The sequence below is a fragment of the Columba livia genome, chromosome Z (assembly GCF_036013475.1).
Source record: "Columba livia isolate bColLiv1 breed racing homer chromosome Z, bColLiv1.pat.W.v2, whole genome shotgun sequence".
NCBI lineage: Eukaryota > Metazoa > Chordata > Aves > Columbiformes > Columbidae > Columba > Columba livia.
Genome location: NC_088642.1, coordinates 34,840,440 through 35,128,797, shown reverse-complemented (window position 1 = coordinate 35,128,797; position 288,358 = coordinate 34,840,440). Strand labels below are relative to the sequence as shown.

Here is a 288,358-nt window from a genome sequence, read left to right as displayed (position 1 = left end):
TTGAACGCAGATTAACCTATTAACTCTCAGGATGCAGAACATCTGAACACCAAGAAACCAGCAAATTCTAGTGATTTGGGTTATCACAGACTTTTACCTCAAGCGAAATGTGTTGCTTGGATATTCCTTTTGACTACACATTGTCTTCACTGGGGCCTTGTTACAGAAAAGGAAAACCTGGTTACAGAATAAGAAGACCTTTTAATTTGGGAGTTGCCTTGCTGCACCAAGTTTGTTTGTCTCAGGAGGCAATGGAGCCCAATGCCCTACTGAAGAATTTGCCATAAGCATCTCCAGGTGAGCAAGCTTTTTGTATCCATGAACAGTGAATCTCAGGTTCTCCCCTAACATACTTGGTCTGCAGTACTGTTGTGTGTGACTGAAAGGTCTGTCCTACTGCTTGCAGTATGAGTGTTTCTTCAAATATTACTGTAAAGTCCTCTCTGCTCTATGGTGCAGTAAGTAGTATATAGCACTCAAGAGGCAGAGGCCTTCACAATGTTCTTTTTCAGGATCAAGACAATGTTCATAACACAGGCTACAACAAGGACGAGTTCAAAAATTCTGAGGTTCTTTGAAAAGCTGCCATATAAAACTGTCTAAAGCCCAAATCTGCACACCTGGATCGCCACTTTATCACCATGCAGTATTGGCTCCGTGTATATTTACCTGCCTACTGGTGTGACTTGAAGGGGACGAAGTTACGTTTAGTCCCTCACTAGTTTCCCTTGATGCCTGTCACTTGAGGTGCTAATCCAAGAGCTCCATACTGCATTTCATCCAGTTTCAAGCAGGAAGCATGTCCTAGCTCCCACAAAGGGGTGCTCTACCATCAGTCCAAGCACTTCAGTTCTAAAACTCTTCTGTTAAGACCTTTTATTTCTGCTTTATGTGTGCTAGGTTAGCCCAACTCTTCTATTGCCTTCCTCAGCTACAGCAAATCATTGGTTGGAGCAGCCTTTTGTTAGGATGGCGGCTGAGCCCACAGGTTCCTCCCTGTGTTACTGAACCTTCTTTTGTACGTATAGTGGAGGGGAATGTTTTGCAGGAGCTACCTCAAACCTTGTCTTCTTTTACCTGTCATCAGGATGTCAGATGTCAACTTACTCACATCCCATTTCCTTTCTCAGAAAGGCAGAGGATTGGTCATAAGAAACTTGTTTTTGATGTATTGACTACAGTTATATTCCTCTAAAGTCACAAAATCAGGTAAGGTTTTACTGTCCTACCACTCATATCTTTCTTCAGGGGGATCCATCTGTATTGAATTAACCACTGCCAGAAGAGTTTAGCATATTTATGATCAGTTTGCTCCTGGGGGAATATTAGGAAAGCTCAGTGATCTCAGTGTTTACCTGACACTTAATGAACTGCCTGTTGGACACAGTCATTTTGGCATTTGGAAGTGGATGACTCATTTAATGACAAATTTTTAAGAGCACTTCAGAAGCTTCTTCCCCACCTGGTCAGCTCTGACATTATATCTCTTTCCATTGTTGTGCACTCCACTTTTCACAGTTCATCTTCCCTTCCATCTTTTTTTACAGACTTCACACCATAGCTGTCTGTTTTCATATTAACCATATATGTACTTATAACAAAGGAAGTGTGGATGCTGCCCCATTCTTTGTGACAGGTGAGCTGTTGCTGGTGCTTTGAGAGCTGGATTTGGGGTTTGGATGCCCTGCAAAGGAAGGAGCCAAGCAAGCATGTGGGGACTCGGCTCCTTCTAGCATCATTCAGTTGTGTGAATGGTCTGCAGTACTGTGGTTCCTGCTTAAACCCCTGGCAAAAAGCTTTTGTTTACCTGGTAGGTGAATTCCTTTTCCAAGTCACCATTTCTCACATTGCTCTCTGACACCTGCGGCTTGATCATCCCCATGGAGAGCTGCTGACTCTTCATTTCTCTCAGTTGAGGCATATCATTTAGAACATTTTGTACAACAGCCCTAAGTTTATTGTGTCTTCACCTTGCCTTGTTCTAACATCATTCACCTACATAGATATTTCTTACTTTCTATCAGAATTATTTTCCAAGAAAGCACAGTGTGGCAGATTTCTGGGGTTGAAAATTCTAGGTAGTCCTCAAAGTTTTCCTGGTTGTCCAGTTCTGTGTTGTAAATAAACATCTACATGCGAATTGGGATACAGTGATTTTTCTGATGTCCATGTTAATCTCAGCTCTCTGGCAAGGATTTCTTGCCTTGTTGGTAGAGTGGGAGTGGGGAAGCACATCCTCCTTTATTCACACAGCTATTTCTTGTATCTGTTGTTTTTAGCATCCAGGCAGCATAACTGTTTAGAGGGTTTTTTTTCCCCTCTCTTTGTTTGTTTGTTTGTTTGGCCAATTTGCAGTGTTAGTAGTTATACAACCTTTATTTTTAGCTTTTAATCTTATTGCAAGGCAGGTTGTTCTCTTTTTACAGGATCCCAAGGATCAGGTGTTAGACTGCAGTTGTTCCTCTAGTACTTCTCTGTTATAGTGGAGGTCCATAAGAGAAGGATTGCTTTAAATGTGCTGCCTACTAAAGATAAAGATATCTCTTAATTCGACTTTCTCCTAAGAGACATCTTCAGGGTGTGAAAACTTTTGCAAGGATATAAAATGATAGGGAATTTCTCTTAAAAGAGAGGCCAAAGGCTGCTTGAACTAAAGGTAAGCCATGTTAAATGTCAGTCTGAAAGATTTTTGCCTTTCTTTGCAAAAACCTTAGACAAAATCAGAGGATGAAGCTGAATCTTGAATTTATAGCCACATAGTCACTCACAACCTGCAGACAAATCTACGGAAAATGCCTTTGTTGACAAAGTTTGAAGATATCAAGAAGCATCCATCTGGTGGTATGTCCAAGTAGGATAACTTTAACACATAAAGAGTGTTTGAAATTGCTTTAGAGCAGAGAGACAAGTTTCTGTCTGTTGTTCAAGGGCAGATACTTTCTTGAGGTGCACGCCTTTTTTTTTAAAAATTCTTTTCAAATTAATATGTATTCATAACCTTAGTCTTTAGGGTCTGCTGGTGATGTGGAGTAGGATGTGGGGTCAGAGGTGGGAGGATGGAGAGTTTTTATTTGAGGGTAGTTCACCACGAGGTGCTACCAAATTTATCAGGTGTTGCATATATAAAATGCAGAGAAAATAATTGTAGTGTTACAGGAGTCCACAAATCTCTAAAATGGTGACAGAGAGCTAAGAAATTGGACAGAGAACTAAACTATTATAGGATCTTGTGTAATGCCTCTGTTAAGATCCTTTTCAAAGGCATTACATCAGCTTAAATAGAGGCAGTACTCACTCATATCCCCTGTGGGATCAAGAAAGTAAAATGGTCAGCAGAGGAATGAAGCAGATGAAAAATTATTCCATACTGTGAATTCCATCAAGCTTCATCTGTGGACCTATCTTAACACATTGTAAAAACCTTAAAAGTCAGTATGTGACAGTGATGTCTCGTAATATAAGCAAAAGAGAACAAGAACTATTCGCTGACAGGAATAAAATCCACATCTAAGGCAATATTTATTCTTTGATCCGTAAATCGAGATATGCAAAGTACAGCTTCAGTGTCTGCCTCATTAGATAAAATGCAGCCTAAATTGAAAGGGAAACAAAGTGTTTGTTTGCCTTGGTACATTTTTTACTGCAGATAATGTTTTAAAGGAAAATTGACCAAGCAGGTTGACTTCTGGATAGCGGACTTGATGTCTGAAAGGAGTAGGTCTAACTTCCCAAGACTTCTGTTTTAAAATCGTGCCTCTCCTTGAATGATATTTTTAAAAAAAATACCTAAAAGTTTACATTGTTACGATATTAATCCTAAGACCATGGCACTTAAATTCAGATGAGTCCCAGATTTGTTATGTAGAGCTCATTAATGCAGAAGGATCTATTTTTCTAGTGTTTGTTATGTCATTTGCATCCAGCCTTATCCTAATTAGGGGACCTGGGGTACTGCCATGTAGATATCTTGAGGAATGGATGCCCAGTGTGTGTTCCACAGCAAACAAAAGCGAAAAATGTCAACACAGGCAGGACCAAGCAGTGGTATGTAGAGGTACCTGGGCTAGCTGAAGTGCTGAAGCAGCCACAAAAGAGCACCCTGCTTATCCAGGCTAATGTGCTTTGAGTTATTTAATTTAGAGTGAGCAGCACAGAACCACTGCAAAGGCAGGTGAAGGTAGCTCTGCATGGCCTGCAGTGGGCCATGAAGATGTTATCCTTTAATTGCAACCTAATAAAATCCTTTCCTGAAATCGTTACCTGTGCTGTGATGATGTAGAATTCATTTAATCTGGCAGACTGGCAGATGTTCTCGAAACAAGAATAGTGTTTTATCTAAAATAATGGTTCAAGATCAACAATTTTTTGGTGACTGGTGGTGACAAATTGTTCATCATTTAGAACTTTGCAAAAGTTATTTATATTCTTCTGCCACTGCTGGCTTGATCTTTTAAGGGATATACGAGCCCCCTCTAGTACTTTCAAAGTAATTTCCATTTTCTTTTCTTATAAAACTTTTCACTCATGCAAGATTCAGGGTGCTGTGTAGGGCACTTCTTATTTGCATTTGATTTTATCTGACTCGTAATCTTTTTCTGGGAGTGACTTGTTTTAACTTTTGGAATAGGAGTGCTTGCACTATGGCAGAGAGAGGCAGTACTGATTCTGAAAGGGGCCTGTGGGTACCAATATATTGTGAACAATGCTGAAATAATTCTGTTTTGCACTGAGGCTGCTTCCTTATTTGTCAAGCTTCCCAGAGGAAAATGGCAGAAGCAAGGGCTCTGACTGCTGAACTTCAGCTTGGTGCTATTCATCAGGACAGTGTCATCCTAAGAACTGCCACAGAGCTCACTCTTAAGCTGAGTCCTATACCCATTAATCTACAGAACTAGCACTGTCATCATTTCTGTCTGGATCCTACACACATAGCAAAGAAAAACTGAAGTGTGTGTTGGCCGTCGGAAGACTCCTAAGTACATCTGCAGATGTACTTAAAGAAGAAAGCTTTCAGACTTTCGGAGATTTCAGACTTCCACTAGCTGTGTTTGTATATCTGCATGCTAGATATTGCCCACACTATAGAGTGACTTAAAACCCACCTACCCAAAGCCTGTAAGGCCACAGAGAAATCTTCAGCAAAAGTGGTCAAAGCCCCCACTGAAGTTCATTTCCAGCCCCCTGGGCTGACACAACAAGCTCTCTGCAGAGGGAATCTGAAAGGCAGTCACCTGTTTTAATTGCCTGACTGTTTTATACACCATTATGAGGTAAGTCTGCGGTGTTCAGCAGATGTGGTGTTTGGAAGCGAAGACTCCACGCTGTGATGTCTAGTTAGTCACTGTACATTTAACCAGCAATCTTTATAAGGTGCTCGTGTAACTATTTATGCTTATGTTTAATGAGAGGAATAACAGCTCTGTTTCTTCTCACTCTTATCTGCTAGCTGTGTGTAAGCCTACAGGCTATTATGTGGAAAGAAGCTAAGTTAGGAATGCAGATGAAAAAGTGCAGGAGTTTCTCTAAGAGGCATTTTTTTTTCCCCTCAATCTATTTTTTAATATTTTTTTTTTCCTGGAGAGTGGCTGATGTGCCTTGTCATTAATATTGCATCTCTCAGCATTGAACGGGAACATGGAGGAGGCTCATCTGTCATCTCCCTCACACATCACAATGAAAAGATGATGTACGGTTACCTTGGCCATCAAGAGGAAGGGATGCTTTTCATGCTGTGTAACTCATGGGCAGCTGACAAGGTTAAAAACCTGGTTTCAAGTCTGCCAAGTTAGATTACAGACTTGATAGTCACTTATTAGTTTTTAATCCAGAGCTTTAGGGGAACTTTCCCAAGTAACTTTGCTGTGAACATCCTTCAGACTTGTTAAACAGTCTGGCAGCTTAAGTGAGACACTACCCTGTCACTTGAGGTAACGGCACATTAGGTAGAGCAATGCAGTGAAGCAATAAATATATTTTTGGGTCTATATTTACTCTGTTGCGATGTTTGCATTCTGTTCTATAGGAATTCTTTTGATGCAGTCTCAGCTGCATTTTCTTGTATAATATTAAGATCGGAAAGCTAACTCCTTCTTAGATTCTTTGTTGGAACTAGATTACCCAGGTTATTTCAGAATTTCGAGAAATTAGACGCACTCCATTTGTTTCTTTTCAGAACAGATGGTGGAGTAGAATTTGAATCACTAAAGTGATAGTGGGAGAGAAGTTACAGTGGAGGGGAAAAAAAAGGGAACTGAAGTGAAACTTTTCACACTTTCCAGTTTTTTGCTGATTCCCAGCTTTTGTTTTTATATGAAGAGTTTAATAGATCCACCTTTCAGATTTGTCTCCATTATTCGGATAACTATAAAATCAGATGGATAAAATCTGGAATATACTGCACTTTTACTAGATATTTAATGGATACTCATAAAGCATTAGACTTTCACCTCTCTGACTCAAGTTCAAATCTATTTTAATGGGCTGATTCCTTCTTGATATATGTTCTCCGAAGTGACAGAGCTAAAGTAAGGATTAATTTTCCCACTCTTTAAAATGAGATGGATGTATGAATTTAGCATGGCATCTGAAGAAGGCAAATCAAAGCTAACATCGCTGGCAAAACTGAAGCCCTGGGTGAGAACTCAGTCTATTTCTAGATCATCCCTTTAAATTATTTCTGTGGAGATACTTTTTATTTATGCTGCTACATTATCTGCTCTTGCAGGAGTGATCCCACAAGACCAGGCTAACCCAAGAAAACAACTGGCACAGGGCAGTCATGGAAACAGAGGGCTGTACTCCTGCTCCCAGGAGAAAAGGCAAAACTGAGCCCTAAGCTTCTCTCTGCTGGGCTTGATTTCTTGTATTGTACTTGGTGCAGGTGTCCCAGCAGGATAGCAGGACATGAATTAGTGTGCCTTGAGCCTCTGTGCCTGCGGTTCTCTCACTGACACCAAGGAAAAGCCAGAAATGCTTTGCTGCTGATTAGGTGGATGAAAGACTTCCCCGGTCCCCTTGTTGTAAATCAGTACATTTTGGTTTGGTGTGGTTTAGGTTTTTTGTTGGATTTTATTATTTTTGGTGTATTGGCTTGCTCCTCTTACTGTACTGTGCACAGAGGCTGCAGAAGGCTGAGCACAGGGCAGATGTCCACTGGTACAGGAGGTTACAAGCTCAAGCATCTTGCTTTTCCGCAGGCTCCCTTCAAACACATCCCAGGTGGGCTCTGCAGACTGGGCTGTGTCAGACACTCACTGCTTGCTTACTGTTTTCTTCATTTTGTCTTTTTACGTCTGAGTGTGTTCTCTCTGCTATTAAATGCCAAACTCCAATACCCCAGTTCGCACTGAATGTCACCTTACCCCTGCAAGGGTCTCGTGGAAGCCAGCTGGGCTGCTTATGGCACAGGCATTTGATACAAGGTTATCTGAATTTCTTCCTATGGGAGCTTTTATCTTCCTTCATTTGATCTGTCTTCGCTTCCTTCTGTGCTTTAAACTGTGCTTCTGGGTCACATAAGTGGTGTTGGGGTTGTTAATTAGACTTTGGCAAACTGTTGTGTGGGGTAAGCAGTCTAAACATGGTTAAAAAAAACCAATCAATAAGCTCCCAGGGACAGATTCAGCAAAGTACTTAGGGAAAATGCCTAAATGGAGAGATGTGAATAGCCCTGCAGATTTCAGTGAGATTATGGATGCACTTAAAATTACACCTGTGATAAAATACCTGGTTGCACTGGAGTCTAGTCAGGGGATTGTCAGAGCTTCACCTGGCTTTATGCAGCTCAAAACCATCCGCGGTTTCCAGGGGCTTAGCGGCAGCCCGAGTGTGGTGCAAACGCTGACGTCTGTGCTCTGCCACCAGCCCCTCCATCAGCCACGTTTCCTTTCAGAAATTGCATATCTAGGTTGGGAAGCAAATAAAGGTGAGAGCATGCCTTTGCACATGTCTTCTCTCCTCTTTTTCTGGTGGCTGAGCAGCACGGCCAGCTCTGTGACCTGTGACAAGCTGGCACATGCAGCCTTGGGGCTTAAGATCTGAGGCGGCCCCAGCCGTCCCTGGCCACTCGTCCCACTGATTTTCTGGCAGGGAAGCAAAGCTGCATTGTATTGGTAAACTTTTTGGAAGTGTTCGCTGTAACTTCAATAAACACGGTTGTGGTCACTGACAATCTCAGTGCCATCTGGGACACAAAATGGCATCATTAAAGAGGTGGAGAAAATGCCTTGGGAAGAAATGGGGAATGGTAAGGGGAAAATGTAGTAACACAAAAAGGGGCAGAATTCAGAGAAGGAGAGAAATGCAAATATAAAAAAAAAGGTGTCACATTTCATAACTATGAGGGTAGAAAGATCACGTTATTTAGTTTAACCCATTGCATCCTGCTTATTTGATTTTCCACCTCCCAGAGGCTCCAGATAGCTTTCCAACCTATTTCAAGCACTTCTAATGTTAAAGCATCAATTAGAAGGCTGTTGTCAGATTGCCCATAGAGTTAAGAAACTTTCATACTGTGTGATCAAAATGCTTCAGCATACCACTGTCACCTAAAATACCCACGGTGCATTAAACTGTAGGTGTTTGTGGGATCCTGTAAATGTCTCTGCAAATGTAAGCTCGAACAGCTTTCTGTTGATTCCCTAATTTAGTTAGCAGAAACCCCTGCCTCCTCCTCCTCCCATCCTTGGTCTCTCTGATTCCACGCAGCCTCATTAGCTAGTAACCTTTAAATGCTACCACCCCCCCTAATTCCAGACCACTTTCTGCTAAAAGAGACAGAGCGCAAAATTGGATGCCGTTTGCAAGAGACTAATTTATATCTTCAGGTCCCTTAGGTTTCATTTCCACTTTAAAAAACCCAGCCCAAAGACACTGAAGTCACCAAGGATGTTCCTGTGAGCGGTGGTGGCGTCTTACATACGTGTGGTTGGGCTGTTAATTTCGCTCCTGGTTGGTCATTTAGGAGACCCAGGGCTTGGCTTTTCCACTGAACAACACAGTACCTCTGTTTCTGTTTTCATTCAGAGCGGAAAATCATCTCTGAGAGTAACAGTCTAAGACCACTAGTTCACAGACTTTTCCTCAATATCTAAGGCAAGGAGTTAGTCCCACTTGATATTTTTTAAATCAATATTTCATTAAGCAATGCTTTTATGGCATTTCAGTATTCATCTATAATAATTAATATAAGACTTTTATCTGTGTATATCAAAGCACTTTGTGAAAGTTGGAGAGTATAAAAACTCCGTATTAAAGACGAAAAAATACGAGGCATGCAGAGGGATTAAGTGCTTTGCCCAATTGCCCAGCCAATTAACGGATTAATTCTTAATCCAGTTCCATATCCACTGCCAGATTTTATCTCCTAAATGTAAAATATTCTACATCTGAAAATATCTAATCAAGTTAATGACATAGTCACTTTGCAACTGAATTAATACTCTACTTTTAATTAACTTAACAAAAACAAAATAAATGTGTTTGATTAGGGTGTTTTCTGAAATTTCTGTATTTCACTTCAGCATAAGATTTTCAGTTAATGACATGTTTAACATTCAACTGTTTGGCAACGTGTCTAATTTTCTTTCTTTTAACATTTCACTCTGATTGTCTGCACATGCAACCAGGAGAGGAGTCTGTGTCACAAAGAAACATAATTTCTGAGGTGTTTTATCCCTGAGACTTAAACGAAGAATACAAGTGGAAAGCAGTGTTTATACAAACTTGATGTTCTCTGATTTCCCTGTATTTTTTTTTTCAAGGGGTTAACAGCTTTCTATTCCATAGCAGGAAAGCAACCAAACCAGAGGGACCTCACCTCCACAAACACATTTTGTGAGATAATTATTCGACTGACATCACAGAGCTTAAAAACACTCAGACTTCATGGTCTCTGAAGACTGAATTCATTATGTCTTAAAGAAGACAAGATTCTCCTTCGGGGATTTTCTGTCTTTCTGGTTTTTTTTGTATATATGGTTTACCTGCTTGGGAATGAGGCAAGGAGAATAGATCAGCTCTGCTTGGCTGATACTTTTGACACTTTTTTTTTTCTCATTTCAAAAAAAAAGAAAAAGAAAAAAATCTCTTGCTATTCCAAACATAACCTACTTCTCTTTATGTAGGCAGGCACATGCTTCTCTCCTCAGCTGAGACATAAGCCCTATTCTTAGCTCCACTTTCATTTACGTTGTGCCTTGAGGCAAGATGCACAGGATATAACAGCTCCGTAGTTACGACTGGTTTAAACTATGCAAAATTAGAGCGCTCTGTAACATTACGGGCCATTTTAAGGATATGTGAAAGGACTTTAGAAACCTGTTATAAAAACCCTATCCAAGGATATGTAACCCTGACGAGCAAGAAAGGAACATTAAAATTGTTTGGAAGTATTTGGAAAACAGTCACCCAGAAGGATACATAACGAGCCTGATGTTACATGCTCTGGCAGCCGAGAATGGGGAAATCTCTGCTGTGAAGGGATCAGCTCTCCGGTGGGTGCCGCTCATTGTTTCACTGACATTGGCTTGTGCAAATTGACAAACTCGCCCTCACACCATTCACCATATGTTATTTCTCCAGCGTTGCTTTGGCACTACCTTTCAGTTCTGCACCTTACCTCTGCCTCCTGTCTCTGCACACAGATGAAAGGAGAGCAGAGTAAGTGCTCCCCTGGGGATATGGCCTTCATAATCCTAAAAAAAGAAATTAATTCATAAACATCACAGAGATTTTGACTCTTGATAAAATAGTCAGTCTTCCCAGTTGTCGTGGTTTAACTCGAGTTTTGCAATATAAGCACGATAGATGCACACTCACTGCCCACCCCCCAAGTAGGGGAAAGAATCAAAAGGGAAGGGAGAAACTTGCATTGAGACAAACACAGTTTAATAAAATAACAAAATAGCACTAATATGCTACTACTAATAATACATATAAAATGGAAATTGAATATAAAATAAGAGATGCTCAGTGCAATTCCTCACAATCTCTGTCCACCCCGAGCAGCCTTCCTCACTGCCTCACACTGTGGGCAGAGCGCTCAGAGTGTCCTTGGCTCTCAGACCAGAGCAATTAGAAACATTAACTCTGTGCTGGGGTGTTACCTCTTGTTCTCAGGCTAAGTCCAAATAATGACCATGCTAGGTAGAGAAAAGAAAGGTTTCTAACTGCATGAAGAAAATTAACTTGTTTTCAGTCAAACCAGCACATCAGTTAAAATTCTCCCCATACAGGGTTTTGTTTTAAATGTAACTCACAAGGTGTTGTGCAGAAGAAACAATATGGAAACAGTTCTTTCCAAATCCCAAAAACTAGGTGTCAACATAACTGGTCATGGGTTTGCATTCATCCTATAAGAGCCAAACCAGGTATTTGCTCTGCAGTAACTCAGCTGATTACTGGTCATGTTTGGGAACTGTCCTTGAGAGTTAATAGGTCCCTTCTTGGCTGCTTCAACCTGGGATGTGGGCAGGACAACACATTGTCTTGCTGGTGACAAGGCCAGGCTGTACTGTGGAGGTGCAATTTGTTCCACCTAATGCCAGAACAAAACACCGTCAGCGTTGGAGGCTGTAGATTTTTCCCAGCCAGAAATGGGCAGGAAGATTCTCCTTCCCTCCCTGTGAAGCTCTCAAAGCCCTCCCTGAAGGCCTGAGCAGAGGAACAACCCCCAGAGTCTGTGGGGGAGCAGCTCTGCCAGATGCTTCAAGCAGGGCTCACCCCACTGTAAGGAGAGGACAAGGCAGAAGAGAGAAGAAATCATCTGTTTCTCTTTCTTCCTCCCCACCTCTCCAAGTGCACGGGGGTGTCCCGGGAGGGCTGGCTGGTGGTGGGCTGCCATCAGCCTTGCCATGCACAGCTGCTATGGAGCTCAACATGGGGCTGGGAGCAGGGGCCAGTTTGGCTTGTCCTGCTGTACTGGTTCAGCACTGGTGCCAGCAGCCGTTATGCTGGTTTATAGTTTGGAAATAATTTCCCTCAGGTGAGGGGTCTGGCAAAAAAAAAGCTGTAATGGTTTTTGTGATGGTTTTTAGGACTTTAAATGACAGGCGTCTACAATTTGAGTGTCAGGTGCATGAAGAGTTGGAGAAGACCTGATCTGAGACCACGTAAACCAGAGGGCTGATTAGGCAAGTTGGTTTACTGCAGTGGCATATGTCTCCATGAGAAAAAAAAAAGACTGGCTTCAAATCAGTATCCCTGGCTGTCCCTGAGGGTAAAGAGAAAGCATGGATTTCATCACCACGACAAGATTTTCAGCAATTAGAGCTACTGGCATGTCATGTACCTGGTGCTGGAGCAAAACTCCAGATCCAGAGATCTGGATGTTTCCCTCCTCTGGGTAACAATGGTAGATAAAGATGTAACTTCATAATTGACCAGGTGGGGATTTATATGCTCATGGGGCTTTGTTCACAATGCTTCTTTGCACAGCACAAAATTATCATCTGTCATCTGCTTGCTCTTTCTCTTGTTGTGCCTGAAGGACTGTCTGTACCATACAAATACCCTGCACTGAAAAGCAGGAAACAGAGTGGTACTGTTTCTGCAGCCAGGGCACATACGCAGAGCCTGGAGCATCTGCAAGAACCGAGTCAGTGACTTGGGATATTGCTACTTGATGACAAAGACATCATCAGACCTCCCTTTCCCAAGACTTCATTTCTTCCTCTCCTGTGTGAAAGCCCTTAAGTAAAATCTGGCTGCTGCGGTGTCTGTAATTCATTAAATAGCTTTCTCCCTTCTATGTTAGTGCTGATCCAAGACCTCTGAATGGTGTTGGAAACTATTTGTTTGGGGTATTTGGTGGCAGATCAGATAAAACAAAAAACACCTTGCTAGCCTAAGTTCAGGTTCAAGGTTGGGGTTATGAGGTGAGCTGGTATCTGTGTACCTCATGGCAATTTTTTAGGTTGGTGGTTCCAGAGTCTGCTTTGGATGCTAAAAATAGCTGTGCTGCTGCAAAAATGCAATCTTGGGGAAATTCATAAAGCATTAGAGTATGGCTCTGCTCTGAAAAGCAACCTTGGAAAAACTGTGTTGTAAGAGTCTGTGTTTATTGTGTTTCGTGATTACTCGAGATCTGTATGTGAAGCTCTTTCTTCTCATTGTCCTGCTCTGCCCCTGGTAAAGAACACGGTGTGAAAGCTGATAAAATAGGGAAAACAGTCCACCTTTTTTAATCTCTCTCTCAGTGATGTTGGTTTTATGCAACAAACAAGCAGAAGGTACTAAGAATCTATTTCAGTCACCTGAAGTCAGCAGATGTGACAATTCAGAGTGAACAGGGTGACTATGTGAGAAGGTGCTACATTTGCAGTCAATTTTTAATGCAGAACTTCAACTGTAATTTCTCACCCCCAGGAACAGATGACTGGAGGAAAGGTGTGCATTTTCTCCCCCAGGAGTAACAGCTGTCCAGACATGGGGAGATAACTGTGAAGGACCTGACCGCTAGTCTCTGGTGGTTTTCAGGTAAGGACCATTTACCTCTTGCTAATGCTCCCAAACAGGAACTCAGTCCCTGTGTATAGCTGGACAGTCTTCACTGGGCAGGTATTGTCTCTGGTATAAGCATTCCCTGGAAGCTGTAAGTCAGATGTCATCAGAACACTGCAAACATCTTTCCCATCATCACCATGTCCCTGATCAGGAAGAAGACCCTGCAACTTCTTTGCATGCTCTGTCTCATATGAATTTTCATGTGTGGCAAATCATCTTAGTAATGCCAAGAGGGAAACTCCAGAACTGTCCTTAATGAATTTAGGGCAGCCCAGAATAGTGTAAGGAGTCTGTCTTGGGGAAGAACAGCTGTGATCAGCCTGAATCACAAGTTGAAACAAAGCTAGACTAATTCCCTTTGTCTAAAAGCTATGGCCGTGCTGGTGGCTCCCACCTGGACAGTGCACACACTGAAGAGCACAAGCTGCTGTTAGAAGTATTGCTGCAACTTCTGCAATGCACAGGATGGATGTTTTATTGCTGTCTGTCACACTGTGTGTTCTTTTAAGGCATTCAGGTCTTCCCACTAGTTGCTGCCATCTCTTCACATGCTGATAGCACTTTGGTCCATGCTGCTAATGCTTCAGGTCCTTGCAGCAGTCCCCCATTTGCAACCTCCATGATGAATCGAACAGGATGGAAGTTATGGGAGGCAAGAAAGTCATTAGCCCTGTCAGGGAAAAGCTAGCCACCACAGGCTGTTTGCACCTGTCCTGTGCCTTGCTGCTGGTGAGTCTGGCAACCTCTGAGTGCTGGCAGCCCACACTTCCTCACCATGCAGCAGGAGCATGCACAGCACTTGTGCACCAGTCCCATCTCAGAAAACCTCTGTGCAGTTTGGGCAGAGTTGGATTGCTGCTGGGGAGATCCTACTCCCAGGTCTAGAGGATCTTTGAAGGTCCCTTCCAACACAAACTCCTCTATGATTCAGGTGACCACATCTGAATATCGCTCAAAAAGGGTCACAAGAGATGAGTGACCAGTGCCTCCAAAGAAGTCATGACCTGCAGGCAGAGGTGGACACACGACAGCAGCACTCAGTTAGCTCTGGCTGTCCTCTGACTCCCCATCATTGACCAGGGCCACCTTGCTCAGTACTCAGGGACCAGACCCCAGCCTGGTCCATGGCAATGTGGGCTCCTTCCCCTCTCACTCACAACTGAAGTCTCGTTTCTCCTGCTACCATGTACTCTGCAATAGCTGGCATCATCTGGGGCGGGGGAGGCTGGCACAAGCGTACCAAAGTTTCCTTGGAGCTGTGGGATACTCCAGGAAAAAAGAAATCACAGGCTGGTGCCCTGTGAAAAATTTCCAAATTAGGCTGCAAAGCAGGATTGGGCAGGGCCACTGGTCATAACAACCAGAAAAAAAAAAGTCATTCCACTCCCCTGTATGTATAGCTCAAAGAGATGCCTCTTGGAAAGTAATTATAGTTATTATTTTACTAATAAACATATTTAATAATAAATTATATTTATTCGTTTGCTATTTCTCAGGAAACAAACAAACGAAAAAACTCCCAAAAAAACAAACCAAATACAAAACAAGATAACCCAAACAAACAAACTGAACCAGACCAAACCAAACCAAAGAAAATCTTCTTAAAAATATGTTTTGTGTACTAATCTGGCAGTGTGGCTTTCCTGGAAAGAGGCAGACAGCTCAGCTTCATTTCAGCAATAAGCTGTAAAACATTTTTTTCTTTTTTCCCTCTGGTGACTAAGTAAAATGATTTTAAAACACAGAAAAAATAGGCCAGTCCCTGGAATTAGTTATTGGTCTTGGTCTTGACTGTACATTTTATTAAGCCTAATTAAATACTCATACCATTAGGTCACTTTTAACTGTCATTTTGTCATTGTTAAAGGTATTACAGTTTAGTAAGTGATTTTTTTAATTAACTATTACATGCAAATGCTTCTGTCAAAACTTGATTGTACTTTTCCTGGCAGTTTATCTTGAGGCATATCTGTGGGGCTGAGTATTACATCTGAATTGACCACTCTACATATTTGCTCTTATTATTCCTGATAGGTGCTATTATACCTCAATAATAAGCCTCGTAGGAAAGTCTGGCGAATGTGAGATGAACAGGTCTTATATGTATTGTCAAGATTGAAGCTGAGCAATAGCTCATTAGGCTTTTTCTTCTTTGCTGAAAAATCCTGTAAAATTGTTGCTTTATCCTGAACAATAATTGGTACTCTTCTCAAAAAAAATGACAGCTGAACTCAGTGTGTTATGTCTTAGTAAAGAAATAAAGTACAGGGTGTGTTTGAGGGGAGAACTACCCAAAACCAAATTGTTCTTCAGCTTGAAAGAAAAGCAAAAGACTGCACAATTTAAAGTACTATACTGACTATGCCCCATTGCTATTTCATTGATAAATATCTGTGTTCTTCATGTTTTTCAAGCAAGAAAATCTTTATGTGAGTGAGATGTCATTGAACTAGCAGCCAAATTAACTTCAGAGTTCTCAGACCAAAAATAAATACCTTTTGAAAGGAAGCTGAGGCAAATGTGCCACTTATTACCACCGAGCAGCTTGACATCACTTCAGTCCAAATTTCAAGCCGAGTATCCACTCAGCAGGAGATATATTCATTTTAAATTAAACATGCCAGGAATCGGACTTCAAAGGGAACAAGGCGAGTTTGTTGTTTCCACACTGGAAATCTCTATGTGTGCAGGAGTGAATTTTGGCTCCATGTTTTTCCTACCAAAATTAATTGCTATCCTCACTAAACTAGAGCAATTAGGGCCTGAAAGCTCCGGTGCAGCGGAGCTTGGTGAGAGAACCGGGGAGGTGAACAGAGGGGAGAAGGGTAACCAGCAGCAAGCCAGCCTTCATCAGAGATGGAAAAACAACAGGAACGCAGGAGAGCTTAGGAAAAGTGAGGTCTGGTATTTTATTGAACTGACTGTTGGGCCAGGACACAAACCAGTTTACTGTGTGTGGGAAGCTGGGATGATGCTGTGGGATGAGGGAGGCTGAGCCTTGCTCCAGCACGCCTCTCACAGCTGCAATGGGTGGTGTTGTGAGAGAGGTACCCGCCAGGATGGTGTCTGCCGCGTCCGTGTTTACAACGGGATTAGGTACACCCATTCTAAGGGGTCTGCAAATCAACTGGAAAATTGTCTCAGACCAGAAGTTTGGCTGACAAATCTATGCTCTCAAAGCAATTGTGAAAAAAGGGATGATCTGCTTTTCAAATTGCAGCAGGACAGCAAACAAATAGGCCTATTTTCTGTGTGTTTTGTTTTTTTTTCCCTAGTTGTAGTTGCATAACACAGGATATTTCTTATATTTTAAAGGAAACTGTTGGTTGTCCTTAATTAGAATTCGAGATGTGTGAGAAAGAACTCTGAATGTGTTAGTGAAAAGTAAATGGATTTATTCTACAGGGTAAGCTTTTATATATACGGAGGTATATTTTCCTTGTCGTACGCACATTGCAATATAGTATCAAGGTCAACATCATTTGAAAACATCCAAATAAATCTGGAGTGGGAATTACTGGGTGAGGTGCTGCTCCCAGGGTATTTGGAAGACCACACCAGATGGTAAGGGTGGTCTCTTCTGGCCTTAAAATGCGCATTTCTCTGAGGGTTCCCTTCCTGTGCAGAGTGCCCAGGGGCCGGGCCGGCTGTGCGGCACACAGCAGCTCCTCTTCCTGCCGTGACTGCTGTGGCTGGTTCACAGTGGGTCCCTCAAGAGTGTCCCCCTGCATCCCCCTGGTCCTCGCCAAGGGCCAGGGGCTCCACTTGTCCTGCCAGCACCCTGCAAGGGACGTGGGTCAGTGCAGGTGGTGGTCCTGCCTAAGCCAGCTCACAGTGCACCACTGCACCGGCGCCTAGCTCTGGGGTTGCAGCCAAAACACTACCTTCCACCTTTGCCTTAACTGTGCTCTGTACGCCTGGTATCCCTGGAGCACCGAAGGGCTGGACGTGCCCCTTGGCTGGTCTGGATCAATAATGTTGTCTTTCTGTGGGCATACTCTGGGTGGTGAGGTGGGAATGGCCACCTGGCCAGCCCTACAGCTCCTGCTGCAGCTGCACCCTGGGCAAACACTCTTATGAATACATGCTAGCCAATTTTTTTAGCACAATGGATAGCTGTAATTGAGTTATTTTTGAATGAGTAATCTCTTTCCTAGTCTAAATTTTTTGTGTGAGACCTCAGGTGTGATCGTGATTCAAACCTGGTCTCATGATTCGGCTGTGTGCCTGCAGATGGATGGAGTTGTAAATCAAGTCTCCTGGTTGGGTGGGTTATCCCACCAAAGCTGGCAGATCGCTCAGTTCCTTGGTTTGGTTCCATTGCCTTTGGCAGGGTGGAAGTCCAGGGGGCTGCAGCTTGTGATGTAGCAATAGTAAGGAAGTCTCAGAAGGCTGCACATCTGTGAACTCAGCATAGCTCGTACAATTACCAACACAAGTGAAAACTGGGACCTTGAAACAAAGCCAGCTGTTTCTGCCAGTTGCTGGTTGAAGTCTTTTTGTACAGGGATAAGAATGGCAGCACCAAATGAGCAGGATTATTGAGGAAGAAAACATAGCAACAGCACAGCTTCGTCACTTAGTAACAAGGTAGAATTATGATGAAGACTGAGTGAACATATATAAATAAAATATTCAGGAATATACATATTCATCAAAATGTTATCCAGAAAACAGAGAAGAGAAAGGCAAGAGCTAAGCATCTAAAAATGTTCTTTAATGAAAAATAATTTTAAATATCCATCTCCACTGTTCAGAGCTGTGTGACAGTATTATCTTCCCACATGAAACTATGCTATTTAAGGTTTTCCTGAGTTCCTTCCCCCATCCTCTCTTTTCGAGTGCCAGATATGAACTTGCAAGGGTTTCTTTATGTTCCCAGACATGGGTTGCCAGTTTATTACCCTAACCACATCTATGTGAATAATGTTCATTATGTGTCGTCATGCCCAGTGCTGACAAATACCCAGTGATATATTTGAGCTCTAAACAGCATCCAAATTAATTTGCCTCCTGTGGTTGTTTGCCCCAACACCAAGAGTATGTTCCTCATTGTTATGATTGCTTTCCTTACCTCCTGGACCAGGAGAGGAGAAGAAGAAGATACAGAAACTATGCTAGTTAGCAAATAAAACTCTTCCTGTCCTTTCCACACTTCTACATTTAAATTTATTCCAAAAATGTCAGCTTTAATTTAGGGGAAAAAAAATCAAAACCTCAATAATCTGAAATTCAAATCACTTTCAGGGAAGAAAAAATGAGAGCTTGGAAGCAGTTGCAAAACAAGATTTTACGTTATTAGATGTTGTTCTCCTGCCTTGGATATTTAATCAAATGCCCAAGTCTGTTCCCACATAAAGTGAAAGATTAATCATTGCACTTATAAATCATTCTCTTCATCTCCCTCTCATTTGCACTGGAGCCACTCTCTTCTCTTTCAGTGCTGTGGAAGCTGCTGCCCCTTATCTCCAGGGTCTCTTTTTCTAAGGGCTTAAGTTAGGATTGTAAGAAAATGCTAGGCAGTCACCTTTGTTGCTCATTTTATGTTATGACAAACTGATCACAGGGATGAGCTTTTCTCTTCAATCCACAGTTTTTAATAAATATTTTACCTTCCACTACTGAAATACTCATTATTAGTTTTCATGAGCAACTTCACATAAATCTTATTAACAAGTCTTCACATAAACAGGGGCTTCAAAAGCACTATGCCTGACCAGGCAAGGGTCATCTTGTATTTGGTTTCTCTTTCTCCTGTTGAGTACTTTCAGGGATTGAATGCAACATTTAACACAAAGAAAGGTGCTGTTCCAGGCTGCATTCATCTCTGTCAATAGCAAATGTTTGACTTGACTGGAGGCTACACAATGTGCTTGTGGGCTGGTTATCAGTTAGTTTTGGTAGATCTCTAAGATAAAAATTGCTCCTGTTTGGGAAATACTCAAAAGAATTCACATTTGTGTTTGGATGTGTACCAAGATCACATTTGGTGTTTTCCATCTGAAATTTTCATAGTAAACTTAGCAGCATGTATTTGAAGTACAAATGCATTTAAAATCTATCTTGATATATAAATATTAACAGGATGCGTTTGGCTGTGCAACACCAGTTCACAGTCCATAGGGATGATCAGGAGACAGTGGGGCCAATAAATGACCCCGATGTGAAAAGATCTCCTGGCAGATAGCAAGGGCAATGCGGAAAAGCTGAGCAAGTTCTTTGTATTGGCATTCGCTATGATGGAGATGTCGTGAACGGGGAGGGAGCCTGAGGAACCACCTCAGATAGAGGTGTTGGGAAAAGGCATGTTAGAACAAATTGATAAACTAAACATTGACAAATTCTTAGCACCAGATGGTGTTTACTCAGGAGTCCTGAAAAAAACACACACCACAAATAAGAAATTTCTGAATTACTAACTATGTGTAATCTGGCGCTACAACGAGCTCTGTGTTTAGAGGGATGAGAGTGGGAATGCGATGCCAGGCTTTGAGCAGGGCTGCAGGAGTGGTCCTGGGAGCTATCAGTCAGCCAAGGCTTTCATTTGTCATAGATGTGGCTAGAGGTTTGAAAAGAAATATGGCTGTTGAGAGGAAAATCGGGTCTGACAGCCACACGAACTCCTGGAAGAATGTCAGGAGCACACAGATCGTGACTGTCTGGGCTATGTAGCTTTCAATACAGCCTTAGGGAAGCAAGAAAGTCTCCTAACAAACGACATTTTTTACGGAACAGGAGAGGTTACCCTCTGGGCTAACCCAGGAAAGGTAACCTGTGGGCTAAACCCCAGAAAGCTGAAGGTTGAAGGAAAAGGTCACCTCATACATCAGGAGAAGCTCCAACAGACACCAGTCCTGGGGTTGATGTTCAGCATTTTCCTAAGTGGCCCGGATAAGGTGATACAAGCAAATAGTGACGATGCTTATAACCAGTAAAATGTTATTCAGGATAATCAAAGCTAGTGCTGACTCTGAAATAGCTCATTGCACTAAAATGAAATTCTGTGTTGGGGCTGTCAGGGGAAAAGTGACTACATATACAAAATTATGATCTCTTAGCTCAGGAAAAATGAGAGACAGCTTGAGTCATTGCGGAGAGTTTGCTGAAAGCATCCAAGCGCTGCTCAGTGGGCAAGCTGGTTATCAGGTTTGAGGCGAAGAGAGAGAAGTGTTTTTTCACGTGATGCAAATTGCACTGTTGCTTCTGTGTGCTGGGGATGCCAGAGCACCAGGGGGTGCAGGGAGCACCATTTAAACTGAAGGAGGATGAGTGCAGGGATCAAGTCAAACCGGGCAGCGTGGTTACACCCTGCAGCGCAGCCAGGTCCTAAAACTGAGGCAGCGTGGGAGCACAGGAGATGTGCTTGCCCCATTCCATATACCCCTCCAAAGCACTCACTGCCAGCCTCGGCCAGCTGTGATTGGTTTGTGGGCTAAATGAGGCTTTGGTGTGACATTTCTTAAGGCAATCCCAGATTACCGAGCTTTCAAGGGTTTGAGATGTGTCGTTATTACCCCCAGGAGAACAGAAGCAAATTGGTGGTGGTCAGTGGGATGTGTGTCACAGTGGCAGTGTTTGGGGGGGCCTGAGACACACCTAACCAGCTCCGAGACAGAGGGGATTTTCTCCAGGACTTGTTTTACATGCTGGGACTTTAACTTGGATTAGGTGCACTCCATGGCGTCCTGTTTTACCTTCCTCCTCTTCCCATCTGAAAATAGCATTCCTTTTCTCCCTGAAGGAGTGAGACTTGACTCTGCTATCCTTGTATTACCCACATGAAGAAAAAAAAGACCAAAATGAACAATGAATGTAGCTGCTTTTTCCAATTATTCTGTATATGATTTATTGCCTTGTTTTCAAGAGGAAAGCTGTTAATGAGAGTATATTGGTTGCAACAGCTTATTGTTTTTATCCCGGTGACTTTCCTTTTTTATCATGAGAGAGAGCGGTGGATTTGCATCTATTTGACATTTGAAATGTTTTGCCTTTGGTTGATCTGCAGCTCTATGCAGCACGATCCAGACTAAGAAAAGCCCATTTCATTTCTTAGGACAGGTACAAGATTAAGCATCAAGCATCTCACTTCTAAAATTGCTTGTGATTGTTTTCTCCTCCACCAGCGTCTGCATAGCTAGCAATTAACTGCATCCAGAGATCAAAAGCTAAATTGTCTCAGACAGGAATTGCTATATCAGAGCCTAGTGCCACTTGTAGTGTACTTTAAGCAATCAGGTGCTTCCACTGATCTTTCTTTGCTGAAGGTGAAACAGCAGGCTGGGCTTGCTCTGCAGCCAGAGACAATAGAAGGGAAAAGGGCTGCATGGCAAGATGGGGAAAAGCACGTTTTTTATGGTGCTGGGATTGTAACACCGTGGGAAAATGTGTCTGTTTCCTCTGTAGGGCTAGAAGAGTGAGAAGGGGCTCCTGGTGAGAAGCAGACTGCAGCTTTGGTGTAAATGCCATAGATGGCCTCTGCATGGCAGTGTGGTGAGCCTTGCGCCAGCTCTGTTCTGTCACAGCACTGTGCCGGGGCAGGGCATCTCCTTGCTAGGCAGGCGTGCACACGGGTCCTAGCAGGAAGAGAAGGCCCTGAGCATGGCCACCCCCTTGCACTGCAGGACACATGGGCTCAGGGACCCAGAAGGCTTGGTGCCTTGGCGACTTGCTACCGTGGTTTGGAGGGAAGCCCCTGATGCCTTCGCCCTTAATTGCCTTAATTAGTCCATTACCCTCCTCTAGGGGACTTTTCTGCTGAAAGAGAAGACGTCATCCCTTGAAACATTTGACTGGTAGACCAGAAACTCCGCTGTCAGCTTTTTTCATTTTTTAATATATTCTAAATTGGACTATCATATTGACACATTAGCATCTAATCCTATTGCTCTAATTCAATCATTTGCCTGTGCATTAGGATAAGAGTCATTTGCATAACAGCCTTCAGTCTTCTGTTTAGAAACAAAATATTTTGATATTTGCTTGTGCTAAGTGGGATCAAACTGCGAACAGGCTGGCGAGCAATCCCAGGGGAGCTGCGCTGACTCTGCGCTGCCGGGCAGCCGCGGCTGCTCCCCTTCCCTGCAGGCTGCCTCGCAGGGACACGGGACCTGCTGGTAAATGTGCCTCCTTGGGAAATCTGAAGAAATAAAAGAGGGAAATGGCTTGCTTGCCCAAGTCAGGATTGGTTAGACAGCACTTACCAGCATTTGTCATTGGTTGCACCACTGAGGATGGTTGTTTTAGCAAGCCAGCCTTTCTGCTCAGTGTTTTTCTTCCTCAGAGTAGAAAATGTCTGTAAATGAGCTGTAAACCTTTCACGAGACCATCAAGACTGTCAGATATTTTATTTTATTTTATTTTATTTTATTTTATTTTATTTTATTTTATTTTATTTTATTATTTTTTTCATCAGGATGGCCTCCAAACAGACCTCTGCAGCAAATTTTGCTGGTGAGAGTTTGAAGTGTTCATTCCCTGTCTGATGACTGGAGGACTCAGCGTGGGCCAGAGTTGCTGCAGGTCCTCCATGAAGCCTGTTGCTGAGCTGCCCTGCTGTCCAAACAATCCTTCTCCAATAAGCTTCATTAGCTAGTAAGCTAAAGCACATCTCTCACACCACCTTCCCTGTACATCTCTTCGAAGCTCTGCAGATGTCATACTTTCACTTCAACCCCTTTTCCAGTTTCTTCTAATAGGAATTTTTATTTTTCTTTAGTAGCTAGATTTTATATATAACATGGGGCACACCATAGAAATTTTACATTTGATTCCTGTGGCTGGTGGATAATGTTTTCCCAGCTGATTCAGAATCCAGACTCTCACAAAGGTAGAGCTACTGTGTCACGTGCCATATATGACCTTAGGCACTGGCAAAGTTGTAGCCCCTTGTGGCAGATCAGTACCTTCAGATCAATAGGAAAATCACTTTCTCCTCACTTTTTATTATATCTTTATTTTCCAGTGACCAGATGCTTCTCAGGGAGGCATTTTCAGAGGGCTGTCATTCCTCTAACACACACTTGTATTATCAAAGTAGTTCTGCAGGTAGTACTATGAAAATACTGAAATGAATTGCAAATCTAGACATTAAAGACAACTCCCAAAATAACTGATGGTAGACTTCTTCAAGCTTTCCTATTTTAAACTGTACTCCTTTTCCTAGGAAAGAATATGGAGATAATGGTATGTTTCTGCAAAGAGCCTGTTTTTACATCCTTCTCTCAACTGTGGTACGTCTCCCCCTGAGAAGGCTGGTGGGATCACACTGTTTGTGGATGTCCACATTGTGCGATGTTCTCCACTGTATTTTAATATATAGCTTTTTATTAGGAGGTGTTCTATGTATTTAATTCAAACTAATACTCTGTGAGGGAAAAACCTCCGGGGACATTTTAATTTTCCAGAGGCTATCAATAGCCTGGGGTTTGCTTGTTGGAAGAATGTATTTCAGTGTTTTCTCTGCTGCTATCTTGTATGCAAACACTCCATCTGAAGCTAAGCAAACTCCATTTTTCATTTTGAAGATAGTGCTGGGGTGTCTCTGTCTGCATGCCATTGCTTCCATGAATTCCTCCCTGCTGATATTTTAGCATCTCCCCTGTACTGCCATGTGCAGGCAGCAGGAGCAGCCAGCTTGGGGCCGGGCAGTGCTGGAGAACAGAGGCTGGCTGGGGGGCCTGGGGACTACCCAGTCCTCCCATGGTTTTGGGGGGTTCAGGGCTTCACCCTGCTGCTGGGTCCTTCTGTGAGGGGAGTGGCAGAGAAGGTGATGGGTCTCTTCCGAAGCCCTGGGTATTCCCAATGGATATTGTGGCATTTAGTGCCTCTGTCTCACATCTAATACCTCCAGCGCTTTCAACCATGGGAACCATCATGCCCAGACGATGGGCAATCCTCCTCTGCAGCAGGTTCTGGCTGTTTGCAGCAGCACAGCTGCCCCTGATGGTATTTCTTAATATATCTCACTGTCCTGGGTGGGAAGCAGCCAGGTGCCTGCCACATCCCAGGCTCAGCCCTCTAGCTGTGTTACATAAGTTAATACCTGCACCTGGATCACATCATTTTTCTTCTGCACTAGGACCTACACAGAAAGACATAGTGGACCCTCTGGCTGGTAATGGGTTAATATTTTCAGTCCCAGGCCCTTTATTTTCTTTTCATAGCCTTAGCCAATACCATAAAGCCCCCAAACCACTGGCAATCTTTACCAAGATAACTGCACAATGAACCTATCTGCACATCAGGCAAAGCCGACAGTAAATTTACAACTACTGGTGGGACATGGGGCCTCATTGCTGATAACCAGCTTTGGCATTGAATGGGAGCTGCACATTTATGCCTGCTTTGTTGGTTTATTTTGGTTTGTTGTTTTTTTGTGTGGTTTGGTTTTTTTTGGATTTTTTTTTCCCTGCAGATATCAGCTCATCGTGGGAAAAGGCCAGGGCTACTGCTGGAGCGCTCTCAGCACACTTGAAAACACATCTGTACTGTCCCAGCCCTCCCACCTAGTTTAGTCTGCGCTGGTGTTTGTTCCCCTCTCCTTTTGTTCCACTCCTCTCTTGTCTCAGCTAATCCATTTCACAGCTTCTCTGTATCTTGCGGGCCAGAGATAATTTCTGTTGAAACTGGTTGAGTCGCACCAATTATAAGATATTTTTCAGTGGTGTTCTGGGTTTAATCTGTGTTGATGTTAAGATTCTTGTGTCTGCTGAATGCTTGCTGGGGTGTGAAGTGTCTGCTTAGTTATTATGTAAAGAAATACATATTAAGGTGGTTAGTGTAATCATATAATCTTGACAGACACCAGTGGCACAATCACAGTTCCATATTCTGTGAAGAGGGTGGTATGTAAGCAGGCAGGCAGCAAAGGGAAGGCAGGCGTGTTCCTGTTGCTGAGAGATGTGTTGTCAGGACTGTGTTCCCAAAGTCAGTTTTCAGAAACAAACATATGGGTGTTAGCTGTCTGTGAGTGTAACAACCAGGGAGGGGCCGTGAATGATGGCTTTGTGTCCAGTGCTTCCCACCTGAAGGGGTGGAGGGTGATCTTGCAGGTGAGGCAGCACTCAGGGCAGGGACAGGAACAGGGTTGGTGGTGTGGAGGAAGTTGCTGAGAACCCTCTGCCCTCTGAGCTGGTGGAAGGTGATGATGTCTGTGCAGGAGGCAGGTGCCATCCCACAGCATGGCCAAAGCTGGATGGGGTTTCTCTGGAGGAGCAGAGGACCCCCAGGGCAATGCAGGGAGGGGGGTGTCGAGAGGCATTTCGAAGCATCCTCATCGAGGTGCTCAGCACTGAGTGGCTCCTCCAGGCACAGCTGGAGACCAACTTGCCATCTGAGCTTTTTAGTGCCCTTGACTGGAAAGGAAATATTTCAAGCCCTTGTGCTGCTCAATCTGCAGCAGAGTTGATCCCGAATGTACACAGTTCTCAGCAAGATGCATGCGGGAGCGGGCACCAGGCAGGAGGAGTGCATACGGTGAGACCCCTGTGGATGTATCCATTGCAGGAGTCCCTCTGCCTGCTCTGCCTAGCACTGCTGAGTGGTGGGACACACTGGTAATCTGTTCCGCAGGAGAAGATCTGAGAGATTTAAGCTCATTGTGCTCAATCGCCTAGAGGGGAGGTCCTTCCTCAAATCCCTTCAGAGCAGAGAGCTGGCCAAGGCCACAGGCTTGCTTTGTTTCCCCCATATGTGCAGGGGCTGGATGCTATCACCCCTGGCTCTCTGGATTTTTACCCACAGAGACGCCAGCCCAGTGATGGGAGTAATTTGCATTTGTGGAAGAGGTGCAGGCTAGAAATCTCTCTAAGTACTTTAGTCATGCAAAACTGCCACCTTTGGTTTTCAGAAAGCTGCTACCCCCTTACCATCTGCTTCTGGTGCCACTTCCCTCCTTGGAGGCACCCAACGAAACAATAATATGGATCTGTGGATGTGAGGTTGGAAATGATAGATAGCAATCCTTCTCACGGCAATGGCATGGAACGAGAAGCACAGTCTGTAACATTAAAGTGCTGGAGGCTCAAGAGAGGCAGGAGCAATGCTCCAGACTTTCTCACTGCCCTGCTTGTCCTGAGATAAATCCCAGTGCACCAGCAACCCAGAAACTGGCACTGCTGCACTTGCAGTCTGTTTCCCCTGATGCAAAATGAGACCAGAAAAGGCTGACCTACCTGCCTGTTCTGGGGAAAGTGCTTGTTTGTGTTGAATATGCTGGTAAAGAGTTTTCTTTCTGCTTCTTCTATTTCTTAATGACCTCCACTATACTGTCAAGGTCTGCAATGATTTGCTGCCTGAGTGCCAGTCAGGCCAGCTAAATCTGTTGGCTGCTTTATTGTACACATCCAGGATGTCCTCCGCCCACAAAGGATGCAGGCAATTTGTATAATGCACATACGAGCAGCTTCTTTGGGCCAATTCCTTTATTTAGATATTTCTGCCTCACTCAAACTCCCAGTATGCATCACCAATATTTCTGAGATTTCTCAAAGGGATAACATCAGCATTGAATAATTACAGTGAAAAGCCCAGCATGTCTACATATTTTGCCTAAATTATTCAAGAATATAAGAGTGTTTCATGCAGCATGAGTGAGCTCTGAATCTGTGCATGTGTGAGCCTACTGGCATGATGGAATAATGGTGCACAGAGGTTTGGGAGGAGTTGCTTCTATTTTCATTAAACTGTCAGTGTTGATGATGAGAATGCAAAAATACTTCTAATTTCTTTTTCACTTTGCTGGTGGTATAAAACAAGCCAATCCACCCCCCCCGGATGCTTTTTCTGTGCTCCCCTGTCACAACAGAGGAATGAAACTGGAATACCTCAAACAGTTGCATGAAATAGTCTCTCTCTCTCTCCTGTCAGAAGGTAGGCAGAGATGGCATCCATTTCTTTCCTCACACACCATATTAAGCTCTTTTTGTGTTTGGAATTAATTGTGATAAGTTGACAGAGCTCCAGAGATTTCTGAAAAATAAATCAAACATGTTGTCAGTTTGCTCTGAATTTTCCACACCTCTCCAGTGCATGTTGAAGCAAAGACCTTTTAAGTATATTGTAATCTGGTATCAGACATTTCTCGACTGAGCATTTTCTGTAGCATTGTGTGTGAATTAGAATGCTGTTGATGCTTATTTTTATAACTAATGTTATATTTAGGTGTATGCCATTGTGTCCATTTGCATGGATTTATTTTCAGCAAGAAAAATGTACACAGTTTGAAGGATTTTGCTAGCTGGTGATGTTCACTTTTGTATGCATGGATGCGTAGTATGGAAGGTGTCTTCTCATTTTAATGTATTACCCTTTGGATAGGTCTCCATTTCCTTCACTCTTTATACAAGGTTTAAATGCATCTCAAAATAATGATTTTCCCAAACAAATCCTCTTCACAACACAAAACCATATAATGAAATAAATGCAGTTTCAGTAAATTTATATTTAAATTAGCATTAGCATTTTTAGAATGCCTTAATATATCTGTGGTGCTTAGATGTCATACCGATTCCCCTTATTTATATATTCTCACTTCTGCCTTCCCAATAACATGTGCTACTATTTTAGGGAACTTTACAGACGTGTAACAGGAGGGGCTGTACTCTCGGTTCACCTGCTGCATTCTGGGTAATAACAACAAACCAGCCGATGCTTTGGAAATAAACAGACTTTCTGTTTAGAGCAATGACCACAGAGATGTGAAAACTGCGGCCAGCGCTCTAACTGCATAGATGAGGTTGTGCTTTCTGCTGCCTCCAGCTTCTCCCCTCCAACGCTTTCTGCTTTGCCTTCCAATTTTTATCCAGTGCTCCAGCAAGAGGGGGGCTTTCTAGCTCTTTCAGCCTTCCGCATGTTTATGCTACAGAGGCACAAATGTTCATTCATTCTCTTGCCTTGGTTTGGCCTGAAGAAAGCTGCTGTGGGAGGGTAAGCTCACGCTGCTGAGTGGCTGATTACAGCTGTGGCTGGCTGCATGCCAGCATTGTGCTGTATAAGTCTATCCCCTAAGGATGTGGATGTTTGAGTGCAATTGCAGACATATGGACTGGTTTCAGATTTAAGGTGCAAGTGGGGAGAGATGCCTCAAAGCTGAGACGTGAATGCTTTGGGGGCTGTGGGGGTGCCCCCTTCTTTACCTACAGGAGTAGCTGATTAACTGGCCAAGTCCAGGAGATAACGCTTGGCATCACAAAACTGTGTTTGCTCCTCCCAGGAGCCAAACAATGTTTTGATTAGAGTGGGGCGAGACTATCTCAGGAACATGGCAGAGGCAGGAAGAGGAGGAAAGAGCCACAACTGTGATAAAGGGAAGGCTAGACCCCCTTGGAAGTCCGTAGGAGCTCCATGCTCTAGCAAGGCTGGGTGCCCTCCAGCCAGCTCTGGAGAAGGGCCATGAGACAGGGAGAAACAGAGAGACCTTTCATATTTTACTAGCTGTATGTTAAGCACTTTTCCCCTTCATTTCTTTAGCTACATCTTCAAAGGAATAAACTGTTCTGTCTATTTTGTAAAAGTTGTGGTTACATGTTTATGTATTAACGCAACTTGCTTTAAGAGTAGTTGTACAACAAGCTGCCTTCCACCACAGGGCTGCCAAATCCATAGCAGCACACAGTAGCAAGTGTCCATCTCCCCTCTGTGTGGCTTCACGCTAGCAGGGCTCAAGAGAGAGGAAAAGCCCCTCTCTGAGCGTGGTACCCAAGGAGGCTTTGCGGCACACCTCCAGCTCCCTGTGTGTGCGTGCATCCGTGCTCTCGTCAATTCATCGCTTGACAAGAGGGGATCTCCCAAAGATAGAAACAATGAGTTTCCTGGGTTGGCAGCCCCAGAGCAGCCAAGCCTAGCAGAAATCTCAGTTGTGGCTAGATGTCACACCCATGTTCCTCACCGACTGCCAGAAAAGTACAGGAGACCCTTGCTATGGGAAAGTCTGCCCTCTTATTTGGCTAACCCTGCAGATGTATGTGGACATGAGGCTCTAGTCACCATGCAGAGAGCTGAGGGGCAGACTTTGTTCATCATGGGGTAAAAGGCAAAAATTGCACCAGCTTCAGCAGAGCAGGGCTCATGGTTTGATCTGAAGAATGTAGCTGGCTCATTTTCCGTTCACAAGCATTTCTCAGTACATATGGTATTTGCTGTGTCGCCTAGTAGTTGTCATTGGCAAGCTAAAGTCATGTTCTACTGTGGAGAAGATGAAAAGATCGTCAGAAAAGCATCCGGCAAGTGATCGGCCCAGGTGCAGAGTGAGACCTCATAGGGTATATGGGAGGGACTCCCTGGGGCACTTGACAGTCTTGGAGGTTGCTGCCTTGTGGCGCTGGGGCGCTGGGGAAGAGCATCTGGTGACTCTGCAGCACATGCTATGGGATATTGGTAGGGTGGCTGCAGGGATGTGCAAGTCTTATGAAGTGATGGATTGGGAAGGACCAGGGGTGAAGAAAGGGAGACATCGAGGTGGATTGAGAAGGAACGAGTGTGGGGAGACAGGAGAAGGAATAAAAGGGGCCAAGTGTGTATGAACAGGACCAGTTAGTGTACTTTTCCTGACTGATCCCATTCTACATGAGTGTGTGTGCATGGGGTGTGAGTTCCAGCTGTGTCAGTGAGACCATGGTCACAGAGTCACCTGCCCGGCTGGGATGCTGGCATCTGGGGAGACCAGGGTGTGTGTACCTTTCCCTGGACCTCTGTGTGTGTTTGTATGTGCCCGTGCACAAGGGGGTCTGAATACCAGGAGCTGGAGTGGGGCTGTGGCTTGTAAGGCAGCCAGGGAAGCTGGAGATGCAGGACAAGATACTGCAGAGTCTGCATGTCTAAGGCCACTTACTGGAAGGAGAGGAGAATACATGCTCAGCCTTGCTGTTGGGTGGAGCTGGGGACACAGAGCGGCAGCAGCCTCACATCTGTTGAGTTACCTGTGCAGCAGCTCTGAACACTGATACTATTCAGTAATTCGCTGATTACCTGAATATTGGAGTAGTGATCATGCTTATCAGTGATGCTGCAAGGAGGTTGAAAGTCTGGATTAACATTCCACTTGATGCTGAAAAATTAGAGATATGGGCTGAAAAAGTAGTCTATAACTCAATAGGGGTGAACCTAAGGTATAACACATAAAGAATAAACCAGCTGCACAAGCCAGAGTGAGGGAAAATATGGATATGGCTTTCGATGGAAATAGACAGTAGTACTCAGATATAGTGTTGTGACAATCCCCCTGCCTACAATACATGAGCATGACTGTACAGAGACAAGGCACATGATACACTTCTTATGCTTTACACAGAAAATAGTTCCTTGTACTACTGGGTCCAATTTTGGACTCTGCACCTCAAAAGAAGGGTAGGTTACTTGATTAGAGCCAAAAGCAGGAGTAGTACAGTAGACCAGAAAGCCTGAAAAAAAATGGACAAAATGTGCTTCTTCAGCCAGAGAACAAAAGCACAACAAGAGATAGGATAGCTCTGAATCCAAAACAAGTTGTGGTGAAGGGACTGTTTTTGCACTTGTTGTTCTTGGACAGGCAGAAAGAACTTGATTGCCGCAAGGATAAACCTTAAAGCAAACAGAAATGGGAGGATAGGTGAGGCTGTGGGGCAGGCTGTGTGCCTGCAAGGTTGGGGGGCTCTCCAGTGCCCCAGGGTGGGTGCCAACAGGGAAGAACCTCCCAGCAATGGCCCTGGCACACAACATCCCTCACAGCCTGTCGTCCTCTGCAGACATCTTGAGGAGGTCACATCCCCTAGTTTACACATACCATTGCTGGAAACACAAGCCAGGTCTCCCTGCGTTCAACAGCAGAAATGTATGGACCACAGCGAGACTAGAGCAGGAGAGCATCAGACCTCCCAGGCTTGCCCCAGGTCTAGGCTCATCATCAGCTGAAAGTCATGCCTTCTCTCTTAAGCTTTGCCAACTTGATGCCTTGTGGGAAAGAAAGGGCTGTTGAAAACAGGTACTAACGAGAGAGGAGTGCATGAAAGTGTTTGTTGCCTCCAGGCTTAGTACATACAGAGTTACTATCCCTTTGTAAATAAGTAATTAGGGCACTTAATGTAATTGAATAGCATAATGAATAGTAGCAATAGAAATGAATTGGAAAATATTTCTGTCCTTCAGAGAAGTGCATAGGTATGCAAAAAGCATTTGCTGGTTATGTTACCATGTTTGTGAGTAAGAGCAGTTATCAGAGAGACAGAAAGAAATCTTAGTTTTTCCACTCTGGTGTTCTGCTGGGGCAGATTTGGTTCCAGCAATGCACTTTATAGTGTTTTGTTACAAGAACTATCAAAGGTAGGTGAAATATATACTTTTTAGACATAGGTCCAAGAGCCTCGGTGCGTGTAGGCTGACAGAGTGCCACTGAGGTGTGCCAAGTTACGCCAGCTGAATTAGCTAATGCACACACGGGTCAGATCCTGCTGCTTCCTCCATGCCTCTGCAAGCTCAGCAGATTCTGTTAGCGGCTGGAAAAGCTGGTGGCAGGTTAAGGCTGCGTTCTGCCTCCAGCCCCCCCTCCACCACTCCACTTCCTTTCAGTTTCTCCTTGGCTGGCTCCCCTGGCCATGTAATGGGGTAGCATTTTCCTGCCTCAAAAGCTAAAGGTCAGTCCTTTAGAAGGATCATGAAGTGATTTGGTATCACAAGGAAATAAACCATTTAATTATCTAACTTGAATCCATTGGAAATTGTTGCTGGGTATCAGAGGGTTAGTTATAACTTCTGTAGGCTGAAGTATAATGATATGGCTCCTGGTATATAATTAATGTTTATAGAAGTTTCATACACATAGCTCCCAAATTACTACGGAAGCCAATATTCATGAAGTATAAGCCTTAGGAAAGCAGAATGTCCAGATAGTTAGCCACACCACCTTTTCCTTTTATTAAAAACTACCTTTTTTTTTTTTCCTGTTAATATTTTGTCTCTTGCATTTGCTGAAGGCCTAATTCAGCCGCTCTTCAACTGTATAGCGTGCTGTTCATGCTTGGCTGTAATCAGTTCAGGGTAAGGAAGGATGGGGAATTTGGTCCCAGAGGTGTCCTTCTGGTGGAAACCCAGAAGACAATCCTTTTACCTGCAGTGAGGTCATAGCTGGAATTACGCCTCAAGCCTCGGCTCAGTTTTTTGCACCCCTCCGAGCTGTTCGCCAAGCCCCTGTGTACTCCAGGACCCCACAATGCTGCTCCTCACAAGGACTAAAAACATCACAAGTGCATTGGCTGTGGAGTACATTTAGAGCTGTATTTTATGTGCTCGTCTTTAATATTGCTCCCTAGGGTAACAACATTGATAATACTGGTTTATGTTATGTATAATCTTCTGTGCAAACTACAATTACAGATTTCTATACAGTTAAATAATGCAGTTGTAAAGCAGAACCATAAATAATATCTGAGTGAGTGAGAAATTAAGAGGTACAGGTGAAGGAGAAAATACATGTTTTCAGATGAGATTTGAAAAGAGATGGGGAGTCAATGGGGCATGTAAATGTATTCTTCAGTCTTCATAAAGGCACTTGTGCTTCAGAAGGATTTTACCAGTTACTAGAGTTTCTGCTTTAGGCTACAGAGGATCAAAACCACCTGGTGTCCGAGGCTGTAGCCAGGCTGCAAGCAGTCATCCCACAAAACTGAATGTTCTGGGCTTGCGCAGTACCAGAAACAGCTTAAGACATTTCAGAGCAGACCAGGATATGAAAGAGATTCCTTGGATACGAGATGCAATTTAGGACAGAAAACGTCCTGCTGCTGAGTCTCTCCTTTCCCCAAGGTGCAGTCTCACTGTTGGGAGGGGTCCCCAGAAGAGCATTGCTCACTCTGCTCTTTTCTCTCTGGTCTCTTAACAGCTTAGCAGACAATAAGAATGCAGCAGCTCAAGTTGCAAAGTTGGGGGAACATACGAGTCAGTGTTGGGAGTGTGTATACATGCACATAAATTATGCACACAAGCCCTGAAGCATATATTGAACTGCGTAACACCAAAGAATGAATTTCTACGATTCAAATAATGACTGCTTTAATTTTTAAAAAATCTAGGTTACCTGAGGTGTATTTGAACCAAGTTTAACAGCCAAAATAAAATAATATGATTAAATAAAATTAAGACTGCTAAATATAGCAGCATTTGGCAAATAGTCTGTTTTGTAAAACAAAGGGATGGATAATTCCTGTCTGGCCCGTAATTTTGTTTTAACGGGAACTCAGTTGATACAACAAACAGCTAATTCAAGATAGTCGTGAAGTATAACAAACTAGGAATAAAAGTAGGGCTGTTTCATGGAAGTTTTCAAATGAATTAGTATTTTTTTCTTCCTTCTCTTCACCTTTTATCTGAATGTTGACTGAAATATTTCAGGACTAGGTTAAACATTGTTTAAAATGTCCCTTTTTAAAGCTCTACATCCCCTAGGTTTTTACTGTAATTTCTTTGAATGAACAGTTTCTGCTTCTAAGTAAATGAGATGTCTTTGAACTGCTCTTGTTGCATTATTTGTTTGTGTGCTTTTATATGTTAAAAGCTATCTGCATTCACATCTCACTGTGCTGGAAATATATTATTTTCCCTGAAATAAGCTTAGGCATGTGCTTTCTGTCCTCCCAAGCCTGGAGTTCCTCAGGTTCTTTACCCTTTGTATAATCCCTCCCAGTGGATGAAAAATGCCTTGTAGCTTCCTAGCCAGGTGGGCTGGTGAGATTGTCTGGTGGGACTCCAGCACAGGACTTTCCCCTTGACCTGCACCCTATCCCCACCACCCTTGTGTCCCCAGGGACAGGGTGCACAATCCTTCCACACAGGATTGTGTTCCAACACTTTGTACAAGCCGCTGCCAGTGTTGTGGGGCTTTGAGCACCAGTGCCGCATGTGTTTAGACATCCTCCTTCCACCCAGCTTCTGCTTTGTTTTTCCTTCTTACACTTGGACGCCCCAAAAGGCGGATGACGAGCTTTCTCATGACCCTGGCTGCTTGGCATGGGGTTCTGCCGATTTCTGCTGTCCCTCCAGTGCTCACGCCAGGCAGGCGTACAAAGCGTTTCCCTGTGGTGCAGTCTGCAAGGAGTGGTAGGCTGCAAGCCTCTCCGGGTAGGTGGCAGAATGCACCCAGCAAAATGTATTCAGGCCCTTTGGGGAGCAGAGATCTGGTTACAAGAACAACACAAATCCCCAGGTTCTCTTATCAGGAGCCTGGCAGCAGCTGCCTGTGCCTGCTCTGACCGTTCCCCTGCTCCCTGTGGAACGGTAGGGGCTGCCAGCCGGCCTGTGCCTGCCCATGCGTGTGATGGTGGGGGGCAGCACTGGGACCCGGCCCATTAACAGCATGGCCACTGTGTGGAGGGCTTGCTTTTCCAGTGATTTAGCCCAGACACTGTGATTTGATGCAGAAAGCTGTGCCTCACCTAGCTGATGCTTTATTAGGCACTTTCCCAGCTTGTCTTTGCATGGTTAAACAGACTTTGAACCCTATTACGTGACCTCTGGGGTCCTTGCCTGTCAATTGAGTTGCTTCCCACATGCTGCTCTCCCCATTTACAGCCGGCACCAGACCTTGCCCTCTTCAAAAAGCATCGTGTGAGTGTGACCTACTGCTATTTTAAGTGAAACTCAGCTGTTACTAGCTATTCCTACCTATACCCCTCATTTACCGAGAGACCAGGCAAAACAGATGTGATCACAATCTGCATTTGCCCTCCCTTCCCCAAAGTGGCTTGAAACCCAAACCTTGGATTTATCTTTCACCTATATACATACTGAGAAAGAGAGATGATTGTTTCCAAATTGTTCCTACTCTGCTTAGTTTGGCTTGCACCAATGTGCAGTGCTCTGTGAAGTGCTATCTAAATTCAAGGCCATCTATGCAGGCTGGCTGGGTGAGAAAAGTCATAGGGACACTTCTCCCTCACATCTGACCCTGGAATATTCAGGCCAAAGGTGCTTGCTCCCAATGTGCAAAGGCATGGAAAGTACAAAGGAACTGGCTAGGAGACTGCTGAGGCCCCATCCTCATCCGCTTGGGTAGTGTCCCCTCACTCTGGTGGTCCCCAGCGTCCCTGTGCTGGGAATCACGTACTGATTCTATGCTTTGCATTTCTGAAGGGCTAGTGTTTGCATTATAAGGTCCTTTGTGCCCGACTGCAATTTACATGTTAAATAGTAATAAGGTAATAAATTAATGATGCTTATTCTTCCTATTACATGCAACACAGTTATTCAAAAAGACCTAAGCAAATAAAGCCCTTTAACGTGAGGAAATTATAACTGCCTCAATGTCTGAAGTGAATTTTGCTGTTTTCAGTGAATCTGGCAAAAGAATCTGAGAATAGTTTAGATACATATAGGTTTTACCTCTGAAAGGTAAAATGAACAAGCCCCACAGTCACATTTATTGCTTTTATTTTTTGCACAGCTAAAAGATGTTAATGGTAAGTGGAAATACTGTTAATTTGAAAACAAGCAGGAATATTTTTTCTATTCTGATGACTGGTTCATTTGAGATACACAAAGAGTGCCAAAAGAAAGTAATTTTTCATCAGAAAAATTCCTGTTGAGGAATCTGCAGTATCTAATCTTCCAACCGTGATCACTGTACTCATGCATGATGCAAAATAAATTCAAGAGCACTTTTGCCTACTGCTTTGACATATAGCATTGCTTGTCCACCCCACTAAATGTTTGGTGTTTCAGAAGGATGCCCTCGGCATTGTTCTCCATGGAGGAAAGCCTAAGTAGTTAAACCAGAGGAGACTGTTGTTTGCTTTGCTGTGCAATTTATTGCCTTATGCTCATGTGATGAAGCAAAGTCCAGGGTTAACCTATATATCAGTGCTGTCAGAAATGTCTTCTAAAGGTGTGGTTTTGTTTGTTTGGTTGGTTGGTTTTCACAGAATCACAGAATCGACTGGGTTGGAAAAGACCTCAGAGATCATCGAGTCCAACCCTTGGTCCAACTCTAGTCCATTTACTAGATCATGGCACTAAGTGCCATGTCCAATCTCAGTTTAAAAACCTCCAGGGATGGCGGGTCCACCACCTCCCTGGGCAGGCCATTCCAATGCCTGACCACTCTCTCTGTAAAGAATTTCTTTCTAATATCCAGCCTAAATTTCCCCTGGCAGAGTTTAAGCCCATGCCCCCTTGTCCTATTGCTAACTACCTGGGAGAAGAGACCAATCCCCACCTGGCTATAACTTCCCTTCAGGTAGTTATAGAGAGTGATGAGGTCACCTCTAAGCCTCCTCTTCTCTAGACTAAAGAACCCCAGCTCCCTCAGCCTCTCCCCATAGGTCTTATGTTCAAGTCCCTTCACCAGTTGTGTTGCTCTTCTCTGGACCCATCTTCCCCTCTTCTTTTTCAGATGCATATTTTGGGAAGGGGGAACATGAATAACATGGCTCCTTTGGGTCTGAAATGTGTTGGTGCACTCGGGCACTTCAGCAGGCACTGCTGCCACAGCTAGGGACTGGAGCTGCAGCTTTCTCTGTCTGGAGAAACCACTCCTATCCAAAGCATAAGGCTGGGTATCCTCCTTGTTTTAAATGAGCTGGAATAGGCCTGTGTGGACGGAGAAGCTGCAAGTTTAAAGCTTTCTGTATTTAAAAAACGAAACAAACAAACAAACAAAACCCAACAAAACCAACAACAACCCTCTTTATGGCAAAGGAAGTAACCTTGAGTACCATAAGAAGAATTGCTTTACAAGTTGCTGAAAATTACTATTGTATTTAAGAAACGTGCTTGATCACATAAACTTCATTAAAAGCTGGTTTTCTCTTCCAGTATCACTGCTGCAAGAGCAAGGTCAAAGGCTCAGCCTAGATGCAAAGCTGGGGGCAGGGGAAGCAGGTTCTGCTCTTGGCTTGGCCATTAATGGGATATAAAAGTCCCTTCGTCTCTGTTCTGCCTTCCTTGGATTTCTGACCTTGGTGGGTGCATCTCTGACATAAAAAACAGCATCTCAGCAGAGCCCCGCAGAGCTTAAGTAATGAACATTAAGTATCTCAGCCTGGCTGCCAGTAAATTACAGGGCAATTAAGTTGTTTTAAGGGTGGCCACCTTGCACATCCCGCAGAGGTTTTAGCTGGGCTGAGACATCTCACACCCCAAACGCCACAAACAGCACACAGACCTGGCTTTGCATGATGCAGAGCTGTTGCAAGGCTGCTTTGACATCCCTGGAAGCTGGACCGTGTTCTTTGGCAAGGCCAAAAATCACCCTGCTCTCTCTCCTGTGTGCAGAGACCATGACCACTGCTGTGTTCTCCTACAGAGACATGGCTCCTACTGCCTCCCTTCAAGTTGGGGTGCACACTGAACTGGCATGGCGTGGGGGAGCCAGTCTTTCGCTGCACCCCACCTGAATTATCCCATGGGGGAGGTAGGTTCCCACGTACCCAAAACATCATTGAAATGTGGCATGCACTTCAACCCAGTGTGCAGCCACAACCCGTCTTGCTCAATGCTGGGCAACCAGTACAGCATCTGCAGACACTGCCATTGAAGATTTTGTATAATCTTTTGGAACAGTGATTAAAAACAAGTTAAATAATTTTGGCCCAAGACTCAGTCCTGCCAGAACTGGTAATCATCCATAAGGATCTACTGGAGAGCCAGTTTGTAATTTGTCTTCATGCATCATTAATGCAATATTGTCTTTGAACCAGAATGTCCATGTCTAGACTTTGCTGGTGTTTGAAAATGTTAGCATGAATCAGAACTTGGTCTCGAGGCAAGACCTCCTTCCATGGTCTTATTGCTCTCACAAAGATATGTGAATGTAAATACAGCGAGTGGCCATATCAGGTCTGCTAACAGTCACCATGGTCTGTGCTGTGGTTAAACAGAGGCTAATCAAAAGAGGGGGAAAGTTCACTGCTTCGAACATTTACTCACAAACAATCATTTTCTTTCAGGCTACTCTTTGGTACATTGGTTTGACCTAAGAGATGCTGAAGGCTTGCATAATACTGATGTAAGCCCTGCCAGAGGCATTCAGGACACAAAATGGTCAGTCAGTGGAGGCTGTGTGGGATGTACAGGGTGGGGGAACACATGTGGAGTGGTCTGAGGATGCACATGGGGTGGTGTGAGGACACACATGGGGTGTTGGGGGCACACAAGGGGCAGCAGGAGTCTGCAGATGGTGTGGGAACAATGCAGGAAGAAGACTGTGAACCTTCCTTGACTGTCTTACGCTTACAGCATAATTAGGATCACATAAATGCCAGTGCTGTTAACAACCACGGTGATGACTGTTGTATCAGAAAACTCCCCCTGCCACCCGCCTCCCAGGTGTTTGCACTTACATATCACTTCCCATTAAAATGGTCTGTAGCAAATGCTGGGGGTGTCAGAGCTGGATGATGGAATTGAATTAGTTTGAATAACTGAATAAGTTTTAGATCTTGGGCTGACAGCTTGTTCATATACATTTTAAATGCCCAGCAGCAGCTGCATAATTTGCTTTACCCAGGAACGGCTGTTCACAGCGGCACGGCAGGACTGTACGCAGCTGTACACTTACTTTTAACTTTGCTGCCCTCAGGATCCCTTCCTTGTGGGGACACAAAATCAAATGTTGTGAATGCAAATAATCAACTCTTTTTTTTAGAGAGAGCGAGCTCTAAAGTGAAGGCCTGTAAAGTTTCTCAGGTACAGAGTGGCTTCAGGTCACCAGGAAGTGTCTCTGCTGTGCCTTGCAGAAAATGGTGCATATTCTGATTTTTTTCTGATTATGCCTCATCCTGCACAGCACAAGCATGGTGGTGAGAAGGGGAGAGTTTCATAAAGGCCTTTTGTGTATCTCACTCTGAAATCTGGTATCAGTAGATGAAACAACGACTAAGCAAGCAGATTTTGAAGAAACATTTAATAATTTATGATGTACTTGGCACTTGTATAGAACCTTTCATCCATGGTTCTTAAAAGACTTCAGAGATGTCAATAAATGATACTAACATAAGAATGTCTTATTATAATAAAGCCATTTTGCATGTCCAGAAACAGGAAGAAAATGCCTTCCTAGCAAAATGAATTGTTTTATCTATAACCAAAAAAGGGAGTCTGTAAGAAAGTTTGTTTCCATCTTGTCCTTATAAACTTTTTGAGGAAATCCATAGCTTTAGGCAGAATAGTAATTTCATACTTTACCAAGAACACCTGCTTGACTGGCATTTATTATCCACGATGCTTGTAAGGCCTCCTGCGCATGGTGGATGTTTGCCCTCCTGCTTGGTAGCCTGCCAGCAGAAAGGGTTTTACCTCTATATAAAGCAGCAATGTGAAGCCTCTGTGTCTGTGTTTAGGCTCATCTGCAAATATTTTGTTTAATATGTTACCAATAAATAAGATATTGTCTGTAAAGTCTTTTTCCCCCAAATGCAACACAGGTGATGGATGGGCGTGAAAATCAGAGCCACCATAATCTCACTCTCCCCTGGAGTTTCAGTTTATTTTAAAGACTTCATTATTTCCACTTCATCACCTAAAGCAGGGGTATCAAACTCATTTTCACGGGGGGCACATCAGCCTCACGGTTGCCTTCAAAGGGCCGAATGTCATTTTAGGACTGTGTAAATGTATATATATAAATGTAGGAGTTTGATACCCCTGATCTAAAGTATATATGGGCAAGTGTTTGAGGCTTTGAACCCAAAATTTCCAGCAGGTTTTTCAACTTACATACAGGAGTTTGGGCTTTAATAAGGCATAAAACAATACAGAGGGAGGAAGGCTGAGTCTCAGTGCATGGTGCTGCCCAGTAGTGTGCACTACCCAGAGCAACTGGTCTCATTCACTTGGTGCTGCTGTATCCTACAGAAATGTCCTTTAACTGGTGGCAAGTACAACAGCAGTTCATCGAGTGGCAATGTGGTGGATGTAGCTACAAAGTTGAGTTCAGAAAAATTCTAAGAAAATCCAAATGACCTTCAGTGAAATGTTGAGTCTGTTTTATTGTAATTCATTATCCTAAGCAGAGGGCAATAAAAACACCTGACTCTGGCTTGTGCATATTTCTGCTGCACATTGAGTTAAATTAAAATGCAGAAATTAAGTGGAACTATTCAGAAGGAAAATTCCTTAATGCATAAAAGTCTTCAAGTCAGAATGTTACATGCAGTACTTACCATTAAAAACAGTGTTCTTACCACATAGTGGCACGTAAGATGTTATTCTGATAAACTGTTCTAAACAGATGGGTTAACTGTGGCGTCTTGGAAAATACATGGGTTTTAATTGCAGTAACATTACCTGTGTTAATGGACATGGTAGGATGTGGGTGAATGTGTGCTTGTACTTATAGCTGTCCAATATTTTCCACTGCAAGAAGCTGTTTGCTGCTGTTTATAGCTGTCACCAGGCTTTGTCTGGCAGGAAGGCAGGGGCCTCAGCCAGGTGGGTGTTTCAAAACGATGCTGCTTCTGAAGTGCCAAGAGCGGTGGCTTGTGCAGCCACAGTGAGGCAGCTTCTCCCTGCCCCGTCTAAAAGCCTCTAACACCTTCTCACTGTGAAATATCAGACCTGCTTTGCAAAAGCGCAAGCTTTTGAAACATAATGGAGGATTAGGGATTTTCACTCAGACTGGAACATTCGCAGATATGCAAATATATGATCCAAGGAAGTTTGTTAGCATCTGACAACAAATCTTCTTGATGCTCTCATATGCAGATAGACAAGCTAACTACATATTTTACCATGCAACTTTGCATTCCACTTTTGCTTTCCTGACAGTTTGCCTCTCTTCCTTTATGGGTTATTTGCCTCAGTTTATTGCTTCAGTTACAGAGCCCTCTTTTATTTTTCTATTAAAGATAGGGTATTAAAAAAATACATATAAATATACAAATACCTGATGGGAGGTAGCCAGGCTTTTCTCAGTGGTATCCAGTGATAGGATGAGCAGCAACAGTCACACACTGCAATACAGGAAATTCTGTTTTAACACAAACCCAACATTTTTTACTGTGAAGGCCATCTAACTCTGGAACAGATTGCTGAGAGAGGCTGTGGTGCCCCATCCGTGGAGGTAACTTGAAACCCAAGTGGACATGGTCCTGGTCAGCCTGCTCTAGCCAACACTGCTGGAACAGGGTGGCAGGATGGGGTGGCCTCTGGAGGTGCCTGCCAGCCTCCACTGTTTTGTCAGCCTGTGAATACATCTATATTCTGCAACATGCACAAGTACACATTAAAAAACGATGACTTCGTGACGTGGTCTGGTGACCTGGGCTTACCTCCACCAGCCCATGCCGCTGGCCAGCAGAGCTTGTCCAGCCTTTGCGGGGGTGTTAGAGATCTGTGCTTCCTCTGGTACAGCCAGGGTCACAGTGGGGATCAAAAACATCCTGTGACGAGAGGAAGGAGGAAAAGGATGTGGCCCAGCTCCAAGTTGCTGGGACTGAAGATCTTCCAGACCTCCTTGGCACAGCTGCTGGTCAGGGATGGCCGGCAGCCTCCTCCCTGCCCCAGCGCCGAGGCACAAGGCTCATCACCACACAGGGCAGCAGAGGAGATCAGGAGAAGAAAGGCATTGCCACATGTGTTGTGCCGGTCACGCATACAGCCAGTTGGCTCTTCATCAGTGGGACCTTCCCGTCCCTCTGCACCTGGGAGCACAAAACAATTGTGAGAAAGGGAGAGCAATCAACAAAGGTGTGTGTGGTAGGTAGACCTTCCATTCTGGCACTAGCTTCCACTTCAAATACAGATAAACCCATACAAACCCTTCATAAATAGGGAGAAAGGCAAAGTGAAGATCATCCAGGCTACTTTGGCAGCAGCAGCACAGCTGATGACTGATTAGAGAGGTAGCTCACCGAAGCCCAATTATAATCTAGTGTTTAATTGCTCCTGGCCAGCGCCAGCCCCCTGAGCAGGAGGCAGCTGGCTGCCTGCAGCCCTTATACCCTGGAGGAGACAAGGAAAAAACTTTGCTGGCTCTGTGGGTTTTTTGTCTTTGGCACAATTTGGAAACATATCACTCATCATTTTTATTGCTGTAAATGTTACACTTTTTCTTCCCTTTACGTGAGGCAACCTTTAATTAGCTGCATGAGTAAGACGACACCATCTTTCTTAAACGACTTAAATTCTACCCTCATAAGGTTATTTCCTTTGTGGGAAGCTAGCAGGCGTTTCAGCCCCATCCACTCCTACCCGTCTCATGGAAGAACCTGCTGCTTCATCTCCTGCCATGCCCCACCCTGATGCCTGACATAGCTTTCTTCTGTGACTGTGACCTTCACATTTTATTTTTGGGGGAGAGGTGTGGTCTCTGAGCCCCCCGGGCACCTCGCTGTGCCTCACCCCAGTGGCAATGCTGCTCCTTGGGGACAGAGCCCACTCCTTGCACCTGTGCCACCCCTGGGGCGCAGCACTGGAGCAGCTCCCTGCTGCCCCTCTAAGCAGCTCTTTGCTTTCCCAATAAAGCTGCGTGGAGCTAAAAAACATGCAGAGGGCTACTTTCTGCCAAATTTTCTACAGACGTCAAACCTCACTTTTGAAGGGATCAGGAGTGGAGGGGGGAAGGATTGGTGACTGTCATCTCTTGAAAAATAAACTCACAAATTACCACTGCTGTGAACAAGTTGCTTTACCAAGAAATTAATATAAGCAGTTAATTTGTTGCATACTATCAAGCTGAGTTTAATTTTGTAATATATATAAAATATATGTAATACTTTTTATCTTACATATATGTAAATTATATAAATATTTATATCTATATTATTATAAATGTTTTTAATAAACATATCAGTAAAGCTGAAGTTCTGCGATCAAATGGCTGCAGGATGGTTTCTGACAGCATCAGAAACCATGATGCCATGATGCTGGAGGCACCCCCTTTGCTTGCCCCTCCCATGGCAGCTGACATTGCTGCGAGTGTCTGGGCAGCGCTGAGGGCACGGCAGGAGCCACGGGCATGTGTGGGCTGGTGGGAGATGGAGGTTCGGCTGGTGGCCAAGCCCGTCACCTGTGGCTGGAGACGCAGGTCTCCAGGCAAGGCAGGGAGGTGTTCTGCAGAGATGCCACTGAGGTGACCTGCAGCCTCGACCCCTGGACCAGCATGCTGGTTTTCTTCCCTGCTCTCACACCAGCAGCTTCCCTTTTTATTCTTCTTCCACCCTACAGGAAGGAACATTTTTGTTCTGGTTCCTTTTGCTTGAAACAGGAATACATGCGTGCCTGCCCTATTTGGAAATTTTTGAAAAAAAGAGAATTATTTTCCTTTCAAATCCCATTCCTTTTTTAGTCTGTTTCTGCCACCTGACTCTGTGAGCTCTGTGCCTTTCCTCAAACCTGCCTGTTAAACTGGGCAATTCGGAGGAGAATGTGGATGACGGTGACCTGGGACCTTGTGACTGCCCCTTGTTCTTATTGCTGGTTTGCGGGTAGCCTGGGACAAAATGGATTCTGTCCTCACTTTGCTTGCTCATAAAATGGGCCATCCAGCCCATTCACCTGCATTAAAGTAGTCCCAGTTGGGCAGGCAGCAAGATAAGAAGAGGAGAGAGAAAAGAAAGATTTAAAAAAGAACGGCCTGACTCAAAACCCTTTTGAAATACATGAAGCTTCCCTGCATTGTCCAAATCAGGTTGAAAGCACCTGAGGAAGCCCATAGGCCTCCGTGTTGGAAAGGAGCAAGAGCCACTTTTGTGCAACCATCACAGAGGACTGCGAGGACTGCGAGCATCCTTGCCAGTAACTGATCCCCCCAGCCACCCTACTCCCTGCAGCACTCAGCACCCGGGTCATGCTCTCCCTGACACCAGAGCAGGAGTGATTGTCAGGCCTTCCCCATACCTTGGGATAAAGGTCCTGCAGACATGCCAAATCCTGTTGGTCATGATGGCAGTACTGGCAATGCACAGAAATCAGGAAAGGCATCATACTAGAGCACTGCCTGCGTGATCAGTGCTAGTGGGACAGCTTTTCATTTCCATTTTTAAAGCAATGGGGAAAGGCCACTGACATCTTTAGCTAGATTGAGGGGGAGTTTATCCTTTCTCTTATATGATGTAGTCACAGAATCCAAATATGATATATTGGTTTTTATTGCTTTTAGGCCAACTCTATGAAGAAAGACCTTTCCAGCATTGTAGTAATAGCAGTTAATAGTTCAGTCTTCAGGTGGACTTGTTTTTCATACGTTTATTGAAAAAAGAAGATGAACAAAACCCAACTGAGTTCCATGTGTTATACAAAATGGCATGTTCATTTAAAAGTAAATACTCGGGAGACTATTTAGTTTTCTGCCAGTCAGCTTAATGCATTTCATGTTCTGTGTTGGAGTATCAGAGAAGATCTTGTATCATCGTGATTAGGGGTGAGACTGGCTTCTGGTGAATAAACAATGTGGTGAGCTGGTTACACTGGGATACAACCAAAGCCCCAGCATTGCAGGCTTGAGTAACTCACGACTCTTCTCCATCTCAGAAAGCCATTGCCTGAAAGCCAGGTTTTGCTGCACTGACTAATATTTAATACAAGTTATTCACATCAGCAAATGTGTTTGTCCGTATAGGGTTTTTAATCTCTAAATGCAGTTGTACTGCAGTTAGGAGATATTTAAACGTACAAGTTACACTAAAGGAGAGCTGTTCATGAATTATTTAAACCTTCAGTAACTGGGCACCCAGATAAACAGGGGAAGTGGGATGCATTTCTACTCAGAAAGTGTTTGTATAACACTTGTCTGTAGATTTGATTACCTGCTGATCTTAAAGATGAAATTTAATTTAATTGCATTTTAGTCCTGTTAGTACAGCAGAGCCAGCACAGCAGAGGATGAGAAAAACAGTCAGGTAACTCCTTGAGTTTCCTGGCCTGAAAGACAATTGTCCTTACGGAGGATGCATGGCTGTCTGCTCTGGGTTGGTTTGGAAGAAGCTCAGCACCATTTTTTATGTGGTTGATATGTTTTCTTCAGGAAGGGCCATGGGACCCTGCCCAGAGAAGCTGTTGTTCAGCAAAATCAGGAGCTCACTGGTTGAAATCATGGTTGAAGTTAAGTGCTTCCCTGGGTCAACCAGCAGGAATGTGCTCCAGCTGCTCCAGGGTGCACATCTTTATCCAAACACTGCTCTCTCCTTTACCCCTGGTCACTCTGCTAAATCCAGTAGTTTCCCAATGTCCACATTTCTGCACTAATGGTAATTGTCAGCCCTTAATCCATGCACTGCTTGGGCTATTCTGTACTTATAAAGATGAGCAAACATCTCAGGACTTTATTCTGTGATGTTTTTCCCCGTTTGTCAGTTACCTGCTGCACAGAAATGCCCCAGGGAGTTTTCCCAGGACCAGTTGGACACACACCATACGTGCTTCAGCTTGCCACTGTCCCAGGCTCTGCTCGAGGCACAAAGGACCATGGTAACAACATGGCAACAACATGGTAAAATTTAGTGATGGGGGTGGGAGAGCAGCACTAGGGATCAGTATATTGGGTGTGTGCTTCTCAAAGACACAGGCCAGTTAACTCGAGGAGGTTCACTGGCTGAGGCTGCCTGGGGGAGCCAGTGCTGCCTCTCTCATCTGTGAATGATGCTCTGCTTAAACTAAATACTATAACTTCTGAAGTATTGGCTCCTCCTTTCTCCAAACTGGGCAAAGGGAGTCCTAAAACCCAGTTCCTGTCCCCAGCCCTGTTTGAATCTTTTATCCAGTGATGGTCTATTGCAAAGCAGCTTCTTGTAAAATATCTTGAAAGAAATTGGGCATTCCCTCACCGCTAGCTATGCTGAGGCTGGGGCCTTGTCCGTCTGGTTCTGTTGTCTCGTATGCATGTCATGGTGCTTCTGTGGTTGGGCCAGGATGCTTTTTTCATTGAATGTGTAATGCTGGGCAGAACTGAATGAGTCTAAGTGCCCAGGTCACAGCTGGGAGGATGAATAACATGTTAGCAGCACTGCACAGTTCCATGTGTTGTCTACCCGAGGAACTCAACATATCAAGATCTTGAGAATAGTCAGGGCTAGGAGAAATTATTTTATACATCACTATTTCTTTTAACATGTATAGGAAATAGACCTAATGCTGTGTCAACTATCATAATCCGTGAGAGTAGTACAACTAATGACGAGGTGTGAAGTCAGGTAAATTCAGATGTAGTTATCTCCTGTCTGGGTAGACACCTGAGTTGTCCAGTGAGAAACTGCATTTCTAGAGACACGGTACTTGCACTTAGGGAAGGGCAAAATGCCTCTCTCAGAAGAGCAGTTTATTAGGCTTTAATTAAAATGAAGGTCTGGACAAGTGTCTCATCTTCCTATTACACACAGGTCCAGATCTCTGATTAGCACTGCAGGGTGACGGTTTCTGCTTTACTCTCACCGTTTTTTGTTGTGTAGTATAGGCTCCATATATATATTACATACATATACAGAGGGACAGGCAAGAGGACTATCTGAAACCTGACATTTGGCTCTGCTAATTTTCAGTCATTGTTTTTTCCTTATTCTGCAAACATAGTGCTACAGATGGAAAGACTTGGTTTCAAGAAATTTTTTTCTTCTCTGTTTAGAGAAGACATATGATTATCAAAAGAGGGTGGTGACCTTCAGTTTGTGGGTTGCTGTGGTACAGTTTTGTTCTGTTCTTGTGATACCATCAAAAGGTAAAATTGGCTATTGCTACCATATACCACACCAAAAAAAGAAAAAAAAAAAAAAAGAAAAGAGGGTCAGGAGAAACACATGCTCCCTCACACACACAAGTCCTTGAACTTCTACAAAGAGGTATCACGTTACATTTTGCAGTGTTTCCTAGGAAACCATTTTAGTGTAAAAGGAACTCTTTGTCTCCTGCTCTTTGCAAAATTGTTTGAACCACCATATCTTGTAAAAGGTTGCTTCATGGGCAATTTATGCAGCATTAAAAAAAGCTCAATCTGCAGTTTGCTGCACCATCGGAGGCAATACATTTATCAGCAGCCTGAGCACTTTAGATTGTGTTTGTAGAGAATTGATAAGATTATGTCATCATTTCTAAAAGTCGGAGAAATAACATTTTTCTTGTTTTCTTTTTTTTTCCTTATTTTTTTTCTCCTCTTCTGATACCGTGCCCTTCCCTACACACCGAGGCAGCATGAAAATTTTAAAAAGCAGAAATTTTTCTGGGAAGCTCTTATCAGCACCTTTTTACTAGCATGTTGGCTGAGGCACAGGTACATTATTTTTTCCCTTTGACCACAGAAGAGGCTGGAACAGGATTTCTGCAAGCACGGCTCTTACTCCCTGGTGTTAGCTATTGCTTGGTGTGCCCACACACTGGTATGTGCCACCCGCTAGCCCAAATTCAGCAGGTCAGAACAAAGGACTGTCCACCCTGAGCTAACCTGTGCCCTTTGCTTCCACGGGCTGAGCCCCCGCCTGCCCAAGGTACTTCCCCGAAATGGGGCAGTTTGGCCGCAGGGAGGGCAGCCTGACCCAGCAGTACAACTGCGTGGGAGGGTGTAGCCGTTCTGGTCCCTGCTGCAGGATGGGGTGAAGTCTTCCGTGGGGCTGAACACCAGGGCAGTGCTTGCAGGCCAGGGAAAGAGCTGGGTTTCCACCAAGCTCTTTGCCCACTCCCTTTTGTTATTTATCATCTTGCTTAAATCCAGCACTAGACGTCTGCTATTTCATCTTAAGGAGGATGAATGTGAGGGCACACAGTGCCGCCCCCACTGTTGGTGGGCTGGCCTGTGCTTCCCCTGCACTTTGCTTAAAGAGCTGACCTAATGAGTTTTGTTCCCTCCTGTTGTCCCTGTCATTTATAGTTGCTATAATTTCCTGTCATAGCTACTTTTTTCCTCCCCGGCTTGCGATATTGCAGGGTTTGGCTATATGGCTGATGTGCTCTGACTGCAGCCTGCAAGATTTGTCTTCGTCTTAATATATTATTTATGATGCTATTATTCCTTGCAGCGGTCTGCCAGCCATGCTCTGCATACAGTTGCTGGTCTTCCAAATGCATCATGGCCAGCAAAGGAAAACACTGATCTAATTGAATTAACAGTGGTGCTGTTAGCCTTAATAGAGTTTGTCATGAAACACTAAGCAGATGTGACAATGATCTTGGTTAGTCATATTTTGTCCCTACTCCCAGACACGGTAACTGTTAGCCAGATCAGTGGGGAGGATAATTCTCCTTTGCTGATCAGTAATTGTTCTTACCTAGAGATGTGGCAATTGCTTTGGACTGGTGGTTGAAATAAGCCAAGGACTTGAATAGCAGAAAGTTTTATATTCTGATAATAAACTTGGCTAATTAAAACAAGATGCAGATGGTACTGCCACCTAGCAATTTTCACCTCACTTACTCTGACTCCAATTATAGCCTTTCCCTACTGACTTACACTGTTTAAATTACCAAGTCAGGGGATAGATGACTATTTACCTGTTTCTGTTCATACAAAGAAATCTTAACACATCATCGTTCTCCTGCACGAGGCATGTGATGATGGTCTTAGTACTTATTCTGAAAAGTATCTCTACTCTTAAAAAAAAAAAAAAAAAAGGAAGAAAGTAATAAAAAAACTACTTAGAGACTCATTAGCAGACACACGCATCAGCAGGAAGCATATGAATATTACACACAGAAGTGTTTCTCTAACACTTGTTGGATGGAGCAGGTGCCATACTTCTGGGAAATTAACTTTAATTGGATAAATAGAAAAATGGCCTTAACTAAGCCAGTCCAACCCACGTTCTTAGCTTATTATTTTCATTAGACACTTTGAAATGCTTCATGTTGATCCCTTGGGTAACTTCTGCTTTTTCCCAGAGTAAAACATGTTTACAAGGAGAGGTTAGACAATCAACCATCAAGAATGGGTTAGGTTTGCTTGATCCTGTCTCAGTGTAGTGGGGTAGACAAGACTACCACTTGAGGTCCTCCACAGTGCTTAATATTAGCTTTATAACCAAGCTTTAGAGAGCAAAAATCCATGTCCAGCCCTAGGAGAGTGCACAGAGTAATCCTGCTAAATCTGTGACAAAAGAGTGATCTGGAGTTGCATCCCAGAAATAACTCTGGCTGTCAGCTGGACCACTGTGTTGTTCCTAGCGTTGGTGCATTACTCTTCTGGAACTTTATTCTAGCACCCCCTTTCATGCGAAATCAGCCCTGTGTATTGCCATCTTGCTGGCAGCGAAGTGCACTGAATTGCCCATGTTTTTCCTGGTTGCCCACAGTTTTTTCATGTTAGGAGCTTTCAGGTGCAAAATATTCCCTGCTGTAGAAGCTGAAAGGACACTCTTGTGTCATTTGAAAAGGTATGCTTATTGGAGGGAGAGAGAAGGAACAGGGCAGTGGACAAAGATTAATCTATGGAGACCTGTTGTTTTGAGTCAGCTGGGTTCCATTTTGTGTAAAGCCATGTATGCAAATTAATGCTGATTGGAAAGGAACTTCCATGCATCCTCAGTGACATGCTAAATGGGGTCAAAATGAGTACCACTAATACGATGAATAAGGTGACACTAACTTGACTGAAGTGCTCAAAGCACCCTTGCTTTCTCTTGGGTATCTTCTTTGTCCTGCTCAGCTCCAGGGAGTTTCTGGAGTGTGGCACCAGTCGTCCCTGATCTCATGATTTAAGTAGAAAGGGGGTAGCTCAGAGGTCTCCCCTGTCAAAAGCCACCACATCAGAGGCTGTGGGCACTGCTTCTTCTGGGGAGGCTGAGCTGTGAGTGCCCCGTGGAGTGACCTTTCCTAGTGGGTTGCTGCTGTGGGTGCCTGTGCTGTGCTTGGCTGGGCAAGACCCCACAGCACAGCGGGGTCTGATGCACCCTGTTACCTTTCGTTCCTCTCCTGGTCACTTCTGCACAGCAGTATGGTGAGACAGCTCTCTGTCAGAGACTCTGTGCGTGCCAGAGCAGAGGTGGACATTCAGGGAGGTGTTGCAAAGGAAAATTGCTTTAAGTGGCTAGGTTCACACCTTCCCTCGGGCAGCAGTTTGTGGCAACACCAGCAGAGCAGTTACAGAACCCATAAGGGCAGTCCCCTTCCTGCCCTCCCTCCTTCATGCCCATGCTTTAAAAGGACTTTAATTGGCAACAGACAGAGAAGCTCTGCAAAGGAGGCAGCCAGTGCCACTGCTAGAGGGGTTCTTTGGCCCTGTCCTCCAGGCAGGAGCCTGCAATTGTTTATAGAACAGTATTAATACGAATATTAAAATAGAGGCATATTAATCTTTGAATAGCTTCCCTAGGTGCTGCTTATATGAAGCATTTCAAACAAAGCTGGACTAAGTAACTTCACAAAGGACTGGCTGCAGGACTGAAAACAGTACACGTCTCTAAGCACCCAGAGAGCTTTTGCTTTCCTCTTTGCTGTGACTCTGCAGAATGTGGAGCACCATACAGTGCTGGGGACTGGGGGCCCCTCAGCATCAGTCGGGGCAGCCCCCCATGTCCCAGGCGTGGCAGGCATCCTGTCCACATCCACACTGCCCATCTGCATGCCAGCATGCCTGGCTCAAAGGAAGCCTGCACCAGAGAAAAGGACAGAGATGCTTCTGTGGGCATGGTTCTGAAAAATGATGTTTGCAATGCTCTGGTCTTGCATGTCACTGCAATGTCAAGGCCACCACCTTTGGAGCCCTGGTGTCCTTCAGAGCAGAGAGGGGAAGATGGAGCTGCAGAGGGTCCTGCTGCTTTCCACCGAGGAGAGCGTGCCAAGGCTTTGAGACTTCTCTTTTTAAATCCATCATGTCCTGCTCCTTGAGAAAAGCTAGTAACTTCACCACTTTCTGCAGAAGCAGTGTTAGGGCCATCAGTGGTGTGGGCTGAGGGACCAGCACATATCAGAAAGGCCCTAGGTCCAGAACAGGGTGTTCTAGCAGGACAAAGAAGCCCAAGTGTGATCAGTTCTCTTACTTCTACAGTCACACAAAATTCCTGTCACAAAACAAAATCACTAAGCCCAGTAACTAAAAAAACCAAGCATTTTCCTGTAGTGACTGTAAGTGGTCCCCATTTACACAAAATAAATGTAGAGAATGCAGGTATGTTTTGACTCGCAAGATTAGAGAGATTATATACTTTTTGTTATTTATCTGTTTACTACCATTTTCTTGCAGAATTAATCTCAGGCAACATCCTCTAAATCAGGCCTATGAAGCACAATAGATTTATGCCTGCTAAAAGAAAACAGAGGCTCCTCCATTATTAATATGTAAAGCCTGGAGATGAAGTCACGTCTGTATGATGATCTATTTTGGTGGACCACGCGTGCTTAAATCCCAGCCTTGATCTTTTAAACTATCAAGTCTGCAATAAATATTTGATGATGAACAAGCTCATAAAAAGAAAATGCAGAATATGAATAGAGAGAGAGCAAATGTGTGATTCAATTTTTAATTACCATCACCTTACTCTGAAGTCAAGTTCATCTTCTGTAAGACACAGAAGGTAACAAATTTCCTTCTCATCTAAATGATCAGCACTGAATTTGTTTGTATTTTTTTAAAGAAAAGGATAAATCATTGAAGAAATAAAAGAACCAAGACACAAGAAATAAGGTAGAACAGTCTGGTTTTATTACCATATGTAACCGAGAGCTTTTATTTCCCCCCTTCTCTTCCTTCTTTCTTCCTTTTTTCTTTCTCTCTTTTTTTTTGTTTTGTTTGTTTTTTTTCTTTTTGTTTGTTTTTTTTTTTTTTTGTTTTTTTGTTTTTTTTTGTACAACATACATTAAGTTGTGAATCAGATGTTAGTGGGATGTGGAAATGAAGGGAAACTGGTGACGTCACAATACTTTACAACTTTACAACAAATGAGAGTCTGAATTTGTTGCATCTACCAGTGTATAGCAAGGGTGGAAAGCAAAGGCACACGTAGGTTCATGAAGCCCCCAAAACAGAGGGTGGAAGGGAACCGGGACTGGGAAAGGACGAAAACAGAAGACCCACTGAGTACAAAATGCATGTTTCAAGGTCAACCCAGTAGCTGGTGCCATGTGTATCGTGAAGGCAGACTGCTCTGCACAAGCTGTTGCCGTGATTATTTGTCTCTACATTTTGGGAGGATGCTTTGAGGGATAATGTCAAGGGGACCTACGCATTTGGTGCTCCAGGGGTTTGGAGCCTGGTAAAAAGTTTGCAGGTTAGTTCCTGTTAAAAAAAAAATGACCTTGCTACCTACTGTTTTCAAAGGATTTTCTGTTTGTTTTTTATTAAAACAACAACATTGCTTTGGATACAGATCTATCTACTCCAGTCTGCATAGTTCACTAAGGGTGAACAAAACTGTTTCATAAAAGAAGCCATGATGAAATGAAAGAACATGCAAGCACCCTTGTTACACACTTTGGTCTAGACCATCCAGACTTTATATATACCATCTATAAGCTAATGGACTTAAAATCTGTCTTTTCAATCATTCGGAAACAAAACCAAACCCCTGAAAAAACAAATGGAAGTATAAAATTTTAAAAAACAAATTGAAACAGAAACAACCACCTTACTCAAACATACTGTTCAGTAGATATATATATATAAAAAGCTTAGAAGCGATCCCCATCTTTTTTCTACAGTATGTTGACACAGTTATTGTAACAGATTAAAAACACATCTACGTTTTTGCATAAACTGAAAGACCAGAAAGGTACTTACACACCTGCGTGCGCACACACACACGCACACACCTGTGCGCACGCACACTCCCACACTAGCTACATGCACAGTCACACAAAAGAAACAAAGGAAAAAGAAAATACATTTTTCCCCAAAGGAGTAGATGCAGCATCCTTCTGTAGCAGCAGTAGCTGCAGCAGGAGCCCGCCTGCCTGTCCTAGCTCCGTGTGCCATGCGCGCAGTGGGGTGTGCGGCCAGGTGCCCCCAGGGCTTGGCCCCTCTCGCTGGCACTTGTCCCCAGTCGGGGGACACACCAGCCCTGTGGCCAAGGGTGTTGTTCACTTCCCTGCTGCCCGATGAGAAGGATCGCCATGCTGATGTGCAGCACAGGGGGAGTGGGAGGTGTGGGAAGGCAGAACCCCCAGCACGGTCCTGTGGGAGCATCGGCGCTCGTGGGTGGTTTTGAGAGAGGACTTGGCACAGCTAGAAAGTCAAATAGAAGTGGAAGGTATGGTGCTAGCCTAATTTTTGGAGGAGCACGGGGTTATGACAATAACCACAACGTTCTTCTTTCAATACCTTTACTCCAGTTCTTGAAGGGGCTTGGAGGAGGAAGGATCAATAAATATTTGCATTACTCAAAGGGGAAAAAAGGTTTTACATACTACAGCTCACAAGTATACACAACTGAGGGTGTAAGGCACAAATTTACATGTGGAAGAAAACAGGCTATTCACAGATATATTCCCACGAAAAACCCGTGTGATAAGACCATAATTTATGCATGGTAACAGCCGGCATATTAACTAGTTCACACTGTTTGAGGATTTTGTTTGCCGTCTCACATGCAAGGTGAAATGAGATGGCACATCACAAGCTGGTGCCTTCACAGAAAGTATTAGCTACTGACAAAGCCATGTTGATAGCAATGGTGCACAAATGTGCGGCTTTTTAGAGTTTCTCTTGCAGTTGCTTTAGAAGTTATGAACTTGCGGTATTTGTTTGTTGCTGTCTTAGGTCAGAGGCCCAGCCAGCTAATTAGCTGAGAGACTTAAATAGATATCCCCTGTTTTTCAGCTAATCAGGCAGTCCAGGCACAAAGTTCAGAATTCCAGCTCCAACTTATCTAAGTCAGTGAATTTATTGGAAAAATAAAAGAGTTTTAATTACTCCAGTTAATGGGTTTCACGTTAAATAGGTATCACTTTCAAGGTACTTCTCTGAAGAGCTGCTCACAGGATGATATGCAGAAGTCATTTCCTTAGGAAAAACAAAAGTTGAACAATAAATAAGAGGAGTTACTTGTGTTAACAGTCATGTGTTATTCATTAAAAGAGAATGGTAGCAGAAACTTATGATATAGTTTGCCCAACATGGCATTTAACTGCTGTAACCAAATGGCTGTAATGTTGATGGGCATCATTTCACAGTACCTGCACATAGTAAACTTCTGCCATTGTGAAGTCAGAGTTAGCTTTATCAATGGATTTTTTTTTTATTTTTAAAATTTGTTTTTGTAATTATTTGTTTTGCTTTTCAGAGCACTCTTTCCCAGTTCAGGAATGCACTGTGCAGTTGGGGGCGGGGGGGTGAAATGTCACAGTCATCTTTCACCTGTGTGCTTTTGGCTCAACTTTTGTGATGGAGGGTTAGTCTTTTGAGCAAAGAACTGGCGGGTTGTGGGGGCGAGTCCTGCAATTGCAAACCTTCAACCATGGGTCATATGGCTCGGGCTTAAAAAAATATTCCACTTTTCCCAGAGAGCAGATATCCAACACATCTTCAGCTTGCAACAACCATCCTCTCTGAGGGGCAAGCAATAACAGCTGCAGAACACTGGCTTTCAAGGGCAACCTCTGCTTAATTGCCATCCTCCCCCCCGACTCTGATTATGTACATGCATCGTTGGGCTTCATGGATGTGGAGTGCGGAGCAAAGGAAGGTTTGGGAGGTACGTCTGGCTTTAGTGAGGGTGTGCGTTTCAACCCTGACCTCGTCAGCGAGTTGTAGGTGGTGAGACTCGGCTGCCGAGATACAGTCACAGCCTGTGCCTGAGCAGCGTGGACTTGTATGGAGTCCACCCGCTGCGGGGCTGGCGGCGGGTTGTCGCCCCGGCCAAAGCTCTGATTGCGGGAAAGGTGGGACGAGTTAGAGGAGTTGGTGTTGTTTCTCTTGAGGGTTGATGTCTGGTGACTTCTCGTGAGTGAGTTTGTAGGGTAGCTCCTCTTGTAGTCCACACTGTAAGCAGAAGAGTGCATCTCCAGCCGCTTGCTCAGGCCGCTCTGTGACAATGAGGCGCTGGGAGGCCCAAGGGAAGCTTCCCGCTGGGGTACTTTTGGTGGCATGCTGTCGAGATTTTCCACCAAGTTAACCCCGTGGCTGGGACTTTTGCTACCGAGTTGGTCCTTGATAGTTTTGTACTCAAGGGTGGCATTCTGGTCCTCCACAGACATCTGAGCCACATCACTCATTTTTGGCTGGTCAACGTACTCGTGCTGGTAGCCTTGCTGGGCTATGGGCAGGACCACAACACTGGGTATGTGGCTAGGAGAAGCCCTGAGTGGCAGGTCGGTTGGGATCACAGGTGAGGCCATTGGAGGGATATCTTTTGTGCAGGCGTTGATGAGGTTCTGGTTTCTCTCCCATTCCCTGCTGCCACGGCTGGGCTTTCTCTTCTGTTGCAGGGTTGGGGTGGACTCAGGGGTTGGCAGGGCAGCCAGGTCCAGATGGTGCTGGTCAGCTTTGATTAACATCTTGGTAGTGCTGCCTGGGGTAGTCAGCTTGCCATTGTGCATCAGAGGCGTGAGGATAGCTTCAGGCTTTGGCTCCTTGGACTGAGCATCCCCAAAGAGGCCACTGAGCTTGGTAACGCTGCTCATGGAGCCACGGCGGGAGTGGGTCAGCTCCTTCTCCTTCCTCTGTACAGCGGCCACATCTCTGCGGCGATGGTCGCAGATGCAGTACACTATGATTCCCGAAAAGACGGCCCCCATGACAAAAGCAAGAATAACAGCGATGGCCAACAGGGTGACTGGCACCAGCTGATCATGACCCTTCAGGTAGCTCTCACGAATCACTCCTGCAATGAATAGCATACAGTGGTTAAACAAACTAAGGACAGGGAAAAAAAAACACTTATCATTAACTACTTTGTTCAAAGGCCCATCCCAAAACGTTTGTTTGTGTTTTGCAAGGTGATTTTTGATCAACTTGCCCAGAGTTGGAAACATACTGTACCTGACAGATACATCTTGCATGTGCAGCCTTGGGCTTTCTGTACAGCTTTCAGATCTGGAGTTGAAGACTATGAAGTTCAGGAGGGGAGAGAGAATTCACTTGCAGGGCAAGTGCAATTGGTTTGAAGTCCTGGCCCTGGGCAATTCATACTGACTTCAACAGGTCAGAGCTATTAGTTCTTCTCCTCTAAGCCACTGCCCATTTCTCCTCTCCCTCCGTCTGATCTCTCCTCAGCTAATATCATCTTATTTTTGCTACAGTAAACCACTCACATTGAAAAACCTTTAAAAGGAGGAGAAGAGACAGAAGCCCTGCAAATAGCAGAGAAGTGCATCCCACATTGTTCGAGGCTTCTTCCTCTGCTCATCATTCTGTTATCTTTCTCATGTGTTTTAAAAGTCAGTGTCACATGCCTGAGCTTCAGGAGGATGCTTAAATAACTATGAAAGATAAGAGCACAGTGTTGAAATCTGCTGCGCCTGCTAGACGGCTGTCCTTGCTATTTTAATTTTAAAAGCTCTCGTTCTTAACACATGAATAGGTCGACCTCTGTGCTGAGGCCTATGCTTTCTCATCTGAAAGCACTGAACCTGAGGGCCTCACCTTATGGTCCTATGCTATGGTTAGGATCAATGTCAAATCCTACCTGTCTCTCCAAGCACTCTCTGTCAGAGAAGGTATCTTTGGCAGAGTGTGCCTCCTCCATCTGAAGCCCCTAATACAGCATTAATCAACACCCTGAATTTCTGAAGAAAGTAGTTTTTTCTGACATAGTTGGGCACCAAGCCAGCACCACTAATGAAACACAAACACAGAGCCTCTAGTTTGCTTTTTTCATTTCTGGTTTTGTTCTCAGCACTGAACAAGGAGCAGCCACAGCCTGAGAAGGAGCTGAAGGAACATCTCTCCCACCTCTTTCTCCAGAGAGGGTCCAAGTGGCATTAAAAGTTCCACATGCTCTAAGGAAATAAAATCCTCGCCCTTATTATAGGAGAGACAGCAAGACAGAAAATGTAGCTCCAAGGCTCTCCTGAGACTTTGTGAAGATACGAAACTTTCATGTTGTAAATCAGCTCCTTGTAGAATATTGTCTTTTCATGTATTTGGCAGAGAAGGTATTAGTGGCCCAGAATTAGAACCAAACGCAAAATGTTCCTCAGCAAATTATGTTACAGAGCACTGAAAAGTTGCCACCATCTCACAGAAACCTTTGATAAGTATTCTGGCTAGATATAGTATTGCTTCTACAGCATATATTTTTCTGTGCCCATTTAATCACAGCGTTTAGGTGGACAAGAGATATCTGCTTACAAGACAGGAACTTATGTTCAAAGGCAAAACAGCTCTTGAAATCATAAGACCCTGTATGTGACATTACAGCTAGCTGCCACAGAAATAACTCTGCTGCAACAAACAGAGGGTTATGATTTCATGGGAGAATAAATAGCAAGAGTGGATGATCACTTAAGAAAATGAGGTCCTGCATCAATATACATGTCTTAATAGTAAAAAGGGAAGTAGATATCAGAAAACAATATATAATCAGGAACAATCTTCAAATTAAGTGTTTATAAGAGAACCTTCTTTTAGAGCTCAGTAGCTTTGTAAGAGACAGATTTTTCTATTCTTTGTCATCAGCACTTAACAAGCAGTGGCAGAACCTAACTCTGTAATTTAAATCCACATACAAAATTGCTGTATACAGACCAGAAGCACAGTCCGGGGATTACGGCACAGTCAGCAGTAACTACATTTCACTGCAAAGGTGTTGGTCTTCTGTTGACCTTCACCTGCTGATATTTACGTGCTTGACTCTGCAGCATTTTGAGACAAAATTTATTTACACTTGTAAAACTGTCTGTGGTCATTAACTGGAGAATCAGAGTCTTAAATGGGTAGGAAAAATGGTCAGGGAAGTGTTAAGTCTTATCCAGAAATGCATTGCTGGGCATGAAGTTAAGAAAAGCTTCGACTTAAAAAGTCTAATTGCATGGACACCTTCCATGCACAAACTTCTCAGATATGTGCCCCTTTGATCACCTAAGTACAATGTTTTTTTTTCATGAAAAAGAATCAAAAACCCTGCTTAGTGCCTACATAAGGGTGTAAGCACTTACTGTCAAAGCCAACATGGGTTCACAATGGGAAAGTCATGCCTTCCTAAATTAATATCCTTTGATGTATAGGCTGGGGGTCAAGAGGATGGAGTGCAGCCCTGCAGAAAGGGATCTGGTGGTTTTGGTTGATTATAAGCTCAATACGAGCCAATAGTGTATCCTGATGTCCAAAACAGTGAACCATGTATCAGAATGTGTCCAAAGGAGCACAACACAAATGGTGAAAAGACTACCAGGCATGACTGATGAGGAGCGGCTGAAGATACTCCATTTGTTCAGCTTAGAGACCTCATAGCTATCTAAAACTTCCTCATGATGGGGACTGGAGAGGTAAGCGCTGATCTCTCTCTCAGGTGACAGGATGTGAGCGAATGGCTCAAAGCTCATGTCCTGACATTTCCTATGGGCCGAGAGAGGTTGTTCTACACCCTTCAGCCTTCTGCTTTAGACTAAGTCCTCATCTGTGAAGGACAGCCTTAAGCACAAACCTGCATCACCCCATACAAAAGCAGCATTAAATCTTCAGTTTTACATTATCAATGGATATTGAATCATTACAACTCATGTTACAATATTACCATGCAGTTCAGACGTTAATGATACAACTTATTTTTTATCATGGATCACATCCACGTGTCTTTAGTTATGCAAGAAATCCCAATAACTTTAACTTAAATCAGATGGGGAAGATTTGACTCTGCATTACTGTTTATAGTATAGATACAATTAAGTAATGAAAATGTATGAAGAATGTTCAGCATCTCACTTGTCATGACCACAGCAGGGGCAGGCTGATAACTGCAGTTGTTGTCAATCAACAATCAATCAAGTCCCTCGCATCAGTAGTAACTGCCTTCAAAGACTGGGATGCATAAGCAAGTGTGTGATCCCAAATATATCCCGAAAACAAGACAATTTGAAAGCAAACAGGACAGTGTTCATACCACTTCACTAACTGCACTGTGTGTACTTTTACCTATTCTACAGTTCTTAAAGAACACCACAGTCCCCAAGACTCAGTCCAGCAACATTCAATAGCACTCATTACTTAAAGAAGTAAAATAAATTGAGGAAATTATCAGAGAGAGGTAGGGCCTACATTTTTGAAAGTCAAAGTATTCAGACTCCCAGCTTTGAGGAAATATCTGCCATTGAAAAGTCTTATTGCTATATATTATCTGACATCCTTCTAAGACATTATATACTGGAAAACTGACTGGTCTGGCTGCATAAAATGCTACAGAACCAGACTATAAAATATGATTGATATACACACCACTATATTATTTTTATCTTATTTTTAATAATAAAACAATTATTTTAAATTAAATACTTCTACTTTTAAAACATTATGCCTAGCACTCTCTTTTTTTGCAATATCTTCCCTCCAAATGTGAAAATACATTGCTTATTTTATTTTATGTGGTCTGAACTGCTCATCCATACTCTTCACTGCTTTCTGTAGTATATGAAGATGTATCACCATGGATAATAACCAGCTATTCTTCGGAAAGGGATATTGTTGACAGAATTACCTGTATTAACATTATACTTGGGAGAAGTCTGGCAGTTAAAACAGTAGTAAAAGTGAAAAAGCTTGAAAGACGTAGACAAGGTTAAATATTTGCACCTTCAAGGATCAGACCTGACGTGTTGCTAATGCCACAAACATGCTGACACTTATTTGTCTCCCTGAAGTCTTCCAGTTAAGTCAAGCTCTGTCCTTTGCAAATCACAACTGGGCTTATGACTTCAGGGTCTTCCCACATGTGATGTACTATTATTTCTGGCTACTAAAAGAGCCAGGCTAGTAATGTGATACCCTCTGCATTCGGTGGCCATTCCGATTCCTGTAGACAACCTGATCCTTCCTCCTCCACTAACTTTCTGAAATTTCATCCCATGTCCTTTTGTCTGCATCCCTTAACATCACCATTCATCTTCTCAGCCAGTATGGCCTGTACTGTAACAGTCTGGAACACGCAAAATCACCTCTTCTTACTCACCTAATGACAGAGAAGACCTGATATAGTATTGCATTATTCTGCTATACATAATTCATTTGATCTTCCAGCAGAGCTTGTAGGTAAGGTACACAGTGTTGGCTGGCTGGTTGAAGAGGACATTAAGAAAAATGTTTCCAAACCTTCAAAGTGTTTCAGTTCTGAAATCAGCTAGTGCTTGGATAAATCACATGAGCAGAATATTGAACTAGCTTGTTCACTAAAGGTAGTTGGGGAAAAAGCAAGGAGATATTAAAGTCAATAATACATATACTTTTTCTAAAGTTCTGGAAGAGGTGAGAAGCAGACTTGTTGAATGTCTCTGGGTGAAAATAAGAGAGAAAATAAAAGACCAGGGGTGATACAGTGATACAGATCTACCACATACTAAACCATCATAAGCATGAAGGAGATGAAGCTTCTTTTTTTTCACTAATTAAAAAAAAGTATTCAAGGGTTAGGTATGTACCTCTATATCTACTTAAAAAAACAAGTTTAAAAGCAAGAGATGCACAGTGCTGAAATATTATTGTACAAAAATGCTGATGAAGCTATTCTGGGCATGTCCTGCTCCTTCTAATTCTAACAGGAAAGAACTTCTGAGGGCAGAAATGTAATTAGGATGAAATAATCACAAAGGAATAGAGTTCATCATTCTAAAGAATACATGAGCATAACAGAATAAGAATACTGACTATCAGTACAATAAGCTTTGATAAAAGACGACAGAAAAGCAAAGACATAGAGATTGAAGCATTTATGCCTTTTCCTACTTCACTATTCAGCAAAAATACCTGCTCTGATCCGTGATCAGTAATGTAACAAAGTCAGGGAATGAGTGTGGACCAGAAAAGAGGTAAACATATTTAGGTAATGCAGTTGCTTTCAAATAGTCTAAGGAACTTTTCCTTGACTGATTAAGGAACTAGCCAAAGCAATTTCTAGACACTGTGCAGTGTCTTGGAGAATGCTGGAGGAAGTATGAACATCAAGACCTCTGGAAAAGGACAAGCATATTATTTGCCTTTGATATGAGCTAAAGCGAGGACCTAAAAAATGACAGACATGCCAGTCCAGTTTTTAGAATGGGAATGACACTACAACCAGTGACTAAACAATCAATTTTATGAGCATCCAAAGGATGAGAAAATAATTATATATATTCAAACCAACTAATCAGCAATCATTCAACCAACACAAAAAAAAAGTCACCTAAGCAAATTTATCTAGAATAGATTACATCAAACCAGACAAACTTCCTTTCTTGACAGGATAAATGGCTTACTTTTAATGGGGAAACATTAAGCATGATACCCTTTGACTTCTCTAAAGTCTTTGACTTATTTTCTCAGAAGCAAATGAGCTAAAACCTGCTAAAAAGCTGCAGGTGAAAAGTACTGATCAAAGGTCTACCTGGAAAGAGATCTGAAGTAAGGTGTCTGTCTCAGGAGAAGAGCAATTACCACGCATCTGCCGAAAGGAGACCTCAACTCCAGAGGCCCAGCAAAAGAGCTGTGTCCTTTTAACACATAAGTATAAAAAGAAACATCCCATGATAAAGCTCAAATTTCTTTTTCTCATCTGTGATTAGGGACAAGGATGGCAGAACATAAAGAAGAGCCCCACAGCCATGTTCCTCTAAGTCTAGGTTCTGGTGTATGCTTCACAGTGAGCACAAACTTGAATACCAGCTTTTACAACCCTCACAACTGCTTGATGAATGAAAACAAACAACAAACTGCTTCCCAGTTTGAATAGCTGAATTTGAGGCTGTTTTAGTGATACAATATTCTGGATTCTGGTTGTGTTCACAACCAAGCTGAAGTCACAGAGAACAGCAAAAGCTGTGCAGAGAGCAATCCCTGGTTCCTGTGTGTGAATAATCTAGTTACCCGCCTCCAAGAATAACGCCTTTCAGTTCAAGCACTACAGTTATCTGTAGTGTGGACACAAAGACGCTTCTGTCCCAGAAATGATGCATGGCTGCAAGAGGTGTACCCTGGACCACATGCCACGTGCACCCTGCGGTCACCTCCGCAGGGAGCTGTCATTGTCCAGCTGTCCAAGGTTGCCTGCAACAGATGGTAAAGCAATAACCCAACACAGTGGCATGCACGAAACTGAAACGCAGAATTGGGAATAGAATGATGTTTTGGCAGGAAAGAGGGGGAATATCTATGAAGGAATAAGGTAATACTTACGTCTAGACCACACACTAACAGCTGTCAGGGAGTGTCATTACTGTCTTAAACTTCACCTCTTTAGCTAAATGGGAGTAAGCCCACTTCCATCTCCAACACTTACAAAATCACTTGAGCCTTTCCACAGAACAAGTCATTGTTCCAGAAAGGCACAATGATTTCTTTACTGCTGTTATTTAAAGGGAAAACCTTGCAGTTTATTTCACTCTTCAGTGCAAGATTCTCTGTTTGATGTGCGTCTCCCTCTGTTTAGACTTGCAAGAAAAGCTGGTATAGTCTCATTATGAATGGAGGCTTTTATGGGCTTCAGACTATCTTTTTAAAATATCACTGAACAGGTTTTCAACATGTGTCTCCAGATGTTAGAACTGTGTTTACAGGCTGTTTCATGCTGCTAAAAGACTATTTCAGCCTGGAAAATCCCTGCAGGTATTAACAAGCTTTCTTCCTTCTTTTTACCCAGCAGTACGAATGAATAAAAACAAAACAAAACAAACAAACAAACAAACAAAAAAAAACAACAAAAAACCCCCACAGATTAATTTAGACTGGACACACAGATTTAAAGTGATAGCAAATTCAGGAATGACAAGAGCCTACAATGACCTTATCTCATCTTTTTCTTGAAGGAATAATGTCAAGGTTTGACATAAGACAGCCACATTATAATCCCAATGATTTGATGTTTGCCACTTCATTGGAACCAATTTGTTGAAAACAGTAAGTAAGCCTTTTCTTTCATGTTCCTTCTGGCTGCAAAGACTTGTTCTGCTGACTCAGTGCAATTCAACCAAGTGTCCATTTTTTTCTGGACTCTGAGTATCACCAGCTAGAAAAAAAACAGCTAAAACATTCATAGTTAAAGCTGCTCTGCTGGCAATTTCCCCCACTTCCCTCTTCTTGCAGTAAAGCTGTATCGTTGATTCGTAAAGGTCTGCAACTATGAGCTTTGCATGACTGTGCTGAGAAGAGCAATCCATCTCTCCCCAGATTCCACCCGATGGCTCTCAAAGCCAATTGCCCAAGCTAGCAGTCTGAGATATCCAGCAAACAAAAAGCAGATGCATGTGGAGAGAAGAATTAATTTGGTAAAGAAAAAATCTTAAGTTACAAAAGGCGTGGGGATCATTGGATGTATATGGAGAAATTGTATTTCAGAACTCTGAAAAGAAAATCAACATATGAAATGCGTGAGGTAACATGTAACAAAGCCTTGAAAGAGGATCTAAACAATCAGATCAGCCATAGTGGCCTCTGTCAGGGCTTTTTGGCTCTCAATCAGATCTATTTCAGAAGCAGTCCCTCTAGGATAGGTTAATCTATTGATCTCTAGGGGTGGTTTTATTTCACTTTTAAGCTGGTCCAAATTATATCGCTTCTCTCCACTTTTGAAGAATGACTGCTGACCTGCATCACTATAGAAAAAAGATGGTTTTAACTTACTAAAAGAGAGAAGATCCAAGAAAGGTGAGAGAAACAACTCCACCATGTCCATGTGAGATAAACTGTGAGTCTTCAAATAACATTTGCAGAACGGATTTCAATTACCTGTTTTTAGTTTGATTATGAAGCTGCAATCCAATTTTTCTGCATGCCACAGTGGCCACACAAAACATACACCATAGCCACGCTTGTGAATTTTCAGAAATGAGAAACAAGCAGTTATTTTTTGAAAGGGATTATTATACACGGAAATTACAAGATCTGAACCAGCAAATTCACGCACAGACAACTCCCACCCCCACTGAAATGAAAGGGAGACAGATCTGAAAGAGACTGGAATAGCAAGCTCTTAGAGCTTTTTTAATTTTAACGTCTAAGCAGTACCTCCATAAATAAACCAATTTACCAAGTTTGCAGGTATGGGAGAAGGTTTGACGTACGCAACCTCCTGGATCTATAATATAATGATGAAAGTCATTACAGTCCCAAAGCCAGCCCAATTTTATTTGTCCCAGTGGCTAGGCTCAAGGCCAGCTCTTGCACTAGAAAAAGCTTGGCAACCTTTCTCCCACTGGCAAGCAGTACGCAGTGGCTGATCATTTTGAACTTTTCTGATTTCAGTACTTTCCTTCACCTCTCACCCTTTCCCAGCGAGCAATGATAATTTTAGGTGCTTCTGTGTGATGGGGAATAAGCAGACGTAGCAGGTTCTTTAACAAAGTAAAACAAAGGCATTCACAGTAGTTAAAATAAGATGTATAAAACCCAAATGTCAAGGAAAATTAATTCTTTTGTAGCTTGTCTCAGCAGAGGCAAACTTTATGGTGCTTTGCATCTTAAAACACAACTTTCCTTTAAAGTCTGCTGCATTTCCTCTAATGACGTAAAAAAAGCTCAGTGCACATTCTGGGACCTTTCTACCATGCCTGGTATGAGCTTAAACATATCCAGCTGCTCTTTATTAGTTTACTTCAGGGGATGTCTCACAGCTGGGTTAAACCAGATTTACATATGTTTGGCTGAATATGCATGATTTCAGGGCTCCAGAGAAGTTGTTGTAGCCTGCAAAGTGAATCTCTCATCTTCACAGTTCCCATTTCACTGCATGGAGCTCCTCTGATGTGCAGAAAAAATGCTGTGTTTTTTTTTTTCTTCCCACTGTGGGCATTATGTATTCTGGGCAGCCCAGTGCCTTTCTGGAAGCAGTTTTTATGAACAGTGTCAAGGAAAGCAAAGCTGTCACTGAGAAATTCTGTGGCTTTTCCTCTCCTTTTTTACAGCCTGTTTTGAACTATGGCCTTTCCGCACAACAGGGAAAAGTGAAGTTTGCTGAATGTCAACATAAGCAGCTCTGCTTAGCAGGCTGAAGCTCAAAGCAGCCTCATGGAAGAACTTGAGTTAAATTTCAAACACTGTGTATGACCTAAAAGCAAAAATAGTTTCCCCATCAGTTCTGATCATCTTTAAAGACACGAAAATGGAAATGCTAGTTTTGAGCTACTAGTGTGACTGACCACATTATACAGCTGAACTAACAAAGAAGCCATCTATAAAACATCCAAGACATTTAAATAATAAGGCTGTACCCTATATATCCTCCTCCATTCCCTGGAAATTATTTTTTAACTGCTGAACAACTATGTGACCAAGCCAACATACATGCACTGTATTTCTTAGGGATAGCCGCTCTGTCCACAGCTGGGTTGCTGGTGCACATTAGGAACATGGCTGGACCCCAAGTTAGGTCTGCTCTTACACAGATAAATCTCTTTTGTTATTAAAATGCCAGCACTGTATATTTTGTGACAGAAAGTCAACACTGTGGATTATTTCTTCATTTCTGCTACACTCATGAACACTGCAGGTGTAGTCAAAAGACCTGGACCTAAGAATTAAAACATGCCTCCACTGACCAGTAAAAGACACAACTGCTTCTTCTAGAAATATTTGCATGGCTGGTGCTGTAGGCAAAAAATAGCTTATACACATCTGATGTTATGTTTATCATTTCCCTCTGTATTGCAGTCATATAGCCTCATCTGCCTTTGAATACATTAAGTGACTGAGGAATTGCGATGATTTTGAAACACTGGCCATAACAGTCAGCAAGACTCATTTTACTGCTACTTCTTTTTCTGTATCTGATTTTCCAATATAAATATCAGAAGCCTTCATCCCTCTCAGTTACAATCACTGGAATTTGCAGTATCTCCAGGAAAGCGAGTAGCATTACTCCAGCACATTCTGAGGAAAAAGAGCATTTTCCTGACAGACTTCTTGTCCCAGTGCTGCTACAACCTCTCTCTTGCCTACTTCATCTTCTGTCTCCAGTGGCGGCTTCCTCCATGCATTTTTCTGTCTGTCAAATTTGTAGTTCTCTCCTTTTTTGACTTTTTTAAATCATCTCCTCACCTTGCAGGTACTGCATGTACATTTACACTTTGATGTCATACCGTCACTGACGTTTCCTATCTGTACATTTTTGAACGTACTCAGTGATTACTCTGGCCACTCTGCTTCCTGGGATGAGGTGACCCTGCAGCTTCACCTCAGAGGACATACTTCAGCAAGCTCCAAGAAAGCTGCCCTGGTGCGAGCAGCAATCCAGCCACAGCAGTGTGCGCAAACCCGTGTCTTCTCCACCACGCATCCAAAGGCCATCCTGGCAACCTCTTGGCTGTCCAGCAGCAGGCCAGGCAGACATACCCCTATATTCGCTTTATCACACATCTTGCAGGCAGCAGTGTTTCTGCAATACAACAACTCCCTCAGCCTTCCGCTCAGTTGTTGTACTGGGTCTCATCTCTGCTTTCTGGATTTACTGCAATGTTAGTTGGATTTCTGTTCACACTCTTCCTTCAAGCCAGTGTTTTCCACTGCTGTGGGCAGCTCACACATCTAGTTAATCAACATGAAGCTAGGTGCTCAAACAAGGAACACAACTGGCTTTTTTCATGTCTGTAAACTAGCTCTCAACATATGTTTACTAATCTAAAGATATGCAAATTTCTATGTGAGAGCTTAAAGACTCATTTTTTTACTAGCATTGGGATCCTAATGAACTATATCACAATCTATTTTCCCTCAGTAACATATATTTATTCTTTTTCCTCCTTTCTAAACACAGTGTAGGTGAGAACAAACCTTTTGCAGAAGCATAGCTGATGTTATCAAGCTGTCTTGCCATGAGCAAGTAGATATATAATAAATTGCATTGTCTTTCGACATTGTGATGCTGGGTATATAAAAGTACCTAGTGATTTGATACTAGCAATTTAGTTCAATGAGTGAGAACTGCATGCTGAGATATACAAATCCCCCTGGGTATGGAAAATTAATTGGTCTTACTGGATGAGTGCCTCGGGGCATTGCTTGTAGCTTGGTTGTATTTAGACAAAAGGTATATAAAGTACTGTAGGAGTGTAAGACCTCTTTAAGATACTGAATAGAGACTAGTGTTTTGTTGAGATAAAGCCGGCCACTATCTGCAAAAAAAGGAGCAGTGCTCTTTATGTTCTTTATTACGAGCTGTGATTGCCCAAACCTCTGGGCAGGCTTTGTGGTGAAGCTTCAGTGTGGAGAGGAGGCAGAAGAAGGGACGGAGGGCACCCCTGCTCTGTGCCCTCCCTTGAGAGCCTCCGACTGGAACTCATTCAGCAACGAACACACATGGAGAATTGCTGAACTGTTCGGTGGGAGCTATAAGCTTGTGGCAGGAATTAAATTTCTCCAGTGCTGACCACAGGCTCAAACAAACTACCAATGGCTTTTTCTGCACCACATGACAAGACCACTTCTCTTAGCTTCTTTAAAAACAAGTGAAACTCAGTGTTTACCCAGTGTTATGGCTTCTGTCTCACTCACCCTGCTTGCTTCCAAACAGGAATTCAGTGGTTTTCTGGTGTAAGGAATAAGGAAACACCTGGAAAATATGTGCTTCTCAATACACTTTTGAAATTATTTTAATGAAGGCTTCAGTGTGCTGCTGTTCAGGAGGTGTTTCTGTGCATGCTTAAATTCCCTGTTTGTGCTGGTACTGTTTGTGTTTAGTAATCGCAGATCTTTCAGACTCTGAAAAAAACCCTCTTTTTCTTTCTAGAAGAACATGATAGTGAATAACAGTAGCTTTGTAGGATCTTAAAAATGTGCCTGCTTCCTCCCACCTTTTTTTTTTTTTTTAACAGCTGTTCTTTTATTTTCTATCACAATTGTGTGTAAGACAGGATGGAGCATGAACACGATGGCATATCACTGACAGCATGCAGCTGGTGTTATTTTCCAATTAAAAAAATCCTTGTTGGGCATATGAAAGAACTGTCTAGTTTACGCCCAGTTGTAGCAATGCTATAAAGCTGCACCTTCATCTGAGATTTTATTTCACAGATGATAGCAATCTTTGTTTGACGGTGGGAGAGCTACAGTTTAATCTCCAGGGCTAACCACTTTGGTAGACATGGGAGGCTGGATCTGGTCTGGAGGCTATCCACCGGGACTCATGGTTTCAGACGATTACAGGTATTCTTCCCAGCCAACACGAAGTTGGTTATGAATGCACTCTTAAGACATTTCCAAATGTGTGCTGTATCGTGCCAGAAATACCTTTTAATGCTTCCTAAGCAACTCCTCTATCAACTGCTCTAAGCTTTTCTAATGCCAATGGACCTGTTAAAATCTACTTCAGCAGGGACTCTGACTTACTCTGATCTGCAGGGGCAGGGAGAGGTGTCAGATTATCAGCTAGTAAAGTGCTTATCAGTCACAGCACTGATGCCCAGTGTACACGGAGCTGTCTATGTATTTAGTTCCCTAACAGTGACAAGTCTCTTCTGGGTATGAGGGACTGGTATTTTTCAAAAAACTTAAGCATGGCAAATGAAGCTCTTTTTTCTCTCACAGGGATGTCAGCAGATTTTTGATATATATATAATGGTAAATTTGCACTGTCGGCTTCAAAACTTCTCAATAAAGCACAGAAAATTTTAGAACACATGATTGAAATGTAGCAAAAGTCATAGCAACAGTTATCAGATACCAGGGACCATAGTGTCTCACTAAATGACTATTAAAGAGCTTGAAGTAACACCTGCCTTAACACCTGACTAAACTGAGGCTATTCACAGGAACAATTGCTTTCCAAACACAACAACATTTGTTATCTGTATTTAATGATCAGTAAAATTAACATGGCAAAATCTAAATTATACTCTCTCCAGGTTTTTCCTTTTTTAATTAACTGCATGCTGTTAATCAGTAAGCACCAGCCCATTCTGACATAAAGAATTGAGCTCACCTTTTTTACAGTCTTATAGAAAACTATGAAGAAAAGGAAGAGAGTCAGTCAGGATCCTTTCTACATATTGAAAGGGATGTTGATACCATTCACTAAAAGGTTTTATCTATATGAGAATAACGCAGGTGGTGTTTTGTATAGAGGTATGTAATTAAACAGTTCACAGTCCACAGATCATATTAAAAGTGCCCTGAACCAGGACTATCAATGTTTAAGTCATTGTAAAGTTACTACAGGACATCTTAACTATTAATTAATTCAATTATTGAAACTAGGCACATCCTATATGAGAAAAAATGAATTATTCAAATATCTTTAACAGCATATTGACATTTCAATTGTACACTGGCACTAACACCAAAAGGTGTTTTAAGTGTTTTTCAGATACCAGATTTTCTGCTCTTAAATCCCTTCGAATTTCAAAGCAGTTTCAGAAATCTCTTATTTAAATGGCTAGGTTGCCCTTCCACTTCAGCATCACTGCACGGCACGTCTCCCTATACTCAATATAAATGCCGCAAAAAAGAAACTTTGCATTACCTAGTGTCCTGTCCACCAATTTTGCTTTGTTATTTTCAGATAAAGTGGTGGCCCTGTGGGGACAACATACCCTACAGCAAATTCCCAGCTCTTGATAAATATGTCAATGCTACAAGGGTCAAACAAGAGCACGAGGCAGCCTGTGTTCCTCAAGTGAGCTGTCCTCACCGGGTGACGGGATGAATGCAGCTGGGGATCTAGTCCATCACACAATAGCTCTAATACCCTGAATGCGGAACAGCTGCCTTGACAAATTAGACGTGGCCTCTTTTATTGAAAAAGCAGATCAAGGTCCTGGGGCAATGACAGTTTTTCCCTGGTTTAGTAAGACAGGCTTCTACTGCTCGTTGCAACCTGAAAATGGATTGCCTGACTTCAAATCTATGCAGGCGAACAATTACGGGTCAAGGATACCTGCTGTTTCCTGCAGCCACATCTGGCATTTGATGAGCTCTATTTTAAACATCACCCTTCTTTTATTTGTAGGATTCAGTAATTTGGGGACATTTAGAAATAAAAGCTCTCTTGATAACTTTCATAACCAGGAGTCGCACGTGGACACAGTCTCTTCTACTACCAATTATGTCTTTTTTCTGGCTACTATATAGCAAATGGCTCTTGGTTCTAATCCTGCAACTTACATTTCCGCTTCTGCTAGTTAAATCTTTTAAGTTACTGCCAGTGCTGAAGTACAAGCATTTCTTTATGTTTGGTACAGGCAGTTGGTGTGTGTTGGAATATATCCTCTCCACTATTTTGATGTCCTCATCCTTGCCTATCTTTTGCAGTGAAAACTGTTCCTCTCCTTACACTTTCAGAAGGTTACTATAGAAATCTGTGACTAAATGAGCTGGGGCTTTTTATGTACAGTTTGAAATGAAGATTTAGTCACAGAGAAGTCAAGCTAAATCACTGCCCTGTATTCTATTACAATCAGCATTTTTTATTAAAACTGGCTTAAGGATGTGGTCCTGTCCAGGGAATTAGTTTCTGTCATCTTTTCTGCATGCCTTGTCTCCTCTCTGCCTCTTCACTCTTGTTCTCACAGAAACTTACAAAAAACATAATGAAAAGAAGTTTGAAGACAGTCTGTTGTGAGAAACATCCTTCCAGCATTCTCCTTTCATCAGTTTTATACACCATTTCCCTTCTATTAATTAGCATTTACTTTTCTACTGCCACTGTTTGAACTCAAGGCTGCAATCTGAGATGATTAGCTGTCTCTTGTCCTGGGAGCAGACAGGCCGTACATGCAAGACAGAGCAGAAGAAGGATCAGTGTCATTCCTCTGGACAAGTCTCGTGTGTTCCCTTAATCCGAACTGCACAGTCCTCTGGTGCACGACACAGGATACCAGAGACCAGCATGCTGAGACCATCAATCTTCTGTCATGTTTGCTAGTTGTTAGCCTGGTCTGGGGACACAGGCATGTGGCCATTAAAAACTCTGCTGAAAAATTTGGTCCCATTTAACTGCTAACAATGCCTTTCTGGTATTTATCTAATACAGAGCTAAAATAGTGCTCCACAGCAGGCATACTCTGATTAGTCTCTGAAACATTCAGTTCCTGGACAAGTTGCTCATTAGAGCCATTCTTGACAAATATACGGTTATTTATTTGTTTGTTTGAAAAATATTTTTGTTTTAGCATTTCACCAAAGTAGCTAGTATTATGTGACAAATGTAAATAAGCTCCCACTCTAGGAACAGTGATATTTACAGTAAGCTGATGCTAATTTACTTAAGCACACTTCAGAAAAAAATCTATAAGGTTTTGTTCAGCACAGACTCATCCAACCAATCTATTGAAATCCTAATGGGAAAAGTAAGTGGTTTTTAATCTAGATGCGGATCTATAAAAGTTTAAACGAACTAAGTCCCATGTCAGCTTGTCTTGTGTAAGTGAAATCCCTTTGTGAAGCACTACAGCTCCAAGTAACCACACCTCTCACGTCAAATCTCAGCCAAATGCTGCAGAATCATAGACAGAATCAGGGCAAATTCCTTATTTCTTTTCTCACAGCTCTCTTTTACTAGACTGTGGGTAAAATACTTAATAGTAAGCTAAGGATCTGGTTTAATTTGATCTTCATTGTTTTGTCAGCACTTTGCACTGTTAGTGAACTGCAAAATACTAGCAATCTGCTTTATGTTTGTGCGTACAAACGTTTGAGACATGGGCAAGAACAGCAACGTTTATGTAGCCCCCTCCAGGCACACACCCTTTGAGTTCATAGCTCTTCTCGAGCCCCATGCACTGACTACAGTGCAGCTCCTTCTCCCATTTTAGCCTAACACCTTTTTTATGACCAATAAGTTCCTTCAGACAGTGACAGGACGATTATATGGATCAAATACAGAATATTTGCCTCACATTGAAAATTCAAGCCACTCCCACCCACCTGCAAACACTGACTCAAACGGTAAGTTTTGACAAATCTTGTGCCACTTTAAATCCTTTTCTGAATTACTGCAAAATGCCAGCAAGATAATAACTTCTCCCTGCTTTCTCTGATAAAACGCGCTTTGAATATTTTAGATCCTTTCACATATTAGCACATAACAACATTTTTGTGTAAAAACATACTTTGCAAATGTACTTTCTGGTGCAAAACTCAGCCCTCCCATGATAAACATCAGTTGTTTAATTCAGACAAAAAAAGAGTCTGAAGCCTTGCTTTGCCACAGATTTTTTTTTTCTCTCATTTCATGTCTATTTGTAAAGTATCTTATTAAATCAGCACTTTACATTCTTTATCATAACTGTACCTGAAGTTTCATATAAGTCTGTCTCACTACAGCAGAATCTGCCTGAACATTTGCAGACTCTCCGGAGACAAGCATTGTCAGCACTTGGCAAATCTTTCAAGTAGCGATAATCACAGTAAAATTTAGTCACACTGCCACTTGTGTACAATATGAAATACCTTCTGGAGTCAGGTTTTGAAATGAACAGCACTTGGGCTCCCCAGAAGCACAGCCCTCTCCAAACACAGTAGCTGACAATTGCTAATGATGTCTAATTCTGTACTAGAGGAAGGACTGCAGTAATTATTATTATTATTATTGTTGTTATTGTTAATAAAATTATTAAGATAGAAATATATGTATTTATATCTTTAACATAATAAAAACAAATTATAATAATAATTCTACAATCTCTAAATTAATAGATTCTACCAGATACTGTATCTACATGAGCACTCTTGAGATCCAAATACACCAGAAGCCCTTAACTCTGTAAACTGCCTACCACATCCCGCTTCTAATCAGCTTTTTACCATTGCTACTTGGATATTGACAAAAGGCTTGTTAAGGAAAGGAGATACCACCGTATAATCTTCACTTAATGAATGTCAAGACAAGAAAGTATACAAGCATTAAGCCTGCTAATAGCACTGCTACACTTTTGTCATTCAGTGCCCAGCTCAGCAATGTCCATGTGAATGCTGTGGAGGAGAAGCTGTAGAACCACAAAACAGTAAGCTGAATTTGCAACCAATTTATCAATGCTATGATTAAAAGGCAAGCTCCAGGCATTTAGGGAGCCAGCGAGAAAACCGAGCAGTTGGCTGCGTTTGTGCTAATGAACCCCAGACTTGAAAAGCATGAGGCATTTCTGAAGGGAGGCAGGAAGGACAGGAGGCAGCAGAGAAGGGCAGCAGGGTAATGAGGGGCAAGGCCAGCTACTTCTGAAGAAAATCTCTATGTTTTCTTCATGTAGACCTCTCTAGGAGCAGTACGTGTCTACTCCCCCCTTCGTTAGTAGGACGACTACAGAGAGACAGAATGCTAGAGCACTACCGGGGTGTAGAGGGTAAAGCCTTGGAGCACTCCACGGGAGGAGCTTCACGACGGCGGAGGGAGGGAGACCAAGTACAATGGCAGCAGGGGGAAGGTTAGACGGCAAGGTTAGGGAGACTGTTTCGACAAAGGTGAGAAACACACAATTAAATTAACACTAAAACACAGCAAGAAAGGAAACAAAAAGTAAACATACTCTAGAACATGTTTATATTTTTTTCTTTTTTTTTTTTTCCCCCTGGGCAGGAGAGGGAGGATAACAGGAAAGAAGGGTGCAGTCTGCCCAATCAGAGCCAATTTGTTTTGTTTTGCAACAGGAGGGGCAGATTTCTTAATGGCCAAGGTCAAAATGCCAGTGGGATGGCAAAGCATAGTTCCCACTCTAAGGGTTGCATTACACATTTTCACCTTGGCAAGAAAAGAGATGTAGATCAGAAACAACAATCCCAGAGTATATTTAGCTACCAAAGCTGTGGCACACAAATGTCACATTCCCATGAGTCAGCCCTTTTAAAGAACCCCCTCTGCACGCCCCCACAGATATTCCCCAAGATGCTTGCACTGAATTAAAAGTGAAGCATATGGATGGATGTGACATCATCAAAGCACTCGTATTACAGAAAAGAAAGCAGCAAGTGGATTCTGTACAATTAGTACAATCAGTAAGAAGTCATTTGTGAGCGCAGGAAAAGAAAGAAAACACTGTCCAAAGGATTAGACACAACCAATGAAGAACACCACAAAACACCTTGCAAAACAAAGAGAAAAATGTTTTAAAAAAAAGCGTCTGTGAATGAGTGGAAGTAAAAGAAATTACAGCAAATGTGAAAACCAAATCTTGATAAAAGGACAGTAAGCATAACATTTTCTGTTTTAATTTTGTGTAAGAACTCCTTCCTTTGCCCTTTCAAAACAACAAGTCAATAGTAACTTTGGAACCAACGGACTTTGACTGGGCAAGGCAAGGAGTAATAACACACAAGTAGATGGTAATGGTAAACAACCATGCGGACACCTCTGCCGCCATTGTTTTGATTGTGTGTAGACTGCTTCCAGCTTTGTCAATATTCATAATTAGGCACTAAAGAATGCATGATATTTAAATGACCCTGTCAAGTGCTAATAAGGCTCTTTGGTAACCATCACTCCCTGGGGAGGGAACTATTGAATGTAAGCCACCTCATCAGTCAATGAATTGAAGCAAAAATGATTAGAATCCAACAGCTACACATTTATTAATATTTTCACTGCATGCTCTTCTGGAAGCTGCTAGTGGCATACAAGATGCTTTTAAGAGCTAGCTTTCCATCTATTAAGCATTGCTTCACAAAAGATTTGTGAAGTAGGGACCCACACATAACAAACAGTACCATTAAAATGCCTACATGTCTGCACATTCCTCTGGGTACAAAAAGGGCCAGATCTTCCACTATCGGTGGTTTCTGACACCACTACCCTGTCTGAGGCCAGCAGAAGAGCTGAATTCAAGGATCTCTTCCTTCCTCATCAAATCTGCTTAATGACATTCCATCCTCCCAGGGTGGAGGAGAGAAAGATACCACTTTCAGAAGAGGGAACACTGGATTTTCTAAGAAATGTCCTCTCACCTTAAGCACTTTGAATGCCAGATGTTACTAACAAGACTGGACAGAGAAAGAAAAAAGCCTTGTTTTTTGTCCGTCGGCATTATCACTGATTTGTTGCTGTGAGGAAAGAGGAGTGCTAGGTAAATCACATGCCATCTTTAGAAGAGCATGCAGGCTTATTTGCCTTCCTTTCTCTACCTATGTGATACATAGAAATCACTTTTCCTGGATTGCCCTTCTACAGCTGAAGAGCAAGGGCTGAGGAATTAAAAAAATGATGTCAATATCTCAAACTAAGCTTAATCAGGAATTAGGAATCTGAGCCTTCATCTTCAGCACCCTCAGCTCCTTGCACCCTAAGTTACGGGTATTGCAGCTGCCTGTAATTCTTCCTCTGCTGAGGCTCAGCAGCCCGCAGGTCTGCAGGGTGCAAAGGAGCTTCGTGCATAACTCACATGTAAACTTAACTCACACGTGAGCCTGACCACGTTCTAAGAATGAACTTCTGTTGCTTTAGATTTGCAGTTATTCTCCCAGAATGTCTACAAGAGCAAGCTCTGAAAAGAAACTGTTCAAACCGGCCACTTCTAAAACTCAGTTAAAGGATGAGGCAGTTTTGCCCTTTCTTATATAGGAAAAGCTCATTGCTGGGAACTGGGAGACAAGTTCACATTCTCTGCCTGAGGGAATTCAAATCTTCATATTCCATTTCCTGATATCCAGCCTAAAAGCTAAGGCTACTAGGTTAATGTTTGCCATGGCATCTCAGGAAATTTTACCGCATCTCCTGCCTAATTTGACCAGCCTCCTCAGCTGGAAAAGTGCTTCAAGCGTTGTCTACTGCGCCAGCCAGGTGATGCCCATTGCCTTCTTGGCTATGAACTGTGAAGGCTCTTTGGGGTCAATCCTGTGGAGTTCAGTGAGAAATCCAGGATATCCCAGGACTGTGGGAGGCACCGTGTCTGGGGCTGTTGTGAATAACAGCCACTGAGTTCACAGTCTGGGTCCAGACCACCACCAGCTGTTTGTGCAGCTCTGCTGAAGACTGTTCTGCAATGTTAACGTGCTCATTACCCCCTGCTGAAAGTCTCCACAGCCAGTGCAGAGAATTCAAGACTCACTGGGTCAGATGGGAGGGGATGGAGCATGATTTAGTAACCTACTAGTTTAGGCAGACAACTCAAAGCAGCACGTCTGGCATGCCAGCAGCTTATCCAGGAACAGCTGATGCTTTTGTCTAATGAGTTTTTCATGTAAAATGCATGAACAATAGAGACTGGAATCCACATTTCAATTAATATTTTAAGTGTTTTATATCAAGTATTCATAGCAGAAAGGACCAAGGCTCATGTGTGTTCTTGCCCCTGGTGAGTACCCTAACCACTCAGCAAGTGAGTTTTGCTCATACCCATCCTCCTCCTGACCCACTGAGTACTTAATTAGTGCATACAGAGGAAAACATCTTCAACAGAGAAGAGATTGAAAGAAGCGATCTAAGAACACCCTGGAGAAGGATAACAAGGACTCAGATCCCTCTAGTGAGTGGAGCTATTTGAACCTAAGTCTCCTATTTACAAAGGAACCATTTTAAGCTCTTTGAGACACAGATTAAAAGGAGCTGGGAGAATGATGGGGGGCCAAGATGGAATTAGGGGGCATCACCATCCTTACAGCTGAGAAAAGCTTCTCCTCCTCTCAGCATGTTCAAATGGCAAATTCAGGCAACAGCCTAATTCTCCCTGTGCATAGCAAAGGAGGACTGGAGGCCAAATGACAGGGCTGCCACTTGTATTAGACCCAGGTGTGCTTCAGCACAGGGCTGAATGTTGTGAAACACCACCTAAATCCTAACCTTTTGGCACTTTAAAATGCAACACAGAATCTTTACCCACCAATAGTCACCTCCCTATCTTTTACAATACACCAATGATCTCCTCAGTCCCCACTCTCAAAGGTATTTGATGCTCAGGTCTCACTGAAGATAGTGGGACTTAGGCCCAGTGGCTAGGACTGGTGACAGTTTTACTTCAATGGTTAAACTAGAGTAGACATTCAGAACCTCTGTCTGTTGTTGAGAGATGGAACTAATGTGAAATTAGCCAAGATGTGCTGTGCTGCCCTGGGAATTCAGACAACAAGCAATATAAAAGTGCACCCTTAAGAACAACGGGAAGCCATGGATCTTCCTCTGCCAGACAATGGGGGAGATCAAGTTTAAAGAGAGCTAAATCCCCACTGTTTCCCTCCTTCCCGTACACATGCACAACACACACTGCAAAGGCATACACTTCTGTTTGTTTTGTGTGGTTTCCTCAGGCAGTGAATTATCTAGGACTGAGTCTGAGATTGGCTGTTTAGTTTCAGGCTTTACGATAAGCTTTTAATTATAGCACAGGAGTTTTATTACATGTTACTCGGAGCCAGCTGGAAGCAGTTACACTTTAATTCTCTCCCCCCTCCCTCCTCACCACAGGACGTCATTTCCAAGGCCTTACCCTTCTTGTCCTGATGATTATGGGATGAAACTGCCACATATGGATCTGTATTTTCAGATGAATCAAGTGGATCCTTCCAATCCAGCATGTGTCCCCTAGCATCATAACCCTGTCGAGCGCGAGAGTCAGAAGTGGTGGTGCTTGGGACTAGGGAACTGGAGTGTCCTGTTTACATTATAAATACAGGTAGGGAAGATAAGTCTCATTAGTCACTTACCACGCTACCTCACCACGCTCAGGAATGTACACATTACTTCTGTATTGGGCGAATGTCTTGTATGAGGCTGAACAATATTTCAAAAGTGCTTCAAAGCATCGCCCCAAGGAAACAGGGGATTTGAACCTTCCAGATCAGTCAGGCGGAGGGTGTTAAGAGGTGCACACGTGCCTCAGGCTGCCGCTCAGCTTGCGGTTGTGTGCTTTTACTCAACAGAATTAAATGTGTGCAGAAGGGGGTGAGCACACTTCATCTCAGTCAGGCATCCTTTGGCAGGATTCAGCACTCACGCCTGACCAACACTGAAGTGTTAGCCAACGCTGTCTGGCACTGGCTTAGTTAAAAAGCAATTTTAAAAACAATTTTAAATGGAACAGCTTCTAATACAGCTGAAATGGAACGGGAAAGCCAGCAGAGCTATGAAACAGGGACGTCAGTGGCCCTGTGTGCCCAGGGGAATGAAGGAGTGCCCAGCACTGGCATGTTTACCCTGCGGCATTACCCTTTGGATGGGACACATGCAGGGCCTGTCAGCTGCTTGCACCCTCGTCATCAGTCCTGTCTGAGCTGATGGTCCAAAATGGCTCGGAGACAAGTACGAAACTGAACATCATTTCTGCTCAGAGTGACAGTGAAGACAATGCCTTTCTACATAGATCTGCCCAAGAAGCAACGACTCCAGCAGCTGCTGCCACAACCTCCTCTGGGGACAGAGGACTCATATGCCCTTTTTCCATTACAACTACTCTAAACATTGTTACTGCTGTCCTGAATAAGGCTGAGGAGCTCCTCACAGACCAAATCCACTCCAAAACCAGTGTATTTACAGGACATTCCCTGCCGGAAGCACCACACAATTTTAACAGTGGTTTGGCAAGGGCAGAGACGTGTTTGCAGATTCATACATCCTTTTCAGCTAGATCCTGAGAAGTACGTCAGCACCCAAAATGCTTGGAGTGCTTGGAGTCTACAGTCTGTGGAAGATGGCTCCGACCTGGGCTTCCCAGTGGCTTGGGCTGTTACATGGCTGCTGTGGAGGGGACACTGAAACTCCATCCACACTACAACATTTTGACCTTAAATATGCAACACGTCCCTGAAAGTTGCCTTTCGGCACATGCATCAAAATGAGTTATTTTCAGCAGGATTCAAGCAGCTCTGGGCCTCGTTAATTTGACACGGAGTAGTTTGTATTTCTCTTACCTACTTTCCTGGAAGAGTTCATCAAAACAGAGGTTTTTGAAACATGCTCAAAGACAAACTAAGAGAATCGGATTATTCATAGACAGAATGGCAGAGAATGTTTTCTCTTCATATACCACCAGGCAGACTGACAGCAGCCCTCCTTTCTCCTGCCTCATTTTTAACAGCCCTAAAAATTAATTTTCCTTCCTTAGATGTGAGTCTCCCTTGGAGAGGAGTCCAATTACCAGGCTACAGACTGCCCTGGCAGGGATGCTCTGCCCACTCCTTCCCTTGATCCCCATCCCCTGATACTGTTTCACTGCTCAGAAAAATAATTTGAGAGTCACTAGGGCAACACAAGTAGCGCAAATTTAGAAGCTCACAGTGAAAGCACAGAACTGGTCAGGTAGAGGCTGTGCTTCTATATGTTATTTTAAACAGTCACTGGATAAGCATAAAGCTTTTGGAAGCTGTATCTCAAAAAGATTGCTTTAGATGGCTTCTGAAGCCATCCAGGCACAGCTCTCAGAAGCTCACAGAGACCTGATGAACCTAGCTCCCCAATTTCACTCTAGCAACCAAAAATCTAAAGGTTGACCACCAATGCTCCCAAGCTTTTTGATGTGCCCATGTTTTTCACTTTATCCAGCCCTTTAACCAGCTTCATGGGGTTGAACTACTGATAAAGGCAGCAAAAAGCTGAAGCTTCTATTAAGATGCTGCTATGATTTAAAGAAGTCCTGCTGAATATTAATCATCTTACAGAGGAAGAAAATGTCGGTGCTCCTCCATATATTTTTGATGAATCCTTTTGATTCACTGCACAGAATTATATACAGCAGCACTTTGGACTGTGTTTTGCATAGGACATGGACACAACTAGCTCCTGTGACTCGTATGCTTAGCAGCGAAAATTGGTCAGATTCACAGCGTCCTCATCATGAAGCCAACCTTTAGCTACTACAGCTAATCATTAACACAATTTAGCTATGGACCTCGGGCTGAAGGCTTATACTGACAAGAGCACTGTATTATTTTTTACCTCTCATGATAGGAAGTGTGGTTTCCCCCCGCCATCTTTCTTTAACATGGCAAATTAGAGGCTGTATTTTCTTCAAGACAGAGCTCTTAATATCACTCAGATAGAAAAGAGAAGCCAAACATTATGCACTTCTAAAAAGTTTCCGTAAGTCACAGCATGGCTGGGAGCATTGGTAACACACAGTTAGATGGATGACGGATGCCAATTCAAATGTGCTGCCTGCCCCACAGCAGTCCTGCAGCAGGGCTGTCTGTTTCCAAACGGACAGGTACAGCTCCAATGACTGAAAACACGTGCCCTCCTGAAAACAGAGTATGCTGGAGTGTGAAACCTTTCACCCCCATCCTATTTGATGTTTGTCAACTTCTGTGTTCATCCCCGAGAAATAAGAGAAATAACAGGACAGAGAACAGGCCAGAAAAAGGAAGTTATAAGATATCCATGTCTTCTTTTCCCTAAGGACTAAAACCACAGTGCCAGCATTCATGGGGTTCCAGTCTCCAAGTTAATACTCCATTCAGCAACCGCAATAATGTGCACAGTATTTGGTCAGCCTACTAATAGTGCTGTACTCAACACAAGAAAGCCATTAGTCATAGCTTGATAAGGAGGTAAAAGAGAACAAAATCTTGCCAACTAGCAATCATATTTTATGCCTGTATTTGATATGCATTTATATGCCTGTATCTCTGTCCAGACACTTGCACTTTAGGTGTGCTTAAAGGGGGAATTCTAAGGAAAAGTCATAAGTATGGCTAAAGAAAAACATTTCTTAATACAGTAATCTAAAGGAAATATATGCCTAAGGGACACATTTTCTGAAAAAAAGATTTCCTGAACCATATGCTGCAAATACATAGAGAACTTCTTCGTAATGGAAACCTAAGGCTTTGTGAAGACATTAATGTGTACCAGATGGTCGTTAGGCAGAGAAGGGTTTCACACAAACGCAAGAAATCAGTGTATTCGCTCTGTTACTAATTTGTCAGTCTAGTACGCACTGCGAAACAACCTTCCACACATAATCGAGATAAACTTTCTTTCATTTGATTTCGAGGAAGCAGGGCAGGAGCAGATTAGACCTTAATAGCCTGTCCCACTTGGGTTAGAGCTGTATTCTGCAAACACTTACTAGCAGGCAGTGGTTGCCCCATCAGCAGAGCAGCCACTGTGTCCTGTAAGTGCCTTAACAGCCAGTCCTGCTGGGCAAATTTCACCTCTGAGCAAAGGGACACCACAAACGTATAAGCTAGTTAAGTGTCCCTCATAAACAGAGAAAAGACTGAAGTGGCAGGCAACCCAGTCCTGGCCCTCTCACACACAGTCATTATTAAGCCTTTATAATGTGCTGTATAGTTTGTAACATGTAGTGGTTTTTTTTTTTCATTATACCTTTTTTACCACTCTGACTCCGTAAATAGGCTTTGCTGCAATTAAAAGAGGCTTTTGCATATTTTAAATGTGGTTACTACGTATGTGTTAATATTGGTTAATACCTAAACATCTAAAAAGACAATACTGTCTTTGTTTTAAAACAATACATCTGAAAAACTGCAGACACAGTGCTTTTCAAACTTCTTGTTTAAAGCAAATGTAAAAAGCAAAATAGACACACTTAAAAAAAATCTGTTTTAGGTGCTTCCATTATTTGCAAAAACTTCTCATTTGGAGTGCTGTAATCAAGTAACAGAAGGAGACTTAAAAGCACTTAGTGTCTACGGGCATGGATAATGATTCAGAAGGGCTGTACTTCTATAACTACAGTTCGTTCTGAAGTGCACTTGTAAAATATAAGGAGGTTTTTTCAGGTTTAAAACAAAGACAGGGATTCAATACGTATTTGATAGTTGCTCTAATATGCACAAGTCATTAGGATCTCAGAGGTTAAGATGTCTGCACAGTATCCTATTAACGGCTATAGCAACCTAATTAGACAATTAGAGGGAAAGGCTAAATCAATACTGCAGAGGGAGAAAGAACTATGGCTAGGGGGTAAAATAAGGGCCCAATTCACTAAGAACTGATGTTTCCAAAGGTAATTGAAGCTGCTTACAATTTTGCAGGGGAATCTAGCCTAATGTACTTGTTTAAGTATGAGGCTCTTGGATCATTTTGCTGTGACCTTCTGAGCCAGAACTTCAGCCAGCTGTTTTCTTCTTGGGCGTCAAAGAGATGCACTGGAGCAGTCACCTGTGTACACTTTGCACTTTGTTTGCAGCTGGTCATGTGAGACTGCCCTAGAAAAGGGGGCCCATCTGCCAAATTGAGGAGGAGGCTGATGCCAAGAATACAAAGATTAAGGTCTCGGTTCTCCTTTCATTCACACTGCTACAGATTGGCAGTAAATCTGTTGAAGTGATCTGATTTATAGTGGAGTAAATCAAGGGAATCAAGCCCTAAGGCTTCTTTTGCAACTGGAGTTTCAGATGCCTTTGGATATATTTAGCCAACTGGATCCAAAAGCACCCTAAGTGTTCTCTTGGTTGGCATTCTGGTACATCCCAGAGTTCAGAGATTTAATCTATTATAAAATACCATTTACTTATGTATTTAACTGTACTCAATAACATTAAATTGCACCATTTATAAAATTTCCGTTTTCTCAATAAAAATTCCTCAGAACAGACAGTAGATTTAACAAACATCAATATGTTTACTGAGACTGGTTTACTACCTCATGCTGGTATTTTTTACACTTTTCATGTAGGAGATCAATAGAAGTGACTAGCACATTTCCTTTTATATTTTGCCACAGTAGGGATAAAGAAACTATGGGTATATCAGAATGGGTATTTCAACTAAACCCACGAAAGGAAGGGCTGGCTTGCCTAGAGACAGCGTTATTGGGATGCACCTGAGGAGGGTCAATGAAATCATCTGCGAAAGATGGCATGAACGGGAACCAATGTTAAACCTGGCTCAGTATTTCTCCATTGCATCTGGCAGTAGGGTCCTCCTTGAAGATTTGGGTTAATTCGTGCAATCTGTCTTTGTGCTTGACACGCAAGGACAGTCAAATGGGTCACTTTTATAACCTGTACTCCCTGGGACTGCAGCTTTCTTCACCCTGCTGCTCACTTGAACCACTTTTATGCTTTCTTGGTCAGATTAAGATAACAGCTTTTGCTTAAGTCCCTACTAATATCGTAGCTGACAGGATTCAAAACCACAGTCTCACAGCTGTAACTGTAAAGCCTACGAATGCAATTAGAAGCAAGAAACATAGGACATTTCTGGCACATCAGCACTATGCCCAAGGCAATTTTATTTTTCTTTACATCCAGCAGTACAGATTTTATTATTACTGTTCTTTAATTACTGCTTTGTGCACTGGAAATACAGCAATTTTCAAATTAAAGTCCACGCTGTATATGCAGACGAAACCAGGATTCTTTTATACATTATAAAGTCTCAACTTGTCTTTGATTTTATATGTTCCTTTCACTGGTTTTCATTATTATACTTTCAAACAAGTTTCACCTGTACATTTTCCATTTCCTGGTAATAAACAGCATGGGGAATATGATTTTATTTGTACAAATGTTGAACAGTATTACTGTGCCTCCAGCTATTTATACTCTGCTGTACTGAGCTGTCATTGGTTCAGCTTTGTACCTATGTATTTTGCAGGCACAAGATGAAGGGATCAATTAAATGTTCATTGCAACTGCACACTAACCTACCTCTTGCTTCATTCAGCCAAACATATGGTGAATTTGCCCTAGCTCTTATGAACTGTAGAGCCTGAAAGCAACCTCACAAGCAAGCTCCCATCCCACATGGAAATTTGCCATTGACTTCACTGGGAGCAATACCACACACCCTTTTAGTTTGTGAAGTACTTGTCTTTGTTTGGGATGCCTATAAAGAGAAACTACTGCAATATAAGTCTACGTTTGAATTAAAGTGATTATTTATTCTGCAATGGTTCCTCACCAAGACATTACCAATTATACAGAACAAAGTACTGTGAGCACGGATTAACATGTGCCTCATGAGAAACTGCTGCTCAAGGTTTACAGAAATGCTCCTCTTCAGCTCAGGCCATTTAACTGGCTATGTGACTCCCTGTTTTTACAGATCAGGCACCATTTGGGCATTAAGATACTGCAAACATGGATACAGAAATGACTCACCCTAGAAGTGACAGGAACCTGCAGGAACTGAGGCACAGCCCAGTCTCAGCTGACATTGGTAACAGGTTAATTTTCCTTATGGGAGATCTTTCTGTAACCCACGAACAGTTCTGCTCCTTTCCCTAAGGTATCTCTGACTGATTGCAGTAGCAGTCATGACACCAGCCTGGAACACTCATGAGTGGGATGTGAGCTGCTATTTTGTTTTTCCTGGTGAAGAAATAAGATGCATCACTGTACCCAATTGTTTCTGTGAGTGTTCAGATGAAGCGTGCTCTTAATCATATCTCCTGCCATGCCATTAAAATAGGCCATATCTGCCGTTAATTTAATGAAGACAGTTTTGAGGGAGGACTAGAACAGAGATATCAAAAATCAAAAGATATATCTTAATCCCAGTTGTGATTAGTGAATCAGGCCCTCAAAAACAAGACAAAACAAGCAGAAAGGTGTGATGGCTATTTGAGTACAGGAACTACTAGCTAACATAAGGATCTGGGGAGAATTTTTAAAAACACCTGAAAACTGACCATACACTGTGTTGTAAGACATTTCCTGATCAGGTGAAGCAGTTGAAATGTCTATGAACAAAATAAATTGGGAAGAAACATTAAACAAAAGTATGAAAATACTTCAGTTTTAGTAAAAAAAATGATTCCTCCTAAATGGATTTATTGTCAGTAAATAATGAAACTAAGAACTTCCTTACCATTCAGGGCTACGAAGGAATCTGAAAGACAAATAACAGGGGAAAAATAATTATTTCTCTCTCATTTTTTCTTTTTAATAGTTTGCTGCTAGCAACCTTTTATGCTTCAGCTGATATTTATAAACAGGTGATTAGCACCCTAAGGACCAGGCAAAACTAATATTCCAACATACCCAAAACTAATGTCTGGCTTTGAAAGTGTTCATGACCATGGGATACCAAGTGGGAGGGGCAGTGTCCTCCTTGCCATGGTTTTCTTTTCTATATCAAGTCCTAATCTAACACAAGGCACTACAAGTGATGCAGCCAGCAATGTGAGTCAATGAGGACAAAACTCACATGACCCAAGACCACATGAAGTTATAAGATCAGGTGGATTAGCAGGGAGTGAAATCTACCCCTGTGCAGTATCAAAGTTCCATGCATCACTCAGGGCTAAAGAGGGAATTAAGCAGGACATGGGCTTTGTTGCTCTCTGCACAGGAGCAGATCTCCCTCCATGAGCACAATGTGCTGTTTCTGAATCACTTCCTACCCTTCTTTTGTATTTAACTGCTATCAGGTACGCTTCTCTCCTGTCTAACCTATTTGCCCAAGAAGAGCAGAACTGGCTGAAAAGGGCAAAGGTGCACCAGCTGGGAACTGACCTGATTTTGGTCCTAACTCATTTTACAAGGAGCACAGTGGGAGTATACCTACACCTCCTTCAAAAAACTTAGCCTGTGTAACCCTATCTTAGGCTGGAGGCAGAGGGAGGTGTACTGCGATGGAGGGCATGCCAAACCTGAAATCTTTGCCCTCCCTCAAACACAGTGGTCACAGTAACAAACGGCCCTTGAACATGGATGCACAAGGCATGAGATGGTTCTGGCCTTCTCCAGAGCATCTGGCCTGCACTGTACCCCATGACACACTACAGCCCTCTGTTATTTTGCTCTGTATTCCAGAAGTAATGACTCTCTCACTGTATGTTGCTTCCTCAGCTTCAGCAGTTTTATTGCATCTATAGGCATCCATGCAAATTGAACCAAAAAGAATGTGACTCTTGATTTCATAAGGTTTCTAAATATTGTTTGGGGCTCAGAAAGAAACCAGCTGTGGCACCAACACTTGAAATGAGAGCTGTCCTGAACACAGATGTTAGTATTCCTGAAGGCTTGGAAATCAACAGGCAAGGTGGGGTTTTTTTTGCATGCAATGCACACTGTGCACTTTTAAACACCTCAGTGCAAAACGTAAATGCTTAAAAGATTGTGTTTAAGCTTCCAACTCATGCTGACAGTACCTAAGGTTTACCATTAAAATTTCTTAGGCAGGGTCAGTAGTGCCTGACCCTTAATACCACTACATGGTCCCCCTGTGTTTAAGATCCAGTAAGATTCACAAACTAAGTAGTTCCTATGTCTTGATTTGGATCCGAAGTGGAAGATATATTTCACTGTCTCCCTGTGCTGCATGGGAATGTAGTTCAATTCACAGTCTACACCAACAAAACCAAGCCACTTCTGCACATCTACATAAACAACTCAACAACTGTGGCTAGTAAAGACAATGAAAAACCAATTAATTATGTCATTGCTATAATCAATATCCTCTGGAACTGAGGTTTTCTCACTACATAACTGCTTTGAAGTCCAGTGTTTGTATAAATCACGCCAACTGGGCTATTTTCTTTAAATACATTTAAACATCCGTTCCTCTTCTAAATCTGCATTGTTAGCCACAATGCTGTCCCTGTTGTGGCTTACATTTGTACAAAAGAACGCCCAACAGGTAATGGCAATTTGAGACATTCAGAAGGATGCTGTGACACATGGTAAATAGAGGGTAAAAGCTTTGCTTACTTTGGCAGTCACCCAGGCCATCTGTATTGCCATGTTCTATGTCCTGTTCAAATGCCAGTCTAAATAACAGAAAGAAACAAATCAGTACGAATAACAACAAGTCAGAGGCACTACCAAAAAGAAATTATCACATATGTAACTGAAATACAGCCCTGCTGTGAAACTGGCTATTTCTTTGGAACCTACATACAAAGACTGAAAAATTGCAACATAGACATTGAGTTACTTATCACTGCTTAATGATTTCTTGGCTTCTGATGATGCTTTGTCTTTTTATTATTACTTTTTTCTTAAATCCACTGCATGTCTCATTGTCAAGGGAGGCAAACATTCACATTTTTAAAACTGTTAACTCTATAATATCTGACATTATTAGAAGCAACTATGATCCCACCTTAACTTGTCTGCATAGCAGACAAGGTGCAGTGACACTTTGACATGAGAAGGAGGCTAACCCATTGGATAGGTACTGTGCTGGGGGAAGATGACCTGGATTTCAGCAATCACTTATGTACTGCACTGGATAAGGTTACAAGGCTTAAGGTCCAGCCCACAGAAGGCATTCCACTGAACTCAAGGAGCTCTATTGAAAAACACTCCCAGGCTTTTCCAGCTGACATGCCCAGTTTATGCTCCTAACCTCTGCCTCTGATTTTGCATAGCCAGTGAAGCTGTGCTTCCAAGTTCCTGCATGGTCAAAGGTGAATGACAAGAGCCTTGGAAAACTTCCAACACAAGCCCTTGTCTGCACTAGTTAGGATCCTGCCCTTGAGGCACAATTACCCCTGCAGGCACCTAATTCCCAAGTCCATGTTCTTAAAACTCCAGGAGGGCACCTAACATCTCTGCCTCCTGTTGGCTAGTTTAGAAGTGCACCAGGCATCTTCACAGCTGATATGGATCCCCTTCCTAAGTGTTACGTGCTAGACGGAGAATGACCTGCCTGGCTTGCCTCTGGACTGCACCACCACAAGCTGTGCTGCTTCTGTCTTGATGGATCTACTGACAAATATGGGAGCTGCTTCTAAGGGCAAGATGCAGAAGTTCCATGTGACTTGCCATGGAAATGCAAAAAGACTGAAGCATCTTCGGAATATTGAGAAGACCTTATGTGGACATGGGTGCATTTTAACATTCTTCTATCACATGTTCAGTCAGGAACAGTCCATACTCATGTAGTACTGTAGTATATCTACAGATATAGCTCTAGCATCCCCACTGGACATAACAATTTGAATTGAAATGGCAAATTAAGAACATGATACAAGCACAGGGATGGTAACTCATCCTTTATATAACGAAGACCTATACAGAAGCAGGGTAAAGCAGGGCTTGCTGTGGGGCTATCCCATTTGTGTGATGTTTGCACTACACTTACACCACTACGTTGAGGAAGCATAGCTGTATCTCAGAGTGGGCAAGCATGAGGTGTGCCAGATGTGGCCAAGAAGCGAGAGGTCTGAAGTGGGTCTGCTTCCTGCAAGAAGGCTTTAGTAAACCGCATTTAAATAAACCTTCACAGACTTTAATTATTATAAAATAATTAAATTCTACTGTTAAGCAAGGGGAGATCTAGCACTTCTCTGAAACTCCTTTAAGCTCTTCCTGTGCTCTGTGTTTCCTCTTAGTAATGCACAGTAAATTAGAAGGACTGGTTTTGTTTCCAGTGGACAAATTGCTTCAGTAATTTAATTTGGATTCTATTGCCTCTTTAATCAGCTGTGATGGCTCCAATGTGGGCTGGTCCAGACATACCCATCCAGTTCCCTCCTTTCAACAACATGCAGACCTTAGTACAGCTCTTTCATTTTCTTCTTCCTCCTCTTTCAGCAGTTACCAATCAGCTGAGAGTTCACATCAAAAAAATTTGTGAGACATTTCAGAGGTGAATGCAAATAAGGTAGAAACAAACACTTCCCACATTTTTCCTTCCCTAAGAGCCCCGTGTTTCAAATAGCTTTGCCCAAGACCGCCTGGCGCCACTGCCAGAGCTTCATGGTCCATCCATGCCAGAGCTTTTACTCACTTGGAGCCAAGGACCAGCTGTGTGCATGCCCCGCTCTCCTTCATCCATCCACAGTAGGGGTCTCTGGACGCTATGCAGGCCCTGGAGAACAAAGAGCACAAGGCAGCATTCATGGGACCTCCCACCTTCCCCACGCCTGGTGCCTGGGCTTCTGACAGCCACCAGAAAACACATACTTTTTGCACCTGCCGTGACGCTCGCAGCGTCCCAGGGGAACCTTAATGACACAAGTGGAGAAGGCAACATAAAGGGCGCTGCTGGGCTTGTCAAGCTGCATGCCCACTATCCGCTTGTCCTCCACGCCATCGTAGCTGCACCTGATTTGAAAAAAAAGTGAGATAAGGTTATAAATGAATTCTGCTAGGAAACCAGGTGAAAATGTAATGAGTCCTCAAACTGAAAAACAAAAATAAAACCCAAAAAACTACCAGAGAAAAAAACCCCGAGGAAGGTAGAATTGAACAAGCCAAGGAAAAAGAACACACAATAGCAACTACAAACACTGATAGACATAAAAATGAGTGCTGAAAATGCATGGGACATGGGAATAAGAAGTGGAGAAAGGCAGCACACCAGACAAGCTTTCTGAGGACCCTTTGCTTTTTGTGTTTGTTCTTCTCTGGCACTCAAAGTAGCTGAAATTTCTGTGTGATTATGGGCCACTTCAAAGCCCCCTTAGGCATATTTGAGGATGGCTGAAATGCAAGAAATTTCCCTTGAAGAGTGGCTTGCTTGTTGTTGAGTTACTTGGAGAGGAATCAGGTTTTTATAGGATTAGAAAACTAATCTTCCTTTGCAGAATTTCACTTTTAATTCTCCATCAACTGCTGCATAGGATGGGCTATTTTCTGCACATACTGAATAAAAAGTATCTTACTCCAGTGTAGAGACTGATAAGCAGACATCCCCTCCCCAAACAATTTAAAATTACTCAAAAAACTTGGCTTCTCTAACCACTTCCTCTTCTGTGGGACAACCTGCTCTCTGGGAAATCAGAAGTTCAAAGTCACCCATACATGAGTACAAAGAATCAGATACACACTTTTCAGGATTGTAAACATTAATCTCCTCCAGGAAAAGGCTATCATTTAGGAAACCACTGTTTCCTGTCCGTGCCAAGAACTTCAGGATGATTCCCTTCTCTGATCCCAAGAAAACCACGGTGTAGTTCTGATATGGCCCAGCAGCAGAGTCCACGCCAATTTTGGTCAGGCGGTATCTAGAATAACAATACAGCATTTTGCATCAGTTGGCATTAGATTGTCATTTATTTTATCACTTTTTCCACTTCAGATAACTGCGTGGTAGCCTTCTAGCAACCACATAACATATTTAAGCACTTTTCCTAGCTGAATAACCCTTTAAGTCAACACAGACTGTAACAGTTTGGCTCCCCAAATGCTAGGGAATTTTCGTGTGTTCGTCTCCATGTCCATATGTCCAATAGCTAGCAGAAGTGTTTGCAGAAAGCTGAAGGGGTGCAAAGAGTCTACTTAGGAATTATCCTTCCAATAAAAAACAAAGTACTAGCCTGATGACTTCTTCAGGCAGGGAAAGAAAATAGGACGGTGAAATTTTTGGCTAATTACAAGCTCTGTCACATTAAATGCAGCAATAATGGCAACTGATCCACATTTAACTTTTTTTTTGGCAGCAAAAGATGTGTGAGTGCAAATGTCAGACAACAAGCACCATTTTACCTCACTAAAAATAATCCCACAACTGCCACTAAGTGAGTTCAGTGCTGAGATTATACTGAATCTTTGGATGACACAATTTATCGACAAGTACTGGTGATTTTGTACCAGTTATCTGGTACTGGTGGTCAAAGAAAAGCACTCTGCAGGGTTTGCTGCTCTTGTCTTTGGTTGGAAGTACAGAACCTGACATAAAAACCTGACAGAATATACATTACTAAAACTAAGTCAGACCATTCCAGAGTGTTCTGCCTGGCACAAAACTCTACCCCTACAGGGGACAAGAGGAAAATACAGCAAAAGTTAGTCACATTATTCTTTTCACAACCAGAGGGTAGATAAGCAGTATAGGGACCACAGCAGAGAGTAGGAATGTATTTTTATAGGAGGTGGATGGTATATTTGAAGCCTGTGGATTTATCGGTCTTTGTCCAAATCTCTTCATTATTATTTTCCTCTTGTTGCCATAGAAATGATACAGATTATGTGATTACTTCTGCCTGTACACTTCTGTAAACATTAAAACACACCAGTACGTATCCCAACAGACATCTTCATATCCTGTGAACATATCCTGGCAGGCATGTTTGTATCCTGTGTACATATCGCTGGGCTGTCCACTAATCCTTGCCCAAAGTTTTCTACAGAGCTGTCTCAAACACTGATCCGTGAGCCAACAGGCAGGTCAACCTTCCCCACACAGTGTTTCCTCCAAGACCCCGTTTCAGCACAGCATGGTTGGAAAGCACTGAGGCTTTTTCCTGTCTTCAAAGCTGCTCAGGGAGCTCTGTGGCATCTGCTCAGTTCTGCCATCATTCCTAGCTGGATTCATGCCCAGCACACTGAGGATGTTTGCAGAGTTAGAGTATTCTGGGCAAGACTATTAGCACAACTTGACAGCTACACTGAGGGCAAGAGTCCACTTGGAGGTACATACCTGACCATTGTTCTTAGGAACCAGGGTCTGTTGACAATGGATGGCACAGCCTCATCCATCAGCGGATGTGTTTTGATGAAGTTCAGAGTATCATCAGGGAACTCGTTAGAGGTTACATATTTTTCTAACGATGTAGAGCCAGCACAGCAACCAGGCCTAAATAAAACAAGAGGGTAAAAGCAAAACACTTATTTAATGCGTACTGCAAATCTCCTGTTGTAATGAGGCCCTCAGTGAAATCTGATGTGCATTACAAATGTTTAAATGGACGACTGAAGAGTCTGGTGGACATGTTCAGCTCCTCAGGGGAAGCCTAAAATCCTGCTTGATCCTCCACTCAAAAGGACTTAACATGTCACCTAAAAGCACAGAGACATTTCTTCAGTAGGAGTGTGACACACAGAGTTTATAGTTGATCTGTTCATGTGGAAGCTAACCACTGCATGTGTGCATTTGGCTTGATGCTGCCCACTGGTCCTTTCTGATCCATAACTTACCCAGCTGATTGCTCTTTCCTGGAATAAAAGTAGTCTCTAACACACAGATAGGAGTTGATTCTTTTAGCATGTGTAAAAGAATGCTTTCAGTCCTGTTTGGTGGAATGTGGACTATTGGAGAAGACAACCTAGCAAGAATCCATGTAAAAATTGATTTTACCCTCCTTTCAGTTTGGATGAGATGGTTTTATTATTGTAAGCGCTTTGAGGATTTTCACCAAAATGTTATCTAACCATTGTCAACAACTTGAATGCACATCTGCTCACCTTATTCCTAAAATCTACCCTGCTCCTAAGAGGTAACAACCTTCCTGCCTGAACAGGTCATCCCTACACAGGGAGTAGGAAAACGCTTTGCCTGCTATTAATATGTTGCTCCAACAAAAGGTCCATTTGATCCCATTTCCTAGAGCATTCTGATTCTTCAAGGCTTTGAATCACTGTGAGATGGGAAGATGAAAGACAGACCACCCACTCACAAACACAATGCAGTATCCAGTTTTCATCTGCCTTGACGTGAAGAGAGCCACTGACATCAACAGAGTAAGGCTTACTTGAATAAAATATAGCCCTAGTCCTAGTTCTATCATTATCTGTTGCTCACATTCAGATAAATATTCAAACCTCGGGTAAACTAAATGTTATAATATGTAGGAAGGTAGCACAGGACTGGAGGGGACTAGCTGGGTCAATGAGTCTGGTCCCATACAGCTGCACAATGAATATTACATGCAGAGACTGCGTGCTCTGCCTCTTTGAAACCTTGCAAAAGCACACAGAATTCACAATAGCAGGAGAGAAGAAGAAACCAAGGGCATCGCCCCTCTCCTAAGTCCTTGCAAGGGCACTGATTCAGGAGGTCACATTCCCAGGGAACTCCAGGGAGCAGCCTTCTGGCATCGTGGTGCCTGGGGTTTCTGTATGTCTAATCTAGAGGCCTACTTCCTCCTAAATCCTAATCACATGATTGAATTAATCCTGTTTTAATCTTAAAACTGGTTTAATCAAGTAAACATAAAACTGAGTAAACCCTGCTGTGCACCTCAGCCAAAAAGGGAAGTGAGGCTGAGAAATGTTAAGGTCAATCGGAGCACTAATGTTTCTGCCCCTCACTGAGATATCCAAACAAAAATGACCTTACTTCAAAGATGTCTTGTGCCTCTCATGCGTTTCAACATGACGTATAAGTAATTATTATTTCTATTAAGAAGATTGATGGCCAAATGTTACATGAAACAGCATTCACCAATTCAGTTCATGTTATCTCCTACTGAGTTGGATAGAGCAGCATTATCTTAATCATAACTGTTAGCCTGCTGTTGGCTTGTCCCAGAAACTCACAATGCAATTTTCTATCCTTTCTTCCTGCTGAATGAGAAGATCTATCTTTCTCCTTTCCTCTTCCCTGCCAGTACTCTTTATCTGAGTAAGTTTCAAACAAATGACCTTGGAACCCTTGTGTAGCCTCGCACTACCACGGCAAGCCATCATGTCAACAAGTTGTTGAAATACTGCAAAAAGGAGAATAAAATCCAGCAATGGTGCTAGCAGGTGCCTTACTAAGGCTCTGACCAAAGACAGACACAAAATTTTCCACATTTTCCAGGCACCTCCAGACTCTCGAGTGACAACCTCAGAATAAAGACAGCACAGGAAGAGTGTACTCGGCAACTGTAAAAGATGATGGGCCAACTTTTGATCTAGGTAGAAGCTTGGTTGCCACCACAGAGCTTCAGGTATGTTTTTCCTTTGATGTTATGCAAGATATCACAAACAACGTAAAACACACCTTAAAGTGGAAGAACTTGACTGAGATAAATGAGTTTGCTTTATCTACATTCATATCATACTCTCAGAGCAAAATGCCACTGGTGTAAATGAGTCAACAAATGGCTGACAACAGCAACTTGTACAGAACAGGTGCTTGTAGGAAGTACGGAGAGGGTAACAGAGTTGCTACGTGCGAACAGGAGGGAAGTGGAAGCAGGGAAAACAACTCATAGGAGAAATGAGGTAAAATGAATCTCCACTTTGATGGAATGCTGTTTTTTCTCCCCATGATGCATCCTCTGTGGCACGTAAGTTGCGTGTTAACTGCAGAACAGCGAACTACAAAACTGGTGCAGGCTTTATAGCGAGATATATCCATTACCAAACTAATTTGCAACAGGTGTGTAACCCACACCACTCTTAACTGATTGAATATTTTGACTGAGTAGATCTGATGCCAGCCTGATTTATGTTACACAAATCTCGTTTAAGTGCATAAATTCTCACTTGCATACCCTAGATCCAAATGCAACTCAACGACTATTTTACTGTTACAACACTTATCTTCAATTGTATCTGCACCTTACAAGGCTGTTCAAATTGTCAAAAACCTCTGTGATTTGTGCAGGAAAAGAACAATATCACTGTACATGAAACCTACCTGGGCTTGGGCACTCGTTCATCAGGAACTGGTGTCCAAGTGGAATCTGGAGACTTTTGTTCTTTGAATCTCCCAGTAAATACATTGGCAATGTCAAGCATGTCATAGGCACAGACTGCAGAGCCAGGGATGCTGCAAAATGACATTTCCCAGAAATTGTTACTCATTCTGCAGTTATGCATAAAATCTTGTGTGGAAAACATGCTGTATAGAAGTCTTCCTGTCACAGGCTACTCAATCCTGAACTCTGTAACCTCTGAGTATTGACAGCAAAAGCCAGCACCATGGAAAAGCCTGAAACATACCAATCAGCAGAGAGTTCCTGCAAGCACAGTTTGTTTCAAAGCTTCCCCAGAAAGAAGTAATTGCAATAATCTTGAAGAAGGGAAAGAATCCGAGAAACTGGCAATGTATGAGGTGTAATAGCCAGTCTCATTTATCACCCATTATTTGAAAATTTAAGTTCTTGTAAGTCACAACATCTCTCAGGATTAATTCTCACAGTCCCTGTCATGCCTCAAAAATACACTGCAGACAGTTCAGAAGTTGATGCTGATCAAACTGGGAGCATGCTGCAACACACCATTGACCTGGCATTTACACATTATTACTCCAACCTCCCACAGCCTGATCTCCACAATTTTTTTCCAAATGGAAATGAGTTAACTATGCCTAGGAATTTGTTAACTAAATTAGGTATAAAAAACTTATAGAAGCAAATTCAATTTTATCTTTAGATCATAAGAGTTGTACCTTACAATATTTTGATTACTTGCAGATAACTGCATGTTAACATTGTCTAAACATAATTATATCCCTACCTACATACTTTCTGAAAGGCTTAGGGGTTTCCTATGGTCAGTCACTTGGAAGCATGATTTGTTCATTTATCCACCTTTAATTTTTTTACACATGAACTACTGTTTTCATGTGTCTGACTTTCACGGCTTAATTTTATCAGGTATACAGCACAAGCTCAGCTGGCTGACACTTTCAATTCCGCTTTTTGTTAGTAGGTTATTATACACCAAAGAAATAACATATAAACCATAATACTTTAACAGAGAATAAAACTAAACTCATGAAGGCCTATAAACTGATGGGAAAATAACTGTTTGAATATTAAAAGGGGTCAAAATGCTTTTTACTGGAGGAAACAGTAAGTAGAGAGACAGTATTAGTCTTACTTTGATCTGCACAGATTGTGCTTTTATATGGAAGGAAACTTCAAAGCTCTATATTAACATGATACTACACAGCGAGAGTCTCAAATGGAGACAGCCGCATGTATGTCGATGTAAGAATTGGTCAAGGGTCTATCTGGGACCTCATCCCAAACGACCTCAAGAACCAAGCCAGCTAGATTTTGCACTTTGCTGAATTAAGCCCTAAAGAAAAAACATCCCTACAATCCTGAGGTGTGCTATATAGAACTAAATGTGCTGAGGAATGCGCGCAACACGTAAATCCACAGGGATGGAGGGATCGCTGCAGTGAGAACACTGCAACATCTTTTACTCTTGAGGCTGGTAATTTGCGGGTCTGCACTGTGATAATGTCATACAGAGGGAGTACTGTGGGACACAGCCAAGCCATCTCCCAGCCATGAGACTACAACCCATGACCCGTTCCTACCCTGGGCAACCTCAGGTTAGAATGCAGAATCTCTTCCAGCTCACTCTAGGGGGAAGCTTCGATCCAGAGTTCAAAGGTGTTTGTTGCAGCTTTTCCTCAACGCAGGAGGAACGAAAGGGAAGTGTCTGTGTCAGAGGTAGCTCTGTTAATGAGGTGTCTCCAAGCCTATGTGCCTTCCTGTCATATTCAATGTCTGGCAAAAAAAAATGGGACCTATAAAATAGTACCTTGATTTTAACACCAAGTACTTAGATTTTAAAACATAGGGTTTAAGGAAGAGTATTGTTCATGACACGACACAGGCAATAGTAGCAAAGCAGGAGGACAATCTCAATTTTGAGATTATCTCAAGATACAACCTATTTTCTGATTCTGACTCTGTTTGTTTACTTGTTTTTATTAAGTCAGTTTGCATAAAAATAGACCATCCTAATTTAAGCCTGTATTCCGTATTGGTGGCATAATTATTCCACTGCAGTTCCTAACGTTTTGATGTCAAAAGCAGCAATCATGCATTAGAGGCCCGGGCTTGCTCTTATTTGAAGTCAGTTCTGTGCGTGACCTCAGTGAGGTCGGGCTTTGACAAGAGGTGGCGAGTGTACAGAAAAAACAGATGAATTTCAGCAATAAATTTCCTTTTTCAGATCAAACATTGCTCTGTGAAAGAGCAAAATATTTTTTAATTATTAATAGAATGCTACTATTTTTTTAACTTCTCTGGGAGACCTCAATAATTAGATACAGTTACTCTCCTAACAAGTTCTGGAGAAGCATGTTAAAACCTGTAATGGTTATAAATTCTTTGCAGATGAACCGACGCTTTTGTAAAACCAGGAGAACAATGAAATACAGGTGTTCTGAGGAGCCTCCTCCCCAGCCAGCAGAATGGTGTAGGATATTGTCTCTCCCCGGAGAAACGCAAGAGTCAGTAGGGATGCATGAAATAGAAGGAAGGAGCACTAACATGGTTCTAGGGGGTTTAGATGTAAACAAGACAGATCAAGTCCCTTCTCTGTGAGGGAAAAAAAGAATTCTCTTTGGAGTAACATTCTGAAAGTTACATGCTGCAAAATGTCTTGGTGGCTGGTCTAAACTATCCCCACGTAAAGAAAAGTGCAGCCAGGGAACATATCCAGGTAGTAAATGGCAGAAACCTGCTCTAAATTACCAGATATAAAACGCAGTAAGCAATACCAGGGTAGCTTAAAATGAAGCACAAACTATCAGTAAGTGCATGGTACATAATGATTACATTGTATGAACAATCACTTCTTGTACCTTCATAAAGCAAAAAGAAAATGCAGTGAAAAGCAAAACACTAAGGAAGGAGAAGGTAAAAGGTTATTGTGCCAATTACCTGTTATATGGAGTGGAGAAGGTTGCTAAAACAACATCCCGGCCGTTGAAATGGATAACATCTGTAACTGCCTGCAGTATGTTAAAGTAGAAGTGTGAATCGCCAGGAACTGAGCAGTTCAAACGAGCCTTGAGAAAGGAAGTCCACTGTTTTTCCAGCACTCTCTGAGATCCTCCCATGTCATTTTTGCAAACCTGAGCCACCCTTGGGAAAACCACCTGGAAGCAGTAGGGCGAAAATAATGGAGAAAATGAAATGTTTGTTTAAACTAAAAGACTTTGTTGAAACTCTGCTTTTCAAACATTTGGAATAACACAGCAAGGTGCTTAATTTAATCCCACGTTTCCATAATCTGTGACAAATAAGAAATAGAGAAAAACTCAGCTTTGGAACAGTGTGTTGCAAAAGATAAGACTGTGGCATTTATTATACAGCCATAAATCCTTCAGGATATCTGTTCTCAACCCATATAAAACTCATTTCCATACAGACTGCTTAGCTTTCTATTTCCCCAAACAAAAGCACATTTTATATTCACAATCCTTGCAACCCACGCTGCCTACTCTGATTCTTGTGTTCTCAGCACTTAAAAACTATGCAAATCTTGCTGGGCTTTTATTCTCACCCTCCACCTTTGTGACCTTGGTCAGCTTTTCTGAGTGCTTAGTCAGAAAGCTATTGTGAAATTAGCAAAAATGCAGAAAGTGTTTAATTATTCTTTGCAGAATGGCAGAGCACAGAATTCCTGCTGCTGTTTAATCAGCACTCCAATTCAGATTTCTGAAAGAAAAATATTTCCCTGCTTTGGAATCCATTTTTAACAATTACCTACTATGCTGAATTAACCACATTTGCCCTGTGCTTTTTACGATTTGAGAAGAGAGATTCCAGCATTTACATTTACCATCACTGTAAGAAACCACCCTGCTTCCTTTCAAGACAGTGCAATGTTTCACTCCAACCAACCTTTTGGCTTGAGCAATAGGAATCTTCTCAAAATGATGACCTTGTCATCATGATTTATGGTTCTCATCTCAAGGTCACTCCTAACAGCATCGGTCCAAGAATAGCATATGTTTTCCTCCTCCTGAATCTGACAAAGTCATTCAAAGCGATGTTTTTGCCCTTACCTTTCCCATGCTGTTGTACTCCACTGCTATTTCCCGGAAGAAGAAGTAAATGTAATTGCCATAGTCCACTGCCTGGACAAAGTATGGTTCTAGAAAAAAGCCCAAGACATCCTGTTTAGGCAGCATGTACAGCATACAGCATGCAAAGGGACATCGAATACATTCAGGCTAAACATCCAAAGGTGAAACGCCTGCATGAGGCAAACTTGCTCAGTTTCCGTAACTGGCAACATCACCACTGCACAAGAAACACCATCATGGGACAGGACAGCTGAGGCAAGTCTGTGCAGCCTCACTGCAAAGTAAAGCGTCTCCTACTAATATATCTGCCCATGTGGTGTATGAGGAAAGGTAAAGAGACAATATAAGGCTATGCCTGAGGCGTCCAAGCAGTGCTCTTTATGGCAGGCAGGCTGTGTGTGGAGGGAGTAACAAACCATGTAACTCTTTCTGCCCACATGTGTCTGCAGCAGCAAGCAAAGTGGGACAGCTAAAGTTGACACCTGGCAAAACATTTCTCCATGCAGAAAAAGACTTCAAACTATGGCTTTGCTCCCTGTTAAAATCACTCCAAATGCTAACTATTCATAACGCCTACATGAAGCTAAACAGCACTTTTCTTAACAATGAGGGCATTTAGAGCATAGAAATTGCCTAATTCAATGGCAGCTGTACAGCCCCCAAGAACTGTAAAAGAACGGCATTGTGAAATATTCCCATAATTTTATTTTCATTGATGAATCTTAATGTTACAGGACAAACCCTCTATACTTCATGAAGCCCTGACTGTTGCCTAACACAGTGTGGGGCAGGAATATTTTCAAACACAGCCCAAGCACACAGAGCCATGCAAGTTCCAACCTTTACATCCAACAGCTGTAAACTGATGGATTTCAGCTTGGAAAGCTTGCTGGAATATATATCTACCATGGTCACAGTTTCTGTTAGGTCCTGTAACAGGGGGGTCAGGAGAACAGGGAAGGAGATAAACAGATCAGTGCAAGTAAGAGATGTAATTTAGCTCCTTCTTTCTTCTAGAAAGCGTTGGTGAAATGAAATGACACAGAGGTCTGTCAGGAATCCAAGACTCTCATCAGCGATGTCGCTTTTTCTTGGTTTTGTTTGTTTATCTACCTTTCAACCACTTTGAGTCATGTTTAACTGTCCGCAGAGTTGGGCTGTCTCCAAGGCTCCGGTATATAACTGCATCTATTGCGAGGAAGTCGGTCACTGTGGCAGAATACAGCTTTCCCTCTGGGGAGCAAGGAAAGAAGAAACAAGAGGGGAGGAGCATTAGAAAGAATGTAATTGCTTTCTCTCATCAGTCCAATGAGATGGGGCAAACAAAATCATCACAATCTCCTTAGGAACACTGAAGGAAAAAAATCCAGCTAGATAAACGGGGTTGAGCACTGAACATGCAAGTCATTGTTTTCAAAAAGATAATTTCAAAGGGATGCTGTGGGAAAAGAGACCTTACGGAGTAATTCTTCTCCAGTTTAGGTAAGTCAAACTGAACTACCCTATCCAGTTTCCCTGCACATGCCTCTGGTTCAATGCTCATAAATTCTGCCTACATATGTGAGCAAAATAAATATGGGAAGTTGCAACAGAAGTGTTAGTTTTAATGGGGAGGGCAAACCAGACAGGTCTTAGGGACTGTAAGCTAACTGACACTTATGCAAATTTCTCCCTTTGAGAGCTCTTCTCTGCTGCCAAATATCACTACCAAAAAAATAAAATAGCATGCAGGGAGTCCAGGCAAAACAGGGATTGAAAGAGAGGGCAGAGGAGGTTTGCCTATCTGTGTTTCTTTTCTAAAATGTGTTTTAGGCATTTCCTGCCTGAATTATGCATTCCTCTCTCTTAAAGACCTGGAGGACAAGTGATAAGAAAGTGTCTACAAAGTGGCACCCCAAGGACAAGCAAAAGATGCAAAACTACCAGGAGGTAAAAGCATGAGCTCCAACAACATTTTAAAATTATATTTGTTGTCTAATCTGTTTGCAGGTCATGGCAACTGTACAGGGCTGTTTTCGTGTGTGAACCATATCTTGGAACATGATATCTGGTGGGAGCATAAGCAGCATGGCAGGAGGACAGCAACTTGTGTCTCTGTTGTGTCTACATAAAAATCAGAATGGCCTACATCTCGTTTGATGGAGATTATGTTGAGTGCTGGGCCTTGAAGGCACCAGTGCTGAGGAAACATCTGGGACAAAGCAGAAAGGCTTCTGTTGGTCAAGCTCTCCTCATTGCACTTACAGACAACATTTAATTTCAGCTCAAAATGTAAAAATAAGACTGTTTGTTATTAGCAGGACTGTACTTTTTGTTCTGAGCCCCACAACTCCCATCATTATGTGGCTATTTAAAAATGGGCTTTTTCTTAGGAAAACCAGAAAAAACAATTAGGAAAAAAGCAGATACTAAAACCAATTTTAAAATAGAATAAAAAGATTAATTGTTTAGATAGGGATATCTGAACTCACGTTAATACAATCACACATTTATTTTCTTTCCTGCCAAGTTCCTGAATACCATGTGATCAATTACAATTTGCACATATCAGCTGGAATAGCTACAGGCTGCAAGAAGAGCCATATTCATGTAAGCGCACCCAACAGACTCAGATGAGCTGGATTAGTGCCCTAAACTGCTGTGAAACTGCTTTTTCACTGCACTCTGAAAAGTTATCATGAGTATCAATGTCAGATCAAACCGTGATTTTTCTGAAGCTAGCAGAGTTACAGGATCTATTCTACAAAAATTTGTTTGAACAGTATTAAATTTATTCTGAATCATCATGAAAGAGTAAAATAATTTATATAAATATTCTTTTTATTTTCAAATAATACAATGACTTCTACAGTGACAGAGTGGGAGTCTTACCAAATTTCAGCTGTATGCAAGGCAGATGCTTACATTAAGTTTGTCATAAACACCTTCTAAACACCTTCTTGGCCGGTATAGTGAGAAAGGCCCTTCTGAAAGACGATTCAGACTGCCCTAAGGATAGGGAATCTGAGACACAGGGGATAAATCTTTCTCTAAAGATGTCTCTCTCTTTTCATGGTTTATGAATTACCTGTTGCAATCAGAGAATTTCTACTTTATGTGCTTTTGACTATTATCAGGAAATTACATACTACCACCATGATCATCACCATTATTTTTGAAATAAAATGACTAATTTATTTATACTATAGAGAGTGAAAAAACAAAACAAAACAAAACAAACCTGCAACCTGCTACAAAATCTCTCCTTTTACAGCAGATGATTCACGAAGAGAGGTACAAAAATACCTTTTCACAATCAACAGCCCAAATTAACCTGATTAATAAGCACTCACTTTCAAAAATTATTGTAGTAGAAATCAGAGTTAACCATATTCTGCTGCATACACTTCTCTCTTTCGTCTACAACAGCTGGTAACACCACACTGAGATGTTTTCTGCTTAAAAGAAAATCACCTTCCCTCTCCTTCTAGACCTAGAAAAGGGTACATCACAGCATGTTCCCTAACTTCCTTTTATTATGAAGGTTAACTTAAGCTTAGAGTTGTTAAAAAGAACATCATGCCCACTCCTCATAAAAGTTCTCACAAGCCTTGACTTTCCTTGACTTTCACAGAAGCCAGATGCAGCCAGGAATTGTGCCTCATGCTGGTCTGGCACTATATTGTCATGAACACAGGGAATAGCGAAATATCGAACCAGGAAACTGAGTCTTCAGGCAATATTTATGGCAGTGAAGTTAATTCCAGAGAAGGGAAAGCTTCTGTCCTAGTGATTTCCTTATGCCCCCTATTTTTAGTCAGTATTCACTCCCTTTGCCACCTTCTAGATTTTGCCATTCTGGACTCAAGAGACACAGTGTTACGGCAAGGCTGGGCTGCAAGACAGAAAGTAAAAAGTTTTATCTCCCACATTTTACCTGCAAACAAAGCAATGTTGGCATGCTTTGCATCATAGGGGCACCTGGCCATTCCACTGAATTCATCTCCCAGGAACTCCAGGGTATCCATCTGAAAGGCACAGAAACAAAACTTCTTACCCAGGATGAGGCATAGGACAGTGTTTCTTTTCTGGGGAGGGAGGAAGGTCCTTTCTCTAACTGTGCTCCTGACTATGAATTAAGCACCTGACAAAAATCACCGTGTTAAATACAACCAGTCTGAAAAAAGCGTGCCCAGTAAGTCAGGCATTCTTTTTGAGCTAATCAGTCTTACCCCGGCACATTTTACAAAAGTCTTCAGTCTATATTTTATCAGTACACAAGCTTACTGTTGAACTGTAGCAGTCTATGTGGTCTGTAGTTCTGGCAAGGATTCAAAATTTATCCTCAACACTGATCCAACAGAAGCGCTCTTATACACAGAAAAGACTGCAAGCCACAGCAGTCAGAAGAAACAACACTGGGACAATTATCTGTGTGTGCATTTTTCTCCCCGAAGTCCGGAGATCTTTCTGCTCTAGTCTCAACAGTGGTGCTCTCTTCCTTGATTTACATACTCAGAAGGATGCTCTCCAAGTCTTACTGTATCAGTTGAGTCTGTGTCATGGAGAAATCCTTTTACCATCAGGCAAGAATTAATCTGTGCAGGAACTGTAAAATCTGAGTCTTAAGTGTAACTCCTGGGAAATAAATTCACCCTGGGCACTGACAATGATACGAATATACAGATCAACTTTACGCTAAGTTCAAGACGGTTTAGTGAGCTGCAGGGGAAAGGTAAAGATCTCACCACTTTAAGATTCTTATACTATGGTATTTTGGGAATAAGATTCTTTCTAGCATATTCAGGTAACTTCAGCAGCTCATACTGTATAAATCAAATACAGTACAGAATCACAGAGCATGAAAAATAACCCACCTGGCACCATTAACTACTCCAATCAACTTTTAGCTCATATGTTACAGCACCCAAGTCCTCCAGTGGATGATTTGTCATCATTTGTTTTCTGTCATGTATCCTTCCTGTCAAAATCCACTCTGAAGGGAATTAGTTGTGTTCACTCAAGGACTGAAATGCATTTGACATGACAGTGAGAGCAAAGGAGTTACAGTCCTGAGCAACTTTCCCTGTGCCGAGCCTCACACCCCAGGCTTGTCCACACTTCCATCTGCAGGGTTGGAGGGACAGCCCTCTTTTCTGTTTGGCACATCTTTAGTGCTCTACCAATACAATGCAGAAATACATGGAGGAGAAGCCACGGCAGGTGTTGGAAAGACCTTCTGCTGACCCCCAGAGGTGTCATAGTCAGCCGCTCTGCTCAGTAACAGGTGAGGCAGCTGCAGAGGCACCACAGGGAATGAAACACCTGCAGTAAGGATAAGGAGGGCCATTTATATCCCTCACATCAGGATGCCAAGGAAATCTGTATTTGTATTAAAATACCACTTTCTAGAAAGGGGACTGCTTGAGATTTGTTAGCCACATTAATGGTATTGAGAGCTAAAAAATGATTAACCGTGGTGGAAGGCTAAATACAGCACTGAGACCAAGAAGCTTCATTGCATACTAGGAGCGGGATGCAAGGAAAGGAAGAAAAGAAGAAATGGCTGTTAACAAAACAGCTACGTGTACCACACGGTTACCATGATGCAGGCTTGTATTTTTATTCAAATTTGATTCTTCCTCCACAGACTGAAAGAAAAGATTATGCTGAGCTTCTCTCCTGTATTTCCTAGATTATAGCCATCACAGTGGCTAAACAAGGTAAAGCAGCATTGCAAAAAAAGCAAGGAATAGCAGCAGCCACAATGAATACCACTAAGGAAGTAGTTTTCCTAGCTGTTAATGTCTTTACTCTTTTTTTTGCAATAACACCGAACCCACTTAAATGAATCAGAATTGTGCTGTGACTTTATCAGAAGCACCATTAATGAAGCTAAATGTCCCTTTTCCTGAAGAAGGATGAGAAATGTCCTGTGGGCCACAGCAGTGCTTCAAAAAGCAGAGTCTGGATACCAAGGTCCTAAGTGAATTCATTTCAAAGCTACTCCAGGGACATCCACTGTTGGGGGTTATATATGATTATACTGATGCAAGCCTGAGAAAATGGAAAACATTTTAATAAATGGATCCTGTTAAAATGAAGATTATGGGGACACAGTAAATCAAAGGAAGAAACTGGGGTCAAAGATTAATGTTGAGCATCCATGGACCAGAACAGATTTCTACAGTGCTCTAGATAATGTTTTGGCTTTGCAGATCCCCAGCTAGTAAGGAATATGTTACCCTCCTGCTGTACTTTTCCCTGAGGAGATCTGCTGTCAGTCAGTTTTAAAGCACACAACACTGTAAGATATCCACAGCTTCCATATCTGCCAGATCCCCAACACTAATTTTCCCAGGTTTTGCTGTGCCAAGCCCTCAAGTGTGGCTTGAGAACTGGCTTTGGGATCTAGAACAGTACAACAGAGACACTGAAAATGTGCTGCCCCACAGGTAAAACTCAGCAGCAGTCTACGACTTGATGTGCATGTCAGTGACAAGCTGAGTAACTTTCTGAGGAGTTACTACCTTCCCAAGCAGTGATCTGAAGGACTCCGCACCTATGGAGGGCAATGCAAAGTGGCAATAAACTCTGATGTGCAGGAGTTGCAAAGAAGTAGGTAATCAATCTGAGCAATCCTCAGAAATTCAATCAACATTGAACTCTGTAGCATTGCAACAAGCCAGGATAAATGCTAGAGTTAAATGATGCTCTGTTGAATGACAAGCGCATGCAATTGCCAGCACAGTCACAATAAATCCAACTGAAAGATAAGGCATAAATGAAATCCCACAGACAGACGACATACCTTGTAGTTCCTGCAAGAAGGGTTGAATGCATTTGTTCCACAGATAAACAATGTATCCTCATTTCTTTTTAGGAGAACCTTAATAAAATTATGACATTCATCCTGAAGAAAAATAATAAAAAGTATTTCAGCTACTGCATTTTAGGTGTCTGGTTTTATTTTTATGCCATGATTATTCATTGTCAGGTCTAAAATGAAATTGGCTGGTAGCCACTGTGATATTCTGGGCTTCATTTCAACTATGTTTAACTGACAATAAGCAAAACACGATTTATATTCCAGTCATTTAAAAGTGGTTACAAAGAACTGAAGATATCTTATTCATATTATAGCTCAGATATTGCTATTGTTCACACAGGTGAATTTTGTTTGAATACTATTGTTTCTCTCAAGAGTGAAAAACGTGACCTTCTCATCTATGTTGCTGTAAGACAGTAGCCTCACCAATGCAATGTATTGGCATAAAGCATCTGTAACCAGAAGGGGAAGCAGGTGTAAAGAATCAAAGAGCATGCATCTAATTCTGATAGCATTTGTGCTATTTATAGGTTACGGTAGGGTAAAATTGGTGTGAGGAACAGTCCTTCTACAACTGCACCCATTCATGCTTTCTCATGTGTTATGCAAACTTCTCTGTAAATTTCTGCAGGGGGATAGACAGCAGCACTTAGCTTTTGAGGCAATGGTAAGCAAAATCAGTACACTAAGCACTATGTCCAAAATCCCCATTGCTTTAAGTATTTCAGGATATTGCTGTGGCTCCTGTCATAATGTTTTATCACATTAAAAGTAAACTATTTGTGCAAATTAAAGCCTTCAGTAAGTTGATAGAAAAAGCAATTACTGGCAAGAAGTGAATGGCATGATCCATTCCACATCACAGACAGCAGCCCAAGATAATAGTGAAGCAACTAAACTAAAGTGGCAGATGCAGAAGAGAAGAAAATTGCATACCTTATGTTTTCCCTTCATTCTGCATGTGTCTACATCAGCTTGTCTAGATTTCCATGTCAATTTCTGCAAAGATCAAGAAAGAAATCAATTAGACTCCAGAGGCTGTTGAATTTGATTTCAGAAGTCCCTTAGGGAAGAGTAGCTGTTGAACATACATTTATTGAAAGCTTTCTTCACCCTTTCTCCATGATTAATTCACCACAACAATGAAAGATCAGTGATGTGGAGCATTCACTTAATTTTGTGTTTCCATCTATTCCTTAAACTAGAAACCTATCCCATTTTTTAAAGCCTGAACCAAAAGAATTCAGCAATAGGCAAATTTTCAAAAATATGTGGACTTTTCTTAGAAGTACTAGATGCTCTCTTCTTTTAATTTGATATTGCTCTGCAAATCAGAATAAACATTTATGGACTATAAACCCTAACTGGTTTCTAAATCAAATTTTAGATTAGCAAATAAATAAAATACAGGTAATTCTTATCACTTCAAGCCAGCTAACAGGTTCAGAGAGTTCTCCACCTATCAAGATGCTGCTGATTTTATCTGCTAATACTCTTCCTCCAGAACACTTAGAGGTCCTAGCCTGGACTTTTTTGCGGTGAGTTTTGGGAGTGGTCAAATGTGGGTGGGCTGATTAATTAAAACAAAACTTTATTTAAAAACACCTGGCCCAAGACTGTAAGACCTTAGACACTATAGCCATGACAGTCCTGACAGTGTTGCCCATCAGTAAACTGAGGCACTGTGCATTCATGAAGGGCCCCAAGCTGAAACTGTAACCACGAATGTTCATTTCCATTACAAGCTGGTACCATCACTTTTTGACAAGTAATTGGTCATAGGCTCATCTTCAGCATCACTGATAGTTATAATTAAACACTCTCCACTCCTACAGTGGAATTCACCAGTGCCCAAATTCATATGATACTCTGCTGGACCAAGGCTCTGTTTGGCACATATTACACAATGTGTACGCAATGCAAAGGAGCTGAAAGGAGATTATTTCTAGTATGTTTATGTTAATATACAATATGGTAATGCAGACAAAACTCTTCATAGTTTGAATGTAACTTCCCATGGAAATAATGTGAATAAATCTACAAAGTGCTGTTATAATAAGATTTTATTTAGTGAGTACTTGCATGACTGAATAAAATTTGTGTGCATGAAAATATGCAAATAGCACTTGCTTTTTATGATGAAAGTTTCAGTATACTTAATTGGGATAGTATAGCTGTTACAGAAACTGCTGAATATAAATGAATAGATGTTTGACAGATGTTCCACCAGGGACCTCACTGTATTTCAGTACGGATTGCTTATCAGCCCAGCTGAATCACTTATCAGAAATTTACAGAGGACATGATTGCTATTCTAGCTTTCCCCAAATATGATTAGCAATGCCATCCTACTTGCTTATTACAGTTTTTATAGCAGTGCTGGCGAGTTATTTGAAACAACGTCATCTTCCTATTTATTAGAAGCTTGTTCTAGTGTCCTTGGTTTCTGGATGATGATAAAAGCTACTTACTTTGCTAAAATAAATTTCTTCTGTATGTGATGTGTCCATATCAACAGTATAAATATGGTCCCTGTAAACAAAAGCAAATGAATGCAAAGTCAAATAGAGTAGTCAGACAGTTCATTTTCTATGAAGAGAACTATCTATCACAACATAATCCATAATCCATCAAAAAAATATCACAGGTCTTACCAGGGAACATTACTGACAGTATTGCTTACTTCTCCCAGAAAAGCACTTTCATATATAAACTGTCTTCCTTCCCATAAAGAACAAAAGAAAAATGCTAGAAAACTTCAAAGCAAGATTCCTTCCCAAAAGTAATTATTTGAACAAATGAAATTTTGGAAAGGAGATGAGCCTCATATAATTTCTGCTCTATAGGTCCTAGGGCAGATTGCATGATCTAATATGCAAATGTTGTTTTTATGGATCCTGAAATCAACTACAATAGCTTAGGCAACCTTTGCCAGATTCCTGGGCTGGCAGTCACTGTCTCACATACAGCCATTCAGGGTTAAAAAGAGGTTAATGTTTTTTGGGTTTTTTTTGTCTTTTAATTACGCATCTAACCTCAGCTATGATAATTTCATTGAGAGTATGGTAGGCAAAAGGCTGACAGCCACAAAACTATTCCTAGAAGGCATTATTTTCTTCACACACTGGTGGCCAAACAAAACTGTAAAACACTCCTCTAAAACAAAATTCACAGAAGCTGTCCCCTCTCTATTGTTAGCTGCCAGTCCCTCCTTGAAAAGACGAAATAGGCTCAGCTACTCAGGTACATATATTTAAACATTCTCATCTGTGTAAGCTGAGAACAATGACATCTTCTGTATGGAACTTAAAATCTGGAAAATCCCACCAAACCACAGTCTAGTAACCACCACACATATTGGGACTGACCATCTCATTTTTTCTTGAAATAACATTGGATTTTTTCAAAATGCAAGAAGCTGTGCATTTGGAGCATGATCCACAGCACTGGAGGGGTTTACTGATAGCAGGATTCCATTTTAGAAATCATTGCTCTCAAGGTTAGCTTCATTTTACTGCATTTTGAGGAAATCGTTCAGTCTTTTAAATAAAGCGAACACAATACACTGCTATAAGAGGAATAAGCAACACTTCTCTCACATGGAGAAAAAAGGCAGCATTGTTGAGGAGAACTGGCTTTTAAAAATCTACTTCTGATATGGTGCTTGAGGCTGTTTGCTTTGTAGGATGCCAAACTGTGGGGTTGTGGGTTTTCTTCTCCTCCAGACTCTGTAAAACCGAAGCTGCCATTTACTTCCAAGATCGGTTTAAAGCTTCAGTTTATTATTCGCCTGACTTTACTGGCGGAGCAGTGGTCAGGGTTGGAGCTGGACTAAAACTACCTATTAGCATGATATCAGCTTCATAGATTACGGCATGGTTCCCCTTTTATGTACATCACTCTGTGCTGCTGTCACTCCTACTATATAAAAGTGAGAACAAAATCTCTTGAATTGCAAATTAAGTGCAGTTGGTACTCTAAAAGCCTTCTTCCAGCACCACTCTTGATTTTAATAATCAGTCTTGTTTTCCAGTGGTTATGATTTTTTCTTTTTAAACAAGACAATTAGAACATACAGTGGTGGTATTCAGAATGAGGTCTGAGTTATTTAGTTCCACTCTCAATGAAACAGCTTCCAGGGGACTTAGTTTCCTGGTTCAAGAAACAGCTCAAAGAGAACTCAGATGCTAAGTTACGGGATCGTCAGAAAGAGGGTGAGTATCAGGCAAATTACATATTTTCCCATGCCGTATGTGAAACGTAGTGCTGACAAAGTCAGCAGAGAGCGAAAGAGCTGTCAGATTCAGGGGAGGGCTCTCTAACCACAGACAATGTGGGATTGTCCTTGCCCTCCTTTTCCCACTGCTGCCCAACTCCTACTACCTACTAGCTGTGGTATGCGTACAGCTCACAGCTCCCTGCTAATTAAGTTATTCTAACACAAATTGACTTAATCCTAGAGCTTCCGTTTTTCCCACCTCCAGTCAGCAGAAGCGGGTTTTGTTGCCATGGCGTAATCTTGTGGAGGAAGGGAATTTAAATAATGCCACCGGCTGTGCCTGACCCTTGGCCGCTTGGTGCATCGTCTGGAAATGTGTAACTGCAAATGAGGAGGGAGCCATCCAGGGGCTTTGTGGGCTCAAAAAAACGTTTTGCACATACACATGAGGGGTGACAGATACTGCAAACAAAAGCTGCCACCCCAGAAGACAATGGGAGGAGGAGAGATGGCAAACTTGGAAAAGGGTGTGTGTGCGCTGGTGTGGGTGAGCGTGAGAGAGACAGTGAAAGAGTACCCTTCCCACGAGAAAAAAGAAAATAGAGCTGGTCCTTTCCAGACTGCAAGCCAGATATTCAGACAGCGCGGCTTCATGGGTTTTGGCTGAATTGCTCTAATTCATACTGGCTGCATATCTCTGCCTGAAAATACGAAATAAAGCCCTCCTGAAGCAATACGAAATTTCATGTGTTAATAGCTAATACAGGAGGCACGTAATCTGTGTGACAAAACAAGCAACTGAAAGACAGAAATTTTATTCTACGCCAAGTTGGTTAGTAATAACGTGTTAGCGGTTCTCAAATCTGAGTTAGTTGTCTTCTGCACAGGGAAACTGTCTGCAAAGCAAAAGCTGTATTTCCTAAAACAAGCAAACAAACAAAAAAAGCCAAACCAAACGACCCCCAAATAGAAACTCTCAACATTTAATTATTTGACTGCTTTTCAGGTAACTGGTACAAACATAAACTTAGCATCACTGTATTTCAGTGTCTAAAAACACCAGCATGAAAGCAACATCTGATATGATAGCTAAGGGATTTATGTAAGCTACAGTTTTCAATGAATCTTGTAACAAAATTCTTTGAGAAACACCTTTGATTGTGTACGCAGCTGCTTCAGTCTCTAGATTTACTACTACCTCTAAAGGTGATGCAGTATTGCAGTTATAAATTTTCATTCACACTAGTTACTAAAGGATGACTAATTTTCTAAAGTTTATTACTTAAAGATAGAAAAAGACCTTTGAATTTTAACTTGTGTCACACAGGCTTCTCAGCCCAGCAGGGATTTTATTCACTAACACGTGGAGGGGGCAAAGAATACGTCAAAAGAGTTTTTGAGTTAACATCGGAAAAGAGTGTAAGAAGATCTTTTGGGCTTGCGTAAGTACACAACAGACCAGGTCTTTATTCTTTTTTGTAGGTCACTAGCCACTAACAGTATATAAGCACTCTTATTGTAGTAAATGGTTTTATACAAATATATAACCATATAATACATAAGAATGCATATTCACATACCAGTACACATACTATCCTCCAAATATTAGCATTCATTATATAATCTGTGCACACCATGGTTTCATTTTCCAAAAGGTTTATCTGGGTTTTCCTGCTGTAATAGCAGTTGCTTGGGCCCTGTGACAGTCTAATTGCGTCAGTCTCAGTCTGGGAACAAGCTATGAATACAGCAAAGCAAAATACACAAAGCGGATTTACCACCTTCTCACTGCAAATGATTTTCTAATTTAAAGGAAAACAAATAAGGAAAGCAAATGGAACTCAGCCATGAAAAGGAGGAAATCCTGCCACCACCTCTCAAACCCCTTCAGCCTGCTCCCTCACCCCGCTAATTATTACACTAAATGCAGTAAAAACAGTAAGCCCTAAGCTCAGGCAAAGCATAGGGAGGCCCTGCTGTGCGGATGCCCACTCCTGGAGCCCTACAGATCAATGCCACTGCCGCTCCCGTGGAAGGATGCACGCTCTTTGCCTGGACTTGATGCAAGGGCTTAGCATTAGGCTTAAAAGTGGCCTGTAATGAAGATGGGGACAGACTTGTTACCAGGGCCTGTTGCAATAAGAAAAGGGGTGATGATTTTAAACTAAAGGAGGAGAGATTCAGGCTGGACATGAGGAAGAAATTTTTTACAATGACGGTGCTAAAACACTTGCATGGGTTGCCCAGATTCTTGGTAGATGCCCCATCCCTGAAGACATTCAAGGTCAGGCTGGACAGGGCTCTGAGCAACCTGATCTGGTTGAAGATGTCCCTGCTCATTGCAGGGGCATTGGACTGGATGACCTTTAAAGGTCCCTTGCAAGCCGAACTATACTATGATTCTATGAGTGAGAACCCAGAACTCTGACACCCAGATCTCCTACAAACTGGCATGTGTGGGAAACCGAAAGAAGCTGCATTTAGCAGGTACGGCTGCAACACCTGAGTAGGTCAGCAGGTCAAACTGTGGTCTTCCTGAAGCCATGGACATGACCATGTAAAAACCAGCTTTCTGCTCGTGTAATGCAACTAATTACTTGGTGCGGAATGGAGATCAACAGACAGACCTCCACCACAGGACACATGCGACCACCCAGAAAATGGGCAGTGGCTGTTTGAAAAGGAAGCCAGGCAGCTCCTGGAGGCTGCCAAGGGCTTTGAGGACAGGGCTGGTAGCGAGAGGCTGCCTGTTCAGCAGCTGTTCCCTCTCACCTCCTGGCCATCCCACCCACCACCCCTCCCATCTGCAGCAACAGCCTGGCTCTCTGTGGTACACACAGAAGGGTGCATATTTCACTGATGGAGGAGAAAGATCAGAAAACTGTCAGGAAATATGCTGTTACCAGAGGGGCAGCTTGCAGGGAGGTCCCAAATAAGGTCTGGGTCCAAGAGCTCCTAAACTGGACTATCCACTCTTGCTAACCTGGACCTTTCTTGTATTTGTCTTGTGACCACCAGGTAATTCCCAGTCTAGGATTCCATCAGGTAATTCTCAGTCAATTTCCTTCGCTAACAACAGGCAGGGAGAGGAAGTGTTAATGTCATATCTGTACCAGGTTGGCAGCTGTGTAAATTGGTGTAGCTACACTGAAACTGATGGTGCCATGCTGAGGTAGGCAAACTGAATGAGTGGCCTTATATGCAATTTTTCTAAAAAGGCACACAGTACAGCTCTCCAAAAAAATCCAGACACCAAATTCAATTAACCTCACCAGGTACATCAACAAAAAAGCAGCAAACATGTTTATTTCTTTTTTTTTGTCTTAAGATATTAAAAACATGCCTAAGCCAGCAATGTTACAGTTTAATAACCCTTATCTAAACACGTATTTGTGCACCATTAGAATCATTCTCTAAAATATATCATTAATGGTGTGCACAAACAAAATTACAGGGTGATGACAGACTCTCTCCTCCATTGGGCTGAACAATTTCTCTGGCAACTTCACTCTTGTTGGACTCAAAGAAAGGCAGAGGTGTGTAGTCCTGAAAGAACTCTCCCAGCACCTTGCAAAACTGAACCTTAGTTGATCAGCTAACAAGCTTTCAAATATGTTTTACTAACAGGCTGCAAACTGCTCTCTTAGTCATGAAAATCCTAAAAATAACACGGTGAGCAGAAAAGAACTCAGAGTATGCCTTGTCTTCTCCTTCCTCCTTTGAAAGCATCAAGGGAGGCATGGCTGAGCAGGGGACCACTGACCTAGCAGCAACGTAGAGAGTCCTGTTCATGACCATGACCAGCTGGATGTCCAGCCGGTGCCTCTGCGTAGTGTTCCGCCCTGGTTTGTGACCCACAAACACCGGATACTGTCTTGTATCTGCGGGAAGGGAAAAAAAAAAACAGGGTCAAAAGAGAATCTTAAGCTGAAACCATGCAACACAGAGCTCTATGGGGTCCAGCTACAGTCAAAACCTGTGGCTTCTGTTTTGCCCTGGGGCCATGGCCTGGGCTTGGAAGGCATGAGCACAGAGGGCTGGAGCGTTTTTGAAGCTTACAGTCTTTGCAGCTGCAAAGGAGAAACCCATCACCTTTGTAGAAAACAAAAAATGTGAGTTTTTTTAGAGCGTAAAGCCGTTCTGGCGCTATTGGCATAAAGGTACACAGTACTTCTTCACAGCTTTTCTTTCACTGCTTGCAGAGCTTAAATGCTCGCTCCTAGCTGCCAAAGTGTGTATAGCAGGACAAAGGGGTTTCACAGTGGCCCATCAATCATCACAGTAACTGGAATGGTAGTGGTTAAAGCAAAAGACTTGGCTCTCCTTGGTTCAAGCTTCCAGCTCCCTGGTTTTCCTACAGGATTGGACTGCCACCACAGAACAGCTGTGGGGATTTCTGAGAAATGGTGGGAAACCACCACTTGAACTTTATAAAATGAAAGTCACTGCATATTATTTTGGCAACCAGTCTGATACTCCAGTTCTTCTGGCAACTGGACAACAATACTGACTGGAAGCCCTGTACTAAGCTTATGCTATGAACAAGTTAGCTTTATGCCCCACTCCACCAGGCAGCAACGACATTCACTCTATTCCCATGATTTTTTTGGTGCAATCTCAGCATACACAGAATGTGCTACTGCTCCAAAGATCTGTCTGTACAATCTACAGCAACTGTAAACACTTCTGACCACGAGCCACATTGCTGTTGGACTTCATACATATACATACATGATCATGACACCTAGATGCACAGACTAGGGAGCTAGTTATGTAAATAAAATGACAGAAGACAGGAGGAGGATAAACCTCTGACGAGCATCATCATCAATGCAGAACTGCTGCATGTGCATGTTATAGAGAGCTGACTAGCATTTAGCTGTGCCTGAGCCTCTTCCCCGTCAATATGCTTTCACAGAAACACGGAGCTGTTGGAGGGAGTCTGTTTCCTCAGAAACTAAGCTACTGCTGTAGTGTTTTCAGCTATTGTCCTTTCAGAGTAATTTTCCTGTTAAGCTTGGTCAAAGTATTGATTGTACTTTGGCTTCAGCCAAGCACTTGAGAGTGCCATGTGTCAGAAAGCCTAGTGATAAAACTAGAGAAACAGGAACATCCCTGCAAATGAGATACTGAGAACTCTTGGAGGAACAAATTAAGATAAACCCAGGCAGGATCTACATTCAGAAGCTTATTCCTTCTGACCAAGTCCTACATGCAAAATTCCAAGTTTAACTGTCAAGCTGGTCTCTGTCCAATAGCGTTTCCTCTGTAACTCACAGATCTGTTATACTATGAGCTGGGTTCTTGTTCATTCATGTGCCTTCCAGCATGCTGAGCTGCAGAGGAAGGAGTTATTCTGTGTTCTGTTTCTCCAAAGGGATCAAGATTGGCTATTTCTGCATTAGCAGTGATGATTAGCATCACCCTTCTGGAGGATGAAAATGTTGGTGCTGAAGACCTAGTGTTCACACTAGACATGTTTCAGCAGGGTGTGCTTCAGAGCACTTCTGTCCTGCTCTTGTATCCCAGATGCCTATTAGCATTTGGAGCACATCAAGCGCACCCCTGGATTCTGTCTTTCAGCTCGGTCTTACCCATGACAGACAAGCTTATGGGTGCCAAGGCCAACCCAAAGCACAGTAAGCGAGGACAATCAAGAGATTAAATTAAAGTTCCTGACCCAAAGTAGACTTAAGCATGCTCACTGCTGACTTCCTGCTCTTTAGCATACTATTACAGAGTCGCACACTAGAATTTGTTTAAAATATCTGAGCCTTTGGGACTTCAGAAGACTTTTCTTTACAGTAACTGTAATTGAGTGGAGGTAAACGTGAAAGAATCAGTTATGCTAAGCCTGACTTGCATGGCAAAAGGCACAGAAAGCTCTTCACCTGTTTAACCACCAAATCTCAACACACACTTGCAGTTGTCAGTGTTACTCTAGATTTTGGAGAGTTTGCCAATTACTGCCAGTAAGAAAGAAGAGAGATTCTCTTACAAAAGATTCTTTGTCTTGATTTGGTTTCTTGCTACATTTCCAGCTTAGCAAAAAATAACTAATGCTAAAGTGGAATCTGTGAGAGCTCTAAAGAAATAAGTTCAAGTATGTGTATTAGACCAAAGAATTATGTTTTCAGAGCTCAGTTACTTTAGTGTATTATGCTTGACAGTCTGAGATGTTTCACTGGTTATCCAGAACTACATTTTCACAAGTCAGGTGAAGAACACTTGGATTAAGGGGCAGGAAGGGGAGGAGGCTTCCTTCCTTTGCTGCAGGATAGATCAAGATATTTGGTTTGATTATGCTACTGAAGTGTCTCTGTTTGCAAAGGACAAAGGCTATGTTTTTGGAAGATCAAGCAGTTTACCACCCAGTAATGTGTCAACCTGAAAAAGTCCTGTTCCTATATCAGTATCTGAGAACATAAACTGGCTCATCTGGAGACATTAAGAAAAAACACCTTATTTATTGCAACCGTAACAAAATAGCATTGCCTTGAAGGCCCCCGATCAGTATTAAGTAAATTAACTCTTCTGGCCTCTTATACTTACAGTTGCCATGCGAAATACTGATCGGCTCGGAATCTTCTGGGAAACCAGCCCCAGCAAAGTGTAGCAGTGTGAAATATAGCAGCAAGGCTTCTGACCTCATAGTAGTTCAGCTGGGAGGCTTCACTTCTTCACTTCACCCTGTGGAAGACAAACAAGGCCTTAAGCGCCTTCAGTCTGTGCCGTTTTAACCACTGCAAACAGAAAGCTAAAAAGAGTCAATGGAAAGCACAGGGAGTTTTCCTCCCCGTCAAGCCTCTCACTGTACCTGCAGAGGTATCTCATGTTTCTAAGCAGAAACTGCCTTACCGGGCAAGTGTCCCTTTAGCCAATGCCCCAGCAATGCCACATCTGTGAGTTATGAAAAATTTTCTGCCTCAGCTGCTTATATGCAATAAAGAAACTTTGTCTCCTGCACTGATCAACAGTTGACAAGAGTTTTGCAGGAAATACTTCGTTTTCCCCGTCTTTGGTTTGCATAATTACATGATGACACCATGACACACACCATAAATAAATAACAAAAAAAACCCACACTAGATTATTGTGGTTAAAAAGAGATTAGGGGTTATACTACAGAACTGATTCCTAGCCTGCAGAGTTGTGCATCAAGTGAAGAAACTGAGAGAGCTTGATGGAGCATGCAGAACATGTCATTGGGCCTTACCGTAAAAATATGTACCCATAAATTTAGGTGCCATAAAACCAACACTCCAGCTTGTGACAAAATAAGGGAGAACAGAACTGTCTAAAACCATCATTTTTTCCCTGTGTTCTAGTGATGCATTCACTCATTCACATTTCATGTACGAAAATATCCCTAAATCTTGAAGATAAAAGGAACCACAGGAGCCTTTGGATACAGTGAAAGAAAACAGCACGTAATACAGTAAATAGCTCTTAACTCCCAGGCAAATTTCACACAGATGTTGATCTGCAGGGGAAATCAGTGTAAAAGTGAGGTTTTCTTTTCATCCCTTCCAGAGTTTCAAACCTTTGATGCCGCCAGCCAAAGATTCCTTTTGAACAAAGGTATTTTACAGTAGTCTGTCAGTCATTCAAGATTTACAGGCATAAAGTCAAACTTCATAACCTACACAGTCTTTGAAACTTAATTTGGCAAACAAAGTGCTAACTTGCCCTTCTGCAACACCATTTTATATTAGATACCTATGTCTCCCTTCTTGATGCCAAAAAAAGCATTAACAAGTCTTGAGTGTTGCATTTTCATTTGTAATTTCACAGATAGAGCTGATTCGTCATCTTTTACCCAACTGAAAAATGTCACAATAATTAATTTGGCTTATCAGATATTTGCTTTCAAATAAAATATCAGCTCCTATAACTGGATTGAAATAAGGACTCTGGTGCAGAGTGATATGATCTATAGGGACTAATGATTTATTATACTCTGTGTTTGCCTATTATTATTCAAACACACAAACTGGACACTTGGCTGACTCTCTACTTCTGTTAACAAAATAACTGAGAGACTGAATTAGACTGAGACTAGAAAAAATTAAATGTAATGTCAGACAATGACTGACACCTTAACTGAACAAAGTGTCAGATGGATGGCAAAGGATAAAAATAGGAAGAATAAATGCAACACAATGCAGACACTGTCTGCCTGTTATACCTTACGTGAGAATGTATACTAGAAGATAGTACACACAAGCCCCAAGAGAAGCATTTCCATCTAGCACTGGTTAAGCCGATAGCTGTGTATGATTACTGACACAGCTATGTCTGCCCGCAGACACTTTCTCTACCTGTTTCCTCCATTTGTCTCTTTAATCACCTTTTATATTTTCTCTTGACTCTCAGCTCTCTGGGGCAGGAATTGTTCCTATTTGTTTCCATGCCCAGTGAAACACCATTTGGGGCCATGAGGAATGTCCGAAGTAGAAACAAGCAGCAGAATTAAATACAATTCTGCGGAACACACTTTCCCTCAAAAGGTTGAATTAAAACTGAGATATATACATTGAAGGTGTTAATTCCTTTCTCTCTACACAACTTCATTTTGCCCCTTAAAAATTTCGTCCCTGTAGGTTCAATGCAAAGCGACAAAAGTGTGTTAATACACAAATAAAACTAAATTCTTTCTTTCTTGAAATTGTTACAGTCCAATGCAGAAGTCTCTTCTGAAATGCACAGGAGGACCACCAGTTTAACAGGAAGAAACTTAGCAAGCAATCCAGTTCTTCCACTTACACCTTACTCATACACAGTTATCAGTCTCTAAGCTGACAGTTCAAACTCTTGGCTCACAGTGAGACTCTGGAGCATAAGAAGAGCTGCTTTCTGTTACTCCCTATCAGCACATCATCCCCTATCTAGCAATGTGTGTATGCTATGAAGAAAGTGTATGGTACTGCAGACATATTGCTGCCGCTCCACTTCAGAGCTTGAAAAACTTCTCCCATGGGCAATTCTGCACCATCATTCCCTCCTTCTCATGCAGACACGTGTAGTCCATGTAAACGTATACAAGAGACAGCTTCCACGAAAATGAGCAATGCACAGCACTCTTACTTTGTTGTTTTATGTACATGTTATTGGGCCAGATCTTTTTTCTTTTACCTGAATAGAATGAATGGACACATGAACTGACATATTGCCTTCTAACAAAGACTAGTGCATCTTTAAGTATATGATATTCTCTGTCATTCTTAAGGGTAGCTTCTGGGAAAGGAAAGAGGAAGAAGAGAGAAAAAAAGCATAATACTGTTGCTGTAGTGCTAAAATAGTTGTTCGAATCCATACAAAGTAAATGCAAAATGTTTACTTAAATCTGTCAATGATTCAAGTGGACTGCACATCTGTATCAATGCCTGTGCCAATAAAGTAACGTCAAGTAGGTCTCATGTTGCATTCAAAGGCAGCTTTTTACTAGGACATAATTATTCAAACATAAGATTACTTTTGCTGTTCTTACAATGGTGCAAAGAGCTGTACTATTTCCATGGAATTTCAGAAAAGTGCTGATTCGAGAAGGTCACATTTATTTTTAGTACGAATTTCCTTTTCAGCAAATACTCATCTCTGGTTGGGCTCCTGGGAGTGATGCAAATGTTCTCACTTGCAACTGTGCTGAAACTACCTTCTAATTGAAAATGCTTGTTAACGCAGTGTCTGATGAAGCATGAGTAGCCAGACGGTGATGCCCAGCGAGTACAGACACTGTCTTCAAATAAAGGTTTTGCAAACATCAATGGAGACATCTTCAGTCAATATAGACCACTGCAGTTCAATCTGGCCTGCATTAGGCCATACTGATTGAGAGAGAACCGTCTCTGAGAACTTCAGTTCTCCCTCTTCAAAACATGATTACTGCTCCTGCTGAAAGAAGCTACAGGCAACAAGAAGACTGAGTTTTGGTGGTGTTCATTTATTAGCAAACATGCTAATAAAATACAGCCCTCCGAATGCATGTTTTATAATCTATGTCTAACACAATGACTGGTAGCCATTGAGCCGGTGGAGTAGATGAGATTTCTTCCAAGCTTCACAAAAAACCCAAATAATCTGCTTCTTTCATGCTTAAGACCAATGCAAATATAACGTTACACAAGATACTTTGGTGCTCTGTTTCTTCTTTCTGAAGTTGAGTGTTTCAAATATCTATGTAAGATGACTTTTTCCTGTTACTTATGTTTTCTCTCCTTTCTGTTATATTATGATCAAGTATAAATAAACCATATGATTTCTTAACCTGTATGGAAAGTTTTGCCTTCCTACATGGAATAAACATTTCTGTGTACACTACAGCTCAAGGGTGAACCACCTCCACATAGGATGTTTGGACACTAGTGCAATATAGTTCTATCACTATTATATTTACTCACTCAAAGACTCCATATAAATATAAATACACATATTCATATACATACATCCTCCCCACCTGTCCCAGATGCTCGACATAGGGGCATTTAATTTTGTAAAAATCATGCTGCTGTCAGGAAGGAGTTTCTGAAGCTTAGAAAGTAAAAATCATTCCAAACCAAGGAGAAAAGTCGAATTTTTCTGTGCCAAGTGCCCTCCACCATGGCTATCCACAGCTACCTGAGCCAACATGAAGCCACCATAACGAGCTTTTTGCTGTCTGATATTTTTAGCATTTAGGGAACAACAGTCTGGGCGGAAATGCATATAGAATAGGTGCTTGGCTAAAGAAATGGTTACGTGGCTGCTGCCATAATACCCTGGTAACCATGTTATTGTATTTACAGTTTTAAGTTCCAGAAGGGTTATACAAATCACATTAAACATGCTAAATGGAAGAGCTAACTTCTTGGTAAACGCCATAAAATTGTAAGGCCAGATTTAATCTTGAGAACGAATTTAAGAGCAAAAGCAGTGGCAGCACAGACACATCTATAAATAACTTCCTTCCCTACAGTGGCAATGGGGTCCTGGCTTCTCTCCTCAACCACCTGGATCTTGCTGTGTCCCCATCCTGCAGTTTGTTTGCCGACAGTTCTTCCAGCACAGCCAGATTCACCCTCCAGCCCTGCCCTTCCTCCTCTTCCTCCTCCTCTTCCTCCTTTTATTCCTCCTCCTCACTGCCCTGCACTTTCTGGCCGTATAAACCAGCTGCTGGTTCTCTCCTGAGGCTGCTGTACTGGTACCTCTGTTCCTTACCCCTGTCTCAGCTTGCTCAGTCATTTCTGTGTCAGATCAAGAGGAATAAATGTACAAATTCAGTCAGGCTGGCAGAATAGAGAAAAGGACTTTCTTCCATATTAGAAAACCTCCCATCTTGCTGCTTTGGCCGCACTGTATGTTCAACTAACCCCATTGGAACTCCAAGTAAAATCAAAGTATGTAATCATGTCAGAATTTTCCCATGGCACAGTAAACCTGCTCAGTAATGGAGAGATCTTGTTATATTCATTTATTACAAACCTTCTTTATACTATGATGGGCTGTGTTCATACACGACAGCTGCACTTCGATCCACAAATTATTAAGCTTAATGTGTGAATTACCAGACAAAATTGAATGGTCTGTGTTATGCATGAAGCAAGACCACATAATCTAATGGCCATAAAAAACAGGGCTGTCTTAAAAAAGTTCTTTTGTTTCTACAAACATTTAGAAATGACTTATTCTTCAAAAAGACAGTAAATCTAGCAAGAAGGAACAACATTTAATCAAACAGTGAGGAAACTAAAAACTGAAGCCATATGAATTTGAACGAAAAATGTGCGACAAGAAAAAGTAGCAGCCTCTGTGAAATGACTCTTGAAATACTCAGCAAATAGCACTTCCCATCACAATCAGCTTTTCCTTTCCTACCCTGGGAAAAACAAAAGAACCACAAAGAAAAGCAGAGAAGAGACTGTTTTGAGTTGCATAACAGAGGTAACAAAAACATTTTAGACTGCCCTGCAGTAAGAGATTTAAAGGCATGCAAGTGAATCAGAAACCCAAATCCTACTTCAGTGTCTTATTGAAAGTGACTTCCAGAGCAAGATATATCTATCCATGCAGAAAAAGCACATACTGATCTAGGTAGCACATGCTTTGCCACAGAGCCCAGAAATCTGCCGGACGGCCTGACTGCTGTTCCCTGCCATGGTACAGACTTGCCATACGATGCTGGCAAACACCCTTCATCTCCTTTGGCTAAGCCTTTGGAAACCTCTGAGTAGAGAACGCCGTTACTGCTATTTACCCCTTTAAATTCACAGTTCCTAGAAAGTGAAAGACAAGAGTTCTGTGCAAGTCAGAGAAAGAAATTAGGAATAACGCATCCACACTTACAAAAAAGAAAGGAATACAACCTGCAGGCTGCAGCTTCCAGGAAACGAGGAAAGTTAGGCTGGCACAGCAGAGCTGTTTGGGAGAGCAACCTTTGTCTACGCTTGTTTGGGTGGTGGGCGAGCTGCTGCTCAGCCACCTCGCACGGCTGCACCTGGCAGCAGGAAGGATGATGCAAAATGCCCAGGCTGAGTGGTGCCAAGGGCCCCAGACAGATGTGAGTGAACAGAAGCCCAGCGGGTGCTTGGGGAGCTCAAGAGAGGGGAGACACAAGTGGCTACCAGCAAGACACCGCGTGGAGTGCCAGACGTGACAACTGAATTGGCACATGGCAGGACAGTGCCCAGGATGGCCAGCTCTTCTGCTTGTATTGTCATTTCTCTCATGATTGATGCTCAGTCACCTGAATGGTGGTGCAGGTGGCCACAGAGACTTAATGCCAACTCCATGCCCATCATCACTACCAACCTCCAATATCTTTTTGTGACTGATGGTGCAGCCATCATCTATCTTTCCTCTCCTGTCCTGCTCCTGTTGTCTCTACAGCTGGCCATTCATTTCATGTAGCCAAAAAAGCACTCTAGCACTCCAGGTAGCTGGCCCTTATGACAGGGAGGCTGCATTGGGATATTCACCTGCACTCCTTCAAATCATGTGGTGGCAAGAGGTCTCTCCTGAATAAGGAGAAAGAGGCAGTGCCCAGGGGAAGCCTCCCACTCTCCAACATCCCTGTTGACCCTATATTATGTGTATGAAGCACACTCCATTGCATCTTTTGTTGTACCAAGTTCTCCCTGACCGTAAGAGGAATGCAGGGGTGCCCTCTGGTATACACACTTTACTACCATTTTAACTGGATTCAGTACTGCTTACTCATTGCCCAGCTGCTGTGGGCTGCATGCCAGATGTGACTATTAGGCCCAAGGGAAAGACACCAGTGAGAGCGATTTTGCCTCATATAGTAAGCAACAGCATCTACCTTCATTAAAAAGAACAATACAAACTTCACTGCTAGTTAGATGAAACACAGATACAGGGACCATACGGATCTTCCCACTAAGACTTGCAAAAAAGCAAATCTAAAATAAAATTTTGGCCAAAATACAAAATACAAAATACAACCAAGTTTCAGGGATACTTGCTTATTTTGTTTAGGTTTGTGCAAACGTGAGTCCTTACCAGCTTTTTCTCTCCTCGTTTGCAACTTTACAAGCTGTACATCACACACAATAATGTCAGCTATGATATGTAACATCACTACCTCCTGCTTCAGTAAGTGATAAGCTGAAAAGATCTGGACAACCCCCAGGCAGCACTGATGAGCCTCGGCCTGCCGAATGGTAGTAGCAGGTGTCAAATCAGTAGGCAAAACTCAGCATGCTTAATGCTGGCAACCTGTCTTGTCAAGATCAACATTACTGCTCGATTCAGTGCAGTGCAAAAAGAAAATGTAAAGAACAAATGGAGGTCTAAATAGGAGAAACCTTCTGCTGACCCGAGTGAGACATCCCCGATGACTGCAGTGTTAATAGGATGCTGCTGTTCAGAGAGGGAACAGTCAGATGGAAGATGAACATCTCCCAGATGGAATTAGAAGCATCTCAGGCCTATCGATTTTGGTTGTAACCTTTACTGTAAATAGTCCATAGGGGCCTCATCAGCCACCTGTTCAGTGATATTTGCATTGAAATATAGAGCCAACGCAAATGAGAAAATGGCCACAGTTCCTTGCTAAAGCATCTGCTCTGTTCCATCCCTCTGTCTATGCATCACCAGCAGCAGCAAAAGTGCAGGTTTTAGAGGAAGAGGTAATGCAGGGGCACTAGCTCTCTCACATGGCACCAGAAACAATGAACGCTCCATTTGTCACGATGTTGATGGTGGTGGCAGTGGTATTATATCATGCAATATTTCACTTTCTAATAATTGCTCAGTTTTATACTGAAATCAGGCTTGCCAAAACTGTGAGGAAAGCCATCTGTGCCTGGAGAATAACTGCCAGAAACATTTGCAATTTTATTTTGGGGTTATAGACCTGCAGAATGGAACAAAGGCAATGTCTAAATAACCCCTTTCACTCACCACTCCCAACCACAGAGAGCAACAGACCTAACTCTGGAACAGCTTGGTCGGTCATTACAAAGATGTCTTTATTATTTTTAAAAGCCTCACTCATTGAAGAGATAAAAATAGTTCTATTGATTATTTGTGGGACTTCAGCAAACCTCTGTCAAGATTTTGAATTGATTTAAGAACTAAATGTAGCAATCTCTGCCTTTTGACAGGAGAGAACGCCATCTCTAATACATACTTTGCTGTTTCATCTCAGAATGCTTAATAGAAAACAGATACACTACCAGCAACGCCATTACTCTTCCCAGCCCCCACTTTGCCTGGGAAATATCAGTGCCAGTCAACTGACCTTCTAGTCTCTCATCTGATGGATGGAATAAAAATTACATCGCTGCAGGTGACCCAAAGCTGTAACGGGAAAGAAATGTGGTCTCCCTTTGTCTTCCTCCCTTTTTAGATAGCAAAGGTGAAACACAATGCCTGATATGTTTTCACAACAATACTGACAACTGTCACTGATTAAAAGTTTGACACTGCTCTGCAGACATTTTCTCAGCTGCCACATGCCTGCTGTAAACATAACATTGGGATCGGGCAGTAATCCTAAAACAATCCCTACAGCTCAGCCAGCTCTTCAGGTCACACTCCCTCAGACACTTAGCATTTGCTTCCTTTCACTGCTGGTACATACTTAAATGGATTGCAGTCCCTCTTCACCCTCTAAGCAGGAAGAAAACCTTAATTTCCAGTCCTCTTACATCTGCAAAACAGATCAGATCAATATACAAGGGCATAGGTTAACTTTGAAGAATAAGTTAGGATCCCATACAACACACTACTGTGTTTAAAACTCAATGTAATCACAAACAGTTCTCCTTTGCTTTTTGTTAATCCAAGAAACGTTCATACATACATTTAGTGCATGAGCCCTGGCTGTATTCTTCAGGAAACTTGTCCCATTTATTTGAAATGAAACTGTCAATTTTTAAGGTCATGAAACAGTAGAAAAATACAAATCCCCACATTTAAGTCATCTGTTAAGTAATCAGAGAATAATGGTTAGCTTTTGTGCAATTTAGCCAATTCTGGTCCTAAATCTATTTATGCAGAAATTGACCCATTAACCTAATTTCATTCCCCTGAGTGAAACAGCAAGTTTTTTCAGAGTATTTTTTCAAAAATCACCAATCAACTTGGTCATGATGTGGTTTGATACAACATCAAACTACACCCCCTACCCTCAAAATGTGAATGAAATCTACTGTAACACTGCAAACGCTAAGAGCAAACATTACCATTGACGTATCAATTACTCCAGCTGTGGACACCAGACTACCCAAAAGTGCTTTACCCCAACAGCCACCTCGACAGAGGCCACCACTTGCTCCACACTGCAATACTCTAGTCACAGCAACAGGATAACTCAGGCTAAATGTCAGCATCGTATTCTGGGGAAGGCTGCTCTGCATGAGGACAGGCAGACACAGTGTGGTCAGGCAAGCTGATTCTTATAGGTGGAAAAAAAGGTAAGGCTTTTCCCTCTGGAAATCAGGCAAACTCATCAGGATAAGTTATATTTGACCCTAACAGGTAAATAAATGCAGGTAAGCAAAGAGTTATAAATGCGTATTTATAATTTCAGCCCCTAATTTGTTTATGAAATCATATTTCTGAAGTTTCTCTGCACCTTGCAGAAGAGTATGAAATAGATTACCGCAGAAATGAAAAATGTCCACAAAACAAATGTAAGCCCTGAGGGAAATTTTAAAGATGTCTGGTAGGGGGAAAAAAAAAAACGCAGAAGATTCTGAGTGCTAAGAAAACAATAAAATTGACTGGGAACATTGTCTCTCAGCACTACCTCTGATAACTCTCTCCCTCAGACATCCATCCATTCACATGTGCCCATATATTCATAGATGTTCACCCAAATTTAAAAGGCTCAGATATCACAGGTTAGAGAATTTCATAGATCTCTCTCTATCTTTTGTGATTACTCTTTGTTGTCCCATGCTTCTTGCTGATATTTTTGGAAACCTTAAAGGAGTGGAATAAATCTGACTCTGAGACAGAAAATCTATGTAGTTTGCTTTTCCTCTGAGATGAGCATGATGCTTGCAATAATCCAGTTCCTGCAGTTTGCCAGTAATTGCTAGCTGCAAGTGTCAGACTCAGAGCCATGCTCTGCCTAGATTCATGCCCAAGAAATTCCCAGATTTTACATCACAGATAATCCAAACAGCTTTGTGGACAAGTTAATACAGAAAAGCACACTATTCTAAAGAACGCATTTTGAGTAAGGGTATCACCTCAATATGCCAACATGACACATTTTTCACTCTTCCCTTCATTCCACTGCTTCAGGGTTGTGAAGAAAACAGAAAGCAAAGCAAGAAGCCAACAGCTACATAAGAAAAATCCTACTTCAGGATACTGCTGAGACAAATGATATTGTCTGTTAACCTGGACATAAGGTTAATTACTGTAACTCTATTTATTTTAAGGGAAAATGCTATATGCAGATATCATCAATTAACCTCTGAATATAAAAGTCACAATTCCTGTAATTAATAGAACAGTGTAAGATCACTCTAAATACTGGGGGTCTGTTTTTGAGAGGAAACAGGAACTATCTGATGTGATTTCAAGGGTAAAGTTAAAATTGAGGTGATGTGGGTCAGAAAAATTTAAAAAAATACTAGGGTTAGACAGAGGTGAGCCACATAAATACACTGCTCTCTCCTCCTGACACGCATTCACCCACATACTGAAGAATACACGCATTCTTACACATTTGTTCACACCTGTTTCTCAGCACAGTGTGAGGGAATTAGAACAGCATAGAAAAGGAAGTCAAAGCAGCATTGACAAAATGCCTGTAGTACAAGTCACAAAAGCAACAGTTCTGTTATTATGTGCTTTACTTCCCTGGAAAAGCTGTGGAGAAAAAGGTTCAGTGTAGCAAGAGAGAACAAGCCCACTGAGTATGACTGCCTGAATGGGGCATGATGGATGACCTTCCTTGCGGATAGGAAAAGCCTCTAATCTGTTCCCCGGCTCACTGGTAGAGCAAGGCAAAGTCATTCTTTTCTTCTGCAGGGAATATCCTCTGCCTTTTCAATACCACGTGCAGTGTTTTTGCAAAGGACAACACAGACTGTCACCCAGATGAGACAGCAGCCTGTTTCCAGGCCTTGTGCTAGGGCAGGCTCAGCTATGCAACCCAAAGCCCCACAGTGAGACAAAGACCTTTCTATATTGCTCGCACTTCCTATGGCTATTTTGGGAATGACTGGCTGCCTTCAGGTTCCAACTGCAAATAATGAGATACACGGGAAGAGAAGTCATTTTTGCGGCACTAGCACAAAGCTAATGACTGATGCTGAAACATCATTATGAATATTCCAGCTAATTTTGTGGAGTTTAAAAAAAGCCTACACTATGCAACAGACAGAACGCAGGCATCATCCCAGTGATTAAATAACAACCACCAGGATGGGAAGACTCTCGCTCTGGTGCTCACTGAAGAAAGTTTGGCTCTAACCAGAATAATAAGGCTTTCCCAGACAACCACAGACCTGTTCCCAAATCTTTTCCTCTTCTCCCCCAGCCTCTGCAACTTAATTCCTTAAAGTGGGAGATGCAGGAAAAGCAATGGCTGAGTGCATCTATGTGAATTCGACAAGACTGCTTGATAAGTAGGCATACACAGTTACGGGTTTTTAACAAGACTGCCAGGTGTTTTTGAAACCAAATGAATCCTTCCTAGCTTGCCTGACAGAACAGAAATTTCTGTGCAGGAACAGGGAAGAAGAGTAGCTGGCAAACTGCTGCTGTTATTTCTTACTCTGCAGTTCTGCCGCTTATATGATTTATATAAAATGCTGCAGAGTTTCCTCTAACTTTGGGTTGGCCTCAATAACGTGGACATTCAGCTGATCAGCTGCCAAGAGCCGATCTACAGCCAAGATTCAAATTCCTGCCAGCAGACAGAAGCGAAAAAAAAAAGCACAAAAGACATTAGACCAGGAAAATCAAATTACTTTTCAATGAGGCTGAAGGCTGTATGCACAGACCATGCTGAACTCACTAAAAAAGCTTGAAGAGATCCAGGTTGCCATCAAGGTGTGACATTCACAACTGGACTCCAATCTGGCAGCCCCCATGTCAAACCTTGCCTACATGTATGAATGATGTCTCACAGATTATGCTCCCTTGCACCGCAGAGCAGTGACTCTCCAGCCTGCAGCAGAGTCACACTGTTAGTAGTTACAACTAAAGGGCATTGGTTTGTTTTTATTTATATCAGTGGAAATGCTGATACTGACATCTGCTATTGTGGACTACCAATTCCCACCAGACTTCAGAAAGAACTATAGTTGCTCTACAGCTCATTCCATCTGCATCAGCTCAAGAGTGGTGTTGCTCTACCTATAAGCCTTCCACTTAGAAAACACTGTGTACATTTAATACCTGAATCCTCATAAAAATAAACATACTTACATAAAGACTCAGTTAAAAATCTACCAACTTATATGGCTTTTGGGCAAAGTCTCCTATCTAATGTGAAGAAATAGAAATACCGGATCCAAACTTCCTGTGAAATTTGAGGTTACACTTAATATTTTAAAATAATAAATTCTCCTTTTGGTTTGAGTTGTTGCTTTCTTAAAGTAGAGCAAATTAGATGGTCTTGGTCATATTCAGCACTGTATTCCTTCTTGTTAAAATCTGCCTGTGAGAAATTCAAAACAGAATCTCATGGGTATTATTCTTCTGTGGTAAACATCACTACATCAAGTAAGAAACTACTGGCATGTGTATGCCCCTATATTTGATCTCTGCTTGTGAAAGTCTTTTTTGCAGCGTCTATGGCTGTATACATTGATAATTTCTGGTATCCTGAACAACAGGAGCAACACCACCTACAAAATGGTCTGTGATGGCTCAGTGAAAAAGCTTTTTGGAAGAGACCCCTCTCAATGACTTGCAGCAACAAAAACATCTAAAGGACATCCCTTCAGACATTTTCCCTCTTCTACTGGAAAAACGTAACTTAGAAAGGAAGCACTTAACCTACAAAATCTTTTGTTGAAGCTCAGAGGGACCCTGTCACCTGACACCTACTTTGCCTCAGAACTGTCAGCAACAGCTTTTCCTAGACACCAGCCATAGAGGCACTTCAGTGGGACAAACAGCCCAGAGCTTCTTGATGTTCTCACAAAACTTCCAGAAAGGAGCTTACTGCACATGGTGTCAGAAACATGTCCAGTCACAGAACAAATGCCATTCTTAGAAGACGTTGAAGAACAAATTTGTTAATAATAACAATAATAAAAAAGAGTATGTTCTCACATATTTTAAAAAAATGGGAAGAAGGTGGAAATTCACTGAAAATTTACAATCACCTAATTGAATACCAGTGTCTACCACAACTTCATTCCTTAGGTTTTTTTTTCCCTCAGCAAATAACCATACTTTCTTTCCTCAGTGTCCTGAAAGTATTACTTACTGCCCCAGATGGGACAAAACAACCTGTGCATGGTCTGCCAGGAGAAGCACCCAGACAAGAGGGGCAACACGGAGTTGCAAACTGGTAATACTCCACAATAAAGTGCTTTTATAAAGAACGGAATTGGTCTGTGAGGCTGAGAATGCTGATGCCTGCCTCCCTGGTAGAATCTGTGAGAAATGTTTGTACGCTCTCCGTCTGAATCCTAGGGAGCTCCCCACAAACCTACCCCTTCCCAGCACTTACATTCAGGGACTCTCCCTTGTAAAAGGACTTGGCTTTCCTCACGCAAGAACAGATTTGGCTTTCCTTACAGCAGAACAGATTACTCCTCTTACTCACACACACCCTTACGTTCCTCCAAAGCTGAAAACATTATTTCTGCTGCAAGCTCATGGGGACAGATGGTATATTCCCTCCTTTTTTGGACGGCTTTAAGAAGATTGCTAGTGCTCCACATAAATAAAAAAAACAGCTCCTGATGATCCAAGGGTGACTAAACTTGGAATACACCTCTTACGTACATTTTAATAAACCTGACTTGGAGCATTATTTCTCTTAGTTGAATGCTGGTAAACTCTGAAGGCAGGTGTTATACAGAGAAATGGTGATAGAGAGAACAATGAAGAAGATGGAGCGGAAGCTGCTTCCCCCTGGGGCTCACCAGACATGTTCCTTCTTTTTCTGTCATTGAGACGGATCAACTTCCATGCTCTTTCTCAACTGACAGAGCTAGGCACCCTCTTTTTCCTCAGCCCACCAAATGAAAATAAGCATTTCACTCTGCCAGGAATGAAGCGGGTCACCCCTGCTGTGCGTTCCCCAGGGGCAGGACACAGTCATCCAGAAGAATTTTGCCTGACTGGAAATGCAAATGAGGACAAGAATCTTTTTATAACAACTTCCACTTCAGCCTCTTCTCTTGCTGTGTATGCTTAGCAATGTGCAAGAGCAAACGCATTAGGACAAAAGTGCTAAGCCACACATCCTCCACAGGGCCCTTCTGCCTAGATCTCTCTCAGGTAGGATTAATTGCACTGCATGAACCAACACACACAAAATCTATGCCACTTTTAAGATATTTCTAATGTAAATGCAGACAAAAGGTATGCTCTCTTTTATGACAGGCCTGAAATAAAGCAGTTCTAATTAACAAAACCAAATGCAACTTCAGAGGTAACACGGTTTTGAATACAAGGATAAGAAACCTCTCCTTTGAACTTACTCAGCAACAAGCACTTCTCCATATTTCCTCCTTCTTATACCCTTTTCTCTTTGACTCTGCAAAGCAATACAATAGATGAATGGATGATTTTCTACAATACAATTTTATCACTGATTACTGCTTTGTCACAAAGCAACTGCACATCATCTACAGTCAAACAACGTCCTGCATCAGCTGAACAAAGTAGTGCACTAAGCAGTCCTGTCCACCCTATCACTTCTATTGCTGGCTGGACCCAACTATAACCTAGAAGAATGTAACTTAGTTTCTGTCTGTCACTGGTGCGATTATAAAGTTAGGGCTACAACCCCTATGGCAAAATACTGCTTTGGCTTAAAGTAGCACTACCAACAGAAAAGAAAAACTAAAAAAAAAAAAAGGCATCTTCGTTGGCAGAAGATGCTATTGAACTGGAACACTTTTTTGGTTATTTTTTCCTATAGTTGGGTTTTGCCCCAAGAATGCTAGATGCTGTCCAATTTTTAAGAAAAAAAGGCCTTGTCCTGAAAAGCTTACAGTCCACATAGACAACACATACATAAGTGGATAAAGGTGCTTTTTTCAATTTTCAGACGTGCAAGAAAAACTGTTCCTATCTGCAGTTCTTGATTCAAACACATCTTCTTTAGCCCTGTTCTCTTCCTAAGCAAAAATTTTAGTTAGCAAACTGTAAAAATATTGACAGCATTTCTGTAGCATAACGGTCTCCATAACTGACTTCCAGCATCCCAAACTGGTCAGATCAATGTTTTGAGCTCAAAAAAAAGCATTCAATTGCTGACTTCGGTCCAGCATCAAGTCCTTAAAAGCCGAAGCATTCATACATGCAAAGACATGGGACCCATTCCTCAAGACAGATGGGTTATTGCTTGCAGTTTCTGTTTCAGAAGGGACATGGCTCCGGAGCACAGTTTTGCAGTTCAAGGAACACAAACATGATGATTCATCTCACTGGAAATATTCAACTCATAGTCATGCATTTGTTTAGTTTTTCCATCATTACGAACTGATCAGTCACAGCTACATTTTTTTTCTAGTGATACTTACAAAAGTTACCCAAATAACAAAAGAGTTGTTATTAAATCTTTTTCCTAAACAGGAGACTTCAGAAACACTGATGTCTGAAAGACCCTGGGCAGGGTCTGGGAGCAGACTGCAGAATCCACCATTCAGTCTTGGTTCAGTAAAAAGAGAAATGATGCCCCAATTTTTTTCAGTTGTCTTATGAAAGTGTCCCTTCATTCTGTCTAATCAATCAAGTTAAATTACGTTTAATTATTAGACTCCAACAGCTGGTCTTAACCAGAATAATCTAATCATCACAACAAATTCGCACTTTAATGCAAACCTCAGTCAATAGTACCTTGGACAAATTGAAGATTTAATATGCAAACAGTTACCAGATGATACAACTAAAAGAATGTGGTTTCACTCAATAGTCATTAAGTTTCAATTCTAGCAGTAATGGAAAGGAAGATATTAAATATTACCTTTCTTTTGGAAGGATAGCAGTAAAGAAAGAAGGAAAGAGAGAAGGAGAGAAAAAGAAAGAGAGAGAAAGACAGACAAAAAAATAATTACTGAAGGAGGACAGTGTCATGAGCACCAGGGACACAACAGAAGAACAAGAACAGCTTCTCAACACTTTACAGCTTTCTGTTAAAGCCACAGCCAGATCTGGTACAAAATAAACAGCAGTAGCAATTCCCTTGGGACTCCAGTGCTGTGTGAAGCTACACACAAAACACTCCACTGATGTCTCTTGGGGACCAGAGGAGGCTGAAGGTCTATTTTAGCTAACCATTCTAATTCTCCTCTCACCTTCTCCCAAACCAACACCTTCCACTTCAACCACGGCAGCAGCTAAAAGCCTAACTATACACTGCTTGGAAGATCTTGCACTTAACAAAGCTCTGTAAGTTTCATTTCTAAGTAGAGGTTACTAAAAATAAACATTATAAAGCTTACTAGTCTGTATGTTTGGTATCCAAAAGCAATGAAGGCTCCTGAGAGAGCAGGTACCTCTGAAAAAAGGAATGAACACTACCACATCTCAGTCCTGCATTGCTTACCATTTACTCCTCCCCCTCCCCTTATTTTGCTGACAGCAAGATGGACAATACATGAAAATTTGATTCTTGGTAAGCCGAGTCATGCAAATTAGCTTAATGAAATAGATGACTTTGTGTATGTCCCTTTGATACCGATTAAGCTCAAGTATCCACTCAGCTAATGACTAAAGCAATACCATGAGAGCTCTTGTAGAGGTGTCACAGCTATACTTCTTTTTTTTTTTTTTTGTTTTTCCCAAACAGCCCTTTGCTCAGCACTTATCTGAGATCCCCCTGGTCAGAAAAACAGGCCAGCTTCCAAACAGCAGGCAGGGGCAGTTAACAGCTTAAAACACAACTGACGTAACATAAAAATCTGCAGCTACTTTGCACAGCTTGTGCCTCAACATATAAAGGAGATATGCCATTGTGCCCCCAGTTTTCAAAGCAGATTACCAGTGCACTGCAAGGGGCTGCTTTGACTCTGTAATTATAGCCATCTTAATAATGATCTGTTCGATGGCTGCCTACTGCTGGTGCCCAGACAGTTTAATCACTATGCATTCGGCTGTAGAGAACTAGCTATCCTTCCTGTCATTTAAAACATGGGACATGTTGTGTGAAGGCGGTGTAAATGAGCTTCCCCTCAACTAGCTGGCTAATATACTTTCATCATTTAAAGCCTAAATTATAAAACAGACCAGTAAAAGTGATCATGCATTGCCGCTCGTTACAAAAAGATGTTTCACCTCAGCTGCACTAGACGAACAGTCATTCCTTACCAAGCCTATACATATATTATTTATTGAGCACCAGCTGTGTGCTTGGCACTGCACAGACAGAGAGATGCACTCCCTACTTCTGGGAAGTGTTTATACTTTAAAGTAGTGGAGTTTGTCATTCATTCCACATGTAGAAATCCTATTGACTTCACTATGGGGAGCAGTTGCAGAAGAAGGTATTAAGGCATTTGTACAAGCTGGTATAGTATAAAATGGTGGGTACAGTGAGAGATTAAATTCAAGCAGTGCTCCTACATGGACTATGTTTTAGGCCCTGTGGAAAATACTGTGAAAGCCAACACAGAAGAGGTATGACTACCTGAGCATATGTGAAGATGCAGAGAGATGAGGCAGTGTTACAAGCTTCAGCAACCTTTGGGCTGATGCTGGCTGCATCTACCCACATCCCACTACTACATGGCTGCTGTCTTAATCTGTTCTCATACTATGATGCTTTCAAGGCAATACTGATCTAGTAACATCCATCAATGGAAAAACCAATGCCCTCCAGTGCCAGTGATTTATTAGGACTCCTAAGTAAACACGAGGAGTGGGCCTATGTGAGAAGGAGGCATGAATCACCACCACAGCCTCCAAAATGTATCTTATACTAGAGATGAAATCCTACTCTCAGATTCCTACATAGATTTCCCACACTAAAGAACAGAAGTGGCTGAAGGTACAGTTATATTTACACATGGCGGATGGAAGAGCCTGGAAAAGAAATGGGGAAGAGCAAGGCTAAAGTGGGGAAAACAAGGAGCAGACCTGATTACAGGTACTGGGAAGCAGAGAACAAAGACTCTGAAAACTGAGAAGCTGGAGGTTCAGACAGGTGAAGCAGACTAGAGACGGAGAGCTGTCATGGCATCTGGGCATGGAGGGAGAGAAACTATTGGTGAGTGGGAGATGGAGCAAAAAATACAAAGATAAAAGGACATTTCAAAATGAATACAGCTATAAAAAGACTGTGAGGCAGAAGGACAGATGCAGATATGTGTAAAAGCATCTTCAAAAGTGAAGGAATGCAATTACGGGCAAAGGGATAAGAAAGGAAAAAGATTCAGAGGAGATTAATAAGAAAATGGAAATAAGAATAGAACATCAGCTGGATGGAAGGAATTGAAAGAGTAAGAAAACACATCATTAAAGCTACCATTGTGTATCATACTCATTTTCATATGGAGTCTGTGCTTGGAAATTGGCTCTCATGGGTGTGTGTTATTTTTTTTCTTTATTAACTCATCAACTTTTTAATCTTACAGAAATAATTCAAGGAGAGGGAAGGACACAGGGAAATCTTCTGTATATCAGCTGATGTATTAAAGAAGGAAAAGATGCTACCTTCCTAGCAGTTGGTTCACAGGAAGACTCCAGGTCCCAATGCTATGGCTACATCCAAATGCAGCTTAACAGTTTATGTCCCATGGGTCACTACTTCTGCCAGCACCTCTCTGTCACAAGCCATCTAACAGTGGTAAACACTGTGGTTGTCTCAGAGATGCATTTTAATCACAAATGAAAGGGAAGGTCACTTTCAGATCATAAGTGGGAAGGCAGGTGGTCCACCAAACAACAATACCACTCTTGTGAGATCCAAAGTAGAAAAACCTGGAGACTTACTGATCCAAGGGAATTTTGCCTGTGTATGAGAATTGTCCGTATGTTTCAGAGGTGAAAGATTTGGAGTCTGGGCCCAGCTCCCTGTGTGTATCCATGTGTGGCTTGATTTATACAGTCATTGTGTTTGTTGCCTGCAGCACAGGGACTTGTTATAAAAGCACAGGAAAATGTCCTCCTGCAGAGCACCATCGTACACCTCAGTCAGTGGATGCATCAGAGAGGACTGACAAATGGCCCACAAGGAGGGGAAAAGACCGCTAAGCCTCAAGGTGGAATGGAAGAAGAGCAAGACAGGAAGGACAGGACTGGGAGAGAAGCACAATCAGCGGGAAGCGAACCTGCAAGAAATAAGAGGCAGCAAGGATATTTACAGAAAGCCCAACAAAACATGTACCTAACTTGTCTCATGGGAGTTGGGTAGATAAATCTAAGTGGAATAGACCTCTGTTTTCATACAGCTGCAAAGATAAACGTCCTTCCCATGAAAACATCATAAATCCCTCATCTTCAGGGTTGATTTAAAAATTGTAACTCAGCTGTTGCAATTTGTATCGGTCTGGAATTTGGCAGTCCCAGACATCAAATCAATTCCACATGAGAAGGGGATCTACAATGCTCCATTTTACAGCCTGAAATTGTACTTTCAAGGGTTTTAAATGTTTGCTACACCACTTCGAAGTGAAAGAAAGACTAGGCTAATTTTTAAAATAAGGGATCAGTTCAGCTCTCAGTCGGTGAAAAGATTCTCACTGGATTTAAAGGATCCAGTCAGAAATACAGATGACATACCTCCAGCATTCTTCCTCTCAAAACCAACTAAAAAATTAACAAACAAATCACAAATATTTGAGAACACTTAAGTGCTGAGCACATACAATAGATATTTTACATTGGTATATCACTTACCAGCCAGCCATGCTGTTATCCAACACATCGCTGTTCTTTGCATACACTCACTGATTTCCATGAATTTTTCCATGCATGTTTTTTTACAGTACTGTCATATTTTAATAGGGTTATATTTCCCATGCAAGGTGCACAAGGTTAGTAACCCATATAGCAAAGATCAGGAGTTATGTACTGTTACACTTTCCAACTGTTAAAAATACACAAAGTGTGCATCTGGATCCTGAAAAAACGTAGGCAGACAAAACTGCCATTTAATTTAATAAAGCAAATGGGAGAGTAGCCAGCAAGTCAGGACTTAGGAAATTCATATTCTGCACTAGCTAGTCTGCCAGTTTATGTTATATGATGTGTTGGGCACTGTGAAATGCAATATACTAAAACCAGCCTCACACAACCTTACAGCAGGAATGTTCTGTTTATTTATATGGAAATGTTACTACTAACGAAGCACTAGCACCAGAGAAGCCTTGGTTGTTAGGAATTTGTGTCCTGATGCTGATGTCTTTAAAAGGACAGAGTTCCCCACATGCCCTTCGCCTCTCTGAAGCCACAGGCTTTCACCTGCTTGCACGGTGTTTCAGGAGGGACCAGGGAAAACCACTGTCAAGCAGTCTGGCCTAAGTCAATTCAAAAACTCAAAAGTTACTGGAAGCTGGCAAATGCGTATACACAGACAGTATGATCACACAAGTCTTTTTTCTTTAGGATGCCAGGCTAAAAATATAGCCATTTGCATTAATCGGTCAGAAGAATTTCAGCCCTGAACTACAGTGGGAATTGTATCCCCAGTTCCACAGACCCAAATTTAGCCCTGGAGGCTGAATGAGCCTTAGCTTATCTCTGACCCCTCTCTCTTCTGTGGGTTTCAGACACTTCCTTCACTCTGTCCTCACACAGTTGTTTGTTCTTAATTGGAAACAGTTGAAGTTCCTGTTAACTGGTAAGCAAACAAAGCACCCTCTCCACCAGCACTGGGATTCCTGCTTGGCTGACTTTAAATAGATGAGGCTGACCAGATACTGACCATCAGTTCAGCAAAGAAAGGGCCGTTGTGCAAGAAAACCGCATGCCCCCACTAAGAACACAGCCAGCTCAGTGCTGCCATCGCCCATCACAGCCCCACTGTCAGCTTTGGAAAAGTAGGTTTGGAAGACAAGAAACACGGACCTTCATCAGGTCAGGAAGACATCATTGTCAAACACCCCAGAACAGATGCTGGCAGGCAGAAAAAAATTTTCTTACTAAATAAGTAAGAATAATAACAAGGATTTTGGAATGGCAAAGGCATGGGGGGAAAAAATATCTTGGCTCTGCATGCAGGGATCTGGCAAATGCCCAAGCCCAGCTCCTCCTAAAAAGCTCAGTGTGCCAGGGTTTCCTGCAGGTACTACTCAGTGTCGACAGCAAGATGTTCTCAGCAGCAGAATAACAGCTGCACAATACAAGCAGCAACTGAATGGCTGAACAGCTCTTTATACAGGCATGATGTGATAAAAACCTGGTGTTCTTTTGTGCTTCACAAAGCCTCTACTTTGCTGACTCCAAGTTCAAATCTCACGGGCTATTAGGAGAAGGAAGAAGGACAATGCATTAACATGCATGGTAGAAAAGAATGTGCTTTATTCTGGAAACCAAGCCTGTGCTAGGAGCTGTGTTACATCCTAAATACCAAGTCAGAAGCTGCTTTCATGTCAATTAGGAGGTATGTATTTTGGCATGCAGGGATCAGGCACTTAGTCACAGTGCAAGTCAAGCCTGCTCTTCATGATGAGATGTAAGTGGGGCATTTTCCTCTCACTAGTTGTGCTCTCCAGTAGGGGCAAACACAGGAGATATAAAGCTGTCACCCACTGGTGGTCTTTCAGCTTATTTTTTAAAGGTTGGGAAATGTATGATTTTTCCAAGTTCCAAATCTTTTCCCCCCTAAGAATAAATCATAGCCAAACACAGAAGTCAGAAATTCCCTTTAGACTGCTGAGTCAAACCCGGTGTTAGCAGAGACAGGCCACTACTAACGCAATTGTATTGCACTGAAGAAACCAGAAAACAAAGTGTCAGGAGAGAAAGGCAGAGCAGGACTGGAGTGGCTATTCAGCGGCAGGTGAGGAGCCCACTGAACTACCAGGTCTCAAAACTTGTTCTTTTTTTTTTTTTTTTTAGGGTGAAGAAATCTTCAGCATTCTCTTCTTAACATTCAAAGCCAATTTTCTCCAGGAGAGGAATGCCAGGCAGCCATGCTGAATTAAGACTGAACACTGCATGGGTGGTTCATTGGTAGATACCTGCCCATGCTACATTAGCTCATCTTTTGCTACCTCTTCCCAATTTCCTCTTGGGAATATTTATGACTTTGCTGAGAGTCCCAAGATTGCACAAGCCTTTGTTTATTCATCTGCAAATCAGTATCGTAATGCAGTACCTGCCTCACAAGGAAGTTATGAGGCTCCATTAATTCTCATAATGAGCTTTAAGATAATCAAATAAAGGATGCTAGGTAAGTGTATGGTAATGTTATTGTTCCCTGGAAATTCCCCCTTTTCCTAGTTGGCACAATTCTCCCTTTTCCCTGCTTAATTTTAATCTCTCTTAACCCTTGGGCTACAGTTTATTGCTCTGTCTCTAAATCGATGCCAAAAACTCTTTGCAAATAAATTTCAACTAGCAAAGTTGGGTCAGTGTCAGTTTTTAGTGTAAACTATGGGAATTAAAACAAGGTATACCGACAGTAACAAAAAAACCAGTTCTCTCATCCCTGCTGAAAAGGCTCTTTATAGAGCTCTCTAAAAGATTGCAGAGTGTTTGAAGGTTGACAATTGGTTTTGTGCCATATGGGCTGAGGGCCGAATATCCCTGTGAACACTTGCAGAGATTTGGGGGTGGGAAGCAGGTGTAGGGTGCAGTGAGAAAAAACCCAGCAGTAAAGGAAAGCTTGAATTACATGCTGGCCTTGCTGAAGCAAATTACTCATTAATTGGGATTAGCTTAGTCTAAAAATCCTGAAGTTGTTGGAAGTGAAACTAGACAATGCAGTCCTTCTATCTGTCTTATAAAAACAAGGTGTCCATTTTGAAAAGAAAAAGAACAACTGCAGAGAGATTTAATTTGAAAACCATGATGTTCTGAATGAATAAATCATACAAGACGCCATACTAAAAATATAGTTGAAGTAACTGCTAAAAAGAAGATTGCCATAGACATAGGAAGGGGTTAATGAATATGTACTGATGATGATAGTCCACTCACATAACTTTTGTCTACCAGTACTTAACACGTTATTATCATTACAGGTTCAAACACTGTAGTAATTCTAGCACACTTGCTGCTATCTTACAGGCGGCTGGATATCTAGGACAGGAAAAGCTCTAAGTTCTGTAAGCCTTAAAGAAGATTGATTTATCCACATGGGAATTCTCCTGTGTAGCTGCATCATGCCCTTGTTCACATGTTTTTCTGCTTTCTGTAACCCCCATTACTAAATTAGTGCACTCTGATTTCAGTGAGTTATTTCACTCTGCCAGATTTAATAAAATCCCTTCAATCACAAAAAGAGCATCCAGAAACGTGCAGCAGACGCAATGCTAGCAGGCTGCAGAAAGCACTTCTGCGGGCCCAGAGACTCTGAGAACAACCTCAGCCTTCACAGACATTTGTTTACCAACATGGTGCTCCTTTCAGAGGAACTCCTTGAAGCTTCAATATACTGAAAAATATGCATCTTGCTAGTCCCAGCAAAGAATACCACACTAGCAATAGTAAAAACTACGCAGGAACTCTTACTGTTTAAATTCTGCTCTACAGGAAAATTCCACATTAGGTACTCACTGAAATAAAAGATTCTTACCTAACTGCCACCAGATTGATTCATACCCAACAATGGTATTGGCTTTGGTGGTGTAATTCCCGACTTCCTCTGCTGTGATAGTCAAGTGAGGTAGAACATGGTTTTTACAATAATTCAATGGACACCTAACCTCCATGGTTTGAAAGCGTACATTTTCAGCCTTTGTAGTGATTAATAATACGGTGTATTACTAAGTCAGCTTTGAAGGCCATTTCCCTTGAAATAATAAATGATAAATATAATGCACATTGCATATAGCCCTCACACTCCAATTTCTTTGCTATTTTTTTCTTTGCTTAATGAACTGGAAAGCCTCCCTTACAAATGATTAAGAATTTTATTTTTTTTTAACGATTGCAAACAGGAAGGTCATGGCATTTCTCATATCCATGAATTTTCAGAATATCTTAATTTCATTTTTTTTCCCCCAACAGTTTTGAACTTCATTCTTTGCATCTTAAAAAGTTTAGTTATCCAGTTACAAGGCTCCCTTCTCAAGACTTTCTGCACTCATGTTTGTTGACTCTGTTTGAGATGAATAATCAACATGTTAAAACAAGCTAATAAATCCGAGTTTCCATAAGACCCAGCATTGTGACCAGAGGCCTCTTGGAACCTAAGTGGCATTTTTATTTACTAGAAGATTATAAAACGTTATGCAGATGAAACAAGAGGAAAAGCATAGGCCTTCACCTTTTAGCAAAAACAGTGAAGTGAGGACAGGTTTGATTAAGTGCCAGCTGCAACTGGTGCAACTTTAAAGAGTACCAGAGGGTGTGCTTGTTATTTTTTTTCTGACCAGACCTGAGCAATTGTATCTTGCGTACACTCCTTGTTAATGTACTGAAGCAGCCCCAGTCACTAGAGATTCCAGCTGGACCACTTCTGGGATCCACTTGCAAGCTGAACCTGGGGCATGAAAGGTGATGTGACTCTTCCCACTTTTCTCATTCTCCACTTCTCTTTCCCTCTGGAGAATTTATTTTCAAGCAAAGGACTACCTCCATCCCTACTTTCACCTTTGCCCATTGTTAAAACGAACAGAAGAAACAGCAAGCTATATATGCACCGGGTTTAATATAAAAATGTTTAAACTACTACAGGCTTTCCAAACCGGGAAGCGGTACATACTGCTCTTGAGACACGCACAGCCCATGTGTGCACTAGTACTTCTGAATTCCAGCTTTCAGCAGAGGAGAGAAAGCAGCCTTGATGTGGATGCAAGTGAGAGAAGATGGATCTGCACCAGAGGCAGCTCTGACTGCTGCCAGCGCAGAGGGCTGACAGCACAGGCCACTCTGGCAGGGAGCAGTGAAGGGCACCCCAGCTGTTTCAACCCCGGATAAATCCACACGTGTTCAGAGCAGTCTGGCAAGAACCTGGAACAAAACCAGAGTTAGTGAGAGTTTTTCCACTGACCTCACAAGAGCAAGTATTTCTCTCTTGCTGGGAGACTCACACTCGCTCTGACGCCAACAGGAAAGCACCCATTTTTTATTAAGATGAAGAACAGGAAAGCACCCATTCTTTTAAGTTGGAGATGCACTGCTGGATATTTTTGCCTATTTTGTACATAGAGGTTAGTAACCTAAATAAAAGCTTTAAAAGTTACAAGTTTTCAGCTAATCATGTAGACAGACCTGAAGATGACAGGTTCCTCTGGCACTCATTCCCAAGCACACACTGTAGCTAACACTTTCTGTTGCTGCAAAAACAGGCTTTATTAAAAATGATTTAACTACTACCACAGCTCTGCTAGTGACAATTTTGTTCATATTAGCATGTTATTTATTGGTCAAAGTATTTTTAATGATGCAGAAAAATGAATGCAAGTATTTTCCTTCAATACAACATTAATTTTTTTTTGGTTGAGTTAGCAGTAGTTGCTTTGGTCTGGGGAAAAATTAAGAACCAGCTGCAACTGGAACTCCAGCTCAAATCCCGAGCTCCATCCCCATTTTCCTCACATTTACGTAAATAATGCTGCTTCTCTGTGCCAGGCTCACTGTTTACAAAGAAACTATGTTTATTAATATAATGGGGATCGGCAAATAGGATGTTGTTTGCTTCTCAGGGATCTCCTAAATCTCAGATGATTCAGGTTGTCCTCAAAGATTGATGGTACAAAGAGCCTGAAGATCAGACCTCCTGAGATGTTGTCAGGTACTGGAAGACAAAGGCAAACAAACAAGATGTAAAGAGTCAGAAACTAAGCAAAAGCAAGAACAATACGGAGGAGCAGGCACCACTGCAATCAAGATGTGCACAGAAAGGCAGCTGCAACTACAAAGAAGAAAGGAGAAAGGCTTGAAATATTATTCCTTCAGAGGAAGGAAGGAATGGGTTGAACTGCAGTAAAGATTAGGAGCTTGTCGATTCTGGGATCCTCAGGAAAGTCAAGACAATTGAGGAAAGACATTAATTTGAAGCTGGTACTTAAAACATACATGTCTTCCAAATCATGCATAGTTAAGATGAGGTGGGGCCATTTCAGAATAAAAACACTCACACACCGATCAATGCACATAATGAGTCTTACCTATCTATGTCCTGGAGAACAAGGACATGGTAATATAGAGAAAAGAAGATACGGGTAGATAAAAGATAAAGAGAAAACAAGAGACCTGAAAAGGTTTGGTTGGTAAAAAAATGGTAAGACTTTATCCTGACCAGATCTTTGTCACCCTCAGCTGTGCACAGTTTCTACCATTATTTGCAATTACTTGTAAGCTGTAAAAGTTTCTTCTGCAGATTCAGCACGACATTATGTCCAAGAAGGTTCCTGCAGATGTTGTGAAGATCACATAGCCTGCTGTGGCTAATCAGCTGGATATCCTGTGCATTGCTACAGGAAACAATGAAAACAGCAAAGACATTTCAAGCAAGAGCACAGGATATTTCACCTCTCTTGTTCCTGTTAGTTAAAAATTTAGCTGAGGCAGTAAGACTGCAGGACTTCGACACGCATCAGACTGCTCCTTCACACACAGACCCACTTCCCACCTCAATCCTGTCAGCAGTGGTTTCCAAGTTCCCCTAATTCCTTTCCGGCTGCCCATATGACATCTGTACACACAAGGTGTTTGTTTCCCTTGCTCCTTTCAGACAAAAACTTTTTGAGATGTTTTCTGACTATAAACTACAAGAGCTCACTGAACAAATAAAATAGAAGTACCTTTTCTCAAGTAACTGCCGTTGAATTCTCTCATAAGGATAAAGCTAGTGCAAACAACTGCCTGATATGAGAAAACTCTTCCCACTGTTTCCAGCCAGCCATGTCTGGAGTCTCCGTTTACCCTGGAGAAGATGGCTCCGGTGGTATCAGCAGAGAATTCAGCCTTGTGGAGCACAGGTGTTTTGTGCTCCAAAAGGCATGCAAAAACGCTGAGGTCTATTGTAATTAGCATTCAGATTAAATCTGGCAGTTTAGTAAGTTTTATGTGCAACTAGTAACAAAAATAAAAAATGTGTTCTAAAAGGAAAGGGAGTTGAAAAAACCCCACACAAAAGTAAGAAATATTTCCTTATCCCTTCTTGTTTCATGATAAAGAACTATTTCTGCTTTTGAACCACAAGCTTGAACAGCACTTTTCTGGCCAGCTCACAGGAGAAGTTATTTTTTCATTCAGACCCTTTCAGTGCTGTCATTCTGGCTCCAAGGGTAAACTGGACACAGATCTCTGCAGCTAAGCTGCAACAAGACTTTTTCAGAAATGCAGTCATCTGATGTTGGCACAGGGCTGCCAGGTTGTGTCCTTAACTATCGCTTCCCAAAACACCACTGCACAAGAAATAAAGAAGGGAGAGAAGCCGTGAACAATGTGCCTTTGCATCTTGCCGATTTCCAGGAATAGTACGGCCAGCCCCTGGCTGTGACACGGTTTTCACACACCTCTCCCCAGCACGTCCCCAAGCCAGGCTTTCGTAACTGAGAGCTGCTCTGAAGGCTCATCGTGCCATGTGCAGGATAACAGCAGGTTTCTGCAGCTCCCAGGGATATGAGAAGCTATTAAAGGCAATGGGAACTTTCTTCCATAGAGTCTGCAGTCAGGGTCTATAGTTTCCCCCCCTCCTTTCAAACCCTGAAAATTACAGTATTGTTACTTCTCCAAAGCAAGGAGTTTCAAAGAGCTGCAAATTAGCTATGTGAGACTGGGCTGAATAATACCTTCCAGCCACTGTGAATTCCAGTAAGAAATTCATTCCCACCAACTGACTTTATTTCAGAAGTGTTCGCACACTACAAGGGTTGGCTGCAAATATGTTTTCTACCTGAGCAGAAGGAGGAGAGTTTTTTTCATGACAAGCAATTATCAAATATTTGGTCTTTCTGTAAGGAAGACAGATACCATTTAGCATCAGTTTAACATATCTATTTTACCTAGATGTTATATCCTGTTTTTGAAAGTGGGTGCAAAATCTTAATAGCTCTAACATCCATAAGACTGATTCATTTGTGAACATCACCAGAAAATATTTCTGTGTAGAATTTTTATACTTTTTCTCTTTCTATACAGAAATACTCAAATCAGTTCATTTCTTGGAATATTCCATAGGAACAGTATTACTATGTGCAAGCTTCATATATATTGATAAAACAGTGAGCCTACATCAAAGGAGTGAGTTTGTTACAGGATCATAAAAAGCAGTTTATTCACCCTGGCAGAGCCCTGTGCTGACAAAGCCATAGGGCTTCTGCACAAATCACCAAGTGCCAATTGGTAAACCTCTGCACACTGAGCCATGATGATGCTCCTCAAGTGCCTACATACAAGGGGTTAAAAAAGCCATTCCTTGTCAGTTTGCTCTACAAGAGCACCTAGCTGGAGCAGACACAGAACTGCTGCAAATCCATTCACCAGAGAGTGAATGTACTTGCAGCAAATCTACCGAACGAATTCCCAGCTCTTTGTAAGTTTTTTTCTTTTTTCTTTTTTCTTTTTTTTTTTTATTATTAAATAGGGTCATTGCTAGATATACTGGTAACTGTGGAACTACCCTCTCAGCATATTCAGAGCGACCCTCACTTTTTATATTTTTTTTCTTGGTCAGCCCTGCTACAGTAGCTTTGGTACCTACTTTAAAATGCAATAGGATTGACAGTCAGAGACAAGTTTTGAAAATTCTCCTCTGTAAAAAAAATATGCAGATTATACTTCTTTTCCCAGTGACAGTCTGACTTTTGATGATGGCCTAAATTTCTTGTATAAAGTTCAAGAATCAAACTACAATGTCACTGCTCTTCATATTCTTCATGAGTTCTAAAAAACTATTGCCCAACAGACACTCTTCCCAATCTCCCTCTCATGCTGCCCTAGCGCTTCTGAATTTTTAAAGTTATTCTGAGTTTCCTCTCAGAAATACACATTTGCTGTCTAAAAGACCCACAGAACTTGAGATGCTTTGTCTTTTTTTTCTTTTAGTTTGCATTTAAATATGCAAAGCAGATGCAGATGTCTGCTTGCATTTTTCAACCATCTGCTTTAATAGCTACAGTATGGACTCTACACTGACCTTGCTTTCCAGTACCATAGTCTATGAATAAATCTGTTTAAAACATGACTTAAATCCAAAGACTGATTTGCAAGAAACCCATCACTAAATAGGCTTGCATCTGAAGGCGCAGCATCAGTTTCCCATGCTGTCTGCTCACAGGGAATGTCTCGTTTTTTCTGACACACCAGACAACGAATGAACGGTAACACTAAAGCTTATGAACTCTTTATTGCTTTATTCATCAGGTCACCTTTTGTGTTAAGTGGTAGCTCACAAAAACGTATGCCTTTTTGAAGACAACTTAAGAATAAACAGAAGATCACTTGCAGCTAATGCAATGTCTATTTATACTTTTAAATAAAAGTTTTCCTGTGTGCCAGTGTTGCTAATTTGTATAATTTTTATGACAAGACTATATAACATTAGGTATTTTCTTTGATGCTCTGGCTTCTGGAATCATGATATTAAATTAATTTCCAGGAGCAAGAGAACTCTTTGGTTCCTGAGTACATATTGCAAGCTTCTCTATTTCATAATTTTGAAGACTCGATCCATGGAGCTTGGCAACACCATGTCCCTTCGTATTTCCAGACTGCAAGAAAACAGCGCACTCCTATGAGAGTTACAAAAGACCCAGTGACGTATTTTATTGCCACTTGTCAGACTCAGGTTAAGGAATTCAAACCACCGATAAAAACAAGCTTTTCAAGTATCACTTCTCGCAGACAGAGGTGAGCTTGTCCCGGCCCTTGGGCAGAGCTCAGCCCAACCCAACCCAGCAGGCCCAGCCAAGGGGCAGAGCGGGCTGGGGTGGCTGCACCAGATGAGCTCATTCCCCACCTGATGCCAATGGTCCATGGGGATAGAAAAGATCTGTGCTGCCTGTTCTTGTAAGTGAAAAGAACAGATCCACAGCCTGCCCTTTGAAAGCATCCCGCACCTTCCTGTGCCAACAACTGCACCAGGAGGTCTTGATTTTTCAGCAGTTCTGAAAATCGTGACATCTCCCTTAAGCCTCCACAAATGCGAACCAAAGCTAAGTGTAAGAGCAAACCTCTGAAGAAAATAAAACATTAAAATATCTTCATTTGTAAGAGAGGGAAAATTATCAGATATAACTCTAGTAGAGCATTCCCTTGAGCATGAATCTTTATTATTAAGAAAAATAATAAAACTGATCACTCCATAGTATTTCCAGTAAAAGTACAGAGCAGGCAATTAATATTACACCTATTCAAGCCCCTGTATGGAAAATATTTTTTTTTTTCTGGTTTGAACTAGCTAGACAATATATTTAGTGGTTAGTACCAAGTCATGATCACTGAAAGGATCAGAATGAAAATAACTCTACCTACAGTGCTTTCCCTGCCAGTCTAGCTTGCCCATGTATGGCCTATAAAGCGATCTCTGATAATTAACTCACATTCCTCTTCTACATAATCATAAAAATAAAAATTATTTAGCCACTTTTCCATTTTACTTTACGTCTAGATCAGTTCTCATACATACTGAATATTAATGAACTACCAAGAAGTAATTAGAGACATTATCCTATATAACACAAATCTATCCTTCAATGCCGTTCACCTGAACACAAATCTTAATGTTTGCGGATTTTCACAATCTCTCTTAATACAATCTGTTCCTAATGCCAATTTCTGAACCTGAAATTTTCTCGTTCAGAAGACACAAACGTAAGCAGCACCTGTTTCCATTTAATGAGTGCAGCTGAAATGGATCACACAGCCTGATGGTTGCCACATACTCAACACCACATACCAGGACTGCCAAAAGGCTACAAGTAGGCTTGGTCTCTCAGGTATTAATTGACACCAGTAGACCTGCAGTTTTTTGATTCTTGGGCTTGAAATTACCACTGTGAAGCAACTGTGGGAAGTCACAAATCATTCTGCTGTATGGAAAGTCTGTGAAAATAACTGTGCCACCAAGGTGACATATGGTTATCTCAACTTTTCCTTTATTATTTTATTGACCTGACCCCAGCAAAGTAGGCTGGTGTCATAAAATTAAATTTCTTAATTCAATCTGCATACAAGCCTCCAGCAGTAACTCTTTTACTGAACTGCAAACCAAGGCACATGTCCAAAACTATCCACACCATCAGAACATTGGAATGGACATACTGGCCATCATGACCATAAAAACATCTATCCTGTCTTGAGCAACAACTATGAACAAACCTCCAGAGAAGAGCCACAAACAGAAGCAGCATTACTGAATCCTTGTAACATTTCACATATTTAAACTGTCTTACAGCTTTGTACCATTTTTCACATATTTTTGTGAATATCCAGCTTCAGTGCTTTAGCTACCCAGCTACAGAGGCAGATAGACAGGGGAAAGAAGGAGAAAACAGTACCTAATTAAAAATTACAGACCTCGGAATGACCCAGTCTAGCTTTTTTTAAGTGCATGAATACTTTACATTCTGATGGCTATGTAAGTCACACAACTGGGAGGCAAGTAGCGTCTTTCTCCTGGGAGGTATGGAAATCTCCCACTCTGCATACTGCAGAGTACTGAGGAGCAGAGAGTGAGCAGATACAAATCACCTGAGCATCTGGCCACCTGCCTCTCACCCTACCAGATCAGAGGATCTCAGCTTTAAACCTGTTTCCTACCTTGGAAAAAATTTGCTTTACCCTTGGCAAATGTACTTCTAGGTAGGACTTTCTTCATTTCCGGGGTAAACAGCAACCTTCCTATCCTGGGCTAGCTTTTTTGGCTTTTGTTGTTGTTTTGGTTTTGTTTTTTTTCTTTAAGAAAATGGCAGCTGCCTGAAGCTGTTCAATAAGGCTGAAATGGATAAAATAATCTTGAGGGAGAATTAGGAAGCAAAGTGCAAGTAAGGTAGTCAGAAGTGTGTAATAAATGCTGTTTATTAACCTCTGACTGTTGTTCATAATAGATGTCAATGAACATGTGTTGCATACACAAAACCATTAATAAATTTCAAAAGGACTTTCCCATGTGGCATTTTTTGCTTCTAAATTGTAAGTTGAGTCTAGGTTAAGCTTCACTTTTTTTTTTTTTTTTTAATTATATTGTATTATCTGGCTTAGAGGGGACAAAACAGTATTTTGCAAACTTTGTTTCAGTGTTGATAAAGTATAATACAAACTCAGCAGTTGCTTACCAAACCTCTTCCCTCAAGACCACCCTGAAACTCTAAACAAGTCAAAAGGGCCACACTGAGAACAAATATCAAAGACATTGCCAGCTTCATCTTCCTATTTAATTAGCAGACAAGCTCATTAGCAGAGATGTATAGGAAAGTCTGCCTGCAGCCCCAGCTTACATCAAGGACTGCAGGGAAGCAGGTTGCAGTCACACATGCAGAAAGTCACCCAGCGCTGGCAGCAACAGCAGTCGATGGCAGAACTGGGGACAGGAAAGTCTGTCCTCCTAACGAAGACAAAACTCTGCTGCACACTGTGCCATAAAGTGAAATTGGGCATATTTGGGGGGAAGCCAAGCAATGGATTTGACAGCACAGAGCATGACAGGCAGAGGACATCCTTTCTCCATTAACCGAGTATGTTTTCTGCATGAAGGAAGAGCGGGTGGGAAAGACAACACCTGTCCTCAGCATCCAATTGCTGTCTTGTACCACAGAGCATCATATTGTGAACAAACCAACATAGACACGGGCAGTAAACAAACATCACCGTCAGAAAACATATGCGATATATGTGTGTGTGGGAGCGGGTGAGCGTCTGCATCTAGTCTGTGGGGGGAGCTGGGGGAGTAACTCACAATGCAGCCACAGCAGCCTGTGTCTGGGTTCAAACAGGCTGTCATGGAGCAGCATTGTTTCCAACTGGCTTAGATTTTAGTACTTGTTCAGCATGCAGCAACTAATACTCACAAAGTGCTCCAGGAACTAAAAAGTCTTGTCTGAACTAAAGGCAGTTCACTGCAGCCTCTCCAAGCAGGAGTGTGTCCACCTAATTATTGCTAGGATGTTGTCAAGCACATTTTAGCTTGAAGTACAAACAAAATCTTCATTTACAATAATTTGGGGATTTCTTCAACTCTTTTTTATTGAGAAAACAAAATTGGGGGGGGGGGGGAAGGACTTGAGGAGTCACAGCTGTTAGTAATCTAATTTATTTAAGAGAGTAACGTGAAACAGCATGTTTGAGAAGGTTCATAATCACAGCAGAATTAAATCATTTTTACAGAGCATTTATTTGAAAAGTTCTGTACACAAACTTTGAATATGGCAGAGAATATTTCCCTTGCAGTTTAGGTTTGATTTCATTCCTGGAAACCGCTATGAAAATACTGCTTGCTTGCAGCAGGGTTCTTTATTTACACTTAGTTTTAGTTTTAAGACCTGTGACGAACACCAGATTGCTCACGTTCACCACGATGCGGGCGGAGTTGCCACACACACTGCCCTGCCTCTTGGTGCTACTGGGCCAGCCCCATGGCGCACCCCTGGGTCGCTCCAGAGCTGCCGGCTCACCAGGTTTTTCCACGGTGGACATACAGGTCCAGAGCTGGGAAAGAGGCTTTGAAGTTCACATGCCTCCTGGTACATCAACAATTACAGCCACAGCGTGACAATCACACCTTAAAATTACAGTCCTTGCATCAACTTTATTCTTTCCCTACCACAAAGACCAACCCTGTACTTGCTGCCTGCACAAAGACAAGTTCTGCTCATTCAGCAAGTTTTGGGTCCAGCAGAGACCAGGTGTCCTCCTTGCCTTCAGAGCCACCAGCTTCTCCCTTTCCCTTCTCAACCCACAAAAACTCTATCTCCAAAAAGACAGGCTGCCTTTTTCCTAACGTATATTATAACAAAATCTAACTTTTAGGGATTTAAAACTCTTTGTTGAGCTAGGCTTTTGTCTCCCTGCTGAGGCTACCGACAATTTTCCTAAACACTGCCAGGTCCAGGGATATATATACATATATATTTATTTTTTTTTTTTTTTTTTTAGAAAAAGGAAGTTTTAGTAGTTCAGTGGAAACTGGCAAAAAGCCATAAACTTGTTTCAGACAGCTGACCACCAGCTGCAAAGGGTGATGCCGATGCCCTTCTCTCATAGCTGCAAACACATCAACTCACTGTTGGCCTGGCAGGCAGAAGATCATACAGTCCTCAAAATACAAATATTGTAAAGTCTTCTTCCACTTCTTTGCCCAGGATTTATTACAACAAAATTGCTTACGGTACTTCTTTTCAATGCCTCACCTCTGCACTGCTACATGTCAATCCCTCTTCCCCACGGAAACAAACCCCGCCTGTCCAAGCCAATCACACAAGATGCTCAGCAATGATGGAAAACCTTATTTTCTCTACCAATAGCTTGTGAGAGAAGCCGAAGGAGTCTTGTGAGATTTCCCAGGGGAGGGAGGAGGGTGTGGGAACAGAGGAGAGTCCCATCTGGGCTTTTTTCCTCCCCCAACTGCCGAATTCTGTACGAAGGGTAAAGAAATCAGGCAGAGAGACAAGCCATGTCACTTGCATCTCCCCTGTACCATCTGCTTTTTCCACTCCAAGCTTCCTATACACTTTAGAGGGTGACAGCTCATCAGAAAAGAATCATCCCACGGCATACTGCTGGTTTGTAAGGTAGAGAAAATACAGCACTTTTATTCTGCCCTCCCCTCCTATATCTCAGCACTTTGGCTACCCCTCTCTCTGTACCAGTATGGATATATACCTATAGCTATTCCCTTAATCCATTCTTTTCTAGAAACCTTCCACTCCTCTGCCTCAACCTTTCAGTACTTTCCTTGATCAGAGGGCTGGAACAGCTCTGCTCTGAGGACAGGCTGAGGGAGCTGGAGTTGTTCAGCCTGGAGAAGGCTCTGGGGAGACCTTATTGCAACCTTCCAGTACTTAAAAGGGGCCTGTAAGATGGGGACAGACTTTTTTAGCAGGGCTTGTTGCGATGGACCAAGGGCTGATGGTTTTAAACTAAAGAATGGGAGACTCAGGCGGGACAGGAGGAAGAAATTTTGGACAATGAGGGTGGTAAAACATTTGCACACCTTTACCAGATTGGTGGTAGATGCTCCATCTCTGGAGACATCAAGGCCAGGCTGGGCAGGGCTCTGAGCAACCTGATCTGGTTGAAGATGTCCCTGCTCATTGCAGGGGGGTTGGACTAGATGAGCTTTGAAGGCCACTTCCAACCCAAAGTACCCTATGATTCTTTTCTTCCTATTAACCATTTTTTTCCTTAAAAGTTAGTCTGCATATCTGTGTTTGTCCCACCACTTACAGGGGGTAGTAGGGATCCAGTAAGAACAGTATGGTACCACACCTGTCTCTGCTCATAATTTCAACGTTTATGGGTTTCTTCTTGAATTAGTCATGATGTTATCTTTCCAAAGATAATGTTTCTGAGAAATTACATATATCAAAGGCACTGATACACCTCCATAAATTTAACTTAATTAAGTGAGCTGCACCTACCAAAAGCACCTTGTTCTTCATTAAAATATTTTGAGTGAAGCTTCAGTAAAAAAAAAAATGTTGTCAAGATAAAGAGATACCTCAGCCTGGACCATCTTAATGGTTTTGCTATGGAAAAAAATAAAAAAATCAGCAAATTATTCATAGCTTTCTTGCAATCTCTCTCTCACAAGCTCACAGAGCGGGCATTAATCTGACATATAAACTTTTCCAAATATTATTAACACTTCAAAGACACCACAAATATTGAAGTAGATAAATTCTCTATTACTTATTCTCCTACAATGTACCCTTCAGCAGGACAACACAGCTTCTCATATTTTGCCTGCTGAGTTAGTGCCAAAAAAATGTATTAGGTATGAAGAACTTGGTTCAAGAAGAGGATTTCATTTACACTGATAAAAAGTAAAGCTTTTTCCTGCAGTTAAAGAAGACATCTTGTCCGTAATTTTCCATTTATTCTTGCAGGTTCCAGAAAAAACGTTTAACATTTTTATATCTCACACCATAACAAAAAGTTGCAATGGAGTTTAAAGCAGAGAATGACAGCAGTCACTTTAAGACATCCTAGTGTTTTCTAGGCCAAAGCCATAGCCAAAGACAGTGTCCATGTTGATGGACACTTTTGATGTCAATGGAAATGCTGCATGTGTTTCTAGGAGACGACAAGTTCCATCACAAGAGAGTAACATAATAGCTTATGGATTGTCCACCTATTTCTTAAAAGATAATCTGTCTATTTAGTATGAGCTGCCTTGTCACTCAGTGGCACTTCTGTTTGATCCTAACTGGTTTCACTGCAGAGCTGCAGAAACCCTCATTCCTTGTCTGAATCACCGAGCCCCGAGCTGGAAGCATGTCCACAAAGCCAAGGCTGCTGAGACACAACTCTTGACAAGATGACTTGGTGGCACAAGATATTCTCCATCTCTTCTCACCTTGTGTTGGTTGCATCGAAAATCCAACACTGTCTCCAATGTAGAGCCTCCTGGTTCTCCAGGCTATTCAGTCAATATTGAGATGAGCTTGGGACAGATGCCTACAGAGGCTGTGATTTGTACTGAGAAGACCTGGGGGCTTCCACAGTCTTAACTTCTCCAAACCTGAAATTACTAGCTTGCATAAAGCAGAAATCTAAATAAACAAATGCCTGTCTGAACAGTCTGGTTTACCAGCAGATAACAGGTGCAAGTGAAACAATCAGGCAACATCTTCATTTGCAGATGAATTTCCATGCATCACCTTCCCAGTGTACCCATGAAGAGAAAGCTTTGGCACATCTCATTTATTTATGTATGCATTTTAGTTGTTTCTGTTTTAAGTCTCTAGACATTTTAGCCATGACACATTCTAAACACACACTAGTTATTATTTTTTCTTAAAAAGTGAGACCTGATCAGAGACTGAAGAACTAAGTACTTTCTTTGTGAACACATTGCCTTTCTCCTACACACAATGCCAGCTCCTTGACAGCAGCTTTCTAAATAAGGCTTTGCCTAAAACCACCTGCAAGCTTCCAGATCTAAGAATGAGGTACAAATTGAGCAGAGAGTAAAGGTGTGAAGTGGGGCCAGAAGTGAACATCCTTCAAAAAGCAATTGCAAAATCGAAACTTGCCACCTTTTCAGAAGGGTCTTCCCCAGGTGGGAGTCCACTGTACCTTGGCAAAACAGATTCAGGGGAGGCACAAATTTAAACCCACAAGGGAAGTGAAGAGACTCAAAATCAGCACGCGAGCCTAGTCATCTTGATTAGCCAGTTGCGCCCTTCTGCTGATTTATCAGCCTGTGTGGATCTCAAGAGATCAGCAGTTGAGGGAGCAAAATTACTCCAAAACATACAAAACTGTCTCCATAGGTATGTTGCTGTGAAGTAAAACAACCTCAAAACAAACAAAACAAACAAACAACAAAAACAAACCACCAAACTAAAACACGCCACGCTGACCCTGGCAAATTCTTTCTGTTAGGACTTGACCACTTGGATTTGAGTTGTTAATGCAAAGGTAACTCTTGGATCCTAAAAGAACCACTTCCAGAATCTGCATTTTGCCTGTTCTGCATATATACTATGATTATTGTTAAGAAAATTATGCTGAAAGATGCTGTGTCTCATGCAAGACACACAAAATGATTTAAAATAAGCACTGAGTTCCTATGGGCCTGACCTGAGGCGAAAAAAAAAAAATATCTAAATGCATGCTATTTCTCAAGAAGTTAAAAAATTTGATTGGAAAACTGAAAATTAAAATGGTCTTAGATTTGTGGGCCAAACCAATTTCTAGCTGATTTCTAAGTGGTTTTTAAAAGAAATAATTACTTGAATTACTATTTATTTATTCTTCCAAACACTGGGACAATACACAACTGCTGCAGTCTGTTTTTCTGCATCTTGCAAAAACTTTAGATAATTCTGAATTCTAGAAGTTCTTTAAAAGCAAGAGAGTATTTAAATACTCTTTTGAGCTAAGGAAAATATGCTTCACATAAGTAAGAGGAAGTGCTCGAAATATTGCGAGAAACTATTCAATAGCTTGAAGCAATTTCTACCCTGCTGTTTGAACAGAAGAAAAAAAAATGTTTAAAGGACATGAAATCTGTTTCTATCTTGCCTTCTCTCTTGAAAATGCATCTGATTTTCCTTAGCTTAATCTGTGTTTTTAGACTCCTTTCTGCGTGATTATCAAAGAACTAAGCAGTAAGAGAGCAGGAGTTAAAGATGGACCAAGCAAGTGTTAACCTGGGACACTGTTTTGATTACAGTGCAAACTGTATTATTTTATGTTCAACTGGTTGCACTTGTATAGTTAGATTGTCTTATCTATCCTGTAGGGCTGAGCAAAATAGTGCAACCACTGAAACTAATCATGAATTTATTTTCTGTAAAAGCAGGGCTGAGACATGAAAGCTGTGAAAGAATCTTGTTAGCAATTCCTTGTGTAGGCAGCATATCTCACTTTAATCATATGCATTACGGCCTTTACCCGTCGCTGTGAATTCACTCCCAGAGCTCTTCCACACATCAGTTTGGCTAACCCACTTTCTCATGTCTCTGTATAAGCAAGCTGAAAACTATATTGCTTCTTGCACTGCAAACAGTAAGACAACATGCATACGCATGAACAAAATCAGTGCCTTTGAAGAGCATGGCTTGTGTCCATCATTTCCTGTTTTTGTTCCATGTTTTTCCACTACTCTTCGTTATCATCTGGACACCTGAAGCGTCTGCACTGAAATCCTGGAACACAAGAGGGCAGGCTGCATGCAAAGGAAAAAGCACAGTGCCTTTTCCGAGTAGGTTTCACACAGCCAGTGGAACAAACAGGCTGTCGGAAAACTTTGAGAGGTGCATTTCTCACTTTCAGCATAAAAACATGTGACCAAGCTCCTCTTCTGTTTCTCTAGACAGTATAAAGGGTGTTTCAAAAAGATGAACTTAATTTCAAAGCAGTCTTACTAAGTAATTGCGTCCGTCTTTTTGAAACACCCTGTACAACTAGTTACAGACATACCTCTACATTTCGGTCTTCTTCTCTTGAAATCTGTAGCATTTTCTAAGGTTACAGAAAAGTTACTTGCCTTCTTCCAGGCTTTGACATGCAATGTAATGAAAATGCAATGGATTACCTCTCAGTAAATTCCGTCCGTTGAAATCTTTAAGGCCCTCCTCCCATAAATGTATTTTGGTAAATGTGTTGTGTTCATTCTTACACAACCCTGTTTTTTAAATGTGGGTAGTTGTTAGAGCAGGTTGTCATATGATGGTTGTCTAGAAGTAGGCAGTGCAGCTGCGAAGTAGCACTCCAGCCCCCCTACTAACATGTTCTCTGCTGGTTTACTGCTGAAAAATTTCCAGAACTAGACTCTTTAAAGCTAAAATATCAAGTCCATGTTACAGATGCCATTACAGTACAATGCCTCCTTGATGGTTTTGGTATTAATTTGCTCATTAATTAATTTCGTCCAGAAATTTTAAATTTTGGTAATGAATAAATCTTGCTGACTTCAGCAGGAGTTATGTCACTGATAAGAACAAGCCAGAGGTTAGCTCTTCTAGACAAATCCCATACCTGGTGAAATAAATATGGACATGCAATCTGAGGCAAAACTGTGCCCTCATTTTTTTTGTTTGATGTTAACACATCAAAAGTTAGATACTGCTAACCCATATTTTTGTGCCTCTGCACTTATCCATGTGGGCAATGTAATTGGTTTTGATGACATATTAATGTAAACTAAGGAGACTTGTTTGAATAGATGTTTACAGGTGGCATTCCAGATACTTGGATCTTGGGAGCCTTGCACAAAGAACGTCAGGATTAGTCCTTCTGAAAAAACAGTGGTGTAAGCATCTATGTAGGGGTGCTTGAGATTTTGCAAAGCTCAAGTTATTTGACTGTAGCAACAATGAATTCTTTCATCTGTTTCAAAGTAAAATAGAATACTGACCATTTACAGAGGAAAAAACAAAAGTCTAAAGAATGGATTTGCTATTCAAGGTAAATCAATGCAAGCATTCTTACAGACCCCTTCTCTGACAAGGGCAGTCATTGTACAGTCTACATTTTCCACGCTTATGCAGCATATCACCAGCATTTAGTTCCACCAATGTGTTACCAAAAATGGCCTGGCTGAATGGGTGCTACCTTCAGCTACACAAGAGAGCTCATGACAAACACAAAGGAACACAAACAAAAACAACTGCTCAAAAATGTAAAGTGCTCTGAAAAGGGACTAGAATTTGTGTGTCAGAGAGCTCTTACTCCACACTTTGCCTTTTATTTTCAAAGTTTTTCTCTGATAGATATTCTAACACATGTAAGTAGAACTCTTAAGAAAAATGTTCGGACAAATCAAAACTGCATTATTCCCACAGTCAGCCAGTCACCAGCCTTCATCTCACACCTTCAAGCTATTAGCTGCAGGTTGGCTAAATCTGCCTTTTGGACTATACATTCTGTTGAACAAGAACAGGATTTTTTTTTTTTATTATTATTTTTTTTTTTTTTTTTTAGTACTTGGGAAAGGAAGTGTTCTGGCAGTATCTCTAGGTCTTACACTTAAAACAGGATAAAGCAAAAAGGACGACACCACCCTACAATATACGCGTCTCGTGACGGAATTAATCAGTGTATCTGAACATGCTGAACTTCCCCACAACAGAATTAAAAGGAAACACCTTGCAGATAATAATGAAAAAGTGTGTTGCTCATGCAAAAATCTTTCCTCTTCCCACAACAGCTCTTTAAGGATTCAGTTCTTAATTTCTTTCTAAAGAAAAACGAATTCCTATTCAAATTCAATAATAATTTTACCAGCTGAGAAAACATGCATCCAAAAGAATGACCACAAATATTTTTTCTTCTTTCTTCTTCACAAAACCTGAGAAGACTCTCCACTTTAATTCATTTCCAAGAACAAAAAACATCTGCACAACATATTTCTATAAAAGAAAGTCTTACTGCATGGACACTGTTCTTAAAAAATATGTTTCATAATCACCTCCCTAAAACAGACTCCAGCAAATTTAAAAAATCAATTTAACTGTGGTCATTTCTGATTAATACAGTTAGGATCAGTACGCTGTAATTGCAAAAGCTGTGCATTTCTAATTAATAAGTACAAATTGTTCAGAAGCGGAGTGGGTTGAATGCCATTAGAGGTTTACGCACATAGTTCCAAATTCTGTTCATACAGAAAACTTAATTCAAAAGTTTATTTTAACGCACAATGCCCCTCTTTCATTAGAGAGCTATGATGAAAGGCTAGTAAAGACTATGACCTGAGGTTCAAGATTGCAGTTAAACAGACTATGAGGCATTTTGAATCAAATACCAGGCTGGATTTAGCCGTGCTCACGAAGTACTATCAAAGGAAGATAATCCCATGAGACTCAACCTCTACTTTGCCACCAGGTGACAGAGACCGGGCTACACCCTCTGTGTAAAGCAAGCGGTGAAAAAGCAGCTCCAGTTGGCACCAAACCACCCCATCCCGTCCTTCTCCTTGTTCTGGCGTTTTGGGGCAGGGTGCAGCAGCGCCCCCCAGGCCTGCGCAGATGGCAGACGCAGGGTTTCCCAGCAGACCCGGGCACTGCCGTCCTGCCACTCCTGCCCACCCCACCCGCTCCAAGCGGTCAGCGGGCAGGGGTCCACTCTGCCCACACACAGGGACTAGCTGTGGGCAGCAGGGACTCCCGTGGCTGAGCCAGAGCCGTCCCTCTTGCTCAGGCCACTTGGTGAGCCTGCAGCCCAAGCCAAGTTTTAGCCTTCCAGGAACATTCAGGCAATGACATGCTATCTAACACGCAAGATTTGCAAAGCAAACTCTGTAACATTGCTATAAAGACACAAATGTAACAAACTACTTTCTCAGAAAGGATTATTTTCATTCCTTGATGAGATCAGTATATTTGATGATAAAATTCAGCTGCTTGGGGATGCAGAAGAACTCACGTGACCAACCATAAAATAAACAGAAAGAACAAAATTGAACTATAAATGGAATAAGGGCTTATTACTGAATCACAGAATGGTTGGGGTTGGAAGGGATCTCTGGAGATCAACTAGTTCAACCCACATGCTAAAGCAGGTTCACCCAGAATAGATCACACAGGAATGTGTCCAGGCGGGTTTTGAATGCCTCCAGAGAAGGAGACTCCACAGCCTCTCTGGACAGCCTGTGCCAGTGTTCTGGCACCCTCAAAGTAAAGAAGTTTCTCCTCATGTTCAGATGGAACTTCCTATGCTTCAGTCTGTGCCCGTTGCCCCTCATCCTATCGTTTGGCACCACTGAAAAGAGTCTGGTCCCATCCTCTCGACACCCACCCTTAAGATATTTATCAGCATTGATAAGATCCCCCTCTCAGCCTTCTCCATCCTGAACAGGCCCAGATCTCTGTCTCTCCTCCTAAGAAAGGTGCTCCAGATCACTGCTCATCTTTGTAGACCCGAATTGCTGAGGTATTCGATATTGCTGAGCTGTTCAGCAGAAACTATTCTTTTCTTTCCAACAGGAACAAGACTGGGCCTCTCTACTGACTACACAACCACTTACCACTCACTTCTCTGCATCTTAGAGGTAAAATTAAAAAATAAACAACAAAAATAATGTTAAAGAAAGCATAAATCTACCCTACAGAATGGCTTAAATTAATTTCTATACAGAGTGATTCTATACCTAACCTAAAACTAAATGGAGAACAATAAATTCTGAGAAAAAAAAAACACAATAGAATTTGTACTCCTAAAGCTTATGACCTAAGATACTTTTCCACTGTAACAATTTTCTTATGCAATCACTGTCTCCTTTTCAAAGGGAACAAAAAAATGACCAGGGCCTATTATTTTATTTTATCAGACTGTCTATGTGCTTGATACATGCATTTCGTGAGTTTAAAAGGAAAAAGGTTGGTGTTAATTTAATGTCAAATATGCATATGCAACATAGTATGCAAAAAACAGACTTTAAAACAGAAACTTCCACACTATCAGAGTATAAAATTAGAAATACAGATTTTTCTGTGCACATCCACCAGCAAAGCAAGCTTTGCCATCTTTAAAATTAATGTGAAATTTCTGGACTTCAGTTTGTTCAGTGGTAGGGCTCCTGAGGGTGGATTACAAATAACAGGCACATGTTCTCAATCTGCTTGTTGATCTCACTTGAAAAATTGACAAGATTGTGTAGTAAAGTCCCAAGCTGAAGCTTTAAAACTCATCTTTGAATACAAGCTAACCATCTGAAAGTTAAAAAGTGGCTAATCTTCCAGATTAGTTCCAATTATACTGAATTCTTTAATCTAAACTGCATAGCTTTTAACATGATTCTTTGCTTGATGTGAATATTCAAGGCTTTTTTTTTTTGTGAACAGAAGATATGTATCAAGCTTATCTGTGCAAGAACCAAATTGCTTTATTAGAACTGAAGAGAAATCACTTAATACTGGAGACACTGTAAAGTGCAAAAGAAATGGGATTTAAATACCTGCTAAAACATGTAGTTTACTCCTGCTCACTAAGGAGTGAAGAAAATTTTTTCTCAATGCGAAAGGAAAAATGAGACCACGATTTGCTTAGTGAAAGATGTTTGTATTATTTTATATTACGCATAACTGACAAAATAATTAATATTCAGCACTACATTGACAAGTCAGTCTTCCAGCAACTTTCCTGTTAGATCTATTTACCACCTTACCATTTTTCTTATTTGTCAAAAAAGGTGTTTCTGACTGGTCACAGCTCCATATTTCTGAAAGTGTGCATGTTTTAATGCTGAATTTGTGAACAGATATTGAAACACTATTTTAAAAAAATACCACCAATGCCAATGTAGTGCAGAAAGAAGAATAGTTCTGTCTGAAAGAGTTTATTTCCCCCTTTTCTACTTTGTAATTCAAGCTGCTCTGCAGCTAACAAAAGGGTACTTGTTGTCATTTTATTAAATTTAAGGTAACAATAAACATTAACTCAGTCTCAAACATGATGTCATGCTGTATGTAGCTAGGTTAAAAGAGAATGTAAAACAAATTACCTGGATTGCTTAGGAAACCCTAAATGCCCTAATTTACCCAACCATTTATCAGCAGAACTAATGAAAAGCCTTTCTGGCTCTTGCAACGGGTAAAGGTAGCCATTAGTCTCTGAAGTGTACAATTTTACCAGCAAGACAAAACAAAAAGAAATCTTGGGAGTAAATATCAGCTGGATGTTCAAATAACAAGGTCCAGAGAGACATATCCAGAAGTTTCCTCTTTTAATCCAGCTCTGAATAATGTTGGATGCTGTTCCCTCCTCCTTCAGAGCTCTACTACTGCCAAAATAACTGCAAGGCTTGCAAGTCCGAGTATATCTCAAGCCTTTCCCAAGGCACCCCAACACTATCTGAGGCACTGAAACTATGGCAACCGAATAAGAAAGCAGCTTCCATGATTAATAGATGAAGATCCCAGCAACAGTGCCTAGCTAGGCCATAATTCAGGAATGCAGAAGGAATTAGCATAGAATCCATCTCAATCTACCAATAAAAAGTATATCAACAAAACAGATCTTTTTTCTGCTAAAAAAAAAAAAATATTCTATAGAACTATAAACTGTTCAAATTCTCATTAACATTTCAATGAACGGCTGCCTCAAGTGCAAGCAATGGATAAATGTTCATGAACAACAGGAAAAGAAGCAACACAGCATATTTCCCATCTGACTATCAAATCCATACGTAAGAATACTCAATATAGAGAACATCTGAATGAAGCTGAACAGGCAGCGATAAGAAAATAAAAATAATGTTTGCTGCAGTCAGGAATATATTTGGGCACAGTTTTTCCCATTGTGTTGAGGATTCATATAAGATAGTACTTTTTCCATCTGCTGAACTGGAACACCCAACCATATCTATTATATACGCTATATATTTTCATTACTAGAAGGCCCTGTAAGTCTGTCAGGGTCATTGCAAAATTGATGATGGTAAGGGATACCTTTTTTAAAGCGCATAATCAAACTTCCGCTATTATCTCCAGTAGAAACACTAGTATAATAGTCCTTATCCACTAGGCGGTCTCAGACTAAGGTGAAGGGGCATAATAAAAATATTCTTTATTTCATTCCACTTTCATAAACATTAAGTTTTCAATACAGGCAACTGGGTACAGAGATCACAAAAGCACGGGAATGCTTTTTTTGCCCGTATCTCACAAAGGGTATAACCCTGCGCTCAAGGCAAGGCTTTACCTGGGCAGGGTGAGGGAGAAGGAGCTGAAGGCTTCCCACTCCAAGGAAAGCACATCTGCCGCGATCTTGCACGATGTGCTGCAATTAGCTTTGGCACTGCATGAACATTGTAAAACTGCATTTCTGTAGAAAGTTCCTCACTAGCAATTTTGTCAGTAGCTAAAAAAAAAAAAAAAGAAACCCACCCTAAAATGGCACGGGGTAGTCCACGTTACTTGAATTTCAAGGACCTAGTATAAATACTCCATATAGAAATGCCTATTATTATTATTAACAATACTTTTAAGGAAAGGTCATCACTGAATGTAGAGAATTACCGTATGTCTTCACTCTAGAGATACAGCAACTGGCAGTTCTGTTAATAGCTGGTTTATCTACTTCATTTTACATCTCTATTTCAGCCATTAAAGAAACACTTTGGGGCTTGGGGGAAAATTCCTTTCATACAAAAATGACTCTGTATTCACATAGAGCATAGTACACTCCTCCTGTTGGCTGATAAATAACTACAGTTCTACACTGAGAAAGACTTCAAGAGGTTTTGCAGCGAATTACAGAAGAATTCATGTTGAGTTTTTCTTGTTTTATTCTCCCTTTTCTGAAAGCTGATTTTTTTAAAAAAACTGGTATCTGCTCCTTTTTCTGTATTAAACTATAGCTGGAGCTAAACTTTAGATTACACAGGACCTAAGTCTGGCAGCCTCATTTATATTCATCTGGTGTATGAAAGCTGAAAATATTATTATTTTATGGGGGGAGGCACACATATCTCATCCCCTTCCCTATTTCTAGTGGCCCCTCTGTTAAATGTTAGCAGCCTTTATAAATCTGAAGTGACAAAAACTGCAAATGCCCCTATGTCTGCCTTTCAGTGAACCCCTCCTAAGACTTGCAGAACACCATGGGGTTGTACGTGCATACCCGTTTTCTTATATTTTTTTTCTCCCTCAATTCTCATACCACATTTAATATTGAATCCTTTCCCATCTTCCAGCTGCTAAAATAGGATAGGCAAACAAGCAGCTTGAGAACTCCAGAAGACATGCAGGACGTGCAATGTGTATAATTATAACTCAGTAGGTGGCACTCTTCCCTTTAAATCCTAAAGCAGTGCCTTGGAGCTGTGTGTCCATACTTGCCATGTTGCAATCAAGACCCAAAACCAAAGCATTGTTCACCATGGACAATTAACAATCCCTTAACACTGTATAAACTTGAACATTCAGTTACTTCCATGGCCATAAGTAATGGGTTTAGCTGCCCCAAAAGACAGCACATAAAGAAAATAAAGACATGCAAACTCTGCTCTGTCACATTAGCACTTGAACTGGGGAAGTCCACTTCTGCCTTCAGAGACCCTACGCACACCTAAGCTGTTCCTCACTAACAAGACTAGTACAACAGGCCAAAAGTAAAAATATTCCTACAGAGGGTTGTCGTGGTCAGGCTCAGGCTCTCCCCCAACTGTTTGTTTCTGCCTTTGAACATTGTACGTGGTTGCTGCATGCTGTTGATCAGCAGCTGGACTCTGTGCTACTACTGACTGTATCTTACTGCCAAAACAATCTGCGTATGCCTCACCCATGTCTGAGTAATTCTGATACACAGAATTAAAGAGCATAAAATGCTCGGTCCGTAAAAAAGATTGATTATTCCTCTTATTTCTCTGTTGCCCTGTCAAGTCAAAGCTTGTCAGAATTTCTCAGACGCAATTTGCTCCACAACACGCAGACCTAAGTCTGACTTAACATTGAAGGTCAATCCAGAGAGAGTGTACTTGCGCCATACCTTCAGGTCGTCACCAAATATTGATTCCCAACAGAGAACAGTATTTTCAGATTTGGGCCTAAACATGAAAAAAGTCCCTATTTGAGTTACAATTCAGCAACTGCCTTTACTCTCAGAAAATTTCTCAGGCAAGCAAAGCTTTGTTGGGTGATTAAAGCTTACTTGCATCAATGAGACTTGGAACTATATAGGCTAAAGATTCACCTTCTTAACAGCTGAATAGTAGGAAGTAAAATACTGCAGTATCTGTATCGAATTAGGATAGCAAAAACTTCTGTTTTACTATGTTTCAACTTTTCTCTAGCATATGCCACATTTAATAGAGTTGAATGTTATTTTCCAGAATTTACCCTGTTATTTGTTTTCAGCATTCTTCTATAATGTATGGGAATCAGGTACCACACACAAAACATTTGTGTGGGTAGTATAACAACGTGTTCTTGCAAACAAGTTTAATGCAATGCATGTATTAGCTCAGGTCAATTTAATCCTAAACCATTTTATGTCTCCCCTGCTGTAAACCATGTGAACTCCTTTCATGTGTATTTATGTATGGCTCTTCAAAACAAGATGACAAATTTCCCCTTCCCTTCACAAAACATGCACAAGCAAGTTCACAATCACCTACTTCCTTTTTAATGCAAACAGTTCTAGTCTGGATTTATCACAGGTCATTAATTTGATCTCTTTCCTTTTCCTTTTTTTTTCTTTTCAAAAATTCAATGAAGGCAACTCCTCATCCATAGCCCAACCTACCTCCTTCTTTAGTCTTAAACTCCAATAACTGTGATCCTCTGTTTACCAACATTAAGAGGGGACCATGGCTAATATTCACTCTCATCTTCAAGTAGCTAGAGATGTCACTTAGTTGTGTTTCTCACAGATGCTATCGCCCAATTATTTTTTGCTTCAAGTGGTATGAGTTCAGTTGATAAGGTTGGTTTTGCTATTCAGTAAGAATATACAGTTTTAATGTAGACATTGAAAATACATAGAAAATCTGTGACCATATGATTCATCTTCTCTGAAAGTATTCACCCATGCTTCAAGCATTTGATCCCTACTGCATGAAAAGCAAATGTTGCTAATATACTTTATAGTATTACTTACCATTTTAAAATTCTTCTAGCATTCAGACAGAAACCTCATCTGGGCATTTTTCTCCTGAACTAAACTTCCATGAAAGCCAGAGATTTTCTCCAGTGAAGAGTGGGGAAGGATGGATATCAGCATTTTCATGCATAGGAAATTGTTTAGCTTTAAAGAGAGTTAGTATAATCTCTCTTTGTCTTATACCTTATGAGAAACTATCATATTAAAGTGGATTTCTTTTAGAAAAAAAATTATATCCTAGACAGTGAAATGCCTTGACAACTGTTTCTTTTTTAAGAGTAACAAGCCTTCCCCACCTCACTGAAGGTAGTATTTGCTTACAGCCATGTATGAGGCAATTCCATAAAAAAGGGGGTTGCTGGAACAGACCCAAATTGCCTCACAATACATTAAAAAAAAACCAAACCAACCCCAAAACAAACACGCAAAAAACAAACCAGCCAGAAGTTAACCAGAAGAAGATAATTTTACTTTTCTGGTCTGAAAACAAATGGCAAAGGAAGCCCTGAACATGATAACAGCTGCATAAATCATACTCCAAGAGAAATCCCACAGACTCCTCAAAATCTCCATGAGTTCTGAGATTAAAAGAGCCTGACTCTGCTGGACTTTCTCACGTTGATGCCAAAGGATTTACCTGCCAAGTAGAGGTTACTTGCATGAGAATGGCTCACTGGATGACACTTACATTAAATGAATGCAAACAAAACCAGTCGCTGAACTAATTTTTGCAAAGACAGTGGGAAAATCACACCTCTAGCTACTATATTTGAGGTTAGCTTAATAATTAATATCTTTGCTGGATGATACTAAACAAAAGTTAGCAGAATCTATGTTAAATAATAAGCCATCACATGCAGCTCTGTGACAGAAAATGGTTGTGGAGATTCAGCTGTTCTTTATTTACAACACCTGCAAGCCGTGTGTGCTCCCTTGGAAGGCCAAGCATTCACCTTGTAGAGTCAGGAATTAGCGTATTTTACAATTTATCACAGAGCTGACTAAAGCCTTTATTTTTGCCGTTCTGTTAGTGAAATAATTTTCCGTCCGCGGCAGATAGAGATCCGCGCTGCACAGACGCTGACACAAACGCGCATGTTTACAAACTTCAAAAGCAGCAATTAGCTTGGGAGAGGAACAGGAGAACAAATTTCCCTCTGAACAAGCCGTCAAGGTTAGAAAAAGAGCCATTTGCTTAAGGAAAGCCCAGCAGTTACTGCCTTGCGACTCACCCTGGGAAGACCCCGGCAGGACAGAGGCGGCGGCCGTGGGCAAAAGGGCATCTCCGCTGGGACTGACCGGGCTCCAGCTTCAGCCCCGCTTCCCCCGCCAGCCCCGCACCGGCACGCCGGCCGGAGCCGCCCCGGGAAACGCCTCCCTCAGGGAGGAAGGAAGCAAGGAAGGGGTGGTGAGACGGTCGAGCCCTCGCAAGAAGCAGGTACTTTCTCGACGCCTGATGAAGGACACCCAAACTTTTCGCCGCCACCCCTACACCCCCCGGCGGCGGAGCGCGGGGCGGTGCTGACCCTCAGCCGGCCCCAGCGGCTGCCCGAGCTGTCGCCCCCAGCGCTTCGGCTCCGCACCCCCTGCACACTGCCGGCAGAACAGCCCGCGGGGCGTGCGGGCTCCCGCTCATGCGGGGCCGCAGCCAGGGCTCCTAATGCACCCTGCCCTCAGCTGGGAGTCTTCCCTGCCCGTGCATACCCGAGAACGCGGTATGCGTGTTTAAGGGGAATTCCCTCCACTCCTCAGCAACCTTTCTCCTCAGCAGCATCCTGTTCCCTGCTCAGCATCCCTCCCCACCTCAGCATCCCCAGCACGAAGGCACACCGCTCCCGGCCCTGCCAGGCCTGCCCGCGCCCCATCGCCTGCTCCGGAGCTCCTCGGCGGCGTAGGGTCTGTGTAGGACGCCGCGCCGCCAGCCCGCAGCCCCTCTGGGAGGGCTAGCCGAACAGGAACTCCTTTGTGCCGGCCAGCCCTGTTATTCCTCCTTAGAAAAACTTTCTCTTTTCCGCCGTTTCGCCCGTCTCTCCCGGAACCGGAGGGAAAAGAGGGGCTGAAGGACTACAAGGACGAGAGCGCGGGGTGCAGAGGGAGAGGAGCTGGGTTCCCCCGCGTTGCTCCCCACCCACTGGGCCGCCCCGACGGGTCTCATCTCGCCCTAGCTCGGGCCGGGACCAGCCCGCCTGCCCACACGCACCAGCCGCGGAAAAGCGGCTGGCAGAGCCACCAGCCCCGTAGGGAGAAGCTGGCGGCGCCCAGCAAAAAGGGGCGGCGAGCAGCCGTGCCCCAGAGCCATCCTTGTCCCGGGACGATGAGAGAGCAGCTGGTACTCTCCCCCGTCGAGGCCGGACGGAGGGGAAGGGGGCCGCTGTCCGCGGGGAGCGGGCGGGGAGGGGAGCCCGCGGCCCAAGCCCACGATCGCGAACAAAGCCCGTGGCAGCCGAGGGGGCTGCACCACGAAATAAGTTTCCCCGGTTCTTGGCCCCTTCCCCCATAACGCAATCCCGGCCTTGAAATAAATAAATGAACACGGAAACCGCAACCCAACTACCCCGCGTGAAAGAGCGGAGACCGGGGGGTTACGCCTCTGCACGGAGCGCCCACATTGTCCCTGTAACAAAGACAACCCTCCCCCCACCCCGCCCAGCCCCACACGATCACCCATGGCCCCGGGGTGAGCGGGTGGCGGCCCCGGCCCCAGCGCCCCGGCGGCGTCCCGCGGCCGCCCAGTGCTCCGCGGCGCCCTGGCGGGCGCGACCCCCTGCCGCCGGCCCTCTGCAAGCAGGGCTCGGGGCCGGGAAGGCGGAGAGGAGCCCGAGCACGGCGCATGCAAGCCGTGCCAAGGGGCTAAGGAGGAAGGCTAGCACGTTAAGCAGTTGGAGGCGGTGGGTGGAAAAAAGAAGGAAAAAGAAAAGAAAGGCGAAGCCATGAGATGCCTGGAAAGTGGCAACGGCAAGCGCAGCGTGTGCACTTGCAGGCGGCTCTTCTCCCTAGGCGCTGCAAACGCTGTCGAGACAGCAGCAGCCAGCCTTCAGCCAAACACCATCCTTGGTCCTCCCGAGCCTGCCGGGGCGACCCGGCAGTCTTGCTTTCCGAGCAACCCCAAAACATTAAGTAGGGATACGGACGGGGGAGTACTGTACCTTTTCGGTGCATGTATCTAGGCAGCTAGAGGACAGAACTAGCTGATGTAGTGTCCCATTTAGTAATCCATTTAAGGGGATCTCTCTGGGAAACTGGAGCCACTCTCTCCTTTGCAATCCTTTGTCATTACTACATGTGTGCTTCCCGGGGGATGGAATATTTAATATTTCTACTTTCTGAATTGCAAATGCAATTTGTTCATTTCCAATAATGGGAGAAAAGAGGGAACAGGGAGAAGGAAAAAAAAAAAAAAAGGCGTTAGCAACTCCTTTCCAGAACCAAATTCCACTACGGTTCCACTCCAGTAAGTCCCCTTCAGTCGCGCTTCGGAAGGTAAGTCATTTCGGGGTCTCCTTCTGCTCCCTCTCTACCAAAAGTGCTCCCGGTGTGACGGCTGCTTCAGGAAAACTCCTAGGTTGGAGGCACTCGCCGTGCCACGGCAGGAAAGCGCAGTCGCTCCTTGCCCCGGGCTGCCGGGCATTGGACTGTGCGCGGCGAGGACGGTGGAGCCGCTGCTGGCCGCCGCTGCCCTGCGTCCCCTCGGCGCCCGCCGCCGCCTCCCTGCCCCTGGGACGCGGCTCCTCCGGCGGAGGCGGAGACAAAGCCCGGACTGGACCCCGGCGGGCGGGCGGACGGGCACGCCCCGTTCCCCGCCCCTCTTCTCGCCCCGCCCGCCCCGCCGGGCGGGGCACGTGGCCGGCAACCCCGCCCCGCCGGGCGGTGTTTCGGAGGGGGCTGTGCTGGGGCCGGGGGCGGTGCCTGGCGCCGTGCGTGGATTGCCCACCCCGGGTGAGGGCGGTGGCGCTGAGGCGCCGCGGCGGGCGGGGCTGGGCTGGGCTGCTCGTTCCCGTGCTCTTTACGGGAGACACTCGTCTCCCGCCGGCGCGGGGCTAATGCGGTGCGTTATCGGGCTAATGTCGACCAGGTGCCCGCGGCCCCCGCTAGTCCCTCCTGAGCTTCCACCGCCTCCGAGCATCACGGTCGTTCCACGCCCACGGGGCGCGCGAAGACGCCCACGAGCGGCCTGGACCGCCCGCGGGGCACGGTGCCGGGCAGCCGCCCGCAGCCCCCCGGGGCATGTGCGGCTCCTCCGCGGCCAGCGGGCGCGGCAGCAGGGGCCGCTGCGGAGCCCGGGCCGGCGGCGGGGCCCCGAGTACGCTGCCGCTTGGCAGACGGCCCCGGGCCGTATCCCACAGGCGCATCCTCGGGGGACCGGGGACTGGGGTCGCAGCTGCGGGCTGGTGCAGATCTTGACCGTCCGCTTGTTTTCTTTTCCTCCCTTCCTCCGCTCAAATCGTGCCTCACTGGTCCCTCGCTGCGCTAAGCCCTGTCTCGGAGCTTCCCCAGCCAGGGCCAGGAGCAAGAGGCGTTAATACGCTAATTCCCCTTTACTCCGCACCGCACCGAGATCCCCCAGCCGCCGATAAGCCCGCCCGTTCCGGTCCCGGTGCGGCGGGGCGATAGGGGGCTGTGCCGGGCACCGCTCCCCACCCGCCGCACGCGGGTCCATCCCGGCTCCCGCGCCTCCCCAAGCCCCGCCGCGGCCCCGGGACAGCGGCCCCGGGAGCGGGAGCTGCTGCGGGACCGCCGGGATCGCAGACCCCAGTACGACCTGGAGGCGCGCAGACGCTGCCCACGGGCGCGGCCGCCGTGTGGTCCGACCCGCCTGCCCGTGGGGCGCCCCCCGCGTCCCGCTGACCTCTCGGAGCATCGGGGGTCGTACAGGAAAGCTGCGGGAGAGGACCACGATATGAACCCGACAAAACAGCCCCAGGCCGGCGAGCTGAAAATCCGCGTGCACGTTGCTTCGACGGCGGCAAGCACTCAAGAGTTTTAGCCGTGATTTCCACCCTCTAGGTCTCGCCGTAGTAACACTGCAAACAGAGCGTCTAGTTATTTCAGTGCGACGGTATCTAGTTTCCAGAGGATTCATTTAACATGTGCAATTGCTTTAACATGGTTTATACTTTTTTTTTTTTTTTCCAAACCAGATAAGTGAAAGGACAGACTGCAGATAGGGGAATTTCTGTCGGACCACGAAGTGTGGCATTAAAATGAAAATAATTACTTGTTTATGACAGCTGGTTTTTTGCCTTTTATTTTCAGTAATGAAAGGAGTCTCAAAAATTGATTTTGGTTCGGTATTTGATTTGGGATCTAAAATTACACACACATCCATTCAATTTCTAGTTGTTAGATTATAAGGGAAGACATTCATCTGTATCAAGGAAAAGTTTCTTCTTTCCTTTCAGTCAGTTTAAACCGAATGTATACTTAGGATAATTTTCTAGCTAAAGGAAATGAGACTTAATATGTATTTTCTTTCTTTCCCTGAAAATCTAAAACAGAAGCGACCTCTGCACCAAACAGAATAATTGCTGGGGACAGATACATTTTAATGAAACAAACTTACCCTGGATCTGAAAGCAATTAGAGAAACTGAACTGGTGCAAATAACTTCTGGGTACGCAAGCGTGTGTCAGGGAGGTAAACCAGATGAATGTACCTTGATTTGCAAACCGGGTTTCCACAGAAAGGCCCCCGATCATCTCATGATACTTCTTCCTCTGTCAGGAAACAAGAACCAAGAGTGAACACAGTCAGGATTTGCGGAAAATACCATTCAACAATACCAAAGGCTGACATTCAATTATTTCATTATACTCAATCACTGCATACATTTTGAGGTGTTCAAAACTTCCACTGACTTTGTTGTGGGTTTGAACTGTAAGCAGATCTAGATTGAGCCCTTACTGTGTGCTTCATATACTCAAGAAATATTTCCACAATACTGAATGGTTTATTTTACACTTGCTTTTCTTCATTAATCAAAAAGGTCTCTCTGACAGAGAAAATTTTTTCACCCTATATTTAAGGTTTTGAAAAATACAGACCAGATTTTTATGTTATGAAAATTCTGCAAGAAACAGAAAGCACTAAAAAATCCTGTTTTCCAGACAGTGGTAGTAGCTATGGCATCAGTTACTAGAAACTTTACATTCAGTTTCTTTTACAAAATTATTTTCCATTCATCCACTTTTTTCCCCTGTCTTTAATTTCCAAGCCTGCACTGCCTGATTTCTTCACTTAAATCAGACAGTTTAGCCCCTTTTCATCTGCCAAGACAAAAGTCAGCTTTTCTGTCCTTCATTCTTTTCACTGCTCCTTCTGCTCTTACCTTACTAGAATCAATCTGCAAAATTGGACATGTCTTCAGGACTTAAAAACCACCTTGTTTTCCTTTACCTGACTCCCTGTTCCCTTTCTCTCTCTGTACCAAATCCAGTAAACTATTCTTGTGTTTCCTCTCCCATCAAGTTATTTTAGGCTGTTTTTGTGGAACTTTAATATCAATCTCAATTCTCCATGCTGTCAGATTTTCTGAAAACAGAGACACAACCTTATTTGTTTTGCCCAGGCTAGTTAAAAACTGTGGGCTACTCACACTGACTTGGGGAGGGGAATTATTACCCTTACTGATGGGAAAAGACATATTTTTCAATGGCTGCTTTTTGGCAGCTGCAGAAGTACAGTGCAGTGGGTTTCCAGTCAGGAATACTTGGTGAGGTCTCCATGGAGCTGTGCATTTCAAAAGCTTTCTCTCAACATTTCACACAAGCCGCAAATAAGTTCTCCAACTCACTTCAACCCCACTTCAGAGTAGGTCTCTACCAAAAGTTTGACTTGAGTTGATATGAAAATGTTACCTCTACCTCTCCTTCCTAATCACATACAAAATATGTTGACTTGAAGTTTGTGGGACACCTGTCCTGTATGGGAAAAGGGCTCTTGGATCTCCCTCCCTAGCAGCAACTGACTCCTTCAGTTGGGTTGTGTGAAGTGTGATGCCATTTCGCGTGCTGAGCCTCACGCAATAGGTGTGTATATTGTCTAGTCCACCAGCTCCCCAGAGCCATGTGATCACAGAGGCAGCACCCCATTAGATAGAGTTCTAAGGAGCTGGGATGCTGCAGGGGTAACAATGGCACTGTGTTGTTGAGCACATCCCCACTCATCTTTCCATGTCATAATAACCTGTAAAATGCTCCCCAATTTCTGAATCAATTGTTATTGTTAGATTTAGTTCAGTTCATTCTTGCCCCTGTTTCAAAGGTTCAAAGTGCAGCAGAGTTTTATGTTGACTAGAAACAACTCACAAGAGTGGCAGAGCTGAGAATTTTGACAGCCGTCTGAGAAACACCAGGGGTCTTTTTGGTCCAGGAGGAAGTTGACGCCTGTAATCTTTGGAGTGCTTGTAATCCCTTTTCCCCCTCTCCCTTTCTGGCATTAGAAGAGGTGCCTTTACCTGTGGGGATATATCTCATCACAAATAAAAACAAAATGTTGAGTGCAAGACATCTTAATCTAACTGTAAATATTATTTTTGTCAAGACAACATTATTGAGTGCCTGGCAAAGTAATTACTCCTACACAGAGAAAAATAATATCTTTCTTTTAATCACTTCAGAGAAATTCACCAAACTCAGCTGTGCTCTGTAAAGGCGATTGAAAATGGGCAGGTTTACAGTCAGCAGGTAGCTAGTTTTGGGCACACTGCAGCTAAAGGAAGGAAGGCTCATAAAACCCAGCACAGACCCAATTCTCAGTCTCTTAACATGAAATGGCAATGGGTCTTTTGCCCAACTGACTCCTGCAGAGTCATCCTTATAGTTCAAAATTATGAGCACTAGACATTTTACAGACCACTGTAAGAGTGTAAAATGAGATTAGATTAAGAACAGGCAAACCATGAGTTTCCTCCATGGGTGTGATTTTTAATGGTTGGTGAATCACTGCAAAATTCCTTCTATAACTATGGACCTCACTAGAAATGTCACATTTTTTGGTTGCTAGATGGCATATATGGATTTTCTTTTTTACATCACTTTATTCAGACATCTTCCAAATGGATGCCCAGATGACTGTAGACTGACTCAGGGTGTGCTCAGTAGGGGCACCCAAAGTATTCAAAATCCAGGAAAGCGGTTCAAAATATTCACTAGAAATGCCAGAGACTCCATTTGTCTCTGATTGGGAACCCAAAGAGTGCCAGTTCTGTGCAGGTTGGTCTTTACAACTATGGAGGATTTTGGAAGGGAAGCAAGGCTGCGGAGCAGATGTTTTATGCAGCAGGCTGCCCTGGTCAGCCCTTGCTGTATTGTGCCAGAAAAATCAGCAGAAATTCATGTTGCGCTGCAAGCAACATTCACATGTCACTGTGTCATCTAGTTCCCAGAAGAGGAGAGTGTTACATGATGGTGAAATAAGCAGAGAATACTGTGGATAGCAGCTGGACCATATGGTGAAGGGAGTGGTTCCCCATTAAAAAACAAACCAACAGAGCATGGAAAGTGATGTAGAATTTAACAGTTCTTAAAATGAACAGAAATTTGCAGATATTCATTATCAAATTACTCTAAAAAGAGATGGGCCAGATCCTTTCCTGGTGCAAGTTAACAATCTTATTAATGTTAGTGCATCCATATCAATTTCACCTGCTGATGATCTGTTTTGTAAAATTTCACTAGGAAGAGGATGTATGTTAATTTTTAACTAGCCTTAGAGCTCCACAACAGGAATATAACTGATCTGTTGTGTTCCATAGACAGTTGTTTAAGTCATTAGAAACATTTTTTGCTGTTGAATTTGTCTGACTTTCTATAAAGGGAAGCTTACTGTCTTTGCACATTGTATGTTGATGATCTCACATTAGTCTTGTCTACTTAGAGTGTCTGAGAGGAGAATTAATCAGAAACTGTACAGAGAGCATCCGAAGAGAGTTTTCAGGGTTTCTTTCCCATCAGGGCGAAGACAGTACGCTCCTCAGTTACTTCACGGTAGTTTTGTTTCAAGTATTATGCTCTAAATTTTCAGTTCACTATTTCAGAAATTCCTTCCTCCTCAGCTTTTCCAGCATTGTGCTCAGATGTTGCATCCTTTTTGAGTACAGTGAGGAACTGAACAGAACAAAATATGTCTCTCAACTGCTGTTTTTCTCCATATGGTTAAGGTTTGACACTAACTACCGAGTTGTTTGAACAGCAGGCAAAGAGATGTAGAGAGACTTTCTGAAAACACGCAAAGTATATTTTGGTTGAAAATTAAGTCAAACTCATACATTGTTCTTGGGGTAAATACTCTCTTCTTGTCAGGACCCCGTAAAATCAGGGGCTTGATCAAGATCTTAAGGAAAACAGTGAGAATAGACTTATTTTGGCTTTGCCTGTGTTCTTGCAGTGGATAAGTATGGTCCAAAGCGAATCATTGTAGTGGCTCGCAATAAAACCAAGAACGCTTCAGATGTAAATGGGGAAACTAAGTGTAAAATTATCACAATTGGAAAGACAACACTGACAAGGTCAATATTATAATAAAATGTTTTAAATACACTTACAAAATCAAACTGAGAGCAAATCCAATTTTACATAATAAGTGATTAGTACAGTAAGTCAAAATCTTTGCTCTCAGTGTCCCTCCAGCTGAACTGAGCCCCTATCAGCATTCAGTAAGTGGAATTGCCAGGCGATACAATATTATCAAAGACAAACCTTAAATGGTTTCAGTATCTGAAAGAAAGAGGCTTCATTCCATCCTGCTCCCCAAAACACCTACTTTAATTCGTAACATTACATCTCATCCAGGTGACTATTTTTTAACCCTCAAAATGATGGCAGTGGGAAGAAAAACTGTTCTGCTACTGACAGATTAAAAAAAAAAACGGAGAAGAATAGAGGGGAAAAGAGCAGCCAGGACAAAATGGAAGAGATGGGGAGAAAGGTCCAGCTGTGAAAATTTGTGAAGCAGAGTGTGCAGTGGGAGGGAAGGAAAGCAGAGAGAAGTGATGGGGGAAGGAGGAAGGAACAAAGAGGACCAAAGAGAGAGGGAAGCCAATAGTCTCTATGTGAAGCAAAAGGCTAGTGAGATATAGTAAAGCAATGTAGGAAAAATGGGATTGGTTAAACCTTCACAGATGAGCAGCTAATGGAAAATTATCTTTGATCCTGTAAGACTGGTGAATTAAAACAAGAAGAAACAAGAGGCTCAGTTGCTCTAGGTTTACACTTCCTTTTAAACAATATGAATATTTTTACATAGTAAAGGAGAAATTAATGTCAAACATAGTATGGCCTGCTAAGATACGGAAGAGTGACTGAAAATCACTTGAAAGACATGACAAAATATTTGGGAAGAAGGAAGCACGTCCTGCTTTTGGCAAAGAAATTTCCATCAGTGTCAGCCACCTCCCTACAGAGCCTGATAGCTATTTGAACCTAATTCTGTGTAGAAAAAGTGACACAGGGTAGCCAGGAAACAACAGTGGACCAGGACATGGGTTAGATGGTGGATCACTCTAGAAAGGCAGTGTGGTGCCCAGCAGCTATCACCCCTGGCTGGGCTGGCTGGAGTTCTTGGTTCACACCTCTGAGCAAGACGAAAACAGGAGGTGAATAGGAGCACACCTCTCCCATCCTCCTGTGCACCTGCCCAAGAGCAAGTTAATGGCCTTTGTCTCTCATGGGGAAGAGCAGAAAATTATTCCTCTCCAAGGGAGGACATGGGATGAGCCATCAGTTTCCAGCAGTGTGGCTTCTATGGGATAATGTGGGGAACTGGCAGTGGGGAGCTGATGGAGTCCTTTCAGTGATTTTGAAGTATGCTTTATCTAGCAAAGATGTTATTCAGGAAAAAATGCTGAAATTTATGTTTTCCTTTGTCTGCTTGTCCATAATCCTTTTTCTAAGAGGAAAATGACAGGATGGCATTTCTAGCTCTAGTTCAATTAACTGGCACGGAAAGAGCCCTGTTTTCTTTTTTCTTTTTATTTTTTTCCCTTTTTTTTTTTTTTTTTTTTTTTCCTGTATTGCATTAGGTCAAGAAAAGTAGTAATAAGAATGCTGGAGACACAAATTCAGTACTTTAGATTTTTCCAGATAACTATCTGTACTCTGCCAATAGTACCTGTATTTAAAAGGGGTTTACTCCACAGGAAGATGCACTGGAGCTAGTTCAGGTAGCTGTGGAGTTAGATGTTTCCCACTGTGTGCAGAGGTGATAGCTTCTGGCCCATCTGAGGATGATGATGGCAACAGCATTACAGCCAGGTACAACCCCTCCCTCCCTCCCTGCGGGCTGGTTGTAGTCTGGAGTTTCCTGGTGATTATTACAGCTGAAAAACATTTGCTAATGGAGCTTGGACTATTACTAGGGAATGAGGGAAGAGGAGCAGAGACTTCCCGTGTTTGCTCATTCCTGGCAATCATTAGCTAGCTGATGCTCATGGGTGTGACTGTCCCAGGTAAATCACAGCCCAGACATTCCAGCCCTGCCCAAGTGAGTTTCAGTCACTACTGTGCCTGATAATAGTGCAGCAAAACTGAGAGGAAGTGAGGGAAAGCAATTTGGAAGATTTGTCACTGATTGAACAGGAAGGGCAAGAGACCGTGCAGAAACTGACTGCTAGAAGAAGCCGGTTTCGCTCTCTGTGAAAGGAGGGTTTGCATTGCTTGGAGACAGATTTGATTTCTGAGTCAAACCATTGTCCTTTCCTTAAGCCATCATACCAAACATAGTGTATTAGAGTGTGCTTACTATTGCATGTGTGGAAATTTAGTAGATAAAGGATACCTCATAGGTGCAGAAGTGTCAGGACTATGTATAAATAAAATGAAATGTAGAGGAAAACATCAACTTGCATGAAATAAACCACAGGTGTCCTCATTTATGTGCCATCAGTGATGAAACTCCCACTAGCTGAAAAATAAATTCATGTATTATTGCCCAGGGTATCTTTCATAGTATTATTCTTGGTGACTAACTTTATTTGGTCTGTCCTGGAGACAACATTATTCCTCACTTTTGGCAAGGACATCCTGTGGATGATGCTTGAATTGTACATTCAGTCCTGTGTGGAATATGCATTAGTCTACACAGAAAATCAGCAGAAAACATATGTGGATTTTACTTACATCCTATGTCAAAGACAAATAAAACTTGATTTAAGAGAATGAAGGTTTTGCTTGGGCCTATTGAAATCTTTATTTGCCTGTTCAGTTGAAGAAAAAAACTAAGTAAATTTATAAACGAGCTGTGTTTGATGTGGGCTGAAGTGCCTGGGGTAAATAAGTGGACTTACAGAAGTCTTTGGGAGCTTTGTCACTGACCTTCATGGGACCAGAACATCACCCGACATGCAAAATCTGTAACATTAACCAGTTTATAACCACACCTCCTAACTCTGTGAAAACAGAAAATTAAGAAGACTGTAACTGTAAAATGAAATAAATAAAATAAAATAGGCGTTAAACTGGAAAGTCTGCTTCAATTCTTGGTCTCACTGCAGTCAATGGCAAAACTGTAGCTGACCTCAGTGTGGTCAGATGCTGATTTTCAAGTCCAAATCCACATTGTAGCATGGTCTGTGTGTATGTCAGATAAGACATATATAAATCACCTTTTCACACATTCTACTTCATGCTCATGAAATGACTATACTATTCCTGCCTCTTGGGGACTGCTTTCATGGTGACTTCACCTGTAATGTTTGTTCTCAGAGCAAACACCAAGAGATAGGTGGTTTGGATTTTTTTTTTTTTTTTTTTTTTAAGTGGCATGTATGTTGTTTTTTGTTTTGGCCTGTCGAGGATTTAAAAATAAACAAGACTACTGCAAAAAGTGCTCCTTGGTTATCCTTAAATTTTCCAGTAGAGTTATAAAACATTATAAGTAGGGGGTTTGTAATGAAAGCTCTACCGTGACCTTAATGATGGTGGCTGATTTTAATATGCAGGTTGCTAAAATGTCTAGTTAATGAATGTCAGTAGGATTAGAAAATGATGAGGACACTTTTTAAGGCCTCCATGCTGTGATAGATTTCTGTCACTAGTAACAATGAAATGTGCACAGGAATCTATGGACACTGCCTCTTTCCTCCAAAAATCGGCACCGTCTCTTATTAATTAAATTGAATACAGAACAATATAAATCTCCCAGTGCTTATTCCACTTATTTCATACATACTAATGAGGATGAGCTTCTGAAGCTGGTGGTTGCGATCATTTATTCAGCAGTGGGAAAAACAACATCAAGATTCAGACCCCCTGCTGACTTTGCACACTGTTGTGCTAGATTTATATTGGCCTACTAATAAGTAACTGAATACATTAAACAAGGCGCTCGTCACTGCAAGGGTTACAAGGGACTCCTTGTTTTTCTTCCTTGTGTATTCTTTGGTGAGGAGATTAGGGGAGATGGGCCCTTTATGCAATTCTCTCCTCTTCTATTTCATCCACCAGTTCAAAGACCTCTTTTCCAAACAGAAACTATGCCAAAGCTCTCATCAATCATTAAAAGTCCCAGCAGTTACAAACTTGCTGATTTTGATGTGAAGTGCAACAGTCCTGCCTTTTTTTTCACATAAGAAAGTGAATCACACTATGTTTAGCAGTTCAAACTCTACATCACACAGTATGCATGATTAGTGAAGAGAGAAAATACAGGGCATTCAGCAGCCAAATAAATGTCCCTTTAGAGCTCCCCTTTGGGAGGAAATACAATGGAACAAGCAAGCTGGATATTTCAGTGCTGAATATCTGGCTGCAAAAAAATCCCCCAAAAACAAAACAACTCCCTTCCCCCCCAACAAACAAACAAACCAACCAAAAAACCCCCAACCAAACAAAAAAAAACCCCACAAAATAAAAACCCAATGAAACAAAACAAAACAACGGCCAAACAAACCAAACCAAAATGGAGGAGTCCTGTAGATCCACATTTAATTTTGAACTGATAGAACCCACTTCTTAACCTCCTTGGATTTAGGATGACAAAACAGTATGTGCTGTGCTACCAGACAAATGGCTGGTGTTACAAACCTAAAATACAACACCATTACCATGCTCTATAGCGAATGCCCTGTCTGTAAGTTTGGCAGGGAAGTGCTGAAAACAGTGCCGTATGGCAATGGGCAATATATGAGGACTTTTAAAATTCTGTGACTACCATATTTTCTCTGACCACTGTTTGTTAGATGAGAGGCAAAATGCACCAGCTATTTAGATCAGCAGACTGATCCCTTCTACAGATGAGTTTACAGTGTGACATGGGAAACTCAATTACCCTTATTAGCTCAGCTTGTATAACTGAACAGGTAATTAAGTAAGGGTGGCCATCTCTGAAAAGCCCCAGCTATGCTATTTGGCTGCACAAAAGAGTGGGAGGAGCTTTTAACATGTTTTACAAGCAAACTGGCAGAAAGAAGACAACAGTTTCTGAAGAACAGGTGGATGCAGATTTGTGCAAGTTTGGCTCCTATGTAACCATTGTCTGCAAACTAGCTAAACAATTCAGGTTTTTTTGATGGGTTGAAGAGAGGGTTCCATTACACAACTAATTGCCCTCAAGTTATGTGACTGGAAGAACAAGACTGAATGAATTCAGTGGCGAATGAGGAAAGTTTTAAAAATATTGGAAGTAAAATACAGTCTATTCCTTATTTTTACTGTGTGAGGCAATATATACGTGAAGCTTTTAAGAGAGAATGTGTTCCAGTTGAATTTTCACTGTGCATAAAAAATTCTGTTTTGTTTTGCTTTTTTTGGTTACTGAAGTTTCCATATCCAGAGCTAGAAAAGCGAGGCTATAAAATTCTCCAGAGATAATGAGAACAGGTGGAGGTTTTCTTTTTTTCTTTTGTATGTAATGAAGGAGATCTCAGTAAATTTACTTTTAATTTTTCTGTGCTTCTTCCTTGCTACATTTCCTTCCACCTGATAGCTTTTGCTGGTGACCTATTTTGTGAATTGAGCTACTCTTCCCTTTGAAGTTGTAATTTGTCTTGGAAGAACTACCTATGAAGCACTCTTTTATTGTTAGACTTGTATCAGGGTGGGGATTGTTTGTCACCTCTGAGCATGTGGGTAAATCACTAATAGTATCTTTTACTTTTGGAACTCTGTTTTACATTATAACTTTTTCCCTGAGAGGTGATGCTCTCGCACACACTTTCTTGTTTATAGAACTTAAGATTTCAACAACAGTGCTAAATGTAATTTATTTATAACATATAGCATGTCAAATACTAGTGTGTGTAAGTAGTAACTTTGAAGTAAGACAGCATATGGTAGAATTAGGTGAAATACAAACAACAGTAAAAAACGTTTTGCTGTACTGATAGGAGAAAGATGTAGTTTTTTTTACACAGAGTAGATCTTATCTCACTGAACCTACTTCCCTTATCTCATTGCTGTCCTTTTTTTTTTATTGCTACCTCTTAGAATCACAGGTTTTATGTGTGTTTAACTATATAAGGAGGCACTTGGTAATAAATGACTTCTCAAAACCATGACCTCTTTGTTCTGTCTTCAGCAGCGGTAGGACAAAGTTTTTTAATGCGTGAGTTATATACCCGTGTGAAAAGAAATAAACTCAAGAAACCTCTGCTACTTAAAGTATACGCACTGAATACAGAAACACAGCCTTAACATCTTTCAGTGCACCAAACCTTTGTTTGCAATCTTAAGAGTCAGTTTCCCCATGAATTCCATGGAAATATCTATGAGTGTATCGGCAAAGTGTGGCGCAGAAGGAAAGCAGTCAGCTGTATGCATGAGGCAGAGATGGAAGTTGCTATGGTGAGTCTATAAGAAGTTGTAGGAGCCTGAAGATCTTCTCTGGATGATATCCAGCCCTGGAATGGAAAATTTCCTGGCTGCAGTTTACAGCATTGAGAATCTAAAATTGTGGCAGATACTTAGTACTTCAAATGTCTGATTCCTAGACTTTTAGACCACATCTAAAATTACGCCACTGCATGCTGAAGATTATAATCCATCCTCTTTTAAAAGAAGGTCCGTTAAAACTACATATGTTATCATTAATTACTTATACTTGCAAGTCTTCTACATCTGTGCATTATTTACCTTTTGCATAACAAATACAATGAGAAAAATTATGTGTAGGGATTTGCTCAGCAAAATATCCAGTGTAAATGACACACAATATACATAGGGCAGTCAGGTGGAGTCAGATCCAAAAAGGGATTCAGGTATCTAGTATGCAATTAAGATATCATATCCACACTGTAACATGTATTTATGGGTCCTCCTCTAAGGCAATGGACTTAACTAGCCATGAGGATATTGACTATTGCCAGTTACCTCTTCATTGATGAAGTTGGGATTTTATTTGCAGTTCTTCCCTGGACAAACAAATCACACAAGAGATGGATCATAGCTAAATCTATAAACTTATAAATGCTGGAATTCTGTGTTTTAGATCAGGACCACTATAAAAGAAGGAGCGAGCAGCAAAGCTGGGCTCAGATCCATTGTAAATTTTTATAAAAGAAAAAACCTATCCAGTTAAACAGCTTAGAACAATTTCTGCAACTCAAATATGTTGTAATAATCACCAGACCAGTTTTTACATGAGTTTGAATCCATTACATTCCTTAGCATTATTCCTGATTTCTACTTCTAGCAATATACATTATAATATTAGTATCTCACATTGGATAAGTGCTCAGTCCTCTCTGCCTCCTTCTATTTTAGGTATATGTATATATTAAATGACATCCAGGAGATGTCTTCTTGTCTGTGGCTGATACAAATTCTTAATGCATAGCAGTGTGACTGAAGTCACCTGTTTATTCAAGTAGTGCACAAATGTCACTTTGCTGGTTTAGGTCTCCCTTGGCTGCTATTTTCTGCCCTTGTGACACTCACACACCTCTTGGAAGGATGAGATAGGCAGCTCCTCTCATGGCCCTCATCTTATTTTTCCTTTTACTAGGAAGCTGTAAAGTAAGAATGTGCCTGTGTGCATGATCAACAGGCCTTCTGGGAGGTGAAGTTTAATCTCCATGTTGTCTGTCATCTCAAGCAGTCCTAGGAGATGGAATGCTGGGGATGTTCCTAACACCAGGTCGTTTGGATATGACCACAAGGTAAGCAGACTGGACTGACCTCCAGAAAACAATTTTTAACTGAAGCTAGTAGCAAAACATTGTCAAAGTTTCAAATAATTTAGCAATGTTTCTGTAGGAAACATTTATAGGGTCTCGTTAAATTAAACATTCCCATCTAGCTCCAGAGACATTCGTGTCCCAGATCTGCAATGTTTGGTTACACTTCTATTGTTTGATGTAGAGCCTTAGATCTTCAATTAATATGCAATTCAGTGTTCACTGAGACAATGGCAGGATCTACTCAGTATTTTGGCAGCTTGTGAAACTCAGATAAACTCTAACCTTTGCCAAATACAAAGGGTGATAAAAGCAGAAGTTGCTCTATCCAGCTGAATTAAAATAAACTGCCAATGACTTTGTAGTCCTCATATTTTTTTCTGCTTTATTGTGGTAACCTTCAGCTAGCATTGCATGGCACCTATAAAATACCCACTGCAGAATTAATAAATAGAGCTGCAGCAGCAAGTGGGAAGACAGAGATGTGAATCTGCCCTCCATCACTTTTAATCCATTACGTTCAAAGCAAAACGTATGCTGCTAGATTTCTCTAGGCTGGCCCTGGAAATAGGTAAGGAGTCCAATGCTACAGCAATCTACCTTAAAATGCCTTTGAGTTCAGTGGGGCAGGATTGCACTGGGACTGTTAACTAGGAGCAGATAGAGATAGCATCATGGAAGTCTTTTTATGTGCATATCTCAGGGATGAGATGTTGAAAAAGCCAAGTACAAAACCTGTATGAAAACCTGTTTTCCTGTAAAATTATTTTAAAATTAAGCAATCACTGTTTTGTTTAAAGAAAATAAAATATAAGGTAGTTGTCCATATGGGAGTCAGCAGAGGGTAGAGGCAAGGAAGAAGAAAAAGCAAAAAAAAAAAAGCAAAAAAAAAGGCAAAAAAAAGCAAGGACTTAAAATACAGTTGAAGGTGTTTGTTTTGTGTCTTATTAAAACTTGTGTGTGGTTTGACAATTTCTGACTATATCTCAGGTCTGAGATCTAGTCCTGTGTAAAACATGACAGCATATTCATGATTACTTTTCTCTCATTTTAGCAGACATTGGGAAAAAACAAGAAGTTCCCATGACATGCTATTTTTATTTGTTCACAAAGTCACAACAGTTCTACATTTTTCCCACTAGTGAGAGGTCTATTTTGCCTCTGAAATACTTTTAGGGAGAATAGGTGTGAAAGGTCCTCATGTGCCTCTTTAAACAGTGTTTTATCTGACTTAAACAATTCAAGTGGTAGTGTTTTTCCAGCCTGACATGTCCAGATTGACATGTATGAAAGAGACAATCACACAAACAGCTCCCCTGGCAGATTGAAGAGGGTGATAATCCAGGCGAGCTGTGGAAGGCTGACCTCAGAGAGCCAGGGTGGGCACTGCTTGTTGGAGTTTTTAAAAGACAAAGTGATTAACCACAGTTATATGGGGCTGAGAGCTGGAACAACTCTGCTATGAGGACAGGCTGAGAGAGTTGGGGTTGTTCAGCCTGGAAAAGAGGAGGCTCCAGGGAGACCTTATTGCAGCCTTTCAGCACTTTTTGGGGCCTATAAGAAAGATAGGGACAGTCTTTTTAGCAGGGCATGTTACGACAGCACAAGGGGTGATGGTTTTAAGCTAAAAAGGAAGATTCAGGCTAGAAGTGAGGAAGAAATTTTTTACAATGAAGGTGGTAAAACGCTGGCCTGGGTTGTGCAGAGAGGTGGTGGATGCCCCATCCCTGGAGAAATTCAAGGCCAGGCTGGATGGGGCTCTGAGCAACCTGATCTGGTTGAAGACATCCCTGCTCATTGCAGGGTGGTTGGACTAGACGACCTTTGAATGTGACTTCCAACCCAAACTATTCTGTGATTTTATGGTTCTGTGATTCTATGATTCTACGTTTCTATGATTCTGTGACTGTGCATCAAAAGGTTAACACAATGTGGGTTACAGCCTGGGCAAGAAGATCAGAAGGCGGAGGGGTGAAGATGAGAAAACTTCACACGCTCAGCTTCAAGCTGAGTGATCTCCTTTTCTTGGGAGTTTTAGTAGCCATATGTTGGCATTGCTGTAGTTGCAGCAGCAGCTTCATCCATCTGGTTGTCTGAGGACTGGTCTGTTCAATAGCTCAGGCAAGGCTTGGGTTTGATCCCTCCTCTGTCTGAGAGGATTTGGAGCTTGGAGGACTCAGAGGAGGGCTCCTGCTGCCTCAGTGCTGCCATGTATGCGAGGCTGGAGTGCTCCGAGCCTGCTTTGTGACACTATTCCACTTCATGTGACCGATCTGAAGGGTCGTCGCACCAAGACAGCAGTGAGGCTGATGAGATATGAATGGGGAGACTGATCATCCCGGAATAAGCTTTGGCATGTTGATAGAGGCAGTGTGCTGCAAGAGGTGCCAGCTGAAATCCCCATCAGGGGGATGAAAGAGCTGATCTTGGCTGAGCACATATATCACTAGCCCATGAGATGAAAAAGGACAGAGGTAGCATTGATACACTTCCCTTGGTTTTCTGAAGCCTATTTTTTTTTTTTTTTTTTTAAGTCAAAATAATTTAGCAAGTTTGTAACTAGTTTCAGGACCACTAAGACAGGGTTATGGCTTAAATAAATTGGTTTGTAACTGGTTTCAAAAGAAAAAATATATCCAAACATAGTTTTGTTATTGTCTAACTCCTGTTAACTGATCACATCAGAAATTATGCTACATGGAAACCAGTTTAGGCATATAGTTTATACTGAGTTAATTCACAACGGGGATATGAATTCAAATGAGGGCATTTATGGAAAAATATTTTAAGATTATTTTTACTCATAAGTTGTGTATTAACTAGCTATTTCACCCCTAGTGATATTAAAGAAGTACCAGCAGGAAAAGGGGTGAGGTTTGCATAACTTATCCGTGATCAGAGATGATGATACCAGTTAAATCATTGGCCCTTTAATTCTGTTCACCTTTCCTCTGTTGATACATTGCTTTATTTTCCTACATGTGATTTCTACAATGATTTTAAATTATCTCCTCTTCAACTTGGAAAAAAACCCTAGATTCTCCAGCTCTAAAATGAGTTTGCTGACCAGAAGAATCTCTTAAGAGGCTCACAGTAAATCCAGTGGAACAGTGCATTTTGTTTAAGTGCTTGTCGTTAAAGGTTGGAGTGCACAGTAGACTTGAAAAGAGTTTGGAAGACTGATTCAAGTAGCAGCATTATTTTTCACATGAGTGCATCAAGAAAGAGCCTAAAGGGTTATAAGAAAAAATTGCAGCAATGGGAAACAATCGATTCATGTTTTTAATTAACTTGACTTCTTTATAGTCTTTGTCATTTACACATAGCTAGTAAGGCATACTTTGGGTCCCACTACTTTGACAAAGAGAACAAGGAATTCATTTATATCAGGGATTCTGCCTATATAACAGTAACATCACTGAGATGGGAAAAAAAAAATCTATGAACACTTGAACAACACGGAAAATATTTTGTGTACAACAAGAAAGAAGATACTGCTGGTTGACTGACATGATTGTGTCCAACGTCCACTGAATATCTTTTCCCTTTCTCTTGGTGTACAGTGTCTGAAATTAGTCACTAAGCACCATCTTTTCAGCTTCGTCCTTTAGAACTAAAATCTTTATGATAAAGCTGTGAGGTCTCCACTGTAAAGCTTTACTCACAGAATCAGCACAAATCCTCCCATGCAATATCATTCATTTTCACTGACACTGATGATTTCTGGCACAAATCTGCGTAACCGAGAAACCATAACTCCCTTCACAGCACGTTACTGCTGGGGTGACTGGAGGAGCACAAGCTGTTGCTCTGGTGATTTAAATGATGGAGTTGCTAGTAGGACAGGCTCAACGTGTCCTCACGGGCAAGAAATTCCTTCCCTCTCCTCAGTCCAGTGGCTCTCTGTTTTTTTACACCCACCTGGTGGTAGTACAAAGCCTGCCTCCTCCTTCAGGCTTGTGGGACTGATAGATGTGAGCAGTGCGAACAACCACACTAGTAGCTAGAGACAGAACCACATCAAAACTGACACCACAGCCAATGGTTTTCACACCAATGCCTTCAAGCTGCGCTTTCTGTCTCCCCAATGGAGCTCCTCATAGCTGACTGCTGCTAATAAATTGCTTTTCTTCCCTTACCACCTCTCCTCTCACACTTTGAACAACTATTGTCTCTTTTTCTCCCTCATCTCCCTCTTACTCTCATTCTTTTGCTCTTTCTTTCTGCTGCCCACCCTCTGTCTCTCTATAGTGCTCCATGGTGATTAAAGGGGATAAATATTGTATAGCCATACCAGCAGATAGAGTATGGTACCTCTCTGGCTGCACAAATACAAAATCTTTCATTGCAGTACTTGTTATCGACCTTTCTCTGATGATCTGTTATTGCTGCTTACATCCTTAGGCCTATGGAAGTAACCACAGGGATTAAATGAAAACCATTCTGTTTAATATAAAAGGCATTAAATATTTCCATTTTAGTACAGCACCTAACTCAGCAGAGCTCTAAACTTGATGGGAAACACTGAAGCAATTGGTGGCTGATGCTCTATATTTGTGTGTATATTTATATGGTGGCTATTATGGAATTAGAAGGTCCTTGCCTTGTATCTAGATACACATAGTGATTGATGCTTCAGATTATGAAACTTTACTACATGACAAAATGTTCAGAGTTTAAAGACTGCAAAATGGGTGGCTTTGTAAATCAAAAGAAATAAATTTACCTCAACAGGTTCAAAATCCTTCTGCTTTCTGAATAAAGCAATACAGGATAATACACCTACCTCTGTTTCAGTTTTTAACTGAATTATTGTTCAGTATTTTTATCTGACATAATTCCCTGCTCTGCAGCATTTGGTTCATCCAGTGAGTCAGTCAGTAAAACACGAATGATTCAGTGAGACAGACCCTCATCTGAAAAAATGAGCTACTTTACCACTTCCTTGCTTGCTATCCAATGCAGATATATGGCATACTGTATGTGTCTGTCTAACAGATACTTTGTGCAATCTAAAACAATTTTCAAAAGCCAATTTGTTGGTGTGTTGTAGAGCGGTACCTTTAAAGCAGTGGTGATAATGATAAGGCTTGATGTACTAGGAGGCCCTTATCAGAGATTTTGTCATTATAAAAGAGTCTTAAAAAGAGAGTTACACTGTTATGGGAGACTAATAATGTCTAGGTGGTTGGGAGGTGTTTATGGAGGGAAAGCTAGAGCTCGGAACTTATAGAATAGGTGCCGATTTTCAAAAGATGTGTATCTGGAGCTGATTTTATAGGTAATGGCACACCTACCATAAATCTTTTGAAACAGGAGCCTATATATGGCTAAAGCAAGTATAGAAGCTGTTGAACAGGACTCAGAAATAGACATTGCACAGGTAGATCCAGGAATGAAGAAGAATACCTACCGCAGCTTAATCTTTGCTTTATAGGTATTTTATCTTATCTCTGAGGACAAATAACAGAATCTCCTATTATTATCTTCAGTTCTCAGACCTAAAGTTTTATTTTGTTAGGACATACGTATTGTCAGAGGCAATTTCCTAAAAGAGAAACACAGAACAGAGATACATCCACAGCAGAATGGATTATAAAGAGAGAAGGTACTTGTGAAACAAATACTTCTACATTGTGATTTAAAAAACCCTAATAACATGATAACCTAGTGATTCAGGATCCAAAAATAGCCATTTATGTTCTCTTCTGAATGAACAAACATTATCTTAAGGATCTAAATATATCTTAAGAAAAGCAGTTTTAGCTTCAGCTATTATCTTTAAAAGACAGAGATATTTATATTAAAAAGTCACTGCTTTTTTCATAGATACAGATGTTTGGGTATTCTGGAGACTACAAAAACATACTATAAAAGGGGTCATAAAAGAACTCTTTTTATCTCTGAGGAGTCATGTGAGCTCTGAATTTTAATAATCGCCATCACAACTTCAGTTTACTGAATACCAATCATATGCATTTCCCATTCCAAGATACTTATTCAGTTTTACTTGCAACCTCATAAATCAAAGAGACCAAATGATTATTTTTCTAGCTCCTTAGGCTGAGACCAAAAAATGGCTGGGCTGTCAACTGTGAAAGGAAAAGATGAGGGACAGGCACTGTGGGGACAGGTGTGAACACAGGAGTGAGATGAAACGGCTCACCCGTAACTTATGAAATGTCATGAAACACTGTAAACTTACGCTGTGGGTTTTGTGGGATGAATACCGACAATTAACTAAGACACCTGGTGGTTATAGCTCTGACCCCTGTGTTTCAACTCCCTCTGCTAAAAATGCAGGAGAATCACAAATGCATAGAAATGAGGTGCCACAATGCGTTTGTGGCAGAAAACTTGTCTTTCCCAGTCAAATGACACAAAGAGGATGTTGTTGCTGTGCCACACATCCCAGTGTGAGCTGACCTAACAGAAATATTAGGTTGTGAAGATGCAGCTATGCTAGCATAACTGAGATAAAGCTGTCCCCCAGTGTCTGCCCAGGCTCCCATGTGGATGTTTGCTTCCCTGCCAGCTGCTCCCTTTGCGAGCCTGCTTGTGCTAAGGAGCAGGGAAGCAGCACAGAACAAGACTTTGCAACAGAGGCATTCAAAGAGCACAGGGAAAGTTCTGCCCAAACATCTTTCCTATTTCTAGGCATGAAACTATTAGCAAACCCTGACTGCATTCCCATGGAGCATGCATGCATGTACAATACAAAACTTCTGCTGCAACAGTTGTTTTTAAAGGTGATAACTGTGGAAACTGAGGAGGGAGACAGTTTATCAGACCATTTGGCACTAGGAGGAATGTAAATTCTAACAAACATAGAAATATGAAGAAGGTGGTCTTGCATTCACAGCTGTGCAGACCACAGCCATGGTATCAGCAAATTTAATAAGGCAGTCTACAAGGCAGTCCTTACAGTCAGGCAAAACTCCTGATATGAGATGCAGCACTGAAATCACATCAATACATGTGCATTATATCCCAAACTGTATATGAATGTAAGATTTTCAGTTGCTGTTTGTGATATGTTGAGTGTAAGTTTAAATTCTGACGCCGTTATTTTCAAAATGATCTATTTCTTTTAAAATTGGTTGTTTCACAAGGTCAAAATTATAGGGTTCACAGTCCTTGGGTTTAAAAATATTAGAAATCACCTAGTTCCCCTGACAGTTCCAGAAAGCATTCTCACTCTCTTCCTAACACCACAGATGGTCTTACCTCTTCGTAAGCCTTCCACTGATTCAGCCAGAGAGTTGAACAATACCATGCAAGTAAGAAGATCGCTTCAACAATGAACAAGGAGAAAGATACTGTCTCAACATTTTTGACAGGAGGCACTAGCAAAAGGTCTAGTTATCTTGCAAGAAACTCAGTGCTTCATGCAAAAATATCTGACAACATCAGTTCTTCCAGTTGTGTGAGTGAGCGAGTGAGGCATTTTGAAGTTATCTATGCCCATAATCTCTATGCTTTTTTTTTGTTTGTTTGAGTCGGGGAAAGGAGGGCAAGGGGTAGGAAGGAGGAAGGTAGAAAATCTCTCCATTTTAAATTTGAGGAATAATAAACTTTGCATGGAATACAGTCAAACATAAGGACAAAGTGGTGGGTATTTCTTTAAGTAAATAGACAAGATGCAACCACCCAGCACAATATATATTAGCAATTAACAGCAGAGTTAGACCATGCCAACAAACCCACATTGATTTCTCTTTAATTTGCAGCATTACTCTGGTGTATTTATTGTTTAGAAGACTGTGAGGCCCATAATTTTCCACACATATAGCATTTTGCTATTCAGTCCAATGCACATTAAGTAAAATATAAATCCAAAACACTTAAATCAGTAGGCAAAGAGATTTCACTAAGGGAATGCAGAATAGCAGCATTTTTTTTTAGTAGAGTTTGTTCAAAGTCAGCAGGCAAAGCCTGTGTGATTTGATATCTGCAGCACTAGTGAAGGTAGTGACAGGAAATGACCAGGTGCTTGACAGTTTCTGTTGGCTGCATCAGGTTGTCTTCCTGTAGGATGCAGCTGTTCACCTATTCTTTAGCGAAAGCAGATGGAAAATTCATGTAGCTAATTGGTACTACTGACACGGGAGTCAAAGAAATGTTGTTACTTTTTTTTTTTTTTTCTTTCCCTTTGACTTCCTTTTCTTCATGCTGAGTATTAACATTCCAGATGGGGAACAGTGAATTATGCAGAATTTCAATAGAAAACGTCTGAAAGCTGATGAAAAATGTCCGTAAAATAAATAAAGGCTGCTGAAGTGAAGACACATGTTATCTATTTCTTCAATTAGCAATAAAGTCCTTGTGGTATTCTTAAGGAACTGTGGGAGTTCTGACAGAAACATTCATTATTTTTGAGGATACCACTGTTGGATAAAGGGAAAATAAAATCCCCAAACTGAGCTGTGGAAAGATGCTGCTTTGTAGATGCAGAGGTGCTGGTAGTGAAGCTTTAAATAAATAGACTTAATGAAGTATTTGTAAAATTCTTTCTCAGTAGGACCTTAAGAGATTATTTTAATCTGCTGAGTTGAAAGTAAGACAGATCACTCGATTTCACTTTCAGAGAAAATGTGAATTTATAAAAAAATTAAACTTCGTAAGTATACTGTGTCTAGGGCTTATTTGTAATGCCTTCCTCGACTTAAATATGTAGGATCACTAAGAATAGATCTAGAAATAAAATGATGTGACTTGTCTAACTTTCCATGATTCGAATACTCAAAAATATTAATATATTTTGTTTTCTCACAATGCCTAGACTACTGATTTCCTATATATTCCTACAAACAGAAACAGAATTTTGTGGAAAGGTTAAAATGCAAGAAAGGCTTCTGAACACTGAACAATGAAGCTAAGAAATTTCAGTGTAAATGCTGCCTTAGCTATAAATTCTGGAAATTGATAGACATATGAGTTTCCTTTTTTTTTTTTTTTCACAATCATTTTTAAAATCGTTATCTTTCACTCAAAAGCAAAATAAATTAGTGTACTAGTTGAACAGATAAGACTGGGTTTTCTAGGGCCTCTATAGCTCTCTTCCCTGTTCAGTCCAAGTAAGGTTCAACAGAATTCAAACAGAAGAAAAAAAAGCTTATTTTTTCTTGTATTTTCCCTTTTACTAAAACCCAGACAGAAAAATCGTACAGCTTCATTTTTCAATGAAGCGCCTGATAAAATTACTAGCTTTACTTACATGCTGTATATTTCTTCTAATGACTTGGAATCGCCATCCAAAACACAAAGGTACCTTAGAAACCATAATTAATTTACAATGAAGGTCTGGATTGTTCCCCTGAGAAACCTGTAATGAAGTGACCTCTCATATGGATGTGTTTTGTGGTGGTGGTTTTTTTTAACCTTGGCGAAGGGGGATCTGAATCACCCCCCCGCCTCTTCCCCCACCAAAGCTGTTGGAGGTCTCTCTGCAAGAGAGGAGTGTAATAATGAAAGATGGGACATTGCAACAAATAGGAATAACTGCATATTATTCTAGAGTTTTCTTGAACTGTGGCTATTCCTTAGAAAGTATCATACAGTCTAGGCTTCTATTGCTTTGATGCATTCCTGGGAATAAAGGGTTAATTCCAGAGTTACACTTCCAAGGAATGAGGGAATGGGAGCAATAAGTGACTGGGAGACCTCTAGGGAAATGTGCATCTTTTTGGGTATCTATACAGATCTTGGAGAGTGGTTTAGTGCCTGTTTTCTGCAGGTGGGCGAGGTGTGTGATGTGAAAGCCTTGGTGAAGGCAGGCCAGCAGAGCCACAGAGGTGATTAGCTGCTGTAAAATCGGACTGAAGTTCTCTGGCATGTTAGTGCAATACTGATAGTATTAGAAGTGGTAATGCCTTGACATGGAGCTTCAGTAGAGCTGTACGTTTCATTTCAGAGATTGATCAAACTTTCCTAAATGTCTTTGGATGAGAAACAGGCCTGTAAATTTTTGTGACTGTGACTCCACTGAAGATTTTTATCTTTTGCAATATTTTTCTTTTTGCTCTGGCTGAAATTAGAAAAAAACCAGGGCACTTAAAGAAAAGAAAAGAAAAAAATGTAGCCAAAGCAGGGAATCTTGCAACAAAACCAAACTTTTGTAGAAAGAGAGAGTGAACTGAGTTCAGCAAAAACAAGCACATCCAAACTCCCTCACAATGGATGGACTTCTAATGAAAGACAGGACTCACCAGCCATCGAACCATTAATAGTTTTTAACTAAATTAAGCTGTATTCAGCTCCATCAGTCCAAGGATACAGAATACCTGTGTTACAAGCATGGTAATAGGTCTGGTAGGCTGTCCAATGTCATGGTAATGCTCTGAGAGTGTAACTGAGAACTAATTGACATTTTCACAAACTAGGCATGAGTAGCATTGCAAAATATTCTCCTTTCTTCCTTCCTTCCTTCCTTCCTTCCTTCCTTCCTTCCTTCCTTCCTTCCTTCCTTCCTTCCTTCCTTCCTTCCTCCCTTCCCTTCCCTTCCCTTCCCTTCCCTTCCCTTCCCTTCCCTTCCCTTCCCTTCCCTTCCCTTCCCTTCCCTTCCCTTCCCTTCCCTTCCCTTCCCTTCCCTTCCCTTCCCTTCCCTTCCCTTCCCTTCCCTTCCCTTCCCTTCCCTTCCCTTCCCTTCCCTTCCCTTCCCTTCCCTTCCCTTCCCTTCCCTTCCCTTCCCTTCCCTTCCCTTCCTTCCCTTTTCTTCCTTCCTTCTCTTCCTTCTCTTCCTTCCTTCTGTCCCTTCCTTCTCTTCCTTCCTTCTCTCCCTTCCTTCTCTTCCTTCTCTTCCTTCTTTCTCTTCTTTCTCTTCCTTCTCTTCCTTCTCTTTCTCTCTCTGTTTCTTTTCTTTCCTCTTGTTTCTTTTAGAAAAATCCCAGGAAGGAGCAGCTTGTGAGTGCTATACCTTACTGACTGCCTCATTGTCTGGCATGCTGGAAGGTAACATACAGCACCAAGCAGACGTCCTGCAGTGCAGTTTTGGCCAATGTAACTGGATGAACTGAATGTAGGTCACTGTAGTCAAATTCCTTTAAGTTATTCATACCTTGCAAACATACCAGCAGGAATTAAGGGCAGACAGTGTGCCTTATTCTTCCTACTTAGTTGTATTTGACATTAAATGGTCATTTGATAAAATATCTGATGTCAATACAGCAGGGACTAGAGTCTTAGTATGACAGATGGACACATCTATACTCACTATCTGTCCCCACTTAGACATATTCAATAGCAAGTGGATCAACAACAGGACAAACAGATAGTAGAGGAGTTTCTTTTAACAGGTGACAGGAGAGAAGGGATGGGTCTGTGCGGATAGATAGGCTGAGTTTTTCTCAGGTAAGGAATAGAATAAAAACAGATCTTCCATAAGCAGCAGGAGCAGTGGCGTACCCTGTCCATCATCTGGTACATTTGGGAGCAATGCAATGGCCGTGACTTCTGCAGGACCCCGTCTGGCAGGTGTGCTATCACAGGGCAGATTATATTGAGCCACTCAGCAGGCAACAGACCTGGACTGTGGGACTCATTGGGACTTGAACATGAGACAGAAAATGCTCCCCAGTCAGGGCTTCCCAGTAATTTTGGGAATTACCATAATCTGAGTTGGTGTAATGCTGAAAACCTGAGCACTTTCCAGATTTAGGCAGCAACTCAGTGACATTTGTGAGGACTGCAATTTATGTTTACTCAGCTGAAGCCTATCGCAGATTCCTGAAGGCTCTTCTGGAACCTGGCTTGTGGTCTGTAAGACTGCAAGCCTTTTGTACAATAGGGCTTTACACAGCAGAACCCTAATCCAACCAGGATCATAGGAGAGACTTAGGCAAATGCACAGAATTTTCTCAGTGCCTGCAGCAAACAGAATCACTTGCAGACTAGTTTTTATTTATTTTTTTTTTTCAAAGATAAATGTATCATTTCATATTGTTATCAGATCTGAAGGAGAAGTCAGACTACAAGGAACATCTAAAAAGTGAAGCTTGGGAATATCACATCTGTTTTCAGGGCAGTAATGCCTTAATTGTTGAAGAGCTTCTACGGACTGGTATAAATGAAGCTCAGTCTGTCATAAAACTTAATATGACCATGCTCAAAGCAAGTTATGCTCAGACACACCTTTGAGATGATTTTCATCCAGTTTGCTTTTAACAGTAGGAGAAGGTATTAGAGTAGATTGCTGTTTGAATAAGGTTTTCTCACAAGGATTTAGAAATAATTGTGCATTATTAAAATAATCATTAATGGTTTTCTCATATTAAATACTGTGTATCATATTAGTACTTCTATTTTTATGCTACCTGTGTATTTTGAAAACTTAAAAGGGAGGAACTTAAACATTGAGGAACAGTCAACTTCAGGGGCCACTTTAAACTGAAACTGAACTTTCAGAACTAGCTCTCTGTGCCACTCATTGCTGCTGAATAATATGCGATTAGAAAAATGTGTGTTTCTCTTCATGTGTGTTGGTGATGTCTGGAAGACTCGTCTCACAATGACCACAACTAACAATTTAGAAAGCATGAGCACACTGTGGCAAAGCAGAACTTCCAAATAGTTAAGGGATGAATAATTTCACCCAATACCTTGCATTGCATATGCACTTCCAGGAATGATTCAGAAACAGCTTCAAAGTTGTTTAAAGAGAATCTCCAAGGCCACTAGTTTGAAGCAGGTAGGTGAACATGAAGTAGTTTTTGTTTCATAGGTCTTCATAAGATGTAATGAATGGTACTATAGAGAGAAAAACAGTAACATAATTGCTGCTAGCAATTGCAAAAGCTGTGCATCAATTGCCCTTCAGATATGACGTTTTTAGCACGTTCCCACACTATGGGTAGACATGCAAATGTCTTCATATTTGATGTACTACTTGGTGCTTTTCTTTGAAAAACATAATGAACATCCTCCACCCATTAATTAAGGAGTTATCATTAGGAAAGATGCTGAAGTTTCCTGCCTTGTAGTTTTCTATATTTAAGAATTCTTCAACGTTTATTTGGGAGTTAGGGACAGAAACTGTTTTTGCTAAGATGGCCATTCTTAAACCTTCCTAAACACATGTGCTGCTGAGCAAGTGGCATTTTTTGGATTCTGGAGAAGACTATAGCAGCAATATTGTTGAGGTCTCATGCCACCTTCCTGTAGTTAAACATAATTTTTCATCTTTTATACTGAAGTGCGTCCATTTATTTTAAGGTGACAGAATTTTTTCTTCCATGTGTGATATGCAGGGACAGGTGAAGTAGAGATCTTGTGGACCTACATGATTTAAAAATCTCCTGTGTGCTTCTCTGTTCTTGATGACCGAAATGGTCTTTCTAGGCTCTATGTTTCTATGCAAAACCCATGTGGGCATCCTCTTTGATATACAAGTCCCTTCATGCTCACATAATGAGGACTGTGTCCACTGTTTGAAATGCTCATTATGCAACAATCATTCTTCAGGGACAAGACAGAGCTGCCTGAAAGCTTAAATGAAACTAGCAGAAACTTGGTGCTTTTCTGTGTCTCAGCTCTCTCTTGAATATCTTACCTTCAAAGCATCATCCAGCTCCTGGGTGGAACATTTCTTCTAAGCTCCCGGAGACGTTCAGGTTTCATGCTTCTCTCCCATTTTTGGCCTAAGTCAGGAAGACCTTACTTGTTTTTCTCATGTCAAAGCAGGCCTAACCTATCTGGAAAGATGAAATACACAGATATCACACAACATTGTGTATTTTCCTATTTTCATATCTTTTTAGCCTTAAAAAAAAAAAAAAAAGTGTTTGAATTTTGCACGGGGGTGACAGGAGAGTATACCAAACAACATAACAACATTAACTTATACTAAGTCCCACGACAATGCATGTCAGCTATATTCATCTGAAGAACCAAACTTGCAAATGCTTGTCCTAATACAAATCTTCAGAAAGAAGTTCTCATGTCATATTTTACTCTTCTTTTGCAAGCTCATTTTCAAAGAGAGAGCTCAAAGCTCATTGAAAATATGGTGGTCTAAGAGCCCCCCTGGACCTGCTTGCCAAGCCACAGCCCCACTTAAAAATTAAGCTATTTCAGAGAGAAAATTATATTTTGTGTCATTGGATCATCTTAAGTTACTAACACAGAAACCCTCCATCTGGTATTTATGAAAAAATCTAAATGTACTGTTTCCACTTTTAGAATTACAACCTATATTTAAAACTAGAAAGTGATTTGTCATCAGAAAAAATATGCCAATATCTAGTCTGATCTGCCCTTTTAAAATGATTGTCAGTTTTTCTTAAAAGCCCTTCAAATTTGTCATCATTTTCATTCTGGAAAAACACAGCTGCTTTCCCACCTTTCAATACACCACTATGTGACAGCAAATGGGAATTCACATTTTTAAAAAGGCTTTTACAATCCCTGTCCAAGGGAAAGGTAAATGTTAATACCTCTACAGGATTGTTCCTTGTCTTATTTGATTTTGCAGTTTTTCCAAAGGTGGCTTGCAGTTGCGCACTGTATGCACACTTACTTTAAGATCGTGAAGACCACCCAAGGAGAGGACATACACAGGCCTGCCCCTGACAACTGTCAGCATTACTGAAGTATTAGCATATGCTGATGACCCAGCTGTCTTCCTACTCATCCATAGCAGGCTGTTGCTTCCCTAGCTATGAACTGGCAACTTCCCTTCTAGTTCAGCCTTCACAAGAAGGAACACTAAAAAAATCAACCCTGCTGCCTTCAAAGACAGCCTCTCTTCTGAAGGCTATCATCATGTGCTGCTATTGATGCCAGCAAAGCAAAGCAAAGAATAAGAGTCTAAAATAAGTTCAGTTGTTTGCAGGGTCTAGTTATATCTGTAGATCAAAAATTAGGCAGCTTTTTATACCTGAAAGTCAGTCTTTCAAAGACATTAAAGTCCATGAGCACGGGGACAGACAGCTGCACCTGGGTACGCAGCTCCTCTTGTGTCTCTGTTTTCCTTGGCACAGACTAGGCAGATTTTAATTGACAGTGAAACTGAACCCCGAAAATGCTGTTTATTTCTTTTCAGGTAGTGAAGAAGGCACCTTTATAGAACTGGCATGCAGTACAGAGCTGCTGTTTCATTTTGGGGTGATGCATTCCCTATTATACTTATTGTTCTGTATTTATTCTATTGCCTGGTACTGTAATACACTGCTCTCAGTATGCTGATGGGATTTCATGAGGCTGCCATCACCAGCTTGATTTGTAACAGGAAGCCAGGACAATAAAGGCTTTGAGAAGATTAATGTGAGAAATGCATGCCTCTGCAGAGGGGCATCAATGCAAAATGAAAAACAACACTGTCTTCCATTGCTTGTTACTGCCATCTCATTTTCACCAGTAAATAACTAGTGCATTTCTCTCCACAATGAACACCAACAAAAGGAAGACAGCCTTTATCAACAATGAGCGTACTATAGGAGGGGACAGAGAGGGCAGCATTCCTCTCAGGCATTTCATATAGTCACCTGCAATTCCTCAGCACCCTCAAGACCGCTGAGTTTAAAGAAGCTCCCTCAAATTTTACCTCACTGAGCATCTCCTGACTACCTGCAACTTTCTATCAGAAAACTCACCATGGGTAAACAAAAGTTCTGGCAATTTAGGAATAGGTTTTGACGATCTGCTCATGGATACACTCTAGTGAAGCTATTTTGTCTACTTCCACAGTTTAGATGCTAATCTGTACTCAGTAGCACAGAGCGCACAACTGTGCTATTATCTGCAAAAGAGCCAGCCAGCAGCAAAATAAGGTGGCCTCAGGAAATAACTTTTTAATTTTCACTGGACATATATTATCATTACACATGCTGACCAAAAGTCACTGGTTGTTTTCTGAGTCACACAGTGTTCTTGCATTAATTTGGAAATTCAAAGAACTAAAAGAAGATAGGTATATTTATTAATTTCTGTCTTATCTACTTTAATTTCAATTATGTTGTTATTTCAGGGCAAAAACCACAGCAGGGGATGAAAAAAAAAAAGGGAAGAATGATTAATAAGAGGTTATTTCCCTTGCTGAAGGCCAGATTAATCTTTCAGGAGCCTTTGGCAGGCCACACATCAGGTGCCATCTGAAAACATGAAAATAGAACCAGCTGGTATGGCAGGCATGCAGAGCCAATGCTGAATGCCTATGGCCCACAGGCTGCCAGGAAAAGGTTGCATCAATGTACAGAAACCAGCATTATCCCAGATCAGTTACTCAGTACTTTACGTAGCCCTGGAGTCTTTCATTCTACCTTCTTCCTTGCAGTCCCACCACTTTGGGGTGGTGCAACAAATGGCCGTGGCACAAAGTGATCAACCTGGACCACAGCTGCTGGTGCTTATACCCCTCCACAGCTATCCTCATGCTCTATTATCTCCAGGTTGTGTGACAGTCACTGCTTCCAAAAGCATTTTTTGCAGCACTACTTCTGTGTTAAGTCTACTTCTATTTAGCTTGGGAATTTCTTAGCTCATGTATCTTCTATGCCATTTATCTAATTCTGTCCATGTGCTCTGACTTTGGGAAGCTCAAGGACCTGTGCATTAGCAAGATGGAGCAGTTGTATCTGGTATGGATCCTCCTGGTTTCCATATGTCCAGCAGTGTCAAAATTTGTTGACCCAGGACTCACAGCTCACAAGGTAGGTCAAGTTTGCCAGAAGGAGGGATTGACTGTGATAAATACAACAGTATTTTTGAACAGTGCCTTTATTTTACTAAATTAGCATGTAAATAAACACAAAAGTAATGAGGAATTGAGAGTATATTTCTGCCTCCTGTCACAACAAAGCATGCTGGAAGACTGCTGTGGGTCTATTTGCTATTTCTGGTAACAATGCAGTGTGTTGAGGTGTCACATTTCTTGTGCACCCTGGACACGTAGGCATGGTAGCAACACCTGTAATCTATTATAGTAGGTCTACTATTCAAGTAATAAAAGCGGGCTACTTTGTGATATATTTCTTAAATCTGCAAGAGGGGCTCTAAATTGATTTAGGTGTGAATTAGTTAAACTGGATTGAACTCTACACTCCATTAAAATATAGCTAACTGACGTGCCTTACAGGAATTTTAGTTTATGAACAGGACTATGCTTTAGAGATTGATGTTGTCTCATTTTTTCCTCATCAGCTTCCCGCAATCTAGATTCAAATGAATGCATGAGCAAACAGTTCAAACCTGTGGCTGTTTCACTGTTCTCCTCCATAGCTTCTCTCCCTTTCCTGCACGGATGTGCAGATGTGCATGACAATTGACTGCCACAGACCTAGGAAACTTTTTTTATTTGATGAGGGTGAATAGAAAGGTGACAAAGTTTGCTGACAAAACCAGGTTGCTGAGGGTAGTAATGATGGAGCTACCTGTGCAGAACTGCAGAAGAACTTTATGGGACTTCGTACTTGGGGATTAAAATGGCAGATGAAATTTAATGAGATAAATACAGCCATGCACACAGGACCTTGCCTTGCTCTCCTTTTCCCCATGAGTTCGTGGGGATAATATATTGTCTGTGAGCTGACTGTAACGAGTCAGCAATGACATCTTGAGTTTATAACAGACACTTTAATGACAATGTCATTGTAGTGGTCAAAAAGGCACAATGGCTGTTGGGAATTATTAGAAAAGTAGTAGGAAAGAATAGAGACAAGAGAATTTTACCACTGTATAAATATATGGTGAGTCCTACAGCTTTTTTCTCTCAGAAAAGTTGTAGTAGATTTAGAAAATGTCCAGATACGGATGAGTCAGGACAATCAGGTGGATCTTACACACACAGTAGTTAATTACACAGTGGAAATTCTTCAGAACAGGATGCTGTGAAACCTAATACTTCACACAGGGTCAAATGAAAATTGAACTAGCTACTGGAAGATGGATACCTGGAGCCTTCTAAAGATGTGAAAAATCACATCTGACTCAGGAAGCCTACAAACTGGAAATTGTGGGAAGGTGGAGAGAATTTAGGGGAAGTCTAAGTATATTCTTGCTTTGCTCTGAAGGCAGTTCTCCGGGAAAACACTTTTGACCCTTCTGAGAGAAAATGTATTGGGCTAGAAGTTCTGACTCACTCAGGCAATTCTTATAATCTTGTGATATAAAATGCCCTAATAATCCTCCTAAAGCCTCCCCAGAGAGGGATGGCACAAAATTAACAGAAAGGCTCAGGCTCCTAAATCTCTGGCTCTGATAAGGTTCTGAAAATATATCAGAACACACATAAAGACTAAAATTCAAACTGATCATAAACCAGTAACAGCATCTTAGATTCTTTAGAAAAGAAAAATTGAAAGTTGCCTGAATATTGCAGTTTTGAGTTGTGGATCTTCTGTGTAATCTAAATATTTGTCTTTGAAAAAATCAAGTCAACCCAGAAAATGGAGCTGAAAAGAATTTGTCAAATGCTTATCTTTAAGTGGGAAAAAAAGGTACATGATAAAGAAAGAATAACCATGTTGAAAGAAAGAGTTTTAGGTTTTTTTTAAACCATATACAGTTCAAATGAACTGAAGCTTGTGTTAATTTAATTGTCTTGTACTTGCACTTGCATGGAGCTTTTATTTTCTGTTTCCAAGTGTTATTTGATGTATGCCTGGCCAGGAAGTATTAACAAACAGAGCTCCAGTGACTGCGTGATCCTTTTTTTTTTTTTTTAAACCATGTATTCACGAGAAAGTTGTTTTTAATCTACTAATAATTACTTCTGTAGCTTCCTTTTTCCTCTCCGTATAGCATTGCTTCAAGACTGTAAAATTTACAATATTGAGGTCCTGAAAATAATGGTTTGCATAAAACTGAGTAGACATATTAAAGAATTCTGCTAGTGCAGAACACTTTTGTACTCCCTTCTTATGTATATACATATTTATTTTTTTTAAAGACAAAAGAATATTAACCGATATGTTCCTGTTTTGACATAGATACCTTCTTCAGTGAAAGTCCATCCATGTACATCTCACCATGTCAGAATCACAATGGTACAACCTCACCAAGACATCAAAGGTTACTTTTCCTCCTGGTAGGTTTGAGCATGCATATAAAATGTAAATCTAATACAAACATGTCATATTCTCATCTTAGCTTTTTTTTAAATTCTTACTTTTAAAAGATCAAACATCTGGAAACACAACAAACATATGGAAAAATCAGTGATTCAGCCATAGTTCATCCTAATTTGAAGATCCAGTTATTTGTGTCAAGATGAAAGCATGAATTATAGCCAGTAAAGGGCTTTGACAACTAAACTAGAACTTGAGTGAAACTGTGGCATGAAAGTGTAAAAATGAGATCGACATATACCCTCCTCCAATTGCTGCTTTCCCCTGGGCACATCCTTCTGTGATTTCAGAGTCCCTGGTGTATCCAGACCTCTGCTTCAGAGATCCTCGTGCAGCTCTCTGTGCAGCTGAGCTCCTTGTTTCTGCCTAATACGACACAGGACTCCACCCAGTTGCTATCCTCCAAATGCACGTGACTGCTTATTGGCATGATCACATTCTCATCCAAATACTGATGCGATCAATTTATTTGTCTCAGGAGAGAACGGAGCAGCCACCGCTCATTAGGTAACAAAATCAGCCGATTTGTGCGAAACTGGTTCAGTCATCACAGCCTGAGAAACCTTGCATGTCGTTTCCCACTCCAGTGTATCCAAAGCAAGAACAAAAAATGCTGATTGTCCTCACCATTCTCCAGGCTTTTAGTCACCAGAGAGAAGGCTGCAGCAGCAGCAGCGGCAGCATAGCGCTGTGCTTGGTGAAAGCACAAGGGTTCCTGTCTCTGCACAGCACCACATTATCTCTGTGATAGCTGAGGCACTCAACACTGGAAGAAAACTGTGGCATCACGGTGAGACTGTTTCCATATTATTGTAAGGAGGAGGAAAACAGAATTTACAGGGAGGGGCAGAGTTTGTTCATCCCTCTCACTTTGCTCTGCATCTCAGTAAAACAAAAGTATACAGTCATGCACTTACAGAAGCCAGGCTCTGAGCTGCAACATGTGGAAGCCTGACTCTGACATCTGCATCTGTATGGGGTGAAGTTTCAGGCACTCTGATTTCCTAATTGCTTGCTCAATTAGCAAGACGCTCAGATTGTCCTCCAGAGAAGACCCTGTTCTCCCTCAGCAGCATGTATGGAGCAGAAAGCACCTAATTTTGGATCTCACTCCAGAGCCCTGCATAGTTCATATCATTTATTTCATCTAATTGCATGTGACCTTATTTGGTGATTCATTATTCCACATGTTGTATAATTTGTGTTTTCTGAAAGTTCTGAAATGAAATGCAATTATACAGCGGAAGTACCCTGCTCTGCTATGTGGACAGTGTGTTATCGTTGTTGGACATGCATCACAAATGCATGAAGTATTAGCTTTTTAATGAATACATTACATAGCAGCTGTAATGAAGTTAAACTAAAAATAGAAAGAGACCACTACTAGCCAGCAGTCGTCTTTTGTGTCATAATGTAGCAGCAGTGTCTCTAATCTACCAAAGGGATCATTTGCACCCAAAGTATTTTGCAAAACGCTGTTTTTAAAGTATACAAGTTATTAATATCTATGGAGTTGCCGCCTCTTTCACTTACGGTAGCAAGAATTGAACTCCATTGACATACATAGATCTAAAACCAGTAGAAGAAGAAATAAATTGAAGTCCACATATATCTTCACATACCAATAAATATACTAGACCTAACACGTTTCAAACACAAGGCTGAGTTACCTTGTGTACTATGCACTGTGTTGTGATAGCTGATTAAATGTACAGTTATTTAAAAGGTGAGGTAAAATGCGTCTTCTCTTGTGAAAGCTGAATGTTGTTATGGTATTGCATTTTACTGCATGTTTGAGACAATAGTACAAGTTTGTATGTGGTCAGTTTTCCTAATATGAATTACACTTGGTTCAATATGTTAAGTCAAGGAAACATGGGCCATGGGCTGCCTAGGAACTCATTCCCACTGGGTGCTGGGATGGCTTGCAGGTAATCTGAACTCATTTTGCGGAAACCTCAGAGTACATTCTCTTCTTTGCCACTTAGATGATGCAAGAATCATATCCAGTTAGCTATCATCTGCACATCCTTCTCTACAGCACTTCTTACAGAGGAAATATTGAGGGTGTATTAAAGGCAGAGAGAGGTAACCAGAAGGTATGACTGGAAAGTCATTTATACTTTCTGAGGATAAGTCCATATCCTGAGTAGCTATGGCTCTGGACAGTGTCCCAGGCTACAGGCAAAAAGAAATGCCAGGCTACCTCTCTGGTGCTGAGCAGGGGTTTAGAGGCTGTATCTAGTCAACAGACAGTCTTTGACACACCTAAAATAAGATGGAGATAGACAAGCCTCAAACTCTGCACATATGTCTTTGTAAACATTAGTTCCTTCTTAATTTCAGAGATATGAGGATTATTGCTGTAAGAGGCAAAGCCCAGTAATGTAACACTCTTCCCAATATTTCTTTCTTTAAATAACAGAAGGCCTGAAGTGGTACTGCCTTCTCCACACGGGTGTAATAATCAGCTTCACTCCTGACTCTTCTGCTTCTTCCCATTAATTGAGGCAGGGGGAGTAGACATTGTTGTTGGTTCATAACACTCTGTCTCTGCTGCTCCTTCCTCCTCATACTTTTCTCAGTGGGGTCCCTGCCACAAGATACAGTTCTACACAAACTGCTCCAGAGTGGGTCCTTCCCACAGGCTGCAGTTCTTCAAGAACTTCCCCAACATGTGTCCCCGCCAGGGTCACAGCTCCTGCCAGAACACCTGATCCTGCATGGACTACTGGCCATGGGCTATGTCCACTTTCTGCAGCGTGGGACCCTCCATGGCCTGCAGGTATCTGCTCTGGTGTGGTCCTCTGTGGGCTGCAAGGGGGATGACCTACATCACCATAATCTTCTCCATGGGCTGCAAGGGAATCTCTGCTCTGGTACCTGGAGCATCTCCTCCCCCTCCTTCGCTGACCTTGGTGTCTACAGGGCTGCTTCTCTTGCATTTTCTCACACTGTTCTCACAGCTGCTGTGGCACAGCTTTTTTTACCCTTCCTTAAACATGATGTCACAGTGGTGCTACCACCATTGCTGATGGGCTCAGCTTTGGGCAGCAGTAGATCTGTCTTGGAGCCCTCTGGAACTGGTTTTGTCAGGCATGGGGGCAGCTTCTGGTGTCTTCTCACACAAGCCACCCCTGCAGCCCCCCTGCTACCAAAACCTTGCCATGTAAACCCAACAGACTCTAACATGTAACTCCACACCATGGAGGTTAAATGGAAATGCAACAGTAAAAAGTCATGCATTATAAATGAAGGATGGCCATTTGTGCTATAACTGTGGCTGTCATTTTGCATTTGACAGTGATAACCCAGCCCCTGCAGGAACCACTTCTGCACTGAAGTTCAGACCTCATACTTCCTCAGAGGACAAAAAAAGTATGCCCTACACATTTTACCAGCTTGCTTCACACCGCAGATGATGTTATGACAAATATTGGTAATACTTCTAAATCATGTAAATAGAAATGGTCTGTAATATACTATGCATTCCAGGAAGCAATGCTGTCCCTCCACCACGAAGAATTTCCTCACAGACCTCATTCTGTGCATATATGCAGCACATAAACTGTATTCCATATTAGATTTTAGCTCTGTCTATCCAATACATCTGCAAGGCTCATGTTTTCTTGCTCCTCTGTAAAACAGTGAATACATTATAGATGGGTCCCCAGTCTCAAATCAAGCTCCTACAATAACTCCAGCAAAACTTGTTTGCTGACTATCACATTACTGTCTTAATTTTCACCTTCCTAAAGTCATCTAATTGTCATGAATTACCAAATGAACACTAAATGTGGAAAGCTTAGCAATTCAACGTGACCCTTGGTTCAGATTCCTTCCTGCTCTTCAGTTCCTGAATTTTTAATACACCATTTCTTTCTTGAACAGAAGGGTTTAATCTCTCTCATATACGACTCCTGTGACATTTTACAGTTTGCGTGTTTCCTTCCCACTCCACATTTTTCCCTTGTGTAATCTGGGTGAAATATTTTCTTTCCCTGCTGAATGGCACACATTGCAGAATGGGAAGGATTTGAATTACGTGTTCAGTTATAATTTTAACAACAGTGAGGGTACTGTACTATTTCAAGTCTGGTTTCTGCACAGTATTTGCACTGATATAATTGCATAGAGTGAAGATCTGCTTGTGTGTTCTCCTACAGATAATGTTATAGCAAAGTATAAAGGTACTTTACGTACCTTTAGCTTATTTTTACTCTCTTACAAGACTAATTTCCATGATTTTACATAATTTTATATGAAGCTGACTGCATCCATCCTTGAGGGCAACGTTGCACTTTCATGGTATTGTTAAACACTATGACTTCTGTGTGTAGACAAACCCTCAGGGCTCAGACAGACACTAAAGTTACTGCACATCAGCAGAGCCTCAGTAACCGATCACATGCATGCGATTAGTCTGTCCCAAATGTGAGGTAAAATATAAGTGCTCAAACCGCTCTTGCTGAGCCTTTTTTATTTCACTCAAGCAAGACTAAAAGTATTATTAACTTCCGTACAAGCAAGAAACAAATCAGGCTGAATCTGCAACATAAAGTAGATCACTTTTTAAAAAAAACTGAAGGGGACAAAAGTTCTGTGGGACAGAGTAGCTCCATTTACAAAGAAATACTGGGGGAAAATCACTAGAATGGAAGTTGCCTTTAAAAGGAGTTTACTGATCTTTCCCTCCTGTCTGTAATCAGCTTTAAACTCTGGGTAAGGGATGCACAGCAGTTACAGCATGAGGATGCTATGACTCCAGCCTCTGCTTTTGTAGAGGGTGTAGACCTCTCATGTGGTACCCAGACATACATGGAGAGACAAATACTATTTCCCCAATTTGTTCCCCAACTATGTAAGTCATCAAAGCAATTTTAAAATTAATTGAAACCCTGAAAATGAGCCAAACCATTCCCTCAAGATTGGTGTGACATGCTGACACAGCTTACTCTGAGTTGGGGCTCTGACAGCAGCACTTTGCACACGTTAGAGTTTAGGCAGAATGTAGAAAAGCCACACAGTAAAGCAGTAAAATAGTCCATCTTGCAGATCACGACTATATGTATGCCATCAGTCTGTGATGATAGCTTTGGCTGAACTCCACCTGTGGGCTGGGAGTGACAAGTCAGACAGACAGGCTGAGTGTAACCTTGCCCAGTCTTAGCAGACAGAAGGAGCAATCCACTCACATGTAACACATTGAGGAAAGGCCTCCATACAGCAATTAGAAGCAGGGAGCAGGAAAAATTAACGGCAATTGAGGCACTAATTGTCTCTGAAACTTAGAATGGTCCTGATGGGCCAGTGATTTGGATAAATAAACCATCGTGCTGGTAGCAATCTGGCCTTAGGTTGGCATCAGATCATTTCTCTGGCTGCAGAACCCAAATGTCCCTCTAGCTAGCCCAAGTGCTGCACTAGCCTTTCTTAAACTGAGCAAGAAATACACTTAGGAAAGAAGACTCGTCCACAAAATTATTGTTTTTATACTGTCTTCCTCTGCTTCATGTTCAGTTTTCTGCCTGAAGTCTTCCCAAGCCCTTACTGTCCTGCCCTGTGATAGAGCTTAAAGGAAACAGTGCAGATTATTACTATCACCTGCAGTGAAGCCAGAACTGTGGGCTGCAGGTTGGTGTGTTTGTTTCTTTTTTGTTTTGTTTTGGTTTTGGTTTTGTTTTTTGTTGGCTTGCTTTGTTTTTGTTTTTTTGTGTCTACTCACCAAGCCCATTCTAGATGTTCTAGGAGGATCCTTTAATATATTACATTAAGAGCTGCTGACAGTCTCAAGCTGATACGGGATGAAAAGTAATGGCACAACTTCAACATATCAGGCTCATTGCTACTGTACATTCTCAGTATACCGTGCAGAAATTTCTAGCCAGAGTATTCAATCAGTTGCACCTATTTTTGAAACACTTCAATTTTTCTTCTGTGTTCTTTTTCATATTTATACATTCAGACATTCTCAGGTATTAAAGCTTCATAATACATATTCATATGACAACTCCAAACATTATGATGGCTTGTTTAGAAATTGAAAAAATCAGTTTTGAGACTGGATGATCAGCATTATTCAGAAAATGACTTGAAGATGTTATTTGAGGCTGGCAGAGCATAGTTGTTACTCTTGCAGAGACATAAGTCTGCTTAATAGCAACTTTCAGTACTTCTAATTTTTCTTAAGTATCAGGAACTGTTCCTTGCAATGTAGGTGAAACTGCATTAAAGAGAATAGGGTAAATACGGTAGGATGAATACGTGGTGGAGGTATTTGTTTACTATGTGTACAAATCTGCACAGTTGGAACCAGCTATCAAAGTAATTTCAAGACTATCAAGCATGTATTCTGCAATGGAGAACAAAGAAAGTATCACATGAAATTAGAACCTTCCACAGACTGCTTGAAATACCTCAACAATTAGAGATAGCATCAGTGTGGAAGCTGAAATGTGTTGGTATCAAAAGAACAGAAGACTCTATAGTTTGCATAAGAATAAAACCTGATCATTGTCATATAAGCCTAAACAACTTCAGACAGGATTGTCGCGAATATTGGAGGAGGAATGAATTAATATTCAGAACTACATGGGGGCAACGTAAGGATTATTTTACAATAAAAATAATTTCAATCTATTAAAAAATTGCAGGCATGAGAAGCATTCCAGGCTAATAACGATAATTGCTGGGAAAAATGTAGCAGTTGATTGAGAGTGAAATCATGTATGTTTAGTATATATTTACTCAGTCTTAATCAACATAGCAGTAATCTAAATCGTGATTAAATATTAAGGTGAAGGCTTGAGGTCATGAAGGGCTCTGTCACATTCTCCTTCAAGAGCTCAAGGGACAAACATGGCAAATTATGGCAGATAAAGTCATGTGCTGCTTCCCTTCTCCCCCCCCATCCTCCTTCCCATGTGTCAATATTCCCCTTGGGGACTCTTTCCACAGAAAAACAGTGTGGCAGGTGCTCTCAGCACCGCTTCTCTGGTTACTGTGATCTCCAAGGCAGCAAGCATCAGGCAGGCTGGGCGGGCAGCACTGTATCCACCACTCCCTGTCCCAGCTCCGGGGTTACAAGAGAAGGAGGGGGACCTCATCTAAGACTTAGGAGGAGAAGAAACAAATGCTGTCTGCAGAAGGAAAAAACAGAAAATATCTATCTGATTTTAAAGGCAGGGGAAGCCTTTCTTGCTAGTCTGTTCTTTCAGTGATAATAGAAAGCACAAGCCTGAGGGTGGTAGGAAGAAGGAAACATCCCCCTGTGGGATTACATAGGATAAAAATAAGGGCTTGAATCTGAAACTGTGGCTCCTTTCGCCTCTTTTCTTACCTCCCACAGAGAAATGGGTAAAGCGCAGTGAGCAGAACGAGTGTATCAGCTATTGCCACCAGAGAGCTGCCAGATGTCTGCTTTGCAATTGAAAAACAAGGAAAAAACCAAACCCAGCCCAGAGACACGGGGGTGGTGGAATTTGATAGTTAGTATCAGAACCCAAGGAAAATTAGCTAATGTGTATGTCGGAACAAGAAATCCTCCATTCATTGCAATTACTCAAAACTTGGCTTGCCATTGAGAATGCATTTTAGAGCCTGGCATAATTAAATGGGGAGCTGGAGCCAAAAGAGAAATTGCAAACCCCTGAAAAAGAGAGTTATGAGACTAAAATCATACCTCATTTACATATCATGCCATAATTTCAGCAAGTTTAGCCAAATTGCATCAGGCCAAACTGATACTGATGTTAAACAGCAGCCACTCTACTGGCTTAACTTGGACTTGTGCTGTAAAACTGAGATCAGAATTTGGCCCCATGTTTGAAGAATGCTTTGATCGTACGTAAGTTTCCTGGTATTACAGAACTGGAATTTGCCGAAGAGCTTGTGACTGAGCCACCTTTCAGCCTGCTGTCCCTGCAGGGCGGAGCTCTTCATTCAGCAAGAACAGCTTGACTTCACCCCTATCTTCCCCCTGCCTGGTGGCCATCATACCAGCCCCAGGAGTAGAAAGGAGGCTTTAATTTGGGTCTGCATTGTGCTGACTTTTAATTTTATCTCACTGACTCTTAAGCTAGTGCAGGCACTTGGAAGGCAGTGCAGTGCATCTGCATCCAATCCTGACACTTTGGCTGTGAGAAAGGAGGAGGAGGATGGGCTCTTCTGTTCACTAGCCAAGGGTTCCTCAGGGCTGCAAGAAGCCTTTGGTGCACTTTGAGTTCTGTGTTTGGGAAAAAGGGCTCGATGGAGAGGAAACCTAGGCAAGCTACAGGTTTGGGGTGAATCAAACCTCAAATTTGTTTTTGTAAATCTGATGTCAAAGCTAGCCAGAGAGTTGTTGCTTTACCTGTGCTTAGACATGAGATTTGGGGATTCCTCTGAAACTGCAAAAAACATTAAAAAAAAAAAGCCTGCCAACTCCTGCAAGCTGAAAGCCTTGCATTTCACACAACTGTATTTAAAAGTCACACTTGAAGGACCAAGTTGCAGGGTTGTTACAAAGAACAGCATTCTGTATATTCTTGTGCTGAAAAGGTTAAGAAAAAAAATGTAGCCATGTTCTTTGCAACACAAAAGACTCACTCTTCACCCACTCACGGTTATAGCAGCTAAGAGTTAAAGTTTACTACAGGCAGTTTTTCATTGCTGTTTTCAGTGGTAGGATTTGATTTCTTTCTGGTTTAGCAGCCTTTCGTATTTGTTTATAGAACTGAGAAAGGGAGTAACTTTCTAAATATTATAAATGGTTAACTCATTGAGTAGTGCATATTTTCCAGGCCCTCTGCTTGTTATTGAGTATTGAAGAGACAGTACAACTGACAGAGCTGTCTCTTCTTCCAGAAACAAAACAAGTTAGTAAAAGTGAGGTAAGAATGGCCCATTTTGTGACTATCTTAGAAGGAGAGGGGAAGGGATGAACAACTGGTTTCACCAAGGACTGAGTGTAAGCAGAAAGAATAAGATATATTTTTATATCACACAATGAAAGCTGTCCAGTCTCACACAGTATTTATTGTCTGTGTTACTATTAGTTAAATGGACTGCTAATTTTTCCTTCTTCTGGTTTGTATCCACTGGGTTGTCATTTTTGTTCAGCTGCAGCTTCAGAGTATTTAGTGATTAAATCTCCCCCAAGGATTTGTTTTTGCAAAGCCTAGCAGCCTATGCAGTCTTTCTTTATAGATTTGGTATACTTTGTTTGTGACTGGCCTAAGGGAAGGGATGTTTCTCTATTATTATTGCACACATTAAAGAATACGTATATGATCTCCAGGCCGGTGAATTAGTAGGTGAACTGTTTCCGTCAAGGTACAGCTGTTGTAATAAAATCTTTAGAGCCTGGGGCCTAGCCCTGTAGCATTTAGTCTGCAGTCATGAGACCATCACCTGTATCAAACAGAATTCCGATGAGGAAAAGCTGGGAACAAAGAGAGGCTGGAATGTGGTCCAGCATGGATCACCGGCAACACCCACATGCGGAGACCCTCCATCCCAACACACAAAAAGCATCATCAGGCCTTCACTGTCACAGGCAGAGGTGAAAGGGACCATGCCTCATGTTTGAAGGCCCCAGAATTATCCGTTCATTGCAGAGCACTCCTGCTAATTATAGACAGATCTGGGGAGTAGGCAGACAAAGGCAAAAAACAGAAACAGGCCAAGGTACCATCTGCACTGTCATTTATAAAAGTAATTCATAAATATTCAGGGTACAGAATTGCCTGGCATTTGCTGTGTACTCAGGGACACCAAGAGTCCCTCTGCCCTGAGGGACTGCCACAGCTGGGCAGTAAACCTCCTTCTTTAAAGTTTCTCCTTGTGCTCAGTTACAAATGTCACCAGGTACTGGTTAAGTCAAGAAGCTCTGGAAAGTAGATCCCTTCACCTTCCTCTCCCACTAACACACTCACCTATGAGAAAGGACAAGGGCTCCAACATCATTCAGATAATTACAAAAAGCTCCTCTATAATTCAGTTATAGTGCAACATGCAAACATTACTAAAATGATACTATTTCATTTTAATGTGTAAAATTTCTCAAGTAATAACTGGGATGAAACAGAACCAACTGTAGATTAATAACCTAAATTTGCATTAACTACGGCATTTTTCGTAGTCCCTTTAACTGATGCTGTGCAGGAGGCAGGATGCCTTAGTATAGAGCAGAATCCATGTATAGCTCTTTGTGCCATCCGTCTTTCTCAGGACAGTTGTGCAGATCTCCTTCTTACTACCAGTTTTTCCACAGAAGCAGTAACTGCAGAATGTAAGACATTTCTTTTTTTTCAGATTATGTGGAAACAAATACATGAAAAAGACACACAATTCAGGACCAGATATTATGGATATAAATTGTCATAAGTCTTTTGCAGGATCTGTCCCAAACTATATGGATTCACATTAGTTCAGGCAGCGCAAGGAAGATAATCTTCTTGGCCTGGCTTTAAACTGACTGTGGGATACCTTTTGGCTTTAGGCTTATTGATCAGTTGAGTTTGCCATGACTCCCATCCAAGATTCAGACCTGGGTTTCTTTTCTGTAGAAACACAGCTGGAAGTTTTGGGGACTGAGACAACACACAGCTGGGATGAGCATTTGGATGTTATAACTTTTAAGTTCTTCTGGAGCCCACAATTAGACCCAGGCTTGCCTTCTCTCAAGTGAGAGGCAGACCTTTCCAAGGAGTGATTTAATAGTGGTCTGAATTGCTCTCTGGAAGAGCTATCTCTCTACAGGAAAACTCAGAATTCTTTGCTGACTGTGCTGCTTGGCCACTTCAACCTTTAGCACTGACAGATTTCAACCCATGCAGGGTCAGGCAACAAGGACCATTTGACCTTGGTAAATGTTGGTAAATGAAAATGACACAAGCAGAACTGCAAGGAGCAGAGCAGTTCAGGTCCTCTGCCATGCTCAGCTGATACCCATCCACACCTGCCAAAGGCTTCAGTATGCTCCTGAGAGGAATGTGACTGAATACGATTGTCAGAAACTGGGGGTGTGTGCGCCAGGTCAGACTAGAAGCTGTTACACTACCTCAGCAACTAGGGAAAGGCATACCTGCATCAAAAGGAGGCATCCTTCCATAATAGCATCTTTTAATGGCTGTCCCAACTTTGTGGTCAAAGGCAACCAAACCTGGCTCCAGTGAAACAGGCTACCAGAAGGCTGGTGCTGGCCATGGGCACACTGTGCAAGTGGTGAGGAAAGGAAACCCACTGGGAGGCAGCTTTGTGGACAGAGACCACCACAGTGAGGGGTGGCAACAGCCTTGGTGCCTATGCAATGGCTGCTGCCTATGGCTGAACATGTCTCCTTCCCCACAAGCCATTCTCCTCCCCTCTCAGGGTGTCATTTACAATGGTTTCTAACCATTCTCACAAAGCTGGTGGTGCTGAATGGAGCCAAGCCAGCAGGTGACTGAGACCACTCTTCAAAAACAGGGCCTGTGAGGAAGGCAAGAGGTGGTGATGTCTTTGCCAGCTGTCCCTCTTAAGTTCACAGCTCAGGCCAAGGGAAAGTCCATCCAGTTTGGTGAGACAGCTTGTCTCAGTTCCCTCAGATGAGTAAGGGCTCTGTTAAATCTGAAAATAATGAGGATCTGTTTCGGGAAGTGATTTTCTTTCCATCCGCATGCCAGCAAAATTTGGTTAGCATATACTGGTGAGGAACCTTGATAAAATAACTGTTTCATGCCTCAGTGTGTGGGCTGGAGAAGTGCAGATTGTGGACCAAGTCCCCAGCCATTCCTGATGGTTTGTGGACCTATCTGGAGGGATGAAGCACCGAAGGTGATGCTGGCAGCTCCTTGAGCTTGTAGAGCTTCTCTCTTTCCTCGTCTCTCATCAGGCCAACAGACTCAAAGCTGGGAAGTCAGGTTGCTAGAAAGCCATAGTGCCCCAATAGCACAACTTCCCTCTTAATTGTACCCTAATACCTCTTCTGTACCATAGGCTTTGCATCACTGGAGGTTAGTATGAGCTGCTTGGCTGTGCTGGCTGGCATTGTGATGTCCTGGTGCCCTTAGGCGTGGTGAAAAGGGCTGGATCATGGCTGGTGGATCAGCAAGTCTGTGCAGAACTGCATCTCCTCAGAGGTGGCATAGCTGGGATCACTTTCAACTGTGATGTGGAACTGTGATCAGAACCATTTGTGGCAATTAAGAACCTCTTGGTATACACTTGTGCTGTGTTTAGGATATGCTGATGGAATCACTGTGAGTTTTTACTGAATTAGAGCTGGTCTCATGGGCAGCATGCACTAGTCTGTGGAACGTCTGGTCTAAACCCAGTTCACTCTAGTGGTTTTGGATAAGGCTAAAAGAAACTTCCAGCCTCTGGAAGGCAAGAAGCGTAGAACACCATATTGCATTAATTTACCACAAATTGCTCCATATGGAATTTGTCTACAGTAGGACAAAAGTCCTTCCTTTTGTGGAAAAAACTACAGGACCACCAATGAACTCTATTTTACCACTCATGAGAAGAATTAGCACTGCTGTGCCAACCACAGTAGTGCAGCTGCCCTGGTCTAACAAGCACATGCATGTTTACAACTGGTCAGACTTCTCCCACAGGCTTTAACACTGCTCTGAGAATCAGTATCTCACATCTACAGCTCCCATATGAGGAGGAAAAGTCACAGTTTGGTTTATGTCTATGCCACATCTCTATGGATACCTCCAAAAGCTCCCAGGAGGAAGAAAATAAAGATCAAGTATTTCTAATAGAAAAAAAGCAAGAAAAATGCTTAGTTTGCTATCTAAGAAGAAAAACAAAAACCCACACATCCTTTGCAACAGTAAGCACACCAAAAATAAATAATACCAAGAGACTGTACAAACTCTAAAGTTATTGTTGATGGGTTACATTCCTAGTCATTTGCACAGCGTAATGGAAAAAGATGATGGAAGTTTTTACTGCACAAGGTCTCTGGTCTCTCTAGGTTGCTAACAGTGGATACTGCACTGTCACTGTCATGAGACAGTACTCATCCAAAGAGCTTGACAACGAAGCCTTCTGTGGTCTACAGTCCACGGCTGAGGCTACAGGGAGCTACACTAGTGTAACTGGGATACTGAATGGGCACACTGGTCTTCTAATATGGATGAAGTTGTGGGACTGGGATCCAAGCAGACAGGAAAGGTCATGAGAAGGAAAATACAATGAACAGCTGCCTGCATGGTTTATTAGCCTGGCTTCCTAAGGAAATAAGACTTGCATAACAGTACTGCTTGCCCATTCGTTTTCCTGTCTTGCCCTCAAATAACTTCTGATTCCGTTGTCTTATTTCAACTAAATTTAACACAGAGGTATCAGCCTTAGATATATTATGTTCCTTCAGGTTTCATGAAAACTGGCAGCTAGACAGGGAAAAGAGAGCTAAATTAGTACTCTCAATGAAGGGAGGGTTTCAGTGTGAATTAAACAATTACCTGCTCTGTTTTGCCTGCCAGCTGGCCAGCCAACAAGGCCAAACAACTTCAAGCCCATGAGGGAATAATGAATCAGGCTTTTTTTCACTTGGTGTAGAAGACAAATGGAAAGGAGGCAAGAGGTAGCTGTATGGCGCCCGAGGGGAGGTGTGGAAGAAGGAGGAAATATTGAGGGAATGGGGCAGAGGATATGTGGAGGAAGAGGAGAGAGCATGGGCTGAAGGTGTTCTAGGAGCAGAGTGAGGGGAGCTGAGGTTACAGAGGTGAGAGAGGGCCATGGTAGAAGGAGTGGGAGTTATTGCAGGGCAGGCAAGTATGAACACAGTTTTCCTGAAATCAAGCCTAATTAGTGCTGCCGTTCACAGGATGGCTTGTATATACAAAGCCTGTCATGAATACATTACTATCCTGCTTTCAGAAGTGATGAACACCTTTTGCTTCTATGAATTTCAGTGGGAGTTGTGGGTGCTCAGCATCAATAACTCTCAGGTCCTGTCTGTATAATTTTAGTTAAATAAATTTGCAGCAGCTATACCTGACTGCCCTGCAGCATGAGAATTATTAGATCATTACAGTTTCTTATATCCATCACAGTAAAAACAGATCTGCAGACGCTATTAATTTACATAGACTTCTAAAAACATAAAAAGAAATATACCACATAAACTGTCGTTGTGACTATCAAAGGTCTGCAGACTATGTTGTACTGCTAGATATTCAATTCTTATTTCCTTAATTGCTCTAAAATATGTATATAGTTAAAATCAATTAAAAAGAAATGTTTGGACAAAATCAATAGTGAGTCAACCACAGCAAGATTTAGCAGCCACAACTGAGCTGAAAACATTACAGAATCATAAGAGGTGATTCACATCTAAGTCAAGTTTTATGTTGGAGTAACTTCACTGACTGAAGCATAAAGCAGAGCAACAGAGAGCTAAATAAAGCCAACAGAATGAACGAGCCTCGCAGGAGACCTCCAGACAGGACTTTATACTCTGTGTTATTGCTAAAATCCATTATCCGTTGAGGTAACTGATCAGGCATCCATACCAAGGTTTCGATACTTAACTATTTTGCAAATTATTTTGGAGACATGCAATCCTATAGCTAACTCCACCATTCTAAAATTAAGACGTACTGAAAAAAAAAAATCACTCAGGGCATGGAAACCCTTATTATAACTTTGCCAACAAAAAACTTTGGACTTTCCATGAGCTGTTTCCCCTTCCTATCACAGAGTTCGTCTTTCTCTGGTTACAGCTATATGGTATTTGCCAGAAAGAACTTCTCTCAGGCACTTGCGTTCATGTTGTCAGAAAAGACTGACTTTCACCAAATGTCACATGCATTACCGCATAATTGACAGGTACAATATTTCTGTCTTAGAAGACCGACACTCAAACCTGCCTTTACCTTGCGGGTTGAATGCTAGGCAGTATAATTTGGTGTATCCTAAGGAACACTATGTCATCATTTTCAGAAAGCCCTGGTAGTGCTACATTTTTCAAAGGGCTTTGAGGGATGAAAAACAGAGTTTTGAATAGCTCTCTGTACACCTCTTTCTCTAATTATTTTAATTGACCCTGTAATTAAACACACAGAGCAACAATTTTTCTGATTTACTCATGTATTTAAATTGCAGGTGCAAATTCCTCCCAAGGCTGAATTTTGAAAATGATCTAGGGCTGAAATTAGTTCTGCCCATATTGCTTGATAATGCTTGTATTGCTCTCAGTAGCAAGAAGCCTCTGTCTCCAGAAATCTTACTAATTTGACAAGCTGTGGTGCCTGCTTTTTGGTCGAAAGTGGTTTAGTTTCTACTGAGTATGTTTCCCAGCAATACAGCTTAATGCATAGGATACGAAGCCAACTAAGCATGGAAATGCATGAGAGCTTTTGTCACAATATTCATCAACACGTGTCACTGTTTCAAAGTTTCTCTTGCCAAAACATGTATGTTAGCGGATACCGAATAAACAACTGTAATTTACACTGGATATTGTTTTGCAGGTAACATGAGGATACAGATGAGGATGCAAAGTCTAACATGCTGAAGGAACAGCAACATACTGTAATCTTCTTTGCTCATTCTTATGGGTCTCAGAGCTTGAGAAGACTAAGTCATATGGGACTTCTCATGGGAGATAAATATTAATATATGCAATTTACAGATGAGTATTGTCTAAAAGGTGAAGTGGCATCTCCAGATGGCAGAGCAGCTGATGGACAAATATGGCAAGAGAACCAATGACTCAGACTGCACTATCTTGTGTGACCTGTGATAGCATGCTGCCTCCATTAAGGGAAAGAAAAACAGACCAAAGAAGTGCAGCTGTCTAAAGTTGCATTATTATCACTTTCAAACTGACTAATGCCCTGGCAGAGCACAGGCTGATCTGGATCTGTATTAAGTTTTCAAAGAAGAGAGAGATTGTGATCTTTATTGACACCCAGTTCAAACTCCTGAAACTCCAATGTATTCTTAGCAGATCCTGCTTGAGTGTAAGCAAAATCAGAATCAGGTGTGGAGAGTACAGCTGCACCAACTTCTCCTGGGTAATTATGAAGTTGATCAAGAGGCACTGAGGTGTATCACTCTGAGAATGCCTCACACAGTGCCCTTAAAAAAATAAATTGATTGTGTCTAACCTGAAGCAGTGCTCTTCTCAGGCTTAGAAGCTGGCCAGAGCTGGGCTAAGAGCTAGGACTAAGACATATAGCTAGGACTAAGATATCTGGGAAGACTCCTCATGTCGGTGTTCCTGCTCCGGCGGCGGGTTTGGACTAAATGATCTTTCGAGGTCCCTTCCAATCCCTACCATTCTGTGATTCTGTGACTTGCACAGAAATGCTGCACATTGCCCACCAGCCATGAAAACCTGAAATGCACTCCTTAGAGTCCTTTGAAGAAGATGCAAATACCAGCTCACTTGATTTACACAGCTCTGAAAAGTGGATTTAAACATACAGGCCAGATTCTCAGCTCTCAACAGAGGTACTTGGATTTGTACCAAAGAGCTGATCCTGAAGGCATGTGCGTGTGCATACATGGCCCCATTATTGGAATATATGCACACACATAACTCGCAGCAAGTTTCTATTTACATCTGTAATTCCAAATGCCCATTTTTACACTTGGATTGCAATTTGAAAATCTTCCTGTTGCCGCTTAGTTATCCAAGTTACTCATTTAGGTAAAAAGAAACAGTATCATGTAATTTATCTAACTAAATGACATTTCTTCAGTTCTGAATATTTCCAGTGAACTATTACTGAATGGGGTCTAGATTAAAAGATGGAACATACCAGAAAATACTTTTGCCTGCTTCAGAGAATGTAACTCCTTCTAGAAAACACCTGAATGGAAAAGAAGCAATAATTGTGAATTCATTAGAAGTTTTAAATTATTCACCCTTGTCTACCAAACACCTGCCTGTGAAAGACTAAAAAAATGTACCTACTATGGGTCAAAACTGCTTTAGAAACACATTTTCAAAATTGCTGTAAACTTTTAAAAAGCTTGCAGATAAGGTGTCTGTTTCTGACTTCAGAAACATCTATATTCCTATTTTTTTTAGAAATTGTATTCTTACATGTATTTGAAAGTGTCTCATGATTTTTACATGCATTTTTTATCAGTCAATGAACTGATTACTGAGGTGCTTCTGGTGCCCTAGATGTTCTCTTGGTCAATATTGAATAACAGCACCTTGAGTTGGCTTAGGTGTGAAAGAGCTAGCAGTGCATACGTATACAATTTATTACTTTGGCAAGTCTTGATTTGTTTATTCACAACAACCTGTTAGTATATCTGAGATAATGTTTTAATTTCTGAAACAATGTCTTAGGCACTTCTGAAAACTTTACCTTATGGCCAGGGTTTTCAAAATAGCTCAGCATTCAAAAATGTTTTTCTCATCATATTAAAGCTGAGCTTTTTTGAAAACATGGCCACACATACCGTGCAGGGGCAGCCTTAAGCACTGAATGCTTTTTGAAAAGTCAGCTTTCATTTTAATGTCTGGCTTTTCTGAGAATGCTGGCCTTACTGGGGAAGCTGAGTTCCTGAAAATGTAATCATGTTAAGACGTGTCTTAAAATTAATGGGAGACATTGTGACAGTTTTGCTTCTGGTTAACAAAAATGTAATCTTCGTAATGTCGTAATATCATACTGTTCATGATACAATTAGCTGTATGTGTGTGGTTATGCTAGACTAAAAGTGATGGATGTTGGTCTCGTCACTTTCTTATTGTTTAACTATTTGTGTCATTGAGTCAAAAACCATCTTTTGTTTTGTTTGAAGGCTTATTGTTGTTCTGTCAGTCATGAATAGTTTTTACATGGATCTCAATAGGATGACTCACATAGTAAGTTACTCCCAGCTGTTGTAGCAGAAGATATTGGAAGAATTGTACCTAGGGGGATTATATGGTTAATTGTGGCCTCTATCAGATATAATAACTACCTTCTGCAAACTGCAGATTGCATGGTATTTACACAGATTTAGACTAATCCCAAGCAAATTGACAATTAATTTCATAGGACTTCCAGATATGACAGCTCCTGTCTAATTAAAGAGCAAGGGCATGTGCATATGGCATGATACTGCCATATCACATTTTCATTGAAGTTCAGTGATACATTGTTGAACTTGTTTTCCGCACTAACTTATTTCTCTTTTTGAATCTTTTCTGAGACCTTCTCAGTGAATTTTTCCTGTCAGCAGATTTCCAGCACAAGGGAGGGAAGAGGAAAGGCTCAGGCATGATGGAGGAGATTGCCACCCACATACCTAAACATCAACCTGAATTTTCAGTCAGTTTAAAACAAAATAATAATATTTTTAGTATAAATTGATCTCCTAAATTCTGTGGTTATGGAAGAAAAGAAGACAGAGGGAAAAACATTGTATCTAATTGGGACTTAAATAGCAAATGGCTGCTGAGTGTATTTTGTGTTGCTCCTTTTGCCTTTGTGGACTCTTACTAATTCTTGTGTATTTTGAACACCATAAAGTAAATGATCCATGGACTTCTGTCTTGGAAAAGACTGGCATGAAATACAGAAAATAAAAAAATGAAAACTTTGAGCTATTGACTTTTGTTGAAGAGATATTAATGCTCTTAGACAAAATGTACTCACTGTCACTCCCTGATATTCTCATTATGAAAGGTGTGGTTCTGTGCTGCAGGATAGAAAGCGATAGAAAACTAGATAATCCTCCTCATTTACTTCGTTGAAGTGGTCAAATGACTTTTAGAGAGCTGCAGAGGAAATAAAAATCTTAGTGATTTTCTTTAATTAGAAAAGTAGCAGGGTCAGTAAAACACTCCACAGTGGTGCTGTTGAACATAAATAACAACTAACAGTATGTTGCCCTCTTCACAGTCAACATTTGACAGCAAGCACTGTTGCAAAGATGCAAAGCCAGGCTCTCAATCTTCCCCCTGTTCACTGGGGCTCAAATGATGGCTCTCCATCCAGCTGTGTGGGTCTCTGCAGTTTGTGCCATGTGCTCTGGCTGTGACAGGGACCTGGGCCTGCACCACATGGGTCTGCAGCAAGCAGAGAAGTTTACAATTCCTGAGTGGTGGATATCTCTCCCTTGCCAAGAAGGCTTTCTTTGTTCAAGAATGCCAAAGGATACTGCTGCTCAAGGGGTCATTCTCTAAGCCAGAGGGAAATATTCGTTTGGACAATAAAATAAACAAATTATTATAAAATGTATTATCTGTTACAGTGCAGTATGTTTTAATGTTTCACTGTCTAATTTGCTATTACATGCCAGTAATTTATGGTATGTGAACTCATACTCATGTCATTCCATAAGGTACAGTACTGCAGTGTTACAGGAGTGAAACTGGGGAGAAATAAAGGCATACCTAAAGCTGATGAAATGCTGAAACATCTGTGTTGCTTATACTTCAAACAGCATCCCGTTCTTTCCATGACAATACATGTCTTGGCACATAATAAATTTGTTTTGAATTATTGCTTTTTCAAATGGACATAAGGATCATTAATATTTGTATTCCATAAAATAAAATATAGCCTGAATAATTCAGGATTACTGAGCTCTAGAACAACTTGGTGACAATCAAGCTAGCACCCACATACACAGGCAAATACTCTAGTGTTTGCTAGGGAATGTATGAAGAAAGCCCCTGAAATCACTAGAAAACATTCCAGCAAGTACTGTGGCTTTAGATACAAGGCAAAAATTTACAGGAAAACCCAGTTTTACTTTGCCAAATAGATGTCATACTAACACAATCTGCTGAATACTTTCAAAATCCAGTACTACAGTTTTATCATGAAATATTAAAGAAGAGAGAAATTCAGAGATACAGACGCAGCAAGATGAAAAGATTTTTTCATCTAAGTTTTGAACCTAGGCCTCTTTAAAATGCAAGCATGTAAAGGGCATGTTGTCTCACGTGTGCCTGCTGTGAGTTCCAGTGAGAAACACCATGGACCTCAAGCTATGTTAAATTAAACTGCTCCTAAGCTCAAATAAAATAGATATTCCTGGTAAGCACTAGCTAAATTGTTCAGTGCAGTTCCTCCTAATGAGAACTGTCTTTTTGGTAAGCCTTTGTGCAGAGAACAGTGCAGAATTTATGACTGAGCCCTCAGGCTCAATAATTTTCAGAGCAACATCAGTAACAGCTTTCTGGGCTGAAGGAGATGCAGTCATGAAGGCTCTTGTGCTGCTGGAAACTGGTGGATACATAACAGGTTAAAAAACAAGGAAAGTTAATGATTAGTGTATCATGAGAGCTGGAAGTGGGAAAGTTTTAGTAAGGTTTGTTTTTGTTTAATCAAAATGAGAAAGGCTTATTTTACAAAGGATCAGAAATCAGCAAAGGTGCATCAAAAACTTGGGTAGGGTATAGGAATGATGGTTTGCTAGTTTGAAAACTCCACTAGCAGACATTCTGATGTTGGAGCTGAATCAGTGGAAACAACAAAGAAATGCAAGAAAAAAGGTTTTCAGTAACTAAGGTTTTGTATTGGAGGTAAAATATTAAAATCCTAGTTTCTTGCCTCGATGTCTTAGTCTGTAAAATGCAGATTATATGACTTGCTCCCACTTCACAGGCCTTGCTTGTAAAGTGTTTTCAGTATGCAAAAGTGGTACTATTATATGGGTGCTGAGGATTATTATCTAGCTTAAAAAAAATAAAAGGAAGTCTTTCCATGAACTATGGCTTTCATAAACCTGAAATCTCTACATTAATAAAGAAAAGTTAATGGAATGTGTTTGAATGAATAGCAGTTATATACACAAAATTCTACCTGAATAAAAATCCTTTTTTCCAAAACTAAAACTCTTATGCAAGATTAAAGCTTCAGTTACACGTATTGTGGGAAGGGAAGGGTGCAAAGCCAAGTGCTCTTGCCCCCATTTGTTGAAGTCTGTTCCTATCCAAGCCATGCTGCAGTTACACAAAACAAAACATGCGCTGATTTTACTGGATGCATCTCATTAAAAACCCTCACCCGGGTTTGCATCCTCTGGTGCCCAGAAGCCTTCACTGTTCTCATGAATGCAGGAAAGCTGTGTCTGTGTGGGCTCTCCCAGTGTGATGACTGCCATAAAAATCACCTTTGGCCCAACGAATACCTGAATGTTTTACAAGGCTGAAACAGCTTTGATGCAAAATAACTGGACAAAAGCTACTGGAGCAAGTGGCTTCAACAGTTCAGGTGGGAATATGGTTTCCCTCCCCCCGCTTCATCTCCTTAATTTTTGCCCCTGTCATCCCATGACATGTCGCATAGAGATATGAAGCTGCTGTGAAAGCTCCTATGTTTGTGTGTAAAAACTTAACCAGAAGTAGTAACTAATTACATGAGAATAAGCTGCAAATATGTTTGCTTTTCTGAGGTCAGGGCTCTTCCCCCTTCCCAGTGAAGGAAAGGAAACCAGAATTGCATTTAATTATCCTGTGACCCAAGGTGGCCTGCACTTCTCCATGCCTGTTAGCTACTGAATGCTATCAGAACTGCTTAGCTGAAAGCTGCTTTTTGCATGTTGATGGGCATTGCAAATCCTCCTGCAGAGTTGTCTTTCATGTCAAGACAATATCAAGCACAGCAAAACATCACCATATGTCCTTCCTTTTGCTCCTCCCTGTGCTCCACAGATTGTATTATTTTTCTCTGCCACACGATCAGTTTACTTCCTTAGTGATGAGTGTGTGTGTGTGTGCACACGTGCGCGTTTGTGCACACAAGTGTGTGTGTGTGTTCACAGTGTCATATTGCAATGGGGGGAAACACATTGCCTTCACTCTAGATGCTCCTTTTTAGCTAAAAAGAATAGCTGCATCTGCTGCTTTGTCCACAGAGTGCTTATTCTAATTAACAATTGCAGTTCTGATTTATTAAGATCTTTAGATACAGAAATCCTTATTTCAGAGCAGATGAGGGACTATTTGCCACCTTTTTTCCCTGTTGATTAGCAAGTGGCATAGCATTCTTATTTCTTGACAGTAAGAATTAATCATGCCATGGAGCTTAATTCTTTAGGGGGAGAAAGTTCCTGCAAGCACCAAGGAAAACATGAAGGGAACAACCTTGGATTGCTTTAGAATCCTATTTTATTAAACTGATCTAATTTTGGACATGAAAATTTTCTGCAAACTCTAATTTAGTGTTAGTACTGGAATTACAAAGACTAGAAGGAGGAGTAAAACATCCCATTTGGGAGCTTTAAGTGCTTCTATTTGAATTATGCTGAATTTTTCATTTCTGTCCATTTGATTGAAAATCTAAATCATTTTGCATTCCATGATATTGGTCGCCTCATAAGACACAGAATTTGACAGTTTACAGCCTCAGTCCGTACTGTCTTTAAAGGAAAGGTAGTAAAAATGAAATTAAGGAAAAGAGATAAATGCCAAAATCCCATGATGGTGCATCTCGTAATTATCACATCTGCTGCAAAGCATCTGAAAAATAGCTTTGGAAACCTGCCATGCTGCAAACAACTCACACAATGGAGGGGAGCAGGACAGTAAAGGGCAATTGATAATGAGAATTTAAAATGGACTTTTAACCTTGTAGTAAGAGCTCTTACCCATTCTATCTTTTGTTGTGGCTCCTTTTTGATTTTCATCTAAAAATATATTTTCCCTTCCATGATGCCCTCTGATGTCGTGTTTGGAAATGTGACATGGTAACAAATTTATCAAGTTACAAGAAGAAGGGAAAAAAGGAGTGGGGATTCAAGACGGAATTAATTCTTCAAGTTCCTCCTTGGAAAAACATCAGCTGCTAGCACTGGTGGTCTTCCCTTTTCATTAATCTTTTTCTTAAGGTTTATAAACTCATCTGCAATGTTTCTTTGCATAAGGCACTGTGCCTCTGAAAGCAATTCATTTCCCTTTTGTTGCATGATATTTGGAGTCTGAGTTGCTGCCAGTGGCACTCTTGTAATTTAGGAACCTGCAATCCATTTTTGTGCTGAAAAGCATATTGGAATATCTATGAGCTCAATGCAAATTAGAAGGAAACATGTGATCTCAACCCTTAATCCTCAGATTAATTATCTGTGGGCAAGCATGCATATATATATATGCACATAATTGCGTGTTCAGAGCATCACTGCAAAGCGATGCAAACTAAAGTTGCTTGGTGAAGGGAACCTCAATCCGTGCCACCCCTACCAGTTGATGGCAGTGCCTGCAATAGATGCCCAGGATCTGGAGAAGGCTCACAGGTCATCGGGAGAGCACCTGAAGAGCAGCACAAAGGAATTTCAGCCACTGCAGCCAGTAAGTCAGCTTCATTGCTGGCCCAACTTCAATGCCTCTATGCAAATACACGTAACACGGGGAAGGAACCAGAGGAGTGAGAGATGTGTGCACACCTGCAGGGCTGTGTTCTTATTGGCATCATGGAGACATGCTGGGATGGCTCCTGTGACTGGGGTGTTGGAATGGAAGGATACAGACTCTTTAGGGAGGGCAGGCAGGGGACATGAGGAGGGAGTGTTACCTTCTATGTCATTGAGTGTTTGGAGTGCAGGGTGCTCTGCCTCGGGTTGGATTAGGAGCTGACCAAGAGCTTAAGGGTCAGGATTAAAGGGAGGGCAGGGAGGAACCAAGGAGGAGAGGTGCTATGCTGGACCTTATTCTCACTAACAAAGCGGGGTTGGTGGGGAATGTGAAACTTAAGGGCAGCCTTGGCTGCAGTGACCATGAAATGATGGACTTGAAGATCCTCAGGACAGTGAGGAGGGTGCACAGCAAGCTCCCTACCCTGGACTTCAAGAGACCAGATCCTCTTCAGGGATCTGGTTGGTAGAGTACCATGGGATACAGCCCTGGAGGGAAGAGGGGCCCAAGAAAGCTGGTTAATCGTCAGGTATCATCTCCTCCAAACTCAGGAGCAATGCATCCCAAGAGAGAGGAAGTCAGGCGTTCATGGGTGAACAAGGAGCTCCCGGACAAAATCAGAATCAAAAAGAAAGGTAATAGAAGGCGGAATCAAGGACAGATAGCCTGTGAGGAATATAGAGAAACTGTCTGAGCAGCCAGGGATCAGGTTAGGAAGGCTAAAACCTTGATAGAGTTAAAGCTGGCCAAGGACATTAAGGGCAACAAAATAAGCTTCTGTAGGCACATCAGTGATGAAAGGAAGAGTAATGAAAATGTAGGTGTTCTCAAGAAGGAAATAGTTACCTGGTTACTTGGCATATAGAGAAGGAGGAGGTATTAAAAGACTTTTTTGCCTCGGTCTTCACTGGCAAGTACTTTGGCCACACTGCCCAGATCACAGAAGGCAAAGGCAGAGACTGGGAGAATGAAGAACTGTAGGAGAGGATCAAGTTTGAGACCATCTAAAGAACCTGAAAGTCCATGGGACCTGAAGAGATGCATCCACAGGTCCTGAGGGAAATGGTGCATGAACTTGCTCTTGCTAAGCCACTGTCCATCATGTTTGAGAGGTTGTGACAGTCTGGTGAAGTTCCCACTGACTGGTAAAGAGGAGACATAACCCCCATTTTTAGAAAGGGAAAAAAAGAAGACCTGGGGAACTACAGGTCAGTCAATCCCACTTCTGTGCCAGTCAAGATCATGGAGCAGATCCTCCTGGAAATTTTGCTAAGGCACATGGAAAATAAGGAGGTGATTGGTGGCAGCCAACATAGTTTCACTAAAGGCAAATTGTGCCTGACAAAATTGGTGTCCTTCTATGGTGAGGTTACAGTGTCGGTAGATAAGGGAAGGGCAACTGATATAATGTACCTGGACTTGTGAAAAGCACTAGACACTGTCCCACATGATATCCACGTCTCTAAATTAGAGAGACATGGATTTGATGGATAAACCACTTGCTGGATAAGGAACTGGCTGGATGGTCACACTGAAAGCATTGTGGTCAGTGGCTTGATGTCCAAGTGGAGGCCAGTGATGAGTGGTGTTCCTCAGGGGTTGGTATTGGGACCAGCGATTTTTAACATCTTTGTCAGCAACATGGACAGTGGAACTGAGTTCACCCTCAGCAACTTTGCTAATGACACCAGGCTGTGTGGTACGGTTGACATGCTGGAGGGAAGGGATGCCATCCAGAGGGACCTTGACAGGCTTGAGAGGTCCTGCAGACAGGTCAAGGCAATCCCAAGCACAGGTACACGTTGGACAGAGAATGGATTGAGAGAAAGCCTGAGGAGAAGAACTTTGTGTTGCTGGTTGGTAAGAAGCTCAACATGACCCAACAATGTGTGCTTGCAGCCCAGAAAGCCAACCGTGTCCTGGGTGGCATCAGAAGAACTGTGATCAGCAGGCTGAGGAAGATGATTCTCCCTGTCTGCTCCACTCTGGTGAGACCCCACCTGAGTTCTGCATCCAGCTCTGGAGGCTCCAACATAAGAAGGACAGTGACCTGTTAGAGCAAGTCCAGAGGAGGCCATGAAGCTGATGGGAGGGCTTGAGCACCTCTCCTATGAGGACAGGTGCGGAGAAAAGTCCCATCAGAGTTCCAGACCCGAGCGGACGGAGGAAGAAATGCAGCCGACTCAATATGAGTGATAAAGCATACTTCAACTTTATTGCCCGAGATAGTGTGCATTTATACCAAATACCATAATTATGCATACTTGTCTCTATCTAATAGGCTAAGCACATTTACTTACTCCACCTACTTGGGTTTAGCTAGCTATGCGCATCCCACATTCTTCTGACTCTTATCTCTTCAAAAATATCCTGACCCTGCCTTAGTTAGTACTTTTCCGTTCCCCCCTTTCCCACGGCCTAATAGACAAGCTAACTAAGGCCTACTTATGTCAACTAAAATGGGCTCTGCTCGTACAGTTGCTTGGTGGACTCATGTCCGTGCTCCTTGAGCCAATCCCCGACAGACAGGCTGAGAGACTTGGGGTTATTCAGCCTGGAGAAGAAAAGGCTTCAGGGAGACCTAATATCAACCTTTCAGTACCTAAAATGGACCTACAAGAATGCTGAAGAGGGACTTTTTACAAGGGTATGTAGTGATAGGACAAGAGGTAATGTTTTTAAACTGAAGGATGGTAGATTTAGATTAGATATAAGGAAGAAATTCTTCACCGTGAGAGTGGGGAGGCACTGGAACAGTCTACCCAGAGAAGCTGTGGATGCTCCATCCCTGTAAGTGTTCAAGGCCAGGTTGGACGGGGCTTTGGGCAAGCTGGTCTAGGGAATGGGGTCCCTATGGATTATATTCAAGATTCCTTGCAACTCAAACCATTCTTTCTTTTTATGATCTTTGTTCATAAATGACTCATTGGTGATTTTGCCTAATGCTTGTAAGTCCTTTCAAAAGAAAAAAAAATGAGAATAAAAATAATAATTAACCCCCTAAAATAATCAGTTGTTTTCAGTTATGTTTTCTATTAAGGACTTTTACTTTATCTTTCCTACTGCCACAATTTTGGCATCACTAGTACATGAGGAAGTAAAGTACTATTTCTTTTTGAGTAGGAGTAGTAAGACTAAGGCCCCATGGATGGCTGATAAAGAAAAAAAGTTACAGAAGACATCATCAGAAGGGCTACCAGGGCTTATTAGTGATATTCTCAACGTTTCCCATTATGAAAATTATTTTCTGACCTCTGGTGCCCAGACATCTTGAATTTATTTCCCATGGGCTGCAAAGAGAATTTCCCTCTGCTAACCCAGGAAAAGCTTGGATGATTTCTGGGAGAATACTGTTGTTCTTCTGGGTAGAGAAGAAACAGACTGTGCGTGTTCCCCTTCTACTCCTGATGCTCCCAACAGAAGGTAAGCAGCATCTCCTTCTCTTCTTTTGCTGGCCACACTCTAAAAGAAAGAAGTAAACCCTCCTGCTTTCCCCAAAACACGAAGAAGGTGTCACAAGCCCTGGAAAATGTGGAGTCTGAGTGTAGGGATGCATGACCTGCTTATATTGACCAGGGCATTACAAGCTCCATGGAGAAGCAAGACTTCCTTTTCTCCTCATTGTTTAAACTTAGGTGCCTCCTTTTTCATGGGGAGGATGCTGCATCTTTCTGCATACGTCCTCGTACATTGCTTTTTGCCATGCTTACCTCTTGCCACATGTTATTCAGGGGACCTAAGCAACCAGCTCAGCATTTGGCAGGGCAGGCACAAAATCTTTTGAGCCCAAACCACAAAATCTGTTTCGTTTTGATCCTGGTACTAAATTTTGTTAAGCACATTAGAAAAGCCCATGAAGAGAAAAGAAAAAGAAAGCCCAAGAACAGAGTAAGGCTTTTGCACTGTGAGCATCCAATAGAGCCTGGGGTCAGCCCTGGAGCAAAGAGAAGGGAATATGGGAAGGCCATTCATTAGCTGAATGCTGAGTCTGTTCAGAAACAAGATGGGCATCAAGAAGAAAGTGTTTTAAGGTCATATAACAAAATTAAAAAACTTATTATAGTGACACAAAGGTGAGAGAATGAGAGCTGGTACATCGGAAATTTGGATCCTTGACTGTCCAGCATCGAGTTCTCCCTCAGCATAATGTTGGTGCGTCTTTGAAAACACAGCAGTTGCATATATGGCCACCCCCTTGCCTTTGGAAATGAAATGGCAAAAAGTAGTCTTTAGTGAAACAGAGAAAACCAAATCACAGTGTACTATATGAGTGACAGTCCTGCATATGCTTCTCCCATTCATCCCAGCACACCGTTCATCCCAGGAACATCATTGCAAGAACAGTTCCTGTGATTCTACATCTGGGATAACTGCACATGTAACAGGTTCATACAGATTCATGCAAGGACTGGCATTTTTCTTCAGAAACCTCTGTAAGTTCTTACTACATTTCTGACCCAAATCTTTTAATATACATATGTACAGTAGACTTCATCTAAGGCATCTGAAGCTATTACTATTTCATATGTTGCTTCAATAATCTGCAGTCAGTCTGTAGCAGAATTCTGGGTAGGAGATTTGGAAAACAACCTACTTCTGTGTTGCGTTGGTCTCTTTCTATTAATATCTTGGCCCATTTTGGCAGTATTTCTAAACATGAATAAAATATTAATCTGAAGATTAAATACTAAGACCTACTTTGAACTCAGTTGTGGTACAATAAATCAGGTAGGCTGAAGAACTGCTCTGTATCTATGCCATGTAATTTAGATCAGAATCTGTATAGCTCTGATACTCTTCTGTTGGAACTAAAGCTACTGTATTTTCTCTGTCAGGATAACAATGATGTTCATGATAAGCTGTCATATACAATTGCAAATACTTTTTTTTTCTTTATTTAAAGCCTTTTATTTTCTCACAAATGAAGTAAGAATGAAGACCAGACTTTGCTACTCTTACAACGTAAATGTTGAAAGAATAGATGCTCTTCAACACATGCAGCACAATCACAAGTCAACCCAGAAACAAACCAATAGAAGAGGACTCAGAGACCTCTGGATGCAAGGTTCTAATTCTTTTCTTGCCCATCATATAAAGGTGCTATGGGAGCCCCTGGACGGAGGCTCCTATGTAAGTGCATGACAGGGTACAATGGCTGCAATATTGTGTCTGTAGAAGAGTCAAAACTATGAATGAACGAGTTTTGTGAAGAGTTAGAGCAAACACAACAGAGCCTCAGCAGTTTCCCCTTATTTAATTATTAATTGCTATTTAACTATTAGATAGAGCACAGATGTGACAATTTAATGAACAGATCTCAATACAAGGAGAAAAGGGGGTATACGATCAAATTAAGCATCTAGTAGGCTCTTGACCTCAGGGTCTGTCTTTATACTTCACATGTATGGAATGTTTGGTACAAAAGAGATTCAATCACTGGCTGGGGCCTCCAGGTAGAGCAACAACATGAATAATAAATGGTAATAGCCATCAAGCAGTGTAAGGGTTAATTTCCAGCTACTGGGGCGAAGATTGCAAAGCAAAATCAGGAAGTTCCATCGCTGCTGGTGCAGGAGAATTATTTTCTGCTGTAATTGTTATGGTAATCTTTATTTTTTTTGCCCCTTCACTTTTCTAATGGGAAATCCTAAAAGCTAATTCTTTGAAGCTGGAGACTTGGCAGAAAGACGGCAGAAAATGTTGCCCCATTCCCATCCAAGTGGTGTCTCAGAAAACAGCCATAGGAGTCATTTGTGCTTAACAAATAACTGAACTTACTACATTAAATCCAAAAGTAAAAATCCTAGAATGAAATAAAGATAACTCCCTTGTTGCTAGACTGCTGGGAATACCAAGCACCTGTGTACTAATGATCATGAATTTATAATACTAGACTAAAGGAAAGGTGAAAGGATCATCAGCTCATCAGTGTGATACAAGAGACATCCTTACGCTTGTCAGGCAGACAACTTTTGCTAATTCTGAAAGTGAAGCTTTAGGAAATTTTCAGAAACTGGTCTCTAGTCTTCTTTTTCTACAAGAGAGTCTTGCTGTAATCACACAGTAACATATAACTGCTCTGGGGAAAATAGGCAATAGCACAGCACTGAGAAAGTGCTTGAAGTTATTTGCTGATAGGAGTGCCCAGGTTTCCAAACCTCAATTCCTGCTCTAACATTAATTACTACAATGTTCTCTTTAATGGCCCCAACAAATAACGAGAAACAGATGGGAAGTAAAAATGATGCTGTGTTTCGTTTTGGAAAACAATCATGATCATCAGGAAAAACAGATGAAACTAGTCAGGTGAACCAAAAATTTGAATAAAGTAAAAAGTCTTCCTAAAACGAAGGCGCAGTGGGTGAATCTGATGAGTTCCATAGAACTAATGTTTTACATTGAAGGTATCTGTTCCATGTAGTTGGCCCCTTTGCCCATTTAGAATGAAAATCACAAATGCAGGCACCTAAGTACTTTTTTAAAATGGGGTAATCTGCCAGAGGTGTGCCAGCTAGAAACTGTGCTGAGAATTACATCTGTAACCTGCCTGGCTACTCTATAATTCCTTTCAACTGCTTCCAGAGCAATTCAGTTCTGCTTGTCACTGTCTTGTCTCTGCCTTTCCCTTTGTCTCAAAGAAAAGGAAGCAGTACTGGCTCTTTCAACCAAAGCACACCTTCTGTTGACTAAGTACATCTCCACTTTTACCTCTTGTGGTGTTTTAACCATGATGGCAACCAGGCACCACGCAGCAGCTCACTCATCCCCCCACCACTGGGATGGGAGAAAGAATAAAATAAGTGAGAAAACTCACGGGCTGAGAGAAAGAAAATTTAATAAGTAAAGCAAAAGCTGTGCAAGCAAGCAAAGCAAAACAAGGAATTCATTCACTGTTTCCCATTGGCAGGCAGCCATATCCAGGAAAACTGGACTCCATCATGCATGATGGTTACTTGCAAAGACAAACAACATCACTCTGAACATCCTCCCTCCTTGCTTTTTCTCCAGCTTTATATTGCTGAACATGATGTCATATAGTATGGAATATCCCTTTGATCAGTTGTGGTCAGCTGTCCCAACTCTGTCCCCTCCCAGTTTCTTGCCCACCCCCAGCCTGCTTGCTGGTGGGGTGGTGTGAAGAGCTGAAAAGACCTTGACTCTGTGTAAGCACTACTCGCCAATACCTAAAACATCTCCGTGTTATCCACACTTTTTTCAGCACAAATCTAAAACATAGCCCCATACTAGCTACTATGAAGAAAATTAGTGCTGTCCCAGCCAAAACCAGCACATTACTCATTTCTTGCTCCATACTATTTACATCTTGCTCAGGTCTCACACTATCCAATACATTTTCGTTACCCATCATCACCCTTCTCATCTTTTGATATAATACAGAGGTATTTCCTTTGGTCTATGGACCACCTCTGTGCAATGTCTGTAAAGTATCCATAAATGTCCACAAATGTCCACAAAATGTCAGCTGAGTTCACTTGGTGCATGACTTGGGGCTCCATCTGGTATGGTGGTCACTCAGGACAGGGGAGGTGGTGTGTGGTGATTTGAGTTACTGGGCACCAAAGTCAGCTCAGGTTGAGCCACTGCTGCACTTGCACTACTTCTTGTAAGGCTTGTCCTCTATTGGTTCAGCTGGTTCCTGCTATACTGATTCCTATAATACATGACTGAAATAATGTATTACAACAGTTTAAAGGTATTTCCATTACAATGTCCACCCCTGGTCCCTTTGGGCCAGGTTATAGGGTTTAACATAGCAGGAACCCCTTGTTGTTAGCCAGGCTGGGAGCAAGGGGAGAAAATTAACTCTGTCCCAGGCAGAACCAGCACATCTCACCGCCTGCCATGGACAGACAGAACACTGGAGGGACATGCCAGCCCTAGCAGATGTGCAGAGGTACAGGGCACTCCCTTACTTCCTGAGACACAGCTCGTATCATGAGCTGCAATGCAGAAAGAGTGTTTTTTCCTGTCCCTTCTTTCTTGCAGAGGATGGCAGGCACTGCAGGCTAGTCCATGTTCAAGTTCAAAGGCATATGCCCGGAGTAACTTGTCGTAATTCACCATCCATATTCCTGTTAGCTGTCTCCAGTGGTTGTGCGGTGCTTAGTTGCCGCTGGGGCTAAACTATGACACAAGACCTGGGTGGGAAGCAGGGAGCATATGGCCCTGTGCACTGGGGCTGCCACAAGAGCCTGCAGGGTAGCACCAGCACAGGTCAGATGACAGTAACCAAGTATTGCCACTTCCTCACCTTTACAAAAATGAGGCTGGTGGGCTGTATGTAATATTCTAAGCAGTAATGATGGTCTCTGCTCACTGTACTTAAGGGCATTTCAGGACCCTGATTAACCTAAGTTCTTGTTGAGTTCCCTAATATGATGGTCTAAACTTTAGTAATAGGAAATACCTGATGAGTTCATCAGGAATTTGAGGGGATAGAATGTCTTCAGGAACTCAAAAGACAGGTTAAACATTGAAGACTTAAGGAAACTGTATGAACTTGTCCATTTTTTCTACAATAAAGCCATTAGATTTAATGAAACAAAATTTTTAGAATGGTTGCATTACTATCACTGTCCCAGCTGAAATAGTGAACTTATATCTGAACTTGTGCCCTCTTAAAAAAGAGGGTGTCGAAACTGGTGTTAAACATCTCCCTGCCCTGAAACAAGGCATTAGTCTTGCCACGTTAAGAAGCTGAATGACTGATCTCCAGTTGCTGTGACCTACCACCTCATCAGATCAGTCACATGTACTACATATCTGTGTATGTGATTGTGAAATTTTACTTCTTTAGTCTCAGTTTTAGAATATTTTGTATGGGATGAGAATACAAAGGTTTCATTTTAAATAATTTTTAAATAATTATTGAAGCATTTGCTCAACTTTATGAGAAGATTTAATAGGCTGCAAGAAAACACAGCTGACATTTATTTACATGTAAAAAAAAATCCTGTTACGTCATAGCACATTTTTCTCACCTAAGATCATCAAACCATCATGTCTATTAGCATCAGTTAAGGAAACTCTGATCCACAAGGATATTTAAGTGCCAACTGCTGTTGAAATAGCATATTGGAGATATGAGTTTAAGTTTATTTTCCTCACACCTATCGAAAAATACATTTCTTCCAAAGGTATGTCATTGCTTAAGTATTTGTATGAGTCTCTAAATCTTCCTTACAGCTTTTTCAAAAACCTTTGGGACATGTGGCAGCAGAGCAACCACTGCCCTATGATGCAAAGCTTCTACATTTTCAGCACCCAACAGACTCAACACAGAAGCTAAAATCCAGAGCTGGTTTCTCTTTCACAGAAGGTGCCCTCCAGCACAGACACGAGTCATGATGGCAGGACATCAGGCAGAGGGTCTCTGAGTAGCTCCTAACTTGATTTGTGTAGATGACTTTCACAGCCTTACACCACAACTGAAGTTACACCACTGGGAGAGATCATAAAACCTGGAAAACACTGCTACAGTGCTCATGAGCAAATACTCTTGTTGAAGAACAGACAGACCCCAAAATCTTGGCTGCTCAGAGGCATACCCTTTATGTGGAAATGAGGCCTCTCTGCAATAGGAGTCTTCAGTTATGTGTCTAGGAGAGACAGAGGCACCAAAATCTCTGCTTCCTTTGGGCAGCTTAGGCTTTCTTGTTCATTTGCATCCCTCTGACCTTCTTCAGCTTCTTTGATAGCCATGTCGTGACACCAAAGTCATCATGAAAAGTGGACAACTTTGAGAGCGTCAGCAGCCAGGACACTAAACTCCACACTGGCTCTCCAGCACTTGCATCAAAAGCCTAATGATCTGGGTGGCTGACGGGGACACCTTCATGGACACCTGTGCAGCTCTGTGAAGGTTAGTGGAATCAGTCAAGGCAGCAAAATGTCATGACCAAACGTTATGCTTTAACAACTCAGGACTGTGTCATTTAGTCCAGAAAATGTAAATAATGGAGAGAGACAGAGAGGAAGAAAATAAATCAGTCAGTAAATAATCCGTTCTATTTTGAAGACAAAGTCTTCCCCCTTCACGTCACATAATAGGATCAGTTTGGTCCAAATCTTTTTAAGAATCAGAATGATTTTTTCTTTATAATTTTATTTCATCCCAGAAAAGCAAAATTGTTTCCTTGTTCTTATTTATATAATATAATCTCAAAATGTATTTATTACACGAGGTGCATTTCACACATACACCAGGCATCCAAATATGCATTAAGTTTTCATGCATTTCAAGGTACATATTTTGATACAAAAATTGGTTACATAGTGTGTTAAGCCTGTGAAGTGAAATTGCGTGAGCCTGCAGATCCTAATTTTGAAATCTATTAGTTAAAAAACTACCTTACTTCACACAATACCATTTTTTTCCTGAAAATGCTTCACTAGTGTTGTCCCTTAGTGTAAGGTTGCTCAACTTGTCTTATTTTTAGGCATTGAATAGCTCTTTATTACAACGAATTATTCACTAATATAAGGCAGCAAACAACAGATTAAATGGAAGTATGAATAATCTAAAGTGGATGTGGGGAAAGGCTTGAAAAATAACCCTATTCCTTATGCCAGCTTGGTCTGTGTGTGGTCTCTCTGCTCTATTTCTTTCCTCCTGCTGGTGAGAGGCTCTGACAACCCTTTTAGTGATAAACATCCACATAAACCAGTGTGTCATCATCATGCATAGGCCCCAATTCCTTTCCCATATTGCTGTAGTATGCACCCTGTACGGCAATTTCATTTTGTCATTCTGCACTGTAGCTAATACATAATCCCTTTCTATGGAAGTTTATCAGCCTTCGCAGGCTGACTCCAGGAGCCTTTTGGCAAGTTTTGGTCCTATGCTAGCTCTGATGATATAGCAACACTGTAAAAAACATTTTTCTGGTATCTTCTGACCAACCATAACTAATTAGTTACAAGCTGGAAAAGCATTATAGTAATGAAACAGCTAATCAAGATGAAATAAAAAAAGAAGAAAACAAAACTAAACCACCCTCTTTCTTACGATGTCTATCTTTGTCACATTTCTTCCAACAATGTGTTCAATGCGTCATATTTTCATATGTGTTATTGCTGTTTATTTTGCCCTAAATGTATACATTTTTGTTTGGATTTTTTCACTGTCCACGTCCATTCCCAAGTATGTCTCTACTTATACATAAGAAATGATCACTAAATGTTCCACTGGCTATACTCTCATTTTCATGTAAATGTAGCTCTCAGCTGCCTAAATACATTAATTACACTGAGGGGAAACTCAGAAGCCAAAAGCTAGTTAATGAACGTCAGCTTCATTCAGTACATGGGAATATTGGAAAAGCACTTACAGACATCACCGACTGTCAAAACAGTGACAAAATAAATCTTGGAATCTAGATACATAATCGTTTTCATTAGCAAGAGACCTATTGTTAATGGATGCTATCCCCTCAATTTACACCATCAGGAAAAGACTCTTTTCAAAGCATTTCCCAGTGTCAAATGAATATCTTTTCCTTCTCATCCTTCACATAATTGCCTCTGGCAGTGTTTTCTGCAGGCTTTCAGCTTGCCACATCTAGCAGTGATGGAAGTTAGAAAGTCTTAACTTTTCTGACTTTGCTCCCATGCCTCACCCTGCAAACCTTTGAATAAAAGAAAACCAAGAAGGACTCCTTACAGAGAATTGATTGACCACAGCTTTACCAAATGGCAACAGGTGGATGAGTCTGGGGAGGACAGGGGGAAAAGCACTAGCACAATGAAATGATTACAATAAAAACTGAATAACGAGGAAACCTTCTGAGCTTCATAGTGTCTATAGCAAAAAAAGGCAAGAAAAAAGCAGACCAACAGCATACCTGAAGAAAGAATAATCCCACTAGGGCGATCTACTGTGACCATTCAGTGTCTCTCCACAGCAAAAAATTTTGCTCATTGTGAGAAAATATTGAAAAAGCAGTTGCATTCACTTGAAAGTTTACAGTTACAGTGGCTGTGTGTTTTGTAACTGTCCTCATTAATAGTTTTCTTTCTCTCACATTTATTTAGCTCTGACATACAAAGAGAGCTTCCTGCAAACTAGAAAATGGTGTATTTTGCTGGAACATTGCAGGGATTGTAAATTATATACTTAAGAGTTTACAAGATCACGTAGCAGGGAACCAAACCGTAAGACTGATTTTGGGTTTGTAGGTTCTTGTGCCACTAAAAAAAAGTTTGTCCATGGGCTAGGTGTACAGCTACCTTATGCTTTTGAGAACTAACAAATTTCCTGTTAAAACAAGACAAGGAATTTTAATGAAGGAATTACCTGTGCATTCGTAACTGTCTATAACAGCTAATGGATCAGCCATAGGCCTGGAAGCTAGAAATTCCTCTGTTCTAAGCTTGCCACTGGTTTCACAGACAAGCCGCAAAAGATCACAGTTTTAAAAACAGAGGCTCACTGGTCTGCATATTTTCAAAACCAGCCTGTGCAGCTCTTGATTTGTGGAAACTAGATACATGCTGAAGTTGATGATAATTATGGGTTCTCAACAACTTTGATGATTAAGCTATTTGTTTATGTACCATAAATCTGATTAAAGAAGTCTAAATATAGGCATTCAGGTCCAGAAACTCTGGACTTAGTTTTCTTCTAAAGAATAGTCTTGAGAAAGAAAAAATGAAATGTAGAAAAGCAAATATATGAAATCTAGCAGAAATAAAGAAGAAAACATAAAAAAGACAGTTGAACTGAAAAGAAACGTGTCACTGATGCTGCAAAGAACAATAACTTTCCAGCAGAAAGGGGAATGGGAGCTGGAGATCACAGGTAAACACACCCTGTGCATGAGATTCATCTGGTAATGGTGATACACATAAATGTAATAAAAATAACATCAGTTTAATTCCCTCCTCTGGCAGATGCTTTCTAGACAACTCTCAGTGTTGATCACAGCTTTGTATGTTTGCATATGCAAGTACTGAATTTTCATTTACATATAACTAGGCATACATGTAATTACATACAAAACTATGGTTTAGACTTGCAAGTATATTTTAAAGGGGCTCTTGACTGTGTAATTCTTCGTATGAAAATATAATCATGGTAACTGTGCAGATTTCAAACATTCAGTGAGTTTTGGCCTTTGCAGTCTCTAAGTAAGACAACAATAAACAAAAGATAATGACATTATTGCACGTGAGCTGAAGGAGATTGTGAATCCCTGACCAAAGACCCTGTCAAACCAAAGGGTTCATTTTAGGAACTGCATTGACGTGGTAAGAGTAACTGACATATGTTCTGCCCTATGTGTAAATTAATCACATACAACGTGTTGCAAAGACGTACTGTCTCCATAAGTACGTTCTGACTCATTATGATGTATCTTCCCACCTCTGTGTGTCAGCTGCACAGTAAATTGGTTGCATACTTTATGATTCTGTCTGCTTAGTTCTTATGGCTGCTCAGGTACCTGAGGGAATAGGGAAAAGGGCAGGGTGGGTATTTACCAACATCTTTAGCTCAGGGAATTGTCTGCAGCAGTTTCCACCTGTTTCCACCCTCTTTTTGGTTATATTTAGGAGCGAAGAGGAGGGGAATGTCTGGCAAGATTTTGTGAACAGCAGAGCATAGTTCTGGATGTATTTGGGGGACTATAGGTCTTATGACTGATTTTCTCATGAGATATATGTGAACACTTCCCAAGCAACTTACAGGAAAGCCTTAAGAACTACAATTAGAGCCTCAGGAAGGGGATTAGCTTCACTTTTCTGATATTTAAAAAGGTTTCAGTTCCTTTCTAATTTACCTGACTTCAGCTGAAACGGAAAGATTGATCAAATTCAAAGTGGCACGATGTAAAATTATTACTTGGTCATGCTTGTCCTGATACCACTGTGCCTCTGTGACATAAACTGTTTTACAGTCTTAAGTAATTTTTTATCAAGTCTGTAGCTCCTTACTGAGCTAAGGCATCCACTCTTCACTACACCTCGAGGCAAGTTGTTCTAATAACTTACAACACTGTTTTATTGTTGCTTATCCCTATTATTTGTTTTCTGTTAATTCAGCCCAAACCACCCACAGTTTGTGCCTCACTGCAAGAGTACTGAGCTCAGTTCAGCAGAGAGAGAGCAGACTGTGCCTGCCTTGTAGTAACTCCTATAATGGTTGCAAAAATTTGAGCTGTTAATCTATCACCACTTTTGTAATACAGTTACCTGATGACCACTGTTATTTATTTTATGGCCTCTTTTAAAATTCCCCTCTATCTGACAGGCTTGATAAGCAAGTTTGTCATGGGATATTGTGTTTGCTAAGGACTACCATTCTGATTTTGTGTAAGTATAATGTAAAGCTCCATGGACTTTGCTCAAAGACTGGCTTGATAATCCTTTGGTTCTTCCCAGGATAGGCTGGTTTTGTGAGAAAACTGGGATGTGAACAATTTTCAGCCTTATCAAAATGTTCATATTCTCATAAAAGAAATAATCCAATGGAGCTAATTGTGGACTGAAGAAAATCTCCACAAGTCAACTTTAAAAGGTCCCTGGAAAAAATGTTACAGTTTCCATTTAATTATTTACTCAGGCTGTTACACTGACATATGAAACCATTAATCAACCAGTATCAACCCAGTTAGTACTACCTGCATTCTTCTGACCACTAAATATTTGCTCTTATTGAATATATTGAGCACATATAGTGGTATGGTAAAATATATACAGTGGTAAAGTGCTAAACCAGAGGGGCTTGATGTTACTTACCGCAGTGCTTTCCACACAGTTGCATTAGGTAGCAGAGACCTGATTGTGTTCTGGCTTTGCACAGCATAGGAGAGCAGAGACACCACCAATGCACACAGCATTGTGTCAGTGCATGGCACAGGACAGGTCAGATCTGGGTGTGCAAATGCACGTCATGCAACAGTGCTAGAGAATTGGGGAACTGAGTCCTTGCTGTGTACCCTATTGTTACCTCTCTGCTATGTGCAGGCAATAGAAATTGACTTTATTGAGGAAAGGGACACAGACAAAGATTGTGATGCTGTCACTGGTCCATTTAGAAAGCATGATCATTTTTTTTTTTTAATGTCATGTCACCTTGAATTTGATGGGTCTTTCAGTTTCAGCCGAAGTCAGCTAAATTAGAAAGGAACTGAAACCTCTTTAAATATCAGAAAAGTGAAGCTAATCCCCTTCCTGAGGCTCTAATTGTAGTTCTTAAGGTTTTCTTGTAAGTTGCTTGGGAAGCGTCCACGTATATCTCATGAGAAAATCAGTCATAAGACCTATAGTCCCAAAATACATCCAGAACTATGCTCCGCTGTTCACAAAATCTCACCAAACATTCCCCTCCTCTTTGCTCCTAAATATAACCAAAAAGAGGATGGAAACATGTGGAAACTGCTGCAGAGACAATTCCCTGAGCTAGAGATGTTGGTAAATACACACCCTGCCCTTTTTCCTGTTCTCTCTGTGCTAAATTTTGCTCTCTGGGTTCTGAGGATCAGTGCCAAAGCATACATTAGCAGCATGCTCATCCTTCTATCCTCTTCTTAGATTTATAAGCTGAAGACACCACAGAGAAAATACTTGGATATTGGCATTTTTGGACTAACCCTGGCACACGTCCTGCTTAAAAGGTAATTTGTATTTTACTAATTAATTCATCAGTGGTAAATGGGCTTTAATGACAAATTTTTTGGATGAGGTTCAGAGTCTCATTAGCCTTAATCATATTAACCTAATACAGTTATTTATATCAGGCAGAACAAAGTGCAACACTTCACCACAGGATGTTCTTCTTTAAAGATAATACCAGTGTGGGAATTAAAGGAACCTGTAATACTTCTTGCTGGTTGAGCTGTGTGGAATGATAATGTCAGACTAAGACAAATTCACCATCCCTGTTCCTTGAGGGTTTCCATGAAAAAAATGCAGTGTGCTAGTAATGTTGTTTGTCTTTACAATTTCTTAAATTCAGAGAACACGGGCATTACATACTTATATAAAAATTTGTACAAGTCCTTATACATGGTTGAAGATACCAAGTAGATAATACATCTCACAATATTTAATTTGTTTGAGTTTGCATCAGGTGGTTTCCCAGATGTCGAAGTGATATCCTGATTCTGGTTTCCCACATACTAAAAGAAGGCTGGGGTGGGGATAAAAGGAATAAGAGGAAGCTCATTCTAGATGAACAAGAAATGAACCTGACGGGAAACACCCAAGAGCAAACTAAGGTAAGGTTTAAGTTTTGTAAAAGACTATCTCTCATTAGTAATGGATTCATTGCAATTTGCTCACTTGAACATGAGACAGGCATAAACTTATCATTTGTTCTTCATCTGTAATTTGTTCAGAAGCTGTTTTTCAGTTAAACAGGACTCGTTTAATTGTTAACCCTTAAGTATAAAGCTGGGGCACAATTAAGCACTGTAATTAGGACTACTCTTAAGAAGTAAATGGAAGCTTCAGGTAAGCAAGTTTGCAGCAGCTTAGTACTGATATACTGTGCAGCACTGCTTGCCACTAAACCTCATTGTCAAGCCATTAAATCTGTGAAGTCCGAAAGATCTGTAACACGTGTCTTTTAATTGTCCGTCATAGTGGTCTTATTTTGACAGGTGCTGCCAGTAAGCCAGTAAGCTCCAAGTAATCACTCCACTCCCTGCAATGTTTGCAGCTCCCAGGTTCAGCAAGCTGAAGGAGTGACAGCTGTCTTTGTGGCCTACCTTTTATTTAACAGCTACCAGTACACCAAAACTTGCATGTGTGTGTATATGTGTGTGTGTGTATGTATGACTTACTGGTAATAAGAACAAAGTGTTCATATTTGGAACCTCAGTTACAGACTCAAATTCAGCTTTAAGCTTCTAAATACACATGTTGAGCATGAAATGAAAAATACAAATCAATAAGCTTGCCACTGCAGTCACCATTATAATGGAATTTAACATAGTGTGGAAGTCTGCCTTTAAACACTTACGATAGGTCTTTCAATACCAAAAGGGCTTTTAAAATCTCATTGCTAATTTTGTAAGCCATAGTCCAATAGTTGTGAGACATCCAGATGCCCAGATGACAAACAAACATCACTTAGGAGTTTTGAAGTTCTGAAAATTAGCTAATCAGTTAGGAATAACAGAAAGGTGAACTGAAAATAACCTTCATTTTTTCATTTTTCCAGTTAGAAAAAAAAAAAGCCTCTAAAGCAATCCACTTGCTCAACCAAAATCTATATTGTTCTGTTCATTTTTGGAAGAAGGAGGAAGAAATGCTGATTTTTCATAAGGAATAGTGAGGTTTGTAGTAGTTTGTCTCTGTAGTACAGAAAGTGTTTAATATATTTTTGAGTGTGTTGACTGATACTTTATGAAAGTTTTCCATATTAAATCTTCAGCAATGCTTAATGTTTCACCACTTATTTTTTTTAGTATGTCACCAGTGTCCTGTGTTTCATTTTAGCAGGTCAAGAGACAGAGGGTAAGTGACAAGGTAGAACTGACACAGACCTTCAGGCAAGATGATTAAAAAACAGAGCAAAATAATAAGCTGGTAAAACTACATTCAAGACTAATACAACAGGTCTGTTCTTCAACACGGCTGTCAGAGGTCTAGTTATCATCAGAGTCTTTGCTCTTTAGATAGATCCTGAAACAGATTTGCAGGGAGAATGTTTCTGAGTCTTGAACAAGTGAAGATTTTGGATAAGTTAGTTCATCACTGATTCCTACAATGATTTTCCATTAATCTTGTCCAAGGCTGCACTCATTCTCATGATGAAATGCCATGGTGACAAAGTCAGAGTGCCTATTGTGCTGGTTGCTAAACTAAAAGGATAAAAATGAATTAACGAGGTAAGCTGGAGACTGTAGTCTCCTGCTGCTTTCGGCTTGACCTCTAGTGTTTCCCTCACTCTGAAGAGCACCAGCACCCAGGTCAGACTTCCCACATTCTCTAGTGTTTTTTCTGTTTGCAAGACAACTATCTGCATGAAACAGGAGTGAATCCAACTGCTGTGTGTCAGAGTGGAGGTGAAGGAGAAAGGAGCTTCCCACCTCGAGGACATGCTCTGTATATGGTCCAGAGCTGCAGGCCAGTGGGGTCACTAAAGGACAGGAGATCTAAAGCTCCATTCAGTAGCAAGCTTTCAGGAGACCAAGCAGAAGGTGTACACAAAGTCATAGCTTGCTCTTCTCTCCCCAGCTCCCTCAGGGATCCTGCGCACACTGAGTTACTTGTTTCTCCCTCTTCCTCTCCCACAGCCATTGCTGGAATATGATGCTTCTGGCTGGACTGTCACCAGCTAAGGACGGTGGCTAATTGCAGCGTCATCTCCAGCAATGCAGTGAATGCTGCAGCTCTCTGCAACATGCACATAATGTGGCCATATGGGCTTGGGGTGAGCAGCCCTCTGCTTTGCAAAGGGAACTAGTCACTGTTTCAGGCAGCGAGCCCCAAAACTGAGCCATCTATTTCGGTACAGACAACAATGAACAGACAAAATAAATCTGAACATTAATCTACAGAGAAGCATCCCTCAGCCAGTGACCTTTTATACCCACCCCTTCATTCCCTTGAGTGCAAGAACTGGGCTTCTTTTTTGTGTTGGTTGTGCAAGAATTTGAAGTGAAACAAATGTACTATTGGCCTGCACAGAGGCTTAGAAAAACAGCAGGGGGCTTAGAAACAATGGCAAGCAGCAGCTGAAGCAAGCTGCCCCCGGAGCCAAGCTCTTCTGCAACAGCACTCAGAGAAATGGCTGTCCAAGTGCTCAAAAATATTGTTTGTTAGAAGAAGGTAAAGGTTTTCTACAGAAATATCTGTTCACAGTGCTAATGCTTATCTCTCACAAGCTTTTCCTCGACTACTATTGTTATTCATTTTGGTCACAAAGCGAGGTAAATGCAGTTGTTGCATTTTATGTAACAGAGTTTATTGAAATTCTGGCTCACAGGAGAGCACAGCAAGGAAGATACAAGGCAGCTCAAACACAGGCATTCAAGCACAATTTGCTTTCTTTCTGTATGAAGCTTTCTGTGACATGCCATGCCATGCTATGAATATAGTTTTAATCAGCAGACTTCAGGTAGAGAGAAGAGTAATGAGAATCAGCCCTGGGAGCGCAGCTGTGTTGCTGCCTGCTTGGTGAGCTCATACCCACTTGGTGAGTTCCAGCATCTCAAAACTAGAAGGCAGACAGCTGTAACAAGTCCAAGTCCCAGATGACCTGAGTGTTCCATGATATCCACTTATCTGAGTCCAGACTTTAGTGGACAGTCATCAGCTGGATGATGACAATGCTTCTAAATCACATCTGCTTTTTTCCCTCTCATGCTGAGCTGGGTGGGTTGGTGCAGGGGACAGCAGTTTTAACATTCCCTTGTGCATTGCTCCACTGTGTTGAATTGTTCACAGCACTCTGATCCAGCTCTGAATTGCCACCCCCGGGCAAACCTGGACCACCTTGAAAGGATGAGGTAGCAGGGAGTTCTTAAGGGCAGCCATGCCAGCTTTTGGCAGTTTGGGAGTCCTCCAATGCTGCCCCTATAGGAACCTTATTATCCATCACAATAGCCTCTATGTCCCTTTGGTAGTGACAGCTGTGCAATTTGTAATTAGCCAAGCAACGACTATAGCTATCCTTTTTGCTTTAGATTAAGTTTCTTTTCAGTTTTGCAAACATCTCACTTATCTGTGCTTTCTATCTGGAAATCATCACACCTTCCCAACAGGAGGCAGCCAAGGTGCCTCTGACTAAGGAATCCGGGGACGTTTCTGCCCTTTCACTCTGTCATGGTTTGAGCCCAGCTGGCAAATAAGCATCACGCAGACACTCAGTCCTCTCCACACCCGTCCCCATCACCCCCACAGTGGGATGCGAAGGAGAATAGAAAAAAAACCCCAGACTTCTGGGCTGAGATAAAGACACTTTGATAGGACAGCAAAAGAAGAGAAAACAATTATAATACTAATGATAAAAGAATATACAAAACAAGTGATACACAATGCAATTGTTCACCATCTGGTGATCGATACTCAGCACATCTCTAAGCAGTGGTTCCTCTGACCAACTTTCTCCCAAATAAATATTGAGTATGATGTTATACGATATCAAATATCCCTTTGGCCAATTTGCATCAGCTATCCTGGCTGTGCCCCCTTCCAGTTTCTTATGCACCTGGCATGAAGTGAGAAGCTGAAAACTCCTTGACTGCTTAGCAACAACTAAAACATCAGTGTGTTACCAACATTCTTCTAATTCTAAATCAAAACCACAGCACTATAGTAGCTACTATGAAGAAAATTATCTCAGTCAAAACTGGGACACATTCCTACTCTTTTAGAAGGAAAAACCAAAACCATGCCCTTTCTCATCCAGTAAACCCTAACAGAGGAAAATCTTTCAAAACCAGAGCAACTTGACAGTGTCTATTATATAAAGAATTTGTAGTAGACAAGGCATTGTAGCTAAAACATGCAGAAGGATTACAAAGCAAGACCTTTATCATCTCTAGTAGTGAAAACCTAAATTCCCTGCTGGGTCAGTAGCAGAGTTACTTGATGCTGGGTGGCAATCTCGTCCAGAGTGTGCCCTTCTGCTATCTAATTGCGACTTGTAATTTTGTGAATCATTGCCGCCAGTCCCACTGAGTCTGAAGGCTTAGTAGTATTCAAAAAGTAATTCAACATTTATGTAGATAATTAGGCCATCCACAGCCACATTAGATAGGTTAAAATTGTAATTAGGGATAGCTCTTCATGTTGTAAGGTGTGTTAAAGCTGTCTTCTAGCCTTGATCTGTCTGATGGTGTGTGTTTACGCAGGCAAACAGGTGGGATGGTTGAGGCCCTAGTATGAAAACCAGTCCTTAATGAATATGCTGCTGTGTTTCACACAGCCACCCTCAGCTCAGCTTTCATGATGCGTTTCACAGCTTCTGGCTCCAAGATTATTATCAATAGTCCAGATGCTGCCTCGAAGCTGAGAGGGAAAAGTAATGAGTCTTTCAGACAGACCGTCCACAATAGGCCAGGTCCTGGTCTCAGGCTCACTGACGCAAATTGAAACAACTCAACAGCCTATAAAATTGAGAATTATTTGGCTTTGGAGCCAGGTAGCTGAGTGCTGACTCTGGCTAAAAGGGCTCAGTCCCCAGCAGAGCTGATGATCCAGATCTTGAGGCTGTGGGGACCCTGCTTTGCCATGGGACTGCAGGATACTTCTCCCACAGTGCCAGCAAAAAGTTTTCTCTTTAGACCCACACTCTTTTGCCATCCTAATGGGCACATTCAGGCTGCATGATAAAGAGTTTTTCTTCATGGGAAAACAGCATTCAGTTTGTGAACTTAGACAGGATTGTTTGCTACATTTACTGTGGAGGTGAACAGTTCACTGGAGCTTTCATGCTTACCCAAATTCACCCACATGGTATTACACGGATTACTAACAGCGATTCTTATTTTTTTAATTGTTTATGCACAACCCGGGCATTAGACATTCTGCTATAAATCTGAGACTGAGCAGAGAGGCAACATTTTTTAAATTCATGGTGGGAAAGGTCAGAAAAAGTGGAGCCTTTTTCACAGAGAGGATTCAAACCGACTGTAAAACAGAAAAGAAATAAAACTGTTTCCTTTTTTTTTTTCCTCCCTCATCTCTGTGTGCTATAAACCTAAGGAAATGCTGAGTCCTATTCATTTTTAATGGATTTACAGTTCAAGAGGTAGGAACCCATTTGACTCTCAAATATAGGGGGAAAAATAATTTCTAAACTGTCACCATTCTTTCCCATCTTTTGTGGTTACAGCTAAGGCACACTGCCAGCTTTGTGCCCATGGTTTTCCGCACTTTATCAAGAAAGATAAATATGCAGATTTCTATAGAAAGCAAACATGGGTTTTGGTCATACCTGTGTAAATCCAGCTATAATTCCAGAGAGGTAAATGGCTGAACTCCAGTTTTTCACCACCATAAATGACACCAGAAACCACGTTGCGTGAACTTGCTTGAGACAGAAGTAATTTATATAAAATATCATTTGATGTCATCTTTCTTTTCCTCCCCACGACCTACATGTGTGTCTGTGGATTTATAAAACCTTGATGGAAGGAGCAGAGACTGCATGACAGCTTGTGAGGAGACTCTCTGCAGAGACATATCCAGCTTGGCCAGCGAAATCTTTCTGTGTGGCACCTGTTAGTTACGCACAGCAGGACTGTCCATCATCCCTTGTAGTAGCTCTGCATTTCCATAGCACACTGTGGTGCAGGCAGAGGAGAAATTACTCTCTAACTATGAGACAGTGAATGAGAAATTTCGGTCCCTGTTTATGCTGTCAGACCACCATCCGGGACGCTGTACATCAGGATGAGAGGGGGAAGGGAAAGTAGTTCATTTCACAGGCAGCTGCCAAATCTTACTCTTCAAAACAAGCTTTCAAGCATTTATCTTTGCTTTCTACCTTGTAAGATCCTGTAAAAATATTGTTACCAAGTAGACAAATGTTTAAAGTGGAATGTGGAGCACCTCGTGCCATTTAAAAAGGAAGATCACCACATGGTGTAAAGAGAGATGGTGGTAAAACAAAGAACATACAGTGTCTATCCATTTTGTGATATTATGCTTGGATTGCAAGTGGATAGACAGCAATTTCCACTGCTGAACTGCAGCAAAATGTCCTTTGGAATGCTTGTATTGGCTGCGCTAGCATGAAGAACAGAAATTAAAAAAAGAATATCAAACATATGGAAATGTAAGAGAAGAAAACACACTCAGGTGTCTGAGGCTTGGAAAACTTCAGCTTAGTATCGTAACAACCATCAAGAAAATTGTAAGTGAGATTGCACATGGTTTTATCAGGTTTTTCAGATGGGAGAGGGAGGGCAGAATTCCTCTTGAAGACCTCCACCATGTGTCACCAACATGACTATCTAAACAACCCCAAAATTTTGCCCATCCTACTGAACTGTTCTTTCCTCTGTCTTACACTGATCATCACTAGTGTCTATAGCTCAGTCCCTCTGTACCATGTCACTTTTCCCTGATCATAATGGGCTGTGGCTACATCTCCTGGGACAAGCAGGGACATCTTGCTACTGTGTCATCTCCAGAACAGAATGCCAGCTACATTTTTTCTTTGTGACCTGACCGAAGAAGCATGACAAAGTGATGACTTCTTGCTCTGTTTTCTGTGGCAACTGAGTCATGGTTTCAATGTCACTTAGATACCCCACTGTAACTGAGTGATTATTCCATTAAAAAAATAAAGCCATTAAGGCAGCATTCGTTACTGTTATATATTCTGAGATTCATGTTAGCACTGCACTATAAAGTTAGAGCACTATTTAAGACCTTAGCATGGTTGCATATCCTGAAGAAACAAACAGTTGTAGGATGGGGAGTAATGGCATTATTTAAGAAAGAAGGGTACGCTATCCTGAATTCAAGATAAACCACCTGTATTTTGAGTCACTGTCTTGTTATCTGTCTTTCATTCACTCTCATGACATCCTTGTTAGGTAGCAGTGCATTACTAACATGGAAGATAAAAACAGACTTACCAGGGAAGTATAGTATTCCCATTTAGCATTGGGAACTGAAGCCCAGAACAATTTGTGAAGCTAAGAAATACGTATGTCCTTCTGCAATCTTTTATTTTGACTTGAAATAATGGTCAGAATATGGTCTAGAATAAAAATCCTAAAAGTTGTGGAGAACATTATTGAGGAGGAAAACCTGATTTCAAATCAGTCTTTCTGCTTTTATCTCTTAGCTGAAACATATCCCATGAGCCAATGCAAACCCAGTCACTGAAAATCTTATCTGCAGTGAAATCACCAATTTTCTAACAGATGTTCAAACAAACAAAATGACTAAAAAGAAATGGATTACAGAAGTGATCTTGCTACTGTTAGTTGTTGATTAAAGAGTAGTAATTCTATTAACAGCACATGTAGAAGATAGCAAAAAGTAATGAAATTGTGATGGTTTTGGTGGGATAGAGTTAGTTTGCTTCCTAGTAGCTGATGTAGGGCTGTGTTTTGGATTTACTGTGAGAACAATGTTGATAATACACTGATGCTTCAGTTGTTGTCAAGCAATGTTCATATCAAGTCAAGGACTTTTCAGCAGGAAGGGTGCAGATGCACAAGAAGCTGGGAGGGACCACAGCTGAACCAAGCTGGCTAAAGAGGTACTTCTTACCTTAACACATCATACTCAGTATATAAACTGGAGCTGGCTGGTGGGCAAAGACCAACTGCTTGGGAACTGACCAGTTATGGGTGTCACGGTTGGTGAGCAATTGCATTGTACATCACTTGTTTTGTGGATTCCATTGTTGTTGTTGCTATTTTCTCTGCCTTTGCTGTCATATTGAACTGTTCTTATCTCAGCGCACAAGTTTTCTCCTTCACTGCCCTTCCACCACATGACGGTTAGGAAGAATGAGTGAGTGGCTGTGTGGTCCAAGTTGCCACCTGGGCTTAAACCACAACCGAAATACAAAAAGCTGTTACAGAAGAAATTGTATGATCTTCCAAGATATTTATTCTGTGATTGCTAAACAAGATGGTGTGAAGCTTTGCAGTATGAAAGGAAGTGTATAACAGGAATTAAAATGCTATAAATACCCATTCTGTGTGATTCTGATAGGAACTATCAAATTTTAACCAAAATCTTGAGAAAAGTTATTTAAATGTGCAATTATCCTTACATGTTCAAAGCATTACTGGGGGTTTCAGTGACATGATACCACAAAGGAAGAAGGCACGTGATGCAACTCACATGGTGTTTTCCAGATGTAAATGTTTGTCTCTGCTGAATTAGTTTTTCCTTTATACCTTCTCCAAGCTGCATAAATATTCTACACCTAGATAGTATCATTAGAATGTCTGTGTGTCTTTTTAATTTAACTGTGGATTTTAGTTGAAACTATACCAGCTTTGTTCTTGTGTTTATATTGTCCCCAAAATCCCTTGATCAAGATCCAAATTTGTATTGCACTGTTGGGTATGGTTTGTTTGAGGTAGCTGAGAACTAAACAAGTGACACCCTCATGAAACCGCTTGAGTGTTGAGGATTAAAAAGTCTGTCTTATGCATTAAAGAGGTATGACTGCCCTCACAGACTTTGTCCAAGGCTCTTACTTTTATGTTACATATAGGCTTGGAAGATAGGTTAGAAATCAAGACTATAAACTTGCTTAAATTATAGGAAAAAATATATGTAAAATCAAAGTAAAAAAATACTCTGAGAAGATTAAAAACTTTTAGCTCTGCAAATTTTTCTCAGCAGAGTTTTACTATTATGTTTACTGAGTCTTCTCATAAATGTACTAGGCACTTTGCAGTACAATGGAGACATGGCTTTCCCTCAAGGGACTGCAATCTGAAATCCACAGAGTACCAGTTAATACGATCACTGAGGGCAGCAGGGCAGGTGTCAGGTGTTTGGGCTGAAGCTGCAGAACTGGGACCAATTTGAACCATGCCAGATGCAGCAGAGAGTAAAACAAAAGAACAGAAATCCCTTCCTCTTCCCCTGTCTCCTCTGTATGTACATAGCAGGAAGAAGCTAGGAGCAGCAGAGCAGGATTGAAAACAAAAACAAGATTACATAGTCACTAAGGAGAGGCTAGCGTCACGGAACAAGAAACAGTGTTGGTAAAATGGCGCCTTTATAAGTGTTACAACAAACAAGCAGCAATTTAGAAGATGTATTTGAATGAGGAAAAAGCAGCAACGGGAGAACATTTAGTCAAATTTATAGGTAACATTTTTTCACTTCTACTGGACAATTATTAGGATGCTTGAATGAAGAATCGCAATCTACATACCAGGGATTTTTTTTAAGCAGTTACCCTTTAAAATTTTTTAACATATTTAACAGGATTTTCATAGTAGAAAAGCATTTGCTTTATGAAAACGATCTGCCATATTTCTGCTTACTATGTACGTGTTAACCAGGAGCACAAGGGACATATTTTTCTTGACAATGTCCTTCTGATAATGAAATTCATACCTAATTGTGTATGATTGGTTTTATTGTCCCAAGTTACACAACGCACTAAGGACAGGCACGGCAGGCTGATGTCTATCAGTCTCCTCTGTGAGTCTGGGCACTCCCATAATGAGGCATGGATAGCCTGCTGTAGCTCAGTTACAACTCAATTAGGTGTCACCATTAATCTAAACTCAGAAAACAGGTTATCAGTTCTAGCAATTTTAATGGTGAGATTTGATAAAAAATACTTTAATTATATTGTGTTCTGTCATACAAGCTAATTGCTAACCACACATACATAGCATGGAAAACACAAGAGAATTCACAGTATATCATTAATGCATATGAAAATACTAGGTTTCTGTCCTTGGTTTAAGTGTATTCCCCTGTTTTCAGTAGAAGACACCTACTGCCTTCTTTCTGTTGGTTACCAAACCTACTCTCTGCAAGACGGGCAGTTCTATATCCCTTTAGCCTCAACTGTGCTCTTTGCCTCAGATTCTGTTTCTCAAGTCTGAGAGAAGCAACTTATCAGGTCTATGCCTGTGTCCACACACTCTACAGTTACAATGATTCTGACCCAGAGAAGAACAAACTTTTGACATCTTAGCAGCACTTGATATCAACTATAATTTTGATGATGTGCTGTCTTGGGAATGTGGGGCCTCCTCACTTCTGTATCTCTGTGATATGCTGCTTGTTTTTCCTGCTACACTCATAGATGCATCTCTGAATTTTAAACCTGCCATTCACACCAGTCACCTCGAGTGTGCTTCGTTGGTGCTATGAAGGAGAACAGACTGGAGAAAATTCTGTACACCACCGAGGTTTGACAGAGTTTAGCCAGAGACACTGGGAAACATTAGGGCTCTGTTAAAAAAAAAGTGTAGGAGTTGTGAATGTCACTTAGCCATACAGGTGTACCTCAGCTGAAAATAAGTTCACAAGCCCCTCTTCTAGGAGTTTAATTAAATAAGCATAATGTTAAAGAACTTGGCACATGCTTACGGTGAACATACACGTGCACAAGAATATGTAGACACATATAAGTATATGTATTTGCTCAATAATGACAGTATTACAAAATATTTTTTGCAACAGGGAAAAAAATACATCAAGACTAACACCTCATTAATGTCACCTCTGAGAAATATTTACTATTAAATTCAGAAAATAGATGAATGAGTGAAATTTGTCCTATGTCTTTATAGAGGTCAAGTTACACAATGTAGGTGTCCCACTTAGTCTTAAAATTTGTGACTTGACCTCAACAGGTCAAGTGACTTACATGACTTACATCACCTGAGGATTTGGCCCCTTTCCTTTCTCAGAACTAAGTAAAGAATTTGCCACAAGGTAATTTTCTAATTTCAGCTTCTTCCTCCCCTCATGCTTGTGACAAGTCAGAAGGCAGCTTACTACTTGCTGTGATTTATTCTGTACTCAGAGATATTCATCCTGTGAATAATTCCTGGGCTGGCCTCGACATGCTGTGTGGTGAGCATTTGGTATTCAGAAGCAGACCAGAGGAGCTGGTCATTTAAATCACATGATGAAGTTAAGTTACAAGCCCTCAGGACAAGATAACTCATGCGTGCTCCACAGAGACTTGTTAGGGCAGGATACTGTTTCTCAAAGGAGTTCCTCTGGGCTGTGCATGCCACGGGCCACGGCTACGTCCTGAAGCAGTTGAATTTTCTGCACCCTTCCTGGGTCTGTCCCCAAGGACCCAGGGAGGTAGCAGGAGCTATGTTTTGAAGGTGGAGGAACATGCCTCCTGTGCTCTCCCTGCAGAGTCCTGAGCAGGCAATGCTTCCATCAAGGAGAGGAAAATGCCACACCAGCTGGCAGGGGGCTGAAGCAGCCTAGGTGAGGACAGGAGCTTTCTTAATGTAGAGACTGGAGAGGGCATGGGGAGACAGCAAGTAAGGGGCTGTAAGATAAAAGAGCACTGAGAGTGGCTAATGCTGGACAAGCAATTCTGGGCAGACCTGGCAGAAAAAGGGAACTGGCAGGAGGGAGAAAGGTGTCAGCAGTTTGAAGTGACCAAATGATGGGAGGGGTGGGGGCTGGCAGCCTGGCAGGAACCCAGGTGGTGGCCTGGGGTGGGAGATGGGTTTACATGAATCCCTTCTTAAAGCAACTGAAATGGCATTAATGCAAACTTGTTACTCTATATCAAAGTGAGAATGAGGGTGTGATACTGAAGCTACCTGGTATGCACCTCTGGGAAGGCTGATTCTCCATGGCTGCCGCTGCAGAATGAGCAGAAAAGAAATGGAAAGCATTAATACAGGTGCAAAAGGAAGAAAGTTGTTTGTTAGACTTGTACTCTGCACAGGTGTAAATGACCATGTAACAGCTCACAACAGTGAGGAAATGACTCAGAAAGGTCATCGACAGATAAGAAGAACATGTCATTTCCCATTCAAGCTGAGGGAGCTGGGTCTCTTTAGCTTGGAGGAGACTGAGGGGTGACCTCATTAATGTTTATAAAGATGTAAAGGGTGAGTGTCACGAGGATGGAGCCAGGCCCTTCTCAGTGACAACCGATGACAAGTCAAGGGGCAATGGGTGTTAACTGGAACACAGTAGGTTCCACTTAAAGATGGGAAGAAACTTCTTCATGGTGAAAGTGACAGAACACTGAAACAGACTGCCCAGGGGGGTTGTGGAGTCTCCTTCTCTGGAGACATTCAAAACCCGCCTGGACACATTCCTGTGTAACCTCATCTAGGTGTTCCCGCTCCAGCAGGGGGATTGGACTGGATGATCTTTAGAGGTCCCTTCCCATCCCTAACATTCTGTGATTCTGTGTGATTCTGTGAATTATGTCAATATGTTTTTCTTGCTAGCATCAGTAGGAAAAAAAAAAAAAAGTGTAGGGTTTTTTTTTTTTATTTTATGTATATTCTGTCCCAATACTTTTTAAAAATTTTTTTTCTACTTTCTTGCCTTGACTTTATTAACATTTCTATTCTGCCTTCTGTTTCAGCTGGAAGTCTGCAGAAATCTTGATGAAATAAGTTTGCTCTCTCAGCACACACCCACAGAGACATCCATGCACACACGCCCTGAGACACAATAGTTTTACGCACAGGATGCTCTGCCTGAGGAAGGCAGGTCACACAGCCCTGGGCTTGGCAGCATCGGCTTCAGGGGACATTTTAAGGAATAGGTTAGCCGCTATCAGTCAAAGTCAAGTATCCTGGAAAAGGAAATCATAGTCCCTAGTTTTGCGTCAGGAAGGAATCTCCCATCCTGGGGAAGAAAGATTAGCTTAACTGTGTGTGCAATTGCTCAGGAACAACTTCCCAAATTACAATGCAAGAGAAGATCCTAATTTAGTACATTATGGGAGTAAGAGAACAGAGCTGCATGCAGATTGAAGCTCACATTCATTATTGTTATTAAGTAGTCTAATTTTAGAAAAAAAAAACCCACCCTATTTTACATGAATCAGAAGTACAGCGATGTTATAATACATTAAGCAGAAAATTGAATAACAAAGGTCATATCTGCTTATGTCTCAGAAATAATAATACTGTGTAATGACAATATGTGATTAAATACGAAAGTGTTTTGTGTTGACAGAGCTGGCAACTGAGTACATTTCCTTAATATCTTTTTTTGGATAAACACACATACACACACATACATAGCAATAAACCATATACGCCCGACACCATTTTAAAAGAAAATTTGATGACACGTTCATTCTTGCAATAACAGGTGATCCTGGTAGATAAGAATAAGGTAGCCCACCTCTCTGAACTGAAAAATCTTAGTGAGTTGGAAAATCTTGAGAAAACTGACCTGGACAATTTTTAAAAACAAGAAAACAGAAGCAGTGGATAATATAGAAGCTCAACAAAAATAAAAACATTGTACAGTGAAAGGGGGCACAATACTTCTATAGATTTAGTCCATAAATATACTAAGACTTATCTTTGTAAGAACAATGATCAGGCTGTGCTTCCCCAGCACCAAATCTCTCTTCATTCAAAGATGATAATTTATTTAGGTTATATAGAAATGAACTGACTGAAGAATAACTAGAGGCATAAAATGTACTCCATATAGAACCTGTGCAGCAGAACTTCCACTTACTCATACTCCCTTCCCATGAGACATAATTCTTCAGAAAAGAGCTGGAAGTGGTCAGGCTAATGTGAATGGGCACACATCATCAGTCAAAAGGTGAGGACATTTTCTCACTAGCTTTTTTTTTTTTTTTTTTTCCCAGTCAAGCCGTGTTTTCAGCTAAGATCCTGCCTGAGTTAGGAGAGTCCAGAGAGGCCATTGTAGTTCCAGTCCAGACAAAGTGGCGAGGTCTGGCATAACCAGACATCACACATGGGACCATGACACCTTCTGTACCTACTCCCAGGCCTGGGGGCAGACAAGTTCTTTAGTGAAATCTCTAGGGATATAGCTCACTTGCCTGTATTCAAAGATTTTCCATTGCCGTTCACTACCAGAAAAGCAAGTAGCAGCATAAATGATGTATTTATATGCCTACCTACAGTCTGTGTTTTCTGAAGCACCAGCATCCTCATTTCTACAGTGAATTTGCAGGTTCCTGGCATTATTCTTCAGAGGAATGGGAACTGGTCACAGAAGTGGAGAACCAGACCACTTGCCTGACAGCTTACTCTGTTCCCAGTGTGATTATTACACTGCAAAGGGTCAGCACAACCCTCCTTGGGTTTCAGTCCCTTGTTTGTAAAGCGTGAGCAATAATCATAATGTGTCCTTCTCTCCACACTTTCCCTGCACTGCCTGTTCAGGTAGTAATCTGTGCCAAGCAGTCTCTTACACATATTTTTAGAGAAAACAGCACAAAGGGTCCCTGGTCTTGACCACAGCTGTCTTAACATAAATAAAAATATTGGATTTTGTAAAGATGCTCCTTCAGGACTATTCAGATAAACACTATGAGAGCAACTCCCAAAGGTATTCAGTGTCAGGAATGTTCTCTCCTTCTGCTGGATAAAGGACTTTTTTTTTTTTTCAATGTGAGTTCAAAATCTCTCATACGGTCACCCTTTCATTACAGAAATTGTCTTTTCTTTCTGCTGAATTAGAGAATGTTAAGACTTTAAGATGGAAGGTATATACCTAATGCTTGTAACAGAGCCAGCGGCTATTAGGGTTGGCTGATTAAAGAAACCATAGTTCTTGATGATAAATGGCTTGAAGTCTGAGATAAGGCAAAGGCTCTTCCAAAGAAATCTTTCATGTCATGGAAGACAAAGCAAATTTGTGATTGGACATTAAGGATTGTTTTTGGATGCTCTTTATAACCAATGCTACAGGAAATTCATTAGTTGTTTTTTTGTCTATACTCAGTAAGTTAAATCGGCTGGATCTGATAGGAAATAGATGCATGGGAGTTTGGCTGAAAATACTAAAACAAAACAAAAAAAGGAAGTATTGTTACTACGGACAATGATGTCACAGTATGCTACCTGTGATGACTGTGTGAAAGCCAAACACTGCACTCGTATTTCATGCAAAGTTATTACAGATGTGCTTTCTGTTACATAACCTTTGGAAGGCACATATGCTCTACATTTAAAAAAAATCGGAAATGTGATTCAAACTAGCTTGTAATTTCAGATGGAAAGAAGGGATAGTCTAATGGTGATGATGACACTGTAAATTTTAAGAAATTTAAAAAAACAGTTTCTATAATAAAAACTCAAAATTCTGAATCTGTGCTCGACTTGACCATAAATCCTTCAGAGAGATGAGTGAGGAGGGTAGGAAAGGGCTTAACTCAGAGACTGTTTCTTATGATTTCATACATCATTCATTTTGTCAAGAGAAATGGGTAGGAAATACAGTCCTTTCTGTGAATAGCTATATAAGGAGTTAGCCTCTCCTCTACCTTGATAAAATGTGTCCAGTTCTATGCACAAGACAAAAAAATGCAAAATCTCTGCTCGTGCTAAGGGGAGCATTTTAAATGTACTTTGAAAAGGCACAAACAAAGTGAGGCAAGAGATAACCAGGTTCTTGCCATGAAAACGCCAAGTAGCAAAAAGTAATGTAAACATATTTATTTCAAATATGCAGAACAAAAAGGTACAGAAATACTATTTACCCTGCTGGTCCTGGTGCTGCTGTCAGTGTTTGGGAGTGAGAAGGGCAGATATAACTAAACTGCTTCTCTGAGATACTCCTTCCATAAGAGAAAAAAACCTGAAACATATTGCATCAAATTAATCACTGAATGTAAGCATGCCATGTTATCAGCTTTCCTTCAAACACCCTCTGAAAGAACAAATTCCAGGTGTATCTACTATTAATACTTAGGAGGGTTTCTCAGATTATGAAAACACTATTTATTTGAATTATTTTGAAGTGAGGTCCCCTCTTAGAGCCATTGATGGGGTGGCCTCTCGTAGGGCCTGGGGGCTGCTGGGCTTCCTCTCCAGGGGGTGCTGGGGCCCCTCAGCTGAGCAGTTGCTACCCTGGTCCAGAGTGGGGAGACCTGCCACCTCCTCCAGCTCCTTTCTGGGATATAGGGACAGGAGTGGCAGAGGAAGCCAGGACTCCTATGGATGGCCAAGGAGCAGGGGTTGTCAGTGGGGCAGCAGAAGATGGAGATAAGGAGGTCCTCTACAGGCACCATCTTCCAGTGCCAGGCTGCAGAGTGCGCGGCTTCTTTTGCTGCCAGGGCAGTGAGGGATCAGGGGTCTCTGGATGCTCCTAGGAAAGGGTCAACCAAACTCCCATCGGGTCACTCTGACTGTGACACAAGGCTCTGGCAGAGCTTTCTAAGAGGGCTCTTCAACTTTGGAAGGTTCCACTGACTGAAACTATTTCCAGCCCTGCAATAACTCTTTCCAGAAAGTGACATATGCTTCAACATACAAAAAAAAAATCATTTGTTTTTCATCCCTTCCTCTCAAAAAAGACCCCATGACATTTCAGTTGTTATGAAAATTAAAGAACTTAAAAAATGTTTGTTTCTGGCTGAAGCTTTCTGTTCATGCTTGGTTACTTAAATGGAGACTCAGTGGAAGGAAGGCTTTGGCATAACCAGCAAAAAGGCGTTAATATTAACACCTCCCCATTAATTGGTAGAGCACTGGTAGCAATGTTGCTTACCAATGTGAGACAAAACATCTGCAAAAGTTTTACTTAGCAGTGCATCTTGCACTCCGCTCACTCTTCGGAACGTGTGCCTGCCCTGAAGTCAGATTTAGGACTATGTACCCAGTACTATCATCAATCACTAGGACACAGAAGTTATTGCTATTCCATTTCTATTCCTACATATGCACCTAATTGGTATTTATTGAAAATAAAAAATAAAAAACCAAAACCACAACCAACCAAAAAAACACCCACCCCCCCCAAAAAAAAAAAAAACAAACCCAACAAACAAACAACAACAAACACAACAAAATTAAGCCAACAAAAAGTAAACTTAAAGAACTGTATGATAATATAGACCAGAAGGGACTTTTGGAGGTCCAACTGCCCACTGAAATCAGGGTCCACATAGATAAGATTGCTCAGAGCCTTTTCCAGGTAAGTTATGAATGTCTTCATATGGTGCACTGGGTGAAATAAAAACACAATTAATTAATATTTTCAGGTAGAAAAGAAAGCAAGAGTACAAAATAAACATTTTGTTTGGTTCATAGTCAGGTAGTGCATCTGTGATAGTATACACTTTCACCAGCTCCATAGGTAATTGGTTTTGGCTGTAAATGAAAAGTTTTCGAGTATGCAGTCAGCTACTTACATGCACTGATTGTTGAAACTGGCATGCTGTGTATGTATGTACGTACACATCCTCTATAACCAACTCACTTTTATCATTTTTGCTGTGTTTGTTGCTGGTGTTTAGCTGGCATTTTCATGAGGGAAAAAGAATCAGTTCCAGTCTTGACTATCTCCTTCAACTAGCTCATTCTTGTGAGACAGTGTGTCACAAGCTCTGGTCAAGACTTTCACTGGTAAAAATGGGATGCATTTTGAAAAATTTCAGTCTTGTTTCCATGGAAAGCTGTCTAGAGAAATGCAGTCACAATGTGTCCCAAGGAAATTAAAACTGTGTATTTTCTGCAAAATACAACTGATTTATGAATACCTCAGGGAATTTTTAATGTTGTTAAAGATTCCATACAAGAGAAATCATTCGATAAATCAGAATAACAAAATGTTTCAAATGGGACCATTTTGGCTCAGTAACAGCTTTGTTTTGATGAGATTAAGTGGCTTACATTTTTGCCTTTCACTTCAGCTGACACTACATTTTATTCATCCAACCCAGAACAAATTCAATTTGGACAATGTCTAAGCACATTTCTTTATCAGAACTCCTATAATAAAATACATTATTGATCTCTTTCGGCATTACATATCCACTAACATAAAATTGCTGCAAGGATTATTTTCTGGGCTGTTGTCAGTTTTGAGCTGATTTTGTCTTCCAGAAAATGATCTTCTTCTCTAGGTAATCATCTAATGATGATTGTCAGGTGGATCTAGCACACCCTGGTAAGACACATTGCTCTGAGAACTCCCATCCTTTCTATGACAATTAGAAATAGACAAAAGTAGCAGAAAACATCCCAGCATCATCAAGCTCTATGAAAACTTATTTCTGTATCTGCAGTTTGTTCTTACTTCTAGTGACAAGTGAGGGATGGCCTGTGTGTTCAACCCATTGACAAGTTTTGCTCAATTAGAATGAAGTGTTCTCCTAAGCAGAGAGAATTAGCAATAAAAATCCATCCCTCTGGAACTGTACTTACTCCACAAATAAAATTATGTGGGATATAGGTGGCACATGGGCCTTGTGACCAGTGATGAACTGTATTGATAAAGTAGCTGGAAAGGGCTAGAATTTTCCAAGAAAAAATTTCCCAGTATTTTACTGCTGTTTTGTTCCCTAGTGTTTTAACCAGGGAAATGAGACCTATATAACCACATTGCCTTTTTGCTTGTCTGGCATTCTTTCCCTCCCCACTGGCAGCTCTGAACCCATTAGGCAATTTTTTTCAGTCAGGCATTTCAGAGTTACCACACGTAAATTACCACAAATTTCCAGAAAGTCAGCCACTGTATTTTCTCAGTTTGTTCTTGCTTTCTCACTCCTCTTTCTGCCTCTTTCTTATTTTATTGCACTCTTAATTAGTAAAGCAGCCAGTCAACTTGCTTAATAGGACAAGTCAGCAAATGTAGATACCTGTAAATTAAGTGTGAGTCTTGCTGTCGATTTGGCAGGAGAGTCCTAGCTGTGCGTAATGTGATTTACGTCAGGAAAGGGCACAGTAGGACCACTCTGCAGTGAAGGGCAGCTCCAGTGATTCAGAAAGAACAAGCAAAGATTGAATGAGGAAATTTTCACATTAAACTGCGTCTCCTACAGGAATTGACTGCACTGTAATATGCATTCAGGAAACAGGTTCTTGTTATTGTTCAGGGATTTGGGGGACTTCTACAGGATCTGCTGTAATAACAGTAGTGATCTGTGACAGCAGAGTTATGGTATTGGCCTCAGGATGGATCCTGCTTTCTGCCCCTCTCTGACCTACAGGGCTGCTCCCAAACTGCAGCTGGGGCAAAGATTTCCAGTTCTGGGCTGCTGCCAGTCCCTGTTGCCATACGTTCAATAAATACAACACAATAAGAAGCTGAGAATGAGTCATAGCAGCAGCGGTGTTGCCATCAGTAAACAGTTGAAGGGCATTCTGGCGATGATGCAGTTTTTGCTTTGTATTCTCAACTTTAAAGAAGCAATGAGTGGACCATAGTGCTTGATTATGGGTTTTTGCTCCTTATGGTCCTTCATCAGAAGACCCTCCCCTTTTCCTCCCATTTTTTCCATCCTCAATGGAAGATTTGTTCTGACTTTTAGGGAAGAAACCAAGTAGATGCAAGCAGAAGCCCCTGTTCTTGCTCTGGATTTAACCACAAAGGTATATCTTCTTCCTGCCTGTGAACTGAACACCCTTACCTTAATATTCCAAAGAAGCAGAGCAAAACTAAGCTAAATTCTGTTTTACTCATGAGTCTGCTGAATCAACACATGACTTTGCAGATAAAGACTTACATGTGTGATCAGCCTGTATTTTTGAGATAAAGGTAACCAATCTTCTTCATACCAGCTGTATTGAAAAAAACAGTGGATCTCACTGTTTCAACTGAATGTTCCATTGTGCACCAGCAAACCATACTGATGATATCACCTGGATAAACCCTTCAAGAATGAATATACTACATAATTTTCCTTGTAGCTTGATTAAAACTGCTAAAAATACTTATTTCCACACTTCGTCTACGCTAAAGCACTTTGCAGAATTAATTCCTTTTTCTCCTTTTCATCTGTACATTGTTACTGTGCTTTGCACCTTTGACAACTCAGTTTCCCACAAATACAAAATATAATGTTATATAGATCTTTTTCAGCAGGTGATGGTTTTGCTGTTTCATTTCGTTCACAACTGCACTAGAGGTACAAGCATATAGGGCCTTATAGCCTTCCAAATACCCAGCTGGAGGAGCTGAAAGTTGGCAGGCTAGCAACTGACACAATGAGTTGGACATTGTTTGTGCCCTATATACCAGTATTCCCTCATGTATTTCTTTCGTTGCATGAGAAGTGTATAAAGACTAGGATGGACAGGCTATAATGAGACAAAGAAATCTAGTCCACAAGAACAAGAAAGCTCCAACACATTTCAAAGACTGGTGGAAATTCTGATCCTACAGTATTCAGTAACTCTAAAAATATCCTCCACTCAGTAAAATAGCAGAGCTTCCTTTCTGTCAGATTAGAGTAAAGGTTTTAAGTTGCTCAGGTAAAAAGAACTATAGTGATGCTTTCCTAATCAGAGATAAATATCAGCTACTTCTGATCTGCTACATTGTCAGCTAAGTAATGACTCATTTTCTGCATTGTTCTCAGTATGTGAAGGACAACAGGAGAGCAAACCTTATCCACAGGCTCCTGTTACACTCAGGCATTTCCTTCAATCAGAGGAAGGCACAGTTAGTGCATTCACAAATTAAAAGCAGAAACACAGTCAGCAATTACAAAGGCTGTTGTTACATCTAACTGATTGTCCCGTAGCATTTCAAGGCTTTATGGTGTTGATTGGCTAAGACAGGAAAGAGATGTAATAAGTAGGTCTGCTGGTCAGTTTAGTGCCTGGAAACTAGTTTTTCTTTTAAGGTGGCTTCTTTACCCTTTATTTAAACACATAATTTGCAGCTTTTCCCAAGATGGGTAGGATAGGCTTTTTCATCAATCTTTTGTTAACTCGTGTGTCACCTACTCTTGGCTGGACTGTCAGCTGTTTGCCACTGCTGGTACACACATGCATTCCAGCTCATACTCATTCAACTCAGAGAAAAACCCAGGATGTCTTCTCTGTCTGGGAACAGGAACAACTGGAGGGCCTGCCACTACTGTTCACTTTGATGCTTGGAAAGTCAAGAAGAAAGATTTATTGGGCAGCTGCTATGAGACAAGTTACTTATGGAGCTGTGCTGCCCATAAAATGTCTTTATGCAGTACTTCTGGCACCTGATTAAGAGATTAGATTTAGGGCTGAAATCCAAATCTCTCCATTGCATAAGAATGAAGCAGTAGATATTCCTTCTGGGGATTCTTGAAAAGCTGTCCTTATCAGTTTCCTACCTATCCTATGAGTCTTCTAAATGGCATAAGCTAAACCTATGAGGACTGTCTGGTATTTTCTGGCAAATGCCAAGAGTTTTAACAGTACTTTGACATGCATTAGATGCTCTGGTTCCACTCCTTCTCACCCAGCTCACTGTCTGGCAAAGATAAACTCAACTGTTTATCTTCCAACCTGGGAAGAGAACATCCTTCACAGACCTACCTGATCCTTTTATCTTTTGCTTTTGAAATCAGGAGAGATGTCATGTCACCTCCTAAACTACAGCATTTGATTTCAGGTTTAGCACTGCTTTACTTCATTTAAACTTTCTGCATTGAGAGTTACAGATTACACAGATTTTAGTAATCTGGTATGTGCAGTGTCATTCTGCTGTCACATTGCATCATACCCCCTGGTAGTAATGCACACCCTGTACAAGATGAATTTGTGCCATAGTGTGATCTATTTTGGAGATTCACAGCAAACTGAGCATACTACTGAATCCTGTTCCACAAAAGCATGGAGGGCTTAAAACTGTGACTGAAAGCTCTTGCCTATACTGCTAGAAACAGTTTTATCCTGCAGTATAGATCATTTTAAAAAGGCACAGTAATTTTTGAGCCACTGAATAACTGATGGTTTGTATACCACCAATTGGAATAGGTTTTGCTGGCAAGGAAACGGGTTATGATTATTTATATACAAACATCCATTTGTTTTCATTTAGAACAGCAAACAATTATTCAGATAAACAATAGTGAGAACAAGTACATTTCCAACCCAATAGCTTTTGTTTTCACCTGTGAAGAAACACAAAGCAATTTTGATAATGCATGATGTTTCTACTGAAGTAATGTCCCTGTTCCTGGCTTTCAGTGAGGATTTGCAATTAAATAACTTCAGATGAAGGTATCTGAAGAAAAAAGCAGCCAACCTACTTGCATATTCACTTAGGGAACACCCAGAACATCACACAGGAAATAATAGCTTTGTCCTGAAATGTCCTGTGTGCTCCTTCTAAGACATTTGCCACCTCAGGACTGAGCGCTGAGAAAAAACCTGAAGATTACCTTTCCAGACAGAAATAATAGTCCTGTAAAGGTCTAGATAATCTGTTATTCCCCCCTTCCTCCTGAAGGGCCAGGTTTGGCCACTCACAATCTTGTAAGCTGTGCATGCAGTTTGCTAAGATGACCAGGTCAGACTGTGAAACAGGGCTGCTGGACATTATTCACAAAGGCAAAATTCCATTTTACCTATTTATGCAATTCAAACATTCTTTTGTTGCAGGAGGACAACACACTTTGCAGAGGACTAGTACAGGCCTTATGCTGCATTGAAGGACATCATGTGAGCTTAGACTGTGCTGGAAGATAAAATTTCATGCAATACTGCTCTCTTCCTGTGCAAGGCTGTAGGCTGTCGGCCTTCTAATATAGCAACCTACATCCAAGCAAAGATTTGAAAGACTATAGTTAGAAGAAGAAGAAAGACAAAACTTCACTTGTTTTTTGAAATTTGGTATTTTCTTAATATTCAATGAAAGAATCTTATCAATATTAATTCAAGATCACATGAGATCAAGTATAACATAGCAAGCCAAAGACATGACCAGTTAGTCAAATACTTTTTGAAAATATATTTTTTGCAATACATTTTTTATTAAGGTAAGATCTTCCTTGGGAAAATGCAATTTTTTTAATTTTTTTTTTTTTTAGAGATGTTCATTAAACATCTGAAAAAAAATTGTATCTAAACCTGCCTTCCTTCTAATGCTGTTTGCATATATCATTAAGAACAGCAAAGGCTAGGTATGGGCAGGAGACTCATTAGTAATGACATACGATCAAAACCAAGATTTATTGCAAATGATACAAAACTTCAGGAAACCACCTTTAGTGTGTGCAAATTAAGGTCTGCTGTTCTGATTAACTGACAGGACTGTACCATGCAGCATAACGGCAAAGAGGCAAAACTCCAAATAGTACCTACCACCGCTCATTCTTACCCTCATTATAACATGGCCTGAGGCCTGGAGCGAGACACTTCTATTTTTTTTATTTCCCAGACCTTAATGAGCTTTGTAGATTTGTACTGAAATGAAAGTGTTTGAAATTGATTTGACTGCTAGTATTATGAAAGTTCCACATCAAAGAATTCAGCGTCCACCCAAAGTGGGGTTAAAATGTCATATCAAAATGGCTTTGAGTAAAGAAATACAACCCCCATCAGGCTCATTGATCTGATTATGTTTATTGTGGCTAACTGTAAATCATTCGCAAACTATCAGATGATGCTGGATGAGTTTGAGAATCATTATTTTGAGGAATATTCTGAGTTCTGATTTAATTTCAATCTCATTTCACAATGTTTTTACATAGCTCCCTCTGTCACAGTCATGGACACTTTCCCATGCTAATTTGTAAAATGAATTTTACAGAATACCATCTAATCTTATTGCCATAGTTACAACGAAGAAATCGAAGATTGCTACACTGAGCTGAAAATAGCTGACTTGATACAAGGAACGGGACTAATTCTTATGCAAATCTCTGTACTCAAATTCAAACTCTTATTCAAAGAACAAGAGGAAGTTTGATCTCTGGAAGCATGGCCTTCTACTGTCTTTTCATTCTAACAACAATTTGCAAAAAAAGCTGAATGAAATAAAAATGAGAGGAGAAATACAGTGCTGGGACTGATTGTTTGTCATACATACTATTTGCTGATATGAAAAAGAAAATGAGTTAAAGTAGTAGAAGTACTTATTTTGTTAAAGCCCATAGTTGTTAACAACCGAGCTACAGTTGGCTGGAGCAGTGGTCACACAGTCTTCCCCCCTAGGTCCCCTCGGCAGGATACTTTAAACAAGTAGCAGGAAGGGTAGAATTGAACCCAGGTCTTTCAAGGTTTGAGGTGTTGCTGATTTCCATACCCCCTCTTTATGTTTGTAGGTTGCACAGATTTTTTATATTATGAGATGAAGATGCAAAAGTTACATCACATATTACTCCAAATACCCTTGAATCAAGTTGTAAAGTTCCAAGAGATATATGGCCAAAATGCTGTATATCTGTAGAGTTTGTCTTCTGTGCAAGGACTTTCTGAGGAGATTCTTTGTGGTAACTCCAGGGTATGGAAAAAAGTTCCTGTACCTAGGCTGTGCCCAGGAAGGAGCTGGGATGGGAGCTTGTGTGACAGCAGTAACTCCAGGCCCTCTAATTCCAGCTCCAGAATATGTGGCAGCTACAAATGACCCTCACCATTTTCCTCTGTGCTAGTAAAGCAAATATATGATGGGGGAAGAATATATAATGACAGGAAATAGAGGGAAAAGGAGAGGAATGTTTAAGAGAAAGGAAAATGCAGAAAGGAAAATCAAATCTATCTTGGAGAAAGAAGGGAGAGGACAGGTAAGAAGTCCTAAAGAGATTATCAAGTGACACAGAAAACCAAATAATAACAAACAGCTGAAGGCAACCAGAACTTTCAGAAGAGGGAGAGGGTATAATAAACATATGAGACACAATAATAATGAAAAAAACACAACAAAATAAAACAAAACCAACCCAACAGCTGGAAGAAAGAAAACAGACTTTAAATTCTGCCTGCAAAGTTAGAATTTAAGGTCTGTTAGCATTTTCCTATATAGGACACTGTGCACTTTTTCTGGATGAAAAAAATATTCTATTGGATGGAATAATCTGATATTTAACAGTAATAAAGTGTTACAAATCCTAATATGCTGCTTTACTGGTGAAGAGCTGGGATAGCAAATTTTACACTTAGTCCTGCAAACAGGATGAGTTGGAGGAATACAAACCTTCCAAGAGTATATTGCCTCACAAAATCGAGACCTACCTCTTACAATTACTTCCGTCTTCCACAATGCACTCTGGTCTCTCCATTACTTTTGTATCACTCCTTTCTATTTTTTGGTGATATGACCACTAGTCTGCTCCATGCCTCATAAACATGGCAACTGGAAAAGAATAAACATTGGAGCTGTTCATTTTAAGCTAGCTTGATGCCACCTAAAATAGCAAGGTCTGCACTGTTTAAACTTTAACTTAAATCAGAGCTACGAACATAAAAGAATTCATACAGGAGATAGCTCTCCCATTCAGAAATGTCTAAGAAACCTCTTGCTACTGTTTTGTGCGACATGAAATGTTAGACCACCCATCATCCTGAGGGTACGAATATAAGCCCTGACTGCAGAGGCAAGCAGTCTTGTTCTCAGTACAGAAGGATAGAGTACAAACAAATATTGTCCTCACCTACCCAGATCCAGCCCACCAGAGGCATTTAAAATAAAGAATTTCCCTGTGTCAGGAAGAGGGTTTTTTTGTTTATTTGGTTGGGTTTGTCTGTTTGTTTGGTTGGTTGGTTGTTGTTGTTGTTTTGGTGGATGAGTACTGACGCTTGTTCTTGCTCACACAGGAAATGACGTGTGTTCTGAGTGCATAGTGAGAACTGGGAGAGAAAATATATCCTAAAATTTTTTTCTTATTTCAGCTGCTGCTGTCTGGTGCTACTCATACCATTGCCAAGAATACCTGTAGTAGCACAGAGAAGTGCTGGTTAAGGTCTTTTCAGAAGTGAGGGCAAAAGTTATATTCTGCTGCTCTGGAGGAAAGACAAAATAGATTTTTTGGTCCACATGTCACTCTGATCCCCATCTTATCTGTTTCGATCTGGACTGTTCCCTGCCACTAGTGCCCTGAAGGGACCAAAAAAGAGACCCTGCCCCTCAACAGTGTAATTTTATCTTCTCAGAGAGCATTAGCCCTGGAGAGCTGCAGCCTGCATCAACTGCAGAGCCAGAATCCCTCTCCTGACTGTTGGGGAGCCATCCCTGCTCCATGCAGGGTGGCCTGCTCCTGTCAAACTGCTCTCCTACTTCTTGTTCCCTAACTTGAGGGGCTGCACAGCAACTAAATACCTCTCGCTGGAGCAATCTTCTATCACGAGCAACACGCCCAGGCTAAGGCTGGCTGCTCCTGTCTTGCCATTTCTCTCACCAGCCTTGGGAATTAGGAAAAAGAATGAATTTTACCCAGGGGGCAGCAGCAGAAACCACTAAATGAAAGATGTTTAAACTTCCTGCAGCATTTGATGTATGCATTGGAAATCGACTAAAACCACTTTAATTTAATGAGAAATTAGCTAAAAGCTTGTGTTCATGGAGGTTTATATTAACTGCAGCTAAAACAAACTATAATGTTTGTTTTAGGGACCTATCAGGTGTGTTTCCTTAAGACTTTTATTGGCCAAAAAAGAGTTACAAAAATAATATTTTGAATATTGCTATTAAATATATCAAAATGTACAAAAAAGCTGACTAGCACATTATAATTTCGAAAAAGCTATAGCAGACAGAAAAAGAAAGGGAGTGGAAGTTTTTTTTTTGTTACCAGTATATAATAACATGCTGTGTTATTGGGTTTTATTGCACTGTAGTCATTCCAATCAGCACTAAAAGTGTGTGCTGAGAAAGAGACAAGGGGCATTCTATTCTTGTATAGGGCAGGTTATAAAAAAATTCTTCCAATATTGCATCCTAAATCATGCAGCTGAAATGAAATTCCTCCTCTGTCTTTTCTTCCCTTCTTCCTTTCTTCATTCATTCAGGAAAAAAAAAAAAAAAAAAAAGCTAAAAAGAATATTTTAATTGATTTTATTTTCTAGATATTGAATGTTTACAATTAGAAAGTGGTGCATAGATACTTGCATCTAGCATTTTGGCAATAATTTAGTTCTATAAATATTTACTCATTTTCTTAACCTCTTACAGCCAGCAGTAAATGGGACTATTCACATGTTTGGAAGACAGGCATTTGGGGAAATATGTGGAGACTTAGGTTAAATGTCTATACTCATGAATGACCTAATTCAGGGACGCTGTTTCCTTTACTTTCCTCTACTTGGCTTGCTTACCAAGTTAACTGTGAGTGGATTGTCATTTGGAGGCTTCTTTTGCATTTGCCATCTCCTGAAAACACTGGGACATTCTAAACTAGGTAGAGTTAAGGTAGTCTTATCAAAGTTTTTCAGACTCCTAATATCTTTGGTTGAGAAAACAAGAGCTTTGATACATGGTCATCAGCTCTTCTAGTTGCTAACTCCATACATAACAAAGCTGTATAGCAAACAATGATCTTCAAGTGTTTAGAAATGAGATGTTTGGTTTCACAGCTCAGATCCATTGCTCAAAGCAACAGATATGCAATATCATGGGACAGCTTGGGTTGGAAGGGGCCTCTGGAGGTTCAGTTTCTCCTCAAAGAAGGACCAACTTAGAAGTTACGTTATGTTCCTCTGTGCTTCAGTTGTTTCCACAAAATGTTTGAAACCTCCTGCAGTAGTAGGGCACAGACTTTCTTCAAGTATTTTGTTCAAGTGTTTTTTGATTGAAAATTCTTTAGAATACAGTATTACACAATCCAGTTCATGCCTGCTTTATGCTGTACCTATAGTTGTGTTTGGTCAAAGGAAAATCAGTTCAGTGACTGTTACTTTTTGTGTCTTCCTGTGTAAAACAGCTGGATATTTTTGATTGGGCAGTACTCAATATAAGTGAAAGCACTTGGTAGTCTTTGAGTAATGGCTGATATTTTCAATAGAGGCATTTAAGCCCCTTTTGAAATTTTCCGTACATGTATTTCTGTGTAGGACTTTTAAGCATGCTGACACTAAAAAAACAGTTGAAAAAGCACTATGCACAAAATAACTCAAGAAAACATCATGTGCTATTGCAATTTTGTTCAGGGACTTTTACTCAGCTGAGATGGATTTGTGGTACAAAGTGAGCAAATGATGGCCATTTCGCTGTTTCATTAGCAAAACTTGTCCTCCATCAGGTTTATCTTGAGATTTCATCTTCATTATTGCTAAGGCCAAACGCAAATATTCATGTAAGGAAGTGATCATGAGAAGAAGGTTGGAGATGATCCTGGTAGTACTTACTATGTCATACTACTCTTTTTTATTGTTTTTTAGCAGAATCGGACAAAAATTTCTGAGCTCAGTCCAAGCATCAGTGCACTATGGCCAGCTAATCCACCACAGTGCTACTTCAGCTGCTGCACTGGCAAGATAGTTGCCATTTTCTCTAAGTAGATTTTGCATCCAGTAATTGTTCTTACTCATTTCAGGGAAGCACTACAGAAACTGACATCCGGCTGTAACAACGTTTTTTTTATTTTGCTTTTTATGTAATCAAGTGTCAGCTTGCTTTCAGCTAAGAAGTTGTCAAGGGTTCTAAGTATGCCGAAGGTATTTTCTCTTATTTAACAAACCCAGAAGATTCAGGGTGAACGCCTCAATTTTGCAATACGTAATTTCTTTCATTGCCTTTTGAAATTGTGGTTACTAAATGACAAGAAAATGTTAGAGGTCAGCAATCTGTCAAATTTATGGTTAATTTCTGGTGAAATTTCAAGATGACAGTGAAGGAAAAAATATAACTAATAAGAACTACAACAATAGACAAGTAATTTGCCTCTAGAAATACTCAGAAAACACAGAGCAGGGCCTTTTGAGAAATAGATGTGGGTCTATATATGAACAGTGTTTGTAGGATCTCTTTAAAAATGGAGGAGTTCTTACAGCATTTCAGAAGGGCAGGAGAAGGGCAAGACTCAAGGACATTTTCTCTGATTATGGGGCACCTCATGTGGGAATACTCGCCTTACTGTCTAGCTTTTGTGGATCCCTTCAAAGTAGCCAGGCTGTCATGGGGTCACCAACCACGTCCTGAAGACACTTCCATTACTTTGAGAGGTTTTTACAACTAACCTATTTTTTTTCCAAAGATTTCTTCCTTAAGCATTAAGTGAATTTTTGATTCATTTTAAAAAAAGCTACTTCTAGTCTGACAGAAGCGCCTGTGGAAGGTTCTTATATTCTAGTAGCAGATCTTTTCAAAGAGGCAAAGCCAAGGGAAATCTCAAACACAAAGCTTTCTAAATAGATAATATAATCTACTTTCAGTTATTTTTTAATAATTTCTTCATGCTACATTTTTGTGCCATCATGATCTGAACAGACATTTGGTGCTTACTATTTTAAAGATGTTGATTAGTTGCCACTAGTTAGACACAGTATTCTTCCCCGTCTTCTGTCAAGTAAAATTTCCCAAATACTTTTCTTGTTGTGACTGATTTGTGTATATGTCTATTCTAAAGATTATGCTTCTGTGATTCTGCAACAAATAATCTTGTCAGTAAGACTGTTTTAATATCTCCATAGATATTAATAGTTTGGCACTGTGAATGTCACTAAGTGCTTTCAGTTCTCTGTGATAAATTAATTGACAATTTTGAGAAAAGATCAGTTGTGTTGGAGACTAACCGAAAAGCTTATTGATATCCAAAGAAGGAAAAATTGCTATTGATTTGTTTGGGTATTGGACAAGATCTTTAATAAATGCTAACAGAAACTGTTAAGTCTGTTAAGATTTTCTTTGCTTTCTTTATGTGATCAAAAAGAGATTTTTCTCTGCCAGCAATATAAATCCAGGCTTATGTGCAGAGTTAGACACAGGCAGCCTTGGTAATGTTATGCTGTCACATGTTTAGTGACTTCAACAGATGAATATAGTGTTGCCAAAAACATACACCTGCCCGAACTGAGAAAGCATGTAAAAGTGGAGATACACCCACATCAGTGAAATGCAGGAATCTAACTGTGTTGAAATAGTGTTTCACAGGGCAGTGGAAAGTGAGAAATATTTTTATGAACTCACTTACATTTGCAGTAACATATTTCTGCTCTGCTGTTGTATTGCCTCCTTCCTGTAAATGTGTGTTTACTGCAGTCACTCTACAATGAAAGAGAAAGGTCACACAATGCACGCAACACTTTTTATCCTATTAGTTCTGCTATGGAGATGCAACAGAGTAAAACAAATCAAAGATACACAAGCATGAGTGTTTGAAGGGTGTTCAGTGAACTTAGGAGAGAGCAGGTGTTGGCTACAGCGATATGGCAAGCACATTAGAAACTTTTTGTTTGTGCAATTAACTTGACATCTCCCTGTAGCATGAAATACGGAGAGTTTTTCAGGATTTTGTGTTGCTTTCCTTTGAAGAGGTGATGAGTTATTTGAACAGTAGAAACACTCACTGAATTTTGAAGTGGCAATGGAATTTTGAGAGGGATAATATTTTTGGTCCTCAAGATTTTAGTCAGTGTCTATTAGCAGAGATCAAAGGACAGTTTATTCAGCTTTGGCCTAAAACTTTATCTGGAGTCTGTGACATTGATCACCATCAACAGGAGAAATACACTGCTAGACAGAGACATACACTCAGGGTTGATTTGATAAGATAGATGGTGTTCTTCCATGTATCTGTATTGAACAGGAAGCTAGATAGGTGGAAAAAAGAAAGATGCTTCCCTTTCTGTAAGAAAGCTAAATGAATATGGCAAAAGAAAAGGCTCTTTAAAGAATCCTTTTAATTTTCAAAGGAATTTAACTCAACCATGTTCACGGTTTTGTGTATCTTACATACGTAGCAAAAAAATGTCTGTGAGAAATTGAAGTGCATTCACACACACACACACACACAAAAATTAAGCATCATCTCTGCCTCTTCATAGATGAAAAATCTGATGCAGGAAGACTGCTGACAGAGCTGTTTCAAGTGCTGACACAGCAAAGTGCACACACTTTGACCTACTAGATAAATAAGAATGATGCAATTTATTTATGACCAGTAAAAAATTACCAGGACCACTTGTCATCAACAACAACACCAAGTTACTCTGATTCCTTTACTAATTCTAATTCTAGCTAATTCTAATTCACATAGGCTGAATTGAGATGCTGTATTTTAAACTATGCATAAAATCACACTTTATACAGAACTCAAACTAATTTCTGACAGAAAAACGAAGAAACTGAGAAGGTATTCACTGAGGCAAATATGAAATCATATATATTTACTGAAACAATTAAATTGACAGATGCTGACATTTGCTGCTGGTTAAAGGCTCTTTTTCAACAATGCTACTAGGTAGAGAAGAACTTTTGACTTGACTTGAAAATATACATTCCAGCTGATCGCACTGTTTAAAAAAGACATAAGACACTAAAGGTGTTCATACATGCATTCCCTGTATCAGATAAAAGCAGCAGTGTTGTGATCTGTTTTCCTAGTCTGCTAGGAGTAACACAGAAAAATGAAGGCATAAATTCAGAACTGTTAGCCATACAGAAGCAGTAGCTTTTGCCTTTTGGTGGCTGTATACAGATTTTGAACACTATAAAAGCAAATAATGCAGCTGAAAAACTGCATTGTTCAGAAGATGATGTCACTAAGAGACTGTCACTCATCAATGAAGGAAAACAATGTTTCCTACAATACTACTAGGATGGTAGTTAAATAGTCTTTTGCTGTTTCTCTGATGATTCGATGGTAATGCTGAAGAAATGAGGGAAGTTGTGTCCCACTTGTACACCTGCTGTCCTGGCAGGTAGTTCACCCAAATTAAAAAAAAAAAAATAACACAACATTTTGCTGTCAGCCTACTGAAGAGCTTCTCTGACCAGCACAAGCGCAAGCCGTCTACTGATGGCACCACTGAGGTGCTCCTGAAAAGAATTGGAATGGTAGGTAAAAAAAATGTGGTTTTTCCTGTCACCATATGGCTTGGGAGTTTGTCTCATTAGGAAGAAACTGGCTTAAGCTTCATAATAGTTGTATTTCAGAAATCCTTCTGATCAATCCAAATGTCAGGGGGTATCTTATCCCTCTTAGGCATTACAATACCTTTGTGGAATAGAGATTAAGAAATTAAGCCCTTGCAGTTTCTCTAGCATGGGTATTTTGTTCTGCATTTCTTAATCCCTGTCTTTTTTCTACTCCGTTTTTTACAATAAAGAATTTGGTGCTCCATGATGTGAAGAATGGCTTCTTTGTCTCTTTTCCTCTCTTTTGTTCTTGGGCTGAGCTGCTGAAACATGCTTTCATACGTTGACGAACTCATGGGTTTGATGCCTTAAATAAGGGCAAAAAAAGGAATTGGATGATGAACTTGATTACACTGAAAATCAAGGGAGACAATTTAATTTCAAGGTTTCATCATTACAGATTCATTGGAAATACTTCTGATCATAAGGCATATGTTTAGTATTCATGGGATGCTACATACATTTCCATAGATTATACTCTTGTGAGATATAGCCTCACTTAACCATTGGCTATTCCTACTGAGTGAATTAGAGTAAACAGTTTTATCAAATGGTGAATTCCACCTACTGCCAAGTGTTCAGGGTTATGCTGTTATGCTTGACTAGCCAGATATTTAGGTTCTCTCTGCTACCTAAGTGACTAACCTGCCGCATAAACGTGTGTAATTTACCTCAGGATTACAGTTAATCAGTAGGTTTCTGGATGCTTGCCTTTTTTTTTTTTTTTTGGTGACGATTTTCTTAGTAATTTTGGCTCCATTTAAAATGATAGAGAAACCTTACACAAATGTTTAGGCAGTCTTTGGAAGCATTATTCAGATGTATACTTACTAAGGTGATTTCTCTCTCAATTCTGTCCAATGGTATGAGGAATATGCAGTTCATCGTTAGCCCATTATTGCACAAACATTCTTTGAAAAGCTCAACATATCATCTTATAGCAAGTCACACTGTCAGAAATCTTGTGCCTAAGATCATGTGCTTTTTCTTCCCTTAAAAGGTAAATGTTCGTAGGTGGTTCATATGCTAAGATTCAGTAGTAGAAGCACACTCTTTCAGGAGTCAAAAGTCACAGCATTTTTCTCCCTTGAAATTTTTTTCTTATCCAAAATCTTTAAGCCCCCACAAATCCTCCAAGACCATTTCAGTGAGAGACAGAGGTACAGAAGACAAGTAATAGCAGAAAATGGAGAAAGTAAATATAAATGGGCTAACTGCTGACAGGACTGCTTTTGCAGCCCTGGCTCTGTGGAATATTTATATTCAAGAACAACCCACTACTTTTTTTGCAGTATACTCCTACTTATAGACAGCAAAGGCTGAATATGTAACTTTAAGTCTTTATTCTCTGAGTGTTGTCATTTCAGAAGGATTTTTTTTTAAAGTTCTTCTTCTGCGACTTATGTCCCTTACTTAAACTATAATAGTGACAATGTTGTGTGTCAAGAATGTACTTACTTGTTTATATAGCTAAAATGCATGAAGTGTGTATGTCTATGCTCTGTGGTTCACTGCCTCTGAGTGACCTGCAGAAGGGCTGCAAAGAGAGCAGGAATTCTGTTGCTAACTGTTCTAGTGCTGTCAGCAACAATGCTACTATTACCAAAACATAAATTAAAATAACACCGCTATTCCAGTTGCAAATGGTGGCATTGTCAGCCTGACTGAAAGTTATTTTGTCAGTGTCCTGACAAGTTAGCTAGATCTCAAATGACTGAGGGAAGAATACTGGGGAAGACAAACCCCACATCTTGGAAAAGGATAGTGAGAATAGCTTAGCTGCTTCAATGGAGCTGTTGCAAAGACATGGCCTATTAAAACCCCAAGACCAGTTTAATATCAGTTTTGTGGCTCCTTACCTTAGGTTTCAAGACCCCTTCACCTAATTTGTACCTGGTATGTGTGAATGAGAGGTACCAGCAGCTATCCCCAATCTACTGCAAAGCACAGCAACTATTTTGGCTTTGTTTGACTGTTCCACTGAGGCTCTCTTCCCTTTTCCTACATACCATTGCAGAGTACTACCATACACACAAAGTGTTTCATTAAGCTTGCTCAGTCAGTCAGCAAATATGAATGACTTGGGACAGATGTTCTCCTAGAACATCTGGAATAAACTTGCATAGAAATGGCAGCATTCTATCACTCTTTCCTTCATGGAGTTAGCAGAGTGGCACAGGGAGTGTGCATTCCTCATTGATCCCCGGTTTGCACAAAGTGAACTGTTTAACCATTCAGATATTGCTACTGTATACGATCCTTCTGAGAAAGTCAAATTCTCTGTTTAAACACATGGCTATACTATGCAATATCAGAGAGGTTGCTTGACACTAGCAGTTACCAGCATACACTGAACTTTAAGAAATAGCTGTCTCATCATGGTTGTGATTTATCTCAGAAAACAGGGAGTTTCATTAATACCATGTAGGCAACATAACACTTGATTAAGTATCTGGTATTTTGCTGACTAGAGAGTATGGCTTTGTAGTCCAAACCAGCATTGCTGTGGTGATCCATAGCAACTAATTTTTTTTTTCCCAGGCAGATTTCTTTTGATAAGAAACCTTTTTTTTTTTTTTTTTTTCTTTTTGTGATTTGAAGGGACATCATTGATAACAATTCAAAAACTGAGTATTAAGAAAGCCCATGGCATTTTTTTTTAGTAGTGTAAATTCACCATGGATTATGGGGGGACTTCAGTTGCCTTCTGTGCCAGGAATCTCACATCTAGAGAACAGAACAGTCTAAGTAGTTAATTCAGAATCCCAAACACAAATGTTGAAGAGGTACATATAAACAGGATTTGGGTAAATGACCCACATAGAATAGAGAAATCTATCAATACACAGTTTGTCGGGAGCATAAATCCTTGTATTTTCAAGAGAAAACTTAGGAAAGTGAAATAGCATATTACCCACATAGGAAAAAAATAACAACAAAACAACCCACCTGCAACAAAACTACTTACAGAGGAAAAATGTGCTTGTCTTTCAGAACTCACATAAACAAGCCAGGATTTACCTGGATGTATATTCTTTTCCAGGCTCTAAATATTGTCTGACATCCCAGGGATAATTCATATTCAGATCTGAACTTTAATACCAAATTCTTCAATATTAGTCCCATGTTGGGTTTGCACAGATCAAATCACTCCTGTACCTCAATGTCACTTTATTAGTACCATCTTTCTACATATATTTATAGACTAAGTATTAAAGAAGTACGTAATGCCTTTTCAGATTGCTTTTTTTTTTTTTTTTTGATAAAATAAAATGGTAGATTAGCTTCATTTTTATTACATTTCGTTTACATATAGACTTATGAAGTAAGGAGTCAGTTATGTTTGCAGTCAGCATTTAGAGCTGACTTTTAATTAACTTCTGCTCATAATTTTTAATATAGTTCTTTTGCTGAATAATATTTCTATCCCACAATGGCTGAAAGTACAGCCAGTACAGCACAGAGGGAAAAAAAAGGCCCTAAATTATCAAACTATTATATTTGCAGCAGCTCTCTGCCAAGAGACTTTTCAAAACAGTCAAACAATAAAGTCATTAGAATGCCAAATTGTGGCATCAGGGGCCAAACCTTCATCCCATTGAAATCAGAAGCTGATGTACTGAATAGTGCTAGTATTTGGCCCTTAAAACTCTTTAAATATCTTCGGTTCAAGTAAAATAACAGACTATTACTGCAAATCTAACCTTCATTAAATTTTCTATGCACTTAGATCTTCATATGAATTGGGGAATAGGTTTTGTTTGAACTGAATACTGCTTATATTTGATTTTTAAAACGATTTTTAATGTTGTATTCTCTCTAGTTTTCCATTATTCTCAGGGAACAAAAGTGCAGCTAGTAAACTCCTGTGTAGATATACCCTCATGGAGACCAGGTAACCAAGTGAATAGCAGCCCTACTTCTTATTTAAAAGGTTACAGGTTCAACCTGACTGAGCTCTGTTTTAATTAAACTTTTTATTTGCTTCTCCACAAGTTATGACATATAAAAGTCAACTATAGTAAAAAAAATGGCTATTTACACTTAAAGTTAGATGGAGTCCATTCCATTGTGCATAACGAAGAACAGAAAAACATCAGGAACAGTTAGCACAGACATGTCTTTTTCTAGGTACACAATCACACAATTGTTTAATAAAAACTCTAGACTGTGTATTTACTGGAAAGAAGAATCTCAACATGGGCTCTGTATTTCTACTTCCCTGTGCTGGTTTAAAGCACCTATGGGCCAGGAATGCTGAAAGCAGCATTATATGCAGAGAGATCCTGTATGATTCTGTGAAATAATTAATTCCTATCTACCTGTGAGCTCTGCAATACTGAAGACTGGAATCGCTGAGAGTGTCATCACTAGCAGGTAGAGCAGGGAATTTCTAGTGCACAAAATCTTTGAGAACAGTTTCAAATTACTTGCATTTCATGGGACACTGGGAAAATCACCGTATTTGGCCAGTGGTGGATACATGAAACTCTGTGCATCTTATAGTTTTTAGGAAAGAGCTGGGTCTGTAGCAGATGACAGTAGACAAACAGCAGCACCTGGCCCTGTGCTTAACTTGTCCCAGTAGGGATAACAGTGATGACCCAGAGGTGTGCCAAACACAGCTAGACCTTCGGATATGCGCAACTTCTGTATGTCTTGTCAGGGATACCCAAAATTCTGGTCAACTTTTCTAGCTATTTGTTTGCTTTTATCTGAAGGAGGGTATATAGGACAAAAAGTAGTGTAGCTTAACGTATTTCCTACCTGTGTGTTATTTTAGGGGTATGGGTGGGTAGGAGAAGTAACTACTTGCAGAAATAAACAAAAGCTATTTGCTTTCACAGATTCATTTCTGAATAGATGACAATAGACTTCATTTTACAAGTAAAGACATAAAGAAATTTTCCACAGAACAAAATGCTCTGTATCAACAAAGACCAGAAATTACAAGGCACACACATACCTTCTTGCAGAGTATTCATCAGCAGACAGATGTTTTCTGTGGTCTGAGACATGCTCTCAGTGGAGAAAGCAGCCTGTCAAAAATGATAAAGATGCAACGTTTTTGGAATTGCACAGGAAAGTGATGTGTCTCAATGCAGACTGGAGGTGAAGCAAATTAACATTGCCTGCTTCATTGATAGAATGAGGACTCATATAGAGTACAATTAACTTACATTAACATCAGACAGAGTCTGCCTAGTATACCTACCACTTCTCTAATTAAAAGAAAACAATCTGGCCCAGAACTCCCCATGTACAAAAAAGACTGAAATGATTGGTCAATTGATTTGGCCATCTAATGAGGTCTCTTTAAAAGGGTGGCTTGTTAAATAGTGAAATCAAATATGCAAAGTTAAAAATAAGAAACTTAAGCCACTGATTGATACAAAGCCCACGGAATGCAACTACAGTTTTGAGGAGACTTGGATCAGATTTGTGCAGCCAGTTCCCCACATTTCTGAAGGTCAAGACCTTTTTGTTACTTCTTCACAAGAGTGCAAAATTATGAGACTCAAAATGAATTAAACCAGTACCTGTGAGTATGTGGGATTGTAATAGCTTCTAATCTATTACTACTTGAGCCAGTAAGTTTTTAAATCACTTGATTGTTTTTTAAGTTTTTGAAGTAGTGGTGTTTTAAAATGTTTCTTATTTAAGAAGCGGACATATCTTATATTTGATATCATCTTGAATACAGTACTTTGTTTTAGTAATGTATATATCTTGAAACTATGTGAAAGATTTTTTTACATGTTAGATACTTAATGCAAGTTCCTCTTTCACACACTGTAAAATTAGGTACAAAGCTAAAATCTTGTAACCACTAAATACTTCGAAAGAGTTTAGAAAGCATTAGTCATCATCTTGTCTCTTTCTGTAGTATTACGCTAATAAAAATTTTCAGCAGGAAGCTTGGATTTGTTTTCTCTGACCTAGCTGTCTAAGTTATACATTAGAATACAACACATTTTAATAATATGGAATAATCTGAATTTACCATTTATAGTCCAGAGCCACATACACTGAAATATGCTGTAGCAAGGTATAGTTATGCATTTTGAAGGTCTGCCCATCAGTTAGGTTTGAGAGCTATAATGATTTAAATCAACTATTCCTGTTCATGTTAAGAAAAGCTGATTGCATGGCTTGCTCCAGAAGCAGGGAGCAGGATGAGACATGACCTCCTGAAAAAGTATAGTGAAGAGGGTTAGCAAATCCTCAGTCAGTCTTGCATATGGAGGAGGCACTGGGTGCATGCTGACCATCTGATCAGCATGGGAGCATGAGTCCTTGCCAGCTCTATTTTGTTGTGTTCAAGGTGAACCAGGAACAGTTGGTAGGCTAGGGGAATGCAGTATTGCCAACAAGCAAAGGCCCTTGTAACCACATACAACATAGAAATGCATATATCATACGAATCTTGAAATTCTTCTGAGCTAATTATCTCTATTTATTGGATCATAAAATATTACTCTTACAAGAATTATAATGTTGGCTCTTTGTCTGATGCCTATTAAAGTCAGGACAAGACCATCCTACCTGTTTGAATTTTTGCTTGTTTTTAGAGTTATTTTGGCTGTCAGATATTGCATCCTGAACCCCTGCCTATTCTTTACTTTTTCCAGAATTAAATTAGGAACAGAGATATTTTAAATGGTTTTGAATAGTGGAGACTTTATCTGCTTTGGAGAGTTGTCTAGTCACACCCATCCCGTGAATAGAAGGGCATTTCAAAATGCAGTGACAAACTCTACCCCATATGCTGGATTCTGCAGTGCTTTATTTTTGTTACTGTCCTCTTCACTTATTGCTTTTTAAGGTCTTGAATGGAGTGCTCACCAGTTTCCCAAGTCAGAATCATATTAATAATGTACCAAACGTGTGTGTCAGGTACAACTCATGCATGTTGAAAGACATACCTGTCAGATCTGGAGGTAGTTCAGCATATTTTGTCCACTTGTTCAGGACACCCTTAAGTATGAAGATAACAGGTTACGCTAAGTCACAATGCAAGCCATAAGAATAAAAACTGCCAGTATTGGCCCTGCCAATCACAATGGTTTATGTTTTAATGCTACAAAAAGCAGGTGGCTTTGAGAGGACATTCTTTTTCTCTATATGTGGGCTGTCATGTTAATCTAAAACATGTGGCATAATATATTTGTAGCGGTTTTGGCTTCTCAACACTGGACCTAAAGTCAAGGAGGATTTGTTGTCTGTTTCTTTGTTTAAAATGAAAATCTCTTATCTCTTTTTCCAGCATAGAAACCCAAAACAGTGACAGGTAAGTATGATGGACAGTGAGTATATGTGTGTATGCATAGGGTGACAGGGAAAAGAATTACATTCACTTCACAGAATCACAGAATCAGAGAATGTTAGGGATTGGAAGTGACCTCAAAAGATTATCTAGCTCAGTCCTCCTGCCAGAGCAGGAACACCTAGATGAGGCTACACAGGAATGTGTCCAGGTGTGTTTTGAATGTCTCCAGAGAAGGAGACTCCACAACCCCCCTGGGCAGCCTGTTCCAGTGTTCTGTCACTCTCATTGTGAAGAAGTTTCTTCTCAAATTTAAGTGGAACCCCTTGTATTCCAATTTGAACCCACTACCCCTTGTCCTACTATTGGTTGTCACTGAGAAGAGCCTGGCTTCATCCCCCTGACACTCACCCTTTACATCTGTATAAACATTAATGAGGTCACCCCTCAGTCTCCTCCAAGCCAAAGAGACCCAGCTCCCTCAGCCTTTCCTCATAAGGGAGATGCTCCACTCCCTTCATCATCTTTGTGGCTCTGCACTGGACTCTTTCCAGCAGTCCCCTGTCCTTCTTGAACCGAGGGACCCAGAACTGGACACAATATTCCAGGTGTGGTCTCACCAGGGCAGAGTAGAGGGGAAGGAGAATCTCTCTTGACCTACTAACCACCCCGCTTCTAGCACACCCCAGGATGCCATTGGCCTTCTTGGCCACAAGGGCACAGTGCTGACTCATGCTCATTACTTGACAGCATATATCAGCACCTGCATTTTCTACAGTGCTTAGTGACTCATAGAGTGAATGACTCTAAACTGATCTATGAACATATTCTTCTAAGATACCAGCTTGTTTATGCTTTAGAAACACTAATGTTCCCCTTGACCAGCTAAACAATAAACAGTTATGAAAGAGGTGTTCATACACATGTGTGAAAGAAAAATCAAAAAAATGTTGAAAATATTTGCCTGACGTTCAGGTCTGATCTGGACTATCTGGGTTTCACAAAGGTTACACAGTGTTTGCCAGGTTACTGGGTTAGAAAGCAACTCATCAAATGTCTGCTGCTGGCGAGGTGATGGCAGCTGCAGGATGACTCACGCTGGGACCAGAGGACTGGGGCATGGCTGAGGTCTCACCTCCTGCAGATCCCCAGACCCTTTCCTGCCAGAGCAGTTGAGGGACATTTTCCCTGGCATCTCCTTGCCACACTCTTGGCAGGACCTGACTGCCCTACCAGTGGTCTGGAGAGGGCAGAACTATGGTAGCACAGTTTGGGACCAGGCACATCTTTAAACTTTAAGATGAAATCACATTTGGTTTTGTGCTTCAAGACCAAATATTTGTGAAGAACAGGAAGCATTAGAGCAATTTTCAACTCCCTCATATATACCTGTAGTCTTCTAACTCAAACTCATGTAGCTGAAACAATGACACAAAATGTTTTGAAGTCACATTGGAGAATGGACTCCAGCCCTGTAATGGGTCTTAGGCTGCAAATGAGAAAGTTTCATTGTCAAAAACAGCCAGCATTCAGTTACTTTTCCTGACGCTATTGGAATCACTTGGGAGACAAATGATGTGCTTTACATGAACATAGCCATGGATTATTTTGCTCATTTCCTGAATGGCTGGAATATTTAAACCACATTTGGCTTAAGGGAGGAAAACTGTTAGTACATCTGGAAACAAAAATGAAGACCACCTCAAAGAGCTCCAAAAAAAGTGTGAAGGAAATGAACTTTATCCTGTGATGACCTAAAGGATATCGTGAGACATAATGAAGAATTAATAAAACACACTTCAAGAATCAAGGCTGCGTGACAGGAGTCTGGTTATAACCAGGTTTACTCAGTAAAATATTAAAGACCATTTCTCCTTATCCATTTACTTTGACTTACTACAGAGCACTTTAGGAAGGATAAGAGACTAATAGGTACTGAAGAGGCTGTGGCTGCAGAGTGCAATAGAGGGTAATAGCAAGAAAGTTTTGCAAAGAATATTTGGTCAGAAAGTGTAAATCAAACAGGGTTGCCCCAGAAACAGGCATTTTAGTAAACTTGACATCTGTCAAACAGCATTGCATACATCAGCATTTGTTTTAGAAACCGAATAGTTTTTAAAATATCAGAATGGCATGTTGCACCATTTTATTTATTTTTACTTTGAAAAAGCTTTCAGTAATGTTAAAATATTGCAATGTTTATACAAATATTTTGAGGGTTGGAATGTGACCACAGCTTTTTTACCAAAACAGTTTTCCCTTCCAAATGAACCTCATGGATCATTTCTGAATGTCGAATCCTTTTTCCCACTCTGCATTAAGGATTTAAAAAAAAAAAAAAGGCAGTTGGAAATTCATTCTCTAACAAGTTCTATGTGATTTAGTTGCAGGTCTTAAATACATACTTTTCTATTTTGTAAATACATCCAGGCTGTACCCTGTTGCTCATCAACCACTCAGGACACAGAAAAGGAACCCTGATGAGCAGCAAGGCTTAGTCATGCTCCTCCAGGCCTTAGGTGACCTTGGAGTGGAGCTGAGTAATCTAAACACTCAACTGAAAGCACCCAAGCACACAGTGAGGGCACTGCATCATTCTGCAATGAGAGCTGAGCATGGGCAGGTTCCTCTCTGCTCAGAAGATCAAAGGAGAACTCTGTCTTACCTTCTGGCATGGTCCTTCCCAAGGCTCACCTGAGATGATCCAGGCAACCACCAGACCTGCCAGAGGGCTGTACATTACCATAGAATCATTTTGGTTGGAAGAGACCCTTAAGATAACCAAGTCCAAACATAACCTAAATCTAGCACTAAACCAAATCCCTAAGAGCCTCATCTATATGTCTTTTAAACACCTCCAGGAATGGTGACTCCACCATTTTCCTGGGCAGCCTGTTCCACTGCTTCACAACCCTTTCTGTCAGGAAATATTTCCTAATATCAAATATGAATGCTCCCTGCTGCAACTTGAGGCCATTTCCTCTCATCACTTACTACTTGGGACTAGAGATGAACACCCTCCATGCTACAACCTACTTTCAGGTAGATGTAGAGAACAGTAAGGTCTCCCCTCAGCCTCCTTTTCTCCAGGCTAAACAGCCCCAGTTACCTCAGCTGGTCCTCACAGGACTTCTTATCCAGACCCCTCACCAGATTAATTTCCCTTCTCTGTGCTCTCTCCAGTACCCCAATGTCTTTCCTGTAGTGAGAGCCCAAAACTGAACACAGGATTTGAGATGCACCCTCACCAGCACTGAGTACCTGGGGATGATCACTGCCCTAGTCCTGCTGACCACACTATTCCTGATACAAGCCAGGATGCTGTTGGCCTTTTTGGCCACCTGGGCACATTGCTGGCTCATGTTCACCCAGCTGCCAACCAACATCCCTAGGTCCTTTTCTACCAGGTAGCTTTCCAGCCACTCTGTTCTAAGCCTGTAGTGCTGCCTGGGGTTGTTGTGACCCGAGTGCAGGACCCAGCACTGGGCCTTGTTGAACCTCATACATTTGGCCTCAGTCCATTGATCCAGCCAATCCAGATCCCTCTGCAGAGCCTCACATTCTTTGTGAAAACAGAACACTCAAAAATTAATATCAGACTTGCCTGAATAACTTGTCCCAAAGCTGTCATTGTTGTGAATGTTAACTGTTTCTTCTTAGCTTCACATTATAATGATCAGTATATAATGTTGAAATAGATGGATGATAAATCAAAGCCTGAAATGTGGTGAAATCTCCTGGAAAAGTAAAAAAAAAGTAACAAAAATCATCCAGCACATCACCTGTGGGTTTCACTTTCATAGCTCAAAACCAAGAATATTTTTTCAATAATCCTTTGAGCACACACTAGATTAGGACTGAGAAAGAAGTGGGTGTTCAGACTCAGGATGGTGGTACGATTTCTTTTTTAAAGTATACTTATAGTTTTGAGAATGACTGAACTAGAGAATAATACATAAAACACATAGTTTCTCAGTCATTCAGCCTGGAACAAACACTCGGTTCTCCATTCCAGGCAGCAGATCTCTAGATTTTCCTAAGTCCTGAGCTGTACTGAAATGTTCGAAGACACTTCAATTAATCTTTCTATATCAAAGTTTGCCAATCTGCCTCAGGGTTCCTTAGGTTATCTTTTAATTGGTGATGAGTGAACTGTGATGGACTTAGAGATCTGAGTGACTCACAATATATCCGAAATGGTTAAGGTCCTTTCTGAGCAACTTCACTGACTGCAAGAAATATAAAAGGGCACTCAATAGGGTGAATTCAGTGTGGTGGTATTGGTCACAAAAAGCAACATTGTGAAAGAGCCATAAAAGTAAGTCCTGTGTATTATTGCTTAATTCCTTTATATATTATCACACTTTAGTTATTTTGAATTTACTTTTGGTAAATATATGATGTTTTAGTCCTTTATTGTCAATTTAGTGGTATAAGATAACTTTAGAAAAAGAGACATAGAAGATCATTATAGGGATATTCTTGAATAAAAAAGCTAGTGATAAGATGGATTTACTTTAGAATCAACTATTTTCTACTTGACCTGTCTTCCTAAACTTGGAGTTTCAGCTCCCCAATGTGATAATTAAATGGTTGTTTCTAGCTAGAATGTTTTACATTATATCACAACAGTTTAACAGTTCGCTATGTCTAGGATTGACTTGGACTGTTCCTAATTTGGCTTGAAGGAGGAAATTGCTCTGTGGTGGTGGGTGTTTTTCTGGTTTTGTGTGTTGCTGGTTTTTTTTTTTTTTTTTTTTTTAACTTTAATTGCGTTTTGTTTTTAAAGTGGCACAAGCAGGACTGTTTGAAGTGACCCAGGAGGTGGAGGATTTTAGAAGCAGTCCTCCTATCAACACAAAGGCAAATGAGGATGAAAATGCTGTGAAATAGAGAGAGTATGTGAAGGTGACCACAGAGCTCATTCACCACAACAAAATGCATGCCCAGAGGGCTGGGCTGGGTGCAGAAAAACTCCCAGACACCCCCTCCCACCAGCTGTTCCAGCTGGCAGGTCCTGCTCCTGATCTCACAAGCAGCAGTGTTAAACATGGTGAGACACAGCAAAGGACAGCCAGCAAGCTGTGAGTCTGGGAGCTGGAGCCTCCTGAGCTGCCTTGATGCTGTGGTGCAGTCTTGCAAGGATACAGACACAGTGTTCCTTCTGTGTTTCAGCTCCTACATCTTCTACAGCAACTGGAAGAAACTACCCAACTGAAACTCCCAGCGTACTACCAGGCCCTCCTGTAATCGCGTGCTGCTGTTACTGACGTAGTCTCTACACCCCTGATACTTTTCTTCCGGCAGCCCGTGCTGATGACATCTTTAAAACGGAATTCTTTAGAGAACTGCCTTTTTCATTCTCTGCTCCCACTCGATGGTCTTAGCACTGCCAACATCAACTAGAAATTATTATTTTTTCTGTAAATCTGCAAGTTACTCCTACACTACTCCCATACTCTCACAGTTTCTATGACTGCCCAATGCCCCACAGCTCTGAGCACTGACCACACATACCATTCCTTGTTCAGGATGTGAAGCCCACCATGAAGGGCCACGACCTTAGAAAGGAATTGTTTTTGTTTAAGTACAGCCTTTCATAAGTGGGTTAAAAAGTCTAATGGGTAAACAGAGGTCCTCACCCTGGTGATGCCTTTTAAGATCTTTGAGAAGCCTGTTTATCAGAGCTTAAAAGAAATGACACTGTAGCCTTACGGTAAATCAAATGATTCCTTTCCCTGTGCTCTCATTTGTGGTTTGAATAATTTACAATAAGCCTGTTTTCAGAGGCAGAAACAGGTGGTTGAGGTGGTAGTAGATAAAACTCAAAGCTCTTTTATGAGTGCAGCTTCAGACGAAATATGGTAAAAAGGCTATGACTGACCTGCACATGAAAATACTAGATAAAACCAGAAGGTGCAGGCCAAGCTGGCTTGTAATCAGCTCGGTCTGATGGTGAGCACAGTCTTCATTTGAAAATGTACGAAAAGGTGCAAAAAGCTACAAAAAGCCACGAACAGAACCCAGAGTATTGGCTGTGTTGCAGCAGCATCATGCTGGCAGGCCAGCATGTGGGAACCATAAATCCAAACCCAGAGAGCTCTGTCTGCAAAATCAGATCCTCAGGTGATGCTGGCCTCATACACCACCTTGCAGAATGTCTTTCTCCTAGCTGCTGTGTGAACTGAGGAAAAGACAAATGTGGATTGCTTCAGTGGCCTTTGGAGGCCTCTGGGCACTGACATGAAGCAAAGCTGCTGTGTGTCTGCGCTGGCTGAGAGGGAGCAGCCAGGCGGTGACACTGGTGAGGTAAGGGGAGCACAGGCTGTACTAGAATCAATTCCACAAAGTGGATTTTTTTCTTCAGTACAGGGTATGTGCAATTGTTTGATACTATCTACACAAGAATGTGAGAATACAAACAACTGGCTGAGCCTTAGCGCTATGGGAGAGTTATGTCTAAGAAACTAGCAACAGTGATAATGTTCTATATCTTCTGTGACCCAGACAAGGGAGCACACCCCGTTCAGTGCTGAGTATCTGTATGAATTGCCAGATCAGCCAGGTTACTGAGGACTTCGCACACATCTGTAATAGCCTTAAAAATTAATCTAAACCATGAAACCTCCTCGAAGTCATATTATGGGCTATCCCTTCCTTTCCAAATCTTCTTTGCATTCCCCTGAAAGGCCTTTCTTTGCACACCACAACCTCTGCAGAAGAAGAAATGCTTATTTTTGCATTGTCCTTAGTACTAAGTGCCCTGCCTTTAGCAAAGATGTTGTAATGTATAAGCACAGTGTTTTTTAGTAGGCTTAGACTTCTGAGAAGTTTTAAATTTAGAGCTACATGACCGAGGTTGCCAGCAAATGATCCAGCAAAAAGAAGCAGTGCAGGAGACGAAAAAAATGTGCATAATTCCTGAAGACTTTTACAAGTTTAAGAAGAACAACAGCAAAAAAACCCATGAAATAACATATCATCCATTAAGCAGTACTTTCACAAGTGCATGCTGTTATATGAAAAGGCTGCACAGAAAACTCAGAGCAATATTTTCATTTCCAGATTCATATCAAGTTGCTTATAAAGAAATTTAAACTTAAAGGCTGGATTTGACTTGGTCTAAGAAAAGCATGCAAGACAGGGCAAACCCTCTCCTAAGTTCCAGCACCAGCTAGGTGCACCTCAGGCCTGAGTGTGCAGCATAAGAGCATGCTATGTATCTGCAAACTTCCTCCCAAAGCAAGCAGATGGTTGCCACAGATGGAGAACAAATGCAAACTTGGTTCAGTTGACCTCCATGAGCAACTGTGGCAAATCGCTTTAATGCTGATGCTGGTGGTATCGCACATATTTGTCCCAAGCAACAAGCAGGACTCTCTTTTTGATTGGATTGTTATGGCCAGATGTTTCCCTTCAAACACTCCCTGCCAAAATCTCAGTCCATCCCTGAAAACTGATGCAAAGAGGGCAGGCAATGCCTAACCGGGAGAAATGCTGAGTCTGCACCAGAGGGGCTGCTGAGCGTGGACTGAATCTTGGGAACTGCACGAGCCAAGTGGCATGCTGCTACACAGAGCACAAAGTTTGGGACACTAGATCCCTGCCCCATGTGGTAAATGTCACAAAGCCTTCAGTGTTTTGGGACATTTACAACTGAAGTTACTAAAAGCTTCTGGTTGGTATTTTGCACGTTTTGAAATAAAGTGTTTAGCAGAGCTGAAATTTATTAATTTTGAAAACTAAGTCATCTGTAGCATTACCTTCTTAATTGCAGCAGAAATATTCATGAATGAACAATGTGAAACACTTTCTATTTTCCATGGCAGAATTCAGTTTGTTTGAGCCTTTATATTCCTTCATTTAAAAAAGAAATATGCAAGCAGTCATGTTACGCTATTCCTTCAGCTTTGTTTTCTTCTGTCCACAAAGAAAAAAAAAAACCAACCTCAGAAAACCAAAGAACAAACCCTTCCACCCAGAAAAGCAAAATCTAACCCCTAATTATGTAGTGATAAAATTCAGTCTTTCTTTACAAAGCGGTAATGACAACGATCACCACATATATAGATGAGTATGAAAGAAGAATAATAAAATAAAATATTTTTTCTTGGTTTGTTTTTGTATTTAATGCAATTTTCCCCCATTGGCTTGTACATCACTTGTCTTTTTGTGTTTTCACTTGTTCTAACCATTTCTGATTCCAGAGTAAAACCCAATTTGAAACAATGTGGACCTGATGAGTTTACTCTGCTTGAAACAAGGAAGTCTTTGTCCCATATGCCTGAGGCAACTTAAAACACAATGCCCCTATCCTCCTTTGCCATGAGACCTTCAGTCAACATTCCCCACGGTTTATGACATCTGAATCCACAATTAGGCCTGAGGCATTCAAACATGACATTTGAAATAGAAGGTGCATTGACATGTATGAACTCTGTAGTCTGCTGTACTTGCTTCCTGCTACAAAAATACAAAGGAAGTTGATGCTACAGCAAATCACTTTTCACAGATGATTTTCCACTATTGCTGTTTCGCAAAAGAGAGTGAAATTCAGAAGTTGCTCTATATAGCACGAGTTTTCCTGCATCTTTCAGAGGGGAATTTTCCTAAACATTTGTACAAATGTCTCCCTTCTCCCACATATGATGCCACAGGCGTAGCTAAAGCAGTCTTCCACAGTGTCCCAGGGCATGTCTCA

General features: G+C 41.4%; 1 protein-coding gene and 2 long non-coding RNA genes across 10 annotated transcripts in view; 1 reads left to right on the top strand and 2 right to left on the bottom strand.

Annotated features, from left to right (window-relative positions):
• Positions 1–51,999: 51,999 nt before the first annotated feature.
• On the bottom strand, positions 52,000–168,335 carry SEMA6A (semaphorin 6A). 8 transcript variants are annotated; one of them, XM_021292549.2, is made up of 20 exons: positions 167,728–168,277; positions 116,216–116,353; positions 113,427–113,544; positions 107,916–107,976; positions 106,381–106,443; positions 105,427–105,528; positions 102,553–102,643; positions 99,750–99,869; positions 98,616–98,704; positions 97,486–97,703; positions 94,494–94,625; positions 91,566–91,721; positions 89,974–90,150; positions 89,108–89,248; positions 88,932–89,012; positions 86,906–86,964; positions 85,062–85,082; positions 84,883–84,933; positions 77,773–77,937; positions 52,000–56,135 (listed from the first exon to the last, which is right to left on the bottom strand). In XM_021292549.2, exons 2-20 carry the CDS (start codon positions 116,313–116,315, stop codon positions 54,946–54,948), a joined length of 3,135 nt encoding a protein of 1,044 aa, XP_021148224.1. In that variant the 5' UTR covers positions 116,316–116,353; positions 167,728–168,277; the 3' UTR covers positions 52,000–54,945. The 8 variants fall into 8 exon arrangements, with proteins under 8 accessions (XP_021148224.1, XP_005506277.1, XP_064901426.1 ...); XM_021292550.2 differs by lacking the exon at positions 167,728–168,277 and adding an exon at positions 165,814–166,073 and having other exon boundaries at positions 52,626–56,135; XM_005506219.4 differs by lacking the exon at positions 84,883–84,933 and having other exon boundaries at positions 52,626–56,135; positions 167,728–168,335.
• Positions 168,336–181,500: 13,165 nt separating this feature from the next.
• Positions 181,501–202,434, top strand: LOC110361462 (uncharacterized). The gene is made up of 4 exons (XR_002418097.2): positions 181,501–181,670; positions 198,218–198,331; positions 200,609–200,706; positions 200,797–202,434. It is a non-coding gene; the product is annotated as an uncharacterized LOC110361462 (long non-coding RNA).
• Positions 202,435–286,998: 84,564 nt separating this feature from the next.
• Positions 286,999–288,358, bottom strand: part of LOC110361454 (uncharacterized) — a 7,258-nt gene continuing 5,898 nt past the window's right edge. The window contains exon 3 of the long non-coding RNA XR_002418087.2: positions 286,999–288,358. This exon is cut by the window's right edge and continues 402 nt beyond it. This is a non-coding gene — a long non-coding RNA (uncharacterized LOC110361454).

What these genes read in the sequence shown, in the direction of transcription:
- SEMA6A (XM_021292549.2), bottom strand. Translation starts at nt 116,315, where the DNA reads ATGAGGTCAGAAGCCTTGCTGCTATATTTCACACTGCTACACTTTGCT. An exon ending in AAGAAATTTATTTTAGCAAA is followed by an intron (nt 106,444 to 107,915) that starts GTAAGTAGCTTT and finishes TGATCTTTGCAG; the next exon opens with AAATTGACATGGAAATCTAG. An exon ending in CAACATTGCTTTGTTTGCAG is followed by an intron (nt 99,870 to 102,552) that starts GTAAAATGTGGG and finishes CTTGCTCCCCAG; the next exon opens with AGGGAAAGCTGTATTCTGCC.